Below are 277099 nucleotides of genomic sequence, written 5' to 3' on the forward strand. Positions count from 1 at the left end.
GAAGTATTGAGATTCCATTAAGTTATAATTAAATGTTTAATGCTCATGAAACTGTCTTCCTATATGTCTCGTGGTGGCTAACACCAGTACCTACACTTTAGCATATCACAAATTTTGCAACTATTTATATGTATACTTCCAATTGCTCGTGCCCTTCTACAAAATGATTTTTTTTTTTTGGCAATTAAAGTAATTTATTAAATAAAAAGATAGTACTAAAAGGGGGGGGGGGGGGGGGGGCATGAAGCAAATACCCCTTAGAAGAAATAACAAAACGGAAAGACAACCAAAACATAAGCAAGATTAAGCAAAGCCGGTTGAATCAAAGATCAAGACGCACAACATGCGTCCGATTGCAGGAAGGGTAAGGGTCTCGTAAATCTCTTTTGGACTTCAATTTTTTATTTTGAGATTTTGGGAGAAACTTAAGAAAATTTTCATATTCCAGAGTTGCTTGTACAAAATGATTTACTTTCTTGTCAAATAAAACTTTTTTGGAGGGCATATTATACAATATGGTCTATTATTAGTTCTGTATGGATCACTCTATAATCTCCAAGCATTCTTCTCTTTGCTTTGGATGCTATGTTGGACTTTTTCTTTAGCATGCATGTAAAAACCTCATTAATCATTACCATCCATAATTATCAATTATACATGCTCATAATAAAAGAAGTTCATTAGGAAGTTGTTGGCCCAAAGTAAGTGCTAATTGTAATCTTTCTCTTATGGATTAGAACTTTGGCCCCGGATTCCCACCAAAAATTAATATGAGAAAGGAGATTCAACCGCATGAATTTGACCTGTCATACCAATACGATTACTTGTACCTAAAGCAATCAAATCAGCCTAGCTTGGTCAGAATGTAGATTAATATTATTGAATTATGAAAACACAAAATGGTTCACACGTCAACAGCTCCAAAGTGTTCCCTTTACAATTCAATTACATGGTCCACTTCCAACCTTTCATTATTCCCGAGTAGCTGTCACACAACAAAACCTACAACATGTATATGTGACCTGCTTTAATTATTTTGAATTCTTTGACATTCACATATCTAATAAATATCTGTAATACGTCAAAAAAAAATAATTTCCGACTAATATGGGTACTAAACGGTTAGTAATTGTTGTTACGGTCTGCAAACTTGACCAATATTTTCATTGCTTTGTTTTTCAATCAATGAGGTTCTTTGTAGTAAGATGTTACATTTAATATGATTCTCGTCGAAACGTAGATTTGAATTAACAAATCATTGATGTATGTAGTAAGTGAACCGATGATCATTTGTGTTAGTTTGACGACAAGTGAATTTCCCTATTTAAAAAAAAAATGACATTATACGTATTTGTTTCGAATAAAATGTGATGAGAGTAGCGGTGCGCCAATTATCAATCTCTTTTTTCGTGAAATAAAGGTGTGTGCCATGATTGGATGGACGGTTATGGAAATGAAAATCCAGGAGATCGAAGAGAATGGAATAAGGAACAGGTGGAGTTGAAGTTGGAGTTGAGTATTATATATAGGGAGGGAATGTCGAGCCCTATTGTTTTTCTGATTTTGCGGCACTCGTTTCATTTCTCTCATTCGTATTTCGGTTTTTCATTTGCTTCGTGAAGAAAAGGCGGAAGAGTTCGTTATACACAAACAACACAACACCACCAACCCAAAACAGGGGCGGTTAATCGGTTGCTTCCACCTTCGTCGTCGTCGTCGTCGTCGTTATCAACCCGGTGACGGTGACGGAAAAGGGATCTCAATCTCATTCTCATTTCACTCCATCTCTGTTTTGTTTTGATCGAAAGGTGACCAAGTTTTTCAGCTAGAGAGAAAAAAAAAATGGCGTACAGGAGAAGGCAGGGGATGACAAGAGCCTCTACTTTCAAAGAAGAGGTTGTTCATCGCCCACCGGACGATATCAATCCATCTGCTTCCCCTCTGCAATCTTCCAATTCATTTTCGGCTTCTTCGTCTCTTGCTGCTCAGGCCATACGTGCCTCTGCTCTATCAAATGAAAGAAATCGAACCAAGGTTGATTAGTTTTCGCAGTTTTTACTACTTGATCTTTGCAGATCTTTCTGATCTGATTTTATTGGTATTGGTTTTGACATGTATGAATAATTGGATGAAAATACAGGACTTTGCAGCGTATGAAGATTCGTCAGCAAAATCCGGGTTTTGGGGTGTTCTGGCTCGAAAAGCCAAGGCCATTCTTGAAGAGGAGGATGCTGAATTTCAGCAAAATGATGTGTCTGGCGGGATCAGATCATCACAGCTCAACACTACCTCCAGTGGCCCCAACCAGGTGAAACTCAAACTTGATCTTTTGTGTTATATGCATAATGAAATTTGGATCGAATTTATATATACAAACATCTTTATGCAATGCAGCATGTAATCTTTGTGTTATATGCATAATGAATTTTGTTATCTGATTTTTGCTAAGTTTGTCTTGTTTGGACAGTTTCAACAACAATATCAGTCATCTGATAACACAATGGAACATCCTGCATTCCGCAAGGGCTTGGATAGAATCACGACTTCCCTTAATCATCTTGGTGACACATTTGAGAAGGCTTTTGAGGTAAAGCTAATGCTTCAGTACAAATGCATATCAAGTCTAGTGTGATCAAGGGGCAATGTGTGATTTGTGTTGTGAATTTTGCTTTTCAGGAAGGTCGTACGATTGTGGAGAATAAAACTGCCGACATCAGACATCAAATTCAACGAAGAGGAGACCACCCTGAGGGACAAAATCAGGCTTCTTATTATGGCAACAAACAAACTAGGAGTCCTGATACTCAAATCAAGGCATCTCGCGACGTAAGGTGGCAATTATGTATTTGTGTGTGACTGAACAAGACTGAATTGATCTTACTGAACTTATCAAATTGTTAATTCTATTGATACTTGTTATGAGTATAGTTCTTTGCACTAAATTCGACAATATAAATGGATAAACGTTCTGAAGGGGGAGAAAATGTGATTTATTTAAGGGATACTAGCCTTTCGACTTGCATTACTTTAGTTGAACTCCTTTATCGAGTTTGCATGTGTGATTAGAAAACTTGATCTGTGTCTGTTGATTATGGGTTTGGATCTCATTTCTCAGTGAAATGAATTAGTCTTTCACGTTTACTTAGATTTCACCAAAGCTAGTGAAATGCATAAGCGGTATTTGTTTTATGTCACAGGTTGCAATGGCAACGGCTGCCAAAGCAAAATTACTTCTTCGGGAGCTGAAAACTGTTAAAGCCGATCTGGCTTTTGCCAAGGAAAGATGTTCTCAACTAGAAGAAGAAAATAAACGCCTTCGCGACAGTCGTGAGAAGGGAGTAAACCGAGCGGATGATGACTTGGTATGTATGATGTGTTAAGGATCATTGTCTAATTCTTTGTTTCTCATGTTGTGCATAACTGCACATACTTGCACAAGTATATCATTAGCTCTGCTTCCTCAATGGTGCATAGAGTTTATAATTCAGAAAAGGAGGATTCCATGAACTAATTGTTCTAACATGTATACATATATATTATCTGATTTTATCAGATTCGCCATCAATTGGAGACTCTTTTGGCTGAGAAGGGTCGATTAGCCAGTGAGAATTCAGTTTATGCACGAGAGAACCGTTTCCTGAGGGAAGTTGTAGAATACCATCAACTCACAATGCAAGATGTTGTGTATTTATCTGACGAAGAAACAGAAGTTTACCCCCTATGTTCCCTTTCTCCGCGCTCATCACCACCTCCATCCCCGCCACCAGAGGACCTTTCATCTAGGATCACACCAGTTACCAAGGAAATACTTTCTGCCCACATTAACCCCCAAGCGAGTAATGATGCTTCTCGAAATGAGGTCACACCAAGTTCAGATATCTCACCTTCTGTAGCAGAGGAAGGTAAAACAGATTCCGTAGCAGAAGAAAGTAAAACAGATTCTGTAGCAGAAGACAGTAAAACAGATTCTGTAGCAGAAGACAGTAAAACAGATTCTGTAGCAGAAGACACTAAAAGACCCCCTGCATCTTCTGCCTAAAGATTAGTGTAGCATTTGTTCTTTTTCTTTTGTTCTTCCTTTTTTCTCTTGGAGAGAGGAAGAGGAGGAGGGTGGAAGAGAGATATTAATTCTCCCACTGCCTGCAATACTATTAATCTGTGCATGTAATACTTTGTTTGAGGTTGGATTGTCTCCAGTGTCCTGTGTGCCTCAGTCAAAAATGTGTCCATGTCTTCCTTGTACAACCAGTTCGTGATTTTTTTGTTCTCGAGTTTCAGAATTCTTATTTGATTGTAGTTGTTTGAAATAATGTGACTCTTATTCTTTTAGTAATTGGTACAATACAAAATTCTTGTTCTCCTAGCTATCTTGGTGTATGCTAAAAGGTATGATCAGCTGGAGGATGTATAAGTCTTTGGAAACACTCATTTGCTCTCCAGTTTGTCAGCTTCTTATGTGCTGATACAGAAATCTTTGAACATTTTCTTTTTTAGTGTCTGGAAGAGAAACAAAATTATATATCTACAGCAAAGGATGAGGGCCATGAGGCCAGTGATAAGGATATTATAAATTGAGATATAATCATTTGACTTGAACAAAGGCAGAAAAAGAATGGTGAAGATTTCGTTCACTGCCTATTATAAACATAAAAGGAGAAATTTACAGTTCTGGGAAAAATTTTGTGCTGGTTTAACCATTCCTTGGGTGTCGAGTCTCAAGTTCATGAGAGTTTCAGCTCAACTCCAGTTCAGTTACGGTCCAGCAATCACAGAGATCCGGTGAAGGCCATGTTACTGATAAAGGCACTTCGTCGGTATATTGCCATTGACATTTGAGAGTTCAGAATCTGGGAATCTTTCTCAGTTTAATGAACTACTGCAATTGAAACGAATGATTTGTAATACTGTGATCAGGTTACTGAATTTGACATTATTGCCATTTCTGTTTGGAGTGAAGAAAAAGTGTAATTTCTTCTCTTTCTTCTTAATATGTTGTGGTTTTTGGACCAGTAATAGCTGGATCTTAATGACCCATCGTAGAAGTTGTAATTGTTAGGAAAGAACACAGTGAATAAACATGTGAAATTTCCATTTCGAAACTAAATCACATTATTTGCATGCATGCAAGGAGTTGGAACAGGGAGAGAGAGAGAGAGAGAGATGAAAATTTCAAAGTTTGAACAACTTTTGTATGCAAAATATTCTGACGTTGTCGTCTGCTCATCTATTTCACACAATTTTGCCTTCCTATTTCATACATATCATCAAGCAGCAAGTCTATTCAGTATGAAGTAAGAAACAAAAGAAAGAAATACTGGAAGAAGAAACACAATTCCTTTCGGCAGAATCTCAAAGCTCTCAGATCCTTCTTCAACAATGGTCTCCAAATTCGGACACTGCGAAGGTTTTTGGTGGGATATCACAGCTGGTGGTGCAACCTCACAACTCAATTCCTTTGCCATCACCATATTGCGGATCAAATCAATCAAATACGCTCAAGGAAAGCCAGAGGGAGCGAAAGAGATTGTGTTCCTCTTGCAGAATATGACCAATGAAGCTAATTCTTCAAGCAACTGTTACATGGAAATGGGATCGGACAGAAGGCTAGGGGGAGCCATCCTATATATACATTAAGTTAGGGAATGTCCTGAATTAAAGGTCCCAAAAACAGGATGTGGTAGTTGGTCTTGCTGTACAAATTAGTGGTGGACATGAGGCCATGCCAAAGAAATATTTGTAGAAACTAGCTCTCAAGCAAAGAAAGATTGCACGTTACACAATTGTCGTTTGCCACCCACCAAAAAACATGGCAAATCTAGAATCTGGATGGAAAATAATATGACCAAAAAAGAAGCAAAAATAATAATGGAAAATGTTCTAGACAGAAGGGGAGGACAGCTCTAAAATTCCATTCAAGGCAAATGATTAGATATAAACGCAAATGGTGATTAAAGGAACTTCTCTGTTGCTTAATTGGCGAATTACATACATTTTTTGACATTTTCTCAATACGTCTGTATGAACAGTAGCCAGTTCAGTTATACCTTCTTTCCAGGGGTAAATCATGAACAAGGCACAGCAAAAATACAATCGAATATACCAGTGTGTAGTCACAAGGATGAGGAGATGCCTGTTTCAAATGATAACTCGAACTTCAAAGCAGAAACAGACCTCGTTTTTACAGTTGAACGATCTTAAAACAGCTGGAAGAACAAACTCGTTGATCCATCGCCAAACGATCTAAGATCTGCAGGTTTTACCAAAGCCCTGCACAACGGGCAGGTCCGTTCCCTCTCAAACCTGAAAAAAGTAAGTGGCGTCAGCAAACGAAAAGAAAGGTCAGATCAAATCCCATCCCAAGTAAGTTGAACAAACTTTAACAATTTGTCAAACTAATAACTAAGATATCTAACATACGTTGTTTGATAACTATATCTTTTAAACAAACAATTACCAATTTACTTGGTTCTTGAAAGATGTTATCTTGATATCAAGAGCTTGCAGTCAAGATAATTGGTAGGTAGGAAAATAGTTTCAACAAAGAACCAATGCGACAAAGGTTGTTGGTAGAAACAGTTATCAAATGCAATATATAAAAAAGTAAAATCTAGACAACAAAAAATAAACTAACCACTCTGATACACAGTCCTCACAGAAGATGTGTTTACAACGAAGCAAGATAGGAGCATGCATTTTCTCCTGGCAGATAGCACATAGATCGCCAGCTGCACTGACCTGCAGCACACCACCAATAACTTAGAATGCATGAAACACCGGCTCTTCGAATGCAAGGACAATTTCCACCAAATAATGCTCCGAAACCTTGAACTATCTCAGACCAAATGCAAGTATTACAGTAACAGAATGTTAGGGCAAAGATCCGGTATTTTTATCTACAACCAATTAGCTTTCTCGGTAACATTTGCTCACAAATAGTGATTAACAAAAATTAAATGGATTACTTGTTCAATGCTACAATTGGTAATGAACCCCCGGACAAACCAGTGACCAAACCATCTTTTAGTTCCACAGTAGTGGAGTACAATGGTTTTAGAGAGAAAATCAACTGGTCGAACCAAAGACCTGGCAGACTGTGATATAACAGAAATCCACCAAGATACGAAAGAGAGGACATGGACTACACATTAGCTCAACTTCAAGTATTCCATTAACCAGGTTTACAGATTTTTAGATTGTATCAATAATCTGAAGAATATATCAGTAATCCCAGTTGACCAAACTATTAAAAACATCATACAAGCAGACCACTGGGGGAGTCCAGTTTACCTGCTCTGATGTTGCATACGCCCCATAGTGAACCTCTTTACGTGACAAGGCCTTCAATGCAGCAAAGAAAGATTGTACCTATCCGCATCCAACAAGTGAAGCAGAAAACAGTAACGACACGTGAACAACTCTTGGCAGAACTTATTCTTCATTAAAGTTGCACAATTGAAATACTGGGAACATAAAAATTATATTAAAGTAAAACTACCTTCTCAACAACAGACGTAAGCTTGAAGGTCAAATATAACCCTGTCATTAGTGAAGAAAAGAGACTACCATATTCTTTGTTCAAGAAGAAACGATACCACACTGGTGTTGGTAACAAGGCCCGGTACAACAGAAGTAGATACTCAACCAATGTAAGCATTTGACCCTGGAAAAAAAGGCACGCACTTCTATGGTCAGAAAATATGGAGCAAAAAAAATGTGAAAAGGAGGGGTGCCAATTTTATAAACCTAGTTCATTGCAGTTCTAGCAATCAAATGAAAGGCAAAAAGTAATCACAACCAATTCATTAGAAGTGCCTTCAGCCGGTTCCTGTTGTTTCATTTAGTCTTTTCCCAAAAGAAAAGAAGTTCTCTGAATAACTATTGCTTAATTTCTTATTACCTCACCTGCTTACGATAGTTACGTCCTCTGCTGTTCTTGTAGTACATTAATAGAATACACTTGATCACCATTGCTGCCTGCCGGACCAAGGTATCTGAAAATAACCAATTGACGTGACCATTTGCATCGCAGTAAATTTAACTTACGACTGGCACACAGCATTACAAAGAGGAAATCTAAAAATATGGTTTTATTTCAAAGCTTTGTGACATATATGATCAGCAAAATGCTCTGTAAAGAATAAATGTACTGATTTGTTTCTGTCTCTGACCATGAATAAACACGTCTGCATCCACAGAAAGTTAAAAAGTACAAGTACAGGACCAAAAATCATGCTGTACAAGAAAACGGTAACTACATGTGAAAAAGCACCTTTGAAGCTGAGATTTGAGCTTATATTATATACAATATAGAAAACTTAAGTTCTTATTACCATCTCATTGCTAGCCTAAAAATAGTGCCACATAATGCAGGTTATATGTAGATAAGATCACTTCAGAATACTATTTGAAACAGAATAATTCAAAGTTCAACATCCGAAAAGAACAGCTACAATGAAAACTTGGGACAAAAAGATTACCATTAACCATGATGATAAAAACAGCATGCCAGAAAGGTGGTATAACTTTGGGAGGAAGCATAACTAATGGGTACAAAAGATCATCATTCTGATACCACCAGTAAACACCAATCACATGAACTGCGAATGCAATAGAGATGCTGACTAGAACAGAGATTTTCCTCTCTCCCTGCACCAACATATCATATTCTTAACAAATAAAACCTCACTAGACACAACAAAAACTGATGACAGGTGCAAAAATAAATGAAAGCATTTCAATAATACCTTCAAAGCTGTCTGTTTCCTTAGGATATCATTCGACTTAAACATAACAGCAGCAATCCAGATAGTAACAAAGAAACCTGCAAGTTATTGCAGAATAAAAAAATGGATTATGGATTTGATTTGAAAAGGGGCTAAAGATAGCCAATAAAGCTGGCTTAAATATAGTCGTAATGAGAATCATTTTTCTACAACTTCAAGCAGCCCTTTTTAATATTTTAATGACAAAGAACAAATTTGGATGCAAAAGAGAAAAGTTGATTCCAGACTAATTCTTTGATACATGTCAACTTGACAAAGTTTTAACTGATGAGGCAACATGGTGTTGACAATCAAGGTGGAAATGATTACAACCAGTGGTCAGCATACAACTGAGGTAAGGGCCAACATGGTGTTGACAATCAAGGTGGAAATGATTACAACCAGTGTTCAGCATACAACTGAGTTAAGGGCCAACTGGCTAGGGTTTCCAAACTGTAGCTTCCTAGGGAACTTGGGAGACATCAACCAAGAAATGGGCCCTTGGCAGTAGAAAGATTACCACTGAGTGTCCACAACAGACTACAGAATATGGTTAGGTGGCACCATATAAAAGAGCCTTTCACCGAATTGTTCACTTATAAATCCCGGAAGGAGTATCAAGCCAATAGTCATCGATAGCAATATGTGGAACAGAGGTCTAACTACAAGTGACCATTAATTTTCTTTTGCAATAGAAAAAGCATGATTCATTTCAGTAAACATACGCTTGAAGACACTTACCTTGCAAATGCTGGCGAATGAAGACCACCAATAGAAGCAAGGAAAAGGGCAGGACCTGCTCAATCCACCTAGCTGCCTGCTGAATATCATATCTCTGGTACGAAGAATCCCTGCCATTAGCCCCAGCACCATCACCAGCTTCTCCATCAGCACTTCCATTTATCGATTGTGACATGCCTTCTCCAGAACCAACATCCGTTCTACCATCTCCCTGACCCTCCTCCGATACCACTGTAACAGAGCCCACCCTAGCTATTGGTTGTCCGGAAACATCATTACTCTCCCTCAACTGTCCAACTACTAAACCACCCCCTTCCCTATCATGCTCTTGCTCCCCTGCACCAATTATCCTAATCGAAACCTCCCCATCATTGCTCGATTGATCCACCTGACCGTGATGGTGCTCCCTGAACGCGGCAGCGCTACGTCCCCCAATCAAAGACTCGGCTTCTTGGTGACTGGAACGGCCGCGCAGAAGGCCCGAGTACTCCAGCAAGGCAGACAGTGGTGCCTGAATAAAATTGGAAGTAGATAGCATTCCATATCTTCTAGAGCTCGAAACCGGAGCTCTATACGAGTCCAGATGATTGCCACCTGGCCCTTCCATTTGCCTAAACGCCCAAACCCTAATATAGATAAACAATTCGAAGCAAATTCATCGCCAATTATAATAAAGATGAATCCTTTCTTTCGTAAAAACCAAGAAAACGAATTGAAAAGGCGAAATTCAAAGCAGAATCCGCAAGAAAACAAGAAACGAAGAAATGGGAGAGAGAGAGCTGACCTTCGAAAGCGCAGTGGTGATGGGGCTTCAGGGGAGAGACGGCATCGGAGAAACGCGGACCGGACGAAATCGCGCCGGCGGCGCTGCCAAGACGGAATCTTGGGAGGGCCGGAGGGCAGCGATTGCCGGATGGAATTGCGCGATGATGAGTGGAAGGCTAGGGCTTGCAGAGAAATGTGGGAGAGGTTGATGATGGTAGGTTTGGGAATGGAATTCAAGAATTGGTTTTTGCGTAATTTGGGTGTGTTTGGGGGGTTCTCTTTCTCGCTCAATGAGGGAAGAGCGCGAGAAGAGAAAGTGGGGAATTTGCCCCAACTACGAGCTTAAAGGACGATGAAGCAGAGAGGAGGAATGAACTCTCTCTCGTCTCCCCCTCTTTTCTTATTTTATTTTTAAGGGTTGACAAATGTCAATAAACCCACTCATTGAAAAATAATAATGAATAATAATGATAAAGTGCAGTGCAGTGCAGTTCATGGACACTACATAAGCATATCCTGTAGCTCCAATTGGTCTCTCCGTCGTCATCATCACCATTAGAGCTTAGCTTGGTTTGAACCGAGTTACATTCGGGTGCGAATTTTTCAGAGAGACATGGATTTGGGTTGTAAGATTGCCGGACACCAGAATGTCTCGATTCATCTAATTTAGTATGTACATGAGAAATGTTGAAAAACTCCTAAAAAAAAAATAGTTTGTTAAAGTTTTGAGGGAGAAATAAGGTGATGAGTAGCGGCTGAGACGTGTTTGATTGTATAAATTGTGTTATTAAGTGGTGTTTCTTTAGAGTCTCGTGTTGGTGTTTTGTTCTTTGATGTCAAGTTTTTTAGGATTTCGACCTGACCTAATCTTAATTGTGATACATGGGAGCTTTACATTTCCAAATTTGATGTCCTGATTAGACAAAGCATAATCTCTTGACTAGGAGGGTCGTGGTTTACTTCTTAATTTTTATTTATTTTTTGATACAGTGGTTTACCTTTTTTTTTATTTTTTTTTATTCTAAAATGGTTTACTTCTTAAATTAGTTCACTCATGATTCTTTCTTTACGATAAGCTAAGTTATTGTGTTACTATTTCTCTTTTTAGGTGTAACTTTTACTCCATTAATACAATCTATAACCATAATCACAAGCCACTAAACGAATTAGCCCAAAAAGACCAATTAAGAAGCCTATTACCGTACTATATTAGCCCATTGACCTGAAGGCTTTTATAGCGTAAATATTAGATTTCGGAGAGTGACGGTCGACGTACGTCGCCTTAGGGTTTCAGCTTACACCACAATGTTCATAAGGCTGATGCTCAAGAGGAAGAAGGAGTCGTCGGCTTTATTCTGGCCGCCGAGAAACAAGAACAGCGTCGCTCCAGACTCTGATAAGACGGACGAACGAAGATAGAATAATTTAGGCGTGGACTGCTTAATCAAAGTGTTTGCAAGAGTTGGAATGGGGTCACTGATTCTGTCAGTCACTTTTGTGTGCAAGTCATGGTATGCAACAACCCTTGATCCTTTGTGCTGGCAATATCTCTATTTTCCAGACTTCGAACCGTTTCCTTTAACTGGCCCTGAGACTAAACTTCAAAGCTATGGTCCATTCTACGATAAGTTTGTAGATGAATACCATATTGATTGGATTCGTTTCTCCATCACTGCTTTATATAAAGTTGGTAGTCAACCGCAGCAATGGAAAAGCTCTTGAGCTGAAGATGCCTGGATTTTCTACAAAAGAAGCTTTGATACATGTTTCAGACGAATGGCCTAGTTTAGGGTTTTGAATTTGCCTGATGACTTGGTGATTTTCAAGCATTCCCGGATTATATATTCCGGAAGTAGTTGGAAATTAAGTGGAAATTTTTGGAGCAATTGCATTTAGGTGTCAACCTCAAGAAAATTAGTGATATGTCACTACTAGAAATTTCCCCAATGGCACCTCTTTTTTAGCCACTAAAAATCATCAGTGTGAAAAGATAACAGTATCACACTGATTTCAAATCAGTGGGACTTTTTTTTCCTTCGACTGTTATCAGTGGGTATTAAGTAGGGTATTAAATGTTTATTAAGTGGGTATTAAATGTTTATTCACATGGCTACTTAAATGAATATTTTAAGACGTTGCTGGCATTGGACTCGCATTCACATACCGCATTCTTGCCATAAATGAAGAAATATCAAAGCTTATTGTTGCTTCCCGTATTGAATTTCTGTGTAATTAAGGACACTGTATACGAGCATGCTGCATATGGTCTTGCAGGCCCCTAAATATCAAAGCTTAGTATCCAAAATTTCTTGAGGAATAGGATTTTATACGAGATACAATGGCCAATTTACAGGTGGGAAGCTCCGCCGGCTAGGTTTGCAGGCCCCTATATTAGAATTTAGACGAAAGAGGGTCGGAAGATTCAGGGTTCAGGCACTCAAATATTAGATGACTCATCAGAAGAGTCTTTGATGTCCGACATTATCCACAAAAAGTTTCAATTTTCAATTCTACTATGAGTAGATATGTCGTATGTATATCAATTTATTATGCATGCCTGCAGTTTCACTATAGCGAAGAAACTATGACTTGCATATTTATCTATAAATGTAACTAATTAAAGCCGTTCAAATTTCGGAATGGGTTGAAAAATGATGGTTCATGGCATGTTTGGAAGTGGAATTCTAGAGATGTATAATAATAGAGTACTTTATCATGTCACTTGCTTGTTTAATTTAATTTTAGAGTTAGACTCGTGTTTGGTCCTTATGCTTCAATCCAATCTCAACTCTGGTATTACAATTTAGGCGAATGAACTTATATTCCAATTTATTCAAAATGCCGCTTCCTGTAACATTGAGGTTGAGTGTGACTTAATGTGTGGCGGAGTTGTTTCGCAAGTGATTAATACCCACTCTTCTTGATCTTTTAAGCTTGTTAAATTTAAAACATAATGAGGTAGCTAGCTAGCTAGTATTTTTACTTTTGGTAAATTACCGACACTATCCCTAAAATCTTCTTCATAAACATAAGAAGTAAGCACATTTCGAGACTCATTGCTTTCATGTATATTGTTCAATAAACGATCTGTAGGAAGGAAACCTAAACTTTGACCACTCTTTTCAAGAGGTATTTAGGAGGTCAATGAACAATCAAAATGACCCCATTGCGAAGCTGCGGTGCCACTGCAAAGAGTCGGTTCTTCGATCAATTTGGATATATTCAGGCTAGCTAGTTGTCCTGATCTTCGGAAAACCGACCTGTAGGTGGAGCCTAGGAGTTAGTACATAAGCAATTAAGGACAGTATCCCCCCACGGCGGGGCATTAACCCTTTCGGTTCCAATTCATGAGCACGCCATTCTCCGATTCCTATAGAGTAAGCACTTATTATGATATCCCACTGTAAATAAGTTGATTAGTAGAGAAATGGATTTGTAAATCTTATCATTTTAACTCATATAGTCAGCAAGTCAGCATAAGTTGCATGTCCCTTTTCAGTCTACTCAAACCAGCATAAGTTGATGAAGCCGTATGTGCATAGACGTCGTCGTATAGAAGCAGATCATAGATCAAAGCCCAATCAATTAATAACATAATTTTACTCCACTTTAGATGACCCATATACTGACGTCGGGTACCCGCCCATATCGCGTAATCCAGCTCACTCCACTCATGTGACCTATTTTATCTGAGTTTTCCTCCGGTGTAATATTAAGGCGAAGCGGCTAATTAGGGTTAGGGTTTTCACGAAGTTCACAGGAGTGAAGTGTTTTTGGGATAGGGTTTTCACAAATTTCATATGAGATATGGACCATGGAGGCAAATTTGCTCAACGAAGGAAAGCACTGACTAAGAAGATGGATACACGAAGATTGGAGGAACTAGACATGGACTGCTTATCGAATATTTTTGGAAGAATTGGAATGGAGTCACTGGTTTTGGCCATCCCTTTTGTCTGCAAGTCATGGTACACATTAAGCCTCAATCCTTTGTTCTGGCAATCTCTTTATTTTCCAGACTTTGAACCTTATCCTTTGTTTACTAGTAATGAAATTGAACACAGTCGACCTGAGAGTTTCGGTCCCTTTTACGATAAATATATAGAAAAAATACCAAATTGACAAGAGTCGTTTCTCTATCACTGCTTTTATAAAGTTGGTAGTCAATCGTAGCAATGGAAAGGCTCTTCAACTCAAGATGCCTGAGTTTTCTACGGAAGATGCGTTGAGATATGTTTCTGATGCATGTCCCAGCCTTAGGGTTCTGTGTTTGCCTGATGATTTAGTGATTTTCAAGCATTCCCGAATTATTCCGGAAGTAATTGGAAAGTGGAAATTTTTGGAACAGTTGTGTTTGGGTGGCAACATCAAGAAAATTAGATCACTATTCATATTCTGCGAACCTGGCCGCTTGAGTGAACATTTTAAGGCATTGTTGGCTTTGGGGTCATGGGACAAGAGGGAAAAGTATCACCATTATTTGGCTCCAATCCTGGTTCAGATCAGTGAGCACTGCAAGCACTTTACAAGTTTAAAAATCGTTGATGCCTCTGTTGAAGAACTTGAGGCATATACAATTGTGGAGTCTCTTCCAAATCTGAAGCAGTTGTGTGCCATAGAGTCTTACCTTAAACGGGATAGTATTATCACAATACTGCGGGACTGCAAAAAGCTTGAGCTTTTAGATGTAAGGAATTCTGAAGGTTTTGATGAAGGTGATGATGAAATATCAAGGCTTGCTTCCCATATCGAATTTCTGTGTGAGGGTTCTGTAAGTCTTCACACTCAAAACCACTTGTGTAGTCGTAATAGGTTCAATTTTAGCTATAGGATGCTTTTTCTGACTGAGCTGATCAAAATGGTACGTCCTGTCGCGTGGTCCACCCGCGGACCCGGGGAAAGGCACCAAGAAAACAATTGATCGATGCACAACCGAAAATATAGATCAAGCAGTCAATTGTTCTGGTTATGCTTATCTCACTCTTTTTTTTTTCTTTTTTTTTTCTTTTTGGTCTTTTTTAAGCTAGCAGTTGTTGGCATTCTAAGCCAAAGAAGGCAACTTTTTTTTTTCCTGCCCCATTTTGTCACTGTTTGGCTCTCGTTTTCACCTGTTTTGCTTGTTAGTTAAGATTAGATCATTTCCAGTACGTTGTTAATTAAGAAGTCATGGTTAAGACCCCCTTCCCCTTCTGCCAAAAGAGTGTTAATAGATATCCATTTTTATCCTTTCAATCGATCATATATAGTTGGAGTAGTGAGTACGTTTATTCTTGTCTTGAAACTAAACAAATTTAGGTCTAAGGTGAGCCAATAATACCACAATGGATGTATGTGCATGTGTGAAATATATATGCATATTTTCTGTTCAGAGAAGCAGTGTTGTGGAACAATTGCTATACTAAAACGAACTGTGTGCGTGTGTGTACGTATTGCACTGTTATCTAGTATTGATGATAAGAAATTATGAGGCATGGAATTGTCCGATGCAATCGAGGCCTCTTATCATCACTTTGAATTATATCACCCAACGTCTAGGGTGCTCGACCGAACCTCGAGAACCTCCACGTTGAATGCGTTTATCCCCGAAATTGGCAAAAGTGAACAAGAATCTCCCTGCTCGATCACATAGGAAAAACAGGTTTTTAAGTTCCATACATTACGAAACATCCCATAAACAAACTTTTTTTCAAGGATTTCGCCACTATTATTAAATTGGCCAGTGGTGGTTGATTAAACTTAAACTTCAATTTATTTTTCTGGACGAATAAGACAATCAAATTTTTTGTATACAAATCCATCGATATTCATATAATGAAAGTTCAATTGATAACTACGTAGATTGTTCAAATAATTAAATTAATATCGATATTCATATAACGAAAGTTCAATTGATAACTACGTAGATTCTTTAATTTTGATTCATTTCCCAACTCGGTTAGGAATCACCCTTGCCTATATAAATTGCGCTCACCCCACATCAAGTCTCCAAGAAATTCTGTACGTGCTCTTTAAAGTTACGAAGGAAGATCAAAGAAGAAGGAGAATCAATTCAGAAGCAAAATTATGGAGTCGCCAAGCAACATGGACTGTCCCCCTCCACTCTGTGCAAGAGGTTGCGGTTTCTTTGGGACTTCGGCAAACAAGAATATGTGCTCAAAGTGCTACACGGAGTATCTGAAAGAAAAGCTTCTTGCTAATTAAGCCTACTGCAGCGCGGGCTGTGCTGGTGGCGCGCTTCAGTGGAGAAAACCCTAGTCGTCGCTGTTTCTGCTAGCGAGTCGTCTTCAAGTACTGCAACTAGTGATCAGCGCCCTTGTGGTGTGACAAAGAATAGGTGCCAGAGCTGCGATTGCAACAAGAAACTTAAGCCGGTGCAAATGACGTTAAAATGCCGCTGTGGTGGAGTGTTTTGTGCAGAGCATAGGTTGGCTGAATCCCACACATGTAGTGTGAATTACAAGAAGGCTGGACAAGAGCTTTTGACCAAGCAAAACCCAGTTTGCAAGGGTGAAAAGTTAGAATCGAGGGTTTAGATAATCAAACTTGTTGTAAAAATAAAGATCGGTGGCATCAATTAATATTGTCTTTGTCTAGTCTTATACCTAGGTACGTTGAAAGATTGTTTTGCAATTCATTTAGCTGTGCTCATTAGATCTTTTTGCCCCCCTGCCACCCCCAACCTGATTTGATAATTGGGTCGATCGGGTCTCGGGTTTGGTGGGTTAAGCTTGGTTTTGTCTTGGCCGGAGCACATACGCAATTGATGCGTATAAGAGGGGTCAGCTTGGTCATTACGCACTGACTGAACCAGAGTCCAGAGCCGGGTCGCTTTACATCCCACTATTCCATTTTGGTCCACACCTTCTTTCTCGCTCGTACTAGGACCTTGGGTTTCTCATGTGCGCCAGTACGCCTTCGTGATCTGTACACTGGGCCCCTAGTTTCACCATTACAGAAAATGAGTCAGATCATAATGAGCTGGCTTTGTTATTACAGAATCTTATATACCCATAGAATTTCGCCAAAAAGAAAAAAAAAAAAAACCCATATTATGGAAATAATTTTTATTATTATAATTTTTTTTCCTTCTGAATTATGTATGGTAAACTAGGGTTGAGTTTTGTTCTTCCTTATTTATTTTTAAGACCCTATTTATGATTCTAGAATGTTATATTGTAACTCGTATGTAAAAATGATTTTGTTACGAATTGAGTGGTTGGACGCGAACATGTGTCGGCTTCTAAACAATTTTGATCTTCTGACTTTTCTTTTATTCTGATTAATATTTGTTCTAGGACATGCAACGTTTATCGTCTTAGGTGTTAGGTGTTTGTTGTTAATTTCTTCACTAGCAACAATAATAGCCTACCACAATCAGTCTTTAAAGTGCTTTAATAGGCTCATGCTTGTACATATGGTCTACGAATAAAAAAAGAAACTCAATAATTTGGCTTTATGATTATTTGAAGATCTAAATTGAATGTTAATTGCAAAATTTAAGGAGCAAAAATGGGTACGAATTAATAATGGTGATGGTTAATCAATGTATTTTGAGAGAATTCAAATGCACTCAAAAATGATTTGCACATAGACATAGACACTGTTTTGTTCTTAGATCTCTTCACGTTCTTGAATTCAATCATTCTAGGAAAATCCAATTAGGGAATTTTGTTTTCCTTTTAGTTAAATAAAATCACATAAATATTACCTAGTCTTTATTGACTAATTGGGAAACGGAAATGGGTATTAACGGCCTTCATGAAAGAGATTAAAGGTTGGCTAAATTACAGTACAATGAGATTAGAAATAAAATAAAATTATGGAATGACTACTTCACAACTTTCACAAGTAAGTAACAAATTACCCATCCTTTGAAAAAAAAAAAAAAAAAACCCATCTTTTGCTCAAGAAACAAGAACACCGAACTTTTACAGTGTTGAACTTTTCAAACCCCAAAATCTGAAGAAAAAAAAAAGCACTTTTTTCCAGCATCATTTTGGCTCCTTGGAGGTGTGGCATAAACCACCATTGCACCCTTCTTCACGAGCCTATATCTCCCTGCACATGTGCCTCCTTGGCTCCTTTAATAGCTTCCATGGCCTGTGAGCTTCAATAAGTACATTTGGCTCCTTTCACATTTTCAAAGCAATGAAGTGTCACTAGGGATCTTTTCTATTTGGTGTATAGTCACTAGGGGTTTTCGCTTGTTGACCCAAATGCTGGTTCATATTGCTGCTAATGTCTCTGTATGTGCTGAGCTTGCAGACATTTCACACATTAGGTAATGGCAAACAAGGCAACAAAAGGCACCCAAAATCAGTGTCGGACGGAAATTTTGATAGAGCAAAAAGGGTAATAATGTGAAAAGGAAGAAGTATTATGTGGGGTTAATGACACAAAATCTAATACATGAACAAGATAATAAAGCTTATGGTATTTATTTCGTTATGAATTGACCAAAATAGTGTAAAAAAACGAAGTCATCTCTAAATTGATATCTATAGTATTTCTGTGCATGATTACTACCGTCTAGATTTTTGTAAACTTTGACGTATCGTTGAGTAACCTAACATAAGTGTCAAAATTTGAATGGGGATGGAAATATGACGGAGCAAAAAAAAAAAGGTAACAATGTGAACCCAGAAAAAGTAAGCAAAGACCAAAACAACAAGAAGGAAGAACAATACTGTGGGGTTTTTAGGGGTTACACACCTGTAAATCAAACAAATCTTAAAGTAAAAACAATAAAACCCTAATGATGAATAATACAATAAATAATATACACATGACTATAGATAATTGGATTAAAAACTTAAAAAAGGTTACTATCAAATATCAATTTTCTTTTTTGGGTTTTTGGGTTCATTATAATTTCACACTCCCTCATTCTTTCTGTCTTTTTGTTCCGCTTCTTCACTTCCACCAGTGCTTGCTCGCTCTCTCTTTTCCCATCTCTAAATCTCTATGAGCTTATCTCTCAAATCTTTTCTCCCCCATTTCAAAGGTTTTTGGGCCTTAAACCCTTCCGTGGATCACTACGTTTCATTATACCCTCATCTATTAACCCCAATATTCTCGCTATAAGAAAAAACCGAATCTTACTGCTTACCCGGTAATTCAGTTCTTCTTCTTCTTCTCTGATCCTCAATTCGATTCCGAACCCATTTACGGAGTCGAATTGAAGCTGCTATCTTTTTCTGGGTGACCCTTTTTCAGATTTAGTCAAAATGCAGACCATTTCTGGAGGAGGACCGCCATTAAAGCTCTGAATCTTCTTCTTCACCTACCCATTTACTAGTCGCCAGCGGAGAATTGAATGATGGGATTCTTGAACAGCGTTCGCTTCTCACGCGCTTTTTGGTGGTTGATTGTGGGTCTCAATTTGCATTTCATTGTGGGGTTTTGAAGGTGCATGGTGTTCTTCCCCAATTGCTTCTGCATTGGAGCCCTCGAGTTTTGAACGCAGCCAAGATCAGGTATTTTAGCTTACCCTGGTGAAATTGCTAGCTGGGTTTTTGTTTTTGACCTTGTTACTGAGTAAAGGTTTTTGCTTTTTTGCGTTTTGGTTGTGAATTTAGGAGGTGTGATAATCAAGCTGCTTAGTTTTTTTTTTTGACCGTTTGGAGAGGAAGGAGGAGTGTTCTGGGTTTGCTTTAATTTCCTGATTTGTGTTTGATATGTGGCTATGGGTTTATGAAGAATCATGGGTTTAATTCCTTTTGAGCAAAGAAGATTCGTGGTCCAAAGTTGTTTGAGGCTTTGAGAGAGCTTCTTTAACAAGGAATTGAAAAAGGGAAAGCATTCTGAATAAGCCAAAGAGATTTGGCAACGGTTGAAACCTTCAAAGCTGCTTTTTACACACAAACTCTACTAAGAGTCCGTTGGTTGGATTAGTTGGAGATTGACAAGTCTGATACCAGAGGTTTTGCAGCTTAATTTATAGAAATTTATTGCACATTTCAGTTACCTTTCTTTGGATCCAAGGTGGTATAAGTATCTGGGTTCATCTTGTCCTCTGGGAATTGGGTTTTGCCTAGCTGGTTTGAGCAGCATTGTGCTGGGCGTTTGGCATTTCAAAGCATCGATGGGGCTTCTTTACCGAAGTCTCGCGATGCTAGTGGTTTTGATATGGTTATCACGGCTGGCTCATCTCTCGGCACAGTCGTCCAGTGGCCAAGCACCTGCTCTTGATGTGCTTCTTCAAGATTATGCCTACAGGGCCTTTGTACATCCCAAGACTGGAGTTCCCTATGATGCTCAGGTTCCTTCGAATTTGAGTGGAATTCAGATTGCAGCTTTGAGGCTCAGGAGTGGTAGCTTGTACAGGAGAGGTGTTGTGTACAAAGAGTTTGAGTTCCCAGTAGGAGTCAATGAGAGTCCATATGCGGAGAGGCTTGTTCTGGTGTACCAGAACTTAGGCAATTGGTCATCGAAGTATTATCCATTACCAGGTTATTCATACTTAGCTCCAGTGTTGGGTCTCCTTGCTTATGATGCTATCGATTTATCAGCGAAAAATTTACCATACTTGGATATCACTGCAACTGTTGATCCCATAAAGATCAAATTTCAGAATGTGAAACCGACCCCTGATGGCACCGTGGCGAAGTGTGTTACTTTTGACTTAGATGGTTCTGTCAATTTCAGCAATGTGGGATCAGGCAATGCATGTTCAGCTTTCAAACAGGGGCACTTCGCTATAGTGGTTGCGTCCATTGCTCCTTCTCCATCACCAGTCACCTCTGGAAGTCCCCCGACTCCTACTCCTGGTGGTCGAGGAAAGAAGAAGAGTAATTCAAAAACGTGGATAATTGTTGGGTCTGTGCTCGGTGGATTAGCATTGTTGGCATTGTTGGCATTCCTGGTACTCTGGGGGCGTAAATACAGGGAAAGGAAGCATTTGGAAGAGATGGAGAAAGCTGCAGATGTAGGAGAAGCTTTGCATATGACAACAGTTGGAGATACAAAAGCACCTTCAGCAATGGTTACTCGAACACAACCGACAATTGAGAGTGAATATGTGCCTTGACTTCCCACCATCTGTACAAGTTACAAGTCCTTTCCAAACCAACATTCATATTCAAGTTCAATTCCTATGGTCACACACCTTTTTCTCCTCCGCTTTGCTTTTTCAGCCTAGATTCTTTGTTTCACTGTGAGTACATTAGGATTTTTGTGTAAATCTGTTATCACTCACCAATAGTTTACTATGATTCATTATGGTGTGAAGTTTAGCACAAATCGATTCTATATTGTGATAAATTTAGTTGTTTCATTGACAAGAAATCATAAGCTTCATTTGGCAGCTCTTTTTCATCGTCTTCCATTTACTTTCAATAAAATGTACCTTTCAGATATCATTGAGTAACAATGATCGGAATCTGATCATGTCGATCATTCAGGACATTTTCACTAGTTTAATTCTGGATTCCAAGTTAGTTCCCTTGTAGTTGTTTCTACTTTCTTGATAATCACGGCTTGCTGTGAACCCTTTTGTCAACTATTATCCTGAACTCTTTTATTTTTCTTTCTTCCTGAATGAGGAAACAAACCTAACAATCTGATTCTTGGCAGAGATAGTAGGATCAATCCCTTTCTGCGACCTTTACTAATGAGTTTTCAGTTTTTGACTGATTGATGCTATCATACCGCAAATGGCTGAGAGCTACTTTCTTTGCCATGATTAATCACACTACCCAAAGGCTTTTTGTACTTTTGTCATTTTTTTGAAGAAGTGCTGTCAGCTGTGCTTGTCTTGCTCTCTACCTAACACGTTTTTTTTTTTTTTTTTTTTATTCTGACAAAATAGAGACATTTTTATTTTAATTGAACAGAAATAAATAAATATCCTGGACCTAAAAGCAAGGTAATATTGGAATTATATATTCTCGTTTTCTGTTGGGGTTTTTTTTTTTAATTCCCATTATTTAAAGAATAATGGTACCAAAAAAAGAACAAATGAGAAAATGCAAAAAGTGGGTGTCGGAGCTAACCACCATTAGAAGCTAGCTACACGCCTCTCATTGGTTTTCCTTTTCCAGCACTACATTTCATACAGTGATCTGGGGTTTACGCACTTTCTTATACAGATCATCATCCTCTTGGTGAATATTTTGTTGCAAAGATAACTCATACTACGAAGTAGATCATTTGCTACAGCTTGAGCATGCAGGCATTGCCAGGGAGGATCTGGTGCGGTTATGGGGGCTGTGTTGTGGATGATATAGCCTCTTCCTCTGGATGGATGTGATGATAGTCGGCTTCCAACTTGAGACGAACCCCACCTATTAGGGTTTCACGAGTGCCATAGTGCTATAGCAAGTGATTTTCGATTATTTTTATGCTCCACCTACACCGTGTCAAAATCTGACTGTCTTTCAATTTTTGTCTTGTAAAACTTTTCCTAAAACTCATTCAAGATACTTGGAGGGTACCTTGTGAACTAAGTGAAAACCCAAATTTTCTAACAATAACAAACTAATTATTTCAATGGTCTTTCGTGATAGTCGGAAGAAGTCGTTACCACTATTTATTTTTAGCTTCTTTTGGGTGAGAAATGAAAACTGATTAACGATTTTGGTAGTCATACGGGCACGTGATTGATTTCCCTAGGACCAATATTGCATCGCTCTCAGGCTCTCAACATTCATCCAAAAGTTCTTGAGCTATTTCCAAAATGTCTTTTCTTCATAATTTTTTTTATTACTATTATAAGTAATTTTTTATTGTTTGCTACACTTCACCCACACAATGCAAAAATCCAACTTCCGTTTCACTTTCTTCGCACAACGCTTCTCCTAATGGCCACTTAGGATATTTGACAGGTAAGTTTAGACTTTTAGAGTCCCACATAAAACCACAAATATATTATTTAAAGTACATAATCTTTAACGGTAAATAGTTAATCGCGAGAAGTCGTTATCACTATTATATTTTTTTATCTTACTATCTGGTGAGAAATAAAAAAGGAATTAACAATTCTAGTGCTCTAGTACTATACGGGCACGGGGCACGAGATTGATTTCCATAAGACTATTGAATCTAGGGGTGGGCAAAAAAGCCCGTAAACCCGAAAAACCGGCCCGACCCGGCCGGTCCGGTCCGGATCGGTCCGGGTTTTCAAGAAAAAATTGTAAGTTTTTACGGGCCGGGCCCAAATCTATAAATTACGGGCCGGTCCCGGTTCAAGACTTTGAAATATATAAAAGCCCGTTGGGCCCGAATACTTTATTAAAATATTATATGTGTATATGTTTTTTTATTATGTGTCATTAAAATATCAATTATCTATAACTTATTGACTTTTTTTTTTGAATAATAACTTATTGACTTATTGTCTATAGGCCCGAGTACTTTTTCCTTTTTCTTCTTCCTCATCTTCCTCTTCCCTCAGATCGGCAGTTCCTCAGTTTCCAATCCCAGCGGACCCAACCTCTCATCTCTCCTAAAAGAACCCTTTCCTTTCTTCTTCCTCAGTTCCACTTTCCCTTCCCTCTGATCCTCTTTAGCTTCCTATTTTCCAATTTCATCAGAACATCACCAATTCAATTATTCTGATTTAAATTCCATTGAAATTGAAACTAGGCTTTCCCGATTCTTCTTCTTTCTGCTCATTCACAGTCTCGTGCTTGGTGAAGATTCCTGTAACGGAATTGGGTTGGTGTCGTTTCGGGGAAGCGAAGGAAACGGATCAGGTCTTTGAGCGGGTGGAGAAGGTCGAGAGATGGTGGAGCGGGATGGTCTTTGATTGATGTTTTGGTTCGATGGTTCTGGAATGAGGGATGGATTTTTAGGTGGCTAAGCTCCGGTGCTTGGAGATCTGGTTGTCGGCGTCGGCGGAAATCAGTGTTTTTTTTTTTTTTTCCTGAGGTCTGTTTGAACCCGAAAGCCCGGAAACCCGGCCCGAAAAATCTCGGTCCGGGCTTACTGCGGTCCCAGCCTCTGTATAACACGTTTTGGGCCTGGCCCGAAAAATTCGGGCTCGGTCCCGGGCTCAGCAAAATGACATACGGGCTCGGCCCGTGCCCAGCCCTAATTGAATCCCTCTTGACATCGGTGCAAATTGCAAAAGTCCTCAACCTATTTCCAAAATGTCATTTCTTTAAAAAAAAAAAAAAAAAAAAAAAAAACTGTGTGCCATAATGAGTGACTTTCTATTGCATGTTATGTTTCATCCACATCGTGCAAAAGTCCATCTCCCTTCTAATGCTCCTTTAAGATATTTGGAAGGTAACCAGCCTGTATTGAAACCTCAAAATTTTCAAAATACTCAAAAATAATCTCGACCACTTGGCTCCAGTTTGTGCAAATCAATTTGTTGTGCTTACTAGACCAACACTGTAAAAACTAAAATGAAGTTGAACGTGCCTACAATACTTCCAATGCAGTCATTTTGACAGACCAATTAAGCCATCCAATTTGTTCTTAATATTTCTAGCTAGCTTCTGGGGTCTTAGCTTCAGTTATTATACTGATCTGGATCAGTTGTATAGAATAAAAGGAGTACTTTGCAGAACGAAAATAAAAATGACCAAATGTAGATAGGTCAATAAGGATGTGATTGCTTAGTGAAAAGAAGATACACTATGAAATTGATCACAAAATAAGATCGCTTTGATTATGTCTAGGGTATGAGGCATATGGTGGTTGTGCTCAGGGCCGTCCCAATGGTAAGTGAGGCCTAAGGCGAAAATCATAACTTGTTTTTTATTTTTCTATATTTTTAGCATATTCTTGCTACTTTACAAACAAAGTATTTGGTACAAGAATTTTGGGTCTCTACTATGAAAATAAGAATAACCTATAAATGGAGCCTAATTTCAATTAGTTAACTACTTAAGTTCAAACAAATCGAGTATGCATTAGCTAAAGATAGACAAGTACAAAATACACAAGAAAGTTTGTAGTAGAAAGAGAGAAAAAAATTGACGCAAAGGTACGAGGCCTAGTTCTACAAGATCTAGATAAGTTCAAATGACTTGGTAATATGTTGGGTAATTTAGAAGTTGTATTCAATTTTTGTTAGACTTTAAATAGTATAAAGTACAAAAACTTGTTTCAAAATGAGGCCTTCACCCAAGTGAGGCCTAAGGCAGTTGCCTTGTCTGCCTTGGGACTTGTGCTTAATGTGTATTTGCTAATTAGAATTTAAAGAATCCAGGCCTCAACCCAAGTTTCTTGACGTTAAAGCATGATCAACTGGTCATGACACCCTGTCGCCTAAGCTTTACCGCAATTTTGCACAATAATAAACGGAAAATTTGCACTTGCGGCCTTTTCAAGCATCTAGGAATTGTTAGGATATACGTCAAGCAACAAGGACTGTTCCAGATGCTTTGGCCAAGCTGAGTGAGTTGGTTGTTCCTCCAAATCAGTGGGATGAGCTGAAGGTACGCACTACCTTTGTACAATCTGACGCAGAAGCTATACTTTCAATCCCGTTGAGTTCTAGAAGTCCTGAAGACAGATTGGTTCGGCACTTGGAGAGAAAGGGTAATGTTCACTGTTAATTCAGCCTGTCGTTTTGCATTCTCTAAAACTGCCTCTACTCCCTTCTTCTGTCGTGACTTGTGACTTGTGAGTAATCAAAGGGTCTGGAAGAAGATGTGGAATGCTAAAATTTCAAACACTGCCAAGGTAAATGCATGGAAAGTATGTCCTAATATCTTACCAACCTTAGACAGATTGGCATTCAGGCATGTGATCTTGGAGTCTCAAAGTTGTGTGTGATAAAATAGTGAGGCAGAGGCAATTATTTATCTTGGTCAAAATTGTGGTTTTAATAGAGAGGTGTACGTTGAGAACCAATTTAAGTATAGCTAGCGTTTGTTTTGGAGCTGATTCTGACCAACTGGATGAAGTTGTCAAAGACGTACTATTTTTGCTTAACTTTTGTTTTTTATTTGCGAAATTTGGAAAGAAATTAAGGAATGATAAGAGTATGGGAAAGCAAAATCACTTCAGCTTTTGATATAGCTCTCACGTCTTCTACCAGGCTTAGTAATTTCATTTTTCACAATACTAAATTACAAGGTATTCAGAGAGTGAGAAGAGTTTTGAAGTGGAAAGGCCCTCCTTCAAGGTTGGTTGAAGCCTTGAAGGTGATGGAGCATTTAGTCAGGGGTCTGGTAGGCTTGCTATAGGCTTCTTGATTCGGGATTCTAAAGGGAATTTTACGGGTGCAGTTGGGAAGGCAGTGAGTCATATTCAATCTGCTGAGCATGTTGAGATTATTGCTTGTAGAGAAGCTGTTAATCATGTGTTGGAGCATTCAATTCAACCTGTGATTTTGGAGACTGATTAATTGGTATTGAAGCAACTATTGTGTCAAGTAGATATGCAGAATACATCTGCAATGTGAAGACTTTATGAGGACCTCATATTTGATGTGGAAGCTGTTAACCAGGTTCGAATAGTACATGCTAAGAGAGAAGCAAACAAGGCAGCGCACTTGCTGGCAGCTCATGCTGCTGCTTGAACCAACCTTTCCAATGTCCCTTCTTTTATTCAAGATGTAGTTGATTCTGAGAAGTATATATGCCTTAAATTTTCTATAGTTGTCAATGAAGTCTAACACCATTCAACACAAAAAAGAAAAAAAAGGCCAACAATTATTTTCTTAATCCGAAAATCTCGGCCATAATTGAGGCCAATTGGCTTTTGATTATTTTCTTAATTTTAAACCAGCGAATTGGCTTTTGCTTGCACAGGACTAACAAGGAGCCTAATTCCATGTCCAGGCAATAGTAACATTGGAGAGACAGGAGAATGGTGATAATTCGGAGAAATAGAAAATGAGAACTTGGAAAGGATAAGGGACAGTATTATCTTCATTTGCTTCATAGCAAAGTTCTGGCCTATGCAAATTCGAGCCCCGAAACCAAATGGCACATATGCTTGGGTATACTTGCACGATTTGGAAACCCCATTTGCAAATCTCTCTGGCTTAAACTCATTAGCATCTGGCCCCCAATTTTCAGGGTCGCGGTGCAATCTGTGTGCGAAGATCCATATGTTGGTGCCTCCTGGCACATCAAGCTCCCCTAGTTTTATGTCTGCTAAAGCATGCTTGGCTGTTATTGTTGCTGGTGGATAAAGACGCAGACTCTCTTGAATCACCATTGTTAGCTGCATTTTCAGATGCATAATCATCCATGTAACCATTTTGAGTATGAGTACTACTAAACATGTCACAAAATTTTAGCAATTAAGAGACTCACTCTATGTAATGGGCATTATATGTGTGAAATAACAATGAGAACTCAAAGTAGTACATACCGTTTTGAGTTTGGGTAATGTATCTATGTGTTGCAAGCATTGATGGAGGTCATGATCCCCACACACTTCAACAATCTCAGCGCGAATACGTTCTTGTCATTCTTGGTGCAGTGACAGAAGCATCAAGGTCCAGGCTACTGCAGTAGCAGTGGTCTGAGCGCCTGCAAAGTACATACTTTTACAAGTGTCCAAAATAAATCTATCTGATTTAAGTTGGGCAGGCATGTCACTACTATTTGCAGCACTTTCAAGTATAATTTGTAATAGGTCATTTTGAGATGCACCATTCCGTCGCATTTCAACCTGACGATCCCTCACTAATTTTAGTATCAAAGCGTCCACCTCTTTCTTTAAACTCTTTATCTTCTTGTCATTCTCTGTGGGAAAGAATCTGTCGAATTTGAACATATCCTTGGTAAAGATAAAAAAATCAATCGATGAGAGTAGCACTAATATGTACACACGCACACGCACACACACACATATCTTATATATAATATGAGCGTGTGTGTGTGTGTAACACAAGAAAGCGTTAGAAATTTTGAACTGCAAACCTCAAGTTTAGAAACCCAAAGAACACATTTGGTTCGGACAAGGCTTCTTCCAGAACAGAAATAATTGCAAAAATCTGGTTGCCTTTAGAGTAAGACCCACCGAAGCAAGCTCTTGATAGGACTTCTCTAGATATGGCCTTCAAATCCTCATCAATTCTCATATCCACAATGCCCGAATCGCTTTCTTGTATAGATTTCTCCCATGCCTTAATCGTTGTCGTTGTGGATTTCACCATCAGACCTAACATGTCCTATAAAGACCTTCTTCAGTACATATACGCATACTTTTACCTTAACGGCAACTTATAACTGCTAACTGATTAGAATTAAAGTCGTCGCTCAAATATATATATAGAAGGTACTCAACAACGGAGTAGTTCTCCTTTGAATGATTTAGTTTTCAAAATACCAAGTGTAGACGTTGTATATCTGCAATATGTATAATCTTTCAATTATCATTTTCCCTCTTGCTTGCTTAATAATAATTTTTAACAAGAATTTAGAGAACATATATAGAATCGTACACATACCTTAACGTTGTCAAGGAAAAATTCAGGGGCAATGATCTTCCTCTGGTAAGCCCACTTTTCTCCGTTAGCGACCAAAAAGCTATCACCTGTTAAAGCTTGCAAGTTCTTATTCATATATGTTGGTCTACCCAAATCCATGGAGTTGTGCGATCTAAGCTCTCTTATTAACTGTGGATCGCTTACAACAAGGTGTTGCTGGCTGCCTGTGGAGTACATGTATACTGGACCTGCATAATCAACATGCATATATGATCTAAGCTCTCATTAGAAGATATATACTAATTAATACTGGATTTTCATCCCCTTTACTGCCGAAATTATGAACTACATGCATCTAAGTCAATAGAGATCATCAAGAGACTCAATAATACAAGTAAATTATATGGTCATTCAATCTCGACTAACATATAACACAGTAACATATACCATACTCGTTTGCCCATTTATGAAGAAATGGGTGTACGGAGGGTGCCCAATCGTGCTGTACATGCCCACCTTTCGATGCTTTCTGGGTGATATCGGCGGTAGACCGAATCTTCTCCATCTCGGCAGTGTTTCCGAAAAGAAATGAAGGCTGCGGACCTCTGATGCCTTGCTTCCACAGCACTGATCGAATCCTTCTAGGTTTGAGCCATAACTGGTTAAGCAATCTCGTAAACAGGCTCAGAATGCCAAGGAAGAAAATTGTCCAAAATATCAACAGGGCTGCCATCTCGTACTTTACTACGCTTTCTCTGAAGCAGGGTTTTATATAGCTTCATAAAGCTTGAACTTCAAGCTAAGCTTTGTTACAAGTGTACAGTGCATCTCTGCGCATGCAATGCATGTTTTACAAGTGTATATAGTGAGTGTTACATAAGCTACTTCATGCATATATGCCATCCGGTGTTGCATCATCACCTGTTTGTTGTGAACTGGAGCATGTTCTATGACAAGCCAAGGGGACCTCACATGTTCGTTGTGAGAATGAACTGAGAAGTTGCGTTTCTTTTCTTCTTTCCTCGCTTTGTTTGTGAAAGCTTTACGGAGAAAATTGAAGAAAATGAAGAGAACTCTACGTATGCATTAAGCTTTATGCTCTTCCTGCTTCTGAAGGATTGTTAAAACGAATTTCTCCTACTGCTTTATGCTCTTAGCCTAGTAGTTTTCCGTTGCTATAGATTAATAGAACACGTTATCATTTCCGATAAAAGGAACCCTCGTTCCTTTTGTAAAGGGTTCTGATTTTGAACATAGATCAACCTTGTGGGAAGCAACGATGAACAAAAACAAGTTACAAACAGATTCTCTGCTATTAAATGAAATAACTGCATAACAAACATTCCCATCACCACACAAAGCTCAGTCAAACATTTAACATTAAAAAGTAAATCACTGGAGTACATAAACTTTTCCATGAACTGTTAACAGCTTGTGCAAATTCGCATACAATGAAAATATTTGTCATTGGAGTTGCTCTAGGTTCCTTCATAGTGGATTGCTGACTTTATTTCTTCTCATGCTTCCATTCACAAACGTTCCTGCAGTTTGAACCACAAAACCATAAGTTCATCATAGTAACGATAGCCAAAACTACACATACACCACATATATGTTCATGCACACGAATGAGTGGAGTGGAGGGAATGTAGTAACTTTGAAAAGCCTTGAGTTAAAACTTAAGTGGCTCCTCCACTAAAGATAATAATGGAATATATATGATGTAACAGCACTTTATGGTCCCCAAATCAAGGTCCAAATATTATTATGTTAAGACAGAGATTAATAGAGGGAGCAGCTAAAGAGAAGAAAGCATGAAATGCCAGATAGAACTCCACAAGGGGTAAAAATAACTGTGGAAAACAACTGAGTATAGTGCAGAGAAAATCTCAGAATTATTGAAGAGAGAAACGGGAAAGATGGATAGGATTCAACAAAAATGAATGGGCTAGTCACAAATCTTGCAACAGTACTTCTAAAACAAATAACTTTATGAAGTTTTTCCTAACACAAGAATGTACTACCACCAAATTGGCAAATTCCTTTCTCGTCACCTTGACACTTGAAAACTTTGAGTCTACCATGTAAAGTACATGAGTATGTAACCACAGATTTGTGAGAGTACTATACAGTTTTCAACAAGAACCATTGAACTTCCTTTTTGGTACCGGTTTCTGTTAGTATATACAACTATCCCAAAAGTAGATATTAGCGCTCCCCCCCCCCCCCCCCCCTCCTGCTCCTCCTCCTTTGCTATAGTACTATAAAGTTCATACAAGAACCAAGACTGCTGAAGTTAGATTTTAGAGCGGGTTGAGCTCTGTGAAAATTTGTTATTGAGTTCTTGCAGTTGCACATACTAGGGTGCGTGGGCCAAGCAACAGTCAAGATGAAACTTCCTAATCACATCGCTTACTGATGAAAACACATAACAAATCAATTTTCATCTATAGTATGAAATTCAGGAAAGCTATGTTGCATTAAAAGCAAAATCAAAGGCTGGAATCTTATCATGAAAGAGAAAATGAAATCACAGGTCAGTATTTGCAAGAAGAAGCAGCAGACATATATCCAAAGTTAAATCAAGTTAGCATTTTACAAATTTCTAACCCAAAACTCTTGTTCTAAGTCAAACACCAAGCATAAATTGTATCATTTAAGGTCAAATTCCATGAATTAGCCCAACTTTATACGATGAATACAGCACAAGCAGGACTTCATAAATCCCTTCCAATTGATTCTTCAACTCCTTAGTAGCTACATTTCCCAATGCTAACATCATATAATCACATCCATCATACGTTTGTCAAAACCTCATCATTACCTCTGTAACTTTCAGTTTGACACAACCCCACTACAAGGGATCCTTGCAGTTATCAAACTCGTCATGCAGATAAAGATACATTGGCTTAACTACTAGTTAGCATTTGGCTCGAAAGACATATCATTACCTGACAAATTACTAACTGGTTAAACCCCAATACAGCAAAGAAAAGCAAGAACCTTAACGATTATTGTCAATCAAAAAGATGAACAAAAGATCCCAAATCATAAAAAAGGGGTTAATTTTATGGTAAAGGGTCACATATTAATACTCTAACCACTATATCCAAAAAAAAATGACTTCGACAATCGAAGAAAGAAAGCATGCAATTTAAAATAGAATAAAGAGTGTGTATAACAACTTCTTTTTAAAATAACTAAGAAAATCAACTGAGCATAGTGAAGAGGTGCAGAACAAATCTCAGAACTACTAGAGAGAGAAGCAAGAAAGATGAAATATGATTCTATAGTCACAAGACTTGCAACAGAACTTCTAAGAGAAACTTGCTCAAATTCTTCCAAACAGAAGTCATACAACCATGAAATTTCTTTCTAGTACTCATGCCATTTATAAACTTTGAATCTATCATGTAAAGGACTAGAATACTAATAACATTATGTTAGAATTAGACCTAATAACCGACACAGTAGGCACAGTGGGTTTGATTGATTACAATTACAGTCCAACTTATTGGAGCTCCACCAGATAAAGATCCTAATCATCCTATTAAGATACAATTCTTACAGGAGTGGGATGAGAATAAGCATCCATACTGTAAGATCTAACTGAGGAAATAGAGTAGTTCTCCTTCAACTTTGGTACAAGTTCCTAAATCATACAAGAATTTGAACTAAGATTTCAAATTGAGTAAAGCTCCGTGACACCTTCTCAATAACATAACTTGTTATTGAGTTCTTGCAGTCAACATAATATTCACGGGAATTATGCCAAGCATCACTCGAGACTGAACTCCTAGTTATATCACTTACAGTTGTAGAAATATATCAAATCAACTTCTGTAATCATCGTCTGAAATCTATGAAAACAGCGTTGCATTAGAGAGAAACATCAACGGTTGGTATCATGAAACAGAAAATGAACTCACAAGTCAGTCTTTGCAAGAAGAAGCAGCAGACACATATGCAAAGTTACAGCAGAAACATATGCAAAGTTAGAAAATTTCACTTCCCAAGTTCACAGTTAACGAATTCCTAGCCCAAAATCTCGTCGCAGTTCAAAAGACCAAGCATAAACTGTATCATCTAATGTCCAATTCCTTGAATCAGCTCAGCCTGTTACAAAGCCTACAGCTCAAGCATGACTTGGTACAACCATTCCGATTAATTCTTCAACCCTTTGTAGCTCCACTTCACCTAATCCCATCCATCATAGGTCTGCCAGCACCTCACTATTACTTCTAGAACTTCCAGTTCGACACAATCCCAATACAAGGTACCCTTGCAGTTCTAAAACTCATCATGCAGAAAACAAGCAAATTCATCTTAGATTCTTAATAACTAGGATAGCATTCGGCTCGAACGATATATCATTACTAAGAAACTAGGCCAATCAAAACAGATAAACAAAAGCCCCAAGCATAAAAAAAAAAAAAAAAGCCCAAATTCAAAGAAAAAAAACTACCAATCACACAATCGAAGAAGAAGATGAAGTAAATACCGGAACTAATTAGAAGAAGAAGGAGCAGTGGCCTGCTCGATGAGCTTCTTGTCCCTTCTTTCCATGGCCACATCCCACATGTCGTTTCCGATATGCTTCGGCTGCCACCGCAAAATTCAAAAGACCAAAACTTTCACAATCAGATTCAAATCCAATTTCAATTCTACACAAATCTGAATTGGGATTTAGATCTAGGTCACAATACCCGGCCATGCGCGGCTCTGTGAATATAGTACTGAGCATTTCCCATCACGCACAGCATTCCGGCGATGATTCCGAGCGGAAGCATCGCTTCCATCCATACCAGCGACATCTTCAACCTTCAAAGCTTCAACCTTTCTTCCTCTTTCCTCAAGCTTCACCTCAGTTACAGATATGAGAGAAAGGTGACTCCTTTTTTCGGGTTTATATGTGTTGGGCACATTGGGCCTGACCCGATTCGTCATCTACGAGCCCAATAGATTTATATTATCATTGATCCATTTTCAAATATAAGATTCCAACATTACAAAATTACAAATACATTAGTGTATAATTAAGCTGTATTAGTTGTGGTATTACACTATGTTAACTTTATACTAATCGCCATTATTAACATTAGCCATCACAGCTCAACCGGAAGTGGAATGTTGGTTGGTACATTAATTTCTCAACAATATCCATCATTCATGAGCTTTTTACATAGTAAAAGAAAGCCAAACAAGGAAATGGAAACAGAGTGAGGAATCATCAAACAAGGAAAGCGAAAAAGAAATGGGGAGAAACCAAACAAGGAAGGAAAAGGGGGCCTTGGGTTTTAGGTGTTTGGCTGTGTCCCTAATGAAAAGTATGATTGATTGATTTTGACGGTCATGCAAAAACACGAGTCGGACTCTAGAAATTTCTCTAATGATAAATCATTAAAATTACTTACGCGCACACGAGAGATTTTTCTTATATAATTATTTACACGGGTGAAAGTGCGAATGTTATTGTTAAATAAATTTCAATGATATAAGCTCATTTCCTAACTTTCTCGTAATCATATTTAGAGTATTACAAGACTCGTTTCGTGTTATAGAGTCAAAGTACAAAAATAGTAAAAGAATTTTGATACCACTCTAAAATGTGTTTTGATAGATATTTACGCGCGTGAATATATCATTAAAAAGTTCTTTACCTTAAAAGTATTTAATAACAACTTTACAAATTCTTCTAACGAGATTCAAAATAGGCAAGTACTACAAAACTCACCATGTATTAGAGAGTAGACTCACCAACATTGCTCTCAAATTCGTTTTCTTCAATAGTGTCTATCATTGTATACGTACCTTTCGTTATCCTCTCATAGACATCCTTACAAAGAAGGGGAGCGACGTGATTTTGACCAGTAGAAACAAAGTCCAAGAAAATGAGAAGGAAACCCATCAATCTTGGTTCTGTATTGTATCAGGTGATCCTTGTAAAAGACAGGGCTTGTTTCCTCAGAGGAGGGGTTAGCAATGGTAAAACGACTAGTGTGATTGGATTCGTGGTAAAATTCTAGGGGGTTAAAAAGATGAAAAAAAAAAAAAAAAAAAAAAAAACAGAGATTGGAGCATTCCAAGCGAGGACCTTTGGGAGCACGCAGTAGCAGAAGTCATAAAAGTGGTTGGTCAAGACTGAAGACGAGTGTTCCACTCCACAAAACATGGTAAAGTGTCCAAAGCTTCGAAACGACGTAGTTTTTTGGTCTGAAACTCGGGCACTGACCAGCTAAGCTTGCGTTGGCAACATCATTGTCACTGGCCCTGGAGGCTCCAATCTGGGACCTCTCTGCTTCTGTAGAGAAAGAGCTTGATTCTCTGCATGGACAACACGTGTCCCCTGTGTTACCTATAAGTACCACGAACATGGACCGAAATGAACCCAACACTTCATTTCAGGTTTTCAACTTGCAGTAAAAACCTTTCTCTGTTTCTCATCCTTATTATTATTCTGATACTGTGTGCGTGTCTCTGTCTATGTCTCTTTCTTTTCCTCTCAGTTCATCGGTCACTGTGTAATGAAAAGTCTCCTGTGAATCTTTACCACCTTAAATTTAGACCAAAAGATCCATTCTTTTTTTTTTTCCCAGGCTCTGTTTTAACAATTTATTAAAGGGTGACACACTCAGAGTGAAATTAAATAAGTGGTAAAGAATGAAGAAAAATAATTAAAGATTTTTTCTTTTCTGCAAAAATCCAGAGTCCTCAGTGAGAGCAGCTGTCTACAAAAACGCCTTTTTTTTTTTTTTTTTTTTTGGGTTTTTGTTCATTTTATTATATATATATATATATATATTTATGTGTTTTTTCCTCTCCTATTTACACACCCCCTTTATTGATGGTGCTTTGTCTTTCCTTTTTCTTCTGCAACAACACCAACTAAAACCCTTTTTTTTCCATCTCATGTTCCAATTGCTGCTCTGAGAAAAAGCAAACAAAAGGGCTATGTCAGGGTTGTATAATCCCAACTTCTCTCCCGCCAGAGCTGCCTCTCCTCAGATTAGAAGCACTCCAGATGTTGACAGGTTTTGTATATCACTACTGACTCAATACAACTACTATGTACATATGTCTACCACAACCCTATTTCTAATCCTTCTAGAATTGAAGTCCCCAGAGCAAAGATACAGTCTTGTGCCTAAAGTTTTCTGTGTTTTCAATTTGGATTGTGTTAGCAAGTTGTGGTCTTTTTTTTTTTGATCTGCTGTGTGGGTTTTTGTTTTTGTAGTCAGTACTTGTCAGAGCTGCTAGCAGAGCATCAAAAGCTTGGACCTTTCATGCAAGTGCTTCCGATATGTAGCCGACTCTTGAATCAAGGTTTGCTTCTGCCTCTTTTGAGTTTTGGATCTAGATTTCTGTGGGGAGTAGAGGGTTTATCCCCTTTTTGTCCCCGTGGCGGTGGTTTTGGTGAGATAAGAAATGTGCTTGGTTGAATAGACAGATCGGTGTGATTGATTTTGACTGTTTCACACTTTGGCTCCTGGTTTACTCAATCAAAATGAGGTTGTTGTTGGACTGATCGTGCATTTCTCTTCACATTTTAGAGTGGAGTAGTGTTTTCATCACTGGCTTTTGCAGATTTGAACTTTTAATTCGGAGTTCATGTGTTGATACTCTGTATACTGGTGACGAACTAGTAACTCTTTGAGTGCGACTGTGGCATTTCCAATGGTTGTGATTGCTTTTGATCAGTTTTGGTAAAACGATTTCAACATTGAAGTGTATTCGCCTTGCAGTTTTTCCCTCTCTTCTTGTTGCAACAATCATGCTGGACTCGTGAATGTGTTTTGCATAAGATGGGAATTGATAACAATGTGTTGATTATCTAAAGGTGTCTTATACATGGCCTAACTGCAGCAATACCTGTTGATGGGAGTGCATTAAAGTGTCTGTACTGCAATGCAATTTTTACTTAACTGTCTGTCGATTGCTAAAAAAAAAACGATGAAATTCGAATTTAAAGATATATTACACAGTACACTGCCATGAAAGCACAAGGGTTGATTGGCTTGTTTTCATAGTGTATCTCTTTTCTCCCCCTCTATTAGGTCATCGGATTTTTCTACGGACCAACCCTATTATATTGCATCCACAGATCTATTGATGTGTTATTATGTCTTGCATTGCAAAAATTAGCTTGACAGATGTTGCCATGGTTTCTTTCTGGATTCCATTTTTACAGTTAAAGTTCATTGCAACTCATTTGTATTCTGTTTCATATCTTGGGGTTGGAGTTCCCTCTAGTCTGGTGCTTTCGAGTAGTGTGATAAGCTTTCATATGAAATGCTTCTTTGTCTGTGTGCAGAGATTCTACGGGTTTCTGGAATGATGTCCAACCAAGGTTTCGGCGACTTCGACAGAATGCGACATAGAAGTCCTAGTCCAATGGCTTCTTCAAACCTTATGTCAAGTGTTACTGGGACAGGATTGGGTGGTTGGAATGGACTTCCTCAAGAGGTGATTGTCCTTTAATTTTCAAGAAGACATCTCTGGATTTTTTTCTTTTCAATATTTTAGTTTTTGTTTGTGTAAGCTGGGATTTAATATTTTCCCTCCTCCATGCTTCACTGAATACATATGGGCTATGAGATGATGTGTTTCATGCTCTCCTACAGTTGTGTGTTGAAAACCTACGATTGTTAACTTTAGCATATAGTTATTTTTTGTACTCACGACTTAATAATTAAAGATGGTAGGAAATGGGCTGGGACTGCAGAACTGACCGATACTGCCTGTCTATTATGCAAGAAGCCCTTTCAGACTAGGATACAGATTACAAATTTTGGGACTCACTTGAGTTTTGGTTTCTTTTTATTCATTCTATGGTCTATCACGAGGCAATGTTAACCCCAATTTCTAAGGGGAGTTTGAGTTTTAGGCTTGTAAGCCAACAAATATGATGTATGAGATTTCAAAAACCAGTTCTTTCTAGCTGGAACCTGAATTGAAAATGTTGAGGGAGAGGAGGCTCAAAGGAAGATGCACATCATTTTGCATTCAAAAGTTTATCTTGTACTTTAAAAAAAAGAAAAAGAAAAAGAAAAAAAAAACTTGTATTGACATTTAGCGTTCCTTTTACCTGCAATTAACTCATAAAAACACAGATTGAACAGGATGTGCATTTCTAACAATTGAGTTTGACTTTGAAGCACATATGATGCGTACAGAAGGGAGATGATTTATAAGTTCTCTGAGTGACAATCCTCATGTGTTATGTGGACTTTATGCCCACAAAATGAGCAGGATTACCTATAATATTGTAACCCATGTCTTATTCTGTTCCCAACCCTAGTCGTGATTCCATATTCATTGCCTTTGGTTTTATTTTAATGTTGCTCATCTAAGATGGCTTTCATTACATAGCAGAGATTAAGTGCACCTCATGGGATGACAATGGACTGGCAAGGTGCACCTGCGAGCCCTAGTTCATACACAGTGAAGAGGATTTTACGCTTGGAAATTCCTGTAGACACTTACCCCAACGTAAGTCTTTTGCATATCACTAACATTCAAAGTCTACTTTGATTGGTTGTCTTGGCCATCCCTTACTGTACGTAACAATGCCTGAACATTTTATTTCTTTTGGGAGGTTAGTTCAATTTTGTTGGGCGACTTCTTGGACCCAGAGGTAATTCTTTGAAACGAGTTGAAGCTACTACGGGGTGTCGTGTATACATTAGAGGCAAAGGATCTATCAAGGATCCAGACAAGGTAAAAAGGACACTTCATTCATTTTAGACTGATGCTGTTAGCTGTGCTAAATTGCTGTTTTTAGTGCTGATTGTTTAATGTCAACTTTAGAATGTTACTCATCTCTTAAGAATCTGTTCATAAAATTCTTTGTTTAAGACTTGGGTTCTCTTTTACATGCCTGACCATTTCATATTTTTTTCCAATACCAAGGAGGACAAGCTAAGGGGAAGACCAGGCTATGAACATCTGAGCGAACCACTCCACATCTTAATTGAAGCCGATTTACCTGCCAGTGTTGTTGATATAAGGCTCAGACAGGCCCAAGAAATTATCGAAGAACTGCTCAAACCTGTGGTACTTATCTCAAACATATTTTTTCTCTCTTTCTAAACAATATTATGTGTTAGTTTGGAGTGGTTAGTCCTCACATGTCTATCCTAAAAAAATATGCTTCTCTGCGTATTTACTTGTTTAAGTCTAGTGAGTAAGTATAATGTACACATCCAATTGGTTAAGCTGCATGATAGTTGCAAATTCTGCTAGCTGAGCTGACTAGAAAAGTTAAGATCAGTTACGTATGGAGAAACAATTGATCATTAATGGTTGAACTCATTTGAGCCAAGCTGGGATCTCTCCTGCCCTACACAGGAAACTTGTTTATGGAGTGGATGTTGTTTACTGACGATTGTTTATTTGTATTTTAACTATCAAGTTTTGACCCAAGTTCTTCATTCTATTTTTGGATATAAACCTTTTACTCGCAGGACGAGTCACAAGATTATATTAAGAGGCAGCAATTGCGGGAGTTGGCTTTGATAAATTCAAATTTCAGAGAAGAAAGTCCTGGGCCAAGTGGCAGCGTATCTCCTTTCAATTCAAGTGGAATGAAACGTGCCAAAACAGGTCGATGACTGCTCATATTACTGCTTGTTCTAAATGTTTGCTACTCAGTACTCGACTCCATGATCATGTCTGAGAATGCCTTGCAATACACATTTCCATCAGCATGGCTACAAGAAAGACAGGCTAAAAGTTCTTGCTGGTGAGCTTTCTGATGGTTTTTGTTTGTTTTGTTTCTCTCTCTTTTTGGAACTACAGACGGACAAAGACCCAAAAAACAAAAAAACCAAAAACCAAAAAAGAAAGGAATTTATATAGTTGGCTCTTGAGCTTTAGGTTTGGTGAGGTCAGTTTTTCTGTGTAAACCTAATACATTCATTGGATTTATTCTTGTGTTTAGTTACTTCTGAGAAGTGTGAAGATATATATTAATTGTGCAACCATTTAGAGCTTAAGACAGTGAATCGAGTTTTGTAGGTTTGTCGTATGGCATTTTTATAAGTCATGTAAACAGAGTCTGGATTCTTTACAATGTCTCTATCTCAATTATTTAAATTGTCTCTCTTGGAGATCTGCAAATCTGCAGTGTTCTTGAATTGATATAGGACTAATCTAACAGTTGGCATGGTCCCGACGCAAGCGAGGCGGATTAATTTAACTTTAAATCAGTTGAATTTGCATGATTGTATCGTTCTAATTATTATGAAGCGACAAAGCCTTGTCAAAAGGTTTTTAAGTCCTCGTCTAACCATTCTATGCCAGTAGGGTCGTCGCCATTGACAGTTTGGTTTAGATTCTATGCTATTTAATCTCACACATGACTTGCCTAATGATCCCAAAACAACAAAGTGGGAACAAACTCTTTCTTGGTGTTATTAGTTTTCAATCTTCTGTATATGCTAGTATTTTTGCTGTCTACTTGTTTCACATGGTGGCATGGTTGGTAGGTGTGGTCTCTGTCGTCTTGTTTCGAAAATGAAAAACATGGTCTGCAGTGGAATAGGGCGAAATGTTAGACTAAATATATAATGTTGTGTTTGTCCATGTGACCTCAGATCATCATGGATTCATGCAACACTAAAGACAAAAGGTTTGATGGAACCCAATGTTGCGATTTTTCCAGATATTATTAGTTTCATATTGATTTCGGCCACTGGGAAAGGCATATGTGGGGAATCAATATAATACATGTAGACCAGACTGCAGTAGGGATTGAGGTAAAAGTAGGATGGTGCTGCCCCTTGAGAAGTTCATGAGGTGCCGCTGCGTTGGTGCTCGATGCAGCGGAGATGAGACATCTCCATACGAGACGCATAGAAGTGCTTCCTTTTGGTGCATGGTAGTACTAGTCTATTTATAACAGATTTAAGAAGTGTGACCATATATATTATAGGTTCTTGACCAAATGCCCAAATTTAGGCTAACATAAATTAGTGTGCCCACTTACCCAGTTTAAAGATTAAAAGATAATTTTAACCTCTAAATAATTAAAAAATTACAAAGCATCTCTCTCTCTCACACAGACACAAATCCGCGTTCTCCATCGTCGATCTGTCTGAGTCAACTCGCTCCGGCCACTGCAACTCCTCGGCGGCTTCGCTGCCATCACCGCCGGCTTCTCCATCATCGAGCCCTGGGCCACCATCATCATCTGAGGCTTCGTCGTCGCCGTCGTTGAAGGAGAAACCTGAAAATCTGAGTAGATCGAATTGCGTCGCTCATCAGCGGCGGCTCAGTGGCTTAAGAAGCTGCTCTCTCTAATTACCGTGACTCCTTCCCCCCCCTCTCTCTCTCTCTCTCTGCGAAGTGCGAATCACCGGCGACTTCTCTCAGATCTGAACAGCCGCGGACGCTGCCGCCGATTGGAATCACCGTGACCTCTCTCTCTCTCTCTCTCTCTCTCTCTCTCTCTCTCTCTCTCTCTCTCTGCGCGAATCACTGGGACTTTTCTCTCTCTCCGATATGAACAGCCGCGGACGATCGAGCCATGGAATAGGGGAGGATGCGTCGTCGGCGTTGTCATCGTTGCAAACGGCGTCTTTGAGGTGGTTGAAGCGGCGTCGGAGGTCGTGGAACTTGCGTTTGCATATCTGAGGAGTGAGGCGGTGGAGGTTGGAACTGCGCTTGAGGAATTGGGCGGCGATGGAGTCCCAGCTCTGAGTGTCGTAGCGGCGGATGGCGCAGGCGAGGAGGAGCTCCTTCAACGTCGTCCATGTTGTTGCAGTGGTTTGTTTCTCCGAAAAATTGGCCGATTTCAATATGGGATGTTGCTAGTAGTGATTGTTTTGTTTATTATGATTTGGTTGGGCAATAATAAGATCATTAGTGGGCAATAAAGCGATTATTGGAAGGTAATAATAAGATTATTGGAAGCAGTAAAAAGATTATTGGGGAGCAGTAATAAGATTAGTGGGGGCCATTAAAAAGATTATTGGGGGCAATAATAAAATTATTGGGGGGCAATAAAATCGGATGCTGGATTTCGATCACCGGTCGGGCCACAGGAATCCGATTACGGCCGGTGGTCGGATTCCCGTGACCGGTTGCCAGAATCCGGTCACCGGAGTCCGGCGAAGTCTTCGATGACTCTCTCTCTAAGTGACAAAGAGGGAGAGAACAAAATTGTCCTAAAAATAAATAGAAAACAATAAATAAATAAAACTTAATTGGGTATTAGGGCAAAATATATGTAAATTATTGGGTAAGTGGGCAATCTCATAAGCTGTTTGGGTAAGTGGGGTTAGTGTTGCTCAAATTTAGGTAAATGGACATTTTCCCTATATTATAAGCTTTTATGAATACTTGTAGTTCGAAAGAGTAACGACTAGGTTTTCAAAGAAAATTAGCCAGCTTTTATGAATACTTGTAGTTCGAAAGAGTAACGACTAGGTTTTCAAAGAAAATTAGCCAGGAAATATGTAGCAGAGGAACGAGCACCACACCCTTACTAAACTTACAGTCCTGAAAAGTTAGATTCAGTGACTGGCATCAGCTATATATGCAGGTCACTCCTCTATGAAAGAGTACTACACTTAAGTTGCTAAACTTTGTCGAGCAATTGATGGTCAGTGCTACGGCATCTTCGAGCAAAACATCATCTGCAACCAATAAGCTAGCTTACCCTTCTTGCCAAAGTCTTGAGTTTTCATAAAATGGCCAACTTCACTCATTCGAAACAACTTTCGAACTCGATCAATAAGTCCACGGCCATCACCTTTCACAGTTAAATGAGTGTAAACCTATAAATAACAATCTGGTGACCATGCAGAAGTGGCATAGCTTCAGTTAGTTGCAAGGGAGGACAAATGACCCTGCTGGGTTTCAGCATTACTCCTCCTAAGATCCCAATATGATCAGCACAGCCCCTAATCCTCGTTCCTATTAGTTCGCACCAAATGCCTCCTGAGATGGTTTCTATATTGGGAATGGTTCTTGTGTAGGTGCAACAAGCACACTACAGGAGAAGTACTAGCTAGAGTCTATTTATACGTGTTCTGTAAACTCCAGATATTAATCGACCAGAGTCTCCGTTGAACCGTATACGTACACTTCCACTACAAGACCCTGCTGCAGTTCCATGGTTTGAAGGCCACAGTTGCTTGCTACCCAGTAGCCTGCATCATATACTTGAGCAAAAGAGATGCGGATTTAAGATGAAGAATAGTTTATCTGGTATAACAGATTTTGACAGGCCTAATATATTCCTTCACCAATGAACCAACACATATGATGAGGCTATCAGGGTTCAATTAAAGGGATTCCTGAAAGGGTTAGGAGACATCGATCGAGATCAAACTTTTCTTTGCCATTTCCACGTACTCCCTCAATTAAATTGGCCTAAAACTGTCTCTAAATTAACCAACATCAGAGAGAGTCCTGTTCAGTTGTGAAATATCAAATGCACATCAAAGATATCAGAAATGTGATGTATTTAGGGAGCTGATGTTGAAAGAACCAAAGTGGATTGACAAAGGCATCCAAATGATGTAGATATAAGGCTTTGTAAGTAGTAGAAATGTAGGAGAATGGTGTGAAAAGGTTAAATCCTATCAAAGTTCGATCCCTTTCGATGTAACCTAAGAAGATAAATGGACCGATGGTTGCTGCCCTGGATCGCAAAATCGCACAAAGGAAGCTGATGCCGAAAGAACTATACTAAAGTTGTGGAGTTTGTTGGGCATTAAATAGGTGCGTCCTTCTTTATAATGATGATGTTCGTGTTGGGTTTTATGGTATGATTGAAATGAAAGGGTTGCCCAACTCCAAAGCATTACCTTGATAGTGCCATCATGGAAAATGGTAGCCCATATCTTATGTTCATTTCAACAAAAAGTTGGTATTCACCAATGAGGCACTAGATTATGATTTCTCAAGACCACGATAGGCCGGTAAATTTTTATCAAAATGACTCGAGCATAAGTTACGATAAGTAAGCTCTTGTAGTATAAATGACACTATTGGCATGTAAAGTCCTAAATTATCCTTGACGTATAAATTTGATGACAATATTTCTTAAAAGAGAGTGATGTTCTATAGTGCTCTAAAGTATTGAAATTCAGAAGCTGAGAACCGTTAGATTTGTCCATCGAATGAGATTCACAGCAAATAATGACTGATCTAACGCCTTCAAATTTTGTCGTTTCGGTGCCGGTTTTGGTAAATTCCTAATTTGGAAGTGGGTTGGTGATCGCATTCATTGCAGACACTAAAATTTTTATCAAGTAAATAAGGAGAGTTGGTGGGATTTTGGGCCCAAACTCCAATACAACCTCGCTCACAATTCCGTCCAAGTTCAAAAACCACGTGTCACTCAGTCAAACACTGTGCAATCCCACAGCCCCGTCACAATAAAAATCCCCGCTCTCATTTGTAGGGTTTTTCAGAGACTAGAGGACAGGGAAGGCCGGCCTCCTTCAATATTCTAATTCCTCAGTTGGGTTTTAGAGCCATCACTCTTCTCCGATTTTCATTTCTAGGGTTTTCCTCTGAACCCATCACTAGATTCAGATCAAACCATGGCCGCCACCGCCCAGCTCCGCTGCTCTACTCTGGCCAAAGCCCACTCCTGTCTCTCCGACAACCGCCGCAGCATCCCCAGTAACCCCAATTCTTCAATTTCTTTCCCCTATTCCAAAACCCTAAATCGCGGCCTTTCTTTCGGACCCAGACCCATTTTGGACGGAAGGCCCGATCTTTCGTTTTCCGGCGGCAACGGCGCCGGCCGGGGCGGCGCCGGCGGAGGAGGAGGTAGCGGCGATTGGAGCCGCGGAGATGAGAATGAAGAGTCGAAACCCTCGACGTCGCCGTTTCAGGGTTTTGGGCTTCTGGGTATGTTTCTGAATGGATGGAGATCTAGAGTCGCCGCCGATCCTCAGTTTCCGTTCAAGGTTTTGATGGAGGAGGTCGTCGGAGTCAGCTCCTGCGTCCTCGGCGACATGGCTTCCCGGCCCAATTTCGGCCTCAACGAGCTAGATTTCGTCTTCTCGACTCTCGTCGTCGGCTGCATTCTGAACTTCACTCTCATGTATCTACTGGCGCCGAGCTTGTCCGCCTCCGCCGCAACTCTCCCTTCGATCTTCGCCAGCTGTCCGGCGAGCCACATGTTCGAACCGGGCTCTTTCGGGCTGCTGAATCGCCTCGGGACGTTGGTCTACAAAGGAGCAGTCTTTGCCGGAGTTGGATTCGCCGCTGGGCTTGCCGGTACTGCGCTTTCGAATGGGCTGATCAAGCTGAGGAAGAAGATGGACCCGGAGTTTGAGACCCCGAATAAGCCTCCACCGACATTGTTGAATGCGGTGACTTGGGCAATTCACATGGGTGTGAGCAGCAATTTGAGGTACCAGACATTGAATGGGGTGGAGTATGCGTTGGGGAAGGGGCTGCCGCCGCTGGCGTTTAAGTCTTCGGTGGTGGTTCTGAGGTGCTTGAACAATGTGCTTGGTGGGATGACATTTGTGCTTCTGGCGAGGTTGACAGGATCGCAGAGTGCTGCTGTGAAGCCGGAGATTGGATCGGCTGCAGAGAAGGAAAAATTGGTGGAGGAGAATGCGGATTTGAGCAATCAGTCGACTTACAAGTGATGATTTTCGTGACTTTTGTTTATAAACTTGGAGTGAGAACTTACTTGCCTTGATATCTAGTTTTGTAGTAATAATAAAATTGTAGGTTTGATGAATTTTTAGGTCTTCTTCAAAGTTCATCTGGAAATGCTGGCTCTACAATGTGTTTCACTACTTACAATAGCCTATATAGCAATGCGTGTTTTCTCTTGTGTTCTTTGAGTTGAGAATTTTCGGGTTTGCCATACTTGTGTGGATTCTGTTTTCTTAGCCCACTCGAGAGTTGAGACAATGCTGGCATGAAACTTATGCTTGATGCCTTTGGATGTGGATTCAATTATTTTCAGGTTCCTAATAAGTGTGGTCTTGTCAAAGCAACCTGACAATTCTGCTTCACCTAATTATTTGTCTGAACTACTGAGAGACATTATATGACAACAACCCCCTTCAATTAGAGTTGCTTGCTTCATAAGTTTGTCTATTCCCACTGTAAGAAGGAAAAAGACAAAGGTTGAACAAGAAATGGAGTAGTCACAAGATTTAAGTTATGATTTTGATCAATTGGCAATGTGGTAGTTGTTTCATACACATTGTGACAATTAGAAGGAATAACCCAGCTATGGTAGATAAACAAACAAGTCGAAACCAAACGAGAAATTACAATGAGAAAAATGAAGGCTATTGGGGATAGTTGGGACGTCAAGGTCATTGCAAAATGCTCCATGTTCTATGAAAAAAAATATCAAGACAAATGGTTCTTTTCCATTAAGTCACTGGTGCAATAGCAAAAGCAAGAACATAAGAATGAAGATCATACTTTTCAAGTCAATCCATTTCAATCACATACCTCCTGAATGAGATTCCAAAGGAACAAATTATCAGATATTCTTTTGCTTCCATTCCATGTAAAAGCTGTCTGAATCAAAAACTGCCTAAAGTTGAATTTGGTGTCAAAAGTAAACCCGATTCCTCAGTTCTCATGAATAACATAAATGAGCATAATATTACATTATTTTCTATTGTACAACAGTCAACAGAAAAGCACTGCTCTCTATCCAAAACATGATATATACTCCTGATGAAACCTTCCTGCCAACCACTGCTAACACCTTAGAGCCATATATCTTCCGAAATCTTTTAAGGGTATGCTTTTGCAAGCAGAGGTGCCAAACCTTATGCTAGAGCATTGCCGTGCTTAACTCATCACTACGCATGTGAACCTAAGCAACTACATTGTGTGAGCTGCAGCACTAGCAACACTATCTGACAGCCTCAGGTGCAGAATTGCAATAAGGTGTGTGCAAGCAAACCAACTTGGTGCAAGTCAAACACAAAGTTGCAAAAACCATACCCATCAGAAGCCCACAACTGCTTTTTCGCATATCCAATCTCCCTGCTCTCCTTACTACATTTCCAAAACTTGGGAGTAGTCCCCCACAAGCAAACACCATGACATGGTCTAGACCGCTATAGTCAATTCCTGCAAGTATTGCTCCAATTGCAGATATTGGACCCATGAATCCAATTAAAGCAGCAGCCGCAAGGGACCCCTGCCAGTTATCTGTAGCCCCGAAGATGCAGCTAGCCACAGCTGCACCTCGAGGGAGTCCATGGAGGGAGACAGGAAGAACCATATGCCGACCAAGTCCATAAGCTTTTGGAGCAGCAACCCCTAGTGCAAGCCCTTCAGCCAAAGCGTGAAGAGCAACTGCTCCACATGACAAGAATGACTGGAGGGTGTGAACACTCACAGGGAAACCAGTTACTGTGGGCAAATTATGCACTGAAGTTTTTTTGCGACCTGCAAGCTTCAGAATACTAGAGCTCAAAGTATGGACAGATGCAGCTCCCAAGGCAAGCAGCAAAATAAGAGGAAAAAATCCCATCTTTGAGGAGAAAAGTAGCTGCGACGGTCGCCAGGCACCAAGGACAAAGGCAATGCCAGATGCCGCACCCATGAGAAGAGCATGCTGGAAACGGAAAGCAAGTGCAAATGCAACAAGGACCATGCCACCAAGCAATGGCCCAAGACCAAAAAGCAATGAAACAAAGAAGCCAGAAGCATCCTCTGAACTGCAACATATAACATGCCAATAAGAGTACTTCCAAAGTGAGGTGAAAATACATTCTATTTATCAGAACATCTCCAAAAGGAGGTAACCACACAGGTTAAAAATGAACATAGGGTACTATAAATCATGCAAACATTAATCATATGGCATGCAATCTCCTCAACCTTAAGAATAAACTCACTTGTAGTCATGGCTGAAACTCTGAAAAAGAGTACTAAGTGCTTCCATGAATGCAACAGAGAGAGTAGCTGCAGATGCAACATGTGATGGAGAGGCTTCCTACAACAAGGCAAGAAAAACTACATGAGTTGGAAAGGGAAAATACAACATTGCGAGTATTTGATATATTTAATTCAGGTCCCAAATGATATTTGCAGTTGAATTGAATCCAAAATGCTCTAAAAGCCTACGACAAATATACAAGGTTTTACAAAATACCCAAAATGAACAAATCCCATGATGTAAGTTACCTTAAATGCATCAGGAAGCACCTCTGCAACAACCATCCAGATCATACATCCAGCAGCAAATCCCGTACAGAAAGGAAGGAACTTGCTAAACGCATCAGCGCACATGAATGAAGGAACTGCTACAATTGGCTGCAAGATCAACATGAGTCAAAGAGGTTCATACTGAAAATGCTATAGCTTGCTAAAGTCCTTCAGTGTTGTACAAAGACCAGGAAAAAAGTTCTGCTTGACCAATAATTAGGGGGTTTAGGCAGGAGCGAGCTTCCACCCCCTTGTGACCCAGACCAATATCCCTCCAATGAACCAAGACAGGACTTTATTGATTAGACATGGTGAATCAGATATCCAAACACTAGTAACCATTAGAAATCCAGATTTATTCATTTAAGTCCAATCACATTCATGCACCTGAACTCAAACCTTGGATTGGATTGTTTTACAGCTTATTCAAACAATTCTCCAAGACGTGGATATATTCACAAATTCCATGAAAATTTTATATCTTATCAAATTACCTGCGGTAATGACGTAATTACACTCCATAACATGGCATTCTGTGGTGAAACACCCCTTGATGCAAGCACCATACTTACAGCTAATCCTTCTGGTATATTGTGAACAGCAATAGCCAAAGTTACCAAAAGGCCCTGAGAGAAACCCTTTGAACCAGCAAAGGAAACCCCAACACCAGAGCCCTCCCCAAATGAATGAAGAGTCATTATTCCAATCACAAGAACTACTTTAGTTGCATCTGCACCTTTAATGTCCAACATACTAACCTCTCCATATTGTTCGAGAAACTGAAACCAGATGTAATGATGTAAGCCATAATTGGAACATGATATATACTGGCACCATGTACAAGTAAATACCAGAAATAGAACAGCTACAAACAAGCAGATATATTTACAAGGGTATTATTTTGTTAGTTCACAAACTTATAGGACTTGTACTTAAAAGCTTGGAACATCTTATCATTTTCAACCTGTATGTCCTCTCATAAAGAAATGAAATAATTCATGAAATGGCATGCCAATGGACTTTTCTGGACAAGCAGATATTGAGATATCACAGTTGTCACCTAGAAAGCCTATGTTCTTATTATAACTAGATTATACTACCAGTTAATACGCATGTATGGACTAAAATAGGATAACAAATCTCTCTGCAAGATGTAATGGCAATGTGGTTATGATAAAAAACAAGAATCAAAATCACAAATGGGAAGCACCAACTAAATGTCAAGGATGGGGCAGATATGTAGAGAGAAGATAAGAAAAAGTCGATACCTTCTTGCAAAGCAAAATAAAAATTCCCCCAGCTAAAATCCCAAAGACCACCCAATTCCCTGCTCCATGACCTTGCCCTTCCTGTATAAGATCAAAGCTTGCAGCCAACATCACACCAGCAGCCATTCCATTGCAGAGTCCAGCCCATTGCGGATCAAGCTCCACAAAGAAGAATGGCACTGCACCTAAACCAGTGGCAGCAGCCATTGCCAGCGTAAATAATGCAACAGTGGAGATTGAGACTTTGCTGTTCCCGCCCTTTGTCTCACCGATCCCGTTATTTATATCCTCAAAACCTAAGGTATTCTCATTACCAGTGCCATCAATAACATTAGTTCTCACATTCTTGTGCGGAGCAGATATCAACTTCCGTGAAACCTCTTCTTCAGACTCGGCTGTAGCATACCCAAATAGAACCACGCAGAGGAGTGAAAACAACACAGCTTTCCTACAAGCAGACTTCATTTTTTCACTCGTATAATATGTCACTAACCAGATCACAACTTCAGTTTCATGATTTTGGGAGGTACACGCTATATTAATTCTTCTCTTGGATGCTATCAGATATGCCGCGCTCTATCAAACCATCCAAGGCCACTTCTCCAGTTCGAAGCCACCCCTCGTGGTTTGACGTGCCCTGGTGTGCCCCTGCCAATTTCAAAAGAGGTACTACTACATGAGTAATACAGTAACAGTTGCACATTCCCCATAAATGTATATTGTAAAACTCTGCCTCTTCCAACAAAACAAAACAATTGCCACATTCCCATAAAATGTGATGTACAATATCCAATTTACAATCGAAAATTTTGAAACTACAATAACAATCAAAGTAAATTAAACTACCCTTATGTCAATGCCCAATGGAACAATCAACAATTGAAGACTAAAACGATCGACCAAGCAATACCCATATCCGAAATTAGATCAAATTTCCTCTCTTTTTCAAGGAAAACCAATCGAGCACAAGAATCTCAATCAAAAAATAAGAAAAAGCGTAAACAAAGAACCCCTAATTTGAATTAAAATCAGGTCAATAAATACCTAAATTAAAAACGAGATAAAGGAAATGAGAATCAAACTAACCGATAGCACCCACCAAGAGAGAGAGAGAAAGGGAAGGGCTTGACTCAACGTCAGTCAAACGCAATTCCAAAGGTTTCCCGGGAATAATGAACTGGGGATGCAACGCAGATAAAACGTTCGATTATTATGGATCAAAATCAATTTGACGACGTTGGAGTAAAGTCGGAGTCTTTTGGACTTTTTTGGTGCAATTTTATTGACAACAAAAATTGAAAAATAATAATGGTGGGACTTTAATTTAATTTAACTTAATACTGTGAGTCAGGACATTGTTTTTGGTACAAAACCGGTGACTCCGCAAAAATGGAATGTTTTTCGGTTTAGGCTTTCCCTTTCCGGTAATATTATTAGATTAATGGTCAAATTACCCTCGATTCGTTCCTTTTTATTGTTTTTGGGGGCTCATCCATGGTTATGGACCTAAATGACTAGTTTTATCAGCATGAAAGAAAGAAAATATTAATAATATTATTGCGAGCTCCTGAAGTTACATTTTGTGTTATGAAAAAAATACTTACAATCATAAACCTAAATGACTAGTTTTACCGTTACCAAAAACTAATGCAAGGGATTCAAGAGAATAATGAAGGTGCTAATACAAATGTATAATGGAGAAACTAGTATGGACTTGTTGGCCACTTTTCTTAAGCACCTAGGAGTACTTGCCGCGGGGCTTCCCTTCGCCCTGAGTTTGCACAGGAGAGGCATCCCTATTATCGTGCTTCAATACAAGCAGGCTCTAGCCCTTGGAAGTTCAAAATTGGTTGTGGTCATCGTCATTCAAGGGGGTAGTGCCATAAATTTGAACTGAGGACTAGTTTGGACATAATTAATGAGTAAATGAGATGGTGGATTTTACCCAAATTGGTTAGTATTTGGTATTACTGTCTTGGTTGGCTTAATTAATCATTGGCGTCATGATTCTCTATTGCTATGTTGGTGACTCCTAAATGCTTTTATTGTTAAGGTTACCGGCAGTTTTGTAATGTTTCCTACATTATTCGTTTCCACTTTGAACGATGTATGACGGAGACAATCAAACAAATGGAGAAAATTAAAGGCATAGTTGCCTAGTGCAATCCACTCGGGTATCCAACTCTGGTTCATAGGAAAACCAAAACGTACTAGTGGATACCACCTTTCTCTTGTTCTATTTGCTACGAGTTAATGGACTATACAGTCTTCTTTTCTTAACCATTGGTATGCAAAACAAACACTAAGAGATGCACATTTGATTAGTAAATAGTAATTGTTAGCAACAACTTTACAGTGATCACCATCTTTGTTTAATTGTTCTGTTACATCGATAAGATTACAGACACTATCTATGTACCCTTCACCATTTTGCAGACCAAAACCGAGATCATTTTACACCCTGAAATTAGCAGGAGAGCTATTTTTCTTCCTATTTAAAACCAAAGAAGGTAAATGAACTCCAACTGAAAATACCAGATAGAACAATATGTTGATAAAATACAGAAACTGCTTTGCAAATATGTAACACACTCAAGAAGAACACATCAACTGCTAACGCAGTGTAAACCTCACCACTGAGGAAACTTCACTGCATGGCTTTTAACGTAGCCAACACAAAAAACAAATTCACTATGAATCAATATGTTTACAGTATACAAGTAGTGATGTTTATCACAATCACATTCACTAGCAACACAGCTAACTTGGTTTACAACTGATATCTCTACTCAACACAAGTATCACAATATCTAGATGAACTGATCTTCCAGTCTTCTCTTGTATCAATGACCCACTAATCTTAAGATTGATGTATGGAGATGAACACAGTGAGCATACAAAGCGAATGACAATCAATGAGACTTTTTCTTAAAACAATCTATGAAGACTAAGCAACACACAATGAACAACACTCGGATAAAAAACTCTACAGCTGAATACAGTTTTTCAACCTTTATATAGGAGCAAGACTCCCCCTCAATCAAATCTCTATTTATCATCGAATAAGATACTCAAGGAAAGGTTTTAAAACTGATTTCGATAAACACCCAATCCTTTCTAGCTAACTATATGCAATCACAATCTTTATCTGATATGGTTTTTTGAAAAACAGTTTAATGCATATAAGATTGTCCAAATCAACTCAAGAAATCACTCAACAATTTAGATCTACGATGCATGCAGATTTGTATGAAAATGCAATCTACCCTTATCCTAAGATCAGTGAGCTTGATTCTCCTTGATTTTCTCTCTTTGTGATCCGATACTTCAAACCTCTTTAGTCTCCTTGGATCACCGGGAAAGTAGGAGAAGTATTTTCCTAATCCTTTGCAACTTCTGATCTCCTAGTGGCCTTGGGAAAGTGTGTGTTGAATGGAAATAGCCCAATATACTTACACCAACTCCTCATGCTGTCACCGAGGCGAGATGGTAGGGATTACACCACTGGTTAGATCGCTTCCTTCCACGATGGAGGAGGACATATATAGGTCCCCAGTAAAAGTCGATGATGAAGTTAATGATTTTTCAGTGTATGAGGAACCAGATGGTGAAAACATTGTTTCAGCTCCCGGCATAAGTTTGATTATGTTCTCGAGCTCCCTCACCACATCCAGCATTGATGGCCGGTAGTCTTGTTTATCATGGCAACATCTGAGGGCCAAAGCTACAAACCTCTGAACACATTCAGATGGATACGAACCCATTCTGCTATCTATAATGGAGAACATCAAGCCTGACTGATGAGCCATATTCACCTACAAAACAAAAATAACTTCATTATTATTTGTACCCTTAACTGCTGATGAAATTAAAAGAAACAAAATTTCTGTTTTAATGTTATGATAGGTACCTCGCGAACAATGTTTTTGCCATGTGATATTGGCAGCACACCAGTCAAGAGCTCCAGAAACACAATTCCAAGGCTATAGACATCGCTTTTGTCTGTTAACTTACTGGTCAAGAAATACTCTGGATCCAGGTAGCCCTGCAAGTATGATCTCAAAGTACTAGAGTTATGAAAGAAACAAATTTCAATTAAGATGTAACTTTTATTATGTTTCTAAGCCAGTCTTATAAACTTTACCGAATTAAATATAAACTTTACCGAATTAAACATACCGGTGTTCCTTTCACGACTGTAGATACGTATGCAGGGCCAGTCCCTTCATCATTCTGGACAGGTGCTAGTCGTGAGAGTCCAAAATCGGCCACCTTAGCAATATAGTTGGAGTCCAAAAGTATATTTGTGGATTTAATATCTCGGTGGAATATAGGAGGATTTGCCTCAGTATGGAGATAAAGAATTCCTTTGGCTGAACCCAATGCAATACGTAATCTCATACTGAAGTCCAGGCTTCCCTTGGTTTTATCTGTGACTCGTATCACAATAAGTAAACAGAATTAGCTAGGTGAAACTCCAGCCAGAAAGGCATGGTATGGGAGGAGCCGCTTAAAAAATTAACTTCAAATGTTGGAAAGTCCATACCAGAAAGCCAGTCACGTAAGGTACCATTAGGCATGAATTCATAAACCAGCATCTGCAGAAGCAGCAATAACATAATTCCATTAATGAAATTTCATGTGGTCCTAATACATTGAAGCATTCAATGAAACCAGCATGCCACACATTTATGTTGCATAGGAACAACTTTATGTAGTGCATGCTGAAACTCCAACTTCTTACATTCATGCAATTAAAGATTATGCAGTGAAGAGTCACTAGGCGAAACAGTAAAGTATTCCATTTATGAGTTCAACTTCCAACTGATAAAGTTCAGACTAAATTGCCCTTGTTCAGAATGAGAAGGAAGTAAGATATGAATCTGTAACGGACAAAGCTTACTTTGCCGTTCACGCAATTGCCAAACAAAACAACATGAGACTCTTTAGATTTATTTGTGCTTATTTCACCAACATATATATGATTTATAGATTTAGAAAATAAGTTGCAAGTTGCAAGCAATGATTAATTGTTCAAGACTGCAAGCTCCATACCTGCTCCCCTTCTTCTTCACAGTATCCTACCAAAGAGACTAAGTTTCGATGGTGTAGCCTTGATAATAATTGTATCTCGGTCAAGAATTCTCTCTCACCCTGTAGGGATCCTGCTTCTGCACGTTTTATGGCTACAGCTGTGTTATCAGATAAGATACCTTTATAAACTTTCCCATAGCCTCCTCGTCCAAGTTGAGTTGCACTATCAAAGTTCCTGGTGGCTAGTGTCATTTCTTTGAAAGTGAACGCCTTTACACCATCAATTCTCATAGAAATCTTGGACGCTGAAAAGAGAGATAAGGCTTCATACCACTTTCCAGGATGATATTCAAACATGATAGTATCTAAATTTACGGTACCATTTAATTACTATTCAGCACTTACATGAGTGTCTCCTTGAAGGTGGTGTGTATCGGTTTCTGGTGCATCTTGTGAACAGAAGCATGACTGTTGCAGTTATACTGACAACAGAAGCAATGGCCCCTATTATAACAGCTGCTAATACACCCTTACTGAAGCCCATCTTTTGTCTCTTAACAATCACTATAACAATGAAAGGAAAAATTTAATCCACCAAGAATAAGAAACTACTACTCATTCTAAAACAAAAATAGGATTCGGATGAGTTATAAAATGCAATCAAAATAACAGAAGTTATAAACAGCTAATTTCCTAAGAAGTACAATGCTGAGTGTGCACGGGTATCAAAATTTCTTAGCAACATAGAAATATTGTCAACAATTTTGAAAAACAATACTAGCCCACTAGCTAAAAAACTGTCACTAACTGGTATAAAATGAATTTTTTATGCAATGATTACAAATACTGTGTGCTTTTTAAGTCATGCAGGTGTTGGCAGAAGAGCATATAGCAAATACAGCATCATTTCACAACTTATACACAAAAATCACATGACTTGAAAAAGATGATCAGGTAAAATACATACTATTTGAATAAGGTCCCAGCAGTTTGAAGTCGAGTAGCTCATATGGTCCAAAGAAATGATTCTGAGGAAATTCCCATGATGTAAAGATGCCTCTAATTCGCAGAACCTCACTTGCATTTAATTTATGCAAGTGTGAAGCACCATACACAGGGAAGAACTTCAATTGCATCCGTAAACGAGGCCCTTTTTCCCAGACAAAGGAACGAATTGATAACTGGTAAATCTCCAATTTTAGACAACTAGTTAAATACTCTTCAAACTGCTGTATATATGGACCAAAGTAAGAAAAGCTCGGGCTTTTCAGACGATATTCAACTATAATAGGTGATGCACAAAAGCATGGCACAGGGGAAGATGGAACAAATTCATAGAAATCATCCTCTGGACATTCCTGAATAAAGCAGGTCATCTGTTGAGTTGAATTTATTGAATCTTCGGAGATCCCATCTCTCGCTTCAGATTGACAGAATGGGCTTATATTTTCTATGCTAGCATTCTTGCAAATAGGATTTCCTTCAAGCCTAATAAAAGACAAGTATTTGAATTTATAGAAGTAAAACAATGTACAGACAAACTGATAATTTTCATCAGACACAAGTGATTGGAAAGTTAACCACTATGTAACATGAAAGCAAGCATAACATTCACCATAGATTCCATTAGAAAGGAGGACTAACATTCTAGTTATAGGCAGCTGAGTTGAAAATAAACCAAAAGCACAGTTCATGTAGATTATATTTCAGAAAATAAAGAATTTGGTATTGTGTGTTTATAAACTTAACCATTCATACTCTTAATTTGCATACGATTCCATCACACATCACTATTTCTATAACTAATCAATCAAGCTGCGTATCTATAAGATTTTCGACATTTAACCGAACTGACATAAATAAAATGTCCAGACTCCAGACAGTCTATAACAAAATCGTTAAGATCCAGGTACTCTTTCTTCCTTGTTTTTATATAACTTACATAAGTATATATTAGAAATAACTCTAAAAATGAGGGGTTGTATAGAAGTCAATTCATTTAGAAACATACCTCAAGGTGACATTTGCTGGAGGATTCAGCTCTCCCAATATGTTAGAGAGTGAATTGTTCCGGAGATCACTGCAACATTCAGCTAACAAATAAATAAGTTCAATCTAAACATATGCTCTAAATGCCACATTAAACTTCTTTTTTTTTTTATTTTTTTTTTTTAAAGAATTTATTGGTAGGAACTCCAAGAAATCAAATAAAATTAATTAATTTATGCTTCAGTTTGGTAAAGGTATTTACAATGAAAGTCTAGCTCTTGTACTAAAAGATATGTTCCTCCATATAGCAGGGACAGAACCGTTCAACTGATTATTTTTGAGCGACCTGTGATATAAATCATAAGAATATCAGATCCAGTGTGCATAGAAGCTTAGTAGCATATTATCCAGTAGAATCATAAGAGCATAACGCTTGAATGATGAAGAGTCATATATAAAAGTATTTTAAATATTAAATGTGTCATGTATTCTATAATTGGAAATCAAAGTTTATCAAAGTAAATTGATGCTCACAATTTCTGAAGATGAGGAAAATGAGAGAAACCTTCAGGAATAGATCCGTTAAGGTGATTATCTGACAGAACACTGCAATAAACAGCAGAACATGTTAACAGGATAAGTTCTTGATAGATCTGATTAGTAACAAACAAATAGTAAATATAGTAATGTTCATGTTTCACTTCATTGAAAATTACGGATGAAGCAATGTGATATATCAATAGAACAAATTACAAGTTTACTTGGGCCATTTACATACATTGTTGTCATATTGTCAGAAAGTCCATGTGATGGTATCGGTCCCGCAAGATGATTCCAGCTTAGATCTCTGTGACATGAACCCGGTAAAAGTTAGATGATAGAAACATAAACATAAGCGTAATAATTGGATCATAGTGTCAAGAAAGATGACTAATACAGAAAGATACTTACAGATAACTGAGGTTAGGTATCCGGCTAAGATCAGGAATTGCTCCCTGCAAACTGCAGTTCCTGAGACTTCTGCCAAATCAAAAAGAGGAAAATAAAAAAAAGGTTTAAGCAATCAATCCAAGAAAATTTATCCAACATGGATAAGCAGTATCAGCTATATTCTTAATATAGCAAAAAAGGATATAAGACAAATTTTTTGCAAATTTCCTAATGAAAGCAGTCATTTGTTTCTTTAGCTCGATCTGACTCATAGTGCATCAACTATGCTCTTTATCATCCATATTTAGAGAAAAAGAAAAAGAGCACAAGACGAAGATACTTATAATCAAACTTACAACTTTGCCAATCTGGAAAAGTTTCCATAAGTAGCTGGAATCTCAGTTCCCGTGAAGTTGTTGTTATCGAGTTGACTACACAAAAGATGTAAAATAAAAAATAAAAAATTTAAGAAACATCAATAAAGCATTTGTAGTTAAGATTTCCAATCAAGGGAAGATTCAGTAGGTTGAAATCCTGATCAAAACATTGCTATGTACAGTCATGAAAGATCAAATTGCCAATTAAGATCGTGTAAAAGGAAACAAGAGCCTGGTTGTTAATCCAAATTAGCAATTAACACTGAGTGGGATCAGGACGTACAGTATGCGCAACTCTGGTATGTTGGAGAATTTTGGTGGAAGATATCCAGATAAGTTATTATTATCCAAGAGCCTGTAAGCGTTTGTGTCAATTACACACCAGAAATCAGTGATCAACAAGTATTAATACAGAACAACACCCCAATAAGGTAATGACATTATATAATAATATAAGACGCTGTGAAAACTCACACATGAAGAAGAACGGGTATTTCAGAAATCTCAGATGGAATTTGGCCACTGAAGGAGTTGTTGTTCATATGGCTGCAAAAGGAACATACAAGGACCATTTCACACATTTGATATATAAAATAAAACACTAGCCAACTTGAAGACGCATTGAGATTAAAAATGTACTTACAGGTGTTTTAAGCCGCGCAAGTTAACAAATGATTTTGGTATTGAACCTGAAAGATGGTTCTCGTCAACTTGTAGTCTATGTAGATTTTCAAGATAACCGAGCTCATCAGGCAAGGAACCCGATAGTTTGTTTCCATTCAAGAGCCTGCAAACACAATGCATCATGGAAACTACTGAGAGTTCGTACCTTATCACAGAAATCTATATTCATAGACCTAAGACCAATATCCAGCAATTCACAGCCTTTTCAAGATGGCCATAAAGTTATAGAACATATCATCTTCTTAAACACAGTACTGAACTTTCAGAGGTAACATAAATTAATCTTGGCTTTACCATTTCATATTAATCAAACAAGTCTCAATCAGCATATAAAGGACTTACAAGTGGAATCAGACGGAGATATTACAAAGAGGCATGAAAATACATTGAAAATAGAACATGAACTCAACTTACAAGAGTTTCAAGGACGTAATGTTTCCTATCTCCTTCGGTATAGTCCCACTTAAGTCATTCCACATGAAATCTCTTCGAGAATTTACCCGACAAAAAGGTTAGCAATATCGCTGGAAAGATAATCAGGAAGAACCAACTAAGCAATGTAATCACTGATCAAACGAGATGACATGACTCACAATATCAGAAGTTGAGATAGTTTGCCAAGCTCAGGCGCTAAAGTTCCTGAGAGATTCATACTCAGCAGTTGCCTGCATCAAATTTGTTAAACTACCTAGTTAGCCTAACTTAACTCCTAAGAACAAGTAATTACATAACAACATCCAGATAGATTAACAAAACCAATTTATGAACAACACTAAATTGAACAAGTCGAAACAAGTTATTGAAACAAGAACACGTACAGCTCTTGGACATGCAAGTATCCATCAGTCCCAACATCACCGGAACACAAAACTCCGGTCCAATTCGCTTCACATGGATCCCCTTTGTCCCAATTCTTCAAATGCTTCCCGGAATCAATCAAACTACCCTTCACTGCTCTCAATGCATCCACTGCAAATGGGCACAACTCATAATCCAATTCCCACCAAAACTAACCCAAAAAACTTTTGTAACAGTAAACCAATTGGGTCAAACTCAAATTGGGTTTAGCAACCGAGTATCAAAAACTCACCTTCAGAAGGATTTGTAACTTGTGCAACCGCAACTAGGAAGAAGCAAGAACAAGCCAGACCAATGAGGCAACCCCAAAATCTCAGTCTCAACATTCTAACAATCAAAAACAACCAATATTCAGCAACAGAATCAAATCAATCAATCAACAAAGGAAAAAAAGACATAAAGTTTGAAACTTTTCAAAGATTTCTAAAGCAAAGTGATACCTTTTGAGTTAAAGATGTGGACTTTGAGACTAGTTGCGTGAGTTTTTGCAGAACTCAAGTGAGAGGCTTAAAGGGTCGTGGTACTTGGCCGTCGTCATGTGATGACCTTCATTATAATCTCTGAGACTAACTCTGGCTTTGGCTATCGTCATGGTTTGGTTGGTTGGTATAAGAAGGCATATATTATACAGGTTAGTTTTTCTAAACTATTTTAGTCTGATAGTAAAAGCTGAAAAGATAAGAGCTTGATGGAGGAACTTGGGGTCTCCTACTTCTCTGTGCGTCTCTTTCTGACTACTCAGCTTTGAATCTTCTCGGCGTGAGAGTTAGTGAGAGTGAGACAATGAAATTTAGGGAGGGGGGAGAGTTGACTTTTCTTTGACCCTTTGGAGAGTACCAAACCCGCCATTTTTTTAAAGTGCTTCTGGGTGGGTGTTGGGATCAAGCCCACACCTAGCCCAATTACGTCCACAGCCCACTAAGTAATACCTGCATAGATAGTACAGCAGCACCAAGCTCACCAGCTGCAGATGCAGCTTGCTCCTTGTCTCTTGTCTTCTTTAGGCAGTAGCAGTAACTTGTTTTCTTACTGTTAGTGGCGGTCCTGTGCCACGTACCATTTGTCTGTTGAAACTTGTAAGCGGAGACTCCTTCATATGTAGGCTACTGCTCATTTAGAGCTATCTAGGAAATGAATCCAGTTTAGTTCCATTGCTTTTCCCTTTTGCTAATTATAGGATCCACCATCTGGTATCAGAGCAGGGCCGGTCCTGAGATTTTAACGGTCTGAGGCAAAAGATTAAAATGTGGCCTCTACACAGACACACATGTACATACACATATTTGCACCAAATAATAGTACAAAATAATCTGTTTAAAAAAAAAAAAAAAGGTGAAAGAGGAAGCAAGGTTCGAAATGGGTCCAACAAAAATTGAATTAATTGACTGAAAAAGCAAAAAAAGGGAAAGGGGAAGAAGTAGGGTTCGAACTTTGGTTAGGGAGGGAGTGGAATAACAGTGCTTCCACTGAAGCAACACGCTTGTGCATGCACAGGAAGCAAAAACAAAATATATACCTATATAACATATATATAGAACTAAATTTTCCGAGGCCCCTGGGAACCGGTGGCCTGAGACAGCCGCCTCAGACGGCAGCCGTCAGGGCCGGCCCTGTATCAGAGCCACCGATGCGTGGCAACCAAGTCCAACAGCCTTCCACGGCTGTTACCGGTGGAGCAGTCCCGCCCATCCCACCCACTCACACCCCACCACCTCCCACTTCCGCCACCACTTCCATCACAACAGACCGCCTAGCCACCTTTCAAGCTGCGGTAGACACCCTACAATCACAAAATGAGTCCCTCCAATCTCAAAACGACGATCCCCATACCACCTTGGAAGCAATTGCCCGAAGCCAAACCTTGTTAACACATCAATTTGCAGCATTTCAGAACCACATGCTCACCAATATGGCCCAAGGACAACCCCAAACCACCGCCACCCACGCAGCTACTCCAGGTTCGAGCCACACCACCGCCTCTCTGGGCTGCCCCACACCATACACGGCCCAGCTCACCTTCGGGTCACTTCCTCCCCTCCCACACTCATCTCCACCAGCTTCCCCTTTTGTTTCACAACCCTATATTGATGCAGAACGGATAGCAGTCCAATTCGAAGAGCAGCTTGATCGTGCAAAAGGAGGAAAACGAAAAGTTACTAGTAGCCACGCCATAGCTCGGTGTCTGATTGGAACGTGCCATAGCTTTCCGGAAAAGGAATCGCGCCAGGAACAAAACTCGTCGCTACGCCACGACGTGTGGGCTTTCTCGGGCTTTCAGGGTCGTTTAGGCCCTCAAAACGCAGTTTTTCTAATTTTCCATAATTTTGGTTTTCTAGTTTATTTTGGATTGTTTTCGTTTTTACCCATGGGTTTTAGGGTTTCATTGTTAGTCGCCCTAGGGTTTGTTTACCTTAAACGGCTGCAGAACCTATCTTTTATCTTATTATCAATCAAATAGAGAATTTTCTCTTTTATCTCTGGTGGATTCCAGAACCCTTTGTTTAGGTTTATTGCTTGTAAACCTAGTTTATCATTCCGACTGCGTCATATATGAGCACTACTCCACACTTCTCGACCATTACTTCCACATCACAGCAGCCACCCACCACCCACCAATACCCAAACCCACACACCACAGAGACAACCCCCATTCCGCCATCTCTCCAACCCGGAACAGCGAGAGAGACGAGCAAAAGGCCTCTGCTTTAATTGCGATGAGCAATACACCCCTACCCATGTATGCAAACACCCTTTCCTAGCCATTCTTGATTACCAAGATCTACCCGATGAGCCGTCAGAGGATAACCTCACTCCCTTTGACAATGAAGAACCTTCGCTGGAGGAACCGCCCATTTACCCCCTTCACACAATAACCCGCATACACTTGTTTTTTTTTCCTGTCTAATTATCTTTCACTTAATCATTGTAAGATAATCCAACGACTAATTTCTCAATTCAAGTAAAAAAAAAAGAGCAAAACATATATAAAGTTAACGTGAATACTAGAGACGATTGTCTTCATCACGCTCTCTGAATCTGCATTGCATATTATTCTCTTATCTCAACGTCTACATGCCCCCCCCCCCCCCAACAAATTCGGGTTAGTAGCGTCTAGATCTACATTTTCTAAAGTTTACTAATCACACAAGGTGGCTCCACTTTCACTAATCACCAAGACAAGACAAAAGGCAGCCGCCCTCTTCAAAATATCTTGCAATAGCCGGTGTCTTTTCAATCCTTAAATAACAGAATAGCTCATGTCACTACAGCTATGCACACCGATATGATCGTTTTATGAAGACTCGATCCGAAATCTATCTGCATTAATGGACATTCCAGATTACCTAAGAACTGTCACAGTTTTATGAAAAATAGAGAAAAGCAGGAAAAATAGAGAGAAAGCTGAAGAACAAGATAGAATCCAAGGCTTCAATTGTATTGATAGAGTATCAAGTACATGTATTTATACTAAAGCACATATATCTAACTTGAGTTGGAAAATCACACTTTTATCCTTAACACCCTCCCTCAAGCTGATGGGAGAAAAGATACCATCAGATTGCATTAGAAAATACCTAAAGACTTCAGCAACACAGTAACCCATAATATTGGTTTCAAACTTTCAATCAGGATTAATGAGTGGCAGTGATTGCCATAGCTTCAGAGGATAAGAGGCCTGCCTACAGTTCAACATAGTAGTAGCTGGAGGAGTTGCCATAAATGTGGTCACTGGAGCAGAATTTAAAAGGCCATCAACTTCAGATGTGGTAGTAGTAGATGTACTTGGCACAATAGCCAATAACAGGGAACCAAGTAAGTCCATCTCAGCATTGTTTGAAGTAGTTGGGGCAGCTAAAACAGAGCCAAATGGACCACCCGAAACAGAACCACATGGAACAAATTCATCAAAAGGCTCTGGTACCGGTTTTGCAGACGATACAGAAATAACTGGAGCACTGGTTGCTTGGCTTGGATTATTGCTTACAGGTGCAGAAGAAGCTTTGGGAGCCAAAACTCTAACATCAACAACAGGGACACAAGCTTGTGCCTTTTGGTCATCCATTATCTTGTGATTCCCCTTGACTTGATCAAATTTATTAACCGCTGAAACATATGGTTTTTCCTATGCACTATAACAAGAAACAACATCAGAAAATGGAGAGAACTCATTATTGCCTGCATTTGAGTTGAAGTTGCCACTGAAAGTTCTTGTATTCTGAGACTGCACCACATTGTGTTGTGACATAGGTCTATGAGTAAAGCTTCCAACATTATTTGCCTGTGTCATTCCATTGTCTGAAGTTGTACCAAATTGCTGTGTAAATGAACCATTAGATTCATTAGTGTACTGAGCATTGGGGTACTGTAAGTATGCACCATTTCCATTATTATATTGAGCCATAAACCCACATGCAGAAGAAACACCATTGACAACTTGCTTCTGAGGTATAGTAGGCTGAGGCATGGGATATGAAGGATTCACATAACCAACAGTAGGTGAAGTACAATGCATGACATAAGGTGCCTGATTCATAGCAACACAACCATTTATGATTGGAGTACTCTGAAACATATGTTGCAATTCAAAAGGTCCATTATTGTTTATCATTGTAGCACCTTGAAAACTATGTTGAAAGTTGGTTTGTTGAAAGTTGGTACTACCTGGTGTAGATGAGACAGGAGAACCTGAGAAACCCATTGATATATTCTGAGAGGAAGGAATTATGAATCCAGTAGATGCAGGTGGCTGAACATAACCCATATGACTCATAGGAACAACATTACGACCATTATAAGCATTTATATGGTTAGTTCCAGTGGATAGACCATAAGTTGCAGGATTGATAAATGCATTCCCATTAGCAATTCCATTCTGTGCAATCATGGCTGTAAGAAAGGGCAATGGTAGTGCTTTGTGCTTAAGCACAGGAGCAAAAGCAAATGATCTTGATTCTTGAACAATATCAGACTCAGCATCCAATAATATTGTGCGAAGCTCACTTAGAGATATTGGCATCTGTTGAGCTTTGATGACAGTCTTTATGGTCGCATATTCAACGGGCCCCATATATAAGAGGTCAGGAGTTCGAGCCTCATCAAGGGTGGGAATGGGGTGGGGTTTTTTTTTTTTTTTTTTTTTTTTTTAAATGTAATTTGTCAGATACTTTAGTACCACAATTAAACTAAAAAAAAAGTAAAAAAAAAATAAAAAAATATTCAACGGGCAATCCATTTAGGATCAGAAACACTATATCTTCATCAGGAATGAAAACTCCAGCAATAGAGAGTTGGTCCTGGACAGTTTTAAAACGTTCCATATACTTGTCTATACTATCTTTACCTTTATGAATTTTCTGCATTGAGGTCTGGAGCTCGAAAGCTTTGAATTTTGAAAGTTTAGCATACCTCTCATAAAGCGAAAACCAGACTTCTTTTGAGGTTTTGCTCCCAACAATAAAAGAATGATTAAATTATGTTTACTCCCTGTACTATGACCTTTTTTTCGTTTCAGTCCCTGACATTCTCAATTAATCTGAAAAGTCCCTAACGTCAAAATTTCCGTCTGATTGGTCCCTCCTGCGTCAAATTAAGAATTGGCCTTAGGTGAAATGTCCAATATACCCCTCTGTTATTTCTTTTTCCTTTTTAATTTCTTTTTCTCCTTTTTTTTAAATTCATTTTTAATTTCTTTTTTTTCCTTTTTAATTTCTTTTGTTCTTTTTTATTTTTCCTTTTTGCTTTTTTATTTTTTATTTTTCCTTTTTAATTTCTTTTTTCTTTTTCCTTTTTAATGACCATCGTATCCTGCTGCATCGATAGCGCCACATCGGCGAACCAATCCAGATCGACCCGAAACCCCAATTCTTGTTCTCCACGCCGGCGACCCTTTTTTTTAATTTTTTTTTTCCTTTTTAATTTCTTTTTTCCTTTTCCTTTTTTTATTTTTCTTTTTTCCTTTTTAATTTCTTTTTTTCTTTTTCTTTTCTTGTTTCTTTTTTCTTTTTCCTTTTTAATGACCATCATATCCTGCTGCATCGGTAGCGCCACATCAGCGAACCAATCCAGATCGACCCGAAACCCCAATTATTGTTCTCCACGCCGGCGGCCATTTTTCTTTTCCATCACTGTTCTTCTTCTTCACTTCTGGTTTTGGTAAACTTGGCCATCAAAAACCATCATTTCAACCAGACCCAAAATCCAAATCATCATTTTGAGCAAGACCCAAAAACCTCAGGGTCTGAAAAAATGGTAGTTTTCAGTGAAAAGTTTCCAAATTGAGGCTTGATGTGGAGAGAGAAAGTGAGATTTAAGTGGGAGAGAGAGAAGTAGGCTGTGAAAACAAGAGATGAGTGGTTTAGAGGCGAATTTCCGAGCTGATTGGGATCTGCTTGTGTTTGGGAGATGGCGTCGGCGACGATGGAGGCGAGGGCGGATCCCAACAGAGGGAGATGGCTTCAGAGAAGGTGAAGAAGTGATCGATCAGCTCCTAGCCTCTTGCTTTTGCTCGATGTCCATCTCTGCACCGCCAAGCTAGGTCTTTGCTGGGTTTGGTTTCAATTTGGGGAGAGAAACAGATGGGTTGTGGACTTTGATCGGAATGAGATTGGTGGGTTGAGGAAGGAGAAAGCAGGGCAAAACGAAAAGAAAAAAAAGGAAAAAAAGAAATTAAAAAGGAACAAGAAAAAAAGAAGAAAAATACAAAAAAGAAATTAAAAAGGAAAAAAAAAAGGAGAAAAAGAAATTAAAAAGGAAAAAGAAATAACATAGGGGTATATTGGACATTTCACCTAAGGCCAACTCCTAATTTGACGCGGGAGGGACCAATCAGACGGAAATTTTGACGTTAGGGACTTTTCAGATTAATTGAGAATGTCAGGGACTGAAACGAAAAAAAAGTCATAGTACAGGGACTAAACATAATTTAATCCATAAAAGAAAGAGCATTAAGGGACAAAGTACCAACTAGTAATGTCATTAAAGCAGAGTCATTCTTCCTCCAAGCCTTATACTCTTGTGTAAGAGCTGAGTTAATACTACCCTCTTTTGTTATTTTGTATTGTAGAGGACACGGAATAGACCCATCAATGTACGTAACCCATTAGATCACACCCTACCAACATTGACTCGAGCATAAATCTCCAAATTACGTAATTAGTGTCATCCAAGAGAACTATGATTGCATTGCTGAAATTTGAGAGTAGAGAAAGCTGTAGCTCATTGTTCTGATACATGATTCAAGGTGGCAAAGGCTGAAACTATGATTCCTTTAAGGTAGAAAAGCAGAGAAAATAGGAATTCCTATCTTGAATATATAAGCAGGAGGCAACCAACTCCAAAACCTGAGTAACTATAATATGGAAGTTACTGAAATATTCATCACAAAACTCAACAACCTTCAATAATTGGCAGCAAACTTCGTAATATCTTAGTAGAGTTCTTCAATGGGAATCCAAAATCAACATATACTCATCTCACACAAAAATACCCAAATGCAGAATCAAAGAGAATTATCCCAGAATTTCAAGACAGTTCCGGGCTTCCGGCCCAGTCTTCTTCAATCAAATTTCCACCATTATTCACTTAATATTTGCAAGAATCATCAAATTTCACTAATCTTGACTGGTGTCCTTGATGATAGTCTGAACGTCTAGAATTCTAGGCCGGTTTTTCACTTTTCTTCAACCTTTAACAAATCTCCAGGAATAACTTGTTTCAATCAGTAATAGAGTGCTCAAAACACAAATCCAAAGCTTCGATGTAGAAATTATCAACAAATCTCAACAATCTTAACAAAATCCCAAACCAGATCCACGAAGATGAACTTATCTGAAAAAGCTTGAATCCCACTTCTGATATGCTTGAATCATAATTAAGCAGAATAGAGACTGAGAATATGAATTTCTTGAACAACTAGGTCGCCGGCACGGATTTCCCATCCCAATCGAACTTGGCTCTGATACCATGTCAGAGTTTTATGAAAAATAGAGAAAAGCAGGAAAAATAGAGAGAAAGCTGAAGAACAAGATAGAATCCAAGGCTTCAATTGTATTGATAGAGTATCAAGTACATGTATTTATACTAAAGCACATATATCTAACTTGAGTTGGAAAATCACACTTTTATACTTAACAAGAACCATCTGGGGATTCTGAAATCTGAACAACCCCAAAACTTTAGTGGATTTAAATAGTTGTACACAGCTCAGATTGTGTAGGGTTTTGGTGAGGTAGATGCTTTTGTACTTTGAAGAACATCTGGAAATTGGAATTGTCAAATGAGAGCTGTCATTTTCTTTTTCAGTCCAAAAGAGAGAAAGAAAAAAAGCATATATTTTCTATTTTTCTAAAGGATATCAAACGAAGCTTCTCATGTTGATCATATAATCCTTACAGCTAATCCTTCTGGTATATTGTGAACAGCAATAGCCAAAAGTTACCAAAAGGCCCTGAGAGAAACCCTTTGAACCAGCAAAGGAAACCCCAACACCAGAGCCCTCCCCAAATGAATGAAGAGTCATTATTCCAATCACAAGAACTACTTTAGTTGCATCTGCACCTTTAATGTCCAACATACTAACCTCTCCATATTGTTCGAGAAACTGAAACCAGATGTAATGATGTAAAGCCATGCATAATTGGAACATGATATATACTGGCACCATGTACAAGTAAATACCAGAACTAGAACAGCTACAAACAAGCAGATATATTTACATGGGTATTATTTTGTTAGTTCACAAACTTATAGGATTTGTACTTAAAAGCTTGGAACATCGTATCATTTTCAACCTGTATGTCCTCTCATAAAGAAATGAAATAATTCATGAAATGGCATGCCAATGGACTTTTCTGGACAAGCAAATATTGAGATATCACAGTTGTCACCTAGAAAGCCTATGTTCTCATTATAACTAGATTATACTACCAGTTAATACGCATGTATGGACTAAAAGAGGATAACAAATCTCTCTGCAAGATGTAATGACGATGTTGTTTAGATAAAAAGCAAAAATCAAAATCACAAATCACAAATGGGAATAAGCACCAACTAAGTATCAAGGACGGGGCAGATATGTAAAAACAGAAGATAAGAAAAAGCCAATACCTTCTTGCAAAGCAAAATAAAAATTCCCCCAGCTAGAATCCCAAAGACCACCCAATTCCCTGCTCCATGACCTTGCCCTTCCTGTATAAGATCAAAGCTTGCAGCCAAAATTACACCAGCAGCCATTCCATTGCAGAGTCCAGCCCATTGTGGATCAAGCTCCACAAAGAAGAATGGCACTGCACCTAAACCAGTGGCAGCAGCCATTGCCAGCGTAAATAATGCAACAGTGGAGATTGAGACTTTGCTGTTCCCGCCCTTTGTCTCACCGATCCCGTTATTTATATCCTCAAAACCTAAGGTATTCTCATTACCAGTGCCATCAATAACATTAGTTCTCACATTCTTGTGCGGAGCAGATATCAACTTCCGTGAAACCTCTTCTTCAGACTCGGCTGTAGCATACCCAAATAGAACCACGCAGAGCAGTGAAAACAACACAGCTTTCCTACAAGCAGACTTCATTTTTTCACTCGTAATATGTCACTAACCAGATCACAACTTCAGTTTCATAATTTTGGGAGGTACACGCTATATTAATTCTTCTCTTGGATGCTATCAGATATGCCGCGCTCTATCAAACCATCCAAGGCCACTTCTCCAGTTCGAAGCCACCCCTCGTGGTTTGATGTGCCCTGGTGTCCCCCTGCCAATTTCAAAAGAGGTACTACTTACATCAGTAATATAGTAACAGTTGAACATTCCCCATAAATGGATATTGTAAAACTCTGGCTTTTCCAACAAAACAATTGCCACATTCCCATAGAATTTGATGTACAATATCCAATTTAGTGATTTACGATCGAAATTCTGAAACTACGATAAGAATTAAAGTGAATTAAACTACGATCGAAATTCCACGGGGATGCAACGCAGATAAAACGATCGATTATGGATCAAAATCAATTTGAGTATTTGACGATGTTGGAGTAAAGTCGGGTCCTTTGGACTTTTTTGGTGCAATTTTATTGACAACAAAAATTTTAAAATAATAATGGTGGGACTTTAATTTTAATTTAATTTAACACTGTGAGTCAGCACATTGTTTTTGGCACAAAACCGGTGACTCCGCAAAAATGGAAAGGATATGGGATGTTTTTCGGTTTAGGCTTTCCCTTTCCGGTAATATTATTAGATTAATGGTCAAATTACCCTCGATTCGGTGATATCCCTCAAGCATATTCTTTTTTATTGTTTTTGGGGCTCATCCATGGTTATGAACCTAAATGACTAGTTTTACCGTATTCAAAATTATCATTTCAAAAAAAATCAACATGAAAGAAAGAAAATATTAATAATAATGCGAGCTCCTGAAAGTTACATTTTGTGTTATAAAAAAAATACTCATAATCATAAACCTAAATGACTAGTTTTACCGTTACCAAAAACTAATACAAGAGATTCAAGAGAATAATGAAGGTACTGATACAAATGTATAATGGAGAGACTAGTATGGACTTGTTGGCCACTTTTCTTAAGCACCTAGGAGTACTGGCAGTTTTGTAATGTTTCCTACATTATTCGTTTCCACTTTGAACGATGGATGACAGAGACAATCAAACAAATGGAGAAAATTAAAGGCATAGTTGGAGTGCAAACAAGAGTTGCCTAGTGCAATCCACTCGGGTATCCAACTCAAAAATGCGTATCTCTGGTTCATAGGAAAACCAAAACTAGTGGATACCACCTTTCTCTTGTTCTATTTGCTACCAGTTAATAGACCATACAGTCTTCTTTTCTTAACCATTGGTATGCAAAACAAACACTAAGAGATGCACATTTGTTGAAATTTGAATGTTGGTGTTTTTTGTATATATGTTTTCTTACCAAACATGTACACGACTATATATAGTGGCTGAAAACCACAAACTAAAGACAACAACTCCTTAAAACAAGGAATCCCTAAACTAGGGAAAAGGTAAACAACACAACTCCTTAAAACAAGGAATCCCTAAACTAGGGAAAAGTATGGGCATAATCCATAATTCAGCAGCTTCTAATACTCCCCCTCAAGCTGGATCAAGGGAGTCCCTTGAGCCAAGCTTGGAAAGCAGACGTTCAAACTGAGCGGAAGCAAGAATCTTGGTAAAAATATCTGCTAGTTGATCACATGATCGTGTGTACACTGTTTCAATAAGTTTAGACTGAACCTGATCTCGAACAAAGTGACAATCAACTTCAATATGTTTGGTGCGCTCATGGAAGACTGGATTGGCTGCGATATGCATGGCAGCCTGGTTGTCACAATGTAGAGATATAGGCGCAGTGCACACAATGCCCAAGTCACCCAACAATGTCTTTAACCATATGAGTTCACAAGCTGTGGATGCCATTGCACGATACTCAGCTTCGGCACTAGAACGAGCAACCACAGTTTGTTTCTTACTTTTCCAAGTAACGAGGTTGCCTCCAATGAAAGTACAATACCCAGTTGTGGACTTTCGATCAATGGCATTTCCTGCCCAGTCAGAGTCTGAGTAGCCCACAAGGTTGAAGTGGCCATTGTTCTTCATAACAATTCCTCGATCAACTGTGCCCTTTAAGTAGCGAAGAATCCTCTTGACAATCTGTAGATGATGAGTGGTAGGAGAGTGCATGAATTGACTGACCAAACTCACAGCATAAGTGAGGTCTGGTCTTGTAATGGTGAGATAAATGAGCTTACCCACAAGGCGTTGATAAACACAAATATTTGAGAGAGGTTCTCCGTCAACATCTATTTTAAGTCTACTATTAAGAGGAGTGCGAGCAGGCTTACTATCCTTCATTCCTGCCTCATCAAGAAGATCAACAACATATTTGCGTTGATTTAAGAACATACCATTTGAGGAGTGATCCATTTCAATTCCAAGAAAGTACTTCAATGGTCCAAGATCTTTGATGGCAAAGGCATTGTGCAAGGCTGACTTGAGAGACTTAATCTCATCCATATTGTCTCCAGTGATGATTAAATCATCCACATACACTAGAACAACCAACTTCCCAGCCTTGCCATTTCGAACAAACAGGGAGGAGTCTGCATGACTTCGCTTGAAGCTTGAGGCAAAAAGAACCGAACTCAGTTTGGAATACCAAGCACGTGGGGATTGTTTCAAACCATACAAGGCCTTGTGAAGTTTGCACACCATTCCAGCTTCACTTTCACGTGGATGTCCAGGAGGTAATCTCATATACACATCTTCTTCTAAATCCCCATGCAAAAAGGCATTCTTGACGTCCATTTGGTATAGAGACCAGCCACAATTCACAGCAACAGATAACAAAACTCGTACTGTGTTCATTTTAGCAACCGGAGCAAAAGTCTCCTTATAATCAACAGCAAAGGTTTGAGTGAAGCCACGAGCTACTAACCTTGCCTTATGTCGCTCAATTGAACCATCAGAGTGGAACTTGATTTTGTAAATCCATCTTGCCCCTACAATTTTCTGCCCTTTGGGAAGCTTGACTATACTCCAGGTTCTATTGTCATCAAGAGCTTTGAGTTCATCATGCATAGCTTTCTTCCAAACTGATGATTGATTTGCTTCTTCAAAGTTCCTTGGTTCGGTTTCTTTGGAAATCTTGATGAGGAATGCATTGTGAGGAGAGGAGGTACTGGTGGAGTGAGCAATTTGAGCAAGAGGATAACGTGGTGTGTAAGTCTCATATTCCTGAAGTCTTGTTGGTTGATGTCTCACCCTTGGTGGGTTTCTTCGAGGTTGAGACGTGTTTGGTGCCACCTCTTGTTGATGATCTTGAGTGTCAGAGTCTGCATGTACCTCTTCAGTATCCACAAATTGTTGAACTGGTTGTTGTGAACTAGGAGTGTCTACTGCAACTTCAGCAGGAATTGGTATGGGAAACAACTCACAAATATGCTCCCCCTGAGGTTCATTATCAGATAACTGAAAGAAAGAGTCAGACTCATCAAAACGAACATCCCTTGAAACAAATATTTTTCTGGTCTTTGAATTGTAACACTTGTAGCCCTTTTGGGTAGATGCGTACCCTAGGAACACACATTTGACAGCTCTGGGATCAAACTTATCCCGATGATTTGATTGAATATGTACAAAACACGTACAACCAAATACTCGAAGGTGTGCTATGTCAACTTTTCGACCTTTTAGAACTTCAAATGGAGATTTGAAATTTAACACACTGCTAGGCAATCTGTTTATAATGTAAGCTGCAGTTTGAATTCCTTGAGACCAGAATTTTTTTGGAACATTTGTTTGAAGCATTATGGCCCTAGCCTTCTCAAGTAAATCTCTATTTTTGCGTTCTGCAATGCCATTTTGTTGTGGTGTTCCAACACAACTAGTTTGATGAATAATCCCTTGAGCACTGAGATAATCAGTCATGCTTTTGGATGTGTATTCAGTGCCATTGTCTGACCTTAGAATGCAAATTTTAGAGGAAAAATGATTTGTGACAAGGTTATGAAAATCTTGGAAACACTTGAAGACTTCACTCTTGAATTTCAAAAGATACACAAAAGTGGTTCGAGTGAAATCATCAATAAAGGTGACATAAAACCTATAGCCATCAAATGATTCTAGGGATGCTGGTCCCCATACGTCAGAATGTACAATCTCAAAAGGCTGAGTTGCTCTAGATTGAGAGATTTGAAAAGGCAATCTAGTAAACTTTGACATATGACATGTCTCACATTCATGGGAGACTTTACAAAAACTAGGGAACAACATTGACAAAACATGAAAGGATGGATGAGCTAGGCGTTTATGCCACAATTTTTGTTGTGTTGCAGATTTGGACTCTGTTAGAAAACACTTTGAAAAACTTGATGAAGTTGATATGTAGTACAAGCCATTTAGAAAGAACCCTTCACCAATCTTCTTCTTGGACACTCGATCCTGAAACACAACATTGTAAGGAGAGAAAATAGCTAGACAATCCAACAAGTTTGTTAACCTTCCTACAGATAGGAGTTGGAATGGAAAAGAGGGTACAAATAATGCAAATGACTCAACGCTATCTGAAAAAAGCTTTAATTTTCCTTTTCCTAAGATGGGAACATTGTTACCATTTGCAATTGAGACATGTGAAGATTTTGACAAGGTTTCAAAATCATGTAATATGGAATAATTATTTGTCATGTGATCAGAGGCACCTGAATCCACTATCCAAAAATCATGATTCTTACTGACATCCAAAGCAGTGGAAATGGCACAAATAATACCTGGTATATCCTTTGAAGAAGCCATATTTGATTTTGCCAGAAAACCAGCAAACTTTCCAAGCATAGCAGTTGTGCTTCCATTTTCATTGCTGTCTAAACTGCCTTGCTTCTTTTGAAGATATGTAGCAAACTCATTTATGAGAGTTATTGGATTGGACGTGAAGTTCATAATATCTTCAGAAGTGTTGCTGAAGTTTGCCTTTGAATTAGAGATGTAAGAGGTTCTCTGAATGCTGCCTCTTTGATTCTTCTGTTCCTCATTGAACTTAGGTTTCAGTTCTGGATGCAATATCCAACATCTCTCTCTTGTGTGGCCTATACCAGTTCGTCCAATGCGTTCACAATGTGTGCACTTCAGATCTGGCCTCTTGCCCTTGTATGTTCTGTCGCTTGTGACACTTTTGTTTACAGCAAATGCTCTAGCTTCTGACCCTCCAGCACTAGTGTCTACATTCATCACCTTTTTACGCACTTCTTCACGTTGAATGGAGTTGCATACTGTTGTGAATGAAGGAAGCTCAGGGCTCATCAAAAGATGGCTTTTGAGATCTTCATATTCAGATCCCAGACTTGCAAGCAGTTGGAACACTTTATCTTCTTCAGCTCTTTTCCGCAATATGGTGGCATCAGTGGTGTGAGGTCTATACATATCAAGTTCATTCCACTTGGCTTTTAAGTTCCCAAGATGTTGAACAAATGAGAGATTACCTTGTTGAATCCCTGCAAGATCCTTTTTGAGTTGGAACACTCTTGCTGCATTGTTTAGGTTGCCATACATATCTTTGACAGCAACCCAAAGATGTCGAGATGATTCTGAATAGCTGAAGATTTCAGCAAGTTTTGGCTCCATTGAATTAAGAAGCCATGACATAACCAGTTGGTCTTTGGATAACCAACTTTCGTATTCAGCTGATGAGGCATCTGGGATGTTGTTTTTGTCGCTGATGAAACTGAGCTTTGATCTTCCACCAAGAGCTAGAGTGATGGCTCTTGACCAAGGAAGGTAGTTGAACTCATTTAGAAGCATTGAGCACAGACGCTGATTTGGATTCCCATCTGGGCTTTCTGTCTTTGCAACGAGAGAACCTTCTCCTTCTGTCATCTTAATGAGAATGATAAAGGAACACGAGAATCTTGAAAGAACAATACAGATGCAGGTCCTATGAGAATTTCTGCTCTGATACCATGTTGAAATTTGAATGTTGGTGTTTTTTGTATATATGTTTTCTTACCAAACATGTACACGACTATATATAGTGGCTGAAAACCACAAACTAAAGACAACAACTCCTTAAAACAAGGAATCCCTAAACTAGGGAAAAGGTAAACAACACAACTCCTTAAAACAAGGAATCCCTAAACTAGGGAAAAGTATGGGCATAATCCATAATTCAGCAGCTTCTAATAACATTTGATTAGTAATTGTTAGCAACAACTTTACAGAGATCACCGCCATCTTTGTTTAATTGTTCTGTTACATCAATAAGATTACAGACACTATCTATGTAGTATGTACCCTTCACCATTATTCACCATTTTGCAGACCAAAACCGAGATCATTTTACACTCTGAAATTAGCAGGAGATGCTATTTTTCTTCCTATTTAAAACCAAAGAAGGTAAATGAACTCCAACTCCTCAGGCTGTCACCGAGGCGAGATGGTAGGGATTACACCACTGATTAGATCACTTCCTTCCACGTTGGAGGAGGACATATATAGGTCCCCAGTAAAAGTCGATGATGAAGTTAATGATTTTTCAGTGTATGAGGAACCAGATGGTGAAAACATTGTTTCAGCTCCCGGCATAAGTTTGATTATGTTCTCGAGCTCCCTCACCACATCCAACATTGATGGCCGGTCGTCTTGTTTATCATGGCAACATCTGAGGGCCAAAGCTACAAACCTCTGAACACATTCAGATGGATACGAACCCATTCTGCTATCTATAATGGAGAACATCAAGCCTGACTGATGAGCCATATTCACCTACAAAACAAAAATAACTTCATTATTATTTGTACCCTTAACTGCTGATGAAATTAAAAGAAACAAAATTTCTGTTTTAATGTTATGATAGGTACCTCGCGAACAATGTTTTTGCCATGTGATATTGGCAGCACACCAGTCAAGAGCTCCAGAAACACAATTCCAAGGCTATAGACATCGCTTTTGTCTGTTAACTTACTGGTCAAGAAATACTCTGGATCCAGGTAGCCCTGCAAGTATGATCCCAAAGTACTAGAGTTATGAAAGAAACAAATTCAGTTAAGATGTAACTTTTATTATGTTTCTAAGCCAGTCTTATAAACTTTACCGAATTAAACATATACCGGTGTTCCTCTCACGACTGTAGATACGTATGCAGGGCCAGTCCCTTCATCATTCTGGACAGGTGCTAGTCGTGAGAGTCCAAAATCGGCCACCTTAGCGATATAGTTGGAGTCCAAAAGTATATTTGTGGCTTTAATATCTCGGTGGAATATAGGAGGATTTGCCTCGGTATGGAGATAAAGAATTCCTTTGGCTGAACCCAATGCAATACGTAATCTCATACTGAAGTCCAGGCTTCCCTTGGTTTTATCTGTGACTCGTATCACAATAAGTAAACAGAATTAGCTAGGTGAAACTCCAGCCAGAAAGGCATGGTATGGGAGGAGCCGCTTAAAAAATTAACTTCAAATGTTGGAAAGTCCATACCAGAAAGCCAGTCACGTAAGGTACCATTAGGCATGAACTCATAAACCAACATCTGCAGGAGCAGCAATAACATAATTCAATTAATGAAATTTCATGTGGTCCTAATACATTGAAGCATTCAATGATACCAGCATGCCACACATTTATGTTGCATAGGAACAACTTTATGTAGTGCATGCTGAAACTCCAACTTCTTACATTCATGCAATTAAAGATTATGCAGTGAAGAGTCACTAGGCGAAACAGTAAAGTAAATCCATTTATGAGTTCAACTTCCAACTGATAAAGTTCAGACTAAATTGCCTTTGTTCAGAATGAGAAGGAAGTAAGATATGAATCTGTAATGGGCAAAGTGTTCACGCAATTGCCAAACAAAACAACATGAGACTCTTTGGATTTATTTGTGCTTATTTCACCAACTTATGATTTAGAGATTTAGAAAATAAGTTGCAAGTTGCAAGCAATGATTAAGTGTTCAAGACTGCAAGCTCCATACCTGCTCCCCTTCTTCTTCACAGTATCCTACCAAAGCGACTAAGTTTCGATGGTGTAGCCTTGATAACAATTCTATCTCGGTCAAGAATTCTTTTTCACCCTGTAGGGATCCTTCTTCTGCACGTTTTATGGCTACAGCTGTGTTATCAGATAAGATACCTTTATAAACTTTCCCATAGCCTCCTCGTCCAAGTTGAGTTGCACTATCAAAGTTCCTGGTGGCTAGTGTCATTTCTTTGAAAGTGAACGCCTTTACACCATCAATTCTCAAAGAAATCTTCGACGCTGAAAAGAAAGATAAGGCTTCATACCACTCTCTAGGATGATATTCAGACATGATAGTATCTAAATATTTAGTACCATTTAATTACTATTCAGCACTTACATGAGTGTCTCCTTGAAGGTGGTGTGTATCGGTTTCTGGTGCATCTTGTGAACAGAAGCATGACTGTTGCAGATATACTGACAACAGAAGCAATGGCCCCTATTATAACAACTGCTAATACACCCTTACTGATGCCCGTCTTTTGTCTCTTAACAATCACTATAACAACGAAAGAAAAATTTAATCCACCAAGAATAAGAAACTACTACTCATTCTAAAACGAAAATAGGATTCGGATGAGTTATAAAATGCAATCAAAATAACTTAAAACAGCTAATTTCCTAAAAAGTACAATGCTGAGTGTGCACGGGTATCAAATATTTCTTAGCAACATAGAAATATTGTCAACGATTTTGAAAAACAATACTAGCCCACTAGCTAAAAAACTGTCACTAACTGGTATAAAATGAATTTTTTATGCAATGATTACAAATACTGTGTGCTTTTTAAGTCATGCAGGTGTTGGCAGAAGAGCATATAGCAAATACAGCATCATTTCACAACTTATACACAAAAATCACATGACTTGAAAAAGATGTTCAGGTAAAATACATACTATTTGAATAAGGTCCCAGCAGTTTGAAGTCGAGTAGCTCATATGGTCCAAAGAAATCATTCTGAGGAAATTCCCATGATGTAAAGATGCCTCTAATTCGCAGAACCTCACTTGCATTTAAATTATGCAAGTGTGAAGCACCATACACAGGGAAGAACTTCAACTGCATCCCTAAACGAGGCCCTTTTTCCCAGACGAAGGAACTAATTGATAACTGGTAAATCTCCAATTTTAGAGACCTAGTTAAATACTCTTCAAACTGCTGTATATATGGAGGAAAGTAAGAAAAGCTCGGGCTTTTCAGACGATATTCAACTATAATAGGTGATGCACAAAAGCATGGCACAGGGGAAGATGGAACATATTCATAGAAATCATCCACCGGACATGCTTGAATAAGGCAGGTCATCTGTTGAGTTGAATTTATTGAATCTTCGGGGATCCCATCTCTCGCTTCAGATTGACAGAACGAGCTTATATTTTCTATGCTAGCATTCTCGCAAATAGGATTTCCTTCAAGCCTAATAACAGACAAGTATTTGAATTTATAGAAGTAAAACAATGTACAGACAAACTGATAATTTTCATCAGACACAAGTAATGGGAAAGTTAACCACTATGTAACGTGAAAGCAAGCATAACATTCACCATAGATTCCATTAGAAAGGAGGACTAACATTCTAGTTATAGGCAGCTGAGTTGAAAATAAACCAAAAGCACAGTTCATGTAGATTATATTTCAGAAAATAAAGAATTTGGTATTGTGTGTATATAAACTTAACCATTCATACTCTTAATTTGCATACGATTCCATCACACATCACTATTTCTATAACTAATCAATCAAGCTGCGTATCTATAAGATTTTCGACATTTAACTGAACTGACATAAATAAAATGTCCAGACTCCAGACAGTTTATAACAAAATCGTTAAGATCCAGGGTACTCTTTTCTTCCTTGTTTTTATATAACTTACATAAGTATATATTAGAAATAACTCTAAAAATAAGGGGCTGTATAGAAGTCAATGCATTTAGAAACATACCTCAAGGTGACATTTGCTGGAGGATTCAGCTCTCCCAATATGTTAGAGAGTGAATTGTTCCGGAGATCACTGCAACATTCAGCTAACAAATAAATAAGTTCAATCTAAACATATGCTCTAAATGCCGCATTAAACTTTTTCTTCTTTTTTTTAAAGAATTTATTGATAGGAACTCCAAGAAAACAAATAAAATCAATTAATTTATGCTTCAGTCTGGTAAAGGTATTTACAATGAAAGTCTAGCTCTTGTACTAAAGGATATGTTCCTCCATATAGCAGGGACAGAACCGTTCAACCAATTATTTTCGAGCGACCTGTGATATAAATCATAAGAATATCAGATCCAGTGTGCGTAGAAGCTTAGTAGCAATTATCCAGTAGAATCATAAGAGCAAAAAGCTTGAATGATGAACAGTCATATATAAAGGTATTTTAAATATTAAATGTGTCCATGTATTCTATAATTGGAAATTAAAGTTTATCGAAGTAAATTGATGCTCACAATTTCTGAAGATGAGGAAAATGAGAGAAACCTTCAGGAATAGATCCGTTAAGATGATTATCTGACAGATCACTGCAATAAACAGAAGAACATGTTAACAGGATAAGTTCTTAATAGATCTGATTAGTAACAAACAAATAGTAAATATAGTAATGTTCATGTTTCACTTCGTTGAAAATTATGGATGAAGCAATGTGATATATCAATAGAACAAATTACAAGTTTACTTGGGCCATTTACATACATTGTTGTCATATTGTCAGAAAGTCCATGTGATGGTATTGGTCCAGCAAGATGATTCCAGCTTAGATCTCTGTGACATGAACCCAGTAAAAGTTAGATGATATAAACATAAACAGAAGAGTAATAATTGGATCATAGTGTCAAGAAAGATGCCTAATACAGAAAGATACTTACAGATAACTGAGGTTAGGTATCTGGCTAAGATCAGGAATTGCTCCCTGCAGACTGCAGTTCCTGAGACTTCTGCCAAATCAAAAGGAGGAAGATAAAAAAAGGTATAAGCAATCTATCCAAGAAAATTTATCCAACATGGATAAGCAGTATCAGCTATATTCTTAATATGGCAAAAAAGGATATAAGACCAAATTTTTGCAAATTTCCTAATAAAAGCAGTCATTTGTTTCTTTAGCTCTGACTCATAGTGCATTAACGATGCTCTTTATCATCCATATTTAGAGAAAAAGAAAAAGAAAAAGAAAAAGAGAAAGAGCACAAGACGAAGATACTTATAATCAAACTTACAACTTTGCCAATCTGGAAAGGTTTCCATAAGTAGCTGGAATCTCAGTTCCCATGAAGTTGTTGTTATCGAGTTGACTACACAAAAGATGTAAAATAAAAAATAAAAAATTTAAGAAACATCAATAAAGCATTTGTAGTTAAGATTTCCGATCAAGGGAAGATTCAGTAGGTTGAAATCCTGATCAAAACATTGCTACGTACAGTCATGAATTAAGATCGTGTAAAAGGAAACAAGAGCCTGGTTGTTAATCCAAATTAGCAATTAACACTGAGTGGGATCAGGACGTACAGTATGCGCAACCCTGGTATGTTGGAGAATTCTGGTGGAAGATTTCCAGATAACTTATTATTATCCAAGAGCCTGTAAGCGTTTGTGTCAATTACACACTAGAAATCAGTGATCAACAAGCATTAATACAGAACAACATCCCAAAAAGGTAATGACATTATATAATAATATAAGATGCTATGAAAACTCACACATGAAGAAGAGCGGGTATTTCAGAAATCTCAGATGGAATTTGGCCACTGAAGGAGTTGTTATTCATATGGCTGCAAAAGGAACATACAAGGACCATTTCACACATTTGAAATATAAAACACTAGCCAACTTGAAACACATTGAGATTAATAATGTACTTACAGGTGTCTTACGCTGCGCAACTTAACAAATGATTTTGGTATTGAACCTGAAAGATGGTTCTGGTCAACTTGTAGTCTATTTAGATTTTCAAGATAACCAAGCTCATCAGGCAAGGAACCCGATAGTTTGTTTCCATTCAAGAGCCTGCAAACACAATGCATCATGGAAACTAATGAGAGTTCGTGCCTTATCACAGAAATCTATATTCATAGACCTAAGACCAATATCCAGCAATTCACAGCCTTTTCAAGATGGCCATAAAGTTATAGAACATTAAACACAGTACTGAACTTTCAGTAACATAAATTGATCTTGGCTTTACCATTTCATATTAATCAAACAAGTCTCAATCAGCATATAAAGGATTTACGAGAGGAATCAGACGGAGATATTACAAAGATGCATGAAAATACATTGAAAATAGAACATGAACTCAACTTACAAGAGTTTCAAGGACGTAATGTTTCCTATCTCCTTCGGTATAGTCCCACTCAAGTCATTCCACATGAAATCTCTTCGAGAAGGGTAAAAAACAAAAGACAAAGAGGTTAGCAATATCGCTGGAAAGATAATCAGGAAGAACCAACTAAGCAATGTAATCACTGATCAAACGAGATGACATGACTCACAATATCAGAAGTTGAGATAGTTTGCCAAGCTCAGGCGCTAAAGTTCCTGAGAGATTCATACTCAGCAGTTGCCTGCATCAAATTTGTTAAACTACCTAGTTAGCCTAACTTAACTCCTAAGAACAAGTAATTACATAACAACATCCAGCTAGATTAACAAAACCAATTTATGAACAACACTAAATTGAACAAGTCGAAACAAGTTATTGAAACAAGAACACATACAGCTCCCGGACATGCAAGTATCCATCAGTCCCAACAACATCGAAACACAAAACTCCGGTCCAATTCGCTTTACATGGATCCCCTTTGTCCCAATTCCTCAAATGCTTCCCGGAATCAATCAAACTACCCTTCACTGCTCTCAATGCATCCACTGCAAATGGGCACAACTCATAATCCAATTCCCACCAAAACTAACCCAAAAAACTTTTGTAACAGTAAACCAATTGGGTTAAACTCAAACTGGGTTTAGCAAACAAGTATAAAAAATTCACCTTCAGAAGGATTAGTAACTTGTGCAACCGCAACTAGGAAGAAGCAAGAACAAGCCAGACCAATGAGGCAACCCCAAAATATCAGTCTCAACATTCTAACAATAAAAAACAACCAATCTTCAGCAACAGAATCAAATCAATCAATCAACAAAGGAAAAAAAGACATAAAGTTCGAAACTTTTCAAAGATTTCGAAAGCAAAGTGATACCTTTTGAGTTAAAGATGTGGACTTTGAGACTAGTTGCGTGAGTTTTTGCAGAACTCAAGTGAGAGGCTTAAAGGGTTGTGGTACTTGGTCGTCGTCATGATGATGACCTTCATTATTATCTCTGAGACTAACTCTGGCTTTGGTTGGTAATAATATTATACAGGTTAGTTTTTCTAAACTATTTTAGTCTGATAGTAAAAGCTGAAAAGATAAGAGCTTGATGGAGGAACTTGGCCTCTTCTACTTCTCTGTCCGTCTCTTTCTGACTACTCAGCTTTGAATCTTCTCGGCGTGAGAGTTAGTGAGAGTGAGACAATGAAATTTAGGGAGGGGGGGTAGAGTTGACTTTTCTTTGACCCTTTGGAGGGTACCAAACCAAACCCGCCATTTTTTTTAAAGTGCTTCTGGGTGGGGTGACCAATTGGATCTTTGTTCTTTGCTTATAAAACTCGTTTAGTAAACCCACGTTTACTTGAATTTTATGCCTCCAAGTGATTCCCTTTCACACTAAGTAACAAAATTGAGATCTAGATTTTAGATTGTTTAAGCTTTTTCTTTGTGGGATTAATTGGATTGTTTAATCTTGAGTGTAGGCATTATCAATCAGAATATTGGGATATATGACAAGGTGTACTTTAGGGCATAATTTGTCAACCTTTAAGTGGAGCTTAAAGTTTGACACATACAAGTCTGCATTGCATATTATTCTCTTACCTCAACGTCTACATGATCGTTCCCCCCCCCCCACAAATTCGGGTTAGTAGCGTCTAGATCCACATTTTCTAAAGTTTACTAATAAAAGTCACATAAGGTGGCTCCACTTTCACTAATCACCAAGACAAGACAAAAGGCAGCCGCCCTCTTCAAAATATATCTTGGAATTGCCGGTGTCTTCAATCCTTAAATAACAGAATAGCTCATGTCACTACAGCTATGCACACCGATATGATCGTTTTATGAAGACTCAATCTGAAATCTGCATTAATGGACATTCCAGATGACCTAAGAACCATCTGGGGATTCTGAAATCTGAACAACCCCAAAACTTTAGTGGATTTAAATAGTTGTACACAGCTCAGATTGTGTAGGGTTTTGGTGAGGTAGATGATTTTGTACTTTGAAGAACATCTGGAAATTGGAATTGTCAAATGAGAGCTGTCATTTTCTTTTTCAGTCCAAAAGAGAAAAAGAAAAAGAAAAACATATATTTTCTATTTTTCTAAAGGATATCAAACGAAGCTTCTCATGTTGATCATATAATTCAGAAAGACAAGCCAGGCTGCCATTTGCATACTTGGTCTTGAGTATGTGGTGTCAACTTCCATATAAAACAGATGGAATAATCAACTAGTAGGTCAAAAAAATTATTGTTAAGTGATTATGTCCACAAAATAATGGATAGTCAGTAAGGAGGATCAATCGATTCTTTTCAAGTGGCTGGGTGACAATTTTAAAATGTCAAGGCAACATTTCAACTCCATCCAAAATGTGAAGGTTTACATTTCTAAGTTTGTAATATTGGGTTTAAAATGTCTCAGGATGATAGAAGATGATCCCAAAAGAAGCTTCCCTTTTTACCACATAGGTATTACATTAACTCGTCTTACAATAATCATTTACCATGTAACTGAGTGAGTCAATAACGTAAGAAGTGTTCTTACTCCATCTGTACCGATTTGTAGCGCTAAGCCAGTAGTAGAAACAACTTGAGCTTCTCTAAATGGTAGCTAAAACTTTGGGTACCAAAACATGCCTTTGATGCCCTCCGGGTCAGCTTCAAAACCCAAATTTTGATAGAAGTCCACGACTGCAATGACAATGTAAGAAAATGAAGTACAAAAACAAGAACGTCCACATCAATACATGATGCTAAAGCAGTCACCGCCACTTTACCGGCACTAAAGCAGATTTAGTTGTGGAAAAGGGAGACTAGTGTAGAATTAGTGGCAAAAGATTTCTGTTGCAACCTGTGATAGACTATGATTACTAAGACACAGAGTCACACACTACTACCAAAACGTATCAGCATGATATAAAGTATTACAATGGCAGACAGGCTGATCTATTGGAACAATTTAAATAGCACTCAAAGCATAGTAGTATGATAAGTGAAAATGGCTATAAATAATGGCTACAATACCTTGACTATCTGCAAAAAGTGAAATATTGCCAATGTCCCTCTGCAGAAGAGCCCTTATAATCTTTTCAACAAGGGCCTTTCCAAGGCCTTGTCCCTGAATGATAAAGAGTTATTAGAACACAAGGATGCAGTTTGTAAAGAATTGTGGAAACCTATTATAACATTAATGCTTAGATTCAATAAACAATATTCAAGCCCCAGCATACCTGATAGCTAGGATCAACTAGGACATCCCAAATTGTGGCATTGAACGCATGGTCAGATGTAGCTCGCGCCAAGCCAATTAGCTTCTTCTGGTCATTCCCGTCTGTCAAATAACTTCTCCAAGTACACTAAGATGTTCATGAAATAGTTTTAGAAGTAGTACAAGCATGAAAAAGATTACAATACCAATTGCGTGAAAAGGAAGGATACTGCAACGATGTCCTATCCATATGTACCTGATCCAGGCGATTTCCGAACCGAATGTAATGTGGCTACCATGTAGCTATTTTTCAAAGCTGCAGCCAGTTTTGAAAGTGGCCTGCGAGGCCAGCCTACCTATTCAAAAATGCAAGTATGCGTTAAAATGATTTGAGTTTTTCCAGTGGATAGAATATAAAAGACAATCTTCACATGTTCCCACTGGACTGAGAGAGCATATTTATTTCTTATACATAAAAGTGACATATGAAACTTCCTGTACATGCACGTGCAAAAGAAGTAGCAAACTAGCAATGACAAAGTAATTACCTTATCACAGAGGGCTTGAAGATCATACACATCAACATCTCCACCAGAAGAAAATATTATTTCTTCAACTGTTCCGTCTGGTTCGGTCTTTTCAATGAGAACTAACTCTTCAGGAAGGGGTTCTTCCTCTTCTGGAAGTGTGGATGGTGGTTCCACTACTTGTGTTGTGTTGTTGCTTAAGATACTGCAATAAGAAGTGAGTTAAGGACCTTCGTAAATTTACTCTGTGTGAGAGGAGGGCTAGCAGGTAGCGATTAGCGAGACACATAAATATAGACTGATGAAATAAAATGTAAATCTTTTCCATTATACACTAGTCTTTAATTATTATCCATTTCATAACTACATAGTGGTACGAGCATTCAGATTATAAGAAATAGTATTGTTCAAGCATGCTGTCAATAGGCATTAAACCTTAATGCACAATAGTATGTAACAAAGACCAGCAAACCATTTTCTCTCATTCTATTTGACATATTATACTTTCAGTTGACTGACTAAGTGCTGAAACCAAACAATGGGTCATATTTCACCAACATAAAGCACTATTTGACAAGTTTCTGAAAAAATCTAACTCGTATATCTAATCTCTAGCTTGAAAAACATTCATGAGCAACTAAGCACCTATAACATTCTAATTTGAATCGCGAACAAGGTAAGTAAAATACTTCCACATTCAGTGTGTGTATTATACGCAGATATGTCATGTTGTAGTATTCATATCATCAGTAAAAGTGGATATCAACAGTTACCCAGATTTAATCGATTCCCAAAAGCCAGCCTTGAGTCGATATGTCTTATGAATTCTGCTTCCTGCATATAAATATAGCAAAATGCTAAAACTTTTCCATCATAGCTCACAGAAATTGGGTAATTACTAAACTCTAACACACATTACACTGCAAAAATGGGCAAGTTACGCATACCTTTAATAAGGCTGTGGCTTAAATTGCAAGGAAACAATAACTTATTCGATACTTGACGACCCAAATCAAACGAAGCAATAGGGCACCTGCCACAAATATAAAACGAAAAGGGCATCACTTTCTTGAACCCATAAACACACATTTTACTTCACCATCACCATAAAGTAATTGCACCTAATGGTTACTGCAGATTGATTCTAAAGAAACATTCTTTCTGTAATTAAAACCAAGGAGGCTCATTATAGTGTTGTGATTACAGACAGAGCAGCAAGATGGAGCAACAAATTTGAGTTCAAAGTAGCAAACTTTCCAAGAGATGATTGATGAACTGAAATGGGTTGGAGTAGAATTAAAGCAGAGGGGAACTACTTACAGAGGATAGGAAGCTAAGGCTCTGAGTGTAGTGGGCATGTTGTTGCTGTGTGACTGTAACTGTGCTGGTGTGGATGGATATATTGCTTTGCCTTCTGAAACCACTCCTTTCTCTTGACAAGACCACAGGCTACTTGGGTTTCTGTTTTCCCCTCATTGCCCTACCTCCATCGAACATATTACACAGTGCCATTATGGGCTTTCTTTTAAATGTGGCCGGAAAAAAAGTGTCACATGCCAGTGCATTCGACCAATTACATTGTCAAATAGAATACTACCTAACGAGGGGCCATGCTGTTGCTAGGCAATGGCTCCTCGAGCACTGGAGTGGGCAACAATGTCTCAAATATGTGGGCAAAAAGAAGTAAACAACAACTTTAAAAGCGTAGTACAATCAAAAGTTTTATAATATATTAATGTACCAATATATCAAGTGGAGTTAGTCGATACCTAGTTCTCTCAGAAAACCCTACCCCTCTAGTCGGCGTCTCCCGCCGTCCTTGCTGCTTTCTCACTGTGCCATGGCTACCATCGACGCTGTCACTGCCAGCTTTGCTGCCTCACTGGCGCTGGCTGAAGGGGGTAAAGCCCCGGATTTGGGAAAGATTGGTGGAGGACCAGTCCGGCGATCTCTGCAATCTTTTCTTCTCGGAAAACCACTAACTCGTAAACCGGTGGTTTCCAATGCCTTCAAGTCTCAACTTTTTAGAACCTGGATGGTGGAGAAGGCCTTCCGCGTCCAAGCAAAGGCGGACAACAGGTTTCTGTTCTCCTTCGACCTAGCTAGAGATCGGAACAAGGTTCTTAAGGGTGGTGTTTGGTGTTACGACCGGGCTCCGATCTGTCTGGAGGAGTATGATGGGGTCACCCCCATCGCCGATGTCCCTCTGAAGCACGTTCGGATGTAGGTTAGGGTTTCGGGTATCCCTCCTCTCTACGAGGAACCCGACAACCTCATTCTCATTGGAAACCTTCTGGGCGGCTACTTGGACTATGATAAGCGAGAGTTTCGCAAAGGGATTGTGCGCATCTTCTTCTCCCATGATATTTCAAAACCGGTTCTTCTCGAGCGTCGGGTCTTCCTGGCCCCCGGCGTTGAACCTATTTTGCAGTTTCAGTTCGAACACCTTAAGGGTAGATGTCCTCAGTGTGGTTTGATCACGCATTCTGGGGCGAAGTGTGAGGAGCCAGCGGCTCTTTCTGACCCTAGGGTTGTGACCTTTGGTGGCGGCTCTTCTTCCTTGGGCGGTTCTTTTGCGTTCTCTGCCAAGAACCCCCGTGCGCCACCTTTGTCTTCTTCCTCTCTGCTGCCACGGAAGAAGCCAGTTATTCGACGTCTAGAACGAGTCACCACTGTATCTGTTGGTCCTGACGGTACTGTGCCAAACTCGTCAACTTTGGAAGGTATGGCCCATGAGGTTACATTGCAGGTTATGGCTACTGGGGTGACCTCGGTGGAACAGTCTGCTTTAGGTACCAAGGATCTTCCACCGGCCTCTACTATGCAAGCTGGTCAGCAGCAAATTGTGACCTATAAGAAGAGAGGTCGCCCAGGGGTAGCTGAACCCTCTCCTAAGAAAGTCAAAACTATACTGGGAGGCAAGATTCCCACTCTGCATGCGGAAGCTCTTGGTTTGACTGAAGCTGAGGATGATGTCACGCTTGTGACACTGAAGAAGAGGTTGGGTAGGCCGCTTGGAAGCAAAAATAAGGGTCTCCGGCCGCACAAGAAAGCGGGTTTGACTCCTTTGCGTCTTACCTATCCGGATATTGCTGCTACCCAGGAGATTGGCCCTAAAGCTAAGGGCAAAGGGAAACTCTAGGTTTCCGGGTTCTCTTCTGTGCCTAGTATTTGCTTTCTAGAGTCTAGTGCTATGTAAGTTAGCTTCTCTAATTGTACACCAATTGAGGTCTCTAGGCGATTAGGGTTGTTATAACAAGAAGCTTAGATAGTTTTGGGTTTTGGGCATTTTACTAGGTACTGTAATAAGTGAGCGCATTTGTCTACAGTGAGGGTCCCCTGTCATTTGCTTGGCAGCTCATGCCAGCTAGCACTGTTGGTATGAGGCAGCTTGTGATGTATGTGCCTTCTGGCCATGGATAAGTTAATGAAATTATCTATTTTCTCTCAAAAAAAAAAAAGTGGAGTTAGTCGATACAGGTGTAAATTAATTAAATACGGACTGAAACTAGTCTACCAATGTAATAAGTTTTCTTTTAAATCGAATCAATCTATTTATTATATCATACATTGATATACCATAGACAAACTATTTAAGTTAGGATTTGTTGGGTTCTACAATTGGACATGTGGTCAAGGCCCAATTGAGAAAAAATTGTATTGTCTATTCATTCAATTTCATGCAAACATAATAACATGGGTAGTAGACATGCAAACATAATAATATGACCAAAAAATAACATGGGTAGTAGACCCATATAAAGTTATGAACCAACCAATAATAGTCTGGTAAGCATAGAAGAAAATCATATGCCACTAAAGCTCACTTCCTAATCTTGTTCATAATGCAGTCTCAGACTCTCAGTCAGCAAAGCAAAAATTATACTATGGACCAAGGTCCAAGTAGACCATAGGCAAAATGGGGCATTTGGGTGCAAAAAATACTGATTTTTTTTGCCTTGGTGCAGGTGGACCAAGGTCCACACAAGACTCTTTGTCAACAAAGCTCCAAAAGCCAATAATTTAGTCTCAAGAAAAATAGACTGGAGCATGTACTTGTGCAATTCCACCTCTCTCTCTCTAATAATAGCATCTTTATTGAGTTCCGAGCCACCTCTGTCACTTTCAGTCCACGCTACTACTCTTTTCAGTATGTTCCTTTTTTTGTAAGTGAGTATGTTCCTTTCAGTGCCCTCATTTTCACCTTTATTTGTTCATTGGTCGCATAAATTCTGTTTAATACAATTTATTCCACAAATTGATGAATATTTACAACCATGGAGTTGCACAATAACGGCTTTCAACTTTAAAAATTTGAAGAGAGCCTGGCAGCCTGCATTTTAGAGTAGTCCCAAATCAGACAAAGCATTTCTTTTGCTGTGTTTAATTATGTTTATCTTCGCACAGAAATAGAAAAAGCAAGAACGCAATACAAGACAAAGGAATGATGAAGAAGAAGAAGCAAAAGCAAAAGTGGCTGCAGTAGTGCCAGCGAGCATGTCCTTTCAACAAAAAGCAAGGGGCGCGGATGTGATTTGATCCACACCAAGGGGCCATTTACGTAAAAAGAAAACTGAGATAAAGAGAATCAATGAATGAATGAATGAATGAATGAAGCTCATCATCATCATGATCCAAAACACTGTTTGAGATTCAGTGGTGGTTTTAATGGGAATGGTTTCTGAGAACCCTTTTGCTTTTTCTAACCGTTCTCCTAAGCTCTGCAACTCCTTCACCACTCGGTATAACCCTTCTCTCTTCTTTCACAATGTCCATTTACTCTTTAGCTAGCTTTTCAAGTTTTCAAGTTCACGTTCATGGGTTGTGCAAGCGTTTTGCTTTGCATTACTTGCATATTTATTATGTACTTTCTGTTTATGTAGCTCATGTTTTGTACTCTTTGTCTGGCCTTGTTTGAGTCTATAATAGTGCTCAAGTACAATTCTTGAACGTGGGGGGGTTATAGATTTGGTTAGTTAATTAACATATCAGACAGAACTTAACAATTTAAATTGATAGCTTCGATCTCTACAAATATTGTTCTTACAAGGATTTGGAAGGAAAATTGTTGTTCTACTTATATATTGATACGAAAAAGAATTGAATCCAAGATCTACGCTTTACATATATCATTTCATGTTAGCTCTGGCAGCTTGTTGGTGACTTGGTGTTTTGGCTATTATTGACTTTAAATATGTGCCATAGCATCTGCAAAGAAACTGGTTGATCTTTGGTTTTATGGCCAACATGAGAATTGAGATTTTTTTCTTCCTCATTTGCAACCTTATTGTCCTTTGCTTGTCGAATTGAATGTTGTTAAATTGATAAACTTGGATGTGGAGAGCCCCAATTCTTTGCTGGTCATATTCTTGAGTCGATCATGCTGGTTGTTCACTGCTATATTGGAGGTTTTATGTTCATGCAGTATCTTTTCGGATGTTGCTGGGGACATTACAATCGTTGTCGATGGAGAATCCTTCTTACTTCACAAGGTAAACTCATATACCTGACATGTGGCTTTAAAGGCCAACTCACATCTGATAGTAAAGATTTTGAAGTTTCAATTGGTGAAGTTCATGGCCTTTGTAACCTTACATTTCTGTTTTGTTGAAGTTTCCATTGGTGTCTCGAAGTGGAAAGATTCGGAAAATGGTTGCAGATGCCAAGGATTCAGCTGCAAAATTGGAGCTCCACAACATACCAGGAGGACCACAGGCATTTGAACTTGCAATGAAATTTTGTTATGGCATGAACTTTGAGATCACGAGCGGAAATGTTGCCCATCTTCGCTGCGCTGCTGAATACTTGGAAATGTCTGAAGACTATAGGGATGAAAACCTTATTGAGCGAACGGAGATTTACCTGAATGAGGTTGTAGTTCAAAGTCTTGAGAAGTCAGTGGAAGTCCTCACCACCTGCCAGACACTACCTTCTATAGCCGAGGAGGTTGGAATTCCAAGCAGATGTGTGGAGGCTATTGCTACCAATGCTTGTAAGGAACAATTGATGTCAGGGTTGTCTATGTTAAATTGTGATGGTGAATCTCCTGAGCTTAAGAGTGGTTGTCTCGAGTGGTGGGTTGAAGATCTCTCATTGCTAAGGATCGAATACTATCAGAGGGTTATTTTTGCCATGCAAAGAACAGGTGTTCGACCAGATAGCATTGTTGCATCTTTAATGCATTTTGCTCAAACATCCTTAAAGGGTATTGGAAAATGTCAAATTTGGAAAAAGCCAGATAGCTTACCAGAACATGACCAAAGGACTATTGTGGAAACCCTTATAAGCTTAATGCCAACAGAGAAAAGCTGTTCGGTGCCACTGAGTTTTATGTTTGGAATGCTGAGGATGTCAATCATGGTGGATTCTGCAATTGCCTGCAGGCTCGAGATTGAAAGGAGGATTGCTTACAGGTTGGAGATGGTTACACTAGATGATATCCTTATACCGTCCATTTATGCAGGGGGTTCACTGTATGATGTTGATACCGTTCATCGAATACTGGTGAACTTCCTACAGCGGATTGAAGAAGAAGAAGATGAAGACTGTGGATATGAGTCGGAAGGCATTGCTAATTCTCCGAGCCATGGTTCATTGTTGAAAGTTGGACGGCTTATTGACTCATATCTAGCTGAAATTGCTCCTGACCCATACCTTAGCTTGCAAAAGTTCGTTGCTATGATTGAAGTACTGCCTGATTATGCTCGAGTCATCGATGATGGACTTTACAGGGCGGTTGATATATATTTGAAGGCAAGTTATCAACATATATCAATCGTATAAGACATGTTCTTGTGTATTTTTTAAGTCACAACACATGTTTCTTGAATTGACTTTACGTTCTTGTTTAGGTACATTCAATGCTAACTGAACAAGAATGCAAGAAGCTCTGCAAGTTTATAGACTGTCAAAAGCTCTCTCAAGAAGCCTGCAACCATGCTGCACAAAATGATCGGCTCCCAGTACAGATGACAGTGAGGGTTCTGTATTTCGAGCAGGTCCGATTGAAGACTGCACTGTCAGGAAACTCAGGAGATGGGTTTGTCTCGCAGAGAATAAGCAGCGGGGTACCAAGTGCAGCCATGTCCCCCCGAGATAACTATGCTTCATTGAGGAGAGAAAACCGAGAACTGAAGCTGGAGATCTCAAGAATGAGAGTGAGGCTGAGCGAGTTGGAGAAAGAGCAGTTGTTTATGAAACAAGGAATGATGGACAAGACAGGAAATGGCAAAACTTTCTTGACCTCAATCTCTAAGGGGATTGGAAAAATGGGAATTTTTAGTGGTCAAGCAGGAGGTAAACGACAGAAATCGAGTAGGAAGTCCCGGGGATCGGAGGGGAAAACTGGTAGGGGTAGGAGGCACTCTCTTTCCTAGGTAACTTAGAAAGTTTTGAACCTGTAGAAGTTCATTTTCAATGTCATCGTTGCACTGGCATATGGATTGATTGAGCTAGTTCCGGCTCATGGTCTCACTTGTGAAGAGAGCCTGGAGTTTGTACTACAATTCTAACCAAGAGGTAGGTTGACCATGAATTCCATCTTATGTATGATCTAAATGTTGTTCAAGTAGCTACATTGATCTTTGAAATGCACTTCTTTTGCAAAGTCTCTGTTAGTTTTTTCCCAACACTTGCTAATGAATTAGGGGTTTTTAGCTTTCAATTATATGCAAAGCTGAAGCACAAATAGTTAAACAATATAACATGTTATGAATTAGCTTGCCCCATAACAATAACTTGAGAGGAATCTGAACACTGTTATTGTTTTGAAAGCATGGTTCATATCTCAGAAGTAATTAATAAACTGCCAACCCAGAAGAGAGTTTTGCTAGTAGAAATCTTGGACAAGCTTAAGCATAGAATTGCTGATGCACTCATTCATCCTAAAAGGCGCTTCCTGATCTGCAGTGAAGCCAAAACAAAAAAATTAATCCCCAAATGTACTTGTTTTCCGATTTCATCATCCTCAGACAATGTTCAAACAACAACATTCACCATCTCATCTCTGTTCTTAGTCACTGATACAAGTAAAGTAAGCAACTGCTACTAGGGATTGATCCATGAATACCAACCTGAGGCAGTTTCTGTCTGAAGACGACATCCAATCGTGCATCGAGGGTATTTTCAGACACTATCTTTCCATCTTGAGAGGCCAACACCACTCCACCCGAACTTATAAACAATCAAGCAGAAAGAAATAAATGAAAGTGATGACAATAACAAGGCAGTGCTATACATGTAATTGAGTCATACAGCATACAGCAACATTAACAAGGCTGGCTGATCAAAGTGTCTCATCTACAATGTGCACATGTATAAGCAGAAAATTTTAGGACAAAATAGAAAACGAAGCAATGAACTGTGAACATAAGGGATTGCTTACCAAAAGGGTTCATGGGAATCGCCACCCTTTGGAGGCGGTGGGAGATACACTCGATCATCAATGGTAATTTTGGGTGGAGCAAACCCTTTATCAGCATAACTTTTCTTTGCTTCTTCCAAAACAGACTCAACAAGCTTCCTGTCAACCTCTCTGCATCTAAGCAGCACTGCTGGCTCCTTCAGCCGAATCAAACTCTGCATATTTCCAATTTCGCAACTTTGATCAGAACTTAACTTATATATACATATATATGGGTTTTTGGTACCACATTATAAGCTACCTGAACAATCAAGTCTTTCATGAGCTTCTTGTAAGCCTTCTTGTCCTCTGAAACACGCACAAGTTCCTTGCCAGCAGATTCTTTCATGGAAGTTAATATGTCATCTTGTGCTTGTAGAACTTTTATACGCGAAGCATTCAGTTGCATCGAGTATTCACTGTGCAGAGTACATTACATAATACATACCAAATGTTCTCAAATCAAAAACTTGAACAATATAGCTAATATATTGGCATACAGTAAAAAATTTAGAAATATGTTATCCCATTATGGCATTATGCTCCGGGTGCAGCCCCAAAATCTGTTTAGGGCAAAAGTAAATTTCAAAGTCGTGATTTCAACTGATTTCTTAGTAAGCATGGAATCAATAAAACCCTCACATTTTCCTTCTAACCTCGACCTGCTTTGCCTTGCGTTCATAATCTTGTCTGATCTTCTTCTTCTCCGCTTCGGCTATTTGTAGTTTCTCAATGTTAAACTCCTAAAAAACTCTACAAATTAGAAAAAAGCAAAGAGAGCATGATTAGAATGTAAATAGTGGGAAACTAATCGAGAAGATCATCACCTCCTCTGCAGAAACGGAAATCTCATTGGCTTTTTCTTCAGCTTCTTGGCGAATGAATCTGACCATCTGCTGGATCTGCTTCGACACGTCTGCATCGTTCATCTTTTCAGGAAGAATATGATCGTTAACAAAGATTGTGTGTGTTACACAGTGTTAGAGTGTAGAATGATTCTCAAAGAATTTCAATGGAAACTGGAAATTAGGAACCAGAGATAAGAAAGACAAATTCTCCATGTGTCTGTTTGTGGTGCGAAATTTCGTGTGGAACATTATTTCCGTTGCGACGTACGTTGAATACTTCCAAAATTTCCACATTTAGCGCGAAAATCCCTAAAAGTTTTGAGTTTTTTTTTTTTTTTTTTTTTTTTTTTTTTTCAGGGACAATAATGAGGCTTGCATGAAATCTAATCCTTAATTTATGTTGGATACCTAATGAATTTTTGTGTGATCCTAAAAATCCGTATAAATGTGTAGACTACATTATTGTCTATGCTACAAATCAATGTTATGCACATATACTTCACAAAAAATTATGTGAGTTTTGAAGATGTGATATATTGGGAGTAACTAAAGTGTATAGAGTTTGTAGTCGATCTGAAAGATTATATCCAATCAAATAAATCATTACGAGAGCTGACTAATCAACTTGTTTGTATAAATTGATGGTAAGTGTACAAACCTCACCAATATGTGCCACCGCGATTGGAGAAACTTACAATTTAAAGAAAGTTATATTCTTTTGTCTTTTAACAAAACCAAGTCTCGTGTGAGATCATGAAGATGGAAAAATTTAATCTCATTAGTAGAATATCTTCCAACAGTAGACATGAACCATGCATGCATCTTTTCAGCAACCTGTATTTCCATTGTTTTCATTGATGTCAAGGGGGTCGTGACCACTTACCCAATTTGAACCTAAAAATTGCCCACTTACTCCACTAAGAGTTGTTTAGTCTCATTCACCCAATCTAACATGTACTGACAGTTTTAACCTTATTTAAATTACCTTCTCTCTCTCTCTCTCTCTCTCTCTCTCTCTCTCTCTCTCTCTCTCTCTCTCTCTCTCTCTCTCTCTCTCTCTCTCTCTCTCTCTCTCTCTCTCTCTCCCCGCATTCTAACCCAGACGATCGTCGTCTATATCTCTCTCTCTCCCCACCTCCTCACACGTCCGCCTCCTCAACCAGACCCATCGTCGTCGAGCCCAAGGCCTCGTAGCTTTTATCACCGCCGGCTACCACTGGGCATTTCTCGGCCATCACCACCGCCTACTACATCGTCGTTCCAGTCTCCGAACAATCAAGTCCCAGATCTGGGACGGGCAGATCGGCGACGACCTTCCTCCTGGCTCTCTTGGTAGCCTCGTTCACAACCAGATCGCCTGGAGCGCATGACGTCCTCCTCGACGATATCCAAGGGAAGGACGACGGAGGGGTCGACCCGGAGGGCGATCTGCCAGGTCAGCAGGGAGGGGAAGAGCGAGGAAGCCGAGGAAGGCTTCCGGCGACTCCGAAGGAGGAGGGAAGGTGAACAGGTCGGGCAGATCGGCGGCGACCTTCCTCCTGTCTCTCTTGGTAGCCTCGTTCACAACCATGGTAGATCTGAGAGCCTAGCTTCTGCAGATCGTGAAGCGAAGGTCGGTGCTTCTGGGGTTAATTAACTCCGGTCCGTACTCCTAAAAATCACATTATTGGGGGGCAATAATATGTCTATTGCGCCCCAATAGACCAACATAGTACACTACATTTCCACTCTATAAACACAAATAAACGTATCAGCTATCAAAAACATAATTCCCACAAATAATAACATAGAGTCAATAGATTATTGGGGGACAATAATCTGTCTATTGCCCCCCAGTATACCAACCAACAGCCCTCCATTTTACCCCTATTCACACACTACTACTATTTAATAAACAGAAATTTTGTTAGGAGGCAATAATATGATTATTGAGGGGCAATAATATGATTACTGGGGGTAATAATATGGTTACTGAGTATTATTGGGGGGCAATAAATTTAGACGCCGGAATCCCGACACCATTCTGGTAGCCGGATTTCGGATTCTGGTCACCGGTCGGCCGTCGGCCACTGGACACCGGAGTCGGGCAAGGTGGAGGATGACTTCTCCCTCTAAGTGAGAAAGAAGGAGAGGGCAAAAAAGTCCCAAAAATAAATAAAAAAGAATTAATTGGGTATTAGGGAAATAATTCCTTAGAGTGTTAAATGATTGGGTATTGGTAAACGGGGTTAAAAAAACTTTTAGTGGAGCAAATGGGCAATTTTTAAGTTGAAATTGGGTAAATGATCATTTTCCCATATTATATATAGCACGGAAAAGTAACAAATTAAAATTGCATACATGTTGGCATACATGTTGGAAAGAATTTTTGATTTCAATGCAAAAATTACTAATTATTAACATATTCGATCTCAATTAAATAGGGGCTCAGTGGATCTGTATTCCAAAATTACGAAAAGTATAAAACAAAAACTATGGTCCAATAGAAAAGAGGTGAAGCACATCAGCCCAAAAGTATTACTTCCTTCTTCAATTAAAAGAAGGGATAGTGCTAACTTACTATGTTGCTAACTTACTAACGTACGCTAACCTCCCCCAATAAAAAAAAAAAGAAAAAAAAGAGAGAACCTTGTATTAAATCTCTTGAAATATGGAAGATGGATAATGCTGTACTCAAAATACTTGAACTTCCAGGGTTTATTCAGAATATAATTTGTTGCTGGTAGCATGACCTGGCCTTTACGTATTCTGGTTTACTGCATGTACTTTCTTACTTGTGAAATCCCTTGCCAAACTATGGAAGAAGAAAAATGACGAAGTCGTACTGGGTAATTAAGGCCTCCACGTTAATTCCACTGGAAATGCAAATTGCAATACATATTGTAATTCAGTAGTAATTAAGGAACAAAGTACATGGGATTAGGAAGCTTAAACGTGCGGTTGCCTATATAATCTCCGTGCAGATCACTCCATTGATCTCCTACATTCCCCCATATCCTGTAACCTTCTTCCACCAGTTGCTTCCGAATCGCTGACTTGTACGCCACCGCGCCCTGCCCTTTGTAAGCTGCGGTCCTGTGAGTAGTTAAGTACACGCCAAAAAGAAAAGATGATATTAAACCTAACTATATGATTAGGTAGAGATTAGACAACTAGAGGGTAGACACAATGAGAAAATAATAATCAAGATTGGTGTGTGTGTGTATATATATATATATATATAATTCGAATCGTAAACAGATCGATATATATATATATCTCGTAAACAGATCGATATATATATATATATCGATCTGTTTACGATTCGAATTATAGATAGCAGATTAATTGATCAATAATGATCAGTAACAAATGTTTATTCACGTATCATGTCGTAGTAGTCGTAGGGATAACTTTTGGTTGGTGATGTATGCAAAAAAAAAAAAAAATATTTTTCAAAGTGGAAAACTAACTACCCACCAAATCATTTGTATTTTGAGGAAGATATTTTCGTTGCATGTGATTTGACTGGGATAATAATCCATAATAAATCCAATCATAAAACTATATTAGCATGGTGAGCGTGGATTTTGACTAATCCACACTAATTATTCCGACATTATTAATATATCCTTCAGACAATTCAATCATTGTGCATGTGAAATTTTGGTGTTAATCATGCATGAAGCTTCTTCTTCTTCTTCTTGAACGAGTCTTCCTTCTAAATGATTTGAACGAGTCAATTAAACCTTACTAGTGATTGGGGGAGAATAAGTCATATTGACCAGCAATATTGAGGCGATAATTGCCTTTGTCGCAAATGCGTAGATGCATGTATCGTGTGTATATACTCACCTCAAAATCAACCGTTCATAATCAACAAATCCTTGATTATTCAGGTTTTCGATAGTGACTTGACCAAGTGTTTCTTCATCCCTTCCGGTAAGCAAAATAACCTTAAACCCCCTATTCACCAGGTTGCTAAACAATCTCAGCATAGCAGGAATTGCCGGACACTTTCCAGACATAGCCCATGCTTGGAACCCCGATGGATCGTAAGGGTCACACCTGCATGGTAGTGATAATACAACCCCATTACGGTAAATATTTTCCGCGTTATATTGTTTGACTGATAATTTAAATCCACTACTACTTACCCGTATCTCTTTCCCTTGTAGTATAAGACATTGGATATGCAAGTGTCGTCCACATCCAAGATCCATGCATCCATGCCATCATCCGAGGGAACGATTCCGTTTACGTAACTCATAATTTCACCAACAATTAATTCTATGTCGCGGTCGTACTGTCCTCCAATCATGTATGTTTCGAGATGGAGCAAGCACTGGGTTGGCACGGTGCGCCACCCACGCACATTGTTGGCCTCCACCGCCAGTCTCCAGCTCAAACAAAAGCCGCCACAGTCGACTTGCGGGGGCTTAGAGCAAGGCTTCATGCCGGTGGCCTTGTAGAACAAAGCCAGAATCAGAAACAACAGCACCTCCTGGGTTCGTTTCATCATTGCTTTAATCATATATACTTGCTTGCTTTTTGGTACCTAATTGACAATAAATTAAATATACAACAACTTAGTGGAACATATATATGGAGGCGACCACTAGGAGAGAATACGTACAATATAACCAAAGGAGATTAGATCAAGTTGATGAAATCTTGTGGGTACGTAATGGTCTGTAATTTTCGTGGCTTCAACTAAGAAATAGTGCTTTTGGTAAATGACATGTGCTTTGGCTTAAGCTTTTATAAGGGGCTCAATCCTTTGTATTGTTTCTGATTGTAGAATATATAATATGTTTATAACATATATATGTATATACCTACCCAGGGTAGTGAGTTGTGAGGTAATTGCAAGAAGTATATATAGACAATGACCAAAGACTTGTATAATTTCAAACTTCAAATCAATGAACAAACTGGGAAGTTTCCCATTAAGAAGGATAGCTCACCAATACAGTGATTTTAATATGTTAAATCAAGAAAGCATATGTCCTGTCTACATTGTTAAGAAAGATATATAAGGGAATAAATGTCAAACAGGATTGGATAGATGATGAAGAGAAGTTATTCTTACTTTGGAGTAAAATACTATAAACAAACTAATCTTGGAATAGAAGGTATAGATTGCTGTGGAAGCTTAGAAAGTGCCTGTAGATCTCTATGTTTGTCTACAAGGTATACACAGAAAACCTGACCCTTTCCTATTTCTTTGTTGGCCTAGAAAGTGTTTATAGATCTCTATGTTTGTCCTTGAGGAGGGAATGAAGAACTTCGTACTAGTTTATGTAATTTGAAAGTATGGAATTTAAGATGGTGGAGCTGATGAAATTTCTTGCCAACATAGGGTGACTTCCGATTGTGCCAATTACAACGTGGTATGCATCACTTATGATACGTATGCAAAACTACGTAATAAGTTGTTGGATGCTTCTAAATTGTGTTTTGTGATTGACTTGTAAAATTAAGTGTATCTCAAAGTCTAGCCTACTCGACATTGAAGGCTAAATGATTTTAATTATATCGGTTAATGTCTGCGAGCATTCTACATCAATGATTGATGAGAGTCGTGTTATCGTTTCTCCTCAAAAAATAGTTGACAGTCGTCTACAAACATTATAGTGTCTAATTACTATGTACCGATGAATGCATGAGAATAATCTCCAATGTATAACAGCTAGCTAATCAGCTGGAAAGAAAGATTAACAAACCTCAGAAGGCGGAAAACAAGTGAACTTTGATCCTGAAATATTATTAAGCAGACTGGCTGAAGAGTAGCTAGTATGCCAGATATCTATGTATTTGGTTGTGAGAATATGACATAATGATCAAGATGGATTAGGCATATATAGAAATGAAAGCTCTTGTCAATCCTTATTAAGTAGCAGAAGTGTTTGGTGGTGGACTTGTGGGTGGCGTCAGAAACCACAAAAAATGGTGGTACGTAAAGACAGGTGTGAGTAAAAGTGCGAACTCCCCGAGTTTGTGAGAAAATTATTTTTCTTTTGTATTTCACTGTACGTATTAGCATATATGATTTGTTCTACTAATTGAAATTGAAGTTAGATCAGTTGAGTGACTACTGTCTCTATAGACATGGCAATGAGAAGAAGATTTTTCCTCCAACAGCACACACACTAGAGATCGATCGGCTGCCATTGCGACATGGGTTTAGTAGCATTCGAGTGAAAACCTAAGAACGAATACGTCAAATAATTTCTTAAATATGCGAAGAAAGGGATAAACCTGAACCAAAGTGGGAATATAGTCAGAGCCACATCATGAAATCGAATTTATATCTATATTGGATCAGACAGTCTCTATTGGTTATTATACCAATTTGTTAGTCAGAGTCGGTGAATGAAATTATTTAAGTAGAGGAATATACACGAAGAAAGGAACATATAGTTGATGAGGCCAACGAATCACATTGACGAAATTGAATTAGTGGGTGCTATAGTTAAGCACAATTGAAAGCGCGCGCTATTGTACATACCATATACCATTGAGAATGCTCAACTGGTTAATCTGGGACTGACGTACTTCATGAACGAATTGTATTGGTCTTTTTTTTTTTTTTTGGTCTGAGAATTGTATTGGTCGGAGGGGTTAGGATAGAACATATCAATGTAATGGGGAGAACGTACACAATGACCAAAAAGTCAACAAGATGATCTATGTAGATGTATGAAAGACATTTATATATATATGCATATCAGGTAGATTGTGTATCACTTTTCGTATTTATTCCATTTTTAAGAATATAATTTTTGTGACATACATTGAATTAGTTGCCTCATAAAATATTAAAATTTAAAATGAATGCGTTGATAATGCTAGTAAAAGTACGTTTGTCGTATATTCTAGTACTTACTCTTATATATATGTACTGATGTAATCATACATCAATCAAGCACAAATTAATCACCCTTTTCTTATAAGAAAAGAAAAAGGAGCAAATTAGAAACGGAGATTATGCATACATGACATGCACCTTTCTAAATTTTTTTATATTCTTTATCTTGTTAATCGAGGACCCTTAATTAGTTAACTCCACAGACAATACACAAATTAATTGTGATCGATGATATACTGTGATCAACTAAGGAACATAGTCGATAGGATTAGGAATCTTAAAACAGCGCTCTCCCAAATAATCTCTTGCAGATTACTCCACTGATCTGCTACATAACCTCATATTCTGTAACCTTCTCCGGCCACCAGTCGCTTCCTAATCGATGACTTGTAAGGCTGCATGCTGCCCTTTGCTGCGGTCCTGTGGTTGTTTAATTCAGAAAAGCCTAACTATATTAGGTAGAGATCGAGTACACCTACAATATTAATAAAGATTGGTGGGGGTGACATGCATACACTAATGTTCTAGTAAAATTTATATAAGATATCTCACTGGTGTAAATTATTGCAATAATTCATATAGATTGAAATCAGGCAAAGTAATGTATTTACATATTTGTTAAAATGCACTATGTTATTACACATATGCGCTATGTTATCAAACAATCAATTAGTGTGATCAGTTCATCAGTCCACTACTCGCCCATATGTTTTTTCCTTGCAGTAGAAGATCCGATGTGTCGTCCACGTCCAAAATCCAAGCATCCTTGTCATGGCCGGAGGGAACGATTCCGCTCAAGTAACTCAACAATATCCGGTTGACAATCAAGTCCACGTCACATTCGCACTGTCCCCGATCATGTCAGTTTCCATGTAGCCAAAACACCGGGCTGGCACGGTGCTCCATGCACGCACATTGTTGGCCTCCACTGCCATTCTCCAACTCAAACAAAAGCCGTGGTCCTCGAGTTGTGGTGGCTTTTTTTTTTTTTTTTGGCAAGAGAGTTGTGGTGGCTTAGAGCAACGGTTCCAGCGGTAGGCTCGGAAAGTACGTAAGGCCAGAAATGTTTCCTCCGCTCGTTTCACCATCAACTGCTTCGCTTCCTTTCTGCTTTAGGAACATAAACAACATATTAAATAACACAATTTGATTGGTGTTCCTAAGTCAAATCGTTAAGATTAGATATAAGGATATCTTTTGGTAATGGTATGTTATTTTCTACGAATGCATGCAGTAACTACGTAATAATGCAACTAAACATTTTATTGGATGGTAATGATATAGGGCATCAATGAGGCCTAAGATTTGTGGCCTCAAATCCTAGGTGTCATGTCATGTAAGCAAATATAAATTTTATTTTTAATTCCACATAATATATCTTGCCACATCATACTATTGCAACACCAACTCTACCCTTTTATACTTCATTTTAGATGTTAGGGGGTGAATTAATTACAATAATGAATTTAATTAGGTGACGAAAAAAAAAGATAAGCTATTAATTATGTATTAATTTAAGAGATATGTCTACAAATTATTTGACCAATATTTTTCTTAATTTAATTAAATTCTTTCCTATAAGTTTTCTTTCCAAATAGTATTAATATATTGAATTAGGTGTCAAGAAATAGGCATTAACTTTTCTTTCCAAACATTGATTAATTTCATCCAAAAAACTAGCATTAATAAATTGATTTTGGAAAATACATATGTCTAAATTAAGAGGTAAGAAAAAATTTCATGTTAGTAGCAGCCATTAATTATCATCTACAATCTAAATATATTGGGGGGGGGGAACTCAAATATAACATTTAAACCCTAGCTACATAAAGAGAAAAAACGAACAAAAGAATGTATATATAATCGTATGAATATGTATTTTTCACACTATATATATTTTCAAAATTTATAAGAATCCAACAAAGGTTGAATTCATATACATGTGTTAAGCAAATCTATTGTGATCGAATGTATGTGCAAATCCATTGACTGAATTACATGAAAATTTTCTATTCTTGATTGGAGAAAAAAATTGTTATTGAAATCTAAGCATGAGTGTAATGAAAAGAAAAAATACAAAAAAAAAAAAACTAAAATATTTGTTAGAAAGCCAAAATAACATAGTCATTAGATTTTGGAAGGATAAAATAGTATTTTTCTCAAAAGTTACATAGCATGATTTGACAAATAGTTGATGTGTGTAAGTCACATGGCATGACACCTAAGATTGAGGCCACAAATCTTAGGCCTCATTGAGGCCACAAATCATTTTCCTTCAAATTATATTCTTTTGATTAGCTTGTAAACTATACTTCCATTAACGCCACAAAATATTGTCTCAAAATCCCACTCCACAATCCACATTAATGATTGTAATTTTACATGCATATCAGCACATATATGGAGGCTAATAACATATATATATATATATATATATATATATAGGATTTTTCTCAGGTAAGGATGTCCTTAGTTTTTCTTATGGAACGGATTTACTGTTTTCACCCACTTTCCGATCACATTTTCACATCTTAACCGTTCAGTTTTTAGGTCCTAATGTATGGATCACCTCTGCAAAATTTCAGCCAATTTGGTGATCGTTAAGGCGTCCAAAACTGCAATTTACACGAACGAACCGAATCTGTCGAACCGGAACCGTTCGTTTACATTGTTGTAATTTGCAGTTTTGGATGCCTTAATGATCACCAATTTGGCTGAAATTTTGCAGAGGTGATCTATACATTAGGACCTAAAAACTGAACGGTTAAGATGTGAAAATTTGATCGGAAAGTGGGTGAAAACCGGAAATTCGTACCTAAGAAAAACTAAGGACATCCTTAGTGTAGCCGGACTGATATAGGATTTTTCTCAGGTAAGGATGTCCTTAGTTTTTCTTATGGAACGGATTTACTGTTTTCACCCACTTTCCGATCACATTTTCACATCTTAAAATTTGATCGGAAAGTGGGTGAAAACAGGAAATTCGTACCTAAGAAAAACTAAGGACATCCTTAGTGTAGCCGGACTGTATATATATATATATATATATATATATATATATATATATATATTCTAAATATTTTATTCATTTAACTAATACATATGCGCTTTTACTTCACATACATCAACGGTCGACCGTGATTTTTTTATAATATATAGGTTGTAATCTTTTACTATGGGTGAAATGAATGTAGAATTGTAAATTCTACAATACATAATTAGATTGAAAGAATAATGGTGGCAAACATGTTATTAAGTTCTAGTCGATTCCAACAGACGCCCCTTAATATATATAATGAAAATAATATTATGAAAATGCAAGCTAAACCAAGTAAGCTGCGAAGTTAACAACGTACAATGCTATATTAAGCAAGTATTTGATTGTGAGAATATGACATGATTAAGATCGATTAGGTATAGATTTGAAAGCTGTTCTAAATACTTAAGGTAGAAAAATTGTCTGGTGTGCTGCAGTGCTGGAGTCAAAAACCACAAATATATTAACCATGGTGCCCCTTCTCACCAGAAAAGAGAGAAAGAAAAAGCATAAAACACACCTAGTTTACAAACGTTCTTATGTTTATTTGTTTACTTAGATGTAACGGTGTATGAAGTTCAAAAAGGTTAAAAACAAACAAACAAAAATTGAAGTAAAAAAAAAAAACAATTTTGTCTTTTAAAACCTAAACAAGCATGAGATTCAGATGAGATGTTAGTTACAAAAACAAAAGAATAAAACAACCGGGACAAAAACGCATGGAAGCGAAAACTCGTTACGTAAAAATGAAACCGTAACTAGCCAAATCATAACGATGATCAAATTTATCAGATATACTGAAAATTTTATCATATTCCTGAATGAGAATACAATTCAAGTCCACATCATAAGTTAACAGAAGTGGTGGAGCACCCGTCACATTGCTACTCGATCACTACTCAGCACTCACCTCACCCACTTCGATCCATACATACATTTGCAGACCAAATATATTAAGATCGGACAGTCTGAATTGGCACCGACCAAACTAGAGTCGTCGGTGCTTGAATAAATATTGAAGAATATTATACACACTTACAGAAACGACACACACACATATGTTAATTAATTTCTAATACATCTGAAAGCACTAGTGTATGGACCATTGAGAATGCTCAACTGTCGTATTAATATAATGGCCTATTCAAGAACATAGACTATATATAAGCCATTTAGAATTTGAGATGGAGTCAAAAAGCTTTCGACTGTATTTCACGGACGTACTTCATGAATTTCTATTGGTCCGATAGATTAGAGTACGTCTGTATCAGGTATCTAGCAATAGATAGTGCATTCACTTCACGCACAGATTGTCAAACAGGATCTAGGTGTATAATTAGTTTTTTTTATTGAGATAATTTATCAAACACATTATAAAGACATGTACAAATTAACTTGATTATTCGTTAATTAATAATAAAAAAATTATATATATTTTTTATATTCTGGACGACAATATAACTCCTTACCCCACCCCTGATGTCAGTGAGATTCGAACTCATGATCTCCACAGTTTTAGTTAGACTAACTAACCAACAGGTCACAGCTCACCGACTATTCGTTAATTAATTTACTACTACATATATGTTGAAGTTTATGGTCTTCCCGCCATTTGTATGAGGTGTTGTGCGGGTACTAGCTTGAGATCTCGGGAAGGTGAGATGTACGGCTATATAGGTAGCTAAATTGAATGAATATCGACATGTGTGGTAAGGTTTTGTGTCAATGCATGAAGGTGTGACTCATCAATCGGCTTCTACATGACGATCACGTCAACTCCCGAGTATATATTTCTCGAGCAAATTAGGCAGAAATTAAGGCTGAGCATGCATGTACATTTAATGTAAGTGTAAAGCTTAAGGCCAAAGGTGCGGTGTAACTATAGTTTAAGAACATTTAACCTTTATACTCTGAATTCCAAAGACTAGGACTTCACGATTTCCCCCTCCTAGAATATCATTTGATTAATTGATTGGAAAAGAAGCTCAGTACCGGAGAAGAGACTTCAGACAGCTTAATTCCTTTCATATTGACGATTATACGTTACCTTCCATCTGAGAATGCGCCATGTGAAGGTAGACAACTTTTGGGGTATTTGAAGATGAAATACATGGCATATGTATTGCATGCACGGTTGAGTTGTTTTTGCCTGTCCCTAGGGTTCATATATATCCTTTTCTTTTGGGGCAAGATTACTACCCACTATCATCCACATGCTTTCAACTCGACATGACCAGGCTTTTATAATAGCTAGCTTTGCTTCAAAGCAAAACTCATATAGGGTTCTGAACTATTCCCATCTCGATCACCCAATTTTCTCCACCAAAAAATATCTACCCGCTAATTCAGAATACAGATATCCAAAAACAAATATTTTTAAGAAAGAGTCGATCAAATGGGTTCTTATATCATCAAAGCTGATTTTATTCATTGCTTGGGATAACCGAAACATTGACAACATCATATCTTCTCCCCTCCCGGCCACCTATTCGCAAAAATTATATTGCATCCAACACAAGTAAGTCCGTGGAGCCGCGGAGGTATGGACTTACTTAGCTAGTACCAACGCCCTCAATCAACAGTATTACAAATTTAGAATTTTTCTTTCAGTGCGAGAAAAATACATTTAAATTATTTACGTCAATCTCATTGAGACATTTCATCGAACATTTTACTTTCATCTAAAATAAAAATGAATTGATAAATTAACTTTACATAAAAAAATTAATGGGACCGTACTGGGCGATAAACTCCACTCACTCCGGCCTACAACATAGTCTGCCGGTTGCCCGGATACACTTTGTGCTTCTTCCTACCCTTTTTTTTCTTTTTTCCCCCGGAAGAAAGAAGTCTGGAAGCGACGTTGCGTTTTGGGCAGAAAAACCCATGCGCATTACAAACATGTATATCTGATGCTTGCTTGATTAGCATGACTGCATGAGTGGTCTTAGATCGCTCTCTTTCACTCTTGGTCAGGATAAGATGTACATGTACATAACAAGAAGATGGATACCACCGAACCTGCAGGTAGCTCCATTCCAACAAGACTAATCATTATATATTCAACTGCGATAGTGCTGTCCTTCTTCGATCATTGACTTGTCCAGGGTTCCAAGGCATGTGATTCTGATTAATGAGATCCATTGTACAATGTGTTCCTACCCAATTAGATTTGAAGTTAATGGCCATGGCTACTGCAAGCGCTTCATTCACATGATGGTTTATTTTCAGCATTGTATACATATGAATCATGCAGCTACTTAATGGCTCGCACATGGACGACGAAACAACACTGCTACTGGAACTGTGGAAGACTAGCAGGGGGGTTGTGGGACTGTGATTGCAATGCCACAATAGTAATGTGACTAATGTCCCTGTAAATTAAGCTCTATAAAGATGTAAAAATTTTAGAGCACGTTTACCCGTTCTGTCTCTAATGAGAACACTGTTTACTGTATTTTTTATGTCTTTTTTTACTTGTTGAGTCAGGTTTTCTAGAGCAGGAACGAGTGAAAACCTACCGACAAAGTGCCAATTTGAACACTGTTTATTAAGTCAAGCTGGCAATTAGGTACGTTTCTTGTCTCGGCTCGAGCCCTTGGTTTTTTATGGGTGGAAATGACTCAAATGAGTTTTGGAAGGTGTTTTGCTTTCTGGGTCAAAACTCAGTCGGAGACCTTTCAAAAAAGCGGCAGTGACCTACTCTTAGTGCAGTCGGGGTAGATGAATTTAGGCGAGTCAGAGGTGAAAAAATTCCCTCAAGTTGCCTCGATAGCTCCATGCATTTTGCTCTTTCTTGCACGTGCTCGTGAAAATTTAAAAAAATAACTCATCATTTACTTGTGGTCAGGCGATGTGTTTTACAAATTGTCTCAAAGACGCCAAGCCAAAGAGGACTAAAAGCGAAGCAAGCTAAGATGCAAACTCTGTTATTCGAGAGAGTAATCAAACAAGAGTAAAGAAGTAAGCGCAAATAATTTGGTGCGGACTTCTTTGGTCTTCTCAAAGACTAATGAATTCACAGCTTAGAATTAAACAAGCAATTATTATTTGGTCGGAGGTGTGCAAGTCAAGAATATCGGCGTAAACGTCGCTGTTAGTTCATGAGCTCTCCGGCCAGTTGTTGTGAATTTAATTTATTCAAGTAGCTATCTTTGTGAATGTTTTTATTTGAGAAGGCATCACATGGCTTATGCTGCTGTGCTCGTATGTTGGTCCATACATACGTAGCTAGAACAGAACGCATCGTTTTCGCATTTGGTCCAGTGATATTGGGATTTTGTGAATTGTGATAATCCTTCTGATATCTCAATCAACTGGTGGCCGGAACCAATGGAGAAATCTGGGTGCAATGGGCCACTCATTCCCACATTAAAGCTCAGGCAAGTACAGCAGATAATAGAATGCGATACATCATATATTGCTTGTTCTTTTATGGAAGTGCAGACAATAGATTGTGATATGGTATTGGTATAGTGTGCTCCGTCCCTTTCCTGTATTGCTCTCTACCATACGCAGATTATGGAAGAAGAAGAAGAAGATGGGGAGCTTATGGGTTTATAGGCAAAAGACTGATCAAATGATCAGTATGAGGTAAGTTTTCATAAAAGAAACCAGTGTAGGTTTTTATAACAACCAGGCCAATGTAGAATTCACGTCTATAAATAAGAGATCGAGAATGTTAATCTCCGCATTTTCAGGTTACTATTTTATAATTCAATAATCGAAGTTGTTCATTCTATAAATTTCTTTTATAACACATATTCAAATACAAAAAAAATAGGAATTTGATTGAAAACATAATGATAAACTATTGGTTGATCATAACTTCGTTTAGATTTCAACGAACAAGGATTAATGTTTGAATCAAAACATTAATTCAGAAACCTAGGCTTTTGCCACTCTCGTTTAACAACCTTGTGACTGTGGTAGTCTCTTATGTCACTTAAATTTTACAATATGTAACTAAGTGACCTTATCATTGCGCACACTAACAATATTTTGTAATTCAAAAACTCTCTAAAGTCATCTATAAAGAGAGAAAATTATTCAGTCCACTGATGGTGGACGTTCACTAACCAGTCACCCACCACTAAAACGGGTGATTCCGGTGGCGTTGATTTCGTCTCTATCTTATCTATAACTTTCATAATTAGAGCCTAGTCCAAATATGATCGATGAAGGAGAAATTTACCTCAAAAGGTTTTCGACCAAAATATTCCAGGTAAGTTTCTCATTCTTTGTTCATATTTAGACTAGGCTCCAATTATGAAAGTTATAGACAAGATAGAGACGAAACCAATGCAACTGGAATCACCCATTTTAATGGTGGTTGACTGAATAGTTAACATTCACCGTCGGTTGACCGAATACGCTCCCATCTAGTACATGATAAAAAGAAAGATATTACAAATTGGTGCTAAATTGATTTTGCTACAGCGTACAATTTTAACCATAATCATATGTGAAATTAAATATTCATCATTTTATAAATATAATTAGTCAAATCTCGGCAATTAAACACTTCGAATTTTCCATTTGGGTTACCGAAATCCTACTACAAATGGTAATTGAACCCACCTACTCAAAATAACTATAGTCCACCTAATTGTGAAGCTAATTCCCTTTCGTCTTTTTGGTTGGTTGGGGGGTGACTCGTTGATCTTTCGTGAAGGGTGTGCAATTACCAAATATCAAGAAAGTCTTGTGAGGTAGGTCCAATGATATATGATTGATATAAGTAGGACCTCTACATGACTACATGTAATCAAATGTATGGCTTGCAGTTCGATTTTACTAAGATTTTTAGTGAAGCAAAACACTTTCAAGTTACTATTAAAAAGGAAAGGAATTAGACAAAAGTAACACTTTACCAATGTTCGCTTACGCCACAGAAAACCTATAGGTTGATAAACTTATAAACGAAATCAGCTTAGATACTGTTTTTTATTTTATGAATTCAAAAACTTATGTAATTTACGTTCGGTGCATTAAATTTGAAAAACAAGGAAAACAAATTTTAGTAAACAATTCAGGAACTATGAATAAATATGGAAAATTACTTTTTGATGTTTTCATTGTTTCCTAAAAACAACCTGCCCTGTAATTAGAGAAAGTAAGCACATAGATCCACAAACTCTTCTCCTCTATTTTGATCTTTCTCTCTTTCTTTCTCACAATTTCCATTGAGACCTATCCTCTCTTCTCATGATCTCATCTACTTTATCTGCTGTTTGAACTTTCTTCTTCCTCGTCTTTTTCAATCAATTGAAACTTACAGAATCATGCAGTAGAGAAGAATGAAGGATTTAGAAAATCCCTCTTTCACGTGTCAGATCTAATTTATACAGATGATTTAGGGTGAAAGCTTCGGTATTTTATGCTTCAATATAATTGGATTATCTCATGGGTAAGAGGAATTAACAACTAAGGTTGAGATATTTGATTGAATTATCTTTTTGAACTAAAGATTCAAGAGCTTGCAACTTCATATGATATATTTTTATAAACAAAATTGAGGGATTTGATTCTTCTTGTTCAATCTCCTTCACAATACTTTGTTTCTTTTCTCATAACAACCAATAAAAGATTTATAATCAATATAGACAAAATAGTCAATCTTTCATGATTACTGAGGAAAAACTAAACTAAGTGCTATACATACGTTTTTTTTTTTTTTTAATGATAGATATGTTTTTAATATTTCAAGTTTCGAAATACTTGTACCGAACATGTATTTACATCTTAAAAACTTGTAATTTAATTCCCTGTTTTCATTCTACAATCCAGTATTACAAAAATAGTTTCATAAAACGTTACATGACACACCCAAAATACTTAAGTTGCTTAAGGAGCTTAAGCTTGAATTAACTTTTTTTGTAAGCTCAAACTCAACTCAATTTACTCGATATCTTTCAATTTTGAGATTAATTTGGCTCGGCTTGATTGTACAACAAGATCGAGCTTCTGTTAGGCTTGTGATACATGAAGTTATTAACATAAGTACATAACATAAGGATTAGGATTTAGGAAAAGTGGAGTTGCCACAAAAATCATGTAACACGTTAAAGGACGATGATGACAAGTGCAACTAAATCATGTGCCTACTTTTCTTTTTGGTTTGATAATTTTGTGAATGCCAATTTGGTCCACTCACATGTTTCAGGACGGAACACATGGCCCTACGTCAATGGTGAAAAGTGCTCGTCAATCTCTGACACGCCACCAAAGCATAGGAATATGGATTAGAACCAGCACCTATTGGCCACGGTGTTACATTATTGAGGCCAAAATTATATCCTATACTTTAGGTTTCATTTTACGAGTAGAATCTTTGAAATTAATTAAACTTCCAAGGCAGTTTGAGAGATGGAAAAAAAAAAAAAGATTATACATTCAGAAGTATTGGAAAATGATTTGAGATAAGCATTAGCAACGTATACTAACTAACACTGTGGAGGTCACGAGTTCAAATCTCACTGATATCAGGGGTGGGGTGGGGAGTTACATTGTCGTCCAGAGTCAAAAAAAAAAAAAAAAAAAACATAGACTAGGGTGGATTGTGTCGACAAGTTTGATTTGGGCCGACTATTTTGATTCATAATTTGTAATTCAGCAAATAAGAATGAAATAAAAAAAAATTGTTTAGGTAAGCTAAACTTTCAATGCTAGTTCTATAAATAGATTTTTTTCAATGCTAGTTCTATAAATAGATTTTATGTCACTCGATCGGTCTCAGTTATAAGTTTGAAAAACTAGTATTTTCAAAGAAACGACTAGCCCGGATTTCTTTTTTCTTTGGTCCAAAACTAACACAACTCACTACTTAGCTCTGTCCATGTCAGCAACTGATACTGACGATGTTATTTCAACGATGGGATGCTAGAGACGCCTAAAAATCCAAATATGTAGTGACCCGCCCCATCAAAGACCATACATGTACCAACACTTAAACGTAGACTAGGGTGGATTTTGTGCCGACTATTTTGATTCATAATTTGTAATTCAGCAAATAAGAATGAAATGAAAAAAAATTGTTTAGGTAAGCTAAACTTTCAATGCTAGTTCTATAAATAGATTTTATGTCACTCGATCGCTCTCAGTTATTAGTTTGAAAAACTAGTATTTTCAAAGAAACGACTAACCCGAATTTCTTTTTTCTTTTGGTCCAAAACTAACACAACCCACTACTTAGCTCTGCCCCTGTCAGCAACTGATACTGACGACGTTATTTCAACGATGGGATGCTAGAGACGCCTAAAAATCCAAATATGTAGTGACCCGCCCCATCAAAGACCATACACGTACCAATACTTATCGATTCTTGCCTAAATCTATCTTCTAACAACCAAATTTGCTCAAAGAAAAAAAGCTAAGGGATACTCGATCTAAACTTGATTTTGGGAACAGGATGAACCAAACCGACCTCTGCATTAAATTGACAATCGCTTTTACAAGTAATTATACTCGTAAAACTTAATTCGCAATTAAAATTACAGTGTCCACCGTATTTCGGAGTATTATATGTTTCTAATTTTCAAGCCCTAAACATAATTTTTTATCCAAATTCGACGGATGAAAAATAGAAATACATAAAAGAAAAGAAAAAAAAGAAAAAAGAAGAAGAAGGCTGAATGACGCAGAGACCCAGAGTTTGTAATAATATTTCTGTGCTGAATGCTTCTCTTTCACTCCCTCACTGTTTGCTTCCCTTCACACATAAACAAATCAAAACTAAAAACACAGAAAAGCACGGATCTTAACTTCCCATTTCCCCAACAGATCTCAAAACCTCTCTCTCTCTCTCTTCCTTCCATACATGATGTAAAAGCTAAAGAATTACACCATTATCAAAATAATCCAACAAGCTAGCTAGCTCTCAATGACTAGCTCGCTGTGTTCCTCCGCACTCTCTCTCTCTCTCTGAATCTCACTCGAAGCAGAGAGCAATGGCGTCCCTCGCGGCATTGAGGATTGGAGTGTAGAGGATTCAGTCTGGCAAATGATGAACCGGAATGTGAGGGAGTCTCTGGTCGGCGGGAGGAATTTTCCGGCGTCGCAGAACCACCGGCGAGGCGGCAGTTTGAATCTCCCTGCGCTGTCTTCGAGTATGAAGCAGGAGCACCATGACGAGAGCAGTAGCTTGGATCTCTTCTCCAAGAGCCGCCGCACTCTCTCCGTCGCTTCCTCCGATGACTCCTCCGACGGTAATAATCTTTCACGTTATTTCATTCCTCGTGCTGTTGTATTGTACTTTACAGAATTGCCCTTGCCCGTTTGCGCTATTGATTGTCCGGTATGGAGGGCAATTCGGTCATTTTGTGAGAATTACCCGCCGATTTGTCGGCATCCAATGGATTCAGGGGGATATTTTAACCGAAAATGACTTCCAAGTTTTGATCACCGCTTAAACGATCAAAACGGTGGCGTTTAATTCGATCTTCTTGACCTGTGTTTGATAGTATGTGATTTGAGATTGAGATTGATTTTGATTAGTGTGATTTGATTGTGCGAATAGTTTCGGTGAAATTGGGGAGACTGTCAGTTGGATCGGGCAAAGTGGGAGGGAGGACTGGGATCGATGATCTGTTGTCATCTGCAGATGGTGGTGGAAAGCATGATTATGACTGGTAAAAGTCTCAATCTTTAACGCTTTTGCTTTTATCATTTTCTGTTTGTATTTTAATTCATAAACACTTTTCACATCCATTTTCTTCATCTCTGATGTGTATCATGGGAGGTATGTTTATTTTGGAGTTGTGGGATTCAGAATAGTGTCTTTCTAAAATATGCCAATAGAGAATCAACTAGTGATGACGGCTTTTCTGATAGCTGAATCTGCAGAATTGAGCAGGACAAGGCAAGAAAAGCATCAGGCTGAGAATCACATTGAAATTGATTGAGTGAAGTATCCAGTAGAGAATATCCAAAAACGAAAGAAGATAGATTTTATGGACTTTTAGACTCTGAGTGCATTTTGTATTGTCAGCATTTCAGAATCTCATTTACATCTCTGTCAAGCTGTGGTAATGTTGTCAAGTATTAGACTTATAAGGTTACAAAAAAATTGTGAAACATTTGAAATGGGAAGTAGAAGAAGAAAAGTCAGTCGCTGAAAAGATAGATATGTTCTCATGAAGGCGTGTGAGAGGTAGGTAAATCACCTTGGTGAGGAAATTACTGTGAGAGATACCTCAAACCATAGTGTAAGCATCCTTTAATAAATAGACTGAAAGAAGTGTCTCCCTGCTCAATATAAACTTGTGTCATGTTAGTTCAGTTATGCTTAGTCTAATTGGTTTGTATTAGCCTGATTAGTTCAAATGTGCCTGCTACTGTGCTAGACTCTTGTTGTTTTCTTTTCTTGAAATGTTTGCCTAAACTCAAGTGAACAAGAATTTGATACATTTAGTTCATGCTTGAATTGCTAAATTGGAGAATTCTGTATGAAGTTAAATTGGTATTCAATAAAACTACATATTTCTGACTTCTTCTTTTTTCAACTTTTTGTCATCAGGCTTCTCACTCCACCAGAAACTCCACTTTTCCCTTCATCAGATGGAAGTGAATCTCAACCAACCCTAGCTGCTGCAAGAAGCAGTGCTTTAAATCGATCAACTTCCTCAGCCAAGCCTTCAAGGGTATGTCTTTCTGAATTGACTGTATCCATGTTCCATGTGAGTTTCGGGTTAGATATTAGATAGACTTCTTTAAATGAACAATATTTTATGTTGTAGAGTTTAGAAAATGTACTTAATTATTTTCTTGTCTTATGTCTCTGTTTCAGCTTTCAGTTTCACAATCTGAGAGTAACCATTCATCAAGACCAGCTAGAAGCAGTTCAGTGACTCGCTCTTCAATCTCTTCATCACAGTATACCAACTATTCCTCAAACAGATCCTCCAATTTCCTTAACACGAGCTCAGCTTCAGTTTCGTCTTACAGTAGACCATCATCCCCCATTACCCGCTCCCCATCTACGGCAAGACCTTCCACTCCAACCTCTCGCGCATCACTATCAAGACCCTCAACTCCTTCTAGAACCCGTAATGTTCTGACTAGCTCTTCCATTGAGAGACCTCGGTCAGTGGCAAGCTCAAGACCATCCACTCCTAGTTCTAGGCCACAGATTCCTGCAAACTTGAGTTCACCAGCTGCTCGAACACCTTCTCGTCCATCTACCCCCACTCGTCGGCATTCGTTGCCTTCTTTGTCTATAGCATCAAGTCCTTCACCTTCAGCTGGCCGTCTTTCAAATGGGCGCAATCCAGCACCGACATCCCGACCAAGCTCCCCTAGCCCACGCGTCCGCCCCCCACCACAGCCCATTGTTCCACATGATTTTCCTCTTGATACACCGCCAAACCTTAGAACAACCTTACCAGACAGGCCAATTTCTGCTGGTAGGTCTCGGCCTGGTGCTGCTGTAGTAGTGAAGGGAAAATTAGAAACCCCAGCTGCCGTGGTTGTGCCAAGAAGACAGTCATCACCCATTGTTTCAAGGGGAAGACTCACAGAGGCCCCTGGAAGAAGCCGTGTACTTTCTAATGGGCACCATGATGTTCCTGAGCCTAGAAAGGCCCAACATCTCCCTGACCTGGGCATGCGGAAGCCTGTGAAGACTTCATCAACACCAGCTACGGACAACAGTGGATTTGGGAGGAATATCTCGAAGAAATCGCTCGATATGGCAATCCGGCATATGGTATGTATATGCTCTTCCTTAACATCATATGAATGAAGTTTTTGATTGTGACAGAAACTTTTTGGTCAGGACCATCATGTAAGGAGTTGTTTGAACTGCTGAAGGAGACTCTCATTTAACCAGTTTATTCCAGAAAAGCACGTACTTAATGATATTCTTAGTGTTGTCGTTTTATCACTGTTATCATATTATATCCACATAATCATTGTTATGTGGTCTGAACCTAGCTAACAACTTCATACACCATGTGAGCACTAGAAGAGTTTGTCTAGTGTGTTACAAATAGTTCAATAGAAAGAAATAGAACTGCTTTGTTAAATTTATTCAACAGCTTTCTTGTATAATTTATTCATGCAATAGATTCTAATGACTGATCTGCTATCTGATGTAGGATATTAAGAATGGAACAGGAAACAGTCGCCAACTTTCAGGCAGCACCCTCTTCCCCCAAAGCATACGGTCTGGAACTCCCAAGACCCAGTCTGTTTGCACATTGAGTTCATCAGCATCAGTGAACATGAATGGAGGCCTGCAATCCAGAAGTAATGGAGTTGTTTACGAGAATGGGAACAACATGAGTAGGCCTGTAGAAAATGGAACTGCAGCAAATGGGGGTGGACGGTATTCTGCAAAACTGACTGATGTGGACATCTATGAGAGCTCTCGCTATGATGCAATATTGCTCAAAGAAGACCTGAAGAATACAAACTGGCTACACAGTTTGGATGATAAATTGGATGAAGGACCCATCTTTGATAATGGATTTGAGCATCTGCCTGAACCTTTCGGCCTCTTATAACATCCTGATTAGTGAGTGGTGTTTATTGTTTCCCTTAGATTATATGGGTTCTTTTATATGGATGAATCACTCAAAACAGGAAGCATGTAAAAGATAGTAGTACTTGCCTTCTGCAGTGAAATCAATGAATTTATTGTTGGTCTTCTATGTTTAGAAATAGCTGAGCAGAAATGGTCCCCCAATGAATTTCATGTATGATTATATGCTTCATCTACGTGTCTAGCAAGTTTTAAGAGCTTTTCTGGTGTCTGGAGTAACTACCATGACTTGGATTAGTATTTTGATGAGGCGTTGCGTTTAGTTTTTGTCTTTCTTCTCAGGCTTGGTTTCAGCAGTCTTTTATTCCTAAAAGGAAGAAACTGGATTGTCCACCATGAATCTAATAATATTGTTCTGGTTAAGATTAATGTCTTTGTTACAGTGATAGCTCTAGTTGGAAAGCCTATATAAGTAGAGCGCCGAAAGAGTTATCTGGCAACTCTAGGAAGAAGAGTAGGGAAATGCCTCACCCATACCTTTCATTGTTTGTACTTGAGGACCTCACACGACCCCTCTTAGTTCCAACTCATTGTCTCACCCTCCGTCACCACTAACCCCAAGGTTTAATCCTCGAACATACATTAACAACTGGAGACAAATAGGCCGTTTACATCCTTTTGGAGTCCAATCTGCTTAAGAAACCAGTCTCGAAATGGACTAAACAATCAGTTGAAAAGTTCAACATCAAAGGTCAATTAGCATGTTGGGTATAGATTAAAGAAGCCATAAGACCAGAGACTCGGTCTGTCTATGAATATATGATGATGGCATCGTATCCAGAATACCCTAACAGTCCACAAGTCCAAACCACACTAGAAGAAAAGTAGGGGGACCTCTTTGATATTTCTCTCTCAGCGTTTCATATTCAATACGATAGCAACTCCTGGATTTTGATGGCCTTACCATTTTCAGTCTAGCATCATGCATTTGCTTCAAATATTAAGATGGAAAATTCAACATTCCAATGAAAACTATTTCTATGAAAAATCCAAGTCATGTTTTCTGGATTGAAAACGATAGTAGTCTATGGAATTTGTTTCTATCTCCCATCATTCTAGAATTCCACAACTGTTACAAGAATAAGGCAATTAAGAAGACTTGTGGGCTTGGGTTTGGGCCTGACTCTCTGGGCCTGGGCTCAACTTCAGGCTGATGGGGCAGAAGACTTTGGACTATATGAAAAAAACCTCCAAGAAGGAGAAAGTGAAGAGGGTATCTGCTGGTATGAGCTCCAACTCGAAAGGGAAGGAGCTTGTTATTTACTAATTTATTTCTGTTGGGTATGAGCCTATGTGAGCGGGGACAAGCTTCTATGAGTCTTCTATGACGTTTCTAGTTTCTAGTTTGTACCACAATTGCATGATTGACAAGTTATGGCTAATTGAATGATTTCCTTTCCGTAGGAGGCGAGGTTTGTTCTATTCTTGTATAGGCTCGCTTAAATGTGAGCGTCCCAGTGATTCTTAAGAGTTTGCTTTGGTTTAGATAGGTAGTTCGGATTTTCTTGCCGGATGGCTTATGTAAACTTTGTAGACTTTAGCCTTTGGCTGTTGATCTAATGCAATCAACTTCAATTTCAAAAAAAGGCAGTTAAGAAGTAGCTAGCTAGGTATATGACTCTGTAGTTTGTCTCTTTTTGGGTAAATTTAACAGTATATTCGTCACTTTGTTAACTTCCAAAAGCATTTTGTCCATGCATATCAAGTATCACATTATGTTCTCAATTTTATATGCAGAAAGAAATGAAATATCCAATCCGATATTATCCTCTACTTTTATTGTTTATCGAGTAATTCATCGAACACTTTGTGTTAGTCACGATTTTTTGTTTTAACTCGCTTCTAAAGACACAGCAAAGTTTATGAAATTACCGATCATTTTAGTTGTTGACCAAAAGTTTACAAGGTGATTGACACCTGTGACATTCCTAATTCCTTGAATCCGTCACTAAAACTTCTCTTATAGCTCTATATTTTACAGAAGAAAATTCTGCTGAAAGTAATGTTTTAGGAGTGACTTATGAGTTAACTCATGATTCATTACCAAATAAGTATTCCTTTAACTCAACCACCTCTTGTGTCCTTGAATGGTAATGGTTAATTAGTGCAAAGTAAATCTCATTCGACCACCCTAAGCAACCCTCTAATTTATTGCTTACTCAAATACATGTAGATGATAACAAGACACGTAATGAACACACATAGGCTGTGCCAAATCACAGTCATTGGCTTTCACCAAAGAAAAAGACCAATTACTTTTTCTTCTTTGCCAAATTCAGTGTGTAGTTCACTCTTTTCCTTTCAATTCACATTTGTTGGTTCAGTAAAAACTTGTTTTTCATTGTCCAAAAAAGCAATGAAATATGGTTTGGCTTTTATACTATGCTGGACCATTTTCTTTTTTGGTCATAATGTTGGACCATTTGGTCCATGCATCATTGCATCCATTAATTCTTGGCTAATATCAGGCTCCCTTTAGAATTTGTAAGTAACATCACGTGATTTTAGTCAAAAACTAGGTCGGCTTTTCTTTTTGTTTTCATGAGTCGGTTGCCTAAAATGTGGATTTTCTCAAAGTAAATACTGAATCATTCACATTCTAAACTAGTAAAACAAGATTATTTATCGTCTCTTGGTTCTTGGATTCTAAAGTAGAGGCATAGTAATGCTCCAAAGTCTTTATCAATATTCTCATCCAGAAACAACTAAATATGAGTGTACATTATTAAATTGGTCACCTAAATTTGAATTTATCATTTCACAATCATTTTAATTGTGACTATCTTTATTCTAAATTCGTCATTAACTCATAGATTCAGACTTTTAGTCCCATCACTTTAAATTCGAAGCAATTACAATTTAACACAAATGTTGACAGAACTGAAAACACAACGCATGTCAACACAACATTGAATTCTATACTGCAGATCTCGACACAGTAATAGAGTGTAACTTTTTTTTTTTGGTTACACACTCGATCAGTAATAAAGTTTTGATATCAAATGAACCCATTTCACTCTTTGAAGAAAAAGAAAAAGATAATTAAAATTTGGGAGACGTTGGTAATTAAATTTATCCTCCAACGGGAAAATCCAAGCGAACCGTTTAGCAATAAAGGATAAACTAAAAACTAAAAACCACCAAATTCAAAATTAGCAAACAAATACACGGCTTCATTTCATTTCGCTGACCCCTCTGATTTGCAGACACCCCGTAAAATAAAGCCTATAACTTCAACCTCAAGCTCGAAACTTTGTAAAGAGAAAGAGAAACATTGCCATGAAAATCGAAGAACTGTAAAGAAAGAAACAAGGAAGGAAGGAAGGGGCAGTCACCCTCATCATCGAGATCCGCGTGTAAAAACAAATTAATACCCACTACGTTAGCTTCACGGAGAAGCTTAAACAGTTAATACCAGTAGCCAGTAAGCAGTGCGTTCAACTCTCTCTCTCTCTCTGTGTGTGTGTGACTGTGTGAGTGAGTAAGTACTTCTGCTGCTTCCGAATCTTCTTCAACCTTACTAGGGGTAGCTACCCTTTTTGTTTTTGACCTTTTTTTGTAGCTGCGTGATTGTGAAGAAATGCCGTTAAAGCTCACCTACAACTTCCACAAGCATTAAACACGTACACTCTCACTAATTTCCTCAGCTCCGAACCACTCCCGCATTTCCAGCTTTCGCTTTCGGATTCGGCGCCGGATGTGATGGTCAGTTCTCCGCTCCCCTTCTTCAATTTCGGGTTCTTGTTTGAATTTTGATGTTTTGTTGGTGGGTTTTGATTTGCATTGTGTCTGTTCAAGCTAGAAGTTTCTGTTGTGGAAACATGGAGAAATTGTGAGCTTTGTTGATGAAAATTTCAGAGATTTACTTCATAGCTACTTTGATATTTGCTCTATCGATCTTATTCCCTTCTTGCCTGCTCAATTTTTTGTTTCCTGTGTTTCTTTGTAAGTCAACTAAGGGAAGCAATTGTTTGATTATAAGAGAAGAAATGAAGATTAGTTTAATTTGGTAAATGGAATTGTTAATTTCTTCGTGGATAAAATGATGGCTTTAGATCTAAGCGCTTATATTACAGCTTTCTTTGCATGTGAACAATTTTATGTATTTTTTTTTTTTTTTGGTAATGGATGATGAACAAGTTAGTGGACTCTATCTGGGCCATTAAGGATGAATTTAAGAAAGCTGAAAAAGGAATTCTTTCAGTATTTATGGCATTGCTTTAAAGCCTTTTGCTTTCTCTTTAGTGGAAAAAGAACTTTGCTTTTGCCTTTCCTTTAATTCTTTAGCAAATTTCTTTATGATGATTTGGGTTTCTATTCAAGATTGGATTAGGTTAAATACTTTCTTGATACTTCTAACTGTTGAACTTTATTTTTGGCATCTCTTTTGAGGCCTTCCTGGTGGCAAAGTTGTTACTGCCTTTTCCATTTCTTCCCATAGGATCCTAGGAAAATATGGAAATTGATATTTAGGGACATTTGAAGAGACTTATTCTAAATAGGAGTAAACTATCTAATTGTTAGTTTCATAGGTTACTTACAGTGACAGTGAAGCATATGTGCAATAGAATCTTCATTTTCTTTTAATGTTTAGCCACATTTGCTCACTACTTTTAAGTTGCAGAAATGACCAAGAGAAATATTCTTAAGCCTTCTGTTGTTTTGCAGGGGAAGAGAGGCTTCTGAGATCACCCTCACAGTTTGAGTCCTTAGCTGATCTATCAAAAACCAATACTAAATGAAGCCATATCTAGTTTGTGCAACAGTTCTTATTCTCTCATTCCTTTGCCAAACCATAGCTGATCTCAGTTCAGACAAACAAGCCCTTCTCGACTTCATTTCAGTTGTTCCTCATGGCCGAAAAGTTAACTGGGATACTACTATGTCAGTCTGCAATTCTTGGGTTGGCATCAACTGTACCTTGAATGGCACACGTGTGCTTGCTGTTCGACTCCCTGGTGTTGGACTCTATGGTCCAATTCCATCACACACTCTTGGCAAGCTGGATGCTCTCATGATCCTTAGCCTTCACTCAAACCGCCTTAGTGGGAGTCTTCCATCAGATATTTTTGCCCTTCCTTCCTTGCGCTACATATACCTTCACGACAACAATTTTACAGGTAGTATTCCCTCTTCTCTGCCTCCCAACCTCACCGTACTTGATTTGTCTTCCAACTCCCTCACTGGCAGCATTCCAGCCACAATCCAAAATTTAACACATCTCAATGGGCTGAACCTCCAGAACAATTCCCTCAGTGGACCTGTTCCTGATATCAAAACTCCAAGGCTTAAGCATTTGAATTTAAGCTACAACCACCTTAATGGTTCAATTCCTCCTCCCTTTAAAAAATTCCCCACTTCTTCCTTTGAAGGAAACTCGATGTTATGTGGGCCACCACTAAAACAGTGTGCTTCAATCACTCCCTCACCTTCTCCATCCCCTAATCATCAACTACCAGGCTCAGCAGGCCCCTCCAAACCAAAAAAAGGATCTAAGATGAAACTAAGTGTTGGGGCTATCATTGCCATTGCATGTGGTGGTTTTGCAGTGTTGTTTCTCTCAGTTCTAGTAATGGTGCTGTGCTGTTTGAAGAGGAAAACCCGCAAAGATGGTGCTGTAGTGAAAACAAAAGGTGGAAGGAGTGAGCAGCCAAAGGAGGACTTCGGAAGTGGGGTGCAAGAGGCTGAGAAGAACAAACTGGTCTTCTTTGAAGGCAGTTCTTATAATTTTGATCTTGAGGATTTACTAAGAGCTTCGGCTGAAGTGCTAGGAAAGGGGAGTTATGGGACTACTTACAAGGCCATCCTGGAGGAGGGGACAACAGTGGTTGTGAAAAGAATGAAAGAAGTTGTTGTGGGGAAAAGGGAATTTGAACAGCTAATGGAGAATGCCGGGAGGATTAGTCAGCACTCAAATGTTGTTCCTCTTCGTGCTTATTACTACTCCAAAGATGAAAAGCTCCTGGTTTATGACTACATTGCAGCTGGTAGCTTTGCCGCATTATTGCATGGTATGCTCCATTTCATCAAATTCTTTCTCTTTTCACTTCTTTGAATTTTGCTTTTAGCATGAAGATATAATAAGGATGCTATGGTATAGAAAGTTGAGATATCTTTTTAGTTTCAAATAGGAATTATAGTAGGTATTTAGGTATTGATTTTACTTTTCATGGTGCTTGTTACTGTAACAAATATGTGCAAAATATAAATTCTCTCCTTTATATTCTGTCCCTTCAACAGGAAACAGGGATAGTGTACATAATGGACCGGACTGGGAAACTAGACTTAAGATTGCCCTTGGAAGTGCAAAAGGTCTTGCTCATATCCACTCGTCTGGTGGAGGGAAATTCATCCATGGCAACATCAAGTCCTCCAACATCCTCATCACCCAGGACCTTAATGGCTGTATCTCAGACTTTGGCCTAACTCCTCTTATGAACTTTGCAACTATACCTTCCAGAAGTGTAGGCTATCGAGCTCCTGAGGTGATTGAAGCTCGAAAATCATTCCAAAAATCTGATGTTTATAGTTTTGGTGTCCTGCTCCTGGAGATGCTCACAGGTAAAGCACCAGTCCAGTCACCAGGGCGTGATGATGTTGTGGATCTTCCAAGGTGGGTACAGTCTGTTGTTCGAGAGGAATGGACAGCAGAGGTGTTTGATGTAGAGCTAATGAGGTTTCAAAATATTGAAGAAGAGTTGGTACAGATGCTTCAAATAGCAATGGCATGTGTGCAAACTGTACCGGACCTGAGGCCTACTATGGAGGAAGTTGTTAAGATGATCGAGGATATCAGGCCACCGGATTCTGAGAACCGACCTTCGTCAGACGATAACAAGTCCAAGAGCTCAAATACTCAGACTCCATGACTGCCCTGGCATCACTATTCTGAAACTTCTGTCCTAGAGACATAAAACTCAGCACCAGCATGCATGAGCCAAGCAATTCATGAATCCTTTTCTAACTGTCATATATTCCCCAATTTGTGATTCTTTGTAGAGCCCTCTTCTGTAAAAGCTTATAGCGTCTATTTTTTCCTATTGTGAATTCGTGATTAGCATGCAAAGAAGTTTCCAAACAATTATGACTCTGAATCGATTGAGCAATCCTTTAGTCTTTATATAACTGTTCATCCTTCAGCATTCACATGATGCGTTCTTGTAAACACATGTACTTAATTGTTTGGTTACTAAGATAACATGTCATGGTCACAATGAAATGCTACTATTGAAGATTTTACCATTGCACAATTTTGTTGGCGCAAGTCAACTGTGATTCCAAGTGCCAAACCCTAAAAACTGAGCGCTAAAAAAGTTGAGAGATGGAAATTATACTATATACGAAAGGCCGGTTTGGGTGGGTACTGTTACTACTATTCATAAGGTCTTGAAAAGTCGCTTTTGCCCTTGCTTTTGGATTCATGTATACCGACCTGCAAATCTGGAAGCCTCTATCTGGAAATCTGGAAACCTCTATTTACGCCGACCTATTCCACCGACAAAGCCCTCTATCAACATCTAGAAGCCTCTATCGAATAGAGCATGGAGCCTCTATATATACCAAAATTCGGTGATTGTTTCAGGTTGCCACAGAAAGTGCAGAAATCCATCAAGCAAATAATCGTAGCCCACCAGTGTACACCCTTCTACTGAGTTACTGAGCCAAATCTTTAGAGTGAAATAGAGAGAGAGAGAGAGAGAGAGAGAGAGAGAGAGATTCAGGGAAGGGGATTGTCACCTCATCATCTCAGCGGTTAGTTCTTTAAACAGTATTTGAGTTTATTTAGTTCTGTTTAGTAGGTTGCTGAGTTTAAAGTTTGCACAGTATGTGTTTTTTTTTTTTTTTTGGGTGTAATGAGACTGTTTTGATTAAGGTGATTAAATTTCCTTTTTTTTTTTTGTTTGATTTCAAGGGACTGTGTTCGTTTACTTATCAAGGAAAGGATCGATCAAGGTAATACTTGAAACTCGAAGTTCTATATCTGTTCTGATATCTTTTAGCAAGCATGTTAGACCTTTAATAGAGTGTTTTTCTATCTTGGCAAACTTTGTCCTTAAAGTTACCTCCTTGAATATTGTATATAATATACTGAATTTGTAGGGATTCAAAATCTTCAATGATAGGAAAATTCCTTATGTGAAGAATGCAGAATAGGTGTTCTTTTTTGTTGTTTCGTGTCTAAATTACATTGTGTTTTAAGTTGTTGATGAACATCACTGTATATACAAATTTCTTTTCTTTTCTTTAATTTCTTGCCAACCTCAAAGTAGATATATATTTGCTTCAAAATCAAATCAATCTATATGGTATTTCTCCTCTGTCAAGGTTGTTCTCTTACTGAATATTGTTATACCAGTTTCAGAAGGAGTACATTTTTATTGATTTTCTCTGTGGATATATATCGGTTTAAATAGCGGTAAACACTTTAGGAGCAAACAATGAATCCTTTCCCTAATAACCCTTTAGTATTTGTTTCATCTTCTATGTTTGTGAAGTATCTAAAACTTCTCTTATAAAGAACAGGGTAGGAGAGCCAATAAAGGGGTAAGTGAATTTAGTTGGTCAAAAGAATAGAATACAGTACAAAGCATTTTCTTGAGTATGTGGGTAGTTTGAAGAAAATGTTGGGGTACTTGGGATATGTGAAATTTATTATACTTTGGAGAAAATGTTAAAAGATATAGCTTTTTAGCGCAGAGTTTTATCCCTATTATATAGTTCCTTTTGCTTCCACGGAAATCTACCTCTGATGTTGTTGAACTGAGGCGACTAATATTACTGAACTAAGGCAACATGTGTGTATGAATCTATGATAGATAATAGCAACTTCCTCATAGTTTGTTTTGCTTTCTTTATGCTTTCTATAATTGGAGAGTAGTGCCTGAACCAATTTGGTTGTCCATATGAGGATAATCTCCCGACTAAATGTAGAATATAATTTTTTGAGTGATCAGCACTATCCATAAACTTATGTATCTCTCTCCACTTCAACCAACAGATGATCTGAATTTAGTAAATTTATTTTGATAAGATAAAGTATCTTCAGTTTTGTTTGTTTTTTTAGCAGTGTAATTTTTTGTTTGCCTTTTTTTGGTGTTACATATTGATAATTTGTTCTGTTTAGCATTGTAATTTTTTTTCCTTTTTTTTAAAAAAATTAATAAGTTAGATTAATGGCCCCTGGTGTTTGTTCTTTAAAAAAAAAAAAAAAAACTGGAGTTTGAATATCTAAGCTTTCTTAGAGAAGTAATAGAAGGAAAGAAAAGCAAGAGAAAGTAATATAAAACATTTTGTATGTTACATTAGTCTATATCTTCATATGCATTTTGTTTATTTTTTACAGATTTGATGCGAAAAAGTTTCCATATCATTGGTTTGCCGCTGTTCCTTATTCTGCTGTTTAGTATTGTTATCATCATTTGTGTGCATTCAAGTATAACCCTTCAGTTTTTCTTATTTTGATCTTCGTTTTTTATTCAAATATAAAATTTGAGATGTTTTATTCTGCTCATGACCTATTTTTCTTGGTGTTTAGCGGCCTGTGATCCCAGGCCGTGCTGAATATGTACCCCAGGTATATCACTTTATCACTCTACTTATTATGATCCTTGCTTACTGTTACACTTTCTTATACAATCACTATTAAATGATCCAGGTATATCTTTTTTCAATACATGATTTCAGTATCAAACAAAATAACTGAGAGTTTTTTTTATACCAGTATGTGATTTCACTATTTTGTACACAATCACTATTAAACGTTCAAATCTATCAGCTGGCTGAACACATTCCAAATTCTATCCTTCTCAAGGTTTTATACTGCCACTGTAAGTATTGCAATAAGATGTTTTCATACAGAACTTTGCGATTTAATTCTCAAAGTTTTATATCTCGATATTTATGATTCGAATTATACTAATTTGATTCATTGCGTTACAGATAATTCCATATCAACAACATGTTCTTCACCAAGGCTGAGGGTTCAACTTTTCTCCTGCCAAACGAGATTACAGATATCAGCAAGATTCATGTAAAACATGCATTCCTGATTCTACCTCTTAATGATCAATTCTTGGATCGATTAACTAAAATTTTGATCCAAAACTATTTCATTCAGTTATCTCAAATTTGGATCAACCTCTCTCTTTCCAACTTGGCTTTAACTGATGCTGAGGTCTTCTTTACCTCAATCAAGACTTCTAATTCATTAATAACACTAGATCCCGCAGCAAAGCGCGGGCAGCTATTGCTAGTCAACTACGAAATTTCAAGTCTTTCCTTTTGAGTTGTTTCTTCAATATAAGAATTACATTTTCCGATAGTTTAACAATTAATGGGGCAGTATAAAAGGCCCGCCTTGATCTCTAAACATAATTACATTCTTTCAACAAAAATATGGGTTTATGCCCCTGTTCCATGGCAATGTAAAAAGCTAAACGCTAGAGTTAGTACTAACTTTTGTTAACCAAGTCTGCACCGCTGACATATCTAGCAACAAACGACACTAACCGGAAAGGTGCACCAATTAGGGGAGCATCTGTAAGAGAGACAGCTTCGTTTTTAACCTCTCTGGCTGACTGCAACTCTAGATCCTGAACTTCATCAGTGTCCAAAGGAATTTGCACAATTTCACTTTCACTGGATTCATACGATATGGGTGAATTTGGAACTGATTCAGGATGCTGAATATCCAAATTACCATTACCTTGCAGTGAAGCAGCCTGCTGGGAATCCATGTTACCATTATAATGTATCTCCTCTTTGAGCGGCACAACTTCTGATGAATAAAGCTTCTGGCCAGATGTAGACATATCCTCACCAGATCTGGACATGGGATTGATGGTACCAAGAGTTTCAACTGGTACAACTGTTGTATTAAATGTTGTAGTTGAAGGAAGCTCATCTTTTACACTATGCCGTTCAAGTTCAACATACAACTCGTTCACCTACATAACATCATAGTGCATAAAAAAACAGAGTGCTAATCAGCCACATTAGAGCCTAATAGAAACAGCTATAATCTGATCACTCAAAGGCTCAGCATACAACACAATTGCATGAAAGATATGTTTGCCTCCAGTGACAGCAGTAGTACACATTACTACTGTAGAAATCATGGAGGGGAAGCTCTTCACCTTTTCAACAAGGTCTGCATTCTCTGTAATTAATTTCTCAACCAGTGCACATGCTGCTTCAATTTGCGAGTTCAGATCTTCACGTTCTGAAGTATGCTGCATTAACATTGAGAATAACTAAGACACTTTTTCCTTTTCACTTTCTTTGATAGTAAATTGTAAAGAAATCAACAACAGAAAGAAACCTTCACCAAAAACAATTACTACTCCTGCCAAAACTGAAACATATGTTATTATTGAATAAAAATTTTCAATGTCGTTGTACATATTGTCCTTTAGAAAACACATAAAACAGTATTCCTCATTATTCATAAAAGACAACAATAAATTTGGCCATTCTGGTAAGCAAAAGGAAGCTCACCTTTGCACCTTCAACTGATGAGCGATTAGAAGAAACACTCTCAAGATCCTTAATTTGCAACTCTAGACTAGATAAATTTCCCATCAGCTGTTGGTTTTCTTGTACAAGATTATTCCTGGATTGCTCCAATTCCAACACCTGCCATGCTTTGGCTTTAATTTCCATATCAGAAGAAAGGACTCTGTGCACTGCTTGTGACAGATATAAGGAGAACAGACAGACTCAATACAAACATATGTTACAGGATATAAGAGAAGCAAAGCAATAAACAAATTCCTCTTTACTCAATAAAGTAGGTAGCATGTAGAAATCTGGTAGAACAAAAACCCATTTAATTTGAAGTGACCAAAATAGTAAATTATTTGGACCATTCAAGCTACATACCTGTGCTCGTAGTCTAGCGATATTATCTGTCTGAGTTGCTATCATTTCTTTAAATGAATCCTGCAAGAAATACATGCTCAGGGAAAAAGAAGTCTCTGAAACGAAATGTAAAGGACACATATACATAAAATTTATGTATCAAATCAATCATGTTATTCTCAAATTATTTGTTTCTTTTTATAAGAACAAGAAAAAAAACTTCTAGTACTTTTCAGGTGTTGATAAGAAAGAAATACATGCAAAAAGTTTATGGCTCAACTGAATTCCTAGTTTTAATACATTATAATTATCAATACCAAACAAAAAGAAAAATACAAAGTAATTACCTCCTTTAGAATCCAGGTATCTCTATCACTCTGTAAATGTTTAATCTTTTCCTGTAAGCTTGCCTGTGCAACAATTTACAGTAAGTTTGGCAGAAGCAAAATAGGAATGAAGGGCATCAAGGTAGGCCAGACTATCATTAGTTATGGGATTACACAATAAAAAATGGGGAAGAGGAGAAAGGGTAACCTCTTCAGATTCCAAAGTGGACTTTTCGGCTACTAGTCGACTGATGTTCTCCTCCAACCCAACCTGCAACTAACACACCTTAGCACCAAATCCACTAGTTTGCAGTTTTGTTTAGGACAAGGTTGCACAAAAATCTAGAGTAACCATAATTACAAGCATGCTTGTGAATAAAAAACTAATGGTGCCCAAAATAGCCTTATGATCCAAGTCATATTACCTCCTTTTGAAGCCAGGAATTTGTTTCACTCCGTAATTGTACAATTTCCTTCTGTAGGATGGCCTGCAAGTGATTCAATCAAATAAGGTAATCCTGAAAATATATGAAGCATAGGATTCCATATTTGCAATATAAGATGTGATAGAGCGCAATCCAAAATAAATGTGCACCAACTCATTGTCAGCTTATCATCTTGGCTATAATATTACCTCTTTATGAATGTGTGAATCAGTTTCCTCCCGTAATAGTTTTATTGTATCTTCTAACGTAGCCTGAAGAAGATATACAGAAAACCAATACCAAATGTCACACAAAGAATGCACACCTGAAAATGTTGATGGACACCATCTCACTCAGGCATTTGAATGTGAAAGTAAAATATAGTACCTCTTTCTGCATATGTGCATCTTTTTCATCCCGTAATAGTTTTATCGTACCTTCTAACGTAGCCTAGAGAAGAAATATACACATTCAATATGAAATGTCTGAAAACGCATGCAAAATAGATAACTATCTTAAAGTTCATAGCAAAATAGAGTACCTCTTTCTGTATAAGTGAATCCTTTTCATTATGTAATTGCTTAATAGTACCCTCTAATGTAGCCTGATTAACAAAGTAACACGACAAGGTTAAAACCAATTGAAATGCAAAACATGTTCACTAATCTTGTATTATTCTCAGAGTTAATTACAATAATTTACCTCCTTGTGCATTTGCAAGTCTTTTTCTTCTTCTAATTGCTTGACCATTTCTTCCAACTTAGCCTACAAAAACTATGGTTACTCTTCGCTAAACATGTAAAACTCGAAACAAAAAAAAATTAATTAGGCTAATTTGCAGACTTACCTCTTTTTGAAGCCAATGCCTTTCCTCAGATTCAGCTAATAACGACTGCACAAAAAAAAAAAAAAGACTCAAATATTTGAATATCACAAACACAAATCCAAATCCTGATAAATTTGTAATCGATCCAATCGAAACTCGAATGCTCAGAGATTAATATCAATAAACGGAATCAAAATCCTAACGTACACGTTGTTCGGTGCCATTCTCATGCCTAATCGGATTCGCATCTACACATTGCACAGCATTATCAGCGGCCTCTGAAACTTGACCGTTGCCGGAAATCTGGACATCTTCTGAAATAGTATCGGCGGCGGCGGCGGACGATGAAACTTGGCTGCTGTTCTCCGCGACGGGGACATCGTCGGTGGCCTTGTTGTTCTTCTTCTTATTCTTGTTCCTCTTCTTCTTCTTCTTGTCCTCCGCCTCCATTTTTACTGCCTCCGGTATCCCTCAGCCTCTTTCGCCGCCGCCACACAATGAAGCCAACTCAACTCGTTCGTTCGTTCGTTCGGACAGATCCAAAATCCGAATCCTCACTCGGAATTTAATATTGCGTTTCAGGAAAAGCCGGGAACGAAAGGACTGGATTTCTCATTTCTCTTTGCGTTACGACGACGTTTTCTTGCATCTAATGGAGTTTCATAGAATAGAAGGTAGCACGGGATCAAAACCATTTAGGTGAGGTGACGTGGTGGTTTTGGATTGGTGAATAGAGGTTCTTGGAATGGGGTCGATTGTAGGCGAGAATTGTGACGATTGCGTTGGACTGTTAAAGAAAGTTTGACGGAAGCGGGTAACTGAGTTCCGACGGAGTTACCTGTTGCGGAAAGAGAATGTTGACCGTGGGACCAGAAAGCATGTGATCGGGGGACGGGGTCCGTTGAAAATGGGAAAGCGTGATATGCGCCACTGGAATTTGGATTTTGTGGCACGAAACAAATTCTACTAGTACATGATTGTTTGATTTTATTCTGCAAAACCAATGGTAATGAATATCTTTGTTTTATTTTACGATTACTTGCTCGTACATGGAGGACAAAAAAAAATGTATTATATTGTTTTGCAAGATTATGGATGTTTGATGCATTGTTCTCTTAATTCTAATTAATAGAGTGATATTCTTTCTTTAGTTCCGAATTTTGTCCTCTTGAGTTTATCTTGGATTTGAATATTCACTTCTTTCTGTTGGTTTATAAAGATCTAATTCAAACAATCAACCTAGTAGTAGATACTTACGTATGTACTAACTTTACTTTTGATCTTAATATTAGTTAGAATGGTAAAAAAGAAAAAAAGTAACGGATAAGAAAGCATCAACGGGGTGACGTCGACGACACGGTGAAAACGCTTCGTTCGTCCCAGTATAAAATGCCCACAACGCCTCGAGTCTCAAAGTCTCCGAGTTTTGGGTGAAAAAATCCCAATCCCAATCCCAAATCAGGGGGGTCTTCAAATTTGGTGATAGCGGAAGCTTTGGGAGGCGGCTTAGTGGATCTACTTGAAACCCGTTTTCCCTCTGCTTACCGCTATTCCCGTCCGATCTCAGGTACTTTCTTTGAAGGTCAACTTCTTCTTTCTTTCTTTTTTTTTTCTTCTTCAGAAAATTCGAAAGTTGTGTCTGGGTTTTGATGATTATGGTTATGAATTTTGATCTGAGCTGCTTGGTGGGTGATTATAGGGTCTGGTGTTGTTTGGGAGTTTTGTAAAGTAGAAGAATAATAAGTTGAGTTTCGTCATCATGGCGTCCAAGCGCATCTTGAAGGAGCTTAAGGATTTGCAGAAGGATCCTCCCACTTCCTGCAGCGCCGGTACGCTCAAAGATTTGTTATTTCTGTCATCTCTATGATCTTACATGCAAAAGAATCGAGATTTCGGTGTTCATCGTGTACCCATTAAGCTAAAACTTGATAAATTGACGGTTTTAGTGTAGATGTTGGTTGTGGTTTTCGATTTGTTATGTACCCAGATGCTTTTGGTTAATTTGTATTAGGTCCTGTGGCTGAGGACATGTTTCATTGGCAAGCGACGATTATGGGACCCCCTGATAGCCCATATGCAGGAGGTGTATTCCTTGTTACCATTCATTTCCCTCCTGACTATCCTTTCAAACCACCTAAGGTAACTTGTCGAATCTGCAAGCTTTGATCCTTGTGTTTATGCTCTCTTTTTTTGGGTCGGAAGGGTGATTGTTTCAATTTTCAGGTTGCATTTAGGACAAAGGTCTTCCACCCGAATATCAATAGCAATGGAAGCATTTGTCTTGATATCCTCAAAGAACAATGGAGTCCAGCCCTTACTATCTCTAAGGTTCGGCTTTGTTATCTTTCAATCTCCCAATGAATTTGTCCTGACTATTGATTGTATTTGCGTAGTCATATATTTTAGAAATGGTATGTATATGCTGCCTTGATGCATCAACATATTACTTCGAAAATAGAAAGAAGAATATGTTTAAATTATTGCAGAGGTCTTCCCAGAGAAGTTGTTTGTGGAATAACACAACTCAGAAGACTACTCATTCCAACCTGAAGTAGGGGAGATGCTTGCTTCTGCTTTTTAAAATCCTTTTTTTTTTTTGGATTTTAACTTCTTTGGCATATTATCAGAGAAATAGAAGCTAGTAACTGCAGTGATGTGCCTTTCTGCAATTTCTTGTGTCAGAGTTTTGTTTTTAAGTCATTCTTCTTCAAAGGATCTGATGATCTAGTTAAAGAATGTTGCATAAGATGTAGTAAATCTAATTCTTGACATTTCCAGTTCTTAATTCACGAGATTAGCCACAACTTCCATTGTGTTTCATAACTTGAACTGTCATAAAGGAAGTTTGTTGCTGATTTTGAAACTGGTTCTCCTAAACTTTGAGTTTTGGAATCTATTTGAAGTTTGAAGGGGCAGATCTTTGGTGGCTAAGGAAAAGGCAAAAAGAAAGGATTTTTTTTTTTTTTTTTTAATTTAGTTTATCTTACTGTTGGACTTGTATTTACTAAGCTGGTTGTGCATTTGAAATCAGGTATTGCTCTCAATCTGCTCATTGCTGACTGACCCAAATCCTGATGACCCCCTTGTACCGGAGATTGCCCATATGTATAAAACTGATCGAGCCAAGTATGAGTCGACTGCACGTAGCTGGACTCAGAAGTATGCAATGGGGTGATGATGGTCTTCTCCAGGTTTAAAATTTGTATTTTGAGGGGACAGGGTTAAGGGTGTTGATTAATTTGTGGGATGAAGGAGATCTTTGTTCTTCCTGTGTTTTGTTATATTACCAAAGATATGAATGGGATGTAATTCTGGTGTCACCAGAACTTGATGTTTCTTCTAGCTTGAACAGTAATTTATCATTTATGGTTTACTCTTGATCCCCCATCCACTAAAGAGTTACTATTGTTTGATTTACCATTTTAAAACAAAATCTAGGGTTAATTACATATAAGTGCATATTTGAATGTTTTTTTAGCCATAAGACTTTTTTTTCCCTCATAAGGCCACTAGATTAAAAAGGGTGTTATATTTTAGATATAAAAACCAACATATTTACAGAAATGCCACTAAAGTAAAAAGTCAACAATCATTCTCTCTCTCCTCTCCGGCGAGGGATCTGGTCAACTACGGCGGGTCTCCGGCCGACCTCCGGCCAACTTCCGGTGGGTCTCCGGCCAACTTCCAGTGAACTCCGGTGACCACAAAGCTACTGTCGCTAGCAACAAAAGCTACTCTGGTGAGATTTACAGCAACCTCTGGCGAGGTCACAAAAGCTACTGTAACCACCAACAAAAGCTACTCTGATGAAATTTCCGACGGTCTTCTGTGAAGTTACAAAAACTACTATCACCAACACTAAAAGCTGCTCCCACCAACAACAAAAATTACTGTCACAGCAACAAAAGCTACTCTGATGAGTTTTTCGGCGAGGTCACAAAAACTACTGTCATCAGCAACAAAAGTTACTGTTACCAGCAACAAAAACTACACTCAACAACACTTAAAGCTACTCACACCAACAACAAAAACTACTGTCACAAATATCAGAAAGCTACTGTCACCAGAAAAGTTACTATCATCAGCAGCAAAAACTACTCTCACTAGAAACAAAGACTACTGTCACTAGCAAGAAAAACTGCTCTCACAAGAAAAAAAGCTACTCACCAGCAACAAAAAGTAATCCCACCAATATCAAAAAAGCTACTCTCACCGGCACCAAAAACTATTTTAATCATCACTAAAAACTACTCACACCAACACGGAAAACTACTATCATGCAAAACAAAATCTATTTGCAAGATTGAAAAACTATTACCAGAGACTAACGAAGCTACAACCACCGACTGAGAAAGCTATTACCAACCTACACAAAAACTTCTATGAAACATTAAAACAACTATACATTTACAATATCGAAGGCTTCCAAATTATAGCTACAATACCTCTTACAAGCAGCAATTATAACCAATCAAATCAAACTCTGGTAAACATATGCTTCCAGAGCCAGTTAAGAAACCAAAATTACAATCCTACTACGGCCATCTGATGCATTCCCCAACTTTAAAGGAGGCACACACATATATTCTCAAATTGAAACCCTTATGTCGTCGTTACGCTATGATAAGACAACACAACGCATACCATCTTTGCAACTAAAAATTAGAAACAGTTTCAACACTCACCAGTTAAAGAATCAAAAATCCAATTATCTATAATCTAAAGGGCGTCAACTGTTCATTCGCGCTGCACTATTCATTAGTGTCGTACTGTTCATTCAAGCCCGAAGTAAATGACGCTTTTGCCCTTAATTTTTTTATTAAATTACATCCCTGCCATTCAGTCTGTTATAAGCACCCGCCGACAGTAGAATGCTAGAACTCCAGAAGGTTCAGGTTTTTTCGCTCTCTCGCTTCTCCTTATCAACTTGACAGTGGTCCAGATATTTAGCAACGGGAGGGTTGCTTATCAACTTGACAGTGGTCTATTCACGAGATTATTTTTTCACGACCGTTGTTTTTCAACGAGTGATTAATGCCTTAAATCTCGGAAAAGAGAGGATTAATAGCATGTGAGGAGACCGAACGGTTTTCGAGGGGGCCTACAGAGATTGGCCCACAAAGCTCAATTTCAAGCAAAGTTCGTCCACGCGGAGGTTCACCGCAATAGCACTAGCTTCGGCCTGAGTGGCCCGTTCTCTGAGATGGGCCAGGTTGCGGCCCATTTCTTCAGAAGCAGCCAGAGGTTCATCGAGTTGGGCTTCTTCTGTAGCAATCGCGTTTTCAACAAAGGCTAAACCGGTATGGAGGTCCTCGATCCGAAGTTTGAAGTCGGACCTTTGGATTTGTAGTTCCCGCAGGCGGTTGGTTCGCTCATTTAAAATACCGCGAGAGATGTCCATTTCTCGAGAGAGGCTATTCAAAGCCTCTCGAGTGTCGTGAGCCTGGGCGTTCGCGGCCGGTTGACGTTGGCGGGCCTCACCAAGTTCATTCAGCAGATCGTCAATGACACTAAATTGCTGCAGGGTCAATGCCTTCTCCTGGCGAAGATACCTTAGAGCTTCCAAGACTCGCGGGAGGATGTCAGTCTCCAATACCCGAGGTCCCAGATGTTCGTGAAGCATCATCTTAGCCTCATCCACAGCAGAAGGAGGAGTTACCTCTAACACCCTCATCAATCTCTCGAATCTGGTAGGAGGAGGAGGCGGCGGAAGCACCACAGGATCACGAACCACCAATGCAAAAGGGTGGACAGCTTCCTCAGTTTCTTCATCTTCAACAGGTTGGTATGTCCCTTCAGCTGCAGGAGAATCTGGAAACTCAACTCGCGGCTCACCATGGGCAAGTGGAGCAGATTCAAGCACAGAGCCCTCGGCTTCGACGGTTGTCTCATTTATTCGCGAGACTTGGGGGGCACCACCACCGTCAGTATCATTTTCCATCTCTGGGGCGATTGTCTCGCCGATAGGACCCTCAGCGTTTGCAGCCACCTCCTCGGTACAAACAGAATCCTAGTCAGATTCAGAAATGTCAGAGAGCGGGGTTGGATCTAAAGGGAAATGGAAAGCATTGGCCAACAGTGGCTTACCTCTCGAGCTGTTAGGTCAATAACTGGTACGTGGTCACCAAGAGGAAGAGGCCCCGCCTCATTCACCTCTTGGACCTCTAGTGCCGCGAGAATCTCTGTCGTCATCAGTTCCTCATAAACGACAGAAGTCTCAGACTGGCTTTCCACGCTTTCATCCTCCGAGGAGTCGTCATCAGAGATCGTTATTAGAATGGTAGGACCTTGCAGATGCTCTGTAGATGTGGGAAACGGAAGAGGCGCCACAGGGTTAGTTGATGCTTGAACTAGCAAGAGAGTTGGCTCTTCTGCAGTGGCTGAGGGTCCAGCCTCGCTCAGGCGAGAGGGATCAGTGGTCCTTTGACGGACCTGTCAAAAGATACATAGTGAAAATCCTGCCCAGATTCTAAAATTTAAATAGGATAAGACGAGGCTGGAGTTTACCAATCGCATTCCCAGAGGTTCGTCATCTTCAAAACTCTCTTCGATGAATTGAGCTCGATCGCGTTTGCAAGCAAAGACAACAGTGGCCTGTACAAGAAAAGAGTCATAACTCAAAAAGAGGGGAAGCACCAAATATACAAGTTTGGGATCGTTCTTAACCAAATTACCTCAGTGGGATCTTCATCATGCGAAGACTCTCCCTCAGAAGTCTCCTCTGCTATTGCCTTTTGTTTCCCGACCTGAGCAGAGGTTGTCCTGCTCCGGGTAGTTTGCTGCAAAACACACTCTGGAATAAGAGCGGAAAATCAACATAAGGAAAAGGAATGGTGAAGAAAGACAAAAACTTACTGTTGCCCTAGGCTCGTGGATTTGTATCCCTGGACGCGATAATCGAGAAGGTAGAATAGGTCGCGGGGGTTGTGCTGCAGGGTTGGAGAAGCGCTCAAGAATCTTGCGGTCCTCCGGACCAGGACTACTCATGCCACGAAAGATCAGGACGAAGAGTTCGTCATGTGGCGGGTCCCAACAGTTCACGGACACTTCTTTCCACTAATCAGCATAATCATCGTCTACATCGTTGAGGGGGTACAGCGCTCTGACCCAAGGGGGAATCACTATCAAAGTAAACCGACTTTGAAAGGGGGCAGACCCAGGTTGGGCTAATCTCCGCCAAGAGGTGTAGTAATTGGCAGAATCAACCAGAGGCCAGGGTACCAACTGGGCCAACCCAAATTGGCGAGCAAAGTGGTTAGAGGCATAGAGCTCATAACTTACGCGGTCAGTGGCAGGACGAATATCCAAGCAGGAGATGGCGCGACGAAAGGCCAGGTGGGCTCTTTCGCTATGATCCCGTCCATTGGGCAGAAAGCCATCATCAAGGGGATGAGGGAATCGCCTAGAAAGGACTATTTTTGGGTCTGGCATCTCTCCCAGCAAGTACAAGTAAATAAAACACTCGAAGTAGGGTGGAGCTCGATACCTTACGTTGCGGCAAAGCCAGTTCCCCAAAAGGGAATCAACTGGAGGTTCCTTTGGAATATCACCGCGACGAAAGAGAGGGAAATAAATCTGTAGCCAAAAGGCAAGGATCCAGAAGGGGCCACTAATGTCGGTATCAAATGGGCGCATTACGGCTCTATAAAGGGAGCGATATAACGCACCCAATACAGGTTGCCCAAGGCCAATGCAAATACCATTGTAGAGAGCAGTGACCAGAGAATTCCAAGGCCCAGTAGGTTTGTTGGAAGAAGTGCAAAAGATAAATTTGCAAAGCCAGAATTCCAGGAATGCGATACCTCCTGTATGGTCACGCCGGGTGCAGTAATAGTCGCGCCAGGATGGGTAGGATCTGCTGTGATGCCCTCGACCAGCCATATCCATTCTCAAAGAAAATTGAATGCCATCAAACTGACCATGCACATAGGGGTCAAAGTCAATGGGCAACCCAGTGATGGTAAGAACATCCAGCAGAGTTATGCTCATCTGCCCAAACCGGAAATCGAATGTATTGCTGGAGGTGTTCCAGAAGAAAAGAGCGGCGGCTAGCGGTGCAGGGCTAGTATTATTGGGAAGACAGAAGCATAGATCGATGGTTTGGGTGATACCCACCGCATCCCATCGGGCCAAATCTCTCGCTCGGACCTCTTGATACCAAACATTTTCCTCGGGAGCGACGGTAGGCCAGTAGCCCACTTTCCTCCTTGGTCCCCAACTGCTAAAATCACCAGGCACCTGCCAAAGAGCCGCTATGGGACGACGGATGGGAAACCCATAATAGGCCATAGCATCATCTGGCAAACGATCGCGAGGTGTGGGACCCAGACTCGCTTGACTATCACCGCCACCAAAGCCCATCAGTCGACTTCTCTCCTCTCCGGTCTGACTTCTACATCGAACACTCATGTTAGTCCGCCAGGTGAATGCGGCTTTCTCAGTGATTTCATCTGCCTGATCGATAACGAATGGTTTCTTGGATGCCATTTCTAGGTTGTGAGGAACACTTCTCCATTACACCTTGATTTATAGCTCAGATAATTCTGGAGATTAATTTATTAGCTGGGCCAGTGAGTGACCCTAGTTGATAATTAATGAGTCATTATTCCATCTTGAGAATCGCATTTAAGGCGACAGTGAAGATACTTCTCCAATACGCCTTGATTTATAGCTCAAATATGTTTGGAGATTAATTTATTAGCTGGGCCAGTGAGTGGCCCTAGTTGATAATTAATGAGTCATTATTCCATCTTGAGAATCGCATCTAAGGCGACAGTGAAGATATTCCACCTTTTCCTACCACCGCAGGGCCAGCATAGTGGCCTGATGTTTTTTAAATAAAACATGATTAAAACCGATGCGGTTTTAGATACTAAAGTTGCAGCAAAATATGGTGGTTTCACTTGGTCACACGTCATGATGACGATAGCCATGATCCAATCATCCTCTTTGACATAAGACTCGTGAAGGATTAAATGAAAGCAAACAGTTTGCTATTTTGCATCTTATTTCGCCAAGTACTATAGGCCTTGATCTGGCCAGGAAAGCGGCTCCAACACGTACATTTGAGAAAATCAACAGAGAGCCAGCAAACAAGGCAGATACTTGTTGCTATACACATGGCGAAGCTACCACCAAGGAAGAGAAGGATCCTCATCCGCGATCAAAAGCAGTCTCTTTCGCATGGGGGGCACGCTAAAGTTTTGATTGCCTACAACCTGCCCAAGTTTCGCTAGATCCATGGGGGGCAATAAAGTTGGCAAAGGAAGCGTCAGTTCATGACAAAGGCAATTTAGTAGTGGCATCCAAGCTTTATGGCCTATTTAGAGGCCTATATGGAAACAGTCAAGCCAATACAAGTGGCTTTGGAACAACGACTTTGAAGCAACGACATTATAAGAGCGGTACTGATTCAAGACCTCTTTAGTCAAGACGAAGACCTTTGACTTCGAGGTCTGGGGGGGCAATGTTTGGACCCAAAATGAACATTTTGGCCTGACAAGGCATGTGTTGGAGAAATTGAGCCAATGTCAGTGGCTCAAGATATATATTGTCGACAAGCTCGAAATATATATTTAGAGGCTAAATAAAGCCTACTATGGAAGCATGAAAAGTTAATTTTAGCACATTTTCCTACTTCGGCTAGGAGAAACCGAGCTAAACAATGAAGGAGGGGCGGCAGACTAACCAAATGAAATCTAAATGAGCTAAAACTTTCCAGATTAATACTAGACATCCCAAGGATAATTTCTTATGAAGAGTGACAGAGCTAGTTTTGAGTGGAAGGCCTTCAAACAATCAGTCCAATTTTCTACAGAAGCAAAACTGGAAAACTGGACCTGTAAGAGGTCCAACAGCATTTCCGGCCCAACCTCATGGAATAAAGCTCTGAAACTTTGTCAGGATGATCTACACTCATAGTGGAACATTTTTTATGAAGAAGTCGAAGGCTCATTCTGAAGTCTTATTGGAGAAATAATTGAAGGAATAAAGGGGCAGAAACTGACCTAAAACCAGCTTAATATTCACATGTTCATGTTTCCTACCCACATGAAGAAAGCTAGATGCTTTTCTTTTTTTTCCTTGGATATATTTTTCTACTACAATCTCTTTAATAGATCATCATCACTTCCATGTTTCTGCACCTTCATGCTTTGCTTTCATTTCATCATTTCTCTATCTTTTCCATATTTTACAAATCACTTTCATACTCCACTTTCATTATTTTTCTTCCCTATATAAACACCTTCTCCTCTCATTCTAAGCCACACATTCACAACATCAAAACATCTCTAAGATGATCTAAGTTCTCTCTAGAGCAACCTCTCTAAGAGCAACTCTTCTCCTTCTCTTTCTCTTACCGGTGATCACACTCCTAGTTCTAGTCTTCTCAGAAGCCGACTTTCAGTGCCACCAAACCCTCTGCCAAAGTACTTCGGTCCTAGTCTCTTCGGGAGCCGACGGTAGTGCCGCAACCACAACGGTTACAGAACCAGCCAAGCAAGGGAAACGCCCTAGCAACCCAGCCAAGCTAAAGTCACGCTTTAACAAGTTCTCCTCACTTCCCAGTGGTTCTCGCTCTGCTCGATCTACAACATCGAGTATCGATTGTGATTTTCAAGAAGCTCAGCAAAAGTCCTCGCCACGAGGCACAAAGAATCCCGCGACGAGATTGGTGCTCTCCTCGTCTACAATCGCTCAACAGAAGTCAGGTCAAGGGACACCCCCGACGACCGCACCCGACGATGCTGGCACGCCCGCGCAAGAAAAGAGACTGTTGACCAGCTGCAACAAAATTGGAGCCAAACAGGTACTAGCCACAATAGGGAGAATTCCACAAATGGTCACTCAACTATGACTCATTCGACACTTTGGTCACTCAAGTTTCAAATATATCACTTTGGTCACTCAAGTATTACACTGTCATCACAAAAGTCACCCAAGTGGCATTTTTTCTCACAACAAAGTGACTTTTGTGAATGACAGTGTAATACTTGAGTGACCAAAATGATATATTTGAAACTTGAGTGACCAAAGTGTCGAATAAGTCATAGTTGAGTGACCAAAGTGACTATTCTCCCGTCAACCTTTCTTTTTTATTTCTTTCTTTTTATAACATTAGTACTATTCTAGCTTCTCAACACAAAAACATTAACACTATCCTTTCATGTAGTTGAATGTTTGATTAATAAAATATGTAATTTAAAAAAAATATTGATCTTTCTAATTTTTTTTTATTAAAATTTTAATACATCCTAAGTTTAATTTTTTTTTAAACTTTCGAGTGTCCCAGTAGAGATCAATTTTTGGCTCCGCCACTACGCCAATATACATTTATATTTAAACATCATTACTGTGGTTTACCTTGAGCCGTGGTTTTCAACATCAAAGCCTCAACAGGTATGAAAAAAACTTAGTGTAGCTTTTAAATCTCAACTCAAGAGGTTATGTCCAAATAATTTTCATTCTTTCTCGGCTAAATTGTAGTGAAAGATGTTATATATTTGCATCTAACACTTTAAGATCACCTAATACTAACGCTAAGTTTTTTTTTCATTTTTTTTTTTTTACAAAAATGTTGTCAACGAGGCTCCAAAGTGTACGAACAAAACCAACTTAAATAAGTAGATTATTAGGTTGAATTTTCTAAATGTATGACACCGTTCGATCAATAAATAAATAAATGTATGACACCAATTCATTTAAATTAAAAAATATAAAAAATATTTTCAATCATGCGATATCATGCACCTTGTACATATAAAGATCTAAGAGGTTTGTTTACGGTGCACCAATATTGAAAACTAAATCTGTAGTTTACAACTAGAAGTGTCACTCACAGAGCTCGGCGGATGTAGTAGATCTTGACAAAGGCAATGAAGAGAAATAACTATTACAACAAGCAATTAGTTTAATTCAGAGGTAAACTGACTCCATGCATTGGTTGACTACTTTGAGACGAATCAATTTCTATATGGTATTAGTATATCTATGATCCAACTAAATCTATTAGATGAATCGATATATTGATGTACGCAATGTAAAACTTATTAAGCTATTGGTATCTTAGTCATTGATGGATATAAAATCATTCCGCTGCTCGAGTGAGTTGCTGGCCATGCCAGCTCTCATTGTGATAGCTAGAGTTCTAAGCAAAATGATGTGTGAGCTGCGTAACTGATTAAAATTTGGCACTAGAGGGATGAACTCCCCAAGTTATTGTCTCATTCTATTTCCTCGTAGCAATAGTTATTTCTCTTCATTGCCTTTGTCAAGATCTACTACATCCGCCGAGCTCTGTGAGTGACACTTCTAGTTGTAAACTACAGATTTAGTTTTCAACTTTCAAAACCTCATTTCCCATATTTTCTTTTGGATCATACCAGACTATCTATTGATAAAGAATGATCGTTTCTTTTTTGGAAGATTATTAAATTCATTTATAATGATCATCGAGATTCATAATATAGAGGAATTTAAGAAGAAGAAAAAAAATCTTAGTTAAAAAGAACTGAAGATAAAAAAAGAAAAAAAATGATGCATTATTCTAATCAAGTGAAGTCTTTAAAAGCGTGCCAAATTTTAAAGTTTAAACTACCTTATATTGGAAGAATGGAAGGTCTAAGGCTTGGGTCCAACATAGATACAGATAAAGGTGGATGACATAATCAAAGGCTTTATGTGCCTCGTGAGCTGGAAACGGTAATTCTTTGTCCGTCTGTCTCTGTGCGACAGTTGTTTATTTCATTTCTGGTATCTTTGATCCTCTGCTGTTAGGTCTTGTTCTTCCTTTCATATTTGCCTTCTTCCACTTCTCTGCAAATCTTCATATACACGCGGATTGACCATCAAATTTCCGCCGACGTTTAGCTCTCTGGGTCAATCACGCAATCTCAATTTACATTGGCTTTTGAGTTCTGGCTTGGTTTGCTCATCAATCCTAGTCTGAAAGGTAATTTAGCTCTGTTTCTCAGCGTTACGTGTTCAAATTTATATATAATTAGCATTCTTCGATTTAGAAATGTATGATTTCCTTTGAACATATGTATTAGAAGATGTTCATAACCAATTAAATTTGGATGCTTTATCTTTTCTGAGGTTCAATTGAGTGTTTCACTATTAAATTAAGGAGCTTTGCGCAGCTGTTGTTTCTGATTCATGTGTTATTCGCTGCTATGGGATACTGGGATTAGATTCTATTGATAAATTTTTCGGGTTTTGTTGTGTAAGTTATGGTACCTGTGCTAGCTATTGATATTTCAAAGGTGAATTTAGCGTCAGGGCTTTGTTCGCTTTCTTAACTAGAGCCGGATACTTGGATAACATGTCTATGTCTATGTTGTTAGACTAGTTCTGTTTATAAAGATGTACCCTTTGTTGAAGGTTGGCTGAAGTGGCCTGAAAATTATAAAGATTTAACATTAATTATGTGATATGCTCTCTCCCAATGCTCTTCACTGACAAAGTTGATGGGTTTTTGAATTTTCAGTGTGCCGTGTATTTTGGTGTTGAACATCAAGATGGGAGCTTGCGCGTCCAAGGTCAGTGTTCTTTCGTTCTTCCTTCTGTTTTCTTCAACGGCTTAAGACTTCTCATATGTCAATTGATATTAATAATATATCTTCCTCACAGAAAGTTTGTGGACAATTGTTGGACAATAGTTCAGTTTCTATGCTTAAAATGTATGCAAAAGAAGTCTGTTGTCTTTGGTATTTCGTAGTTAATAATTCTCTCTGCAGCTTGCGATGAAGAAGTTTACCATTTCTTAATGACTATGATGCTCTTTGTAATATAATGATTGTGAAACTTCTTGCATGCCACCTAGTGTTTACTTTTGTTGCCTTGTTTAATCTGACAAGTTATCATGTTCGTGATTCTTGTAGTCTAAAACTATGGGAGATGACGAGTCTGAACATACTGTTGAGTTTACTGGTGGGAATTTGCACCTCATCACCACCATAGAAAAGTGGGATCAAAAGTTGGCTGAAGCAAAGACAGATGGCAAAGTTGTAAGTTTGAGCACCTTTTGCCTTTCAAGAGAAATGCATTGTGTTAAATTGTATCTGGTAGTTCACTTTCAAATTTGTGATATGCTTGGATTGAGCCAAATTCAATGTTTTTAGTAATGTATATTCAATTTAGAACCTGGACCGTTGCAATAATTTAGTGATTATCCACTAAATATAGATTGTCTCGTGAATTATGATACATGTAACACAACTTGGGATGGAATCCTACAAGATGCAGTACCTTAAAGAATCAACAAAAGAGATGAAATAATAGTATGTTTATGAAAGATTTTTGTCTGCTGAAAAGTTGAGCATCTGCAGAATTAAGTTTTTATGTCCAAGGAAAAGTACCATAGCAGAGTTTCATGTACATTGATCTTCCTCCATTTCTTTATGCTCAATATGTTTGCACCTTAGACCAATGAGCATAAAGAAACGGAGTAAGATTTATGTACATGGATATTTAGATCAAAAGAGACGGCCTACCACAGAACAAATTCTTAATAATAAATATATCCTATTTTATATTTTTGATTTATCATTATGAAAGTGCTCAGAGTTTTATCTTATATATTCTTTGGTTAATTTACAACATTATGTATGAACAGATATTTTCCAAAACCTGGCTGATGTACTGTCAAATGATGTTGAAGTTTTGTGTATATGGATCTTATTTAAGACTGCAAGGTCATAAATGCATCAGTACACAACCCTTACTGCAGCTTCGATATATATCCATGCTATTGTTATGTACTGTGTAGGTTAACTAGATTTGGGTTTTTGATTTGCATATCAGTTTTTGAATATTTGTTCGCATTGTTTTGTATCTCTACATATAAATTGAGACTGATATGTTCAACAGGTGATTGCAAACTTCAGTGCAACATGGTGTGGTCCTTGCAAACAGATTGCACCATTATATCGCGAGTTATCTGAGCAATACACTTCTTTAATGTTCCTTGTGATCGACGTTGATGAACTTACTGTAAGTCGGTAACCAATTTTGTTATTTCAATAGAGTTGGTGCTATTGATGCTGATGGTCTGATGTGTCCAGTAGCCTATCATAAGTTGTCAACTGGTAGGTGGTTCTTACATTCAGTTCTGTATGGTGCAGGATTTCAGTACTTCATGGGATATCAAAGCCACACCAACTTTCTTCTTCCTCCAAGATGGTCAGCAAATTGACAAGCTTGTCGGAGCCAACAAGCCAGAGTTGCAGAAGAAGATAGTTGCCATTGTAGATTCAGCCCCTTGTAAGAAATGACTGCTATAGTGGTCTGTTTGTGATTCAATGTCTCCTATTACATTTGCTGCAGGTTTCTTGATATCAATGTGAAATTTTTTGTTGTAAGTTCTTGGATTGTAAATATGAATGAGATCAGACGAGTTTTGATGATATGAAAATCTTAAGATCTTTCATGACAATTTTACTGTTGTTATTTCAACTTAATTGGTGGCCATTACTCCTTTTCTTTTGCTGTTGTAACCAAATCGTGATCAATTTTAGCTAAATTGAGTCCTTTCTGTCTTGATGCCTTTTCTCTCAAAATGGTCCAATTGCTCAAACCTCCTCTGCTCTATTATTACATTTTCTCCTGATTCAATGTACTTATAGTTGCAGAGATGATTACATAAATTAGCAGTGAATGTAATAAGTTGTTAATGCGCAGCTAGTATGGCCTTCAAAAACGCGGTTGTTCTTTCATTCAGATAGATGTTGGTCGGAATTGCTTATGAAATCTCTTGACCATGATCTCCATGTAATTGACTCACGGAAGCTTCTGAATTATAAAATGGGCAAAAAATCACAAATAGTCACTGAGTTATGACCCCATTCGACACTTAACTCACTGTATTTTCAATAATATCACTTAACTCACTCACTTTTACATCTGTCTTTCACTTAACTCACTGCCGTTGATTCTACTGTTAGAAGCCGTTAAAATTGAGGGTATATTTGTCACTTAACTCACTCACTTTTATATTTGTCAAAATACTTAAAAATACATTTTTAACTTAAAAAAATCTAAATTTATCAGATTTTTTTTTTCAGTTTTTTTAAATTTTTGGAATTTCTAATAAAAAAGGATTTTATTTTAATTTAAATATAATTTGAAAAAAAATATATTCCCTCAATTTTTAAAGTTAGAAATGCATTTTTTAAGTGTTTTGACTAACATACCCTCAATTTTAACGGCTTCTAACAGTAGAATTAACAGCAGTGAGTTAAGTGAAAGACAGATGTAAAAGTGAGTCAGTTAAGTGATATTGTTGAAAATACAGTGAGTTAAGTGTTGAATGAGTCATAACTCAGTGACCATTTGTGATATTTTCCCTATAAAATGTCATCTTCTTATGTTAGAGAAAATCTACTAACGGCGACAACCTGATTAAACGTGGACAAAGAATCAAACACTGGCCAGACACAATCACCAGCCATCAAAATTCAAGATTAAGGGCATCTCCAACATACTAGCTATTTCAACAAAAAGTTAAAAATTTGGCTAATTTGAGATAGTTTAGCACTCCAGCAGAATAGCTATATGAAAGTCAAATTTAGCTTTTACTAAAATCTCTAGCTAAATTTAGCTAGGGAGGAGAGAGAAAATAACAAAAAGCTAAACACTCCACGTTCTATTTTTTTAGTTTAGCTAACACTGCTGGAGGAAAAGCTGAAAATTTACTACCTAAATTTAACTTTTAGATGATTTTTTAGCTTTTACTGTTGGAGATGCTCTTATACACCAGAAGTAGTTGGGTAAAAGACGGTTACTTTCTTAATCAATCGAATACTAGTTCCTCAGCCTCAGATGTCAACCTTTCACAAACAACATAGCCGCGTTAACAAAGTCACAATCAGCCCACTACGGCAGGTAGTGCTATGCCAGCTTGACCAAGATATATATTCCTCCACCAGTTTGTATTGAAAGTTACAATAATCCCCTAATACCGTCATACATGATAATACATACCAAAAGAAATTCATACCAGAAATAATCATGGATCCCATGCACATGTTATTGAACCTTTTGATTGATATTTAACTAAACTGTTTAATAATTCTTCATAAGTTTGGCTGTGATAGAGAAACATGACCTGTAACACCACCATATGACATGAACATATGGGAAGCCAAATCAACAACACTCTCTACCAGAACAAATACATAACACTCTTCATGTAATTACAGATACAAAACTACAACTAACTTGATCAATTCATGTTGGAACGACTCCGAAATAAATATTAAAAAATAACACAAGTAAATGAATTGAGTAGAGAAAAATAAAGAACAGCAAGCAAACTTCATTTGCCCGATTGATTTAGAGAGGAAACCATGCATATCGGGTTCTCAGATTGTAGTGGCCAGTATGGCATATGCAGAGTCTCTTCAGTCTCAACGTCCCTTTGGGTTCATGATCTGTGAGAACACAGCACTTGGTGTCAGTCCATCAGAATCGTCACTAGCCAGGCTGCGACCACCTATGCTCATGCTGATGCCACTGCTCCTCGAGTCTGTCACATTGCCATCGAACCCTGGTGATGCATCCAGGTCCTTCTTCCCTTTACAGGCCATGAAGGGCTCTTCCTCCATGTCCATTCCAATACCCTGGCCAGTCTCTTCTGCACTCTCCTGTAGCTGCAATGCAAACTCCAGGTTCCAGAGAACATCTCCCATTGATGGCCTGTCAATGCTCTGGTCTGACACACACTTCATTGCTGTCTCTGCAAACTTTCTGAAACATTCAGGTGTGATCTTCCCCTTGAGATAAGGATCGAGGATCTGATCAAGCATGCCTTTCTTGTGGCAATGTGCAGCCCACTCTGCTAAGCTCACTTGCTCCTTTGGAAGCGTGGGGTTCAAGGCTGGGCGAGCACATAAGATCTCAAAAAGGACAACTCCGAACGAATACACATCAGACTTGTCAGTCAGCTGTTGCCGCCTAAAGTACTCCGGATCCAGATACCCAAAGCTACCTTTGACAACAGTGCTGACATGAGTGTTATCCAATGTAGGACCTGTTTTGGACAAGCCAAAGTCTGAGACCTTTGCAACCCACTTTTCATCTAACAGAATGTTAGTTGTCTTAACATCTCTGTGGATGATTGTGTGCTTGGCACCAGTATGAAGGTAGTGTAAACCACGAGCAGCTCCAATACAAATCTCAAGCCTTTGCTTCCAGGGGAGTGGCGGCTTTTGGGTCTTGTACAGATGCTCACGCAGGGTTCCAAAAGCCATGTAATCGTATACAAGAATCATTTCAGAGTTATCTTCACAGTAGCCAATCAGTGAAACAAGATGACGATGACGAAGCTTTGAGAGCATTTCAATCTCAGTCTGAAATTCATGCACACCTTGATCAGAGAGTGGGTTTCCACGCTTAATGGCTACTTTGGTTGTTCCACCATCAATGTCACCCTTGTATACTTTTCCAAAACCTCCCACCCCAAGGAGTCGAGCCTCTTCAAAGTTGTTAGTAGCTGCTTTGATCTCAGCAAATGAGAAGTGACGACAGAGGTTTGATGGGAGGGAGGAAGCACAACTTCGTGTTGTGTTTGTCTTGGCAGAACTTGCAGATTGTGAATACAAAGACAGAGGGAGCCAACCAGATGGCCCTTCACTTGCACTTGAGTCCTTCGGTTGTCTACGGCGGCGTGACACGCAAATAGCAAAGAAACCAAGGACAAGGGCCAAGACAATTCCACCACTAACTCCCCCGGCAATAATTGCTTTCTGGTTATTACTCTTATGCTTGCCGTGACCTGATCCAGTTCTAACCTTAGATGGATCAATGTTCTCCTGCATGGGACGGGGAATAGGATTAGGCCCTCCAAGATTGCCAGTAGTATCACTGATCTTGAAGATCTCGACTCCATTTAGGATTGCATCATACCATTGTGGTTTATCAGTACGATCTGGATGCAGTGCAAGCCATAGATCCTCCTGCGGGCTCCCATTTGGAACTTGTACCACATAATCTCTGTATGCCGGTATTCCATTCCCTCCTGTAAATGCAGCAACATCAAACGCAGACTCGGCGGTTTGATTATTGAGATAGATATCAAACACTCTCTGGTTCTGCTTGGTTATGTTTGCAGCAACCTCACAGAAATGTAGCCTCACAAGGTATGAAAATCCAGAATCAATCGAAAACACCCAAGACAAATTGTAGTTGAGGTTGATGTTGTTATTCGGCCCCATAGACCTGGCTGTGGAATAGACATCAGCTGGTGCAACATAAGTAGGCATGGACTTAGGGTAAGTAATGGACACGTTGCCCTCAGCAAACTCTGCAACACCAAAGGCTGCTCCAAACAGATAAGCAGTGTCATCATACCAAGACCTAAGCAGACCAGTATCCTGACTCGGCGATATATCTTTTCCACCCACATTCAACCTATAAACATTCTCCAGTGCCGTGCTATTATCAATAGTGTAAGCAGTCGACTGTCCCACAATCATAGCGCCATCGGGAGAACTATAGATATCCGGCATGGACACAATCTCGATCCCATTCACAAAGGCATACGCATTCGCAACACTACCAGAGGGCTTAAAAGTGACATTCAGAGACTCTCCTTCAACATTGACCACATACTCCTTGGTAACAACGGAGTAAGTTAAAGCCTCAGTGGTCTGGACAACACTGAAGTTTTTGAGAACAGTATAGGACTCAACCATGACAGAAAAGACAGCATCGGAGGCATTGAGTCCGGCGTAGGAGGCCGGATAAAAGAAAAGACGAACAAACATCCGGCCGGAGGCGACCGGAAATTTATAAGTGTAATCAGAACGAAAGACCCTGGCAGTCATGAAAGGAATTTGAGGGACTGAAGGGTCTTGAGTGGCGGCAGAGGAAGTGTTGGAGTTTGCGCCGGAGGCAAACTTGGAGCCGATATCCGATGTCCATTTCAGGCCATCGGAATCGGTGGACTCCGGCGGACCGCCGCAGTTTAGCAAGATTTTTTCAGATGGGATGTAATTGGCAGCGAGAATGAAATGGATTGCGGAAGTAAAGCAAAGAAAAACAAACAAGAGACACTTCATGACACCCAATTTGGATTTCAGCTCAAAGATCTATGCTTTCTAGCTCAAATCAACAAAGAAAAACACCATAAATCAAACTGATCGAGACTAGTTTGCTAAAAGAGATCAACTTAACTTTTGAGTAATGGGGATGTACCTTTTTTGAGCAAGAACAGATCTTTCAGCTGAAGATTTGGGGGATTTGGGTGAGAGGAGAGGTGTGGAAGGAGCAGAGATTAAAGAACGGAGTTTAACTCCGTCTTGCAAATTTATATGATATTATTATTGCTGGTTTGTTACTAGTTACTGACCAGTTGGACTCGGGTGCTTCTCTCTTACTTCAGCGGCGGTGAAACTGAAAATGACGGGTTTGACCTTGCATGCGTCACAGTAATTGCGGAGTTGCCACCTTTGTCAAAACTCGGAAGTGCGTGGTGATAGGAAGACAGATCAGTGAAGGCGCGTTACGCGTTTGGCTAGGCTGTGGGCCCGTTCGCCTGGTTGTTATGAGTTGGAGTCCTTCAGTTTTCAAATCGGGACCGTCGGCTGGGTTTACTGTATATTATGAGGAAGATTTGGAAATTATATACCCAACCGAAAATAGAAAAAAGAAGAGTTTGGGTGGATGTCACGCACTAAGAAGGACAAAGAAATTATATTCACATATTTGGTTAGAGCGTTGCGTAATGAAAGAGCTAAACCAGGAATGATTAGTCTATCAAGTGTTAGGGATGATGAATATACGTGATGCAATTGTTAGCTTGTGGAAATTTGATATTCGATTTAACCAAATTTGATATTAGCAGATGAATAGAACCATTCCGTACATTCCTGATTTGAAAAGGTAACTAACTAAATTACAGATATATATATACAGCAGTAAGAATTCAACCAAATGTGCGTCTAAGTGCTCTATTTTTGATCATACACTTGTCTTTAAACTAATAGCTGCTTATTTATTTACGATCTTTGAAATATTGGCTTCTTGAGTTCTATAAATTAAAGGAATACATGCTGTATGCCCTCTTCGGGTGGATATATAAAAGAAATGAGGGCTTTGAAAAGCCATTTCAGAGTTCTCTAGGCATAAACGTATGAGTACGTACGTATAACATTTCCAATTGATGTTGAAGGCAGATCTGTGAGGGTCAATATGTTCAGGTCTAACTTCTAAGGATTTTGATAGTTGATCAGCTTATTAAAAAAACCACTGGTCCCTGTAACAATAATTGATTGGCTTAATTGTAATGTCGATGTTGAGAGTTGTAGGGAGTCAAGGAGTTCTTGATAGAATTGCATAATTCTAATTCCTCTATTTCTGGCAGATCGATAAAAGAGTTTTTGTTGATCGACCAAGATGCAGTTTAATGCAAAGACATCCTTATTTCTAGGAAGAAATATCAATCAAACTATCACAGGATGGTTGTGTTAATGAATTAAAGAAATTATAGTACTTGTCCTCCAGTCCTCTTGCACAACCTCGTCCTAATTAAGTGGCACTCTAATGAAAACATCTTTCTTCTTCTTCATAAGTGCGAGAGTTTACACTGACTGAAGTAATAAAAAATAAAAATAAAAAAAAACAGATCTTCACGTCTGGGTTTCTAGTGTTTGGGCAGCATTCTCTAAGCTTAGAAGTGCAACCGCCTCGCTCTACTTTGTAATTGTCACAATTGATCTTCTTCTTTTTTATCAGAACAATTGATCTTGCTGATTAAATTGATTTTTAAAATTTTTATATTTCTTGAGGTTATTTACTTTTTTTAAGACTTGGATTGAAAGTATATTCAGTTCAAGAGATAATACAAAGAAATATAAGTACACCCGACCTAAGGCGAAAGCCAGGACATAAGCAGTTACCTACTAAATAGGCCGGTTGCCTAAAACAATTGCAAAAACGAACTTATAAATCAATCAGAAGAAGTGGGAAAATATATTCACTTCTTCTCAAACCTATTCTAAAAAATGTCTCATTAAAACCTTGTTCATATAAAACACATTGAAACAAAACTCTGAACCGAGAAAAGAGTACCACCACATAAAAATAGCCAAAACTGCAATTGACCATTGTTGTCTCGGATTGAGACATCTTGCGCTTGGTAAAGATGACTAAAGCCATGATGAAAACATTCCAGTTCGAATGTGCATGGGACACCTTCCGGTATTAACATGGACGTTGATCTAATCAAATTGAGTCTCCATATGCAGTAATGGGATTAAAAAGATCATTATGGTCAAACGGCCCAAAGATGTAAAGGAATTTGATAACGATAATCTTATCTTATATAATTAAGCCAATTCTCAAGGAGAATGGTTAAATTTTTGAACTACCTATTTTACCCATGGTTCATTAAAAACTCTATAATTTATAATCTAACATATAAAAGATATATTGGTAATTGAAAATATTGGAAACAAAAAAAAAAAAAAAAAGCAAAACCTAACGTGGGAGGTGAGAGTGAGGGAGTGGGATAGCATTGTCCAAGGAGTGGGATTTATAACTGCAATAGTAAAAAAAAAAAAATTATTTCTACAAATTAAACTATAAAAATTAATTTATGCATGCAAATTAATTAGGATAAAATAGGAAACAACATCTCTAATATAAACTGAGAAATTTCCCCAAATATAGGATTGGATGTTCGCACACATGATTTACAATTTTGTTTTTTAGGAAAATAAGTAAATTGACTCCGCACATGTTAAGAGGCTAGTAATAATAATAATAATAATAAAAACCCCGCACATGTTAAGAGGCTAGTAAGTAGTAATAATAATAATAATAATAAAAACTGAATCAGGTAGTTAGTAGTTTAAATTTAAATTGATATGGGAAAAACACTGCCCTATATGAGGAAAAGAAACTGCCTAAAACTGTTGACGTCAACCATCTACGACCATCGCATCATCACAAAGAAACCAGTAAAGACTGGCCAACTGGAATTCTACCGCTGAAAATAAGGTAAAGAACAATTCCTTGGCAATGAACTATGATCAAAGCCCTCCGCTACCGTATCATCATCGCAATTCCAACAAAGATAAGCCATAATGAAAGACAAACAAACAGATCAGTAACAAATGAATAGAGACATGGAAAGAAAACTACCTGAATGTAGGTAAGGTCATAGGTAGAGGTTTCCAAAAATTGACAGTCAATAGTGCAACCATACCACCAAAGAGGTAGCGAGCACAGACCTCCAACAAAATAAACTTCATATAGATTTAAAGAGACAAAGCCTAGCTACATGAACGGACTAGCGAACTAGTAAACTTCTACCCATGTTCATGGGAGAAAACAGAAACATACGGCAATGAACACAATTGCCAACAATACGTAAATCATACACACTTATGAAACAAAACTGTCTAATTAAACCAGACACTGTCTCCCTAGATCTATCCTTCTACAAAGAAGGCCGAGGGGGAAAACATTACCATGAAGATATGGAGGGAGGGCGCAATTGCCTTATTCTTACTTGATTTCCAATTAAGTTGGTAGACTTCGCATAAGTGTCATTTGATTTCTAATTTGGTGCAATTTCAGGTAGATTTTTTTTTTTTTTTTTGAGAGAGTGCAATTTCAGGTAGATAGACGGTTAATTATATCTAAATATGGATAGTCCTTCACAATATTGACATCATTTTTTTTTTGATAATTACGTCATCTCCTTCTAGCCGTGAAGATAATTGAAACTAGCAAAGAAATGTTATTTACTTTTTTTTAGAGAGAAAACTCAGAAAAAGTTATTTACTTAAAAAAAGAAATCAATTTTTATCAACTTATAAATGAGAAGGGAGATATGCTTAAACGTTATCCGGAATCAAAGGGTAAGGTAATTGAAAAAAGGTAAACAACTGACGGTGACCGGTAAAAGCTATAGAACTTAAAAGGTGAAAACTTCAACAATTCTCTTCTTCAAAAGTGAAGACTGTTTACGATACAAATCTACGTAGAACAAGAAACAATCAGCAAAATTGCCGCCAAGCCTAGGGTCTCTCCGAGCCTCCGACCATCCAATTTGCGATCAGGAACGGCGCTATTTCGCACTATAGCGTCATAATGTACCGAAAGGTAAAATTTATGTTCCTGTTGCGCTTTTCCGTAGAATATTTTTCCCGGTTTCTTTGTTAGGAGGAAAAAACTAATTTGGATTTCGATTTAAAGATTTACGAATGGAAAACTGAAGGTGGTTGATGTAAAACCATAGTTACATGCTCACAACATATGCACAACAATCATAAAAGGATTAAGGCTTACCTTCAGCAATAACAGACATGGATTCCATCTTATGCAACTGCTTAACTCGATCACTGAATGTGGTCTTCTGTTACTTACCAACTTGCTTCTCAATGGACAGAACAATATGCAATAGTCGTGGTAGTAATCAGGGACCAATTCATCTGTATATATATGAGACTTAAACCTCAAGAAGCTTCCCATTAAAGCATTCCTTGTCGGTTTAGGTTTCACTATTAGATTCCTAATGTATCACAACTTATAGCCTTTCTTGTCGACTAAGCAATGGATTACTATCCTTAATGAATTGATACACTACTTCATTAAGTCACTAGTATTGATTCACTGTTTGTATCCATGTTAAACTAGGATTGATATTAAGCTAATCATCAATTACTATATGATGATATGTGTTATGTCCATATTTGATCTTACAATCTCCCCCTTGGACTCACACATATCATGCTCGATGATTTGCACCAGAGAACATCAAAACCTACTTAACTTACTGAAGTGCGCGCCAGATAACAAACTCAAATCGAAAATCTATTCCAACATGGTCAGATCACAGTTACTTATGCAGAGCAAGAAACAGTATACATTTTAACAAAAATGCAGAGTTTCAAAACCACTAACACAAGCTTCTGCAATCCACATATGTTCAACCAGAAGTGATACAATATATGTTAATGTGTATCAACAAGTAAACATATATTAGGTCCTACTTTATGTTTCTAAAACCAGAAACTCAAGCAAATTCACTGAACACTGATGGCTTAAAAATATTGCTTGAACCTTAACATCATGCTTCACATGATTTAAGCCATCTGATAGCAAGTATGATATTCAAAACAAGATGATAATTTCCAAAATAAAACAATAAAGCTGCAGCAAAATCATAACTGGAAATACCTCAAAAGTTTATTGATAATAATAAAATCTGTCATTACAAATAAGTTGTGATAAATAAAGTCAAAAGATCACAACTAAAAAATACAAGAACTCAAAAACTTTAAAAATTTAAATTGCTCCAACTGGATTAACTCTATACTGAACCTAAGCATCTAGATTAGCTAAAACTCCAATGCTGGCTGTATGTTTCTGGAATGCTGCTACTGACAATGCCTTGGTGAAGGGGTCTGCTAGCTGCGAATTAGTGTCAATGCTCAAAACAGCTATCTCACCATGCTTAACCCTTTCTCTAACACTGTAATACTTTAAATCAATGTGTTTAGAATTATTTGACCTTTTACTGTTCTTACTGAAGAAAACAGCAGCTTCATTATCGCAATAAATCACAAGTGTGTCTGCCACAATGTGACTTAACACTTTGGTCTGCATCAAGAAATTCCTGATCCAAAGTCCTTCACACACAGTTTCATATACTGCAATAAATTCAGCTTGCATGGTGGAGGTTGAAACTAGAGTTTGCTTCATGGTTTTCCAAGCAACTGCACCTCCTGCTAGCATGTACACGTATCCACAAGTTGACTTCTTGGAGTCTGGATAATTCCCTGCGAAATCAGAATCTGAAAATCCAACGAGGTTCAGATCCTCCACTTGCCTATAAACTAGCATGTGACTTTTAGTTTTCTGCAGGTATCTCAACACTTTCTTCCCAGCTACCCAATGTTCATGGCTTGGATTAGACTGAAATCTTGATAAAATCCCTACTGCAAAAGACAAGTCTGGCCTAGTGCAGACTTGTGCATACATGAGACTTCCTACAAGTCTAGCATAAGGCTTTGACTCCATAATTTCTTTCTCAACATCACTATTAGGACTCTGCTTCTTGGTTAACTTATCACTTTTGGACATGGGAACTTCTCCAGCTGCACACTTTTCCATACCAAATCTCTTCAAAACTTTGGTAATATAATTCTGTTGAGACAAACCAAGTAGTCTATGTGCTCTATCTCTTTTAATCTCAATGCCTAGTACATAGGATGCTTCTCCTAAGTCTTTCATGTCAAAATTCTTTGACAGAAAACTCTTGGTGTCTTTAAGCAGTTTAAAATTACTGCTAGCCAAAAGTATATCATCAACATAAAGTACTAGGAAAATAAAATTGTTCCCAACTGTTTTCAAGTAAACACACTCATCAACAAGATTCTCTGTAAATCCAAAAGTAGAAATCACAGAATCAAATTTCTTGTACCACTGTCTAGAAGCTTGTTTAAGGCCATAAATTGATTTTCTTAACCTGCATACTAAGTTTTCACTTCCAGCTTGCACAAAACCTTCTGGCTGCTTCATATAAATCACTTCATCTAGTTCACCATTCAAAAAGGCTGTCTTAACATCCATTTGGTGTAGCTCCATATCAAAGTGAGCCACTAAAGCCATGATTATCCTAAACGAGTCTTTTGTAGAAACTGGAGAAAAAGTCTCAGTAAAATCAATGCCCTCCTTCTGTGTAAAACCCTTGGCAACTAATCTTGCTTTATGTCTCTCTACATTGCCATTTGCATCTCTTTTGGTTTTGAAATCCCATTTACAACCTATAGGTTTCTGATTAGGGTCAGGTTCAACTAATTTCCAAACTGCATTTTGACTCATGGAATTAATTTCTGCTTCCATTGCTAGCTGCCATTGATGAGATTCACTACTTTCAATGGCCTGGTTAAATGTAGTTGGATCATTGTCCTCTGCACAATCTATTTCAATTTCTGCTTCTTGCAGATAAACAATGTAGTCACTATCTTCCCCCCCATAAGTTGGTTTTCTTGCTCGCTGTGATCTTCTAGGCTGAGGGTTGTCAGTTACGTGGTCAGTTACCTGACCAGTGACAGTTACTTGGTCAGTTACGTGGTCAGTGACATGACCAGTGACAGGTACTTGACCAGTTACTTGGTCAGTGACATGACTAGTTACAGGTACTCGACCAGTGACTTGGTCAGATACTTGACCAGTTACATGGTCAGTGACTTGTCCAGTGACAGTTACTCGGTCAGTGACATGGTCAGTTGCTTGACTAGTTATAGGTACGTGATCAGTTACTTGGTCAGTTACTCGACCAGTGACTTGATCAGTTACTTCTTGTTCTAAAGGCAATGCTACGCTTATATTCTCATCCGACACAATTTCCTCAAAATCTGAGGATAAATCCTCAAGGTTTGTATTGTGAACTTTTTCACTTAGAAACTTTACTTGATGTGTTTCAAAAATTCTAGGTGAATGATAAGCAGAATATAATTTATAGCCTTTAGATTTATCTGGATAACCTATAAAATAGCAACTAACTGTCTTAGGATCAAGTTTATTCAAGCTTGGATTATAAATCCTAGCTTCTGCATGGCATCCCCAAACATGGCAGTGATGAAGACTAGGTTTCCTGCCACACCAAAGCTCAAAAGCAGTATTTTCTATGGCTTTGCTAGGTGTTCTGTTGCAAATATAATTTGCAGTTTTTAAAGCCTCACCCCACAGAAATTTAGGCAAACCTGTTGTACACATCATGCATCTAACCATGTTCAAAAGAGTCCTATTCTTTCTCTCTGCAACACCATTCTGTTGTGGGTTATAGGGTGTTGTATATTGAGCTTTAATTCCATTGTCTTGTAAAAACAAGGCAAATGGACCCTTTTGTTGGCCGGATTCAGTGTACTTGCCATAGAACTCACCTCCTCTATCTGATCTTACTGTTTTGATTTTCTTTTCTAGTTGATTTTCTACTTCAGACTTAAAGATTTGAAAGGCTTTCAATGCTTGTGCCTTTTCTGAAAGTAGATAAATATAACTGTATCTAGAAAAGTCATCAATGAATGTGATAAAATACACATTCCCACAGATAGTTTGATGCCTAAATGGTCCACATATATCAGTGTGTATGAGTTCTAATAAATTTTGGCTTCTATATGCAGTCTTCTTTCTAGTATTAGTTATTTTTCCCTTAAAGCATTCAACACAGTCTGTTAGATCAGAAAAATCAAGTTCATTTAGGATTTTGTTTTTCACCAAAATTTTCAGTCTCTCTTTTGAAACATGGCCGAGTCTTCTATGCCATAAAAATGCAGACTTTTCATTTAGTTTGGTTCTTTTAACACCTGTTAAAGTGCTAGTACTGTTAGTGTTATTTTCAACAAGTAAAATTTCTTGTTGAGCCATTGAACAATTTAACTGTAAATAATCATTCATAATAACACCAGAACCAATTTGAACAGAATTTTTAGAAATAAGAATTCCATTACTATCCATAACAAGTCTACAACCAGATTTTACTAAAAGAGAAACTGAAACCAAATTTCTTCTCATGGAAGGTACATAAAAAACATTGTCCAGAACTAATAATTTTCCTAATCCTAAATCGAGCTTTAAGGTTCCAATAGCCTTGACTGCTACTCTCATGCCATTTCCTACACACAGGTTCACTTCATCACTTTTTGGGATTCTCCTCCTTATGAATCCCTGCAAAGAATTAGTAATATGAATAGGTGAGCCTGAATCTATCCACCAAGACTGTGGTTCAACATTTATAAGATTAATTTCTAAGGAAAAAACTGTATTAGAAAAAATCTTACCCTTTTTGGCTAACCAGTTCTTATAGCCAGTGCAGTCCTTTTTCATGTGTCCTACTCTTTTGCAAAAGTAGCACTTGAACCTGAATGGCCTGTTTTCCTTGGCCACTACAGCTGTTGAACTCTTAGTTATGGCTTTGGTAGGCTTGAGCTTATTCTGGGGCTTTTTCCTTTTAGGCTTCTCAATGAGGTTAATGGTTGTAGCAGGTTCCTTTTCTTCCTTGATCCTAGATTCCTCATCCACACAGATGGATATAAGTTCATCTAGAGTCCAGTTTCCCTTTTGAGAGTTGTAACTGGTCCTAAGATGACTAAAACTGTTAGGCAAGGAATGTAGTGCATAATGTACTACTTGCTCATCCCTAACCCCCATTAAGAGTTCCCTGAGTCTGCCATTTATATTGATCATCTTCATAATATGTTCTCTAACTCCCCCTGAACCCATGTACTTCAAATCATGAAACTCCTTGGTTAGCCTAGCTGCTTCTGCTTTTTCACTTTCTTTAAACTTAGCACCTATGAGTTCCAGAAAATCTGATGCTAGCTCAGGCTCTTCTATACTTCCCCTGACAGTCTTAGACATAGATGTTCTGATGAGGTTCTTAGCCATTCTATTGGATCTATGCCACTTCTTGTAAAGGTCAGTATCTTTCTTGGTGCTCTTTTCATTTAACTCTTCAGGCTTATCCTCAGTAAAGCAGTAGTCTATGTTCTCATGCATTCCCATATAATTTTCCACAGAGTCTAGCCAAGCTCTATAGTTGGTTCCAGTTAACATCAAGACACTGTTCAAGTTCATGTAAGAGTTACCTAAGGAGCAAAACAAAAATTCGAGTGAGTTCTCAGTTTGTAAAGAAAATATGTTTAAGTTTTCTGTGTTTTATTTAGCTTTAAGTAACCAAAACAAGAACATACAGAAAACCTAAACACCATACTTGCATTCATGTCAGTCCATAACAAAAACAATATTAAGCATCACTTTTGAGCAGAAACTTAATATCCTGGAGTTCTTTATCAATATGCCATGTTCAATGAAAACAAGTTATCCAAAGAAATTTATCCACATCTTTAGACAGAAGAAAAATTTCTAAGTATCCGTATTTATTTTCATCAAGCATGCATACTGCTGTTTTGTATTCTAAAACCATACTTAACCACTTCTTTGGAAGATAAAACTGAAGCATAGTTTTAAAACACAAAACACAATTTCAGTTTTGTTACTCGATCAGGTACAGTTACTTGGTCAGTTGCTTGGTCAGTTACTTGACCAGTTACACGTACCTGATCAATGTTTTCTGCCAACATCAATGAAGGATGCTTTGTGCATCATAATCACTTATGCCAACAGAAAACCACAAAACATATGAGCTCTTTTACTTTACATTCTATCCAGATTCATCCTTGTAAGAAAATTAAGCTCTTGTATCTGTCAACTTTAACGTGTAAACAAAATCTGGGAGATTTCTGTTCTTCATACAATTTTACACAATCACAGATACAATACCATATCATCAATCAATTCAACATGCATATTCAAGCATAACCAAAATTGATTCGATTCCAAGAAACCACAGAATAATCAAGAAATTGTAAATTTCATCCGGTCACCATCTACTCTAGCCTAACGCACGCCGGGAATGCAACTAGGGTTCTTGAGCACAATCAAAACTTAATTATCATGCTATGAATCGAAAACAATTTTCACAGAAAAACCTGTTTTTGCTTTTTCCCCAATTTGCTGCTTCAAAAAAAAAAAAAAAATCATAGCGGAAGCGTGAATTTTATATTTAACCAGATGCAGCAATCGACTTAAGTAACTTACCTTTGATCAGGTACCTGACCAGTTACTTGGTCAGTTACCTGGTCAGTTACTTACTTGGTCAGATACCTGACCAGTTACATGACCAGTGACTTGGTCAGTAACCTGATCAATTACTTGACCCGTAAAGCAAAAAACTCTTAAAAAATTTTATGTTTGTTTTTCAAAACCCTAAAACGATTTTTCATATTTGTGAGCCTATGCTCTGATACCAATTGTAAAACCATAGTTACATGCTCACAACATATGCACAACAATCATAAAAGGATTAAGGCTTACCTTCAGCAATAACAGACATGGATTCCATCTTATGCAACTGCTTAACTCGATCACTGAATGTGGTCTTCTGTTACTTACCAACTTGCTTCTCAATGGACAGAACAATATGCAATAGTCGTGGTAGTAATCAGGGACCAATTCATCTGTATATATATGAGACTTAAACCTCAAGAAGCTTCCCATTAAAGCATTCCTTGTCGGTTTAGGTTTCACTATTAGATTCCTAATGTATCACAACTTATAGCCTTTCTTGTCGACTAAGCAATGGATTACTATCCTTAATGAATTGATACACTACTTCATTAAGTCACTAGTATTGATTCACTGTTTGTATCCATGTTAAACTAGGATTGATATTAAGCTAATCATCAATTACTATATGATGATATGTGTTATGTCCATATTTGATCTTACAGTTGATGAACTGATGACTAGATGTTATGGGGTTTACGTTATAATGTACTGAGGCTGGGGAAAGCCGTAAATTGTGAATTGAAACGAAACTCTAATTGCTTCGAAGCTACAGAGGATGATAGTTTCTGTTAGTTACTTCATAACAGGGTTTATAAGAATCAACTGGTCTTTAGGGGTTTTCACATAGTTTGGAAGGTTGCAAATTTATTCATTTGAAGCTGATTAGTTGCATAGTTTTTCTTATACAGGGGAGTGAGTTCTTTATGGTTGATCCTCCTCTAAATAGTAATTACAGACGACCTACTTGCGTGACTCCTATTATGGACACGGCAGCGCGTATTGCTCAGATGTCCACCACGCATAGGAGAATTTTTGGTGAGAGATTGAAGTTCCTTTATTCGCATTGGAACAAACACCGATCTGATATGTGGGGTTGTTCCGATGTTATCGCAATAGGAAAACTACCAGCATCAAAGGATCCGCAGTACCGCAAGTCTACGGCATTGAATGTCTGGCTGGTGGGTTTTGAGTTTCCAGAGACAATGATGGTGTTCACTAAGAAAAGAATTCATTTCTTCTGCAACCAAGGTGACTCTTTCAATCCTGCTCTTCTCAGGATGCCTGCAATGAAGGCTGTGGGTGTAGACATTGTGAGGCATGTGATACGAGACGTTGATGTCTACTCTGCTCTGATGGATAATTTATTGCGTGACATTTGCGCTCAAGCAAAGGCCGATGGCCATGAAATTCCTGTTGTGGGACACATAGGAGGGGAGGTTCCTGTGGGATTTCTTTTTGAATCTTGGTCTGAAAAGCTGAAGAATGCAAATTTTCGGATGAGTGATGTAACTAATGGGTTGTCTGACTTGTTGTCTGTCAAAGACAATGAGGAGCTTGTGAATGTGAAGAGAGCTGCTTTCTTGACTACTAAGGTCATGAATAATATTGTGGTTCCAAATCTTGAGTTTGTTATTAATCACAGTGAGAAGGTAACACATTCTTTTTTGATGGATGAGATGGTGAAGGCTATACAGGAACCCTCTAAAGCTTTTGCAAAGCTGATTAATGCAGAAAACGTTGGTATCTGTTACCCTCCTATTCTTCAGAGTGGTGTTGGTGGCAATGATGAGTTACTTTCATATGATTCTGCTAGTGTGGTCATATGTGCTTTTGGATCCCGTTATAAGAGTTACTGCTCAAATGTAGCCAGGACATTTTTGGTTGATCCCAATCCCTTTCAGAGAAAGGCACATGAAATTCTTCTCAAGGCCCATGATGCAGCCATTAGTGAGTTGAGGCCTGGGAACAAAGCTAGTTCTGCATATCAAGCAGCTCGTTCTGTCGTGGAGAAGGAGGCTCCTGAGTTAGTACCTAATCTGACAGAATCTGCTGGGACAGGCATTGGTATTGAGCTTGTTGAGTCCCGGTTGAAACTTAATGCGAACAATGACCTAGTGCTGAAAGCAGGAATGGTGTTCAATGTGTCACTTGGTTTTGAGGACTTGCAGAGTCACAGTGGTCTTACCAATTCAAAGGATCAGAGCTTCTCTTTGTTGCTAGCTGATACTGTTGTTATTAACAATGTCAAGCCAGAGGTCTTGACAGTCGAAAGTGCTAAAGCTATTAAGGTTCCTAGTAAAATGAAACAAGATGCTAATGGAACAGAAGATCTGCGGTCCAGCAAAAGGATGAGGTTCAAGCTTGACTGGAATGATGAGCTTGACGGGAACGATGAGCCGACTTTCTCTGTTGTATCCACTCAGCCTTCCACTTTTTCCCTGGGTGTTCCATTGCTTTGGTCACATTCGGGTCTGGTAATTAAATGCATTCCTTTCCCTATGACTTTATACCTTTCTACTAACACTCATGCTGTGAACTTAAACTTTGGTTGATATTCTTTCCTAGGCACCTGCTGATGTACAGACTGACCCTCTCAATGCCAGAGAGAGGTTGTCATATGCGGAAAGGGGGAAGTCCACAGGGATAAAACCCACAGAGAAAATGGATATGCTAATAGCCAAGTACTATATTGATGACACAAAGGGTCGTGTGCAGCTAACAGAGCGTACAGTTCCAGTGTCGCAGACAGAAACACCTCCATGGCAGACAGAAAGAGCTTCATATGGTATACCTTCATGGAAGAGAGAAAGATCATCATGGAAGAGAGAAAGACCGTCTTCATTCGTTACACCTCCATGGGTAGCAAAACCTGCATTAGGCACACTTGACTGGAAGACAGACAGACCTGTTACACCTCCAAGGAAGAAACAAGGTGCATTGGGTTATGCTTATTGTTTCTTTTAAGCAGCAGATGTAGAAGTGTTTAGTAAAATAAAAATGTCCAGCTTTTTTATTAAGTTGAGGCTCTTCCAAGTTCCAACCCCAGAAGCAGAAGCTCTTCAATACTTACTTGTGGAAGCTGCTTAAAGAATACTGCAACGGAACATTAAATGAAAATTTTGAAATACCAGAGACTACGCTCGCTCTCTTTGAGAAATTACAGCCTCTGCGCCATCTATCTTCTATTCTTCTTCGCGCAGTGAAACACTCTCCCTCTGATTAAAGAGTAACACCAATTCATTGTCCAAGGGGGAGAATGCTCAAATGGTGAATAATCACCCTCAGTAAGTTCATTAATCTCATGATTCTCATGTTAGTTTTTGTTTTGAGTTTTCCAATTTTCAGCAATATCGATCTGCAATTTTTTCTACTGCTGGAGTTTAAATCTGAGAATTGTTTGCGAATTTGGAGTTGGTATAGGCTTAATCTGCATTTTTTGGAACCTCTGAAATAGCTTAGATTTGGTTTCGTAAGGAGCAAGACTAACATATATTTCATTACCCAAAAGAAACCAAATTTGAAGTTGAAGTTAAATTGGCTCAAACTTTGAAGTTGTAGGATACCTCTGCCAAAACCAAATCCCCACAATTGTTCAAGAAAGATATACAAGCAGGTTTTACAGAGACTTTTTTAACACAAGAAAGTGAAAAGAACATCTAAAGTTTCTTCTTTTTGGTCATACACATATACTGGTTATCAGCTCCCATTATGAGGTATTGTTTGGTTTTGCTTGGGTTGCTTTGTAAGTTATTGGCCTGTCAAGTGAATGGTGATTGGAAGATTGATGTTTGGTGAGATGATATAATTTCGTATAGGGTCTGTTTTGCTTCAAATTAGGAAGACTACTTGAACTCCTAGTCTGTAATACCGTTGGTTTAGATTGTAAATCAAAAGGCTATTTAGTTGTGTGATGAAAAGGAATCTGGGATCTGGTCAATGTGCTAATAGGATTGAAAATCGCATGAGAAGCCTTCTGTGGAAAGGGGTGAAGCAAAGGAAAAAAAGAAGAAGAAGAAGGTCATAACCCTTGCAAGGATCTCTCAAGGCCTTAACTTTCTGCTTCTAGTTGTTGATTCAATGGGAGCAATAGGGAAATAATTATAGATAGGCAATTGGGAAAGAATAATAGGGAGGAATGTGGGGGATAACTATCTATAACCTCACTCAATTCCATGTAGTAGGCTGTTTACTTATTTTTCTAGAATGGCAGCTCCCATCATGTTGTCTAGTTATTTTTCTGAGTTTTTAATTTTTATCATCATCATCACCATCTTTTCTGATTGTCATTTGATCATGATGGGTTTTTTCTCTTAGAGCTTGGGTTTGTAAGTGTTGGCCTGGCTGTGTTTTGTCCCCAGGTCTTGTTCTATAATTTTGATGATGCTTTGGAAAACAATGGAGGTAAATTATGAGTTGGACAAGGCTGTTGAAGGCCGTCAGAGCCAAAGCTTTACTCTCAAGGCTCCAGTTTTGCCCAGCATTGGGAGTTTCACTAGTTATTGCAGAAGGTGATGCTCTCACAGTTCTTAACATTTGGAAGACCAGGTGCTAATCTAAGCGATGGAGTACTACTTGATTGAGAGTAGAGATGGTGCGAGTTGGGTTGTTTGCTTCGAGATTAGGATGTCAACACCTGGTGATCATCTCTGAAATAGTTAATTATAATCATTTTACTCTCAATGAGTGACTAGTTGATTTTATGTATATTTGTAACTGTAGGAACTATGCAAGAGGAGAGCAATTTATCATGTGTTTGAAATATATCTTTTTATTTTTTATATATATTAAAATGTGCTTCAAATATATCTCTTGTAAGCTGACGGCTGCTGCTTCATGACTTGCTGGAATTTCGTTGGGAATACTTTGGTTCTTTCATCGGTAATATAACCAAAAAATAACAGGGATGGAAGAATTTTGTCATTTTTGCATACCCTAATTACGTTGACTATATAGTAATTCTTAGAATTGTCTGATAGTAACCCTGCAGTCACTGTGGTTTATGAAAAATTGTTAGTTAAATTAAGCTATCATAAAACCTGAAAGCAAAACCTTAAACTGGTTTGCACAAAGTTTCTCAGAATTTCTGGAACAAAGTGGTTGTTAGTTGTTAAAAAACAACATAGAGAAGTCACATCATAAATCCAAAATCAGAGAGCACAAGTAGAACAGGTTCACATGATCACATCTATCATACCTTAATAGTATTGAACTATTGACGCACTAACTATTTTTTATAACACTATCGCCCATTCTTCAAAACTGTCAAGTCTTCAAACTTAAGTTTCTTGGTCAATGAGGACATTTCATAGCTTCTCCGTAGGAATTCATTTTGCAGGATCATAGGTAACCATTCTCTGCAGTGCAAAAAGGTAGGACACTGTTAGACTTGCAAGCACTTCACCATATGTGACTCCACAATCGGACACTTCCGATGTCACACAGCAAGGAGTATAGGTGCATTCAAACTCCACAATTTCTAAAGATGACAAATGAAAACTACTAACCTTGCAGACTGCCAATAACTTGAAAACAAAAATAGTTTAATAAGCCAAGAACATAGATATACAATTGAAGAAACATGTTTGATAAAGTGGCTGCTAGAAGAACAACCAGGAGATACAAACCCTGAATCAGAATGATAATCAAATACAACAGGTCAACAGGTTTACAAATTACCTATCAAACAATTCTTCAGAAAGCCCAGTCTTCAAAAGTTTCTCGTTCTCGGTCAAAATAGGGATGTTTCATTGCTTGTTTAGCCGTGATTCTTTTTGCCGGATCATAGGTTAGCATCTTCTGCATGTCGAAAATGTTACGACACTATTAGACTTGTAAGTAGAAATGCACAATGCAACTCCACACTCGGGTCATAAAAAAAGTTGGCAGATTTGCACTCACAAAATTTCTAAACAAAGACGAGAAATGAAAAATAAGTTTGCATACCATCGTTACTAGAACTGAAAATTAGCCTTGCATACTGTAACATATTTAACCACTAGGCAAAAACCAAGGAAAATATACTTGGACTAATGGAAATTACATAATAGTGAGAACACTTACATATAAAAGGTCAAGTCCATATGCATCAATGTCAGGAATTATCCCTTCCAAGCCCACAGCTCCTCCTCCAGAAGCTTGTGCATTCCAATCGGGATTCCAATTTGGCAGAGTAGTGCAATCAGGCCACTGCTCCTCGGTTGGTACTCCTAGAGTCCTGCAAGCACCATCATACGGTATCATAGTGAGTTACTTTGTTACTGCATTTCAAAGAAAGTCTCAGAGCAGAGAGTGAACCTGAAAATGGAGCTCAATGCTTGTTCCTTAACACGTCCATAGAATAGAGGTTTGCCCAGCAACATCTCGGCTGCAATTCAAAAACAGAATCATCAATCAATCTAATGGAAGAAGAGAGAAACATGAGATAGAGAGAGAGAGGAACTGACCGAATGCACATCCTACAGACCACATGTCGACCGGGCGGCCGTATCTGCCTCCCAAGTAAATTTCAGGCGCCGTATAGTGGTAGCTGACCATGTCAGGTGTTAAAGCCGTGGCGGGGGTAGTAATGGAGCGACTAACTCCAACATCTCCGATCTTGAGGATCCTTGGCTTTTCATCCACGAAAAGATTGTCAGGTTTGAGGTCTCCATGTATCACAAAATGTGAGTGAATGTGAGCCATCCCCTTGCAGAGACTAAACACAAACATCTTGATGGTCCTTCTCGGCATTAATCCCGGTTCAAACTTGCTGATGTAGTGGCCCAAGTTCATGTCCAGATACTCGAAAACGAGATAGATACTTGTATCCGATGAACTTGGAGTCTCAACGTCGATGAGATCTACAACATATCTGGACTGATTCAGGTCTTTGAGAAGAGCCACTTGGCGAAGAATCTCAGGAGTGAAGCCTTGCCCATCACCTGGGTGCTCGAATTCCTTCAAGGCCACAGTTTGGCCCGTAGCCTTTTGAACCGCCTTATACACAGCTCCGTAGCGTCCCCTCCCTATCGTCCCCTTACTCTCGTACAATTCCCACACTCCCGCCCCTAATTGATTCGACGGCGCCTGAACCTTTCCGGCCATCTCTTTCATTTGTTGTTGTTGTATGTATTCAGCACAAGACCCCTATATATGTGGGTCGGGGACCCGTTAGTCTCGAAAGACAAAACTACCCCTTTAACCTGAGTGCCAAACGACGACAATACTACTTTGAATTGTCGTCGTTTGGCACTCAGGTTAAAGGGTCTGAAGCTTTTAGTAAGTAAATGAATGAACTTTATGTATGGTGCGACTTTGAATTGCAGCTGAGATGGTTACTGGGAATTTTCTGTTTTGAGGAGGTGTTGAAATCCATTTTCAGGTGACCACTCATTTGTCAAATTTACAATTTTTATTTTATTTATGGGAATGATGCAATGTGCTAGGAATGCTGGAAAAGGAGCAAAGATATATCCTGCTGGAGTTTGACCTTTTGTCTGTGAGTTTTCTGCAACTAGTCATTTTTCAATTGAATGTGTGTGTTTGAGACAAGAGAACCAGTGGGGGGGTTTTGTAATACTGCCTTATTGCGTGAGAGACTTGAGGCAGTTATAGTGTTACGCAGCTGAGAAGATGGAAAAGAACAGTAAAACTTTGCTGGTGCTAGAGGTGAGGGTTAGTTTAGTTGTGGGATAGCTGGATAGGGGTGATGGCAGTTGTATATCGATAGTTTTAGACTTTAGAGTTTGTTCCTATTCACACCATTTTTGCCTATTGGAGGCCAGCTTTGCTTTAGCTTAATAGTTATGCAACACCTATAATGGATGTTACCCTACTTTTTGTTATCAGATTGCTGGGTGGATCAGTGGATGTCTTGAGTCTTGACCCCAGTATCATATTCTTCGTCTTTGTTTTTATTAATTGAAATTTGGTTCTTATGAAGTGAAAAAACTCAACATATTTCAACCTGCTTGATTTGAGATTGATGAATACCTCTAATCATTTCTCAATCTATTTTGTTTTTGAGTGGATGTCAGTTTGCAGTGTCATTTTCTTCCCACAAAAAAAGTTTGCAATGTCATTTATCATTTCTCATCTTTGCTTTGAAATAGTGGAGTTTGAACACTTCTTGCTTTGTTTTTGTGGTATGTAATCTGGTTCAGTCACTACATGATCTATTAAGCAAACTCTCCTATACCTAAACAACAGAATGCTAGTGTTGACTGCAATGAATACTGATTCTGTCATATTTGATCCATATATGCTCTTTCATTCCAGACTGGAATTGGTACTTGCTGGTACATTACTGTCAATCTGTCATATGCTCATCTTTGTTAGGTGATGATGTTAAACTGTTGCTGGTTGTTTTCATGATTGCTCTGATTATGCCTCTCTGTAATGAGTCTAATGCTGTATTACTTTTTGGACGATGCAGATGCTCACATATGATCCTGCTCAAAGAATCACGGTGAGAAAAGCAATGGAACATCCCTATTTCAACCAAGATTGCTTTGAGAGGTATTCTGAAGATATTATTGGAATGTAATTGAGATACTCGGTTCTCTTGGCTCCTAGTCACTTGGAAATAGTTAGTAGTGTTACTGAAATGGAGATGGTTAATACAGGATGACCAATTCATCAACATTGTCATAGGATTCTAATTGCTTTTAATCTTGCATTGTTGTCCAACATAGATGTGAACAAACTCTTATGTGCTCTGGTTTTGGCTTTTATAAAGTCATTTCGTCTGAGACCCAAAATAGAAGAATTGGATACCTGAAGATCGTGATTTTGTAAGGTTCCCCGAGTTCAAAATCAAGTCCTTGGAAATACCCATATCCCCCCATTTCTTTAACTTACACACCAAACAGTACAAATATTCAGTCTTTTTCTTCTTTACCAAAACGAGTATATAGATAAAAAAGGGCAGAGATACCTTCCCGGTGTGCAAAACAAAACAACCACATCTGTAACCAAAAAAACAAAAGCCAACCACATCAACTTTCGTCTCTGCTTCCTCTTGCTCTCTTTATCCTCCATTGACTGGTGAAGATAATTATCAAGTTTGAGTGGAAAAGGTAAGGCTTGCTGTTTCTTTCAACTTTGCTTTTCTCATACCAAGTATATAGAATGAACCAATCTACTTCAAGGCTTCTTAATGTATCAAGTTGGAGCGGAAAAGGTAAGGCTTGCTGTTTCTTTCAACTTTGCTTCTCTCATACTATGCATATAGAATGAACCAATTTACTTCAAGGCTTCTCTTAATGATCGATCAAATTGCACCATAAACGTGTAATGATCTAGACGTCTGAGCTATTACCGACAGTAACTGGTTTTCTAAACAAAACCATAAAAATGCAGATAACTGTCTCAATTTCAGTCTTTAATAATTGTCAGTTTGTCACTGCTTAATTTGTAGGACCCAGTTGAGAAAATTCCTTAGTTCTGATACTAGCTGCAACTTTACTCTTACACATGAAAATGTATGGATGAATCAGATCTCAAGGGGAAGGAAATGGCAGATGAGGAAAGAAGCAATTTTGCCTTCCCTTCAAAGTTTGAAATGTGATAATCTCCAACAACACTTTTTCTTGAGTGTACCATAGTTTCAGTACTAGCCCAATTCAAGAAACTATAGGCTTCCATTGATATAAATACCTAGTCCAAGAGAATCAACATGCATTGTCTTACAAATTCAACACCATGGATACCCACAGAACAAAGTTGGTTTTACAGAACATTCTTGTAGTGACCACCATTTTCATGACTTTGATATCTACTTTCTGTGCTGCCAGTGGAGTTGAGCAATTGGAGACCATGGTTGAGGAAGCCGAAGATCATTTAGCATATCCAAGCACAACTAATTGGTATGTATGTGTCCGTGAGAATATCATTTAATTTTCTTCAGTATAAAGCTTAATGGTTGGTTCTATGTAGGATTGATGAGATGAATGGCATGGAAGATGAAGAATGGGCAATGGTGCAGAGGAAAGGGAACCAATTTGTAGTGAATGATCAGCCTTTCTATGTGAATGGATTCAACACTTACTGGTTAATGGTTTTTGCTGCTGATCAGTCCACAAGAGGAAAGGTCACTGATGTGTTCAAACAGGCAGCTTCAGTGGGACTAACTATTTGTAGAACTTGGGCATTTAACGACGGCCAGTGGCGAGCTCTTCAGAAATCTCCAGGAGTTTATGATGAAGAAGTTTTCAAGGCAAATTCTAACTTTTTTTTATTTGTGATTCAATGCTTGTGAATAAATGAGTTTTAACGTGAATTTCATGTAATGAGTTGCAGGCTCTGGATTTTGTGATAAGTGAAGCAAAGAAGTACAAGATCAGACTCATATTGTCATTGACTAACAACTGGGATGCATATGGTGGAAAACCACAATATGTCAAATGGGGAAAAACAGCTGGCCTGAACTTGACATCGGATGACGACTTCTTCACTCATCCAACACTCAAAAGCTACTACAAGGCCCATGTTAAGGCAAGTTAAACCATTGTACTTAAAAGTTTGTTGTGTTCATACAATTTCAGAGATTGTTTCCACAATATGAAAATTATGCATTGATATTTTGATTCTGCAGACGGTGCTTAATCGAGTGAATACCCTCACCAACATAACTTACAAGGATGATCCCACTGTTTTTGCTTGGGAACTGATGAATGAGCCTCGATGCACTTCAGATCCTTCCGGTGATAAACTGCAGGTTTGTTTTCCTCAAAAGTCTTACTTAAATTAGCAAATCATGTTCTTGTAGTTCAAGCAATATTGTGTGTTTTCTAGGAATGGATACAAGAAATGGCAGTTTTCGTTAAGAGTGTGGATCCAAAGCACCTTGTGGAAATTGGTTTGGAAGGATTTTATGGCCCCTCAACACTTAACAGAGTTCAGTTCAATCCTAACACATACGCTCAACAAGTTGGCACTGATTTCATAAGGAACCACCAGGTCTTGGGTGTTGATTTTGCTTCTGTTCATATCTATGCAGACTCTTGGTAACTCCCCAAACTCTTTGTTTACAGTACTATTATTCAACTTAAAGCTAATATAATTTCCTTGATGAAGGATTTCGCAATCAATTTCTGATGTCCATCTTCAATTCACCGAGTCATGGATAAAAGCTCACATTGATGATGCGGAGAATTATCTTGGAATGCCTGTTGTTTTTGCTGAGTTTGGTGTGTCTACGAAAGACCCTGGCTACAATGTCTCATTTAGAGATACTCTAATCAACAGTGTGTACAAGGTCCTCTTGAACTCCACTAAGAAAGGAGGGAGTGGAGGTGGGAGTCTTTTGTGGCAGCTCTTCCCTGAAGGAACAGATTACATGGATGACGGCTATGCAATTGTTCTCTCGAAATCTCCTTCGACATCAAACATCATAGCCCTTCACTCCACAAGACTTGCCGTCTTCAACTCCAGATGTGCTTGGAAATGCAAATGGGGTTGCAGGAAGAAGAGTCCGCTAGAGTTCCTATACAACGATGACCTGTAATGTTGTGTGTTTTCCACTGTCCGTTCCTTGCTGTCGATTTGTCTATGTATGAAATGTGTGTTCATCTGTACATGACAAAACTTGAAGATTTACCCAGTTAAAATAAAAGAAAAGATTTGGACCATTCACTAGTTATCACTTGTGCCAGCTTTTTACTAAATATGCTCTTTTTGTGGCTTTTCTCAACTGTTGAGCGTTAGTAACAAAGAGATATATTTGGTTTCATCGCTATTGCTGACATATTCCATAAAAAAATTTCAATCATCAAATGATAGAGTAAACATGAGCTTGCTTGGCCTGAGCAAAGGCTTCATCCTGACAGTGGTATCTGCTCTAAGCAGCAAACTGAATAGTTTTTGGGTTTTCCTGATGTGGTGGTTCACAGAAAGGTCTCGGAAAAGGAAGCTTTATGATATAACTCTCGTCGCATGGTGCGTATCAGCAATTTACTTTTCGCTTGCATGCAAATTGTTACATTTGAGGGTAAGAGGAGCCATTTTCAGATTAGGGATTGGAAATTACTTATTATCTGCTAAAGTATTACCAGGACCAGTACCAGAATGGATGCTTGATGAGTCTTCACCATCAGTGATGCGCTACTGCTGCAAGGGATTAGGCATTCTGGGTTCACTTGCTTATTACATAATTGTTACTATGATGTTCATGTATTTAACCAGCTACTTTCGTAAGTGGTTACGTACTGTTGAAATGTTAAATTACTTCATGTTCTATTGTAATATTATCTTAGATTATGTGGCCAAGTGTCTGGTCTGATCAAATACCACATATCGGGCTTAGATTGCACCTTGGTTGTTGCATTAGGGTTGTATTTTCAACCCTTCACAACATGAGACAGTAGATTTGAAATTGAGGAATCGAAAAGGCTGTAACGTTTAGCCGTTCTCTGACTTCTCTCAACTCTCTCTCTTGCATCTTTTTTTTTTCTGTGCATCTGTGTTCATCTTTATGCGATTACAGTTGAATCAGTGCAGTTAGGAACTTAAGATATTAGTGGGCTGATATCAAACATAATATCCAACACGTTTCAGATAACCTGTAATAGTCTTCAAATAGGGACTTACAAACTGGAGTTGTTGTCAAAACAGTTCCAACCAAAAGAAATATGGACCATATGGTCAAACTGTTATTTCCAGCGTATTCCATAGACATTTATGTAGAAACTTTACTACTGTTTTGATCACCTTAAAATGAGGTCGTTACTTCTTCATGGCATAAATGAGTTTGTTGATACAAAAAGAGCAAAAGAAATAGTGTAAAGTGTTTAAGGATAATCAAAATTGACAGAGAGAGAGAGAGAGTTTCGATTCAGAGAGAATGAGAATTCATGTGTATTATTCTTCTCACAAAGGAATGTATTTATAGGAATACATAGCTAGTGTGAAAGCTCTAAGAGAAACTCAATTTGGTAACAATCTTCTCTTGTTGATTGAGGGCTGCAGCTCCACATACTTGCATTCAATGATGAAATCTGCCATGCTTGTTGCCTCTTGGTATAAAGCATGTCACACAAGTCTTCATACACTCAAGTACCTATGTTTATACACTCAAGTACCTATCTATACACTCAAGTACTTATTACATGATATAGACATTTATACTATGACTCATACATACTACAACATGAGTCATATATACTACAACACTCCCCCTTGGATATTTCATGTCAATAGAATTGTCTATGCCGTGCGCTTCGAAGTTGCCTCGTTAAAAACCTTGTCAAGTAATAAAACCCTGTGGGAAAAACAACCTTGGTCGAAGGAGAAAAAGAGCACAACGCGCGTTGAGTGTGGAGTATGCAATATCATAGCTTCAGAGATAAGTGGAGTCTTCTTATCAGCATCATAAGTAGGTAATATGTCTACGAGAGGGATGCAAATAGAGTTGCTGCAACAAAACCTTGCCCGGAAAACCCAGTGGGAAAAACCCGTGGTCGAAGGTAAAAGATGAGCAAAAGCATATATGTTGAATCAAAACATCTTCAGGATGTAGTATAAGTGGGGCGACCACGCTAAAGATGTGCCTCGTTAAAACCTTGCCAGGTAACAAAACCCAGTGGGACAAAATAACCCTGGACGAAGGACAAAAAGAGTACACGATGGTCAAGTGGGTATACTTCTGGATACTCCCCCTGATTTCAACATCTCCTTTGTGTCTCTCAAACGTGGTGCTTCTCTCGTTGCCTCATTAAAAACCTTGCCGAGTAATAAAAACCCTGTGGGACAAAAAATAATCTCGGTCGAAAGGGAAAAAGAGCACAACACACTCTTCACGTTTTGAGACCATATATGTAGACATCCCCCCCTCTTATTGATCTTTGAGGAGAGTCTGTTATTGCTGATTTTATGCTTGATGTTGTCGCTTTTCATGCAGCCTTGCTTCATTTGTTTCAAAATAAGCAGCATTATCTTAAATGCTTGTAGGCTCATCTTGTGGTAGACTTCAAACCACAACTATTCGAACATGCGTAACTATGGATCCAATCCATATACATTCACGAACCACTTCGTGAAGAGCAATAATCTCTGCATCGTTCGAAGATATAGCGACTAAGGTCTATTCTATAGACCTTCAAGATATCACGGTCATACCCATGGTGAACACTTCACCAGTCTGGGAAGACCTTTGTATGGGTCAAGAGATACCCAATATCAGCAAAAACCTTCCAAAACACTTATGTCGTTTTGGGGTAGGGATAGAATACGCAGGCCAGCGTTTGGCGACGTTTCTGGTGTGTGATGGATCTGAATCCATCATCTCTCTATAGGGATAGAATAAGCCCATATCGATCGTATATCTCAAGTACCGAAAGATATCTTTTTACACCAATCTAATGGCGTTGCGTTGGCGCAGAGCTATACCTTTAGCTAACAAGTTTATGGCAAAGTGAGATGTCCAGTCTTGTGCATTGAGCTAAGTACAATAATGCGCTTTATTGTACTTGAGTAAGGCACTTCAGCCTCTCTAGCACATCTTCGTCTGATCATCCATTCAGACGAAGAGGATCCTTTTCAGGATCAAGACTACGAATGATCATGGGGTGCTTGAAGGCTTGACCTTGTCAAAATGCCTAAGCATCTATCAACACGGTGCTCAAGTTCAAAAACCGAGGCTTAATTGTGTTTCCCCAAAAATCCTTCATCTCAAACTCGGATTTCAAGTGTTCAACGATTTCCCTTAACTCATTAAGGGCTTCTAATGAAGATCATGTCCAACATGAAAACCGTGATAGAATCCGAAACTTGTTATGGAAACGCACGGGCATATCCCTTCCCAATCAAGTAGTCACTTTAGTGAGCGTTTCAATTCTATTGCAAACGCGCTCCGTGGTCTAGAGCCACTTGATTTGGGTAAATAAAGTTTCACTATGAACTTTCATGTATATTCCGTATCTAGATCCCCATAGAGATACGTAGTGACCACTTTTATAAGCTGCATGTTCAGTTATTTGGAAACTACCAAACTGACAGGGTAGTGGATGTAATGTCATCCATTACGTGAGAATATGTCTCATCGTAGTCAATTCCAGGGCGTTTTGTGAGAAGCCTTGCGCCATAAGGCGAGATTGCCATCTCGTTTTCTCAACACGCTTTCTAACGAAGACCCATTAATCAATAGGTTTTATGTAAGGAGGTGTTGGCATCACTGGCTCAAAGACCTTCCTCTTCGTTTAATCTGGATCGCATCTTTCCATTAGGCTAAATTTCTCTACGTTGGTATTCATGCTTCAACGGAGCGTGGTTCGATATCATCGGTCTCAACAAACTCATGCGCAACAGAATGCGCAACTACATCATCAATTATGATGGAGTTTCTATTCCACGTCTCATGTACACTAGTGTAATTTTCATAGAGCTCTATATTCTCAGGAATAGGTTCTGACGTTGAGGCGTCCCCCAACGATAACCATAATCCAGAAGATACTCATGAGACGGATGTTGAGTGTCGATGATCTAAGGATGCCAAAATATCCTTCGAATCCACGGGCTTCCCACGCATCCTAGCTGGGGCCATGGCCTGTAACGCCAGAGTGCCACTTTCTATGACGTTGGCGCCTTGCCTACCTCTGTGTAGGGTGGCGCTACGTCCTCTTATAGGGACGTCCTTCCTTGCAGGCATTTGTGCAGCAAATGTGTGTGATCTCGTCACTTTAATAGGGATCGAGATGAGACATAGTGGGGACAGACCACGACAATTCCTGTCGTTCCTGCTGAACATTCGTGTTCTTATCTCCCCCTAACGACGGGAAGACTGTCTCATCAAAGTGACATCCGTAAATCAGACGGTAAGGAGATCACCTTGCAAGGGCATTAAGTGGCGAACGATTGTTGGAGTCTCAATTCCAACTAAGTTGCTCACTTGTTTTTAAGGACCTACCATAGGCGCTGTGGCGGCGCAATTGGCACATAAATGGCTCACATTGGCACATAAATGACTCACTCGAATGTGCGTAAGTACAAAATATTTGTACCCAGTCACTAGCTGTAACGCAGGGATACATTGAGTGGCGGTAGGTCATAGAGGAATTAGCATAGTTGTATGCGATATTTGCATCACCCCAAGCGGATATAAAGAGATTGGTGCGCATCGCCAATGTCTGAACTGCCATCGTAGTTATTTCCACGAGACCATTTAGGTGTGTATATGGGAATGTGATGTCCAACATCACTCCCTTTGCAATAACCATCGAAAATCTTCGATGTATACTCACTAGCATAGTCAAAATCCAATTGACTAAATAGGATGATCCGGGGAGTGAGCCCGTTGTCATATTATATGTGCTATGAGTATAGCATAAGAAGCTTTTATAGATGGACAATGGCACAACACGTGATTAGTGTGTTTGCGTGTCAACCAACATCATGAGATATTTAAACGTCCGCAAGTTGGTTGAATAGGTCCACAAATATCACCTTGGATTAATTGTAAGAATGGTATATTTTCTTTAGTGTCCTTTGCATAGGATGGTCTCGATCCTATCTTTGCTAAAGAGCAAGCTTTGCAAAACGAAGTAACTCTTTGGACCAATCTTTGGTTCATACTTCTTTTCGTTTTGAGGAATGGATGTCCGTGAAGTCTTTAATATATGGAACATCATATCACGACCTGGATATCCCAAACGGTCTTGCCAAAGCCTATATGTGTCAGAATCCCATAAGTCATCTCTTATGACATGGTTTGATTCAATGACTCGAATAGTGGTTGCATGCAACCCACTAGAGCGACACATAAGTTTCTCTAATACTCGTTTATGTCCGTAGTCATTAGAGGCGATGCAAAGGAACTCTTGTCCATTCTTACAATGTGTTTTCACATGAAAATCATTGGCTCTTATATCTTTCAAGTAATAAAGTTCGGAAATTAACACATGTCCATGATATTGAATAATAATGCGACACTTTATTAATAGCCAATGATTACATCAAAGTTTCCAAAATCTATTCCAAAATAAAATCAAACTTATACAAATTGTAATTGCCAATCCGTTTGGTAATTCCAATGAAATATGACCAGGGAAGTAGAGAGATGTTGGTGGAGCGAGGCTCGCTTAAATACCCCGATCTCAATTACTTTCCTAGACATCATACTTCATTGGGTACGCCACATGAGAAAGAGTCAATACAATTGTCATTTGTTGACTAAGGCACATTTGCCGTTTTATTGGAAAATAGAAAAGGACTATTCTAATCAAAGTCTGCGGCATCCTCGTGCTCTTTACAACTTTGAAGTCCTCAGTGGTGAGAGTGATATCTTCACCATCTTCATCTTCAGCAAGATTGATATCTTCATCTTCAGCAAGATTGATTTCTTGCTCTCTCAATTGCCTATACTCCTTGTAGCTTGCAGCTAGTTGGGTACTTGCATGGCATTGCTTGAACCAATGCTTCAATTGATCCATATGGTATCACATCAAGATAATTACTTGAGCAGCATGCTTTGTGGGTGTTCGTTGGAACACAAGGCCCTGGTTAGGTGCCTGTATTATGGGCAATATCCCTCTCGTAGTGAGATGGTTCTCAACGTTGGTTACCCAGCCATGGTATTCCGAGCCTGTTGAGTCAAGCATTGGAAAATCGAGTCTAGGTTCATTCGACATCCTGAACAATAGGAAGATAAGATATATTAGTTTCGGAGTTTAAACTTCCACGAAAACTAAAATAATAAGATTTCTGAGCTATGCTACCAAGAAATCAATTTCCAAGAATATTTGGATTTAGATGAAAACAATGATGTTTGCGGATGCTCTTAGTCCGATTATTATGAACACTCTTAGTTCATTGATTTACGAACACTCTTAGTTCGTTTAGAGTGAATCCCCACGATTCCACTTTTAGTCCATAAATTGATGTTTTGCGGACGCTCTTAGTCCGATTATTATGAACACTCTTAGTTCATTGATTTACGAACACTCTTAGTTCGTTTAGAGTGAATCCCCACGATTCCACTTTTAGTCCATAAATTGATGTTTTCCGGACGCTCTTAGTCCGATTATTATGAACACTCTTAGTTCATTGATTTACGAACACTCTTAGTTCGTTTAGAGTGAATCCCACAATTCCTGCTTTTTTATTACAAGTCCCTGAAAAGAAGAGAAAAAGGAATACAAACTCAAAACAGGAACTTTAATCTTTAAAACTTACTTGTTGAAATTCGGAGCAAATTTGCTTCTGAACAGATCGCACTTCAAATGTTATACAGGTCTCAAAACTGCTCCAACAGGGCTGAAATTTGGAGATAAGATATAAGAGACAGAGATTAACAACTTTGATGAAGAAATGATTTTGATTAGATGTCCCGAAAAGGACGTTTATCGGCGTGCAAGCAGGTTGATCTGCACAGGAACGATCATACTGAATAGCTCCCACTTTGAATGGTGTACATGTCTTAAAACGACTTCAACAGGGCTGAAATTTTGAAGTCAGATAGAAAAGACATATATGAAGAACTTTGATGAAGGAAGGATTTTGATCTGAGGTCCCTATCAAGATGTTTCGGGGCGTGCAAACAGGCTGATCTGCACAGGAAAATCACTTAAAAGTGTTTGGCAGGTGACTCGGCAGCTGCTGCACAGGTCGCTCGGCAGCTGCTGCGCAGGTCGCTCGGCAGCTGCTGCGCAGGTCGCTCGGCAGCTGCTGCGCAGCTTCTCGGCAGCTGCTGAGCAGGGTCTCGGCAGCTGCTGCGCAGGTCGCTCGGCAGCTGCTGCGCAGCTTCTCGGCAGCACTTGGCAGCGGTCTGGTTCTGTTCAAAAATTCCGGCGGCCGGTTCAGGCCTTTTCCGGCCGGTTCCGGCGATTATGAGGCCGGTTCTGGGCTTCTGGGATCAATGGCTTTGATATGAGCTAGGTTTTGGAGGTTTTTTGTAGGTTTGGAAAAATGACTTCGATTGATGATGAACTCTACTCTTGTCAATTTTCGATTCTAATTCTAGAGCAACTTCGTGCTGATAACGTGTTTAAGGATAATCAAAATTGACAGAGAGAGAGAGAGAGTTTCGATTCAGAGAGAATGAGAATTCATGTGTATTATTCTTCTCACAAAGGAATGTATTTATAGGAATACATAGCTAGTGTGAAAGCTCTAAGAGAAACTCAATTTGGTAACAATCTTCTCTTGTTGATTGAGGGCTGCAGCTCCACATACTTGCATTCAATGATGAAATCTGCCATGCTTGTTGCCTCTTGGTATAAAGCATGTCACACAAGTCTTCATACACTCAAGTACCTATGTTTATACACTCAAGTACCTATCTATACACTCAAGTACTTATTACATGATATAGACATTTATACTATGACTCATACATACTACAACATGAGTCATATATACTACAACATAAAGTGAATTAACAAAATGGGATTAGGGTTGTGTATAAACCTCCTGTACTATATCATCTGTACGAAAGACATATAACAGAACTGTAATCTCTTGTAATTGCATCTAAAGAAGTGGTAAATTGGAAGCGAAGTTCCTAAGTCCCCTGGAGCAAAAATAGTAACAGTAATAAATTGGTAGGTGCAAGCCCTTGTAAGTCTGTGAGCCTCTCCATTATTGAGTTGCTATAACACAAGACGAGGATAAAAAGAACTCAACCGTTTTATGATTTCATCCCACAAGTGATACGTTTAAGGAACAGAAGGAGGAAGTACTGGAGGTGGGAGTTATTTTGCTGCAGTTCTTCCCTGAAGGAACAGATTACATGGATGACAGGTATGATATTGCTCTCGAAAGCTCCTTCAACATCAAACATCATAGTCCTTCACTCCAGAAGATTGGCCATCGTCAACTCAAAATGTGCTTGAGGTGGAAATGCAAATGAGGTTGCAGGAAGAGGAGTCCGCTAGAGTTCCTATACCAGGATGATCCGTAATTTTATATGTTTTCATCTGTCGATTTGTCTATGATCTATGTCAAATGTTCTGTATATATGATAGAACATTAGAACATGAAGATTCACCCAGCTAAAGTAACAGAAAAGATTTGGAGAACCACTTCTTACCGTGTCTCGTTCCGGCTTAGGCTTTACTCCTTGGTTACTAAATATGAGCTTCACCTGTCAGTATTCTTTGTGGCTTTTCTTTTCTGAACTTGTAAGCATCAGTCACAATAGAGGCATTTGGCTTAACTGCTGCTGCTGACACGTACTGCTACATGACCTATGATTTTCAATCATCAGTATTGAAGAGTAAACATGAGCTGGCCGGTCACTGCCAAAGCCTACATTCTAGCAGTTGTATCAGCTCTAAGCAGCAAAATAAATAGTTTATGGGTTTTTCTGATGTGGTGGATCACTGAAAGGTCTCGGAAAAGGAAGCTTTACGAGAGTGTATCAGCAATTCAGTTATCTCATGCGTGCATATGGTTCCATTTGAGGTTTAAGGTAGCCCTCTTCAGATTATGGATTCGATTCTGGCTTGGACATTACTCATTAACTTCTGCAGTAATACCAGGACCAGCACCAGCACCAGAATGGTTTCTTGACAAGTCTTCCCCATCAGTGATGCTCTACTGGTGCACGGGATTAAGCATTCTGGGATCGCTTGCTTGGTATGTAATTGTTACGATGATGTTCATGTATATAACGAGCTACGTCCGTAAGTGGTTACGTATCAGATAACATGTAACAGACTGCAAATATGGATTTACACTGGTGTCCTTGCCAAACAGTGTAGAAACCAAAGAAAATATGGTCAAACTGTGATTTTTGGCATATTCCATATAGATACTGTAGAAATATTGCTGGTGTTTGATCACTATAAATCAATTGATTTTGTTACTTCTTCATGGCACAAATGAGCTTTCTGATACAAAGAGGAAAAGATCAAAAGAATACTGTAAAGTGAATTAACAGAGTGGGCTTGAGAGTGTGTATAAACCTCCTCTCCTATATAATCTGTATGAAAAACATTTAATGGAACTGTAATCTCTTGTAATTGCATCTGATGAAGTGGTAAATTGGAAGCGAAGTTCCCAAGTCACCTGGAGCAAAAATGGCAACAGTCATATACTGGCAGGCACAAAGCATTCCATGTCCATGGGCCTCTCCATTTTTGAGTTGCTGTAACAAAGGAAAAGAGGGGAAAAAGGAACTCAATGGATTTATATTTCATCCCATGAGTAATCATGTTTAAGAAAAATATTCATTGTGATCTGGATGATGAACCAAATTCAAATTATGTTTGAACATGCATATTGGACCAACTGATTATAACGTATGCAATGGCAGACTAGATTTAGTTTAACCAAATCAACTGATATGAAATTCTCTGAGGGCATTACTCACATGTTGAGGCTGCTCACTATTTGGTAAAACTTAATTTTGAAAGAACTGCAGCTGCCTGGTCACCAGCTAAAAAGAAGTAAGGATGCCTCAAAGCAGCTGCCGCTGATAATCTCCCCCTTCTTAGGCTACCTCTCTCTGAAACCAGCTTTGTAGCCAGATCCCATCCTCTACCCGAATCAAGATCAAGAAGTGATAAGTCAGGCCTCAAGCGAGTAGACTCCCTCCATTCATTCAAGTCATATCCAAATCTTTTTATCTCCCCATTGAAATTCTTCAAGCCTGCCGAAGACCTTAAGGATGGTACTGCCATTTGCAATAGTATGATACCAGCAGAATACATATCAAAAAGATCAGGACTGTTCAGCTGCAACAATAATCGCAACCTCTTCAACAAATAAACACATTTCCTATACATATCCCAACTATCTCCTAAAAAGCAGCACTTCTTTGTTTCAAGGTTTAGCATCAAAGAAACAAAAAAGCTAAAACTTTAGTACCTGCCAAAGAATCGGAGAAAGAACTGCAGCAATAGGTTCTGGAGGAGGCACCGGTGTTTCCTCTGGGAGCACATACAGTTCAGGAGGACAGAAGTCAGGGTCAAGCAGGCCTCGGTTTGGAACAAAGTTCTTTCCAATCCGGAGGTCAGTAGCTGCCCCAAAATCTATGAGCTTGATCTTTCCCTTTTTTGTCACTACTAAGTTTGCTGGCTTTATATCCCGGTGAACAATGCCTGTGTCATGGATTTTCTTGAGCGAAGTAATAATCTGACGCATTATTTGCGTGATGATCAGGGCACTGCGCTTGACAGAGTCTACATCTTGCAAGACACGTCCAAACATGACAGACTCTAAGTTAAAAGGGAATTTCCGATCTGTCATGTAGTCAGCAAGAGTTTGGTTTCCCTGTCAAATTGACATCCCTACAATTAGTGTGAGGGATGGTTCATCCTTAAGTGAGCATTTAAATACAAGAACTTGATCAAAGATTTCAAGGTATAAAATAGCAACGAGTTCTTAATCATCATATAAACTGATAAAGCATCATCCTTTATGACTGATCTATAGAAGCTGAATATAGAGAAAAAGGCTTTAGATTATTAAGCAAGTGATCCCCAAATGTGTTTGAGTACCTCAAATTTCCAAACAAGCCACTTTCCACCCTTTGTAAACTGTGAACTTGTTTTATCAGCAACAAAACTTCCCAGAAAAGCTGCACATGTTTCAGGTGCTGCTCTAGACAGCCTGTAGTTGAACCACTCCTCGAATTCGCCACATTCTTCTGCCCCCTGCATTCCAACCTTCACCTGCATATCTCAAATAACCAACTCATCAGAGAGAAGCCCACTTTCATATCATGTGAAAAGCGATATCGACCTAGCAATAATCATAGTTAGTTACCTTCTTGAGGATGACCTTATCCTTAAACTTCTCATCCAACCGCAAAGCTTTCCCCCTTCCTCTCTTCTGCACTCTCTCCTCAACATTCATATTCTTTGGAACAATGGCCCCAGAATAAACAACGCCGAAAGACCCTTCTCCCAACTTGTCCCCAATCACAAAATCAGACATCTTCAATCTTCTCCTTCCAGCCAAACTATCCAAAGCCAGTTGCAGAGGAGCAAGAAGGTATGCATCAATGGCACCTAAGAGAATACCTGGCCTTGCAGTTAAATATATCCACGTTATCCCAGCAAAAACCAGAAACCCCCATTTCTGTGTCTCTGATAGGTCCTCTGTAACTTTCTGAAACTCCATGATCCCATATTGAAAAGGAGGAAACTGCTCCAAATGAAGAGTGTTCTCCAACACATTTCCAGGGATGTCGCTGAAGAATGCATTACACCTATGTGGGTGAACCTTGAATTGGTTTGTGAAGAAGCAGAGATTGTCAAGTGAATTGGGTTTTAATGGAGAGTAAAATAAAGGTTTGGGATTGTGTTTAAGTGTAGTTAAGCTTGGAGAGGGCAGATAAGCCATGGCTGTGGGTTGTTATGGAAGTTATGTGGTGAACTGGTTTTGCTTTTGTTTTGTGGAGAAACCAGTATAACTGTCAGCAAAGGCTAGCATTTTGACACGTGTACGATGATTTATCCATATGTGGGTTTCTCCTCCCCATACAATACTACCAAAACAAAAGCATAAAAATAAAAATAAAAAATAAGAATCTTCATATCAAAGAAGTGAATCTCTTTATTACTGCTCTCCAGCAACATACAGAGTTGTTATAATCAAATTCGTCTAGGAGAGGAAAAGGAAAACATGGATAAAAAAGCTTGTATCAGGGAGACAACCGAACACAGTACATGGGGATCTAGTTCTGAAGAAAAGAGACTGCAGGCCTAACATAACTAAAGCCTGAGAACGGGTTTCCAGAAGCATTCGGACTAGCAGCTGGGGAGTCCACAAGTGGCATGTCAGTCCAGCATTTCTCAAAGTTGGCGATGCAGTGCTGCCCAGCAACATCAGGTCGGAAGCTTGGTTGGATTTCACGAGCATCCAATTTCTTCCAATTAATTGGCTTGAACCATTTGTGGCGCTTGATTTCATCACTTCCCAGAGGTCCACAACCCAGGCGCTTGCTGGTGTCCTTCTCTAATAGCTGAAAACATAACCAGGCTAAGTAAGTTTCATAGTCAATTGTAAACATGAAATGAGAAGGTGCAAACACTCGAGGATCAGCATTATTCTTCAGTCTTGACCCATCAAAAGAAAAGGCATTGGCCTTCTCATATCTAGATATCCTTCATTTTGAAATTATTGAGGTATTGACTGAGATCCTAGATTGTCCCGTGCTTACCATTATATTGGATGCATAGATGAATATAGAACGAAAACATATCATATAATTCAGTATGTACTGCCATAAAGACGTTAGAGTAACCCCAAGACTAAAAAGTTCATTAACTGGTTTAAAAAGTGTTTAGACCAAAAAAGACAAAGTAGATTATAAATATTAGAACAGAGGATATTTACCGCTTTCACCAGAGAATGTGCTTCACTTGTTAAAAAGGTTGGCAACTTGACTTTGTCCTTAACTATCTTCTGTTGAATTTTCTGACGGTTCCCCGTAAAAGGAGGCTACAGAAGCAAGACACACCAGAGACATTATATATAACATATACGGTAAACTGCACCAATCTGCTGCCTTGTCATGGCCCTTTATACACACACACCAGTCTGACATGTAAGCAATATCAGTAAACTGCATACCTTTCCAGTAAGCATCTCAAACAATAGAACTCCCACACTCCACCAATCTGCTGCCTTATCATGGCCCTTTCCCTGAATTATTTCAGGTGCCATGTATTCTACAGTTCCACATAGAGAATTAGATCTTGTATTTTCGTCAAATTTCTTTGCAAGCCCAAAATCAGTCAACATAGCCTATTTAACAAATCAGTGATCATGTTGTCAGTTACACTTCTTTGGAGCAATTAAACAAACAACAATCAACATAAGAGAGTGAGAAAAGGAGGTATACATGGCCATCTTCATCCAATAAGATATTTTCAGGTTTAAGATCCCTATGCATAATGCCATTTGCATGGAGGTGAGATACGGCAGAAACAATCTCAGCAGCATATATTCGTGCCAGCTCTTCCCTGGAAATAAGAGAAGTGTAAACATTAGTGTCTGCACTAGAGCTCAAAACGATGGAACTCCAAAACCTTTGTTACCTGAAAAGGCCATGGTGGTAGAGCTGAAAGAAAAGGTGACCTCCATTGACAAAATCCAGCACAAGATATAGTCTGTATTTGGTCTGCATGATGATTAAACCAAGTTAATACATTATGCAATGTCATTAAAGTTGCAAAATCAGCAATGTAACCAGCAGTATCTTTTGACCAAAGGACATTACAGAAAAGGCAAGTTGGAATAGAAAACTTCTAGAGTCAGGAGGAAGAATTACTTGGAATGAGTATCTAAGCTGGATAATGTACGGATGATCAACTTTTGTTAATATATCCCTCTCAGCCTTCATGTATTCAGCATGGTTCTTCTCCATGATCTTATCCTTTCGCATGACCTTCATAGCATATATTTCTGATGTCCCCTTCTTCCTCACCTGATATACTTTTGCAAATGCACCCTGCCCAACAACCTTCAAAACCTCAAAATCTTCAATGCCTACGCTCTCAGTCTTCATGGAATTCTCCTCAACAACTTCTAGAGGTTTTCCAAGGACACCATCACCAATAAAAGGTTCCTGAGATTCTTTCACGGTATCTTCATGGAGACACTCTACCAGATCCACTGAATCTTCTGTGTCATGAATAGTGAGTTTGCTGAGCTTCAATGAATGGCTTACATACGATGAAGGACCGACCAAAGAATGTGATCGGTTGTGAATGACGACAGGATCATCATATATATGGTCAGCACCATCTTCAACAGAGGCAGAATTAGCCGAGTCTACCGGGGCATGGACTGGTACAGGACCAAATACATCTGAAAAGTCAAGCTCAACGTGATCGGACACAACAGCATCCATCTGGCCCATTGGAAAAGGCAACTGGGTCTGAACTGGACTGCACTTGCGGGTCTTGGACGAATCAGGTAGCTGAGACAAAACCATTATCGAGTTTAAAGCAGGAATGCTAACTGCAGAAGGCAGCTGAATCGATCCCTGCCACAACCGTTGAACCCAAAACTCCCAAGACCAGTGCTCAAAAGAAATTGATCTATGCAACTGTCGCCTAGACTAGTGCAGAAGGACTCCTGTCAATTGCCTTAACCAAGAGGAAGTTAACAAATGCAAACGGGGTTCCCAAGAATCTCGGCAATAGACAGAACAAAATCCAGATGAAGAAGAGGTTGTTCTTGTTTCCTGACTGACAAGGAAACACGGATGCTTCAGTAGCTCTTGAATTCATGAAGGATCAAGCTATCAGACCTGTGTTCAATATCCAATACAACAAAATAAGTTAGCACAGTCACAAATGCAACAACTTCTCCATCATCATAACACACTCTCAGCAAGCAAACATAAACAACCCAAGTACAATAAACTAACAGTTTTATTATGCAAATAATACTCTATTTCTATAAACGAATTCAAATTCGCAAATAGCAAAGGTTAATTCTTTTACCAACCTTTCCCCTTTCTAATCCAGATTTTCCTATAATTAAATTAAATTTCAGGAAGGAATGATGCAGATGCTATTGGATGCAATCAACAACACAATTCAATACCCAGAAACAAAAACCAACCCCAAAAAAAAAAAAAAAAAAAAAGCAAAGCGAAATTACAGTAAGAACCCAAAAGAAGATCGTACAAAAGCCAATCAGAGACTCGAAGAAGCCAAAAAGGTTTTGAATTTCAAGCTAATGTGGTAAAGGCCGCCAGAGCAAACACAGATTTAAACGAATTCCATCATCAATTGGGTTTTTGTTTTCGCGTCTGCGATGTTCAGCAAACGCAAACGCAAACGCAAAAACAACCCCCCAGATCTAAAAACGGGTTCTTTTTTTAATGAAGCCCCAAAGCTTAAAGATACGTTTTTTTTTTTTTCTCAAACGGAAAAACCGGAAATACAGTTCCGATTGGGAAACCAAAATCCAAAGAGAGATTAGGGAGGGAGCTTACTTGGGTAGGTTGCAGGCGACGAAGGATTAGAATGTTGTGAGAGGAGGAGGAGGAAGAGTTGGAGACGTGTTTTCAGAAGTGCGGACAGGTCGCGTCGCCGCTTATATTTGCCAAGTAATAATGTGACGAAAGGGGTGGCGGCTAACACGTGGCGGAGTCTGAACGGTTGGTTCGGGGGCAAGTGCAATCCCGCTTTTTGGACTACCATCCGAATATGCTTAATTCCGGTTTTTGGGTACTTTATTTTGGGTCTGCACGCCACGCCAGCGTTCAAATTGCGTCGACCGCTAATTCACGCTTTTCATTATTTTGGAATTTTCATTGATTTAAGCATGTTACGACATACATTATCTATTATTTCAGATAGAAATTTTATATGATATTAGCTGAACTTAGTACCATCTATAGATACAATCAATATTATTATTAGAGTACTTATTGTCATAGTAATTGGTTTTGATTCTAAGTATCTATTCATTATGTAATGGTGGTTAAAATGCTTGATTAGTTTATGTAACCAAAACTCATACAAACTATAATATTAATTTCTTTTAATATCTCATTGGAGAGTATGAATTCAGAACGAGGTTTCAACCCCTTTACCCTAAATTGATAGAAATCACAATTTTTTTCATTGTTGTTTATTGTCACATTAAAAACATTTTTTGTTCATTGTATGGGAAGTTTTTCACAAAGATTGTGTGATAAATCTATTCAAGCAAATGGGTGCTGATATTCAATCAAGTTTTGATCATTTAGGATTTTTTATTGGTTAAACGTTATTATAAAAAAAAAATTGCTTCCTTTTGTGGGGATTTGATAAAAAAAATATCATTTTGGAGTGTCTTATGATAATCCAGATAATACAAAATACCTCATGATAATTAAGGTCACATCTTAACAACTTGCCTCTAAAATTAAGCACAATTACAAAACTACGACGGAGCTCTCTCTCTCTCTCTCTTCTTCCCGTTACCCAATCAAGAAATTCTTACATTGGACAAACGTACACGTGGAGGTGGGGCAGCCCAATTAAAACTCATAAAATTTTAAGTGTGTTCATAAACTATCCTTACTTATTAAAGAAATATCCAAAATACCCCTTGCATGTTCACTGATTGGCAACTACGTAAGAATCTCTCTGCCCAAACCCATCTAAACCCTTATCCATCGGACTCGACCCTTGCCAAAATCTCTCTCTCTTTCTCTCTCTGTGCTTTGTAGCACCGGAGATTCAATCCACAACTTTCTTCTTTTTTTCTCGATCTCCGGCTTTGTCACTCATCGACCTTTTTCTATGGCGGAAGGCAAGCTCAATCTCCCTAACGATCTCCTCGCGTTGGCGACTCACCTTACCACACTTGCTCAGGTCTTCTTCTGGGCAAACCCATTATTATTCCACAGTATCAGACAATAATTTCACACATACTGGTGCTGGTAGTACTCTTCTTCATAACATTCATATTTCTTATTCTTGTACTATATATGTGATTTTTGATGCTTGATTGGTTGGATACCAAGATCTTCTTTTTCAGATTCCACTTAAATGACATGCTTTAATGATATTGTTTTGTTTTGTTTGTGTACTGTGATAAACCTAAAGTAATCTGGGATTCTGGGGTTCACATCCAAAACCAATTGGCAATGGATGGAGTGACCCAAACTCTTATAAACTCTTAGGCAATGTCCCATTTTTCTCATGTGAGATCTATATATTCTTAGCACGCCCCGCACGTGTGACTAATTTTCAAGCCATACACGTTGACAACTTTGGGTGACGTGAACCCCGTGTGGCCGTGAGGCATGCACACGTGAGATAACCCGCTCTGATACCATGATAAAGTAATCTGGGGTTACACCCCAAACCAATTGGCAATGGATGAAGATGTCCAAACCCTTATAATGTCTATAAAAGAATGAAATTTTAGAATGTAAATTTTGATCAATTATGATAATGCTGTTTGGGTTTCAAACAATTCCATAACATTCCTACTCACTAATTCAAATGGCAAAACCACATAAACTGTGAAATTGTGAATTAAATTGACCTGAATAAGAGGCAAGCTTAGTTTGACAATGAAGAACTGATTGATATATGTTTAAAAGCTTGATAAGCGGAATATGAACTGCCTTGTTCATGGCTTTATTTTCTCAACCAAAACTTTATCACAATGAGACAAATTATTAAGCATCACAATTTAACTTTTTGTACAACGTTACAGTAATATATAGGACCTTTTGCTGTTAGTATCTTTCCAGGAACTGGTTTTGATTTACTGATAAGATCAGAGGAGCAAGTGAAGCTTCTAAAGGTTAAAGGGTAATACATTAGTTGTTCTTAGCTTTTGTTTGGTGGCTGACTTAGTCTTATGAGTAGTATTATACGATGGAAATTGGGAAACCAAACATCTATTTAACTCTTGTGCTAAGTAAAATCCCATCTTAGTTCTTCACTTATATATTTCTCAGTCTCAACCATCATTTCCCACTCTGTCTTTTCAATTGTTCAGGAAACTATAACAGTAAAAATGGCACCTTCCCTTTGTTTTGGACCTTTTAGACTCCATTTCATGCTTTTAGTTTTCGCCATCTTGAACACCAGTTTACTTGCAAGTGACCCTCCTTTAACATTGGACTACCATGCATCTATTTGTCCCACTTTGTTTAATATTGTAAAGAAAGAAATGGAGTGTGAAATTCTCTTAGATCCTCATAATGCCGCCTTGATAGTCTGGTTACACTTTCATGACTGTTTTGTTTATGTCTGGGTTTTATCATTAGCTTGTTACTTAGCTCTAGTGCCATATATATATGTATTAGCTTTAATTTCAAGTTGCTGCTGTAGTCTTGTCACGTACTAGTGTAGAATTAATGAACATAATGGAAGCAGGGATGTGATGGTTCAGGCTCTTAGCTACATTTTCTTGACAAGTTTATCTCTACTCTTTATTGAAGGTAATTGTCCCATTACTTGAATTTTGAGAAAACTCATCATATCTTATTCCACCGTGTAGTACACGAGTACCGCTAAAATTTGTTTTGGTGAACTGAAGTGTTATATGATATGCTCTTTGTTTGTGTTTGTGGTTGAAATTGATGATTTCCTCGGCTTTAGATAGTGATGAGAAAATTGTTCATGTTTAGAGAAGTCAAGACGTCCTTATGAGAATGAGCATTTGGATGCTGAGCTGAAGCTTGTTGGAGAATATGGGCTTCGGTGCAAGACTGCAAGAGGGAGTTGTGGAGGGTCTAGTATGCTTTGAGCCGCATCGGTAATGCTGCCAGGGAACTTCTTACCCTGGACGAGAAAAATCCTTGCCTTATCTTTGAGGGTGAGGCTCTTCTGCGTAAGATGAACAGGTATGGGCTTCTGGAAGAGAGCCAGAACAAGCTCGATTACGTCCTTACACTCATTGTCGAGTACTTCCTTGAGAGACGTCTTCAGGCCCAGTTGTGGTTATGTTTTATTTTGTTTAATGTGCTTATGGGAGGTTGTCCTAATTGAAAAAAGTGTTGTGGTTGTACTTTGACTAAAATCACTTGAAATCTTCCTGGAATCACAATAAAATCTTTTTACTAATGTTTGAGCATACAGTTTTGTCTTACGTTTGAATTCATTGTCCAAAAAAATACTTTTGAAGTTCAACCGCAAATTTGGAACACATGTCACTGACCAAGTCACAGGCCATGTCACTGCCCAACAGGGGCGGAGCCACGTTGGGGCCTAGTGGGTCCCGTGCCCCACTGAGATTTTTCGAGAATAAGTAGTATAGAGTTTCCAATGGTAACTAAATGTTGAGTTGGTTCAGTGGTAGCTCCTAGTTACTAGCTAATGTAACTGCAGGTCTCGAGTTCGAGTCCTTTTGCAGCATTAGGCTAGTTTTCTGTTTTTTTTTTTTAACATAAGTTCTTATAATTTTAAAAATCAAAGTTAAAATATATAACCATCATAAATAAAATTATAAATTTCATTAAAAAATATATAATGTTTTTTTAAAAAATATATTGATATTTTCATAACTTTATTATAATTTGTTAATTTTTATTAGAGTTTGATTACTTGATATATGCAAATTTTTTTTCTAAGTTTTCTGAGTACCCCACTTGAGTTTAATTTCTGGCTCCGCCACTGCTGCCCAAGCCCATGCCCATCTAGCTAGAGGATCAGAGCCAACATGGCAAGCCCGGCCCAATACTGTTTATGAATTATAATAAAAATCACTTCTTGACCGGCAAGCATGAATCAAAAATAAAAAATTCAATACCAAAGTGATCGACTGTGACCGTGCATCCGTCAATGAAAGGCACCTTAATTAAATGGTATCGAATCTAATGGAGAAGAAAGTAACTTAACTTCAACAGTATTCCCAAAAAAAAAAACCAAAAGTAACTTAGTTTTATTAGTTTTTTAAGCAACTTAACTATGTTAAACGTGATAATAGTAAACATGCATAAACAATATTTTATTACAATGCGTCATAAAAAAATCAATTTTCTTTATAAAAAGAAGAAACTGCATAATATTAAGTATGGAATAAGTTAAGAGTGATGAATATTTTACTGAGTGTTTTGATACTTAATTTGATGGGAGCATGGACCCAAGTCATCTCCAAAGAACAATTCTTAAGTTCACCCCTAGGGTGAATGAGCATATTCACCCCTATTGTCGATTAACATACTTTTATTTAATAAATTTATAATCCAACGGTCCATATCTTAAATTAGCCTTTAAAGATTATCTCTGTAAAAAATCAATCGAATCAAAAATCGTTTAATTATCTAATTGAATCAAACAAATGGATGGTTCTAACAACACTTACTACTATTATGATGAATCGTCCATGTATTTCATATAAATGAATAACTGAAAGGTCTTCAATTTGATTGATTTTTTACAAAGCTAATCTTTGTATTACGTTATACAAAATGAATGGTTGGATTAGAAAATTATAAAGTTATTATGCGTTAATCGACAATGGGGGTGAATATGCTCATTCACCCTAGGGGTGAACCTAAGAATTGTTCATCTCCAAATCAAATCTTTATACCAATTTACCAACTAACCACGCTCATGAGATAATGAATTACGTCAGGTATTACGCGGGATGGTTGAAAGGTCAACAAGGTCCCTCTCCTCACCTTTTTTTTTTTTAGAAGAGGAGGAATCCTCTCCATCACTCCATGAGATTAAAGGAAAAAAGAATACAAAGGAGGGGGGTCAAAAACCAAAACCTCCCAATAAGAAAAACAAGCATAATGAAATCCTAGCTAGTTAACGAAAATGAAACTGAGGAAGACCCAACCTATCATTCTCATAGTGCGATAGGATAAAAGAAGGAAGAGAATCTCACCACACCGTTTCGGAAGAAGATGAACCATAGTTTGCTAAAGCATCAGCTACTTTATTCCCTTCACGGAAGATGTGAGAAGACCGAAATGTCATCATAGAGACCTTGAACAAACAATTATTCCAACTAACTCGAAGATTCCAAGGCACAAGAGAAGGATTACGAAAATAATCAAGTACGTACCAAGGATGAGTCAACTTCTAGCCAAATATGCTTCCACTCACGAACCCAAGCTATCTCAATTGCCTTGATAACTGCCATAACCTCTGCCGCCACGGAGCTAGGAATGTCAATATTAGCTGCAAAAGCTCCAAGAAAGCCACCTCTATAATCCCTGAAAATTGCTCCATAACCCCCCTTGCCTATCTCATGCTTCCATGCTCCGTCAGTATTGATCTTGACCCACCCAATTATAGGAGGATGCCAATTAACCTCCATGACTACCGGAGGAGCACGCCGCTACCTACATTGCACCCCAAAACCTTTCATAATAAGTAGATCATTAATAGTAACATAAAACATAAAAGGTAGGATTAATTTATTTTTTTATCAAGTAACTAGCTAGGATTCTTTTGTTCTGTCATTAATAGTAACTGTGAGCCCCGGAAAATTTATCGAGCTTAAATTGAGATCGTTCAACAAATTATTTATTTACGATCTCGGTAATTATCAAAGTGCTCGAGAATATTTTCAGAAATTTTTGTACAGTGAAATCCTCGATTTAAGGATTAGATAATAAAGTACACGTCATGACGAGTTCGTGGAAATTTTCGGAGAAGTTTTCGGATACTCAGGCTATTTATCGTGGCTATCCGAAGTTTTGGGATTTTGAAAATTAATTCAAAAAATAGAAGACAGGTGGAGCGATCCTAGCCATCCACCTCTTCCACCGCTTCATCAGGGACGTCCACTGTTAATTGAGTCAGTTTATATATATGTGTCTTGACCCGTGGGAACACCAGAAGTGTCGAGAAAGGGAGAGAACCAGAGTTCTCTGACCCGAAAGAGAGAGAGAGAGAGACGACCCGGAAGGGAAACCCGACCAGAGGGACGCCGTCCGGCCCCCCACTTCGGCGCACGGCCACCAGTAGCTTCGTCTCGTCGTCGCCGTCACGCCTGTGGCCTTTGATCGCCCATGCACCGTACGAGGAGGGAGACTCGACGGTGAGAAGCAGCGACTGCTCCGGCGAGTTTCTGCGATTCCGGCCACCATCTGGCCTGTAATTGGTATTAAACCTCATCTCCTCTTCATGGTATACATGCCTGTGTAATTAGTTTTCAAATTTGATCACGTTTTGACGATTTCGTTTCTGGGTTCATCTCGGTTCTGCCGTGTTCTTCGTTACCGGCGACTTTTCCGGCTCTCCTTGGCTTGGTCTCGGCCTCAACTGCAACTGTAGACAAGGAATTGGGCAGTTGGCTGGGTAGATCACATTGACATCCTCAGTTCATCATCAGCCTAGTTTCCGCAAGGAGTTGTGTAGTTTGGTGGTTTGAGGATTTCTTTGCAGATTGTAGTACTTGAGGTAATATCGAGATTTTGATGGAAATGTTTCTGTTTGTTTGGCTGGAAAATCGATTGAGTTATGGTTTGAGAAATTGGTTGCATTGTTGATCGGAGATTGTGAGTGTGTGCGTGAGGTTTCTGTGAAATTGGTTACTGGTTATGAATGAATAAATGGTATTGTGTTGTTATGTTTGATCTGTGGCTATTGTTATTTGAGAGGTAACAACACAGAAATTATGAATGGGTTGTGATGTTGAATGCTTGAGAGTGAATTTAAAGGGTGCTAAGGGATGGTTTAAGTTATGTGGGTGTCCATAGTAATTCGATGGAATTTACTATGTGACAAAATGCAAAATGGAAATAAAAGACCAAGTTTTGGGTGAATTGAGATAAATCGTTTACGAAATTGGAAACATGATCTTTGCTTGTGCATATGTTAAATGGATAGAAAATGAAAGAAATTAATATATAAGCATATATATGTATATTGGGTGGCCTTAGTAATCGGGTGCACTCAATATATGTTTGGTCAATATCGTAATTTCAAGTGAATGTTCGATAATCTAAGTTAATTATCGAACCTATCTCGATTGGTCAAACAATGGTCAAAGTTGGTCAACTCCTGGTCAAACCAGGAAAAATTGGTTAGAACGATTTATTAATCGTCGAGATCTCATATAATTGTTCGATGGATTATTAACTGTCGAAATGTCGGAATCTAGGACTCCAGTTACCCGAGGAACGGAAGGTTCGCGACTCTCGGAGTACGTGAGAGAAAGCGTCGGAATCCAGGTAGGGATTCAGGACTCTCCTCGGTTGGTGATTTTCTTATATATTTTCTTATCTACGTGATGCATGATGAAAGTATATTGTTAGTTCAAATTTAATATGTTTTTAAGTTAACGTGCGTATAAGATTTTGATGGCGGTGTGTGAGAGCGGAAAGGTGGTCAATGACTTCCTTGGGGATTAGCCACCCCTAAACCTCCGGAGGGTTAGCTACACCGGTCGGATGGTGCGTAATCGCAAGGATGACACGGTTCCGTGTGTGTAGCTAGTGTGTTAAGTTTGGCGCTCTGTGACTGGTAAGGTCAGATGTTGGTTCTACGGAACCTGGCCATCAGGTAAAGCGCACGTAGTTTTCTAATCATGCATCGGGTTTTTAAAAGTTTGTCGTTCCTTAAAATAATTGGTTTAAGCATGTTTTCATACTGGGATCCCAAATATATATTTGCTGGTTTCAAACCTAGTCGTGGTAGAGTTCCTGTAGAGCAGCGAGGACGAAAGCTCACCCCTACAACAGTTTGGATGCAGGTATTGTGCACTGGTGACGGGATAATAGCGGACGGAGCTGGGTGTGCAGAACAAATTTGGTAAATTACCTTTCTATTCCTTGAACTTCGTACTCCGAGACTTGTGAACAGTCAACTGTGTGCCAAATCTAGTCATACTCTTGTTCTTTGAAGTTCGTACCATCTGTGTGAACATTAAATCCAAGCTTTAGACGAATGAAACGAATTTTCACCTCAAAGGTATTTGCAGCTTCCGCTGTGTTTTTACGAAAAGTTTTCAAACAAAATGCCTAGCGGTTCTCTAGAATGTAAATTGAGCGTTCGGTTTATGTTTTAGAGGCTCGCGGCACTGTGACGTGCTTAAGCTGGTGAGGTGCAGCTTGGGGCGTTACAGTAACATAAAACATAAAAGGTAGGATTAATTTATTTCTTCATCAATTAACTTTAATCTTCATCTTCTGTATTTTATCTACGAATTCTTTTGCATGATTTTTTCCTTTGAGAGAGCAAATTCTTCTTCTTCTAAAAAAAAAAAAAAAATCGATTTTTCCTTGATGAAGATGGGAAATAGTTTAGACACTATTAATGCCTTATACGTGGAGCATTCTAATTTGCTGAGCCAAAGGGACAGGTGTCAAGGATTTGGAAGCTTCAAAATAATTCGCTGATCTAAATTGATGCTAAAAATCAAAATTATACCGTGTCCATTTTCTCAATATGGCGGAATGAGAATTTTGTTATATAATTCTTATATAAATCAAATAGAGACAGAAAAAAAATGGGGGGCAAAAACATTAGATTTTAAAGAGAATTAGAGTATGTTTTACTAAAAAAAAAAAAAAAAACGGATAGCCGTCCTCACTTGTCTCTGTCCGCCCGCCAGTGTGCTTCAATTATACATATATAAAGCGTCGATGCACTGTTACACTGTTCTAAGTACAGTGGACAGTCGGTTTTACCCTCCGGTGTCTAGGGAAATACGAAACTGCCATTCAGGTCCTTTTTGACCCTGGATGGATAAGGATTGAGAACTTCAGAGAGAGCTCAATTATTGGGTCTCATAGAGAGCGATAGAGAGATCGGGTGGGTGTCATAGATTCAGAGGAAATCGATCGAGAGATCGGGTGGGTGTCATAGAGAGCGATAGACACAGACAAAAAGAGACAGAGAGAGAGGTTATTTGCTCTGCAACGCAAGCCCGAAGGAATCATACATAAACCGGTAAGACAAACAGATCGAAATTCATGAAGGTCAAATTAACAACAAGAAAACCCATCGCTTCAGCTTTTGGGTTTTGGTTTATTTTCTGGACACAGAGAAAGATAGAGCGAAGTAAACAGGGGAAGAAGGGGGAGAAGAAGAGGCCCTCCCTTCAAAAGTAAGCGAAACCCTCACTCCCCAAAGCTTAATTTCATTGCAAAACACTCATCTTTTTTTTTTCTTTTTTTTTTCTGGATTGATTGATTGATTGGGAATTCGTTTCCTTAATTTCTCTGCGAAGAATTCATCTTCTTCTTCTTCTTTTTTTTTTTGGGATGGATTGATTGATTGGGAATTGGGTTTTCAGTGTCCATCAGTAGTGTGGAGTTTGCCATCGGAGGCTTAATCGTGGATACCAAGGTGTTCTATGGCCAAGAAAGGTCTTTTGCTATGGATTTCTGGTATTTATGTAGATTTGGACCCTTCTCAGCTTTGCTCATTAAAATTTTTCGGTGAAGGATTGGATTTGGGTTTATGTTTTGGTGAATAGATATTTGGTTCTTTGGCTTTTTCTTTCTCTAAATTTTCCTAAACGATATGTAGTGATATTTTTGCAGTGTGCTTAGCTTTGCTAATTGAAGAAGATGAATGGGAAAATGAGCTCTTCTTCAGCTTCAGAAGGTAAAGTTTGTTGCTTCCTTCCTTTTTTTTTATCACTTTGCTTCATGTCAAACCATATATTTGAATTCTTCTTACATGTTTCTATTTTATTTTTATTTTTTTTAACTTTGTTTTCTTTATATATTATTTTCTTTGGCACACGTTTTGTTTTATTATTTTCATGGTTCATTTAGTGTGTTATTTGTTTTATTACTTTTTGTGTAAGAGTAATTAAATTTACAGAAAATTGGATGCAAGTGTTTTGAATATCAGTTGCCAAGAAATTTGTAGTCGCATTCGTATTGATGTTTTGAATTGTGATTTTGCAAGGAGCAGGACGATACTGGATCAGTACGTCTGTGCTTAAAGGAAGGAGCTTTTTTTGGTGTTTGAGGGAAGTAGGATTTGGGTGAGTTGCTATGTGTGGTCATAGTGAGTTGTTAAATACACATCCCTAAATGTTCAGTGGTAGAGATCTATGTTTCAATTATCTAACTACATACTTCAAATTCATTTTAAATATACATTTGGACTTCTTCTTAACAGCTAAGTTTTGTGTTCTAGGATAAAAATCAGTTCTAGGTTCATCACATAAATGTATAAGTTTGGTTCCTGCTTTTTGAATGTTATTTAAGCTGGACATTGACTGGTCGTGAGGAGATGTTTCCCTTTCCCTAACATTCCTGGTTTGATTTTCATGATTCTTTGTGGTTTTATCATCACAAATTATAAATATTTTGTGTCTTTTGGTTCTCAGTTACATTTTTTTACAGAAAATTTTGTGGCTCATTAGGTGGGAAACATTGTAATACTCTTTGAATGAATCTTCAAGTTGTCCTAAGCTGTTCTCTTCTTATGAAAGAAGCATTGCATTTTCTTTCAGACTTTTGTTTGATCATGTTAAGCATACCACAGTATACATTACATGAAAGGAAAAAAAAAATTGAAGACCATCTGTTGTTGGTTGAAAAACTGTGGCTTTATTTATAATTGTACCAAGTTAATAACACCTCTAAATGCCAGAAACTATGTTTTCCTTTTTGAGCTATAGATGTTATTGACACAATATGCAAGACTCCCTTCTCTTTTTGTTATTCATCAGCATATATTGTGACTGTGGCTTTTAATGATGAATTTAAACCCAGTTTGTCTTTCTGCCCAAGTTTATGTGGAGTATGGTTTCCTGTTTCTTTTAAGTTTTGTTCTGGATTCTGATTTTGGGTCTTTTTGATGCAGCAAGTCTGATATAAAGAGAATAAAGGTGAGGCTAGGGACGATTAAGAAGAAGAGGAACGCTGTGCTGAAGTATCTGAAGAATAATGTTGCTCATCTTCTCAAGATTGGCCTTGATATTAATGTATATGGAGGGGTAAGTTTCATGGTTCATTAGATTTTTGCCCAACAGCTTTCATATATGGGTTTTTGATTAGTGAACGCCTATCCGTAGCTAGCTTTATGATGTGTGAATTTCATCGTTGTTTTGCTTGGCCTTTTCAGTTCTCACCTAAAAATAAAAAAGCTCATTTTTGTGCTGCTGTAGGTGGAGCTGGGAGCAGCACAGCAGTTCAAAAAGTCATGCCTGCTGCTCTAGCAGATATGACATAAAGGTATTTATGTTTTCCATAGACCCTTTAATTATAATAATCTAAGTAGAACAGAAAGAAAAAATTTAAAACCATTCAATTTGTGTGCCTTATATCAGCAGACTTTCATAAATCCTTTAATTATAATAATCTAAGTAGAACAGAAAGAAAAAATTTAAAACCATTCAATTTATGTGCCTCATATCAGCATACTTTCAACAAATTGAAGATGTTCAGAAATATTCAAAGGCTTTAACGGACATGAAAAGGGAGTTCTTTCCAAACAAAAGACATGAATGAGCTGTTAGAGTTCCACAAGAATTAGATTCCATTCTTGAACATTTGATTGGTTGAGACATAGGTTAGTATAAGTCATCTTCCACTTTTGTTGTTACTGTTTGTTAATCTTCATTTTCATTATACTTACGTAATATGCCATTTTCCAATGTGCAGGTTTTATCAAGGTTTGAAGGAATCACTACAAAGAAGTTAAGAACTATGAGGACAACAGCAGCACTCCACTCATAATTAAATGCAATGATCACAGAACTACACATTTGGAAAATAGAGGCTCCTCTTTTGTCTGCTCATTAAGAAGACTGAGCGTTATTTCACCAAGGTAAACTCAACCTCCTATACAGAAAATTTCATTTCATGTATTTTGATTATCTCTGCCCTTGACTAACAAAAATGAAGCAACATGCAGATCAGAAGGAAAAATAGGTAAACCGGAGCAAACAAAAGATGAAGAAATTAAGAAATTTCAGTCAAAAGACCCACCGACTTCAATATCCTCATCCGGGTAAGAGAAGTTGCATGGAGCTGGCGCTAAAGAGTAGTTCAGTAAGAAAGTTTCACATATTTAGTTACTGTGTTTGAACTTTGGAAAACTTATTAAGAATCATTAAGTGGTCAACTGACTTTGAAATAGACCTTATGTTGTTGCAGGAAATAAGAGAAGTACAGACCAGTGGAGAGGCGTAGGCTACTGGAACCCAAAATTATAAGAAGCAATTCGAAGGATGCGCTAAAATCTCAAAAATGCTCTGGAGGACATTTCAGTATGCGTTTAAGGTTTGCACATTTGCTGGTGGACATGATGATCTTGCAATAATTTTCCAATAATTTTGATCTCTTTAATCGACTTCATTTTCGTCTATTTGTAATGTCTTCAATTCTGGAATTTTGCTTTGCTTTGATCATCAAGTTGCCAGCATTGAGTTCATTGCTTTGCTTTGATCATCAAGTTGCCAACATTGAGTTCATTTAGAAGTTTTAGTTTTGCTTCTTTAATTGTGTTAAAATATGATTAGTTTGATGTGTGATATGTGTGAATTATCACTTCAGTCAAATATCACCTCCTTTTCGGTTGTGTTGATGATTTTGATTCCTTTTTACAACTAAAATGTTCACAAATAGGAAATTCTTGGCAACATTAGAACATTTATAACTAGAGATCCTTTTTTTCTGTGTTTACAAATGGGTCATAGTTTGAGAGGAGAGCGAAGAGTTGAGAGGAATAATAGAGACCCCAGTGCTCACCACGATATCAACTATTGAAGCTTCAACGTGCTAGAACTAGAAGGAATGAGGATGACCCGTATGAGAATATGGATGCCAAAATCAACTGGGCTTTAGAGCAGGCCTTCAATTTGAAGCTTGATTTCAGTGAGACTGGGGATGATTTTGTTGTTTTTCGAAGACTGATGCCGGAATGATGCTCAGGTATATGTGGTTTTCCTTTTTTTTTTTTTTTTACTTTGCTTTCAGTTATGATCCCCAATTTGAGAGGGTTTTTGTTTTCAGTTATGATCCCCAATTTGATAGGGTTTTTCTCCATATTTTGCGGGTATCTTGAACAAACAACTAATGTTTTTGGTTCCTGGTAACCGTTGCTTTCTGCTCTTTCCTTTCCCATTCCCATTTAACTGAATTTTGTTTCCCACTTGCATATTTTCTATTTATTTTTTCCTGTCATCACTATGGGTTATGCTTTAATTTTCATGGATTCTCAAAGAAAAAGAAAAACGTAGTGCTCTGGAGTTTCATTTGATTTTATACGCAAGTAGTAGAGTTGTTGAGAATTGGTTTCTACAGTTATAGCTTTTTGCTATATATGGTTAGTTGATTTTTGGAAATCAATATCAACTATAGTAGAATTGTATTGGACTGTGATCATTCAATTATGTCTTATGATTATAATTGGGAATCATTCCCAGTGGCATGTTAGGGTCTGGGAGGTTAATTAATAATATGTAGTTGTTATGGCCTCATTAAGTAACTATGCTCTCGAATTGAGGGTTTTTGTTGCCCCTTTCTAAATACACTATATGCTGTCAGTTTAAGTTTTGATGGGTTTAGGGATGAGATGAGATGGATTATATGCCTCTGTTGACATTGTGATACAAATTTTTAAACAATGTTAAAACTTTTTCATATTTCCTCTTTAAACAAAGCAACCACAAAGCGACAATCAGAAAACTATTGGAGAGAAATTAATCGGGTGCGGTTGGATTCATATATGCAAAAGCTTAAAACTTCTTTAACAATTGAGCATATTTTTCTGCTGCTTCTTTGTTAGTTATTCATATATGCCTCTGAGCATCGATTCTTCATACTATATTCATATATGCCTTTGTTCTTCTGCTGCTGCTTTGTTAGTTATTTTGCACTATCTGAATCTCTTATTTTTATTCAGGTATGTACTAGAGAAACTCAAAGAGGGTTACATTGAAGGATTTATAAAAAATGGTTGCATGTAAAACCCTCCTTTGATGCTCTTAGATATTCTGGTGTTGGCTTCTCCAGTTCCGAAATCTGTTATTGGATATTCATGTACAATTCTATTTTATTCTCAATGAAGATATGCAGGCTCTTTATTGTTTTTGGACCTTGGTTCATATAGTATTTTCACAATGTATTGCTCATTCGTGGTATTTTGTTAGTCTATGCAGTTCTCTTTATTCTTTGTAGCTTTCACACTGTTTTATTTTGTCTTTTTATTTATTTTTGGTAAACTACAGCTACTAAATTTTGATTGTTAGTCCCCCAATAATTTTTTCAAGTCAGATTTGATGGGTTCAAGGTCCTGTCTCCCTTTATTTATTTACATGTCAGCTGGGGTTGTGGGACTCATTTGATTGAGTAGAGGAAAAAGTGACCTTTGAGCATGTTCATGAATTTTTTGGATCTGTGAAATTTTTTTTTGTTTTTTTTTTTTTGTGTGAATTTATTTGGCTGACTTTTATTTCGATTTTGAATAGGTGGAGTTTAGAGAGAAGTACAAGAAGGAACATCCCAGCAACAAATCGGTCAGTACTATAAGTGAATCTCATTTCCCAGATCTACATGCTCAATTCTCTCGACTTCTCCTTGCTGTGATTATTTTAGTCAAATTTTGAATGATTTTAATTGTTATGTATCTTCTTTTACGGTATTGACCAGGTTGGTAAAACTGGTGATGGGTTTTTAGGCTTTTCTTTTTGTTAATAATTTGTTAATTGCTGGAATATTCTCCAATAGTTTTTTGATTGTCGCTTTTTGGATAAAAATTATACAGGGGAGAGCTCCCTACCCGGCCAAGGCAGAGAAGAGAGGTTGAATAGAACAACATGGAAGTTTATAACAAGAAACGAGTGTTTCTGTTTTAATTGTTAATCTCTGGGAAATATTGGTATGATCACTGAACACTGTACAGTGGAATCTGTTAAAGGGTTGAAAGTTGTGTCACTCTGTTGTGACTATTTCAGTCACCAACAACAAAAGGCTACCTCCAAACTGACCCTCTCCTTACAACACAGCAAGAGTAGTAGAGGAAATGAACTGCTTGAAGATGGTTGTAGGTCATGTGCTATCTCTCACTATTCTTGCATTTTTTTGCAGTTTTTGTGCCCGTGAGGCATAAGCTCCTCCACTGGTTGCTGCTTCGGATTGTGAGAGAATAATTACCGTGCTTCGGGTGGTTTTGGGTTTATAGTTATCTCTCAAGGAATGAGCTTTTCCTTTGTAAAGGTCTGATTCTCAATTTCTAACAATGCAAGTAATTTGAATATGTGTGTATTTTTGAATGAACCCTACATTACATGCAAGCAATCTTCATTGCTATTTCAGTAGAATGAAGTCATAATTATTAAATTATATCTTAACAAAAGCAAATTCCGCGGCAAAGCGCGGCCAACTTTTCTAGTTAATATAAGTCATGTATGTCTCTTGGACAATTAAAAAAGACATTATTAATTGCTCCTGTTTTAAAAACCCCAATTTTGAAGGGGAAGAAATCTGCTGTTCCTAATACCCTGTGCCAAACCTGTCCCCATGCATTCATTGGTCCATAAAGATTAAGAAAATATTTTCTTAATCTTTTGTTCCATATTTTATTCTTTGTGGACCAATGAATGCATGGGGACTGGTTTGGCACAGTATTTTTGGGGACAGCAGATTTCATCCCATTTTGAAGCGTCCAGAGTCCAGAGGGACGGGTGGAGCAAATCATGGTTAAAACTTAATTATAAGCATCGCAATTATCTGTGTCGTTGATGACGTTGAGCAGCCCCCTTGCGCTTGAGCCAATTAATATATTATGTCATCTATACCCTATATAAGGATCGTTTTGTACAACACAAAAAAGTTAATCAGAATAGATGGAGTGTAGTAGTTGGCCAGTTGAAAGCGTGTGTTTGTCGAATAGGCAGAGGGTACTGAAGGAAGAGCTGGTTCTAGGGCATCAACTTGCGAATCAACTTGGCAGGGTTGTTTCTAATGGGGATTTTAGATCGGCCGAAGGTCTTGTTACGAAGATTCTGAGCTCGTTCAGTAATAGCCTTTCCATCTTAAATGGAAATCATGAGTCTGAGGAGGAGGAGGAGGAGCTTAATATTTCTCCTATTCGAGCCAATAATATTACTATTGCTCCTCCTCCTTCTATTCTAGAATTGTCATCTTGGGATGCTCATAATGCTGTTGAGAGTGCTGCGTCCATGGATCTCAGAGGTTCTTTCAAGAGAAGGTAATTAATTAACAATTTCTGTTTAGTTATAAAAGCTATAAATACATCAGGAGCTTTGATGTTGACGGTAATCGAATTCAATCCATTTATTTGTAACTTGCTTGCAGAAAGAAGATGACTTCACACGCATGGTCCAGAGACAGTCCAGATTTCAATGACGACGGTCATGCATGGAGAAAGTACGGACAGAAACAGATCCAGAATGCTATCCACCCAAGGTACGTATACATGAAAATGCATGGAAAAAGATAGAAAGTACGACCATATATATGCATGAAATAAAAAGCTGCTACACTAGTTTCTTATTGATCGATTTAGTACTATTGTACGTTCAATATATGCAGGAGCTACTTTAGGTGCAGTCATAAGTACGATCAAGGCTGCACAGCAACCAAGCAGGTGCAAAAACTCGACCATTATCCACAGCTATTTCGGACTACATATTATGGAAATCACACATGCACTAAAAGCTTCCTCAAAGCTCCTGATTTTTTCTTGGATACTACAAATGCTACTCCTACAGAAGTGTCTAATTCCAAGTTTATGATCATATATAACTCAAACAACAGCCTCACAAAAATTAAACAAGAACAGCCTTTGTTCTCATCAACCAAGAACGAGCTCATCAAGTCTAACCATACGACTGGCAACAAGTTATCATCTAGTGATTATCTTGTGTCATCTGGTACGGGGATGGTCGGGCCCTCTGAACCCATCAGCGGGCTGCCATCACAGATTGAGCTTGATCGTAAAGGTATGATTGATCTTGGGCAGAGATGGGACGCTTATTATTTGATGAAGAAATTTTGCCTTATGAACTTTGGTGATGAATGCAAGCGTACTTGGCTTTTGTAATTTGTGTGTAGGAGTCGAAAATTGGAATCTTTCAGTTTTCTGGAGAGAAAATAAATCCATAGACGCCATGTTTAATTAAGCAATAATTAAGCAACTTCCAGCCTGGAAGTTTGAGTATGAAAAGATAGACTGATTCAAAAGGGAATTTTTTTTTCTGGTAAAGTCAAGTCACCAAATAAGTATTATCTAAGCTGTAAAATACTATTCTTTTTTGTTTATCATACAGGGTTTTAAGCATACCAGAACATGAGAATGTCTTAATCATACTAGAACATGAGAGGGTCTTATTCACACAATGGCATTGGAAAGAAAGAAATTAATGAAAAAGAAAAAACAATACAATGTGACTACTAGAAAAAGCCTCATAGAATATAGATTTTTTTTCTGTATTTTTTGCTTCAAATGATATGAATAAAGGTATCTAAAATTCATTAGGTACGGTGTAGCTACGGAATGAAAAAGAGTATTCTGTATAGGCAGTATAGCAGGTTCAACTAATCAAAGGCCACACTTAGAACTTCAGTATCTTCATTTTTTCTATTTTATTAGTTTGCGTTAAATTTCTTTTTCTCACTCCTCATTTGTTTTTTTTTTTTTTTGAGAATATTTTTATTTTTTATTTGTATATTTATCAAAATTTAAAAAAAAATTATTTTATTATCTATGTATTTTCATTTATACATTATTTATTTTTTATTTATATTTTCTTTTCTTTGAGGTCAATTATTTTTTTTTTTACTTAATTATGACCATATCTAACTACCGGATTCCAGCGACAAAATCAACTCTTTCTCCAACAATTCTTTATTTCTCCACTTATCTTTGCATCTCTGTTTCTCTTTTTCCAGCCATTTTAAGTATGAAATAGAAAAGGAAGAAGCAAATCATAATCACAAAGAATCCAACCAATCATGCATGGATGACCATGCATGCCGATCTGATGCCGCTAAAGTTTAGTCTAATATGTAGAAAATAATTCAGTCAAGTTCAATTATGAGTATTACTTATATCTCAAGATAAAAGATTCAAGATTGGATTTAAATGGTTTTAGTACCTGGTGATAAAGAAGATTGCAGCAAATTAGGCTTTCCAATTCAATTTGAAGAGCGATAGACGACCTCCTTGGGTGCTTGAGTGAAGAACTCTAATTGTAGAGAGAAAACTCATGCAAAAGAGAGAGACCAAATAACCCACTATCCTTATCTAAATCTAAGAAACCTAAACCAATTATACACCTTCTCTTTTCTTTTTTTTCATTTATAAAAAAAAAAAATTCTCTGATTAATATTCTTGTTATTTATTTTTTAGTTTTTAACAGCACATTAAATATGTTTCTATTTACAAAAAAAAAAATTAAGTATTGATATGGATTTCAGTGGGAGAAATTAAAAGTCACAATTATAATAAAAGTGTGCAGACAAAAGATACGGATAAGGGTGTTATCTATCAATTTTATATATTTTGAATTTATTTAACTGTAACTTTTCTCATATATATATTGATATTGGTATTTAATAAGTCCCTATATTCTGATAAACCAATTTTATCCTCTCATTTATTATGGTTATGTGTATCTGTTAAACAAATGAAATAGAAAATAACAAAAGTGTCATTTGCTTTATCAAATGAGAAGAGAGCTTTAGATGAGGACCACTAAAATGAGGACTTCATGAGAACTTTCTTGTGAAACCTACTTTTCGATTACATTTCTGTAAATCAATAGTTAGATTTATATATTAATGCATGTGCAGATCATTTATACAAATTTTCAACCAAATTTAAAATCATTTAGGCATTCATAATCATGATTTATCATTTATGTACATGAACGGTTTAGGTTTGACATGTTTGGTTCCATTGATTTGATCTAATTTGATATCTTAACGATTAACAATTTGGAATAAAATTTTCAAAAGTGATCTATTCATACATAAACATCTAACAGTTGATTTGGAGTAATGTAATCGAAAAGTGAGTATTCTAAACTGTTGATTAGAAAGCTCAATTTTTCTTTGTTGAGTAATAGCGTAATTCTTCAATTCATCCTAGTCTTGGATAGATCACCCAGGTTTGGGTCCATAAGCAGTGACAATTGCCCCATGAAGACTCACTTTCGCTATGGCTCTATGAAGTACGCCTCATTAAAAGCTTTCCCATCAAATGATACTGTTACAGAAGTGTGTCTAATAGGAAGGTGGCTAGTAACCAATTTTCTAGTGGGTGTTATCTAGTCTCTCGGCTAAAAGGAAATAAAAATGAGTGGTTATAAAATGAATGAATGAGGGATAGTTGTGAAACTACATTAGAAAACGAGAAAAAAACATTATTTAGCGATCATTCTTTTATAGGTTTTTCTGTTTCACTTGTTACAAAAATATTTTCAAACATTGATCATCTAAGGATTTTATGTAAGTTTTTTTTTTCCCTTTTCTATTTAGCTAAATTCAACACATCTCGTTTCCTGAAAGCTTGGAAGTAGAGTTTCCTTGCTCTAGTTTGCGAGTGTGAAGATTAAATTTTTGAGCCGGTTCTATTTGCTTGGTGGATGGCCCACTATTCTCACTATGCTAGATCCTCTCGTTGGGTGGCTTCCAAATCTAGTATAAAATTTGAATTAATTCCAAATTTGTCTTCCTTTAGTATAGGATTGTTTTTCAAGTTCTGACGACTTCGGTGTGCTTCGATCAACATGTGGAAACAACCATAGTTTTAAACTTTTAATTAAGTGAGACTGCTTTGTATGGTTAATATTGGTGTTGGAACATGGTGGCTTAGGACAGTAGCTACATGTATGTCATACATGCATTACATATATGACAATAAATTTGTTGTAATTATGGTATTATGAGTTATATTTTGTCTAATTTTAGTTCTATTTGAAGTAATTATTCTATCTAGGACATTGTTACAAGTTTGTCAATAAATTGTAGTTAATGTTGTAATTTTGGTTTAATTATATGTAAATAGTATAAAACAAATATGATAACTTTGTTGTCAATGTAATAAGGTTAGTTTAATTAAATTGTAATTTTTATTCAGTTATCTAGAATCCAAATATATAGTAAATATAAAAAGCCTCTCTCTCGTAGAAAACCCTAAGCCTTGGCGGCATCTAAAGGCCGACTCTTCTGATTCGGTGAGATTAACCTCGTCCGGTGGCGGCAGCCGTCTGGGCTGGCCTCTGGCCTCTCTGACGTGTGTGGTCGGCTGCCGGACGAGGACTGTTCTTCTTGGGAGGTTTGGCTCCAAATCTTGGCAAGGTGGTTTGGTGGTGGATTCTTGTGTGTGATATCTGATACGTTGCGGTCGGGCTGCCCAGCTTTTTGCTTTCATGAATCCATGGCGGCATGGGTCGGGTCGTGTGATTCTGATGACGACGAAGGTCGTGGCGGTCGGAATCAAGGCGGCACGAGTCGTGGTGCGCGGCATGGAGGCGTGGCAGCGGTAGAGCTGCGGCTTCGTTCAATTGCAAGGTAGAAGAGATGATGACTGGGCCTGGGTCAAGCCAGTTTTGTTGGGCTTGGAGTTGACCTTCCTTGAGGCTGCCCTCTTGGGCCTCATCTAAGTTTTTAAATTTTTTTCTTTCTAAACTTTGCCTAATTGCTGTGTTTTATTTGCATAGTTCTTAGGCTCGCTTTTAAATAAGTGAGCATTGGTTGTCTAATGGGTGGTGCTAGCATACCACGTCCTAAACTTGTCCAAGGAGTGGCAAGGGAAGGTATGTATCCGTGCCATTCTGGCTTGAGATTGAATGAAATTATTGATTGGTTCAAAAAAAAAAAAAATATATATATATATATAGTAAATATGAGAGATAGTCTCGATTCAGATCTCCGTTATTTATTTATTTTTGAAATGAAAGGTTAATATCAATAGATAACCAGCCAACAAGCCAGAGTCGAATATACACTTAAAGACAGAAACATGGCGGGGTAACAACCACGCTCCTATCGAAGCAATGAAAACTCATTGCAAGACAATTTTGAGCCCGCTTTGTAAGCGAACTCATAAACAAATAACAACTCCGTGTCTTCTAGGGCAAAATCATTGACTAGCATCCCCATTAGCTAGGCGCGCAATTGCGGTACCAACAGAAAAGCCACTTCCTAGCAAACAAATAGGAGCAATTCCTTATCCATAAGCCGCTTGAAAAACAAAAAACACCAATCTTATTCCAGATAATTACCAACTCCCGTAGCAGTCTTGATCCGAAACGATTGGTCATGGACCATATACCTGCCCAAAAGCCCAAGAGTGTCCACCTCTTAGGCCAGACCCACTCCCATCACTAAGTGATCAATGAGGGTGGCAAGACACCCTCCTTGGAAGCCCATAAATTAGGCCTAAGTGGTCCATATGTGAATCTAAGCCCAAAGGCCCAAACCCACACACGAACAACCCTAGCAGGAACATAGGCCGTCTCCTGCCATGCTGCCACCGCTGACCAGACTTTCGGCGGGCGCCCCTTCCACAGCAACATGCTCCGCCTGGTTTTGGATCTGTCCACAACCAAAACCGCGTCCCGTCCAAACTGGCAGAACCCGTAAAGACCCGGCGTCGCGCCCCTCCCCACTGAGCCGACGATGCTGGCCTGCAACTCCGATCACCTACACCGATCAGAAGCACACAACTGACCCGCAACCAAGAAAAAATCTTGACGCTCTCGCTAGTTCAAGCCCTCGCCGCCAATTGCAGACGGCCCAGCCACTGATCCCTGTCGTGCTCTACCCTCGCCGACTAACAGAAAACTTCGCTGGCTAAACCAGCCACCCCAGACACCGATGAGGCGCCTAGGAACAACCCTCATCCGATCTAAAACCGGTGTTCACTGTTAACGCCGCCGATCTGCACGAAACCCTAGGCTAGGGTTTCAACTCGAGAGAGAGAGCTCTCTCTCTCCGTTATTTATGTTTTAGAAACATAATGTATATGCTATGAATGTCACACAAAAAGTAAGTGATTTTTATATTCCTTCAAGTCCATCTGTTAAAAAATTTATCTTGGATGCACTCCATATTTCCACACTTCAAGAATAGATTTTCGTTTAATCCCATTAGCCAATCAAGGAACAACCAACTTGTCGTGTAGTACATGGATAACATAACGACTCGTCGTTAGACATACAAACGATCCTAAATTAATTACCAACTGATTCAGTTGGGTAGTTGGATGAGACTGCTGAGTGCTCCCACCTAAACCCTGATGAGTCTTCCCTCCAGCTCCCTCTACTTTGCTGTCACCAAATTTCAACAATTAGGGTTTCCCAAATCCAATCACAAACCACAAAGCCAACAAGATCCTCACTTTTCTACCCCAAATTGCTTGCACCCATCAAATTCCACTAATTCGAACTCCCCATCTCTTAGAAATGCGAGGTCTTTGTGCCTGAGCAGAAGGCCCAGTCAGAGCCCATCAGAGGCTTCTGGGTTTCCAACCCAATTAGGGTTTAAGGAGGAAAGCGAAAACCTTTTCGACCTGGAATCGAAACCAAGTGATGAAACGCAAAATGGGATTGGACCCAGTAAAGAAGCCAATGCTACTTCATTGGGTTCAGATTTTCTGGAACCAAAGAGTAGTGAAGGCGAGGTTTTGGAGAAGGAGGAGGGATTGAAGCGCGTTGATGGCAATGTTGGGTTGAAGAAAGTGAGGCAGCTGATGAAGAGGTCGAGTATTCTGGCTAAGCAAGTGTTCAGTATTGAAAGTGCTCTCAGCTTGGGCTTTGTTTCACAGCTTTGGGTCAACACTACTTCTGTAAGTGTCAAAAGTTGTTGGCTTGATCAATAGGTTGCAATTTGTGAGAGACTAAATGATTTGTAGGTTGAATTTTAGTGTAGAATAGCTTATTCACATTCTTTGTTGTCTTAAAGAGTTAAACTTTCTATGAGTGTATGACCTTTTTGTTGTTTATGCAGTGGATGGTAATGTTTGTAGAAGTGAGGAGAAACTTGCTTTCAGGGGAGTGTGAACGTTTTCTTCTGGAGGATGTTATCCAGGTACTTTTTTCGTGACACTTGCACTTGTTTCATTCTTATGTAGAAGGTTGGTGGTGACTATTCAATTGTTGTTTTTTGCAGGTTGGTGATGTTGTGCTTGTGGAGGATGAGAGTGTGATTGAGAATGAATTCAAAATGGTTGGATTGGAAACATTGGTATGTATTTGATGGTCTCCTTGATCTTCGAATGTAAATACTTGCTCAAGTATGTCTTGAATTTTCTCTTAGAGTGTTGAATTTGACATGTCTTGTGTCCCTTTGTATTTGATTTGAAGTGGGGTTCTTCTGACTTTGTTCCCTGGATATTAGATTTTAGATTCAACTTGAGTGCATGTGAACAAGCTTGTTACAGTAAATTCTATTGCTAGCTTTCGTGATTGCTAGATAAAGTATTTGGGTGCTATCCTGTTCAATAGCTCTTAATACTTGCATATTCTTAAGTTGATTTCTTAAGTTGTGATTTTGCTAGGTAGGATACGAAGTTGTAACACCAGGTCGACGAACTATTGGAAAGGTCAGTCTTTTTATTGTTACAATGTCTCCATATCTTTTTACCTATTCCTTGATCATCTAACTTGTTTCTTGCTGCATGTCTAGGTGCGGGGATATAGTTTTAACATCAATTCAGGGGCTGTTGAATCACTTGAGCTTGATTCATTTGGCATTGCAATTATCCCGTCAAGTTTGGTACGTGAAGATCAGAAGATGAGGTTTTACACAATAACAGCAAAGGCTGAATTACTTCAGTTTCAATTATAATTTCTTGCTTGCCTAGACATCTAATTGCATCCCAATTGCATCTGCTTTCTACTACTTCAGGTGAGTACATATGCTTTGTTTGTCGAGGATGTGCTTGAAGTTGTATCTGATGCAGTCATTGTGCATGAAGCTGCAGCGTCTCGCATATACAGGCTAACCAAGGTACTTTTTTGTGCAAATGAAACCAGTAGTCAAGGTTTGCATTGTTTGTGACTAGTTTGTCTGGCAGTTAATGAATGTTTACTTATTATCTCTGTTTTCCTTATTAGTAGCAATGTAGCATACACTTTGTTTGAAAGAGATGTGATAAAAGCTATACTTATCTGAACATTATGAATGGAGTTAATCTATTGAGATAATTTCAGAAACACTTTCTTTCTTCCTTACTGTAACATGGTCAGATAGATGCTGTTGAAATTATAAGTGCTACAAATGATTGATGAACAAATTAACAGTTTGTAACTGTATCTGGTTCTGTGAAAAACAGGGTTTTTTGGACAACCAAAACGCTGCAACTTCCATAGATGACATTGAAGAGTACTCTGACTTTGAAAGACCTGTAGAATCTGATAAGCGCTCAAGAAGAAGTTCTGGTAACCAGAAGTTCCGTTCTCGGAAAAGCAAGACCGATGATGAGTGGGAGCCGGAGCTCCCAATGGATTACTTCTGAGCTCTGATCATCGGGGACTTTGTTTTCTTGTTGTAGATATATACGTAGATGATAGTAGGTTTGTCTGTGGTAATGCATTCAAATGTAATATATCTGAGGTTAAGAAAATAGTGAATGGCAGCTTCAAACATAGTAGAACTGTTTGATTTGTAGGTTCTCTTACAGAATTAATAGTTAAATTTTTGAAATGGTGCCATTACTGTGATATGTGAACTATAAAAAGGATTATGTTTATCAAACCGGACACTAGTGAGCTCCAAATGAAGAAAAGGTGGTCAGAGGAAAAAGGATTTTCAACTTTGACAGATGAACAGCTTGAAGCAGTGGCTCGGTCAAACGGTGTATTCGTCGACAATGTACCAAATAGTCCAGATTTCAGACAGAGTACCGCTTTTCTGTGAAATTCGGCGGGAAAGAAAGACGGCGGTGATACACGAATGTTGAGAAGGTGGTGCGGAGATTTTCAATTGGTTTCCCATAAGAAATAATAAACTTTCAGAGGTGTATACATATGCAAGTAGTACGGCTTTTGATTCCAAGTTTGTGAACGAATATATACTAATTGCTTGGAATCAACGACCACCTGAAAGTAGTGCCGACTCTGCAACATATGATGAATGGGAGGACCCCTTGCCTAAGGAAGACTGATACGACATAGCATAGTCATCAAAACCTTCAGAGTGTCCAACCGCTAAGCCACTAGAAGAAAGCCCCGGCAAAGCAGCATCACCAGCCAAGTACTGAACGACTTGTCGCATGCTTGGCCTTGCCGCTGGCTCCGAATGAGAGCACAAAAGCCCAAGCTTCAACACCAACTCCACTTCCTCGGCTACAAAATCCGTACCAAAGCTCTGATCTCTTGCCTCAAGGATGTTACTTCTATTCCAACAAGAAAACACCCAATCAACCAAAATCATATCTTCTGGACCCTGTGTCTTAATTGGCCTTTTTCCGCAAGCAACTTCGAGCAAAAATGCCCCAAAAGCAAACACGTCGGTGCTCGTGGTGGCCCGACCTGTTCTTGTGTGCTCTGGGGCTAGGTACCCGAGTGTTCCAACTATATGAGTAGTTTGAGGGTCTGTTCCATGGTCGTATAATCTTGCAAGCCCGAAATCTCCTAGCCTTCCATTGAATTCCCCATCTAGCAACACATTACTGGCCTTCACATCTCTATGAATCACAACTTGTTCCCATTCTTCATGAAGATAGAGCAGCCCTGAAGCCACACCTTTGATGACTTTAAACCTCTGGCTCCAATTAAGGGTCACCTCAGGTTGATCAAAGAGGTATTTGTCCAAGCTTCCATTAGGCATGTAGTCATAGACCAAAAGCAGCTCCCCTTTTCGCCTGCAAGCAAGGCATTAAACATCCGTGTTAAAGGAAATATTTGTATACAAACGCTTATTGTGTTTCAAAAAGTTCAAACTGTCGAGAAATCCAAATGAACTCTTTATCATATACAGCCAAAATTCGCACATGGAGAGACAAATATACCAAAATATACATAATTTGATTACTTGAGAGATGTCAAAACTCCAGACTTTATGCAAATAAGGTTGTGATAACATGACTTGAAGATTTTAGAGAAGAATAAGTAAGCAATATATCACTGCTATTTAACACTGGAGTTTAACATCAGAAATATAAATATCAAGAGAGTTTTATGAAGAAAAAAAAATTACTAAAATGTACTGAAGTAAAACAGAGAACTAGAGAAAATTGGTGAATATATTATCAAAATTTGAAGACCATACCTGCAATATCCCAACAGTTGTACTAAATTCCGGTGACGAAGCCGGCCAATACTAACAATTTCTGCTACAAATTCCTTCATCCCCTGTCTTGATTCATGTGATACCCTCTTCACTGCAATCTCAATTTTAGAGGAGGGTAATAAACCTCTATAAACTTTACCAAATCCCCCAGTTCCCAAAAGCTCCTTTTCCCTAAACCCTTTGGTGGCTATATACAATTCTTTGTACTTAAACCTCTGAGGACCATACTCCAGCTCCCAATCTTCAAGCACTTCTGCAAACTTCCTCTTCCTTCTTATGACATAAAGCACCCCAGAAACCACTAGCAAAACCACTGAAATCAGAGGCACACCAAAGGTGAAAAGCATGGACCTCTTTTTACCTGCAATGCTAGGCAACTTGGGAAGTTTGGAAGCTATAAGGTCTTGAGCTTGGCCATTCATCCTAAAGCTCCAACCCACTACATAATGCGATGTGCGGAACGGACCAGTTGAAGAGGAAAAGCCAACATACATGGTTTTGTTGAGAATTGGGGAAAGGTCATATTTCAAAGACAAAAGTGGAGTTGGGGATTTAGTTGCAACAGCAATTGGAGCCATAGTAACTTCAATTTGCTTCTTGGTACCATCATATTCAACCCAAACTCTCATTTCTTTACCACTGATAAGAGTCAGGTTCTTGAGCTGACCATCAAAATAACCAGCTGGAGCAGCTTTGACAGAGTGCAAGCCATTGATGTCGATCCCAACATGGTTTTCATTGATGTCACTGAATTCCGGGTTCTGGATCGTGTCAAGCTCCACAGCAAAAACATGATTGTTTAAATTCCCATTGTTGGAGACGTTGAACAGGCCCAAGTACTGGATCGGCAGAGCTTCGGGGAGGCCTCTTGTCGGAGCGATGACAAAGGCCATTCCATCGCCGCCGGAAGTAGTGTACTCTGGTTGGATGGCAAAGATAAAGTTGGTGGAGAAGGAGAAAGTGGAGTCGTTCTCTGAGTTCTTGAAGGTTACTGGGTTAGGGTAGAAGGCATGACCACTACTCTGTTTGGTGGGCTTTGTAAGCTTCAAGAGACCTTTTGGTGTGATCTCTGCTATGCCGTCTAGACTGAGATTAAGACCAGAACGGCCAGAGAAACCATCATTGTAGATGAAATTGAGGTCTTGGGCTTCTGCGGGTGCCAGAAGTACTAGTAGTACTAGGAAAGCAGAAAGCTTGACAAACATGGCTGGCTAGGCGTCTGTGAAGTTTCTGGACCTTCCTTCTTGGGTATTTATGGATCTAAACCCGCCAAAAAATAAGGAAAATCAAGGCATCCCGATATCCGAGAAGAGTATATTGGGTAATACATTACAATTTGGACCATCATTGTTAGAGCAAAGAGACTTCCATGGACCAAGGTCCACCTAGAATTTTTGTTGTTAGAGTGGGTTAAAGATGTTGTTTTCATGGAGAAGGTCCTGTGATATAGACGATCCAGCGCCTATCATACTCAAAGGAAAATTATAACATGGTTCTGAATTATGATACATGTGGTAATTCATGGAGAAGGTCCTGTGATATAGACCACAGAATAACTCCTCGCAACACAACTGGTTCGTCTTTTCTTGGTCAATGCCCTTAGGAAGAAAATCTAATTATCAATTTATCACAATAATCATAGGCATATACAGCTCCTCTTTCATTTCAACGAGCCCTCACAATCACATGCTCGTTTTTTTTTTCTTAACTTTTTGCATTCTAATACCAGATAAATCGTAATATTGGAGCGAGGGATTGTAATGATCAAAATGAATGATTGCATGATGAAACTCAAGTTAGGCGGGTGACGCGAACGTAGTGGTGAAGTATTTGTAATACGCCTTAAGCCTCCGCTTAGTAGGGCACCTCTATTTGCTAATGGATGGGGAAGTGATTCAAATCTTAATTTCAAAGATAAATCGCAACGCTGGTCACTCTTCTATAACTAATTCGGCAGTTTGGTCACTCAATTTTTAAATATATCATTTTAGTCACTCAACTGTTATTTTGTCAATCACTTTGATCACTCTGCTAAATCTTTCGTCAAAATCTCAGTTAAATAGACAATATTTTTGTAAATTTGCATTTTTGAGAGGGTATTTTGTCAAAATCTCACTTTAGTCGCTTCTTCCAATCAATCCAATTCAGACTTCTCAGTTTTTTAAGACTGGGTGGACGAAAATATCCTTAATATTGTGGCGAAAAAAATTCTTTTTAAATGAAAAAATAACAAAGTAACTAAAGTGAATGACGAAGTTAAAGTTGGATGACCAAAGTGATATATTCAAAAAGCAAGTGACCAAAATGTCAAACAGTAAAAGTTGAGTGGTCATTTGTGATATTCTCGATTGTATTTCATGAGAGCCCTTCTAATGAGGACTAGTTGATGACTTTTGTGTTAGACCCACTTTTCGATCACATTTCAGCAAATGAATCGTTAGATGTTTAGATATTTATGTGTAGATCATTTATGCAATTTTTCAACCAAATTGAAAATCGTTAAGACATTCATAATTGTGATTTATCAATTATGAACATGAACAGTTCATGTTTGACAGATTTGGTTAGTTCATTGATTTGATCTAGTTCGGTACCTTAGTGATTAATAATTTGGAAGAAAATTTTCAAAAGTGATCTATTGATGCATACATAAACATCTACCAGTTGATTTGCCTTAATGTAATTGAAAAGTGGGTCTCTCAAACCGTTGATTAGAAAATCATCAACTAATCCTCATTTTAGTGGTCCTTATTAGAAAGGCTCCTTATATTTCATATATTTATGATCCATTTTTTTCTCATTTTAAATGATCGCTTGTTAGCACTGGCGGACCCAATTAAGGACAACCGGGGGCTTTGATTTGAACCCAAAATAAGGGATTACGCGCAATAAGGGCACGGTCATCAAAGAATTGGGAAGTATTTAGACCCGAAATTATCGTACCACGGGGATTGAAAAACTAACTCTAATCTTTGATTATGCCGATTACTAAGTCACCAATAATTTAATAAACAAAACCTAAAAAATAGCATCAAGCTATTTACATGCTCGGCTCGGAACTACCAAGCCCAAAATGGGTCAAGAGAACCACAAGTGAATGCGGAGCTCACAACCAAGTGGTGTAGACAAGGGAAGTGGTTTGTGAAAATTGATTTTGATTGCGAAAAATAAAATTGACAATTGAAAATTAATTTACAACTAAAAATTAAGATAATAGGAACTAATCAAGAAATGAAAATTAGGTCACTATGGTACTCTCCTAGCTAAACTTAATGCATAAATATGCTACGATAATGGTCAAACAATTCATAATGACATCAAGAACCGTACCCAAGGCTTTTCAAGGCTCATAGGTCATTAGATTCTTTAACTGATATTCCTACTCCGGATCAAGGGTCATAGAAACTCAATTGGGACAATCTACAGCATTGTTAGGGCCTCTAGTTGCACCAAAAGGCAAAGAGTCCTAGAATCAAGGTTCCCAAGCTAGTCAATACGGCAATCGAAATTGATATTGTAACTAATCATGTTCTAAACTAGTATCCTAGCCATAAATTAGAGAAGTGATTAGGTCCCCTAATTTGTTCTAGACATGCTCATCTACACATTCAAGAGTTAATCAAGCCTCTAAGCATGCATCTAAGCCAAATAATATAAATTAGAACATATGTCAAACACGAAATTAAAAACCATTAAATCAAAATATATTTATTACATTAAATACATGCTAGGGCTCAAATCTTAGTTTCCTAAATAGACTACTGACAACCCATCCACAAATTAACAATAAAATACATCAATTAAAGAGGTAAAGGTGAAGAGGAGTGAGAAGTAATAAAAACAAGTCACAATTGCTATAGAACAAATATGACAAGCCTTGATTTATGCCTTCCCACTTTTACCCAATCTCAAATCTTGATGTTTCTTGAGATCTCTTGAGAAATCGTTGAGAATTTGATGTTGTAGTCAAGTGAGAGAAAAGTGAAAGATAGTCGTGTCGGTGTGTTGCCAAGAGAGAGGGTAATGGCGTGATGTGTGGCGCTGGTGTAGAGAGAAGGGAAAGAGTCAATTATAAGGGCGGTGGTCTCCTGTTCTCGTGAAAAATGGTCAAATATCCGCCCTTATATTTGACTCTTTCCCTTCTCTCTACACCAGCGCCACACATCACGCCATTACCCTCTCTCTTGGCAACACACCGACACCACTATCTTTCACTTTTCTCTCACTTGACTACAACATCAAATTCTCAACGATTTCTCAAGAGATCTCAAGAAACATCAAGATTTGAGATTGGGTAAAAGTGGGAAGGAGCATTTTTCTTAATTCTCAACCATTTTTCCTCTCCTGTTCTCGTGAGAGAGGAAAAATGGTCAAGGATGAGGGCTGATGTGTCAAACTAAGAAAGGAGCAGCCACATGCTGAAAAGAAAGAAGAGATTAATTGATTGGTCAACAAGTATAATTAAGCAAACTCTTTGCTTAATTAATTAAAAGATGAACACGTGCAGGTCTCCTTGACTTCTTCTTTCATTTTTTTTTTCTTTTCTATTTCCTCTTCTCCACCAATACATGAGCTTCACTCCAGATGACGTTGACCTTGGTCAACCCATTGATCGACTGTTGACTTTTCTAAATTGCTCTAATTTCGCGCATTTTTATCTCATTTTCGCAACTCCGTTAATTTTCTACACAATAAATAAAAATAGATTAATTACATAATAATTAACTTGAAGATTAGCCTAATTCTAGTATTTTAGATATAATTACACGTGTAAAAATGCGTGTAATCACACCCCCACACTTGAACTTTGCTTGTCCTCAAGCAAACTAAATGAAATCTAATCCGAAAATCTACCAACTCAAACACAAGTGCTCAACTAAAGAAAATGCGGTATTAGTCTTTCCAACTATAATCCTCGGAGAACTAATTATGTATATGACCATGAGGTTGACAAATCACAACATAGGATTTATGAATTTCTAATGTAATTAATATGCACATGTGAGAAATGCTCAAATATATGCATGTGTTGACCATGTGAAGCTCTCAAACGGTGTATTTTGACTATTAACATCTGTGACATGCATGGAGGAAAGCCTTTAGGGATAACGTACTGCTGCTTTTACCAAACCATGATTTGCTTACCGCCTTTATCTTTTGCTTTGTACTTTCTTTCTTTAACAAACAGAAGAAATGAATTCAAACCTCCCAAAATCAGGAGAAAAGAGCAAAGAAAACCCAAAACGTGAACTACAAGAACCTTTGAAATCTTAGCATATATACTTGACTAGGCAACGATTTTGCAAGCTCACTTGGTTAGATTTGGTATTCGATTCGTTCATTTCTTTCGTGCCTCCGAACAGAATTCACACATTTGACTCTAAAACATCAGTCTTTTCATGTGAAGCACGAACAAAATGGGAGTGGAAGAAGATGTCTCCACAATTTGCTCTTTCCTCCCATCCCTTTTCCAACGAAGCTTCGACCTTTATTAGTTTTGGTCGATTGTGAAGCATATGCATAATCATTCTTTCCTTGGACGAATTATATTGAATGAAGGGTCCCACTTTACGTAATCATTTCCTGAAAAGTGAAAACTAATAATGAAAACTGAATTGAATCTGGTGCTTTGTTATAAATAAACAAAACCTATAAAACAAACTTATAACCGTTAGCGCCTGTCTTATTTCAAATTCAAACCCCTCTCTGTCTCCCATCCCTCCTCTTTTTCTATCTCTAGATTTGCATCAATTCAACTCCCAACTCCCAACCCAAGCTTCACACACCTAACCAAAATGCAAGCCCTCCAGCATCATCCACTCGCCGGAGACCACATTCTCCGGCCCAAAAGCGGCCGGACGCCTCTCAAGCCTGTGAACTCTCCAGCAACTCCGGTCAATATTGTTACAAAGGCAAAGCCACCAGCACAAGAATGTATCAGCATCTCTCTGTTGGGCCCCTCGAACAAGGAGAACGGGCCGGTTTATGCGGCTCAGATGATCGAAACTGCGGCCATGGACGCTTCTTTGGCGGAGGAGCTGAGTGCGATGAGGAAGAAGCTGGAGAGGATAAGACTGGATAGAGAGAGAACAGAGAAGATGCTCGAGGAAAGGGATGCAATGCTGGATTTGCAGATGAAGGAGATAGAAAACAGAGGTCAAATCCAGAAGATGGTTGAGATTGATGTTGATAGGGTGTTCAGATTGAATCAGCTCCATTCTCAATCCATTGTAAGCTCCAATTTCTTCTACATTTCAATTTCATTTCTTTTTCAATCTTAGATTTTTTTTTTTTTTTTTTTTTTTTGCTTATGCCTCTTGGATTTGGAACAGAGATTTTCTCCGATTCGGTCTCTGAGAGAAAAGGAGCAGCAAAAGAAGGCCGCTGGATCACCAGCAGTTAAGGTAATTCATACATCCCCAAATCTCATAGTTTCTCTTCTAAGATTGAAAATGAGATTCAAACTGAAATATGGGGTGTTCTTTGTTTTCTTGTCTTTCAATTTTTCAGATAGTGAATTTTGAAGAGATGGAGGAATCAGTAGGTGAAAACACACCACAGAAGCTGAGTTCTGCTTCAATTGATTCCGAAAGTGTTACAGCAAGGGATACTGTGATTACCAAATCTGTTTGATTCCTCTCGAAAGTGTAGCAATTTGATGAATTTTGAGAAAGACAATAGTATAATACCTCATTATTATGCCCCTGTTTATGAAATTCGAAATTAAAGTTCATTGTTCCGAGATTTCAATTTCTTTTCTCTTGGCATCAGCCTTTAGCAATTTGAAATGGATGACTTATATGCCACAAACTATTTCGGTAAAAAGCTGGGAAATGCTCAGTAATCCAAATAACGATACACACTAGATTACAATTTCTCTAATCCACAAGACCCTATAGTATCAGCAGCAGTCCCCAAGCACATTACAGTCAAATCCCATAGCCAGTTACAACTTACAAGAAGCATTACAGTCTTGCCTTACAATTCCAGTCTTCAGAAATCAGCAGCTTGAAAGAAGTAACTGCATTGAAAGAACGGTGCCCATCACTTGGCAAACAGCTCCACCAATCTGAGAATCACACTCAGACCTCAAGGTTACTAATGTTTGCTCTCAGTGCCAATCTTCTATGAAATCTTCTGTCATCCCTTAGGTTATGGTACAGTGACCAAAGTCGAATAGCTCAAATCACAAGGACAGAAAATGAGCTTAACCCAAAAGATTTAACAAACCAAAATAACACTTGAGTTTATATTGAAGATGAACATTACATCCAGAGTTAAAAGATCAATGAGAATTTAAGATGTTAGCTCAGCTAACACCTATTTAGACTTCGACAAAGACCACACAAACGCCCACCTTAGTGATCTATCCCCAATGAATTGTTCCTTTTCCTCAATATCTGAGTTAATCTAGTCCTGGTTAAAATAACCATCTTCAACACATGGTAGCACTTATAACCATGCATGACACAATCCGTTAACATTCGTATATAGAATTAACCAGTCTGAGGAAGGGCGCTATATACACTTGGGAGACAACAGCTCCGCCACACACTTGGTGTCATTCTCAGTAGTTTTACCAGTTAATTTTTGGCTCTAGATTAAACAAACCAACTCTAAAAACTTGAAACATATGAAGATTTCAAGAGTAAACTTACAATGGCTATATTAGGAGTTTTAAGACCAAATACAACAAATAGAAAAACAACCCTCCTTACTGATAATACTCTGCCAGTAAAATCTTCCCTTTCCTCCAAAGTTGATTCTTTAAACACATGGTTAAAATAATCCCCTTCAACTCATTCAAGCGGGTAAAATCATTTGGACCACCTTTATACCAAAACTCGCTAATATGGGAAGCAAGCTTCAATAATTCTTCATCACACTCTTCAAAACCTTCGCAATACCAGAGATTAAATGAGCAAAGCTTCCTGCAGCCCCGCAGGAGCGTGAAAAGAGTATCTCGTTCAATACGAGATTGTGCCAGGGTTAAGTGCGTGAGATCCGGCAGCATAGTCACAATTGCCCATGCTTCAACTTCACCGACAAGGGTTTCAAAGATATGCAGACTCCTAAAATGCTTGCAGTGAATGGCGATCTGTAGCAGGATTCTGTGCAAAGTTCCATTGCTATTGTATTTGAACGACGTTAACGCCTCAAAGTTCTTACTCAAGTAATCCCCATTTCCGCGGTATTGCTTCAAAATTTCCCCACAGTTTCCTCCCAAAGTTAAGTGCTCCAAATGCTTCCACTTCCCAATTAGTTCAGAAATGATTTGGGTATGCTTGAAAATCACTAAATCATCACACAAATACAACATCCTAAGCTCAGGACACGCCTCCGACACATATCTCAAGGCTTCTTCGGTACAAAATCCAGGTAGCTTGAGATAAGTAGCCTTCCCATTGCTACGACTGGCAACCAATTTTACGAAACCGGTGATGGAGAAACGAGTCCTACGAATTCGGTACTTCCTTATAAACTTATCATAAAAGGGGCCAAATTTCCGGGTTTCAAAATCGATTTCATGCATACCAGTGAACAAAGGATAGGGCTCAAAATCTGGGAAAGAGAGAAACTTCCAGCATAAGGGATTGAGAGATGCGGCGTACCATGATTTGCAGACAAAAGGGAGAGCTAAAAGCAGCGACTCCATTCCGACTTTGGCAAACACATTTGCTAAACAGTCCACTTCTAAATCCTCCCATCTTCGAGTGAGAGATTGATCGTGGTGATGACTCGAAACGACGCCGTCGATCCTCGGTGGCGACGACGGCTTCATCTTCTTCTTCTCCGGTCTCAACATCGTGATTTTCTGAGCTGAAAAACCACAAATCCTCTCGTACGGAACTGGAAATGGAGATGGAAATATATCCCCGAGTATTAATGGGCTGCTTCAAGTGCAATGTATGGGCTGTTTATTGGGTAGGCCCAAAATTTAAATAACATTCGGTTTGAAAAGCAAGAAAGACCAAGAAACTGGAGCTGCTACAAAACCTCTAAAGCAGTTTGGTATTTACTGCTGGAAGAAGTAGCTAGATGCAACAATACATGTATGTCAGGAAGAATTTATGATGAAAATGTATATATATATGATGGTAAACTTTCGATGGTTGACGATAAATGGGGAGAGGGATTTCGAGTTTCTAGCAAAGTTGGGTTTTTGTTTCACTACTCTGACCTGGTGGTGGTTATGGTACCAGCATGTCATGGCAATGGCAATGAGGATCTCCACAGCTGCTAAGATGTTTGTTAGACGTAGCCAAGCCATACATTCCGAGTTTCAAAACAAAACATTAAATCGAAAGATGTGTTCCTGTTTTCAAAACAGATGGTAAAAGCTGATCGAGGATATGGAGGAATCAGAAGATTGAAGTGTGATACTAAAATCTATTTGAGTTCCCTTTTGACCTCATTATGTCTATGCTTTTGTTGAGAATTGAAGTTTGAAGTTCAAAGATTTTAGTCTTTAATTTGCATGTTGTCATACAATGCATTAGATTTCTTTTCTCTGGTCTGATGCCTTTTCCAATTTGAAATAACAGATTAGTGAATTACCACGAAAATTAAGAAACCTGTAAAATGATCATTAATCCAATTTACTAGCTAAAACATAACATGGTACCAAAAAGAACGAAGGTTAATAATCCGACAATTGCAGCAACAAACTTTGGTGTTATATTTTTCAGTATATGAGAATGCCCAAGGCCAAACAACCATCAGCATCAAGCTGTTCAAGAATATGAGGAGCTAAGAACCTCAAAACCACAGTCAAACCCCATAACGACTCAGTTTTGCTCACAGTATAGATGGATAGCCTTAGTCTTTGAAATATTCAACCAGACTGAAAGAAGAGTATCACTTGAGAAACAGCTCCACCACACAATTGAGTACATTCTCAGTAACTGGTAACAATTTTCATGTTCTCATTTGCCTAAATAATACAGCAGCCAAATTGGCAATGGATAAAACACAAGGAACAAAAATAAACTGTATAACTGAAGAGTGTGAAAACGCAACATCAAGACTTTCAGGAGTACAATGTCAATTAAGAATTTAAGACCAAAGAAAAAAACACACTCCTTGTTGATCTATCCCGATATTATCTTCCTTTTCCTCCAAACATAATTCCTTATACCCATTGTTAAAACAATCTTCTTCAACACATCGAAGCGAGTATAAAATCTACTTCGAGCACCTGTACACCTAAAGTCACTAATATGGGAAGCAAGCTTCAATATTTCTTCATCACACTCTTCAAAACCATCACAATACCCAAGATGAAAGCTACTCAGCTTTTTGCAGCCCTTCAAGAGAATAACAAGACTATCTCGCTGAATTTGAGATTGTCCCAGGGTTAAGTGCATAAGATCCGGCAGCGTCGTCGCAATTGTCAATGCCTCAACTTCACCAACAAGGGCATCAAAAATATGCAAACTCTTGAGGTTCTTGCAGTGAATGCCAACCTGCACCAGGATATCATACAAATTTGTACTGCTATTTGGACTGTCATAGTTGATTAATGACAACAACGCCTCGAAATCTTTACACATGTATTCCCCACTTCTGTGGTATTGTATAGCAATTCCTGCCATGCTTCCTCCCAAACTTAAGTGCTTCAACGACTTCCATTTCCCAATAACTTCCGGAATGATTCGAGAATGCTTGAACATCGCTAAATCATCAGGAAAACGAAAACCCCTAAGTTGCGGACAAGCATCCGAGACATATCTCAACGCTTCCTCAGTACAAAATGTAGGTAGCTTGACATAAATAGCTTTTCCATGGCTACGATTCACTACATTTTTTACAAAAGCTGTGATCGAAAAACGACTCCTATCGAATCCATATTCTTCTACAAACTGATCGTAAAACGATCCAAAAGACTTGGGTTCAACCTCTTCTATGTTAATATCATCAGGTGCAAGTACAACATTAACATCATGATCAGAAGGAGCAGTAAACAGAGGATAAGGCTCAAAGTCTGGAAAAGAGAGCAGCCTCCAGCTTAAAGGATTGAGAGTAGTTGCGTACCATGATTTGCATACATAAGGAACAGCCAAGAGCAGAGACTCCATTCCAACTTTTGTAAACACATTTGCTAGACAGTCCTCGTCTAAATCCTCCCATCTTGGTCGACTGAGAGATGGACCGTGGTCCTTCTCAGTGTTCTCCATATTCGAAACGACGCCGTGGCTCCTCGGCGGTGGCGATGGCTTCATCTTCTTCTTCGCTCTCAACATCGCTGTCTTTTAAAGGAGAAAACCCAAATCCCAATTAAGTAATGAATCTTCACATTTAAGCTGACAAATGAGCTTTGGTAAATGGTCATTCTTAAAACTTTGACCGGGATAACAGGGGAACGGGACCCTATGCACTAACAGAGATGTTCCCCTGGTCAGCTGCTGACCAGGGATTTTGTGCTCAACTACCGTCCGATTGAAATCGGACGGTTGACATGTATTTAAGTTTTTCAGAGATGATACATGTCAACCGTCCGATTTCAATCGGACGGTAGTTGAGCATAAAATCCCTGGTCAGCAGCTGACCAGGGGAACGGGACCCTATGCACTAAATCGTAAAGCAATTTATGAATAACCGAAGTCCTTTTAATGAGGACCACACACTTGACAGAGATTGATACATATGCACTAAAACGTAAAGTAATTTATGATTTATGAATAAAGGGTGCCCTTCTAATGAGAACCACTTGACAGAGATTGATACATATGCACTAAAACGTAAAGTAATTTATGATTTATGAATAAGGGGAGCTCTTTTAATAAGGACTTTCTAATCAATGGTTTGGGAGACTCACTTTTCTATTACATTACGGCAAATTAACCATTAGATGTTTTTGTATGCATGATGAGTATATCACTTCTGAAAATTTTCACCCAAATTGCTAATCGTTAAGGTACCAATCTAGATCAAATCAATAGACGAACTAAATCTGTCAAACATGAACTGTTCATGTTTATAACTGATAAATCACAATTATGAATACCTTGACAATTTTCAATTTAGTTGAAAAATTGCATAAATAACCTACACGTGAATATCTAAACATCTAACGGTTGATTTGAGGAAATGTTATCGAAACGTGAGTCTCACAAAAAAATCTTCAACTAGTCCTCATTTTAGTGGTTCTCATTAGAACAGCTCCCATGAATAAGGTAAAATATCCGGGTGTAATGCACATGTGGACAATGAAATTTTCTGGACAATTAAAATTTGGACTGTCAAATAGTCAAAATGAGGTTCCAAAGTGGGAAAAAAATAAATTCCTTTTGTAGAAATGTCTTCAATAAACCGTACTCTTGCAGTACATAATTCAGATAACCTTAGATCTTGAATTTTGATTTACTAATGGTGAAGTAGTTTATAATATGATTTAACCCTTGAAAATGGATAGTTAGAATCCCCGAAAAAATAAAATCAAATAACTAAAAGCGTAAATTAGACAAAGAAAAAATATAAAATCAACATGAGTGGAAGGATTTGAACCTATGGTCAGCCAGCCCTTAAACTGTTGCGTTAGGGGGCCGTGTTAGCTCATCTCATCTCCTTTCTAACCAAAACAGATGCGCTGCATTACCCAATGGTAAAATCACAAATGAAAGTGACAACAAGACAACTTCAGTCATTTCAAATCTAGAATTGCATACCTCAGACAATAAAATAACTTCATCTTGAATTAGAATTTTATACTCTCTCAAGTCTCACCCCTTAAAAAATAAATGAACATTGTTCTGTTGGGCCTTGAGTGGGCCTTCTTTCTTGGGATACTTGGGCTGCAGAATTTTGGGCTAGGGTTTTTTTGCCCTAGGCCCATCTCTATGTTTTTAGTTAGTTTAATTACAATAATTCCTTGTATTAGGGAGCTAATGCACGTTATGTGCACTCTATGTATCTCTAGCGCATCTGGAGTAGTACCAAAGGAGGATCTCCGCTATATCTACACACATGAATATCTAATGAGTAGGTCTATTTCTATGTACCACTGTGGGTACTACCACTACCTTCTTGTCTGTTTATGTCCTTAAATGACAGCGGAATGGTATGTAACAGCCTATTCTGGCTTTAGATGAATATACCTATGGATACCCGACTTGGGGTTTGGTTCAAAAAAAAAAATAGATCTAATAATATTGTCTATCTCTCCCCCTTCCCTCCCCACCACCACCCCCTCTTCCCAAAAAAAAAAAAAAGTAGTTCTATTCATACCTTTATATTTGTTGTGTGGACCTCCTCTAGTTTTTGTACAATTTTATTTTTCATTTTACCCTAAAAAAGAAAATAAAATTTTGAACAGTGTCTTGACTTCCCATCCCAATGGTGATTGTGGAAAGGCCTTCAATTTGGCATTTGGAAGCTCTGAGATGATTACTAAGAGCAATTCCAACAGTTTCTCTATAATTTCTGTATTATAGGGAAGCAAAAGTCAAAGTTTTAGTCTCTTTTTCTTCTACAACAGATTCTCTATTTTACAGCAATCTCTAAAATCTCCATAATTTTTCCTATAATTCTTCCTTAAAATTTTAGAACTACAGGTTGCCAATTCAGTCCCTTAATTGCTCAAACAAAGCTATTCCCGATAAATAATTGTAAGGTTTTATGAGAAAGAGAGAGGATAAGAAACATGGAGCCCTTAAATGATGAACAATAGTTCTAAAATGACTTTTTTTCCTTTTACAAAATGAGGAAATGATTGATAGAGATATCAAAGATAAAGGTTGAATCACCATCCAATACAAATTACTATAACCTTTTTTTTTTGATTTGGCAATCACACAGTGTCCTCAAAGGCTTTCTAGGCCAAGAAACTAATCCGTGCTTGGGGGATATTGTTAGAACGCTTCCTCCCCCCTGGCCACCAATAATATATTGGGATTTAACTCCAATAAGCGTCGGTGGGATTCGAACCCGGGTGTGGGGGTTCCACACCTGGAGGCTCTTACCAACTCGACCACCTGTGGTCAGGGGCGTAGGGACACTAGGGCGAGAAGGGTCAATTGACCCTTCTCACTAAGCTACCATTGGTTGAAACATTTGATACTTATATACATACTTATATTTAATATATTAGTTTGATCCGTCTGACATGTCACATTCACCCATAACTCCACAGTTTGGAAGTACTCCACCATCTTTTAATTTTTTTATTATTATATTTTATTCATATGCTCTTCATTGATCAATTAATTAATGACAGTTTCGTTACATATATATTTAGGTTTATACACTTATCTTCTTCTCTCCTGCTCATTCTATGTTCTGTCTTCTCTCGTCTTTCCACTTCTTCTCCTACGAAATGCAAGTTGAAGTCTGCTACTCTTTCTTTGTTTTAGTAGATTTATGAATCAAGGCAACATTAATCAATATATAAGGTAATTCATCAAATCTTAATTGTAATTGTTTTATAAAAAAATTGTTATTTTTTAGTATTTTATGACTTATGATTTTTTTTTTCTATCAAAAGAATGACATATAGACAAATATATGTAATTTTTTTTTAACAATCAATATATACAATTTTATGTTATTTGATGAAGTTCCTTTTTGTATAATCATTACTATTTAATTCTAACCCTCCTAGCTAACATTTTTGGCTACGCCACTACCTGTGGTGGTTAAATCACTATAACCTTTCTTTTTTTTTTTTGAATCAAATGACGATTTCTCATTATAGTCTCAAGCTAGAGCAGTACATTACATACCTTTCCACTGCCTTGAATACAGAGGGCAAATAAGAAAACGTGGTATATATATCTAGTACCACTCATTAACGAACTCTCATGCTCACTTATTACAAGCAAGCCTATCAACTATGAAACTAGAAGCATAGCAAATAGGCAAAGCCCCAAACAAAGAAAAGACTCTAAATTATCTCCTTGCCCTTGATGCTAGGGCTAGGAGGTTTTGTCAAGAAGACCAAACTTGCCTCTTGTGCATCAGCTATCTTCTTGGATTTAGGTGGCTTCTTGTTCTTCGATCCAAGAGGTCGACCTTTCTTCTTCTTTGGTTCAGTGTTGGTATTTTCCAACTCAGCCTTAGACACTAGGATGCTGCCTGGAGCTTCTATCAGTCCCAATGATCGAGTAGTGAACTTGGAGGTGAATTCTGGCATTCGAAGCTTCTTTGCAGGCGCTTCAGTAAGTTGGGAACAAGCAAACAACTCCGGTAAGATGACCTTCAGTTTTTTTGGAGACTGAAAATCAGAGGGTTGTCGTTCTCTTTTAGCTGGAACAACATCAATGACGGGGACCACAGCCAGCGATGCCTCTTTACTAGACGAAGACCTATCATCTGAACTCTTCAAAATAATAGGCTTTCGGGTTCCATGCTCAGTGGGATGAAAGAGAGAACGAGCAACAGAAGGCAGTATAGGCGTCTGAAGTCCATGAAATTTGAACAAACCATTCTCAAACTGACTTTGGACGAAACCAAACGACGGGCTCTTAATCTCCAATCGTCTGGGTGTCAACATCTCCGTATTGAGAGATTTTCCATTGGTAGCGGCTGGGCACTCGCCATTTCCATGATAAATCAAGTCACAGTAGTTGCACTTACCCATCAAATTTTCGAAGAAGAAAGAGATTTCTTCCTCAACTCCCGGCGCAAGCCTTACCATTTTCTTCAGAAAGAAGGGTTTCGAGAGGTCATGAGAAACCCTAACCCGAATCTTTCCTGTGTTGTCAAAAAGTTTGTCATCTAATTCGATGACCTTCCCAGCAATGGCAGCAATAGCCCTAATGGTATCCTTATCCTCAAAGAGAGGAGGCACATCAGTAATCCGAACCCAAAAGAACAAAGCATTTAGCGGGACTGATTGGGGTGGAGCAATCCCGTCATATTCCTGCATCACGATCGGTGCTTGGTTGAACCGCCAAGGACCGCCGCGTAAAACTTTGTTACGGTCTCGTTGCAGATCAAAGGCCAACACAAAACAATTCTCCCCCCGCTCTTGAATCTTGAAATCTCTTTCAAGGACCCAAACCCGACGGAGGAAACGCCAGAGGTCCTGCAACGGCGCAGGTTTTGCAGCAAGCGGTCTGGCCAGCAAGTAGGATTGCATGCCTCGACGCGTGGCCGTATTGGTTGATCGAGAGAGGTCCACGACCTCGTTGGTTGCTAGGGCGAGCGAGGCCGCGAAGGAGGCAGTAACGTCGTCCATGGTTGGTGGTGCAGTAGTGCGTTGAGTTTGGGCAGAAGCCTTGGTCGGACGCTTAGGGTTTCTGGCGTCCATGCGGCGCTTAGGGTTAATCACTATAACCTAAAAGCTATAGATGCGATTTTACTCATTTTAGTCACCCTAAAAGGATTTAATTGTTCTTTTCTTATAATAAATTGTTGAATGATGGGAAATTCAAACAAGTGGAGTCTTAGAATATTGAGATTCTAAGACATGGTCCAAGGCAGTGGATTGATCCCAAAAATCTCCATACTTTGTTGCAGCTATGGAGATGGAAGACTATGGATTTTTTTTTTGGTAAAAATTTAATAAGGGTAGAATGGGAAAAAAATTAAAAAAAAATTAGGAGAGGTCGATATAATAATTGTGGACGTATGTATATATTCTCAAAATAATAATAATAATAATAATAATAATTTGTGGAGGTATGTATAGGGCATGCTAATGACTATCTCTTTTGTAACAATAGGGATTTGCAAAGTAGAAATTCTAAAGTCCCTTAAACCTCAAATGTGAAGCTAAAAAATGAGAGATACCTATCATAAAATATACGGGTCGTTCCTCATTGTGATTGTATGCGCTATCAGTTGAGATTTCATAAATTATATAAGAATGTAATGACCTTATGATTCAACTCTAAATCTAATCACGATGTTGTCCATAATTGTGAAACAAGTCTTTTTCTTTACAAGAAGTATATTTTTCTACTAATTTGCCCGAAATTTCAATGATATTGCGTGGATGGATACCTAGTAAATTGATGATAGCACATGACTACTACCAAAGGGTATACAAAACTAGGATATGTGCATGGTTTGCATGACCATCTATTTTTCTATCTCGTACTCTCATTTCCAACGCGGGACCATTTCGCGTTACTTTTCGCTCCGGCGGGCAATGCAGCAACGGAGGATTCGTTAATCGTCACTCTAAAACTGGTACCGCAGTATCTTTCAGCCCAGCTTCCTCTGGGCAGGGACAGTGTTTAAACTTTACCATCATTTACGTTCTTCCAGCTGGTACTTTAGGTGCCACAATGCAGAGGACACAGCTGGGCCAAATTGCATCTGATTCTTCTTGGAAATCAAGGATGGGGACCTGAAAAATAAGGACAACTTACAAGGGTAAAACGGGAAAACATGTTACCTATATATGCTAGCCTTTTTGTTCAAATAGACAAGAACAAGAACAGTCTGCTTTGAGTAACCTCGTCCTCACATTTATGAAGCTATGGACCAGTCAGTCCCCTCCCCGGTCCACCGTGATTGACAGAATCGGAATCCGTGAGATTCCAGAAAACCATAAAGGCCCAGCAGCAGACTCATCAACAACACAGGTGCGTTTTCCACCGCTTGATCCGATCGATCAACGGCCGAGCTGGACCACTGACGTCACCGCATCTGAACTTACACGTGATCGCATTCACCGTTTTACGGGGTGCTCTCTCTTTTTCAGTACCGGCGAGGGGCACTTTTGGAAATGCAAATCCAGCAAAAAGAGACAATAAATACGTACCGATGGGTGTGTGACCGAGTGGTCGGTTTGATTAGCCCTCACGCAAACCAAAAGAGGGTAAAGATAAAACGGGGGGAAAGCAAACGTAATTATGAAACTACCTAAAACGTGTATGTAGTATGGGCTACCTAGGTTGCTTGTGCCACTGCCAAGACATTTCGTATAAACTGTATAACTACGCAAGGAGATTATCAAAACATGATGAAAAGCAATCTGACCTAGAAAAGTTTAACAAGGTATTAGTTGGGATGTGGTTGAGATCTACCTACGTTAAGAAAACTACGTCTAAACATTCCTTTTGGTGGAAAAATATGTTCTATAGTTCTCATGGCACCCTACAAGATGGATCTCAACCATCTATTCCACTTGATTTTTAGTTTTGGGAGTTAAGTTTACTTGGTTATGTTCTTTTTGTAGTCTTGTTTTGAATAAACGCATTTATTAGACATAATGATTGGTATCTATCAAATCTTTTATTTACTTAGATCTTTGAAATATAGTATGAGTCTATATGCCGTTCTGGCTTTGATTATCAATGATACTATCTCTTTTATTTTTTATTTTTAAAAAAGGTTAACATATGGAACGTTAGGAATATTTGACGAAATAAAAGTAGTGTAGTGAAAATTTTGTCATTTGCTTCTCTAGAATTAAAAACATTATTTTGAGAGAATCGGAACTACTTATTGACTACTCGTGTAACTAATCGAAATCGTTTATCTTAAAATGTGATGGTCAAGGGAAATAAGCACATCTTTCGAGATAAATTAATGTCTTTTAATATCGCAAGTATTAACCAGATATTTTGAAAAACCCTGCTTACCCAAAAAAAAGGCAAAATTATATTCACACCTCAAGTGTAATTACTAATTTACCGTTGATGTTGCAATCCCCACTCATCACATTCTCTCTTTTTACAATTTACCCCCCCCCCCCCCCCCCAGTAATCTTATCATTTCATCCTTTCAAAAAAAAAAAAAAAAAATCTTATCACTTCATTTCATCATCATCATCATCATCATAAAAATATTAAAAGAGGCAATTAAAGGGAAGGTTGTCTGGCCAAAAAACTCAGACACAGAGAGAATGACAAGACGACGAAGCGTCCGTCACTAAGTTTAGTGACCAGCCAAACACCCCACGATTCGTGCTTCACCTCTCCCTCCCCTCCGATTCTTCCGGCCTTCTCCTTCCGACTAACCCCTCCATTTCCGACACGTCATCTCCCTCAATTCCATTCCCCCCTCCCCCTCCGATTCTGACAAAGCTCCACCACCCCCTCCCCCTAAATCTCTTTTCGTTTTCTCTTCCCAAATTCCCGATCCCGTTACTGAAAATCCGTAGCCAATCAAAACAGAGCTCATCTCCGATCCGCCATTGTTTTTTTTTTTTTTTTCCTCCAATTATTTCGTGTTTACTGCATTGAACGACGTATGCAATCGGAGCACGGATTCCGAGACGATAAAGCTCGGTTTGTCCGCATTATCCGAGTCAGATACTACTCAGAGGTCTGCCTTTGTTTTTATCGTGATTTCAGTTTTCTGTTTTTTTACCTCTGAGACAGATATTTGCATACCGCATTCTGGTGTATCTGATTCTGATTGGGATTGCTGTTTTTGATTTTGGGGTCGAGGACGGGGTTAGGGTTACGGAACTGGATTGGGATTGGTGATTGATTCGTTTTTTTTCTTGTCTTTTTTTGTTTTCTAGCTTTGGCATTGCTTGCTTGCTTGGGGATCCGTGAGCATTAGGATCTTGGATCGAAGCTGAGCCGATTGAGATCCTGCGTGGGCCTCTCGCTTCTCCCTCTCTGTGATTATAGGGGTGGTACGTTCTTTCTCTGATCTGTTGCTTTTTGCCTGCGAGTGAAATTTTTGTTGCATCTCTTTCGTTCTGGGAGGTGTTGGTGACCTACATTGTCGTTTTTCTCCTTATGCAGGAGCGTGTTTGGTCTTGATTAACAAGATTTTGAGTTTTCGTGTTTTGTGATTGAAGAAATTTTTGATTTAAGTAGAGCTCGAAATTTTTGTTTTTGTGGATTGTTGGGATTTGGAGCTTGGTTTTGTGAATTCTTGTTTGTTCATATTGGATGGAAGTGTGTGATTATCCGATGACCACATTGGAGGATTATATATGAGCGGTGAGCATCCGTTGCTGTCATCACCGGATTCTCCATCAAAGCCACTTGTGCCGCCCTCTTCTCTAGCTGAGAGACTCGAGCAGCTCTGCCTTGATGAATCCAGTTCTTCTTCCATTCTTGACGGCATTGATGATGGCCAAGGTGAATCGTTGTTAGCGAGGGAATACACTGCTGTTCCTGACTGCGGTGTGAAACCAGGAAAGCAGTTTTTTCCGGTAGAGCGTGAGTGCCGTCCGCAGTTTCCGTTGGAATACCCCACGCGGCATAAAAAACGCCAGGTATCGTGGGGTACAATGGAACTGCATAGTATCAATAGTAATTCAGCGTCCCATGATGTCCCCCAGGCTCCATCTAGGGTTCTGGAAAAGGCGAACAAGTCTCAGGGGAGTCACCACAAAGGCATTCAATTTGAAGATAACCTCCTACATGAAGACAATCCAAGGTTGATCTATATTGATGATCCAAAGAAAACAAATGACAAGTATGAGTTCACTGGCAATGAGATTCGAACTAGCAAGTACACCTTAATCACCTTCTTGCCCAAGAATGTTTTCATTCAGTTTCACCGGGTTGCTTATTTGTATTTTCTAGCTATTGCCATTCTCAATCAGCTTCCGCCTCTTGCTGTGTTTGGAAGAACGGTGTCTCTTTTTCCCCTACTATTTGTGCTGTGTGTCACTGCTATAAAAGATGGCTATGAGGATTGGCGAAGACATAGATCAGACAGGAATGAAAACAACCGGGAGTCTCTGATCCTTCAATCTGGGCAATTTCAACCTAAGAAATGGAAAAATATTCAAGTGGGCGAGGTTCTGAAGATTCGTGCTGATGATACAATTCCTTGTGATATAGTTTTGTTAGGAACAAGTGACCCTAGTGGAATTGCCTACATTCAGACAATGAATCTGGATGGTGAGTCAAACCTCAAAACAAGGTATGCACGCCAGGAAACATCTTCAGCTGTAGGTTCAGCAGTAGCCGATGGGTGTGCAATTATGGGGATCATCAGATGCGAACAACCAAATCGGAATATCTATGAGTTTACAGCCAACATGGAGTTTAATGGACATAGATTTCCCCTAACACAGTCAAACATAGTTTTGCGTGGTTGCCAGCTGAAGAACACAGAGTGGATAATTGGTGTTGTGGTATATGCTGGACAGGAAACTAAGGCAATGTTGAATAGTGCAGCTTCTCCTTCCAAGAGAAGCAAACTTGAAGGCTACATGAACAGAGAAACCTTGTGGTTGTCAATTTTCCTTTTTGTCATGTGTTCAGTTGTGGCTGCTGGCATGGGCACATGGCTAATACGCCATAAATATCAGGTTGATACGTTGCCTTATTACCGGAAAAGATTCTTCACTAATTGGGGGAAGCTTAATGGGAAAACCTATAAATATTATGGGATACCTATGGAGATTTTTTTCTCCTTTTTGAGTTCTGTCATAGTGTTTCAGATAATGATACCAATCGCTCTGTATATTAGTATTGAGTTGGTTCGTTTGGGCCAGTCATATTTCATGATTGAAGACAGGCATATGTTCGACTGTAGCTCTGGCTCAAGGTTCCAGTGCAGATCCTTGAATATCAATGAGGATCTGGGTCAAATACGATATATATTTTCAGACAAAACAGGGACACTTACTGAAAATAAGATGGCATTCCGCAGAGCAAGCATATATGGGAGGGATTATGGGAGCCATGTGCTTGTGGCTGATCAATTGCAGGAAGAAAATAATACAGGTATCATGACAGTTTTTTCCTGCTCTGCTTTCTTTTGAATCTTACCTTGTCTGTGACAGAGATAATATTCTTAATGTGCATCTTCAATATGGCTCATTTTATATGATCTGTGGCAGGAGAAGGTTTAGCTAGAAAGAGATGGAAGCTTAAATCTGAAGTTGCTGTCGATTATGAGCTCATGGAGTTGTTGCACAAAGACTTGAGTGAAGATGAGAGGATTGCTGCACATGAGTTTTTCCTTACGTTGGCAGCTTGCAATACTGTGGTTCCTATAGTCAGTACTAGTACATCTTCCAGTTGTGCTAAGGGTGATGTTGATTCTATTGATTATCAGGGGGAATCCCCGGATGAGCAAGCACTAGTTACTGCAGCCTCTGGTTATAGATATACTCTCTTTGAGCGCACATCGGGACATATTGCAATTGATGTCAATGGTGAGAAACTAAGGTAGAAAGTCACTCACTTCTACTTCCATTTTCTTTTGCTTCCTTATATGCAACTGCAACTAGCTGGCCATTCTACATGTTTGAATCATCTCATGGATGACTTGCTGGAGTTGTAGTATATCATACTGTTGTGCTCTTATAATATATCATACTGCTGTGCTCTTATAATATTGACTTTTCTTTTATATTTTTGGAATTAGGTTGGATGTATTGGGTCTGCATGAATTTGACAGTGTGCGAAAACGAATGTCAGTTGTTATCAGATTTCCAAACAATACTATAAAGGTATTGGTGAAAGGTGCTGATACCTCTATGCTCAGCATATTAGCGAATGACTCTGAAAGAGATGATGAACTGAGACATTCAACTCAGAGCCATTTGAGTGAATATTCCTCACATGGTTTACGTACTCTTGTGGTTGCTGCAAGAGATCTTACAAATGAAGAACTTGAACAGTGGCAAAGCATGTATGAAGATGCAAGTACCTCATTGACTGATCGATCCTTAAAACTACGTCAAACAGCAGCTCTTATTGAATCCAACTTAAAGCTACTTGGGGCAACTGCAATTGAGGATAGGCTACAAGATGGTGTGCCAGAAGCTATTGAGTCCCTCAGGCAAGCAGGAATTAAGGTCTGGGTTTTGACTGGAGATAAGCAAGAGACAGCTATTTCAATTGGTGTATCATGCAAACTGTTGACAGCAGATATGCAACAAATTATCATAAATGGAACTTCTGAGGCTGAATGCAGAAGTCTTTTGGTTGATGCTATGGAAAAATATGGTGTGCTGTCATCAAATAAAAGAAATCAGAGTTCAAAATGCAAAAGCAATGCTGCAAGTGATTATCTTGAGTTACCTGATGATGCAAAGACATCTAATGTGCCAAAATGGCATGAAGCAAAGGAAGAAGGAAAGATAAGTGCACCATTAGCACTCATAATTGATGGGAACAGTTTGGTATACATTTTGGAGAAAGATCTGCAGTCGGAGGCAAGTTTCTCTTTTCATATATCGAAGAATTAACTGGCAACTTGATGTGCCTAGTTCCAGTGCTGCATTTGTTTATAAGTGGCTCATCGTTTGCTTTTGATCTTAGAGTTCTGTCTAGTTGCACTGTGCACACACAAGATTATGGAACTGGTTCATATATTTGCATAAGATTTACTTGCTAATTTCTTTTTATTTCTACAGCTTTTCGACCTTGCCACTTCCTGTAGTGTGGTTGTATGCTGTCGTGTTGCACCATTGCAGAAAGCTGGAATTGTTGATCTAATTAAGACCCGCACTGATGATATGACACTGGCTATAGGTGATGGTGAGTCGTCATTTTATAATCCTTTAGTGATTGCTTGTTTGGCAAGGAGTGGGATCCATATTGGTTTTGTTCATCTTTCTCATGCAATCTTGCAAGTGAAGCTGCTAGATCCTTGAGTTTACTGGTTTATTTTGTATATACAAACTGTTGTCCTAAATTGCACTTCATTGGTCTGCAGTTCCCTTTTCTTTTCTTTTTTCGTGGTTCCTCCCTCTGACCATTGACATGTCATTAGGGGCAAATGATGTTTCTATGATCCAAATGGCGGATGTTGGTGTTGGAATTTGTGGTCAGGAGGGTCGTCAAGCTGTGATGGCATCAGACTTTGCCATGGGACAGTTTCGGTTTTTGAAAAGATTGCTTCTGGTGCATGGACACTGGAATTATCAGCGTATTGGTTATTTGATTCTTTACAACTTCTACCGCAACGCAGTTTTTGTGCTGATGCTATTTTGGTATGTTTTCTCTGGTTATAAGGGTAGTTTACTGAAACTGTTCTGCATGTGCCTTGTCGTATTTTAGATCCTTTAGGGTTGGAGGTGGAAGCCACTTATAAGTTCTCAAAATTGATAAGCTTTTGTATTATTTTGCAGGTATATATTGTCCACAGCATTTTCAACAACTTCGGCGTTGACAGATTGGAGTAGTGTTTTCTATTCTCTTATATATACGTCTATCCCTACAATTATTGTTGGTGTACTGGACAAAGATCTGAGCCACAAGACCCTGTTACAATACCCAAAATTGTATGGTGCTGGCCATAGACAGGAAGCATATAATCCAAATCTTTTCTGGATAACGATGCTTGACACCCTATGGCAGAGTCTTGTTCTCTTCTATGTACCCCAGTTCACCTATAAGGAGAGCACAATAGACATATGGAGCATGGGCAGTTTGTGGACCATAGCAGTAGTTATCCTTGTTAATGTACATTTGGCAATGGACATTCATCGGTGGGTATTTATCACTCATATTGCAGTATGGGGATCAATAATCATCACATATGCCTGTGTGGTGATATTGGATTCCATACCTGTTTATCCCAATTACTGGTTAGCTTCCTTGACTCTGCTGTTCCTTGTTCTGTTTTGAAATTATGAAAATTTTATTACATGAACTGATATACAACTTTCACATTTTTTTTTTGGGGGGACAGGACTTTTTACCATTTGGCATGTTCTCCTACCTATTGGATCACCATTTTGCTTATAATAGTTGTAGCCTTGCTCCCTCGTTTTGTGTACAAAGTTGTACATCATATTTTTTGGCCCTCAGATATCCAGATAGCTAGAGAAGCTGAGATATTAAGTAGGAAACATAAGCATTTGGGCTCAGAAAAAGATGAAGATTCAGGTTAAACACATATATACCCCCTCTTGTAGACAAATTCACATTCTGAGATGGCTTCCCTCATCTTTGTCCACAATACGGCTTTCCAGTGGAGTGCGGTTGTAAAATTTTAAAGGTGGGTTTATCTTTCCTTTTTGTTATTCTTTTTTGGTTCTTTGGTGAGTTTGTCTCAAACTATGGTCATGCTGTTCACAAAGGTGTCCTCTTGAAGTATTAATCTGGGTACATCAGCAGAGAATAAGTATGAAAAAGTAACATAGTTTTCGCTGTATTCTAGTGGTTATCATTAAAATAACTTAAAAGTATATAGATATCAGAAATCTTTCTCTGATTGTATGACATGTTTTGGAATCAAATCACTCCAACTGGTTTGTGGTAACAGTTTCTGTTTATAACAAGGAAATGTTAAACACTTGATGCCAATTATGTCCAAATGACTGAAGCTTGTGTTTTAGAACATTTGTATCACACATGAAAAGTTGAAATATGCTATATCTGTAATGATGGATTAGTTAAACTGGTGGTAACTGGAGTGCATTTGTTGAGCATATGTATTACCACTGTGCCTGCTTTGTTATTTAATGTTTAAATTGTTGAGATCCTAGTTGATATTTTTGCATATTTTTGCTTCTGCTTGACAGATAATTGCATTAGCCCCGTCTGCAGATCATCAGCATTTGACAGCAGAAGGGAGTGCAGTTGCAGGAGAAGAAGAGGGGATATGGTGGATCTTCTAGGCCCAAATGCACTCATGGATAATCCTTGTTAGGGAGGAAAATTAAAAGGTGAAGAAGAAGTCCTGAAGTCCCGAATCGAGGATTCTTGCGCAATGTGTTTGATACTTGGGTCTCTCGCACATTGGGCGGTCTTAACCAGGATATAAGTTCATATAGTGGATCCATAAAACTGGGGAGTGTGGAAGGAGGGAAAAACGATAGAACAAACAGAGCATTGTATATAGTAGGTTTGTGTAAAAATCAGGTCCAATTTTTTTCTTACACCTTAATATATATATAATTATACAAGAGAGACGTGTTATTTGCCCTTAATCTCATTCAGTCTTTTAGTATCTTAAACAGAACTGTGGAGAAGAGTTTTCTTTTAATGTTTGGTTAGGCTTTTGGTTAGTTCGTTTTAGTCCCTACTCACTTGGGTTCAGGGGTCTTGGTTTAATGGCTTTGCCGTTCTTTGGGTCTCATGCTTGGGAATTCCATGGAATCTATGTATTTGTTTGTGGTCAAGGTAATGGGAAAGAGCTCCTTCACATGATTTAGCGGTTTTGGATCATGGTGTTGAATGGGATAATTTTCTTCTTGAGATTGATTGCGGAGAGGTATGGTGACTCGTGGATTAGGTTGATTGATGAGCCATTGATTTGGTGTTTTTTTCCAAGGACTACATGTGGTATTATCGGTGGGTCCTTATTGTCAATATGATGGCGGTTTATCCTTGCACATAGTCTAGCTGCTTGGGAACACGGTGTTGAAGAGGGTGACAGGTGTTTTCAGCGTTGGCAATGAGAAGTTATCGTGACTTTGGGGATTGGTCTTTGTTTTGTAGCCTAGAAAGGGGTGATTAAGTTGGTTAGGGGTTGGACTCGTTTGGCATATGGATGTCATCAGTGATGATAGACTTGTAACTGAGGTTGTTTTTAGGGAGGAGAGTGGGAAATCTATGTTCACCACTGATCAAGTTTTTTTTCTTCTCAAAAAAAAAAAAAAAAAGACAAGCCTGCTCTGAAACCAGACAAGCTCACAACCATTCTGAACTCCGAACTCTGGAGAGATACCTCAAACCTCTGTGCACCATGACCAAAAGACAAAGACAAGGTCTAAGAAATTGTACAAAACAAACGTTGCACAATTGATAGCCACACAAGTGCCTTAAGCACATAATTCATACAAACTGCATGTATGGTAATAGCTACCGGGCTTTTCATCTATCTAGCTAACTATATAAATAGCAAGACATCTGTAAATTAAAAATATGAAATCAAAATCAATGAAGAACAGTTTCTCTCATCTTTCTTTACATATATGATCATTCTATCAAGTCACTCATCATGACCTGCAATCACGAAACCCTAGTGATGCAGGAACATATGGGCAAACATCAAATGCATTATTTTGTCATTTAATGATAGATTCGTTATCTTTGATATTTCATTATTGAGATTTTTTAGGATATCATTTTACATTTAATTTAGGATTTACTATTAATTAGCTTTCCATTTTAGCCCAAGTGTACTTATTCTCCAAGTATATTGTTAACCCTATAAATATGCGTATTGTAATCGTTGTTAGAGAGCTTATGGTTTATTTTTATGAGTTTGCTAGTCCTTATTTATGGTGTTTGTGTTCAATACCCTTTCCCCATCGCCTAGCTTCAGATCCTTGGCCCCAACAATAAGTTGTTTTGAAGAAAGCTAGGCTGTGAAGACGAACGCCATTGGCCACGAGGACTCCTCCCAACCTCTGAACCAAACCTTCATCACTGTTATATTAATTCTCTACTAAACCCTAGTATAGCTCTTCTGAGATTTCAGATTTGCATATTTTTTTTGTCACTAGTGATTTGGTCACTATCTCGCAGTTAACTTTGCGCTTAAAATGAGGTATATATTGAAGTGAACTGAATGGTGGTTTTATAGCATATTTGGTTGTTCTCCATTATTATTGGACTAGGTCCAAGGGTAAACACTACTATCATCGAAGATTATGTATCACTATGCTTTAAAAAGGACAAACATGAGGTAACGGGGGGTACTTCAGAAACAAAATGTGGAAAAGAAACTGATGTATTATATGGATGTATGCCGATGCGGACGTAGAGTTGAATATAATAGAATTGAATCTTATTCATATAATTCGATCGATGTCACGGATGACCCCTAACAGCCTAGTTGTGATGACATAGCGATAAGTTGATAGATAATATTCCTAAAAATGAAGATGACATATATGAGATTTTTAGAAGTTAAATGTAGTATTTAAAAACCTTAAATTCCAAGCTTCCAGAGGGTCGGCTGGACCAAAAACAAAGTCCACTAGCAAAAGAACAAGACATAGTTAAAACTTAAAATCCCCACAAATCTACAATGATCTCTGTTTTTGGTTTGGAAATCCACTTTTTTTTTTTTTTTTGTGGTTCACATTGATCTTGGTTGTTGACACCGAGTCTCACAATTAAACCCTAATAAACAGCGCGTGCTGGTTACCAGCACCAAATGTTAGTGATGTGGACGGTCATCTCACCGTTGGTGTAAGCAATCAGCGATGACTATGATCTTCTAGTCCGCACTAGCTACTCTCTCTCTTGCACTGCACTAAAAGATGAGGAACCTACGTTATTCGTCCAATATAAAAGGATATCTGGCACACTACAGAGTCTTCATTTATCAGATCGACCAATACATAAAGCTAATCATAATGGAGTCATTGGAGTATACTTGGCCAGCTTCATGGAATCTTCAGGAAAAGATGAAGGAAGAGCTTGTCCGAGGGCATGAACTTGCAAATCAACTTCACTTGGTTGTCCGTAATGGTGATGGTGAATCGGCCAAAGGTCTTGCTACGAAGATCGTTTGCTCGTTCACTAATAGCCTTTCCCTCTTAGGTGGGAATCATGATTCTAAGGGGAAGCATATTCAAGCCAATACTAGTAGCAATACTGTTGCTCTTCCTACTCTTGTAGATTCATCATCCTGGGTTGCTCTAGAGGCTATTAAGAGAACGGAAATGTTGATAAATAGTAGAAGTTCTTCCAAGAAAAGGTAATAAGTCATGTATGTAGTAAACAATTTTTAACATATGAAATTAATCTTGCTACAACATGAAAGCTATTGAGGGATTTGGTTTTGTTTTGTTTTTGTTTTTTTCTTTCTTTGAAAATCTGATTGATTGATTGTTCAAACTCCAAAGAATCAAATACATCAAGAGTCTAGTTGTGGCAATCATGTGTTCTCGTAGCTAGGTAAGCGATTGTTAGCTTTTGATTCATGTGGCACCTGTAATAGATGAACTCAATAATGCATCAATGAAGCACATACAATCCTTTCAAAAAAAAAAAAAAAAAATGAAGTGCATATATTTTATCATTTTCGATTCAAAGTAAGAGAGGAGTCATGACATTAAACTTGCTATTCGATTTAGGTTACAATTTGTTTATGTCTGATCATGTCAACTTATTTTAAATCACTTGCAGAAAAACTTCACATTCATGGAGTAGAGACGCTCCCGATTTCATTGATGATGGTCATACATGGAGAAAGTACGGACAGAAACAGATCCTTAATACCAGCCATCCAAGGTATGCATAATGAACGGAGAAGTACAGACATGCATCATAACTATGATGCTGCTATTCCATTAGTTTCCTAATTTAATTTTAATTTACATTTATATGCAGGAGCTACTTTAGGTGCAGTCATAAGTATGATCAAGGCTGCAAGGCGACCAAGCAGGTGCAGAAAGTTGAAGATGATCCATCCTTGTTTCGGACTACATATTTCGGAAATCACACATGCAAACATAGCATACTCAAAGCTCCTGAAAGCATCCTTGATAACGTAAGCGGTGGTAGTCCTAGAGAAGAGTCTAATTCCAAGTTTATGATCACATTTGAGAACAACAACAACTTCCCGTACGAACAAGAACACCCTTTTTTCTCATCCTACTCATCAACCGAAAGAGAGATCATTAAATCTAATCATGTGGCGAGCAGCAGGTCATCATCACTATCTTGTGATTATCTTGTGCCACCTGATCCAGTGATGGTGTTCGAGTAGTCTGAGCCCATCAGCAGGTTGCCAACAATGATGGAGCTTCACTCTGAGGACATGATCACATTTGAGAACAACATCAACTTCCCGTACGAACAAGAACACCCTTTTTTCTCATCCTACTCATCAACCGAAAGAGAGATCATTAAATCTAATCATGTGGCGAGCAGCCAATCATCATCACTATCTTGTGATTATCTTGTGCCACCTGATCCAGTGACGGTGTTCGAGTCGTCTGAAACCATCAGCAGGTTGCCAACAATGATGGAGCTTCACTCTGAGGACATGATTTATTATTAGGGCAAGATGGAATACTTTGAATAAGAAATTATGTGAACTTTGATGAGTACCTATGTGTTGCACTACTGTCAACTGTAATTTGTAGTAATCTGTGTGTGTACTGTGTAGTGAAATCGTGTGTTTAAGTTTTTTTTTTTTTTTTGCGTACTGGTTACATTAATTTGGCCAAAATGGCAAAAACTAGTTACTCAATATTGATCTTCTCCTGTAAATAAAAACTTATATAAATTCATGTAAGATTCTAGAATCCCGCTCCTGACTATTGTTAGCAACTTGGAAGTTTGAGTTAAAGAACAACTTGATCAACATATATATATTTTTTTCATTAAAGTAAATTCTGAAAATGTTTAAAGTCAGGTAAACTTAAAATGTCTCATCTAATAAGTTGTATTTTTGTCTGAACTTATGATTATAATGGTCGATCGAGCAGAACTAGAGGTGTCAGCAAGGATTATAGTTGGTATCACACGAGATGAGTACATCAAATACATTTTAAGAGGCAGTGAACTTCATCAATTGTTAACATTAAGATGACTTACTAAAAGTTCTCCTATTGAGCTGACCCGTTAAAAATTGATATGCTGCTTCGATCGTATATATAAACTGCTTCTTGTTCAAGTTAGTCGGATTCATGCATCTTTGTTTTTTTTTTGTGACTTCAAGAGAAAGAAAATGAGTTTTTGTCCATTTACCCTAATTCTAGAGATTTTTTTTCCCACTTACCCCATTAAGTTTTTTTTAAGGGTCCTTGCCCAAAAAGCCAAAAGCACCAAAATGAGCCAAACTTTTCACACTTACCCTAGCAACAGATTTTTGTTCCCACATACACAATTTCACACCAAATGACCATTTTGCCCTCAATCCAATTAAACAATTACTTCAACTGCCACACACACTCTCTCTCTCTCTCTCCACAGACGCCGGCGACAACTCAAACCGATACCTCCGAGCCCGGGTTGCTCCATGACGGCGTCTCCGATGCCGGAGGGTACCAAAATGGCCAGAAAATTACTGCATAACCTGGAGGCAATTCTCGAGTCGCTCCCGACGTCATCAACTACGCTCTTGGCCTCTGCTCCGATCGTTTTGCAAAACCACCAGCTGCTCTGATTGTTTTGCAGAACAACCAGTCGTCGTTGTTGTTCCGATCGGCCTCGTCGACGACGCAAAACCACCAGCCACCATCGTTTTACAGAACCCGATCCGGCGAGGACCCGATCCAGCGGAGTATCAACACTCCTCGATCTCTCTCCTCTCTCTCTGTCACCGCCGTGGTCGAAGGCATTCAAGTGTGGTTTTTCGACGACAAGTTGTTCACCGAGCACTAGGCTGTAGAATCAACGGCACAGACATCATCTACGACCCTAGCCTCGCCAGAAGTAGTCGGGTCTGCAACCGGAGAAGGGATAAGAGGACTTGGGTGCCTAGATCATTTTCTGGGTGCCCAAATCAGTTATTTATTTATTTATTTATTTATTTTTTTAAGTAATTTGGCAGAAGAGAGAAAAAAAAAATTTAATGTCTATTGGAGGGTAATAGACGTTTTGAATTGATATAATCTCTTCATTTTTTTTCTTTAATCAAAGTTTTATTTGTCTAATTTTAAAAAGATTAGTTCTCATTCCGGCGACCGAAAGTTATATTGGGGGGCAATAGACGTCTATTGGGGGGCAATAAATGTCTATTGGGGGCAATAAACATTTCCGGTGAGATTTTCAGAAAATTTCGGTGGGAGGCAGCCGGTGACCGGATTCCGGCGAAGTCTCCTATGGTTTCTCTCTCTTCCATTCTCTCTCTCTCTTTCTCTCTCTAAGTAATAAAGGGGTGAGGGTAAAATGGTATTAAAAAAAAATTTTAAAAAAAAAAAAAATCTTAATGGGGTATTAGGGAAGACCTCCTTAGAGTGTTTTGGGTAAGTGAGAATTAAAAAAACTTAATGGGGTAAGTGGGAAAAAATTCTCTAGAAATGGGGTAAATGGACAAAAACCCTTTCATTAATTCTCCCTTATTACCCATTAAGACTCTAATAAGGTCTTCCCTAATACTCAATTATTATTATTTTTTATTTTTTATTTTTTTTTAGACTATTTTACCCTCACCCCTTTGTTACATAGAGAGAGAGAGAGAGAGAAAGAGAGGAATGGAAGAGAGAGAAGTCATAGGAGACTTCGCCTAATTCCTGTTACCGGTCGCCGGAATCTGGTCACTGGCCGCCACCCACCAGACTTCTCTGAAAACCTTGCGGGAGGTCCTCAAAAAGATCATCAGAGATCTCATAGGTCGCTGGAAAGGTTTATTGCCCCCAAATAGACGTCTATTGCCCCCCAATAGAGGTTTATGAAACCTTGTCGGAAGTCTCCAAAGAACTTGTCGAATATCTCATATAGGGCTGCAGAGGTTTATTGCCCCTCTAATAGACCTGTATTGTCCTCCAATAGACCTGTATTGTACCCCAATAGACACTTAGGTTGCCGGAATGAGAACAAATATCTCTAAAATTAGATAAATAAAATTTTGATAAAGAAAAAAAAAATGAGGAGATTACATCAGTTCAAAACCTCTATTGTCCACCAATAGACATGTATTGTCCCCCAATAGACATTCAATAAAGGTTTATTGCCCTCGAATAGAACTTTTTTTTTTCTTCCTTTTTTCTTTCCTTTAGTGCCTTCTGCTCCCATTTTATCAAAAAACCAAAAACAAAAATGATTTGGGCGCGCACCTAGAAAATGCTCTGGGCACCAAATTGAAGCAAACCCCTAACTGATGCACGCTGTCTTCCTCCACAGCCAAAACCCAAGGCTCCGAAATCACAAGCAAAACCTCCACATTACTAGACATAGTGTACTGCGGCTCGATCGCGGCCATACAAAGCGGGGGTCCTCGATCCCCGGGTCGGCAAGCTGGACCGGGTTTGGGTTCAGGAAATTTATGATGCATGTCGTAATCCGAAACTGGAATCGAAATTTGGACTGCACATCAGAGTCGGAGTTGAAGTCAGTGCTGCACCTCGGAGTCGTTGTCTGAGTCGAAATCGTGCTGCACCGTCTGCACGACGACGGTGCGATTCCGATGGCCTAGGATTGAGCCTCAATGACGGGGTTGAGGAGAGAGGGAGATCGGAAGGCCGGGGGGCCTGGGTCGAGCGTCGGAGCCTGAGCCGGAGCCGGAGCCGGATGATAAGGATAAGTCGCCAGAGTGCCTGGGTCGAGCACTGGAGCCTAAGGTCAGTAGGAGAGAGAGAGAGAGAGAGAGAGAGAGAGAGAGAGAGAGAGAGAGAGAGAGAGAGAGAGAGAGAGAGAGAGAGAGAGAGAGAGAGATGGTGTGGTTGTAATTCTTTAATTGGATTGAGGCCAAAATGGTTATTTGCTTTTAAATTGTGTATGTGGGAATATAATTTTTTTGCCGAAGTAAGTAAGATAATTTTTGCTCATTTTGATTTAGGTTAACGACCCAAAGAAAAAAGACAAATATATAGGAAAAGACCATGTAAGAATGGTTGTTGGTATTGGGAATGTTCCATAGAAATTCCTTGTGCAATTGAAATTTGCCTCTCACCACCAAAACCCTAACCATGGTATGCGTATTCCAGATTTCCAGGGTTCGCATATTTAGTCCTAATTATTCCTTCCATACTGTACTTTACGTACATGACCCATTTCTGGATGTATTCTTCATTCCAAATAGATCTATGGCAAATGATAGGCAATCCAGTCCAAAGTCCATGCTGCATTAGCATATATTTCTTTATTTATTTGCCATATATATATATAGTACACATAAATTATAGTACGTGATAGGGAATTCAGTCCAAGTTCCATGGTCTTAGTCCATTATCGATGTTTTTTAATAAAGGCCGGTTTGAATTATCAGCAGAGCCATCGAATTCTTTGTAATTTTCTTTACTCATAGTGTTTGATAAATTTCCCTCAAATTAGCTCAGTAGAGACTAGAGTCAATGATGTACATGATGGGTAGAGTCATATGCTAATTATAAGCTGATATCCAAATAAGTTGGCTAGCCGCTCCCTAACATAGTATCTGCTCAACTCATCTTTCTGTGGTTCTTTCGTTAATTTTCGGTGGTTGTGTACATTATCCCGGTAACAATTGGGGGATGATTTTGTTATCTCTTGGAGCTGGCTATTGGTCCTTTGGGCTTGTCTTGTTGTCGGTTTGTTCGGAACCTGTTGTGTTCTTTAGCGGTGCAAGATTGGGGCAGCGCTGATTGATGTAGAAGCCTCTAGTGCTGGTATTGCGCGCGCAGCTAGGATATGCTGTGCTTTTTTTAGTTTGTTTGTTGTGCTGATTGTTCTTGAAAGTTTATTTGTTTGACGAAAAAAAATATAGTAACATATTTGATGCTCTCTCTCCTTTTTTTTTCTTTTTTTTTTGCATATACATTAAATTTATTAAATATTGTATAGATTTTGTTATTAATTTTGTTAAAAAAAAAACGTTAATTTTTTGTAAAGTACAGCTATTGTTAGGACTAAATATGCGAACCCTGGAATTCGCATGCCGTGAGCTTATGAAACCTTGTGATTCGTCCTGCAGTAACATCGATTCGATAGTTCTTAGCAATTATCAATGCAGAGACGGGGAAGGTAGAAAGATTCTTCTCAGTCAACATCGCATCTGTGATCTCTTTATCGCAGAATTTCATTAAGGATTTAATGCGAAGTGCTTCCGAGTTGTAGTCAAGAACTGACTTGAAATCACTTTGCGGAGGCTATGCCATCTCACTTCTAGGTCAGGAAGCAGGGAGTCACGGACGTTGCCAAATCTTTCTTTGAGTGAGACCCACAGCCTTCTGTCTTCTTCATTCATACACTCAACTGAAGCGAATCATCCATATGACGAGTCATTAGGATGATGGCTTTCGCCTTATTTGCCTCTAAGGCTGCTCTATTTGCTTCCAAAGCTTGAGCTTGCTCAACAATTAGCACGTCCTAGCTAGGCTCGAGAATCGTATCCAGGATTCCATCGGCCTTGAGATGCTAGCGGACATCACAAACCCACCTGTGATATCAAGAGCCAGTTGTTCCTAGTAGAGCAAAGTCCAATTTGTTCAGGTTACTCATCCTGAAAGAGAACAAGAAAAATGGTTAGTTTTGGAGCGGAAAAAGCTACCACGAAAACATATAAAATTTCTGAGCGTAATCACTCCCAAGAAATTAGGAATTTCTAAGCGTAATCGCTTCCAAGAAATTCAATTCCAAGAGATATTGGTGTTTGAACCCAAAATGAGCATTTTGGTCTGACAAGGCGTGTCTTGGAGAAATTGAGCCAATATCAGTGGCTCAAGCTATATATTGTCGACAAGTTCGAGATATATTATTTAGAGGCTAAATAAAGCCTACCTGCAACACTATGAAAGGTTATGCGAGCTGCAAGAAATGATGGAAACATGGAAATGAAAAGTCAACTTTAGCACATTTTCCTACTTCGACTAGGAGAAACCGAGCTAAACAATGAAAAAGGGGCGGCAGACTAACCAAATGAAATCCAAATGAGCTAAAACTGTCCAGATTAATTTTAGACATCTCAATGATCATTTCTTATGAAGAATGCCAGAGCTAGTTTTGAGTGGAAAGCCTCCAAACAATCAGTCCAATTTTCTACATAAACAAAACTGGAAAACTGGACCTGTAAGGAGTCCAGCAGCGTTTCCGACCCAACCACATGGAATTAAGCTCTGAAATTTCACCACAATGATCTACACTCATTTTGGATCATTTGATATGAAGAAGTCGAAGACCCATTCTGAATTCTTGGTGGAGATATAATTGAAGGAATAAAGGAGCCGAAAGTGACTCAAAATCACTCCAAAACTCATCATTTTTATCTCCATTTAGTGCTCCATTATCTCTATTTAGTGCTCCACCTCCACCTTTGTCTCCATTAGTGCTCCATTATCTCCATTAGTGCTCCATTATCATGATTTGTTTAAGGCCAACCACTTTGGCATGGTACCCTATATATAGAGGCTAAAATGAAACAACACAACACACAATTCATCAACAACAATCTCTAAGATTATCCAAGCCTCTCTAGAGCAACCCCTCTCATTCTCTTACCGGTAGTCACACTCCAGTCCTAGTCTTCTCAGGAGCCGACTGTCAGTGCCACCAAACCCTCCAGCCAAGCTAAAGTCACACTTTAGCAAGTTCTCCTCACTTCCCAGAGGTTCTCGCTCTGCTCGATCTACGACATCGAGTATCGATTGTGATTTTGAAGAAGCTCAGAAAAAGTCCTCGCCACGAGGCACAAAGAATCCCACGACGAGGTTGGTGCTCTCCTTGTCCACAATCACTTGAAAGAAGTCAGGTCAAGGGACACCCCCGACGATCGCACCCGAACGGTGCTGGCACACCGGCGCAAGAAAAGAGACTGTTGACTAGCTGCAACGAAACTGGAGCCAAACATTTTGGCACACCCGGTGGGACTTTAGCTTGGTAAGGGATTGTAAATCATAACGGAATAGGTGAAGTCTCTTTTATTAATATTGGCCTAAACTCCTTATTGGTGCCTAGTTCAGGTCCCTTAAGGTTAATGGTGGCTTTTATTAACACTTGTTAAACTGTTTTCACACTTATGACCTTTCTCATCTTAGTAAGTATAACCTATGTGAAATGGTGTCTAGAAAAGGGACAACGTTCATGACAAGTTCTTGAATCCAGAAGTGCGTGCAAATGGGCCTAAACCATTAAGTGGGAGTAGCTCATGCCAAAATGGATTCTGCCTCTCTTGTTCACCCTCCCCCACCTGGACATTTTAGTAAGGTTGCCCAAAGGATTTGAAAGAAAATTTGTGTCTAGGTGACTGTACTTGGGCCGCATGTCTAAACCTTGATTCACAATGTCTTATTGAATTCAGCTACTTTTTCAATTCAGACATCCAGAAGCCATTGGGAAGTCAAGTGCAAGCCCTTATCAAAAGGTTTACGTTAACTACCCGAAACATAAGACCTCCAGTTACAGCCCGCACTTTCTTGCAGACTGTCGTGGTCTTTCTGACGAACAGGTAATCCGAAGATTTTCTCTCCACTTACCGTCATCTGACATGTCAACCAAACAGGGACACTGAGGGCAACAATGATCCTATTATCTAGTCCGCTGGAACTGGTAATACATCCAACACCACTCAGGTGGTGGGAGGCGAAATCTTCTTGGATGGCTTCGTGCCCATTGCTATCCCACCAAATGCGAGCATAGAGGAGAAGCTTGCCATCTTCCAGCAGAACAATGCATCGTACTATGAAAAGAAAAGCAAAGGTCTCACGAAAGAGCGACGAAAGATTGACGACCTTGTTAATCAGGTACAAACCCTAGGCCAAGGATTCCAGCAGACGCAGGGGCGTTTGGATATCATGTCTCAGCGAAGCCAAGCGAACCACGATCAGCTCGTGACCTTGATTAATGACCAGGCCGCCCAGAACAAACACATTGCAACAGACATCGCGGCTATGCGCAAAGATGGGTCCAATCTCGCGATCCAAGTTGCCGTGCAGAGAGCCGAATTGGAACAGGCCAAGGAGGTTTTGAAGAAAGCATTGGGAGATCCCAATGCCATCTTGGGTTCTCTTGGTCAACCTGCTGGAACAGGCAAGTATGTACCACCGAATGCTCGCGACAAGGTCAGCAGCAGTACTACTACACCATCTGCTACTGCCACAGCCTCGTCTACCAAAGCCAAAGAAAGAGCATTGGTGATTGGCGACAAAGACAAGGCCACACCACCCGCTGGACAAAAGAGCAAAAGTCTGAAATTCGGCGACGGCAGCCTGGCTGATCCCGTTGTGTTTGCTCAATATGATAGTGATGGGGCAGAGAATGTTTACCAAGAGCTCCCAGGGAATTACTACGGGATTGATCAGACGCGGACTCCGATCAAGATCATTGCTTTGGCCAAGGATGTGTCCGCACCAAGAATTACTCTTCAACAGCCCAATATTCCCTGGGTCGTTCACCTGGGAGATGGAACAGCGACTACTAGCCACGCGGTGCCTCCTTTGCTAACGGCCCATCAGACGGTGGCTGCACCTCCTTCTCATGGCCCAGGTTATGTGCGACGTGAAGAGGTTGAGGAGATGATTAGGTGGGCTAACCCTAGGGCCCACCTCGATGAGGTTTATGAAGGGCCTTTCCCGCCACACATCATGCTCGCACCTTTCCCCAGAGGCTATAAGAATATCATATTTTCTACTTTTTCTGGGGAAGACACTGAGAACGCGACAACTCATCTGGCCAGGTTCAAGGTGCAATGCGGCCAGTACTAGAATGTTGACAGCCTCAAGTGCAAAATATTTGGCACTTCTCTGTCTGGAGCTGCTTTTACATGGTTCTCTAAACTCCACCCAGGATCAGTGGCAAATTGGCCAGCAATGGAGAAACTCTTTAGAGAGACTTTCGGTGCTATAGAACCTGAAGTTGATTTGGCTTCCCCTACCCAGATGTCCCAACAACCTACTGAATCTGCGGTTGCTTATCTCCAAAGGTTCCATATTCAAAAGGCTAAACTGAACATGGTTCTGCCAGAAAGAGAATTGGTTAAGCTGGCAATCAAGGGCTTGGAGCCGCGCCAGCGAAAGAAGCAGCATGGAAGCATGATACAGTCAATGGGCGACCTCATTACTGAGGTAGGTAGCTTCGACCATCTTCTCAGAGAAATGGATACTAGAAATGGATACAGTCCAAAGGAACTTATGTGCCTGGCAAACACCGTACGGTGGCTGCCCTGAACTACCTGCCAGCCACTTATGATCCCTATTATCAAGGCGAAGAGGTTTTCTAGGATGACGATGAGGAAGAGGAAAATAATGTTTCCGCTTTAGAGCTGACAGGAAGAAAGAACCCCGCCTTGAAACAGTTGAAAATAACCAAGGAACTAGTCAAGCTCAAGTCCGTAGCCTTCACCAAACCTGAGTTCGCGACGTATACCTATGATGCCAATAAAGCGCATGAGATATTAGATGAAATGATAGCCGCGAAGATGGTAAAGACTGACTTTGGACCTTTTCCTCGCCCCGATCAGCTAAAAGGAAAAAAGTATTGCAAATTCCATAATCTATGGAACCACAACACGGCTGACTGTGTTAAGCTGAAGGACCAGATTCAGGTATGGCTCAATAATGGTAGTCTGCAGGTGGAGACTCCGGCGACCGCAGCAGCGTTGGTTGACTTGAATCCTTTCCCTGACACCAGGGTCAATATGGTTGATGTAGCTTGGACCAAGAAGGGCCAGATGAGGCCAACCCTGGACCTGACGACAAGAGGACAAGAAGAAAAGAATAAAGAGGAACATGTCCCAGCAAAGAAAAAGGGCAAGCCTGTCAGTGAAGCCTCATCAGTGGTCTTATGTTCGCGATGCAAGGAGGAATGTGGCATCCAGGCGTTACATGAAGAGGTCGAGCAGACATTTCGTTTTGGCTCTCTTCTGCCAATTAAGTGGACTTCACCGGTGCAAAACTATTAGCCTTCCAGCCCAAGAGCGAGAGACAAGATAGAGCCGCCATCATCCCCAAAGGATTCCAACTTGTTTAATAAGTTAAGGGCAGCTGCGGTTGAACAAAAACAGGTGGGGAAGCCTAAAAGCGATGTTTGGACCAAACCATACATACCACCGTCTTCAACGTCTTCTCTCAAGGAAGGTAAGTGGTACACCCGAGAAAGGGGAAGGCGGTAGAAATCAGCCCTTCTAAGAAAAGGAAGTTGCAACGCAGGTTTGGAGAAGCCAAGCGAACATTAGAGGCTCTAGATCAGGGTTTAATCAAGCCTTCACAATTGGTTAAGTCTCCTGAGCAATATCAGAAGGAGATGGAGGTGCTAGCTGCTAAGGCTTTAGTGGCTCCCCACAGCTTTCAGAAGCAAATAAGCTCAGCATCAGGGGCGTCTGAGCCCAGCATCTTCTGTAGGGTCATCAAAGAAAAGACACACCCGCTGGTTAGGAAGGAAAGTTCTCCAAATAGGCATCCAAGCATCCGTCGCAGATTGTTTCGCAACGAGCCTAAAACCAAGTCCTCAGTTTTTGAGAGGCTGGAGGGGCAAGGACAACGCCTCAGACACCTTGCAGTGGAGACCTAAGAAAGTTCAAAGCTTCGTGGTCCCTCTCCCAGAGGAAGTGCCAGCGGCGAAACAGATTTCAGAGTCGCTGAACCAGGTTCCCATGGTACAGGCGCACGAACAAGCCAAGGCGGTGATCCCCACAGAAGAATCATTGGTTGCTTTCATGGCTAAACAGTTCAACGCCGAAATCCCAGCAGATGAACCCAAGCTCAATCTTGATGATGACATGGACGAAACAGAAATGGTGGATACCTCTTGCAATATGGTTTATGTGCTTCCTGCGAAGTATGCCTTACCAGTCGCTGAGCAGGAATGCGTAGAAGCTGACGCGATTGGAGAACAACAATTGTAGATCACTTCAGCCGCAACAACGCCGGTGGAAGAAGCAGTGTCGCGGCTCACCATGGGCAAGTGGAGCAGATTCAAGCACAGAGCCCTCAGCTTAGACAGTTGTCTCATTTGTTCGCGAGACTTGGGGGGCACCACCACCGTCAGTATCATTTTCCATCTCTGGGGCGACTGTCCCTCCGATAGGACCCTCAGCATTTGCAGCCACCTCCTCGGTACAAACAGAATCCGGGTCAGGTTCAAAAATGTCAGAGAGCGGGGTTAGATCTAAAGGGAAATGGAAAGCATTGGCCAACAGTGGCTTACCTCTCGAGCTGTCGGGTCAATATCTGGTACGTGGTCACCAAGAGGAAGAGGCCTCGCCTCATTCACCTCTTGGACCTCTAGTGCCGCGAGAATCTCTATCGTCATCAGTTCCTCATAAGCGGCAGAAGCCTCAGAGTGGCTTTCCACGCTTTCATGCTCCGAGGAGTCGTCATCGGAGATCGTTATTAGAATGGTAGGACCTTGCAAATGCTCTGTAGATGTGGGAGATGGAAGAGGTGCCATGGGGTTAGTTGATGCTTGAACTAGCGAGAGAATTGGCTCTTCTGCAGTGGCTGAGGATCCAGCCTTGCTCAGGCAAGAAGGATCAATGGCCCTCTGACGGACCTGTCAAAAGATACATAGTGAAGATCCTGCCCAGATTCTAAAATTTAAATAGGATAAGACGGGGCCGGAGTTTACCAATCGCATTCCCAGAGGTTCGTCACCTTCAAAACTCTCTTTGATGAATTGTGCTCGATCGCGTTTGCAAGCGAAGACAGCAGTGGCATGTACGAGAAAAGAATCACAATTCAAAAAAGGGGGAAGCACCAAATATACAAGTTTGGGATCGTTCTTAACCAAATTACCTCAGCGGGATCTTCATTATGAGAAGACTCTCCCTCAAGAGTCTCCTCTGCTATTGCCTTTTGTTTCCCTGCCGGAACAGAGGTTGTCCTGCTCCGGGTAGTTTGCTTAAAAACACACTCAGGAATAAGAACGGGAAAATCAAGACAAGGAAAAGGAATGGTGAAGAAAGACAAAAACTTACTGTTGCCCTAGGCTCGTGGATTTGTATCCCTGGACGCGATGAGCGAGAAGGTAGAATAGGTCGCGGGGGTTGGGCTGCAGGGTTGGAGAAGCGCTCTAGAATCTCGCGGTCCTCCGGACCAGGACTACTCATGCCACGAAAGATCAGGACTAAGGGTTCGTCATGTGGCAGGTCCCAACAGTTCACGGACACTTCTTTCCACCAATCAGCATAATCATCGTCGACATCGTTGAGGGGGTACAGCGCTCTGACCGAAGGGGGAATCACTATCAAAGTAAACTGACTCCGAAAGGGGGCAAACCCAGGCGGGGCTAATCTCTGCCAAGAGGTGTAGTAATTGGCAGAATCAAACAGAGGCCAGGGTACCAACTGGGCCAACCCAAATTGGCGAGCAAAGTGGTTAGGGGCATAGAGCTCGAAACTTACGCGGTCGGTGGCAAGACAAATATCCAAGCAGGAGATGGCGCGACGAAAGGCCAGGAGGGCTCTTTCGCTATAATCCCGCCCACTGAGCAGAAAGCCATCATCAAGGGGAGGAGGGAATCGCCTAGAAATGACTATTTTTGGGTCCGGCATCTCTCCCAGCAAGTACAAGTAAATAAAACACTCGGAGTAGGGAGGAGCTTGATACCTTACGTTGCGGCAAAGCCAGTTCCCCAAAAGGGAATCGACTTGAGGTTCCTTTGGAATATCACCGCGACGGAATCGAGGGAAATAAATCTGCAGCCAAAAGGCAAGGATCCAGAAAGGGCCACTAATGTCGATATCGAAGGGGCGCATTACGGCTCTATAAAGGGAGCGATATAACGCACCCAATACATGTTGCCCAAGGCCAATGCAAATACCATTATAGAGAGTAGTGGCCAGAGAATTCCAGGGCCCAATAGGTGTGTTGGAAGAAGTGCAAAAGATAAATTTGCAAAGCCAGATTTCCAGGATTGAGATACCCCCTGTATGGTCACGCTGGGTGCAGTAATAGTCGCGCCAGAATGAGTAGGATCTGCTGTGATGCCCCCGACCAGCCATATCCATTCTCAAAGAAAATTGAATGCCATCAAACTGACCATGCACATAGGGGTCAAAGTCAATGGGCAACCCCGTGATGGTAAGAACATCCAGCAGAGTTATGCTCATATGCCCAAATCGGAAATCGAATGTATTGTTGGAGGTGTTCCAGAAGCAAAGAGCGGCGGCTAGCGGTGCAGAGCTAGTATTATGGGGAAGATAGAAGCATAGATCGATGGTTTGGGTGATACCCACCGCATCCCATTGGGCCAAATCTCTCGCTCGGACCTCCTAGTACCAAACATTTTCCTCAGGAGCGATAGTAGGCCAGAAGCCCACTTTCCTCCTTGGTCCCCAACTGCTAAAATCACCGGGCACCTGCCGAAGAGCTGCTATGGGACGGCAGATGGGAAGCCCATAATAGGCCATAGCATCATCTGGCAAACGATCGCGAAGTGTGGGACCCAGACTCGCTTGACTATCACCTCCACCAAAGCCCATCAGTCAACTTCTCTCCTCTCCGGTCTGACTTCTGCATCGAACACCCATGTTAGTCCGCCAGGTGAATGCGGCTTTCTCAGTGATTTCATCTGCCTGATCGATAACGAATGGTTTCTTGGATGCCCTTTTTGGGTCGCAAGGAATACTTCTCCATTACACCTTGATTTATAGCTCAGATATTTTTTGGATATTAATTTATTAGCTGGGCCAGTGAGTGGCTCTAGTTGATAATTAATTAATCATTATTTCATCTTGAGAATTGCATCAGAGGCAGTAGTGAAGAGATGGCATTACACTTTTCCCTACAACCGCAGGGCCAATAAAAGTGGCCTGATGTTTTGTTTAAAACATGATTAAAACACATGCGGTTTTAGATGCTAAAGTCGCAAAGGATTAAATGACAGCAAACAGTTTGTTATTCTGCATCTTATTTTGCCAAGTACTGTAGGCCTTGATCAAACTTGATCTAGCCAGCGAAGCGGCTCCAACACCTACATTTGAGAAAATCAACAGAGAGCCCGCAAACAAGGCAGATACTTGCTGTTATACACATGGCGAAGCTACCACCAAGGAAAAGAAGGATCCTCATTCGCGATCAAAAGCAGTCTCCTTCACATGGGGGGCACGCTAAAGTTCTGATCTCCTACAACCTGCCCAAGTTTCGCCAATTCATTGCATACCAGACATCAGATACATGGGGGACAATAAAGTTGGCAAAGAAAGCATCAGTTCATGACAAAGGCAATTCAGATTGTGGCATTCAAGCTTTATGGCCTATTTAGAGAGGCCTATATGGAATCGATCAGTCAAGTAATTTCAATCAAGCCAATAAAAGTGGCTTTGGAGCAACGACATTATAAGAGCAGTACTGATTCAAGACCTCTTCAGTCAAAACAAAGACCTTTGACTTCGAGGTCTGGGTGGCAATGTTTGAACCCAAAATGAGTATTTTGGCCTGACAAGGCGTGTCTTGGAGAAATTGAGCCAATATCAGTAGCTCAAGCTATATATTGTCGACAAGTTCGAGATATATTATTTAGAGGCTAAATAAAGCCTACCTGCAACACTATGGAAGATTATGCAAGCTGCAAGAAATGATAGAAGCATGGAAATTAAAAGTCAACTTTAGCACATTTTCCTACTTCGACAAGGAGAAACCGAGCTAAACAATGAAGGAGGGGCAGCAGACTAACCAAATGAGCTAAAACTGTTCAGATTAATTCTAGACATCCCAATGATCATTTCTTATGAAGAATGCCAGAGCTAGTTTTGAGTTGAAAGCCTCCAAACAATCAGTCCAATTTTCTACATAAGCAAAACTGGGAAACTGGACCGGTAAGGAGTCCAGCAGCGTTTCCGGCCCAACCATATGGAATTAAGCTCTGAAATTTCACCACAATGATCTACACTCATTTTGGATCATTTGATATGAAGAAGTCGAAGGCCCATTCTGATTTCTTGAAGGAGATATAATTGAAGGAATAAAGGAGCCGAAAGTGACTCAAAATCACTCCAAAACTCATCATTTTTATCTCCATTTAGTGCTCCATTATCTCTATTTAGTGCTCCACCTCCACCTTTGTCTCCATTAGTGCTCCATTATCTCCATTAGTGCTCCATTATCATGATTTGTTTGAGGCCAACCACTCTGGCATGGTAGCCTATATATAGAGGCTAAAATAAAACAACACAACACACAATTCATCAACAACAATCTCTAAGATTATCCAAGCCTCTCTAAAGCAACCCCTCTCCTTCTCTTACCAGTAGTCACACTCAAGTCCTAGTCTTCTCAGGAGCCGACTGTCAGTGCCACCAAACCCTCCAGCCAAGCTAAAGTCACGCTTTAGCAAGTTCTCCTCACTTCCCAGTGGTTCTCGCTCTGCTCGATCTACAACATCGAGTATCGAATGTGATTTTGAAGAAGCTCAGCAAAAGTCCTCGCCACGAGGCACAAATAATCCCACGACGAGGTTGGTGCTCTCCTCGTCCATAATCTCTTGAAAGAAGTCAGGTCAAGGGACACTCCCAATGACCGCACCCGAACGGTGCTGGCACGCCCGCGCGAGAAAAGAGACTGTTGACCAGCTGCAACGAAACTGGAACCAAACAATTGGATTAGATCGAAACAATGACGTAAGTGGTCGATCATAGATTCTCTACAAACTTCGAGATCAGGTCTCCCCTGTGATGAAGAAAGGAGGGTAGAAGAAGGGAGTTTGCAAGTCCCCGAGAAAAAGAAGAGAAATTGAATAAAAACTAAAAAAACGGGAACTTTTAGTAAAAAATACCTTGAAATAGGTCGCCGGAAATTTGGCCGGAAAAGTTGCCGGAAAATGGCCGGAAAAGTCACCAATGGTGAACGGAAAAAATCGCCGCCGGTGACCTGTTGCCGGAACTGACGTGGCACCGATCTGCTGACGTGGCATAGATGACGTTAGTGGCTGCGGCTTGGGCTTCTGGTTTTGGGCTGCGGCTTGGGCTCCCTTTTTTTTTTTTCTTTTTTTTCGTCTTCTTCTTTTCTTCTCTCTGTTGGTTCAAGTTGTAGCTGCTTTGAGTGCCCGGTTCGAAATCTTTAAGGCCGGTTCAGGGAAGAATTTTTCAGGTTCCTGGATCCTGGGATTGAGGTGCTACTGCTGGAAAAATTTGGTAGCAATTGGAGGTCCGGAAGGTGGTGAACCGGTGGAATATTTGCTGCGGGTGGTTTGGAGGTTCCGGTGGCCGGTTCGGTAGGTTTCCAGCCGGTTCTGGTGGTTATACCACCGGTTCTGGATTCCTGGGGTCGAGGGCTTCATGTTGTGTGGTGGAGGTAGAAAAGGTTTCAAGGTTTTGTATTCGGATTTAGGGTTTTAGCTTCTTCAATCAGAGTTAGGCTATCTGTTTCAGGGTTAGGGCTTCGTGCTGATAACATGTTTAAAGAAAACTGAATTGGGAGAGAATTGTTGTGTACTTTCATTGATAATAAGGGCCTCTTTATATAGAGGATTACAATGCATAGAATCTGAATTGTACAAGGAAAGGTAATCATACATTGAATGGATATCTCTAAGATTCTCCAAGATTATCTCTAATTAAAACCATATTACCACTAGATCAAGTAACCTAGAGTTTGGGCCAGACACATATTCTGGATCTACTTGAACATGTACATATTTTTCGCGTATTTTACTAACATGCATAATATAGATCAAAGACACACATGTATCATATTTAATCAATAGTACTGTGACTAATACAAAGGAATTCCTTTCTTTAATTTGGTAATAGGTGGTGCAGATGATCTTGCTAGCTACCAAGTTATACTTGGCATTGAATCAAATCCTAGAATGTATCATATATAAACAAGAGATTTTTCTGCAGCTGAGCATGCTCTTGGAGCGTATCATTGTGTTTTTGTGCGGTACAGAATAAAACTGTTTTAGGAGAAAAAAGGTGCACAAGATATGGCTATCTATTTATCAATTTATACTATGAAGTAAAATAGATCGGGCAAAAATTTCATGTGATACAATAACATGACAGGAATACAAATGAAATTATAAGGATTTGGTTTGAGGTTTTTTAGTTTGGTTTCATATAGGGTCACCACAATAAGAACATGAATTTTAATGGTTCGGTTTAGTTTTTTTTTTTTTTTTTGAATAGAAATTGATATCATTAGGATCAATAGTCGGCATTCAGCCAATGGCTAGAGTCTAGCTACACTCACAAAAAGATAGCCGGTAAGAAAAGCCGGAAACCCTAATCTAAGCGAAACAAACTCATTACAAGTCAATGATAAGCTCGCTATAATTAGCGAACTTATAAACAAAGAAGGACTAATTTCAGTTTACCCCCCTGAGGTTAGGGGTCGTCATCATGTTAGTCCCTCTAGTTTCAATTTAATCATGTTAGTCCCTGTACTCTCAAATTTCACCATCCGTGTCCAATTTCTACTATTCCGTCCAATTTGGACCGTTAAGTCTGACTTTTGAGGGCTAAAATGGTCATTTCAAGACAAAAAAAAAAACTATAAAAAAAAAAAGATTTTTTTTTTTTTCTTTTTTTTTATTTTCTTGTTTTTTTATTTTCTTGTTTTTTTTTTTCTTTTTCTTCGCTTATTATTATTATTATTTTTTTTATAATTTTGTCTTCAACCTATACACCACAAGTTATAATAGGTTTATAAAAACAAAAAAAAAATACTCTAGGTAGTTAAAAAGCCGCTCGCTGGTCTACGATATTTGTGATATATCTCCGATAAAGCGAAGAATTTTAGGATATATCTGTAAAATATAATAGGTTTATAAAGTGAAGAATTTTAAGATATCCTCAATGAAGTGAAGAAATATCTATAAAATATGATGAAAAAAATAAATACAGATATTTCTTCATTTTATTGGGGATATATCTTAAAATTCTTCGCTTTATCGGAGATGTTCCACAAATATCGTAGACTAGCGAGCGAAGAATTTTAGGATATATCCCCAATAAAGTGAAGAAATATCTGTATTTATTTTTTTAATCATATTTTACAAATATTTCTTCACTTTATTGGGGATATATCCTATTATTCTTCACTTTATAAACCTATTATATTTTATAGATATATTTTACAAATATATCCTAAAATTTTTCACTTTATCAGAGATATATCACAAATATCGTAGACCAGCGAGCGACTTTTTAACCACCTAGAGTTTTTTTTTTTTTTTTATAAACCTATTATAACTTGTGGTGTATAGGTTGAAGAAAAAATTTATAAAAATAAAAAATAAAAAAGAAACACCTAGAGTATTTTTTGTTTTTGTTTTTATAAACCTATTATAACTTGTGGTATATCTCCGATAAAGCGAAGAATTTTAGGTTATATCCCCAATAAAGTGAAGAAATATCTGTATTTATTTTTTTAATCATATTTTACAGATATTTCTTTACTTTGTTAGGGATATATCCTATTATTCTTCACTTTATAAACCTATTATATTTTATAAATATATTTTACAGATATATCCTAAAATTTTTCGCTTTATCGGAGATATATCACAAATATCGTAGACCAGCGAGCGGCTTTTTAACCACCTAGAGTATTTTTTTTTTGTTTTTATAAACGTATTATAACTTGTGGTGTATAGGTTGAAGACAAAATTATAAAAAAAAAAAAATAATAATAATAATAATAAGTGAAGAAAAAGACAAAAAAAACAAGAAAATAAAAAAAATGCAAAAAAAAAAAAAAAAACGAAAAAAAGAATTTTTTTTTTTTTTTTTTGTCTTGAAATGACCATTTTAGCCCTCAAAAGTCAGACTTAACGGTCCAAATTGGACGGAATAGTAGAAATTGGACACAGATGATGAAATTTGAGAGTACAGGGACTAACATGATTAAATTGAAACTAGAGGGACTAACATGATGACGACCCCTAATCTCAGGGGGGTAAACTGAAATTAGTCCAACAAAGAAACTTCATGTCTTCTAGGGCAAAATCATTCACTAGCCTCCCATTAGCCAATCACGCAATTGTGGTACCAACAGAAAGCCACTTCCTAGCCAACAAATAGGAGTATCTCCTTATCCATAAGCCGCTTGAAATACACCAATCACATCCAAGATAATTTCCAACTTTCGAAGAAGTCATGATCCGAATAGATTGGCCCTTGAAGACCATAGGTAACCCCAAACATGCCCAAGTAGGTCAAACTCTTGGGCCGGGCCTGCCAAAGTCACTAAGTAACAAATGAGGGTGGCAAGGCACCCTCCTTGATAGCCCACGAACTAGGCCCAGCTAGCCCAAGCTCAAAGTCAGACCCAGAACCCCAGGCCCAACTCCAAGCCCAGGAATCTGCTCTGAGCAACGCCACCACCGCTGCAAGTTCTGGCGGCCGTCTTCTCCAGAGAGCCATACCCGACTTTCTGTATCGAAGCAAACTGATCCACCCGCAAGATCCGACCGGCTGGAAACCAGTAGAATCCAAACGCGACCCCGATCTGCCTCCCAAATCGACCTCGGCGATCAACTTTGCTATGGACCGCTGCCGACTTCGTTGCTGCAAACGAAACCCCGATTCACAGCCGGCCACACCAAGGAGGTTCAAGCCTAGCCCCGCCTCCAAAGAACCTACTGCCGCTTCTGCACCAGATCCGATTTGAAAACGCACATACACGAGGACGCCGCAAAAGTCACCAGCCGGAGAAACCGACTCTGATCTTGACGTAGCTGCCACAATACCCGCGATGACGTGACACCTCGCCGCACTAGATCCGTCGGTCTGGCAAGGCCGCAATGGTCGCCGCCGCACTCTTCTCTGCTAAAACCCTAGAGCCATTTGTGTTGGTGCATCCCCTTAACATAAGGGTATTCTTATAAATTTTGAGTCTTTTGTCTAATATGAATTAAAAATCCTAATGCATCTCTAATTCATCGTAACTCATTTCTTAATTTTCAAGACAACAACCTCAACTCTCAACTTTCAAAAAGAAAAATGTACCTCGATTGTATAAGATTTATGTGTGCTTCTTATGTTACTCCAAGTTTATAAGATGGTGTAAGTAAATATTTAGTTATTTTCTTAACGGGGGTCTTAATAGGTTTTAACGGTTAATACGAAATTTAATTATTCGGTTTTGGTTTTAGCATCCTCCAAACGTTAGCTTAACGGTTTTGTTATCGTATTTCACAACAAATTAATAAACCAAACGAACTGAATATGACACAATAATGTGTTTTGCTAAGTCTAGAAGAAAGTACCAAACCTTCAACAAATTTTAAAATACCTGAATTGCCCTTTAGTGAATAAAAGTATTTTGCAAAAGAATCAAAATTAACGTTTTTGACACCTATGAGTGTCAAACTAAATACTTCTCTTCTCCAAAAAAAAAAAAAAACCAAATACTTTTTATTTATAAAATAAAGATTTATGACACTAAATTAAATGGTCATCGGTTTGATCGTTAAGTGATTTTTTTTTTCTTCAGTTATATAATCGATCGAGTTCCTACGTGAGTCCAAGACTAGTATATATAATCGATCGAGTTCCTAGTCCCTAGGCAGCTCCATGTTAGGCCTATGTCCAAAACTGGCCTTGTTTGGCTTAAAGACTATTCCGTTTTTTTTTTAATTTTTCGTATGTCAATTGCATGTTCTATTGTATGTCAATTGCATGTTCTATTCTACCCTAAATGTAGATCTTTTGGTTGATAATTTGTGATCCATTTTTTAAACAATAATACTGAATCATCTAAACTTTTCTCTTTCCTTTCGTCACGAATGATGTAGCAAATCATCTACTAAGTCTTACTTAAGATGAATTAGATTAAGGATCGAAGGAGTGCATATATATGAATAACTATGAGCAAACGGGGGCGGGGGGCGGGTTACCCACGGGTTTTCCCCGCATTTGTCAAGCAGGGGTGGGGTTCCCTATCACAGGTGCGGGGGCGGGGGCGGGGTTTCCCATTACCCATGCGGGTTCCCCATTTTACTTTTTATTTTTAATAATTAAGAACTATTATTTTTCAATCTCAAAAAACAGAAAACCTATACCTCCATCTCATTCTTTCCCACCTTCAACGAGAAGAGCCGCCATGGCTGGAGGTCTCAAAAAATAGAAAACCTATACCGTTGGATCTTTCATGCGATCTGGGATGATCCAACCGTTGGATCTTCACATAATTTTGAGAGGATGATCCTAAGGGCGATCCGTGAGGATCCAACAATTGGATCTTCATATAATTGTGAAAAGATGATTCAAAAGGCGATCCGTGAGGATCCGACCGTTGGATCGTAATATAATTTTGTGAGGATGATTCTAAGGGCGATCCGGGACTATCCAACTGTTGGATCTTCACATAATTTTGAGAGGATGAACCTAAGGGCGATCAGTGAGGATCCGACCGTTGGATCGTCATATAATTTTGTGAGGATGATTCTAAGGGCGATCCGGGACTATCCAACCGTTGGATCTTCACATAATTTTTAGAGGATGAACCTAAGGGCGATCCGTGAGGATCCGACCGTTGGATCGTCATATAATTTTGTGAGGATGATTCTAAGGACGATCCGGGACGATCCAACCGTTGGATCTTTACATAATTTTAAGAGGATGAACCTAAGGGCGATCCGTGAGGATCTGACAGTTGGATCATCGTATAAATCGGTAAAGATGATCCGTGAGGATCTGACCGTTGGATCTTCGTATAATTTTGAGTAGGGCTGGGCACGGGCCGGGACGGGCCGGTTACTGACTGATACCGAGCCCGGTACCGAAAATTTTATAAGGGACGAGACAACGTTTTTTCAAAGTTGGTACCGAAGGTACCGAAACCAATCGGGATCGGGTCGGGCCCTGGCCCAATTCGGGATACCCGATTCCTTTTTTTTTTTTTTTCCCACACTTCAGTACTTTAACAGCTATCCAAAATTTCCAGATTTCAATCATTCTAGGATGCAGCTGTCCTCTTAGCACTGCAAGTTCTAAATCTACACAATCAATTTTGCCTTAAACCAAATCAAACAATGTAAAATACTAAAATGAATTGAAGAATTCTTGAAAAGAAGAAATGAACTAGTGAAGATGAACAATAATACAATATGTGCAAAACTGCAAAGTGAAAAACTGCAAATTGCAGATTGCAGATTATGACAGATTGCAGGGGACACCAAGTGACAGATTGCCTCTGCCCCGCGTATACCCCGCCTTCCCAGCCTCGCCGCCTGCGACACACCACGACCTGCATATCCCAGCGATCCCGTCGCAGCTGCCCAGTCGGGCCCGGCCTCGCCTCCCTGCAGCTCAGCCGCATCCGGCCTCACTTGCAAACCGAGGAAGATCTAGAGAGTGGAGAAGTAGAAGACTCGAAGAGAGCTTGGACTGAAGAAGATCTGGAGATCGAAGAGAGCTTGGACTGAAGAAGATCTGGAGATCAAAGAGAGCTTGGACTGAAGAAGCAGAAGACTCGAAGAGAGCTTGGGGTCTTCGTTAGTTCGTTTAGCGGCTTAGGGAGTTAGGGCCTTAGGCCGATTAGGACTTTAGGTCAAAATGTTTTGATCAGCTGTGGTCGTAAATATGTGTTCTCACATATTTGACTAAACTACCCAATTAAAATCAACCAAGTAATATAAAAAATTAAAGATTTAATTTAATTAATTTAAACGGGACGGGACGGGATCAACCAGGATCAATTGGGCTAGTACCAGTACCGGGCCCGTTTCTACGGGACGGGCCCAAATAGTAATTTTCAGATTTTGATCCCGGCCCGTACCGGTGGATTTCGGGACGGTTTCGGAATGGTACCGGGATTTCGGTTTTGGATGCCCAGCCCTAATTTTGAGAGGATGAACCTAAAGGCGATCTGTGAGGATCCAACCGTTGGATCATCGTATAAATCGGTAAAGATGATCCTCTAGGTGATCTGTGAGGATCCGACTGTTGGATCGTCGTATGACTACACCAATTTTGTTATCAGACAACGGCAGAAAACCGTTTTGTGATTTGAAGTGTAACCGTTGTAGAGTGAGCCGTTGTCTGATGAAAAATCAGACAACGGTGGAACACAGTTGTGTGATAAACACACAGACAACATGTATGTGTTATAACTGTTGTTTGATAGCTCGGCAGATGGCTCGGCAGATGCCAAGCGCGCAGCTGCGCAGCAGTTTAGGGGCGTCTTCAGACAACAGTGCCAGTTTGCAACCGTTGTATGTTAATCATGTCAGACAACATTTTTTTATTTTGCCTGTTGTCTGATTGCTCTTCAAACTTCAGTTCTTAGACTATATCTGTTGTGTGATTAAATTTAGGACAACAGAGTTCAATTGCTTCTGTTGTGTGATTAACTTGTAGGACAACAGAGTTCAATTAATTCTGTTGTGTGATTAGCTATTAAGACAACAGAGTTCAATTAATTCTGTTGTCTGAGTATTAATCAGAAGACACTGATTCGTTAAAAACCGATGTGTGATATATTGATTACAATGTGTTTTTCTCCCATTTTTGGTCATTCAGACAACAGGCAGTGATCATTAGCTTTGGTCTGTTGTGTGATCATTTGAACATTCCATTCCTGAATTAGATTGTGCATTCATTTGGTCTATTTACGAAATGAACAGTACTCTATCAAATATAAACATTGCAAACCATCAAATGATTCATATAACCATTACTTTAAACTTCAAAAGCAAAAGGGATGCATTTCCCAATCATTGAAACCAACATTTTACACAAGAAAAGCATTCTAGTGCATGTCCATCTACTCGGGACATCAAAAAGCTGATACACATATATGGTTCCAAAATATGCCACACATGGTGCATGACAATGTACCAGCAGAGAAGCACAAAAAAGATGCTTTCCTTATCTAAAATGTACCAGCAACAAGTGTGCTACTTCATGACTCGTGCACATATGTGTTGACAACAAACTTCCCCCACTCATTTCGCACTTGATCAATATCTGCCTGGGTGTATTGGCTACTGCCTCTCCTCTCCCACTGAAATCAGTTAATTATATCAAAAGGATCAGTTAATCATTTTGGTGAATAAGGCATAGATATAATAACACACTTAATAGAAATTGAGTCAAGTGACTATTTATAGCTATATATGTTGATACCTTGGAAGGAAACAATGACATGTCTTTATCCTCAATGATATCTCTCATGTATCGCATGATAAAGTACCCGCACTCCTTGTTGCTAGGTTGGGGAGGAATGCCCTAAACACAAGCAAATGAATGAACAAGTGAAAACTTGGCATGGAAAACTGTTTTTTGAAAACCACAAGTGGTGAAACTTACAGCCAAATTTTTCCAATGGACTGAACTCCGACTTTGCTTATTCTTTTCAGAAATATACATACGCATAGCACTACACCAAAACAACAATATGATCAATGATGTACCATAATGCAAGGGAGGAAAACAAGTGTATTAAACAGATTTCATAAAATTGTTGCATTTCAATCAATATGTAAACGAGGGACTTACGTATCCACGATAGACATCCAATCTCCTGTGGGTAAGCGTCTTTTCAGCGGGTCCATAAAATAGGCAGTTCCTTTCTCCGGATCAACAAGTGTCAACACCCAATGATCACTACATGCATACAAAATGTCATATATCTTGAACACTAATTTGTTATATATGTTCAGACACAGTAGATATGAAAGTTTGCAAACATTCATTAACTTACCCTGAGTTATATGGCAGCATGAACATCTGCCCTGGTTTAGCAGTTACAAGCCTATCTTTGATGTGTTGGGCCTTGACAGTTCCATTCCCACACCCCACAGCACCAATAAGTGAAGGGTCAACAAACGCAACCATGTCCAGCATTTTATAAGCCTTCAACTTATCATAGAGGTACCTAATAACAAACATTTGCACCAACTCATTGGGTTTCAGCAACTATACTCCTTATCAAGGCATTACGGACAAAGCATATATGTATATATATATATATATAGGATTTTTCTCAGGTAAGGATGTCCTTAGTTTTTCTTATGGAACGGATTTACTGTTTTCACCCACTTTCCGATCACATTTTCACATCTTAACCGTTCAGTTTTTAGGTCCTAATGTATGGATCACCTCTGCAAAATTTTAGCCAATTTGGTGATCGTTAAGGCGTCCAAAACTGCAATTTACACGAACGAACCGAATCTGTCGAACCGGAACCGTTCGTTTACATTGTTGTAATTTGCAGTTTTGGATGCCTTAATGATCACCAATTTGGCTGAAATTTTGCAGAGGTGATCTATACATTAGGGCCTAAAAACTGAACGGTTAAGATGTGAAAATTTGATCGGAAAGTGGGTGAAAACCGGAAATTCGTACCTAAGAAAAACTAAGGACATCCTTAGTGTAGCTGGACTGTATATATATATATATATAATATCAGTTGAAGGACTTTTTCTACCTTTGATACACAGCAATGCAAGTTCCAGTTACTTCCCTCATGCTTGCAAGTCGCCTAACATCTTTTCCCAATATAAATGTCTTGCGAGAATATCCGAGACTTACAATTTAGATTATCTAAATTGGTGGTGAGTTGATGGTGTTAGTGTTTGGAATATGATTTGATCTTTTCATGATATTGTTAGATCCCAGAAAGTGAATTTAGTTTAGGCTTAGTAGATTCAGTGTTCTTTTTGCATTTGCCTTGATTGAAGATGTTTATTCTGTGCAGTAAAGTGATTGTAAATTCATGGAAAAATAGAGGGTTCGGTTACAATATTGAAAGTGTGGAGTATCATGGTGACTTTCAGTTTCCATTGGCTTGTATTGCTTGAATGTTGAATGTGAATCTTACTTTCCAAACCGAAAATGTGGTGATTTTTCTTCAATTAGTATTCCATAAGTCAAGGACAGCATTTCAAAACAGGCCTAATTGTTTTTTTGTGTACAAATATCGTTTTGAAGTTTGGATATATTTGTTTTTCACCTCAGGTATGATAGTGTACGAAAAGCAAGTTGTGAATATGCACTTTAAAAACATGTATCTATTTGGTTGGAACTAGTTTTCTGAGTTTTTTTTTTTTTTTTTTTTTCAGTTTCTTCTTGTGGGGACAGGGAAGAATGAGTTTTATTGGCTTGCAATGAATTTTTTCATGCTAATCTTGCTTATAGAAAGTGATGTGATTATTATTAACGGGAGGAAATAATGTGATAAAAGCTAGTTTTTATGGAAGAAGGGAGTCCTATGGTATATGTGCTTAAGACCTTTCTTCCTACAATCATATGAAGAGTCTTATCCCTCTTGGGAATTGATAGGGTGGAAGAGGAGAATGTCAAAAGACTCAAATACCAACAGAAGGATAAAAAAAAAAAATGAAATTAAGTGAATGGTTGTTTTATGCATGCATTCAAGTGCTAGTTAGTTACCCCACATTTTGACTCTACAAATGTTTCAGTGATGTTATGTGTTTATCATCTACTGTTGTGAAAGATGCATGAGGATAGTGTGATCATGTGCTGCAATTAATGTTGAACATGATGCAAATTTGTTTTAACTTGTCGAGACATAATTAGATTACTGAACTTAGAAGACATAAAAGATGTAGAACTGTCATCCGGTTACCAAGAGTGGTCTCATAGACTATACATCGAAACTGTTTCAGTCTAGGGTCAATGTTGTTGCTTTTGAAAGTTCAATATTGTGACTTCAAATGTTAAATTTAAGCCACTTAAACTCTACTCCCTCCCAAGGCCGTTAGGGACCTTGACTGAAAGTATTTTCAAAGTCCTCATTTAAAGAAACAACAGCTTAGCAACACTACTAATATCTAGAATTGCCAGCATTTAACAAAACATGTTGTACAAGCTTCCAAATCCTGCAGATTCTAGTCTTTATTCAAGAATGACAATAGGTTACAAAAAAACTATAGCCTTTGAGTAGTAAGCGCTGGTGGTTTTTTGAACAAATTTCATTTAGGTCTTGTCTAGTCATGCATTATGGAAGGTAGGAGTTGTTGACCTTTCTTCCTAAATCTGATGGCCTTGTTTATTATTCTCAGCAGCCGCACAATTAAGGCATATCTGGTGGAGTTGGAAGAAGCTGTAGAGTGAGTTGGACTCGTGCACTGAGCTTCACTGCTATTGTTTGTATTCATTGCTGGAGCTGGATTGGTGAGTACTGTGAGCTTCACTGTTGAATTTGTGGACTGCTATTAAATTTGTTTTGAATCTTTAATTTGTTGAAATCTATTGTTCTATGCTTAATATATATCATGGTATCATTGGATTTGTTCAGGTGGAATGTGTATAGGACTGGTTTGGTTCATATATACTACATCTGCAGTTAATGTTCTTATTGGAGAATTGTTTGGATGTTGTTTTAGCATAGCTTTTCCCAATGGAGAATGTGATATGTGTTTGTTCATGGACCTCCTTTAATATTTTTTTTTTTTTTTTTTGCATTTTTGTTTTTGGATTTGCTTAGCCTAAATTTGTATCGATTTGTTTTTCTTCATATATTGTGGTATACTGTTCTGTCTTGTTATTGGATTTTCTTACCCTAAATGTCAGACAAATTTGTTTTTCTTTATATATTATGCTATTCTGTTTTGTCCTTGTTATTGAATTTGCTTAGCCTGAATATATGTTGATATTTTTTTTTCATTGCCTGATATTGGACATGTATATATGTAAATAAACTGCTGTCAGTGATTAAGAGTACCAGAGTTTGAATTGGTAGAGTTTATGGAACTTAGTGAATGCATGCAGGATATGTGATTGGGGTTTTGTTGCTCGATGACGTAGTTTTGGTTTGTGGTGTTTGTTTAATGTAGATGGATAGGTCATGGGTGCATGCTGATAGGAGATCTCATGAATATAAGTTAGGGGTGGCAGAGTTTTGTCAGTTTGCTTTGGGAAATGCTAGAGACCCTAACCGTATTTGTTGTCCTTGCACAAAGTGTGGAAATGTGAAAGATTTTTCTGCACAAGTGATAAAGGATCACTTGTTTGTAAATGGGATTAACACAGATTATGTGAAATGGACAGAACATGGGGAGGTTGTAGTGGAGTCGGGATCATATACGGATAGTGAAAGTCTTGAATCAGAGCCAATTGAATCTGACTCTGTACAGGGTAACATGAGGGCAGATTATGAAGTACAATTAGATAGTGATGTGGAGTTGGAAGGTGATGAGGATGAGGAGCTTTCGAGTGAGTGTAATGAATTCAAGAAATTTGTTGACGATGCCAACAAACCGCTGATGGAATGAGTGATGGAGAAGTTGATAGGGCCACTTTGTGGATAAGAGGACGACAGACAAAGGATGGCAGTTTCAAGGATGAGGAGTCAGCAAAGACCGCTGAAAAGATAGTAAGTCCATATATTTATTGGACTATTTTTCCATGTATAAGGTTTGTTTAGATGATATGTGATGATATTTCCTAATCTAAACTGTCAGACAAACTTGAAAAGAAAGCTTGACAGTGGAGAGCTAAGCGCTGAAGGAAGTAATGATGTCTTAACATTGGCGTTAGGGACTCCGGAGCATGGGGGAAGAGTGCGGGGAGTAGGAGGTTTTGTCACTCCCTCTACTTACTTCCACCTCCCTAAACGTAGAAAGGAGAGCATAGAAGCTACTGTCAGACTTAGTGTGCAGAAAATATTGTCAGAGGAGAGAGAGAAGATAGTAGAGGAGGCAAGGGAGAAGATACTAGAGGAGGCTAGGGAGGAGATAGTCAGGGAAGCGAGGGAAAAAATTGTTGCAGAGGAGCGGGCTGTGTGGGCGGCCAAGTTTGCTGAACTTGAAGCAAAGATAAATGGAAAAGAGGCTGCAACTATTCACCCACATGTATCTGGCCATGGAAGCTGCTCAATGACAGCTAATGAGATTGCTCAAGAAACGGATAAAGGTCCGTTGGAAGAAGTAGTGAACAATGTGGATGGAGCTAAAATTCTGAGCGTTTTTGAAGAAATGGAAAACAAAACCATCATGTGTAAAAGGAAAGGGACAAAGGTTGTTAAGGGAGGCAGGTTGGATAAAAGTCCTAGGTGCAAGAAAGGGAATGAGTTTCCCAAGTTGCTTGAGAAAGTAGTTGTCAACCGTGAGGAGGTCAATGAGGCTGTTGAAGAAAATGTCAATATGATAGATATCAAGGAGCCGGAGAATGAGGAGGGGGCAGAATATGTGGATTTGACGATGCGTCAACCTACATTAAAGGTAATTTGGTTTTACTTAAAGCCAATAATGAACTGGAAAAAGATCAAAGTTCGATTACTGCATACATGTGTTTGACACCCAAGCTGAACCAGTGGGGCATTTCATGATTTTTGAAAAACCTTTACTTGTAGCTTTACTCTCAGTTTTTGACAGCTTAAAGGAGACTCTTCAATGATCATTTTGAACTTGGTTTCGTGAAAAACAAAGTTAAAATGAAATACTTATGCTATTTTGATCAAACTGCACTGTTTCAGGATTTTTGTTTTATTCAGCGTTTCTGTCACTTTAGATTCTTGTTTGACAATTCATTTGAACTGCGAATAGCATGAAACTCTGGAAAATAGTAGCTTTGCATGTCTACTTGAAATCTGGAAAGTTGTGCTTCAAATCATTGAAAGAGTAATTGTTGGTGAATTTTTCTTTCAAGTTACCAGTTTTCTGAAACTGTCTGAAGCTTGCAGCATGTTGTTACTCATAGAATGCTTATGAGTTGCTTATGAGTATGTTTGTGGACTACATTTAAATCTGTTACTATTTTGAATATATATAGGGAACAACTATAAATCTTGTTTTTTGGTTCATTTTTTAGTCAAACGTAGCTGAGGTTGATTGCAAGTTGGCAATAGGTTCTGTTGAACATATTGTTGCTTATGCCACTGTTATGGAGTGCGAGGATCCTTCCCAACTCGTTCATGGCACTCCACTAGGGGATGGTAATGTGCGTGTTTCCATCTATGCCGCGCTTGAGGAGAAAGCAAAAGTGTCATTTCCTGTGAAAGATGAAATTGAAACAGTGAAGCAGGCTATGGGGAGTTGGGTCGCATGGCCTAAACACCTAGTCATAAAATCTGCAGTCAAGGTAAGAACTGTGTATAATTCAACCTGTAGCTACTTTGATAACATTCATTTGTTTATAGAAATTCACTTAATTGTAGATATGCAGCTTATATTTATGATTTGTACCTTACATTTATTTTCTTATTCTAGAAACCTACCAAGGATAAAGCTGATAAGAAGAAGAAAAGGAAAGAGATAGGGGAAGAGGACTCGGAGATTGAATTTGGCTTGGCCAAATTGGCACCATCGTTGCCAGCTTCATTGAAGATGTTATGTTTGTGGGGTGAGGATGCATTCAAAGATGGGAATACAATCAACTTCTACATGGAGCCTGAAGTGTTTGATCACAATGGAGGTTAAGTCTGGTAGGATTCGCCGTCAAACTGCTCACTATAGACGGGTTCGTGGCCGGAGCACCATTAATAGCGAGTGACGGATAGAAAAGAGAAAGAGAGAGAGAGAGAGAGATCTGCTCAGTGGTTTCAAGTGGGCTGCGCAAGAACAACAAGGTCAGTGCTTCGTGGTGATTTTGCTTAGAATCAAACCTCCAAGCGGCTTCCTATTTGGTTTGCAGCTGAGGGGAGATGAGAGAGGGAATGGGTTGGCATGGCTTCTCAGAGATAGACCTAATCGAGATGCATGTGTTTTGATGACGGATGGTGTTTTCATGAGAGAGCCATGGTCTTTTGATGAGAGATCGAGTGATGGTTTTTGATGAAGTTGAGAAGAGAGCTACTCGACGAGAGGAAACGGCTGTTTTGACAAAGTGTTAGACGCGCGGGGAGAGCAAATCCAATAAACCTAGCTAGCTAGCTAATTAATTAAGTTATGGCGGGCTTTTAATTTTTGCTTTATGAATCAGACAACGTAAAGATGAAGTTTTGTTGTCTGATTGTGAACAAATTAAATCTCAGCTAAGGTTCCAAAGAGGGAAAAGTTCCCGCTATAATATGCTACCAAAGTAACATGCTAGCCAATGCTCATTTACACAACGGAAACAACTCATTTGGTTGTCTGATTATCAATTTGGTGCTATATTTCAATCAAAACTCGGAGGTTTTTGGGGGGCTCGAGTGCCATTTTGGGCCAAATAAAGGCACATTCAATATTTCCCACTTCATCACACAACAAAAAGTCAAAAACCGTTGTATCATGCTTTGCATGGTACTCTCATACAACAGATATAACTATACTGTTGTGCTATATAGTACCAATTTGGAGCCAAATTTGAGTCGATCTGGGAGGGAAATCTGCCGCTATTTTTTTTTATGATTCAGACAACAGATTATTCTTGTAACCGTTGTGCAATAACCTTCTAAACAAAAACTTCAGAATTTTAACCACCTTATACAACGTAAGTTTACTAAACATGTTGTGTGATTCACTTTTCTTCATCACACAACACATTTTTTTTTTTCGTTGTGCAAAAAGTGTTGTCTGATAACAAAATTGGTGTAGTGTATAATTGTGATTTGTGAATTATTTTTTGTCAAAAAAGGAAAGGAAAAAAATCTAAAAAGATAGAAAATAAAAAAATTAAAAATAGAAAACCAAAAAAGTTCATATAGAGAAAATGGCAAATGCGGGGGCGGGAGTGGGGAACCCGTTCCCTGCGGGGGCGGGGCGGGGGAATCCCCCGTTTGCTCATTCTTATATATGAATTAGGGTTTGATCTGCTGTCCTTATCATTTCAACTTCATCTCCAAATATGTTGATGGTGTTGCTCGAAAAGAATAATAATCTATCCCAAGTCTAAAGGACCTACAACAACTACTAAAGCCTAAAGCTCAGATATATAAAATTCCTCACTAAACTCGCCGACACGGCATTGGATCATCTCGTGCCTTGACTAAACCATTATATCCTCTTCCATTACATCGTTCGGCCAAAACTACTCGTTAGGTCTTGTTGACATGATTAAACTATTCAAAATTTCATGTAATTTTGTTGATCTAGAGCTGGGTTTAGATAATCCTGCAATCATTTTTGACTTTTGATACATCCTTTTGCGAGTGACCAAAATCTTCTTGTGTGAACATCTATGTCAAGGTGACCAAAATTTTCAACGATCGACAAACGAGGATCACAACTCGATCCGCAAGTAGTCCAATTTTCTAGTCCGTAGGTGACAAAATCGCATCTGTTGATTTGCTTCGATTGTCAAGGATCATGAAACTTGCTAAGATTATACTCTAGAAGACTATAAGAATGAAGGCACTGTCTTATTATCTTATCATTGTGGAGGTTGTTAGAGTTAACTCTTACTGCAAGATGAATTCAAGGTAGAATAGAATTGACTTCAATTCAGTCTGTTGTCATTTCCTTTTCTTCACCCGGAAAGTGGTAATTTTCAAGTTTACTTTTTATATCTATTTTATTGATGTGATATATATTTTCAATCTTAATCCTCTAGGGTTTACTTTTTGTTTCATTGATAACTAAAGGTTAGAACAGTAGTATTATACAATTAAGATTAACAATCTTATTTTCCCATTTCCCTTGGCATATAAATCGAATTAAAGTTTTGAAAGCTTAATTACTTCCTGATAACTAAATTTGTCAAGCCAGTGTTGTATTTAAAAGAAAGTAAGAATTCAAATTGTTAGTAGAATCACTAACTGTCAATATTAGTGTTCTAACTAAAATTTTATTGAAATTATTTATAAATTGTGTGTCAATCTCTATTATCACGTAACTTGAATAATTACATATATGAGCTATGATCCATCGGTGGATTCTGCACTATGTGAATGAACTATTGATCAGTAGATCCTACACTACGAGGTCGGTGCAATCGAGGACTTTAACGTTAATCCTCCTCCCAGCAGTCCCACACGGCCACACTCTATGGTGTGTAAAAGCAAGAAAAGTATACTTCCATTTTTCTTTTCTTTCCCCTCAAGACGCAAGCTGCAAAACACGTTAGTTTACCGTCCCTAGCTAACCCGGCCTCTAACATAAATATTATGGAAACTAGTGTTGACCTTCTATGTTACGTACGTGCAGTACAGCTCCTCTTAACTACATTAATGAAATAATAGTAATTAACTTGCTCTAAGAAAACAAGATTAATGATTAATTACTCTCCTAAACTAACATGCACATGTGTTGACCGCTCCACTAGCCCTCTTAGGTCATGAAGCAAGCCGCTAGCCGGCATCGGAGTGTGAACGTCTTCTTGTTTGGTCATGCTGACTCTGAAACCCTCGATTGGGAGATTGGATGATTACGGCGTGTGCATATTCCTCCCAGCTCCAATCAAATCCAAACGAATGCACTTATTATCCTTAACAACTGAGCAAGAAACTAATCATCATTATTGTTCCTAGTTGAAGTTGATGGGATTTTTTAGTGCTTATCTTGCCGTTATGTCTAAAACAAATCTGTTTTACAATTAGGGTTTAGCCTTGACGATGATAATCTGCTCTGGACACCCATGCCCAGAATGGGAGGGAATGGTAAAGAGGACTTGCATGATCTGGATCGACAAGGCGCGTGATTCCATCGGCTTGATCTCAAACATAGCAATGGATAAATCACATGCATGCAGATGCAGTTGGGGATAGAGCTGTAGCAATTTTATATCTGATTTTTTATTCCTTCTATGAACAGAGCCTGTTAATTAAGTACTTCATTAACTATAAAGAGATACTCCTTTTCTAAACTCGATTAATTAGGATCGATGTTACCCCTAAAGCCAGGACTGGTTAGTATAATCATATATTTGTAAGCTGCAAGCACTCGAGGTTGCTGCAGATCCGGTTAAACTAATTTACTACCAGGAGTTTCACGAGATCGGTTCATGAAAAGAAACCTAATTAACCAAACTCGATCTTGATATATGAAAAGAATAAGTTAAACTTGTATTAGGAATTCATCCCAGAATCCCCGCTGCCCTGCTGAACAAGTATAAACAAAACAACTAAGATGAAGAATCACCAAAAATGACAAAAAAGGAGAAGATAAAATATCAAACATATACACAAGCACATACTGCCAATAACTTACTTGATGAGGTTCGGTCCAACTTAACATATTACCTGGCACGTAGGTAAATATTTATTTTGAGAAAATTTACAGATGTT

General features: G+C 38.7%; 34 protein-coding genes, 2 long non-coding RNA genes and 1 pseudogene across 83 annotated transcripts; 18 read left to right on the top strand and 19 right to left on the bottom strand.

The window, feature by feature from the left end:
- Window positions 1–1393: 1393 nt before the first annotated feature.
- Window positions 1394–4363, top strand: LOC133720168 (uncharacterized). Its single transcript, XM_062146353.1, has 6 exons — window positions 1394–2034; window positions 2141–2308; window positions 2468–2587; window positions 2677–2826; window positions 3198–3362; window positions 3554–4363. Exons 1-6 carry the CDS (start codon window positions 1843–1845, stop codon window positions 4037–4039), a joined length of 1281 nt encoding a protein of 426 aa, XP_062002337.1. The 5' UTR covers window positions 1394–1842; the 3' UTR covers window positions 4040–4363.
- A 798-nt stretch (window positions 4364–5161) lies between these two features.
- LOC133720167 (uncharacterized) lies at window positions 5162–10668 on the bottom strand. Its single transcript, XM_062146352.1, has 9 exons — window positions 10288–10668; window positions 9504–10129; window positions 8745–8821; window positions 8478–8646; window positions 7903–7991; window positions 7496–7660; window positions 7288–7365; window positions 6632–6735; window positions 5162–6300 (listed from the first exon to the last, which is right to left on the bottom strand). The coding sequence occupies exons 2-9, from the start codon at window positions 10108–10110 to the stop codon at window positions 6195–6197; spliced, it is 1395 nt and encodes a 464-aa protein (XP_062002336.1). The 5' UTR covers window positions 10111–10129; window positions 10288–10668; the 3' UTR covers window positions 5162–6194.
- Window positions 10669–16331: 5663 nt separating this feature from the next.
- Window positions 16332–16801, top strand: LOC133722749 (zinc finger A20 and AN1 domain-containing stress-associated protein 9-like). Its single transcript, XM_062149618.1, has 2 exons — window positions 16332–16460; window positions 16598–16801. The coding sequence occupies exons 1-2, from the start codon at window positions 16332–16334 to the stop codon at window positions 16799–16801; spliced, it is 333 nt and encodes a 110-aa protein (XP_062005602.1).
- A 2351-nt stretch (window positions 16802–19152) lies between these two features.
- Window positions 19153–21623, top strand: LOC133722368 (uncharacterized). Its single transcript, XM_062149256.1, has 2 exons — window positions 19153–19744; window positions 19847–21623. The coding sequence occupies exon 2, from the start codon at window positions 20353–20355 to the stop codon at window positions 21295–21297; it is 945 nt and encodes a 314-aa protein (XP_062005240.1). The 5' UTR covers window positions 19153–19744; window positions 19847–20352; the 3' UTR covers window positions 21298–21623.
- Window positions 21624–25421: 3798 nt separating this feature from the next.
- LOC133722061 (cytochrome P450 714A1-like) lies at window positions 25422–29774 on the bottom strand (annotated as a pseudogene).
- Window positions 29775–29902: 128 nt separating this feature from the next.
- On the bottom strand, window positions 29903–33490 carry LOC133722062 (NADH dehydrogenase [ubiquinone] 1 alpha subcomplex subunit 1). The gene is made up of 3 exons (XM_062148871.1): window positions 33315–33490; window positions 33110–33210; window positions 29903–30149 (listed from the first exon to the last, which is right to left on the bottom strand). The coding sequence occupies exons 1-2, from the start codon at window positions 33420–33422 to the stop codon at window positions 33115–33117; spliced, it is 204 nt and encodes a 67-aa protein (XP_062004855.1). The 5' UTR covers window positions 33423–33490; the 3' UTR covers window positions 29903–30149; window positions 33110–33114.
- Window positions 33491–35424: 1934 nt separating this feature from the next.
- On the top strand, window positions 35425–39726 carry LOC133722084 (KH domain-containing protein At3g08620). Of its 2 annotated transcripts, none has more exons than XM_062148903.1 (7): window positions 35425–35639; window positions 35843–35931; window positions 36920–37071; window positions 37978–38097; window positions 38209–38325; window positions 38518–38661; window positions 39072–39726. In XM_062148903.1, the coding sequence occupies exons 1-7, from the start codon at window positions 35560–35562 to the stop codon at window positions 39216–39218; spliced, it is 849 nt and encodes a 282-aa protein (XP_062004887.1). In that variant the 5' UTR covers window positions 35425–35559; the 3' UTR covers window positions 39219–39726. The 2 variants fall into 2 exon arrangements, with proteins under 2 accessions (XP_062004887.1, XP_062004888.1); XM_062148904.1 differs by having other exon boundaries at window positions 35426–35639; window positions 37981–38097.
- A 4272-nt stretch (window positions 39727–43998) lies between these two features.
- On the top strand, window positions 43999–45418 carry LOC133719767 (protein RETICULATA-RELATED 3, chloroplastic). Its single transcript, XM_062145939.1, has one exon. It carries the CDS (start codon window positions 44163–44165, stop codon window positions 45225–45227), a length of 1065 nt encoding a protein of 354 aa, XP_062001923.1. The 5' UTR covers window positions 43999–44162; the 3' UTR covers window positions 45228–45418.
- Window positions 45419–45948: 530 nt separating this feature from the next.
- Window positions 45949–50329, bottom strand: LOC133719766 (putative zinc transporter At3g08650). 2 transcript variants are annotated; one of them, XM_062145938.1, is made up of 6 exons: window positions 50137–50329; window positions 49038–49685; window positions 48264–48548; window positions 47749–47877; window positions 47460–47557; window positions 45949–47279 (listed from the first exon to the last, which is right to left on the bottom strand). In XM_062145938.1, the coding sequence occupies exons 2-6, from the start codon at window positions 49500–49502 to the stop codon at window positions 46466–46468; spliced, it is 1791 nt and encodes a 596-aa protein (XP_062001922.1). In that variant the 5' UTR covers window positions 49503–49685; window positions 50137–50329; the 3' UTR covers window positions 45949–46465. The 2 variants fall into 2 exon arrangements, with proteins under 2 accessions (XP_062001922.1, XP_062001921.1); XM_062145937.1 differs by having other exon boundaries at window positions 50124–50329.
- Window positions 50330–51643: 1314 nt separating this feature from the next.
- Window positions 51644–59566, bottom strand: LOC133722384 (probable LRR receptor-like serine/threonine-protein kinase At1g06840). Its single transcript, XM_062149277.1, has 21 exons — window positions 59350–59566; window positions 59142–59236; window positions 58870–59020; window positions 58645–58716; window positions 58466–58537; window positions 58011–58154; window positions 57842–57913; window positions 57651–57722; window positions 57347–57421; window positions 57012–57080; window positions 56839–56907; window positions 56595–56666; window positions 56323–56406; window positions 56083–56151; window positions 55039–55559; window positions 54477–54635; window positions 54093–54376; window positions 53584–53635; window positions 53217–53467; window positions 52948–53082; window positions 51644–52852 (listed from the first exon to the last, which is right to left on the bottom strand). The coding sequence occupies exons 2-21, from the start codon at window positions 59233–59235 to the stop codon at window positions 52511–52513; spliced, it is 2859 nt and encodes a 952-aa protein (XP_062005261.1). The 5' UTR covers window position 59236; window positions 59350–59566; the 3' UTR covers window positions 51644–52510.
- A 7559-nt stretch (window positions 59567–67125) lies between these two features.
- On the bottom strand, window positions 67126–68682 carry LOC133722352 (putative zinc transporter At3g08650). The gene is made up of 2 exons (XM_062149239.1): window positions 68015–68682; window positions 67126–67508 (listed from the first exon to the last, which is right to left on the bottom strand). The coding sequence occupies exons 1-2, from the start codon at window positions 68477–68479 to the stop codon at window positions 67263–67265; spliced, it is 711 nt and encodes a 236-aa protein (XP_062005223.1). The 5' UTR covers window positions 68480–68682; the 3' UTR covers window positions 67126–67262.
- A 4049-nt stretch (window positions 68683–72731) lies between these two features.
- LOC133722386 (uncharacterized) lies at window positions 72732–74433 on the bottom strand. Its single transcript, XM_062149280.1, has 2 exons — window positions 73197–74433; window positions 72732–72870 (listed from the first exon to the last, which is right to left on the bottom strand). The coding sequence occupies exons 1-2, from the start codon at window positions 74296–74298 to the stop codon at window positions 72842–72844; spliced, it is 1131 nt and encodes a 376-aa protein (XP_062005264.1). The 5' UTR covers window positions 74299–74433; the 3' UTR covers window positions 72732–72841.
- Window positions 74434–74583: 150 nt separating this feature from the next.
- LOC133722385 (probable LRR receptor-like serine/threonine-protein kinase At1g06840) lies at window positions 74584–81847 on the bottom strand. 2 transcript variants are annotated; one of them, XM_062149278.1, is made up of 21 exons: window positions 81621–81834; window positions 81413–81507; window positions 81141–81291; window positions 80916–80987; window positions 80729–80800; window positions 80287–80430; window positions 80124–80195; window positions 79933–80004; window positions 79644–79718; window positions 79296–79364; window positions 79123–79191; window positions 78879–78950; window positions 78607–78690; window positions 78377–78445; window positions 77331–77851; window positions 76775–76933; window positions 76391–76674; window positions 75895–75946; window positions 75528–75778; window positions 75279–75413; window positions 74584–75183 (listed from the first exon to the last, which is right to left on the bottom strand). In XM_062149278.1, the coding sequence occupies exons 2-21, from the start codon at window positions 81504–81506 to the stop codon at window positions 74842–74844; spliced, it is 2859 nt and encodes a 952-aa protein (XP_062005262.1). In that variant the 5' UTR covers window position 81507; window positions 81621–81834; the 3' UTR covers window positions 74584–74841. The 2 variants fall into 2 exon arrangements, with proteins under 2 accessions (XP_062005262.1, XP_062005263.1); XM_062149279.1 differs by lacking the exon at window positions 74584–75183 and having other exon boundaries at window positions 75277–75413; window positions 75512–75778; window positions 81621–81847.
- Window positions 81848–83017: 1170 nt separating this feature from the next.
- On the bottom strand, window positions 83018–85947 carry LOC133722387 (histone acetyltransferase TAP1). The gene is made up of 8 exons (XM_062149281.1): window positions 85792–85947; window positions 85419–85504; window positions 85245–85305; window positions 84493–84676; window positions 84201–84300; window positions 83967–84067; window positions 83761–83854; window positions 83018–83427 (listed from the first exon to the last, which is right to left on the bottom strand). The coding sequence occupies exons 1-8, from the start codon at window positions 85827–85829 to the stop codon at window positions 83348–83350; spliced, it is 744 nt and encodes a 247-aa protein (XP_062005265.1). The 5' UTR covers window positions 85830–85947; the 3' UTR covers window positions 83018–83347.
- A 2860-nt stretch (window positions 85948–88807) lies between these two features.
- LOC133722425 (BTB/POZ domain-containing protein At3g08570) lies at window positions 88808–92092 on the top strand. Its single transcript, XM_062149321.1, has 4 exons — window positions 88808–89213; window positions 89897–89963; window positions 90085–91224; window positions 91323–92092. Exons 1-4 carry the CDS (start codon window positions 89140–89142, stop codon window positions 91845–91847), a joined length of 1806 nt encoding a protein of 601 aa, XP_062005305.1. The 5' UTR covers window positions 88808–89139; the 3' UTR covers window positions 91848–92092.
- A 66-nt stretch (window positions 92093–92158) lies between these two features.
- Window positions 92159–93937, bottom strand: LOC133722426 (V-type proton ATPase subunit E2). The gene is made up of 6 exons (XM_062149322.1): window positions 93700–93937; window positions 93515–93615; window positions 93135–93291; window positions 92855–93048; window positions 92544–92643; window positions 92159–92373 (listed from the first exon to the last, which is right to left on the bottom strand). The coding sequence occupies exons 1-6, from the start codon at window positions 93799–93801 to the stop codon at window positions 92350–92352; spliced, it is 678 nt and encodes a 225-aa protein (XP_062005306.1). The 5' UTR covers window positions 93802–93937; the 3' UTR covers window positions 92159–92349.
- Window positions 93938–96216: 2279 nt separating this feature from the next.
- LOC133722353 (acid phosphatase 1) lies at window positions 96217–99538 on the bottom strand. Of its 2 annotated transcripts, none has more exons than XM_062149240.1 (4): window positions 99426–99538; window positions 97857–98257; window positions 97555–97767; window positions 96217–96795 (listed from the first exon to the last, which is right to left on the bottom strand). In XM_062149240.1, the coding sequence occupies exons 2-4, from the start codon at window positions 98231–98233 to the stop codon at window positions 96618–96620; spliced, it is 768 nt and encodes a 255-aa protein (XP_062005224.1). In that variant the 5' UTR covers window positions 98234–98257; window positions 99426–99538; the 3' UTR covers window positions 96217–96617. The 2 variants fall into 2 exon arrangements, with proteins under 2 accessions (XP_062005224.1, XP_062005225.1); XM_062149241.1 differs by lacking the exon at window positions 99426–99538 and adding an exon at window positions 98336–99226 and having other exon boundaries at window positions 96219–96795.
- A 12729-nt stretch (window positions 99539–112267) lies between these two features.
- LOC133723854 (uncharacterized) lies at window positions 112268–116269 on the top strand. Its single transcript, XM_062150719.1, has 5 exons — window positions 112268–112813; window positions 113125–113236; window positions 114124–114247; window positions 114394–115311; window positions 115703–116269. Exons 1-5 carry the CDS (start codon window positions 112609–112611, stop codon window positions 116108–116110), a joined length of 1767 nt encoding a protein of 588 aa, XP_062006703.1. The 5' UTR covers window positions 112268–112608; the 3' UTR covers window positions 116111–116269.
- Window positions 116270–119316: 3047 nt separating this feature from the next.
- Window positions 119317–123186, top strand: LOC133723853 (probable inactive receptor kinase At5g58300). 2 transcript variants are annotated; one of them, XM_062150717.1, is made up of 4 exons: window positions 119317–119579; window positions 119711–119853; window positions 120817–122159; window positions 122389–123186. In XM_062150717.1, the coding sequence occupies exons 3-4, from the start codon at window positions 120887–120889 to the stop codon at window positions 123015–123017; spliced, it is 1902 nt and encodes a 633-aa protein (XP_062006701.1). In that variant the 5' UTR covers window positions 119317–119579; window positions 119711–119853; window positions 120817–120886; the 3' UTR covers window positions 123018–123186. The 2 variants fall into 2 exon arrangements, with proteins under 2 accessions (XP_062006701.1, XP_062006702.1); XM_062150718.1 differs by having other exon boundaries at window positions 119317–119572.
- Window positions 123187–123545: 359 nt separating this feature from the next.
- LOC133723857 (uncharacterized) lies at window positions 123546–126478 on the top strand. 2 transcript variants are annotated; one of them, XR_009853312.1, is made up of 5 exons: window positions 123546–123900; window positions 124061–124101; window positions 125492–125975; window positions 126088–126178; window positions 126266–126478. It is a non-coding gene; the product is annotated as an uncharacterized LOC133723857 (long non-coding RNA). The 2 variants fall into 2 exon arrangements; XR_009853311.1 differs by having other exon boundaries at window positions 123548–123900; window positions 126088–126478.
- Window positions 126402–130238, bottom strand: LOC133723855 (uncharacterized). The gene is made up of 13 exons (XM_062150721.1): window positions 129792–130238; window positions 129606–129650; window positions 129461–129523; window positions 129300–129362; window positions 129146–129208; window positions 128968–129030; window positions 128759–128821; window positions 128542–128604; window positions 128355–128417; window positions 128029–128088; window positions 127645–127782; window positions 127284–127379; window positions 126402–127094 (listed from the first exon to the last, which is right to left on the bottom strand). The coding sequence occupies exons 1-13, from the start codon at window positions 130032–130034 to the stop codon at window positions 126600–126602; spliced, it is 1518 nt and encodes a 505-aa protein (XP_062006705.1). The 5' UTR covers window positions 130035–130238; the 3' UTR covers window positions 126402–126599.
- A 752-nt stretch (window positions 130239–130990) lies between these two features.
- On the top strand, window positions 130991–132964 carry LOC133723856 (ubiquitin-conjugating enzyme E2 28). Its single transcript, XM_062150722.1, has 5 exons — window positions 130991–131151; window positions 131284–131413; window positions 131596–131723; window positions 131808–131912; window positions 132616–132964. The coding sequence occupies exons 2-5, from the start codon at window positions 131344–131346 to the stop codon at window positions 132757–132759; spliced, it is 447 nt and encodes a 148-aa protein (XP_062006706.1). The 5' UTR covers window positions 130991–131151; window positions 131284–131343; the 3' UTR covers window positions 132760–132964.
- A 9261-nt stretch (window positions 132965–142225) lies between these two features.
- Window positions 142226–145020, top strand: LOC133720988 (thioredoxin H9). 2 transcript variants are annotated; one of them, XM_062147483.1, is made up of 5 exons: window positions 142226–142536; window positions 143074–143125; window positions 143468–143593; window positions 144456–144578; window positions 144710–145020. In XM_062147483.1, exons 2-5 carry the CDS (start codon window positions 143105–143107, stop codon window positions 144857–144859), a joined length of 420 nt encoding a protein of 139 aa, XP_062003467.1. In that variant the 5' UTR covers window positions 142226–142536; window positions 143074–143104; the 3' UTR covers window positions 144860–145020. The 2 variants fall into 2 exon arrangements, with proteins under 2 accessions (XP_062003467.1, XP_062003468.1); XM_062147484.1 differs by lacking the exon at window positions 142226–142536 and adding an exon at window positions 142624–142809.
- Window positions 145021–146610: 1590 nt separating this feature from the next.
- On the bottom strand, window positions 146611–149870 carry LOC133723323 (receptor-like protein kinase FERONIA). The gene has a single exon (XM_062150136.1). The coding sequence runs from the start codon at window positions 149642–149644 to the stop codon at window positions 146993–146995; it is 2652 nt and encodes an 883-aa protein (XP_062006120.1). The 5' UTR covers window positions 149645–149870; the 3' UTR covers window positions 146611–146992.
- A 3688-nt stretch (window positions 149871–153558) lies between these two features.
- LOC133719735 (FACT complex subunit SPT16-like) lies at window positions 153559–164990 on the top strand. Of its 3 annotated transcripts, none has more exons than XR_009851432.1 (4): window positions 153559–153695; window positions 161138–162703; window positions 162795–163513; window positions 164588–164990. XR_009851432.1 is itself a non-coding variant. In XM_062145904.1 (4 exons), exons 1-4 carry the CDS (start codon window positions 153684–153686, stop codon window positions 164599–164601), a joined length of 1959 nt encoding a protein of 652 aa, XP_062001888.1. In that variant the 5' UTR covers window positions 153559–153683; the 3' UTR covers window positions 164602–164990. The 3 variants fall into 3 exon arrangements, 1 of the variants encoding a protein (XP_062001888.1); XM_062145904.1 differs by having other exon boundaries at window positions 162795–163161; XR_009851433.1 differs by having other exon boundaries at window positions 153567–153695; window positions 161124–162703.
- A 359-nt stretch (window positions 164991–165349) lies between these two features.
- On the bottom strand, window positions 165350–167387 carry LOC133722144 (cyclin-dependent kinase B1-1). The gene is made up of 5 exons (XM_062148970.1): window positions 166673–167387; window positions 166524–166593; window positions 166290–166443; window positions 165906–166025; window positions 165350–165583 (listed from the first exon to the last, which is right to left on the bottom strand). Exons 1-4 carry the CDS (start codon window positions 167319–167321, stop codon window positions 165921–165923), a joined length of 978 nt encoding a protein of 325 aa, XP_062004954.1. The 5' UTR covers window positions 167322–167387; the 3' UTR covers window positions 165350–165583; window positions 165906–165920.
- An 89-nt stretch (window positions 167388–167476) lies between these two features.
- On the top strand, window positions 167477–172622 carry LOC133723524 (mannan endo-1,4-beta-mannosidase 6). Of its 7 annotated transcripts, none has more exons than XM_062150369.1 (9): window positions 167477–167486; window positions 167654–167706; window positions 168643–168725; window positions 170003–170074; window positions 170145–170424; window positions 170508–170702; window positions 170803–170925; window positions 171003–171214; window positions 171285–172622. In XM_062150369.1, the coding sequence occupies exons 2-9, from the start codon at window positions 167656–167658 to the stop codon at window positions 171712–171714; spliced, it is 1446 nt and encodes a 481-aa protein (XP_062006353.1). In that variant the 5' UTR covers window positions 167477–167486; window positions 167654–167655; the 3' UTR covers window positions 171715–172622. The 7 variants fall into 7 exon arrangements, 6 of the variants coding, with proteins under 6 accessions (XP_062006353.1, XP_062006354.1, XP_062006355.1 ...); XR_009853083.1 differs by lacking the exon at window positions 167477–167486 and having other exon boundaries at window positions 167561–167706; window positions 171285–172145; window positions 172262–172622; XM_062150370.1 differs by lacking the exons at window positions 167477–167486; window positions 167654–167706 and adding an exon at window positions 168514–168545.
- A 4527-nt stretch (window positions 172623–177149) lies between these two features.
- Window positions 177150–178797, bottom strand: LOC133719815 (uncharacterized). Its single transcript, XR_009851479.1, has 2 exons — window positions 178374–178797; window positions 177150–177830 (listed from the first exon to the last, which is right to left on the bottom strand). It is a non-coding gene; the product is annotated as an uncharacterized LOC133719815 (long non-coding RNA).
- A 2153-nt stretch (window positions 178798–180950) lies between these two features.
- On the bottom strand, window positions 180951–183627 carry LOC133719813 (serine/threonine-protein kinase STN8, chloroplastic). Its single transcript, XM_062145987.1, has 5 exons — window positions 182910–183627; window positions 182642–182815; window positions 182010–182414; window positions 181513–181876; window positions 180951–181287 (listed from the first exon to the last, which is right to left on the bottom strand). Exons 1-4 carry the CDS (start codon window positions 183486–183488, stop codon window positions 181529–181531), a joined length of 1506 nt encoding a protein of 501 aa, XP_062001971.1. The 5' UTR covers window positions 183489–183627; the 3' UTR covers window positions 180951–181287; window positions 181513–181528.
- Window positions 183628–183683: 56 nt separating this feature from the next.
- Window positions 183684–187254, bottom strand: LOC133719814 (serine/threonine-protein kinase AtPK2/AtPK19-like). Of its 2 annotated transcripts, none has more exons than XM_062145988.1 (7): window positions 187099–187254; window positions 185422–186405; window positions 185189–185271; window positions 184993–185113; window positions 184722–184895; window positions 184485–184589; window positions 183684–184110 (listed from the first exon to the last, which is right to left on the bottom strand). In XM_062145988.1, exons 2-7 carry the CDS (start codon window positions 186085–186087, stop codon window positions 183823–183825), a joined length of 1437 nt encoding a protein of 478 aa, XP_062001972.1. In that variant the 5' UTR covers window positions 186088–186405; window positions 187099–187254; the 3' UTR covers window positions 183684–183822. The 2 variants fall into 2 exon arrangements, with proteins under 2 accessions (XP_062001972.1, XP_062001974.1); XM_062145990.1 differs by lacking the exon at window positions 187099–187254 and adding an exon at window positions 186788–187051.
- A 6166-nt stretch (window positions 187255–193420) lies between these two features.
- LOC133723482 (WRKY DNA-binding transcription factor 70-like) lies at window positions 193421–204667 on the top strand. 30 transcript variants are annotated; one of them, XM_062150305.1, is made up of 19 exons: window positions 193421–193673; window positions 193847–193972; window positions 194676–195076; window positions 195256–196622; window positions 196812–196905; window positions 197062–197125; window positions 197441–197513; window positions 198341–198473; window positions 198645–198711; window positions 198896–199048; window positions 199141–199306; window positions 199394–199530; window positions 199619–199761; window positions 200178–200412; window positions 201386–201522; window positions 201951–201998; window positions 202247–203692; window positions 203800–203910; window positions 204037–204667. In XM_062150305.1, the coding sequence occupies exons 17-19, from the start codon at window positions 203328–203330 to the stop codon at window positions 204545–204547; spliced, it is 987 nt and encodes a 328-aa protein (XP_062006289.1). In that variant the 5' UTR covers window positions 193421–193673; window positions 193847–193972; window positions 194676–195076; window positions 195256–196622; window positions 196812–196905; window positions 197062–197125; window positions 197441–197513; window positions 198341–198473; window positions 198645–198711; window positions 198896–199048; window positions 199141–199306; window positions 199394–199530; window positions 199619–199761; window positions 200178–200412; window positions 201386–201522; window positions 201951–201998; window positions 202247–203327; the 3' UTR covers window positions 204548–204667. The 30 variants fall into 30 exon arrangements, 29 of the variants coding, with proteins under 29 accessions (XP_062006289.1, XP_062006297.1, XP_062006298.1 ...); XM_062150313.1 differs by lacking the exon at window positions 198896–199048 and having other exon boundaries at window positions 202247–202360; window positions 202570–203692; XM_062150314.1 differs by lacking the exon at window positions 198896–199048 and having other exon boundaries at window positions 195256–196465; window positions 196561–196622.
- A 5028-nt stretch (window positions 204668–209695) lies between these two features.
- LOC133721303 (uncharacterized) lies at window positions 209696–212174 on the top strand. The gene is made up of 7 exons (XM_062147876.1): window positions 209696–210298; window positions 210460–210540; window positions 210622–210696; window positions 211010–211054; window positions 211138–211227; window positions 211360–211461; window positions 211787–212174. The coding sequence occupies exons 1-7, from the start codon at window positions 209750–209752 to the stop codon at window positions 211967–211969; spliced, it is 1125 nt and encodes a 374-aa protein (XP_062003860.1). The 5' UTR covers window positions 209696–209749; the 3' UTR covers window positions 211970–212174.
- Window positions 212175–212342: 168 nt separating this feature from the next.
- LOC133721302 (L-type lectin-domain containing receptor kinase IV.1-like) lies at window positions 212343–215036 on the bottom strand. Its single transcript, XM_062147875.1, has 2 exons — window positions 213724–215036; window positions 212343–213316 (listed from the first exon to the last, which is right to left on the bottom strand). The coding sequence occupies exons 1-2, from the start codon at window positions 214947–214949 to the stop codon at window positions 212542–212544; spliced, it is 2001 nt and encodes a 666-aa protein (XP_062003859.1). The 5' UTR covers window positions 214950–215036; the 3' UTR covers window positions 212343–212541.
- A 4389-nt stretch (window positions 215037–219425) lies between these two features.
- Window positions 219426–220481, top strand: LOC133721029 (uncharacterized). The gene is made up of 3 exons (XM_062147537.1): window positions 219426–219974; window positions 220077–220148; window positions 220255–220481. The coding sequence occupies exons 1-3, from the start codon at window positions 219540–219542 to the stop codon at window positions 220375–220377; spliced, it is 630 nt and encodes a 209-aa protein (XP_062003521.1). The 5' UTR covers window positions 219426–219539; the 3' UTR covers window positions 220378–220481.
- A 104-nt stretch (window positions 220482–220585) lies between these two features.
- LOC133721028 (F-box/LRR-repeat protein At3g48880-like) lies at window positions 220586–222605 on the bottom strand. The gene has a single exon (XM_062147536.1). It carries the CDS (start codon window positions 222548–222550, stop codon window positions 221459–221461), a length of 1092 nt encoding a protein of 363 aa, XP_062003520.1. The 5' UTR covers window positions 222551–222605; the 3' UTR covers window positions 220586–221458.
- A 9893-nt stretch (window positions 222606–232498) lies between these two features.
- On the top strand, window positions 232499–239500 carry LOC133720055 (phospholipid-transporting ATPase 1-like). Of its 3 annotated transcripts, none has more exons than XM_062146246.1 (10): window positions 232499–232962; window positions 233165–233281; window positions 233394–235337; window positions 235454–235784; window positions 235984–236776; window positions 236978–237101; window positions 237337–237556; window positions 237695–238153; window positions 238258–238566; window positions 239093–239500. In XM_062146246.1, the coding sequence occupies exons 3-9, from the start codon at window positions 233588–233590 to the stop codon at window positions 238457–238459; spliced, it is 3879 nt and encodes a 1292-aa protein (XP_062002230.1). In that variant the 5' UTR covers window positions 232499–232962; window positions 233165–233281; window positions 233394–233587; the 3' UTR covers window positions 238460–238566; window positions 239093–239500. The 3 variants fall into 3 exon arrangements, with proteins under 3 accessions (XP_062002230.1, XP_062002231.1, XP_062002232.1); XM_062146247.1 differs by having other exon boundaries at window positions 239106–239500; XM_062146248.1 differs by having other exon boundaries at window positions 239118–239500.
- Window positions 239501–241870: 2370 nt separating this feature from the next.
- LOC133720125 (probable WRKY transcription factor 70) lies at window positions 241871–243583 on the top strand. The gene is made up of 3 exons (XM_062146299.1): window positions 241871–242223; window positions 242655–242759; window positions 242859–243583. The coding sequence occupies exons 1-3, from the start codon at window positions 241880–241882 to the stop codon at window positions 243235–243237; spliced, it is 828 nt and encodes a 275-aa protein (XP_062002283.1). The 5' UTR covers window positions 241871–241879; the 3' UTR covers window positions 243238–243583.
- Window positions 243584–277099: the final 33516 nt, after the last annotated feature.

This window comes from Rosa rugosa, chromosome 7 (genome assembly GCF_958449725.1).
Source record: "Rosa rugosa chromosome 7, drRosRugo1.1, whole genome shotgun sequence".
NCBI classification, from domain to species: Eukaryota; Viridiplantae; Streptophyta; class Magnoliopsida; order Rosales; family Rosaceae; genus Rosa; species Rosa rugosa.

Excerpts from the sequence above, each read along its gene's own strand:
- LOC133720168 (XM_062146353.1), top strand. The coding sequence starts at position 1,843 with ATGGCGTACAGGAGAAGGCAGGGGATGACAAGAGCCTCTACTTTCAAA. Across the intron at positions 2,035-2,140 it reads ATGAAAGAAATCGAACCAAG|GACTTTGCAGCGTATGAAGA; the intron begins GTTGATTAGTTT and ends ATGAAAATACAG. Across the intron at positions 2,588-2,676 it reads CATTTGAGAAGGCTTTTGAG|GAAGGTCGTACGATTGTGGA; the intron begins GTAAAGCTAATG and ends TTTGCTTTTCAG.
- LOC133720167 (XM_062146352.1), bottom strand. The coding sequence starts at position 10,110 with ATGGAAGGGCCAGGTGGCAATCATCTGGACTCGTATAGAGCTCCGGTT. Across the intron at positions 7,661-7,902 it reads GACGTAACTATCGTAAGCAG|GGTCAAATGCTTACATTGGT; the intron begins GTGAGGTAATAA and ends CTTTTTTTCCAG. Across the intron at positions 7,366-7,495 it reads TTACGTCTGTTGTTGAGAAG|GTACAATCTTTCTTTGCTGC; the intron begins GTAGTTTTACTT and ends GGATGCGGATAG.
- LOC133722749 (XM_062149618.1), top strand. The coding sequence starts at position 16,332 with ATGGAGTCGCCAAGCAACATGGACTGTCCCCCTCCACTCTGTGCAAGA. Across the intron at positions 16,461-16,597 it reads ATCTGAAAGAAAAGCTTCTT|AATAGGTGCCAGAGCTGCGA; the intron begins GCTAATTAAGCC and ends GGTGTGACAAAG.
- LOC133722368 (XM_062149256.1), top strand. The coding sequence starts at position 20,353 with ATGGGGCTTCTTTACCGAAGTCTCGCGATGCTAGTGGTTTTGATATGG.
- LOC133722062 (XM_062148871.1), bottom strand. The coding sequence starts at position 33,422 with ATGTCGCTGGTATGGATGGAAGCGATGCTTCCGCTCGGAATCATCGCC. Across the intron at positions 33,211-33,314 it reads ACAGAGCCGCGCATGGCCGG|CCGAAGCATATCGGAAACGA; the intron begins GTATTGTGACCT and ends TTGCGGTGGCAG.
- LOC133722084 (XM_062148903.1), top strand. The coding sequence starts at position 35,560 with ATGTCAGGGTTGTATAATCCCAACTTCTCTCCCGCCAGAGCTGCCTCT. Across the intron at positions 35,932-36,919 it reads TAGCCGACTCTTGAATCAAG|AGATTCTACGGGTTTCTGGA; the intron begins GTTTGCTTCTGC and ends GTCTGTGTGCAG. Across the intron at positions 38,098-38,208 it reads CTGTAGACACTTACCCCAAC|TTCAATTTTGTTGGGCGACT; the intron begins GTAAGTCTTTTG and ends TTGGGAGGTTAG.
- LOC133719767 (XM_062145939.1), top strand. The coding sequence starts at position 44,163 with ATGGCCGCCACCGCCCAGCTCCGCTGCTCTACTCTGGCCAAAGCCCAC.
- LOC133719766 (XM_062145938.1), bottom strand. The coding sequence starts at position 49,502 with ATGAAGTCTGCTTGTAGGAAAGCTGTGTTGTTTTCACTCCTCTGCGTG. Across the intron at positions 47,558-47,748 it reads TGCTTCCTGATGCATTTAAG|GAAGCCTCTCCATCACATGT; the intron begins GTAACTTACATC and ends GCCTTGTTGTAG. Across the intron at positions 47,280-47,459 it reads AGTTTCAGCCATGACTACAA|TTCAGAGGATGCTTCTGGCT; the intron begins GTGAGTTTATTC and ends TATATGTTGCAG.
- LOC133722384 (XM_062149277.1), bottom strand. The coding sequence starts at position 59,235 with ATGTTGAGACTGAGATTTTGGGGTTGCCTCATTGGTCTGGCTTGTTCT. Across the intron at positions 56,667-56,838 it reads TCTGACAATATGACAACAAT|TGTTCTGTCAGATAATCACC; the intron begins GTATGTAAATGG and ends TGTTTATTGCAG. Across the intron at positions 53,468-53,583 it reads CTTACGTGACTGGCTTTCTG|ATAAAACCAAGGGAAGCCTG; the intron begins GTATGGACTTTC and ends TACGAGTCACAG.
- LOC133722352 (XM_062149239.1), bottom strand. The coding sequence starts at position 68,479 with ATGAAGTCTGCTTGTAGGAAAGCTGTGTTGTTTTCACTGCTCTGCGTG. Across the intron at positions 67,509-68,014 it reads TTATTTTGCTTTGCAAGAAG|TTTCTCGAACAATATGGAGA; the intron begins GTATTGGCTTTT and ends ATCTGGTTTCAG.
- LOC133722386 (XM_062149280.1), bottom strand. The coding sequence starts at position 74,298 with ATGACAGAAGGAGAAGGTTCTCTCGTTGCAAAGACAGAAAGCCCAGAT. Across the intron at positions 72,871-73,196 it reads TTCTTCAAAGGATATACCAG|GATCGAGTGTCCAAGAAGAA; the intron begins GTATTATTTGTG and ends GTTGTGTTTCAG.
- LOC133722385 (XM_062149278.1), bottom strand. The coding sequence starts at position 81,506 with ATGTTGAGACTGATATTTTGGGGTTGCCTCATTGGTCTGGCTTGTTCT. Across the intron at positions 80,988-81,140 it reads TACTTGCATGTCCGGGAGCT|GCAACTGCTGAGTATGAATC; the intron begins GTATGTGTTCTT and ends AATTTGATGCAG. Across the intron at positions 78,951-79,122 it reads TCTGACAATATGACAACAAT|TGATCTGTCAGATAATCATC; the intron begins GTATGTAAATGG and ends TGTTTATTGCAG.
- LOC133722387 (XM_062149281.1), bottom strand. The coding sequence starts at position 85,829 with ATGCCCACTACACTCAGAGCCTTAGCTTCCTATCCTCT. Across the intron at positions 85,306-85,418 it reads AAGCCACAGCCTTATTAAAG|GAAGCAGAATTCATAAGACA; the intron begins GTATGCGTAACT and ends ATTTATATGCAG. Across the intron at positions 84,301-84,492 it reads TTCAAGCCCTCTGTGATAAG|GTAGGCTGGCCTCGCAGGCC; the intron begins GTAATTACTTTG and ends ATTTTTGAATAG.
- LOC133722425 (XM_062149321.1), top strand. The coding sequence starts at position 89,140 with ATGGGAATGGTTTCTGAGAACCCTTTTGCTTTTTCTAACCGTTCTCCT. Across the intron at positions 89,214-89,896 it reads TGCAACTCCTTCACCACTCG|TATCTTTTCGGATGTTGCTG; the intron begins GTATAACCCTTC and ends ATGTTCATGCAG. Across the intron at positions 91,225-91,322 it reads CGGTTGATATATATTTGAAG|GTACATTCAATGCTAACTGA; the intron begins GCAAGTTATCAA and ends GTTCTTGTTTAG.
- LOC133722426 (XM_062149322.1), bottom strand. The coding sequence starts at position 93,801 with ATGAACGATGCAGACGTGTCGAAGCAGATCCAGCAGATGGTCAGATTC. Across the intron at positions 93,292-93,514 it reads GTCGAGGTTAGAAGGAAAAT|TGAATACTCGATGCAACTGA; the intron begins GTGAGGGTTTTA and ends TACTCTGCACAG. Across the intron at positions 92,374-92,543 it reads TCAGACAGAAACTGCCTCAG|ATCAGGAAGCGCCTTTTAGG; the intron begins GTTGGTATTCAT and ends GCTTCACTGCAG.
- LOC133722353 (XM_062149240.1), bottom strand. The coding sequence starts at position 98,233 with ATGATTAAAGCAATGATGAAACGAACCCAGGAGGTGCTGTTGTTTCTG. Across the intron at positions 97,768-97,856 it reads TACAAGGGAAAGAGATACGG|GTGTGACCCTTACGATCCAT; the intron begins GTAAGTAGTAGT and ends ACTACCATGCAG. Across the intron at positions 96,796-97,554 it reads TATGAACGGTTGATTTTGAG|GACCGCAGCTTACAAAGGGC; the intron begins GTGAGTATATAC and ends AACTACTCACAG.
- LOC133723854 (XM_062150719.1), top strand. The coding sequence starts at position 112,609 with ATGATGAACCGGAATGTGAGGGAGTCTCTGGTCGGCGGGAGGAATTTT. Across the intron at positions 112,814-113,124 it reads CTCCGATGACTCCTCCGACG|TTTCGGTGAAATTGGGGAGA; the intron begins GTAATAATCTTT and ends TTGTGCGAATAG. Across the intron at positions 114,248-114,393 it reads CCTCAGCCAAGCCTTCAAGG|CTTTCAGTTTCACAATCTGA; the intron begins GTATGTCTTTCT and ends TCTCTGTTTCAG.
- LOC133723853 (XM_062150717.1), top strand. The coding sequence starts at position 120,887 with ATGAAGCCATATCTAGTTTGTGCAACAGTTCTTATTCTCTCATTCCTT. Across the intron at positions 122,160-122,388 it reads CTTTGCCGCATTATTGCATG|GAAACAGGGATAGTGTACAT; the intron begins GTATGCTCCATT and ends TCCCTTCAACAG.
- LOC133723855 (XM_062150721.1), bottom strand. The coding sequence starts at position 130,034 with ATGGAGGCGGAGGACAAGAAGAAGAAGAAGAGGAACAAGAATAAGAAG. Across the intron at positions 128,605-128,758 it reads ATTCCTGGCTTCAAAAGGAG|GTTGGGTTGGAGGAGAACAT; the intron begins GTAATATGACTT and ends TGTTAGTTGCAG. Across the intron at positions 128,089-128,354 it reads ATACCTGGATTCTAAAGGAG|GATTCATTTAAAGAAATGAT; the intron begins GTAATTACTTTG and ends TATTTCTTGCAG.
- LOC133723856 (XM_062150722.1), top strand. The coding sequence starts at position 131,344 with ATGGCGTCCAAGCGCATCTTGAAGGAGCTTAAGGATTTGCAGAAGGAT. Across the intron at positions 131,724-131,807 it reads ATCCTTTCAAACCACCTAAG|GTTGCATTTAGGACAAAGGT; the intron begins GTAACTTGTCGA and ends TTCAATTTTCAG. Across the intron at positions 131,913-132,615 it reads CAGCCCTTACTATCTCTAAG|GTATTGCTCTCAATCTGCTC; the intron begins GTTCGGCTTTGT and ends ATTTGAAATCAG.
- LOC133720988 (XM_062147483.1), top strand. The coding sequence starts at position 143,105 with ATGGGAGCTTGCGCGTCCAAG. Across the intron at positions 143,126-143,467 it reads TGGGAGCTTGCGCGTCCAAG|TCTAAAACTATGGGAGATGA; the intron begins GTCAGTGTTCTT and ends TGATTCTTGTAG. Across the intron at positions 143,594-144,455 it reads CAAAGACAGATGGCAAAGTT|GTGATTGCAAACTTCAGTGC; the intron begins GTAAGTTTGAGC and ends TATGTTCAACAG.
- LOC133723323 (XM_062150136.1), bottom strand. The coding sequence starts at position 149,644 with ATGAAGTGTCTCTTGTTTGTTTTTCTTTGCTTTACTTCCGCAATCCAT.
- LOC133719735 (XM_062145904.1), top strand. Across the intron at positions 162,704-162,794 it reads TTTGGTCACATTCGGGTCTG|GCACCTGCTGATGTACAGAC; the intron begins GTAATTAAATGC and ends ATTCTTTCCTAG.
- LOC133722144 (XM_062148970.1), bottom strand. The coding sequence starts at position 167,321 with ATGAAAGAGATGGCCGGAAAGGTTCAGGCGCCGTCGAATCAATTAGGG. Across the intron at positions 166,594-166,672 it reads GTCTGTAGGATGTGCATTCG|CCGAGATGTTGCTGGGCAAA; the intron begins GTCAGTTCCTCT and ends TTTGAATTGCAG. Across the intron at positions 166,444-166,523 it reads GCATTGAGCTCCATTTTCAG|GACTCTAGGAGTACCAACCG; the intron begins GTTCACTCTCTG and ends TGGTGCTTGCAG.
- LOC133723524 (XM_062150369.1), top strand. The coding sequence starts at position 167,656 with ATGCTGGAAAAGGAGCAAAGATATATCCTGCTGGAGTTTGACCTTTTG. Across the intron at positions 167,707-168,642 it reads TGGAGTTTGACCTTTTGTCT|ATGCTCACATATGATCCTGC; the intron begins GTGAGTTTTCTG and ends TGGACGATGCAG. Across the intron at positions 170,075-170,144 it reads TATCCAAGCACAACTAATTG|GATTGATGAGATGAATGGCA; the intron begins GTATGTATGTGT and ends GGTTCTATGTAG.
- LOC133719813 (XM_062145987.1), bottom strand. The coding sequence starts at position 183,488 with ATGGCTTATCTGCCCTCTCCAAGCTTAACTACACTTAAACACAATCCC. Across the intron at positions 182,415-182,641 it reads GGCTTGTTTGGAAATTTGAG|GGAAACCAAACTCTTGCTGA; the intron begins GTACTCAAACAC and ends TCAATTTGACAG. Across the intron at positions 181,877-182,009 it reads TTTCTCCGATTCTTTGGCAG|CTGAACAGTCCTGATCTTTT; the intron begins GTACTAAAGTTT and ends TTATTGTTGCAG.
- LOC133719814 (XM_062145988.1), bottom strand. The coding sequence starts at position 186,087 with ATGGTTTTGTCTCAGCTACCTGATTCGTCCAAGACCCGCAAGTGCAGT. Across the intron at positions 185,272-185,421 it reads AGCTTAGATACTCATTCCAA|ACCAAATACAGACTATATCT; the intron begins GTAATTCTTCCT and ends ATCATCATGCAG. Across the intron at positions 185,114-185,188 it reads TACCACCATGGCCTTTTCAG|GGAAGAGCTGGCACGAATAT; the intron begins GTAACAAAGGTT and ends TCTTATTTCCAG.
- LOC133723482 (XM_062150312.1), top strand. The coding sequence starts at position 203,328 with ATGGAGTGTAGTAGTTGGCCAGTTGAAAGCGTGTGTTTGTCGAATAGG. Across the intron at positions 203,693-203,799 it reads AGAGGTTCTTTCAAGAGAAG|AAAGAAGATGACTTCACACG; the intron begins GTAATTAATTAA and ends ACTTGCTTGCAG. Across the intron at positions 203,911-204,036 it reads CAGAATGCTATCCACCCAAG|GAGCTACTTTAGGTGCAGTC; the intron begins GTACGTATACAT and ends CAATATATGCAG.
- LOC133721303 (XM_062147876.1), top strand. The coding sequence starts at position 209,750 with ATGAGTCTTCCCTCCAGCTCCCTCTACTTTGCTGTCACCAAATTTCAA. Across the intron at positions 210,299-210,459 it reads TTTGGGTCAACACTACTTCT|TGGATGGTAATGTTTGTAGA; the intron begins GTAAGTGTCAAA and ends TTGTTTATGCAG. Across the intron at positions 211,462-211,786 it reads GCATATACAGGCTAACCAAG|GGTTTTTTGGACAACCAAAA; the intron begins GTACTTTTTTGT and ends TGTGAAAAACAG.
- LOC133721302 (XM_062147875.1), bottom strand. The coding sequence starts at position 214,949 with ATGTTTGTCAAGCTTTCTGCTTTCCTAGTACTACTAGTACTTCTGGCA. Across the intron at positions 213,317-213,723 it reads CAACTGTTGGGATATTGCAG|GCGAAAAGGGGAGCTGCTTT; the intron begins GTATGGTCTTCA and ends CCTTGCTTGCAG.
- LOC133721029 (XM_062147537.1), top strand. The coding sequence starts at position 219,540 with ATGCAAGCCCTCCAGCATCATCCACTCGCCGGAGACCACATTCTCCGG. Across the intron at positions 219,975-220,076 it reads AGCTCCATTCTCAATCCATT|AGATTTTCTCCGATTCGGTC; the intron begins GTAAGCTCCAAT and ends GATTTGGAACAG. Across the intron at positions 220,149-220,254 it reads CTGGATCACCAGCAGTTAAG|ATAGTGAATTTTGAAGAGAT; the intron begins GTAATTCATACA and ends TCAATTTTTCAG.
- LOC133721028 (XM_062147536.1), bottom strand. The coding sequence starts at position 222,550 with ATGTTGAGACCGGAGAAGAAGAAGATGAAGCCGTCGTCGCCACCGAGG.
- LOC133720055 (XM_062146246.1), top strand. The coding sequence starts at position 233,588 with ATGAGCGGTGAGCATCCGTTGCTGTCATCACCGGATTCTCCATCAAAG. Across the intron at positions 237,102-237,336 it reads GACACTGGCTATAGGTGATG|GGGCAAATGATGTTTCTATG; the intron begins GTGAGTCGTCAT and ends ACATGTCATTAG. Across the intron at positions 238,154-238,257 it reads CCTGTTTATCCCAATTACTG|GACTTTTTACCATTTGGCAT; the intron begins GTTAGCTTCCTT and ends TTGGGGGGACAG.
- LOC133720125 (XM_062146299.1), top strand. The coding sequence starts at position 241,880 with ATGGAGTCATTGGAGTATACTTGGCCAGCTTCATGGAATCTTCAGGAA. Across the intron at positions 242,224-242,654 it reads AGAAGTTCTTCCAAGAAAAG|AAAAACTTCACATTCATGGA; the intron begins GTAATAAGTCAT and ends AATCACTTGCAG. Across the intron at positions 242,760-242,858 it reads CTTAATACCAGCCATCCAAG|GAGCTACTTTAGGTGCAGTC; the intron begins GTATGCATAATG and ends ATTTATATGCAG.